This window comes from Pan troglodytes, chromosome 13 (assembly GCF_028858775.2).
Source record: "Pan troglodytes isolate AG18354 chromosome 13, NHGRI_mPanTro3-v2.0_pri, whole genome shotgun sequence".
Classification (NCBI taxonomy): Eukaryota; Metazoa; Chordata; class Mammalia; order Primates; family Hominidae; genus Pan; species Pan troglodytes.
In genome coordinates, this window is record NC_072411.2 from 68,389,558 (window position 1) to 68,655,320 (window position 265,763).

At 35.7% G+C, this 265,763-nt stretch overlaps 2 protein-coding genes across 8 annotated transcripts in view; both read right to left on the reverse strand.

Annotated features, from left to right (window-relative positions):
- SCN9A (sodium voltage-gated channel alpha subunit 9) overlaps positions 1–7,875 on the reverse strand; it is a 179,526-nt gene extending 171,651 nt beyond the window's left edge. For both annotated transcript variants that reach the window (XM_016949463.4, XM_016949458.4), the window contains exon 1: positions 7,612–7,875. The gene's annotated coding sequence lies outside the window, so the exon portion shown is untranslated. The remainder of the gene's footprint in view (positions 1–7,611) is intronic.
- Positions 7,876–41,331: 33,456 nt separating this feature from the next.
- On the reverse strand, positions 41,332–241,612 carry SCN7A (sodium voltage-gated channel alpha subunit 7). Of its 6 annotated transcripts, XM_016949969.4 has the most exons (28): positions 241,184–241,612; positions 209,847–209,934; positions 206,344–206,411; positions 205,853–205,993; positions 116,316–116,563; positions 113,108–113,226; positions 112,684–112,773; positions 111,193–111,321; positions 109,499–109,590; positions 103,247–103,453; positions 102,933–103,002; positions 99,823–99,964; positions 94,302–94,508; positions 85,072–85,168; positions 82,238–82,476; positions 80,979–81,152; positions 78,866–79,222; positions 69,860–70,294; positions 66,720–66,825; positions 65,344–65,498; positions 60,821–60,994; positions 58,746–58,853; positions 54,268–54,546; positions 50,816–50,869; positions 50,278–50,415; positions 47,964–48,068; positions 47,403–47,673; positions 41,332–44,387 (listed from the first exon to the last, which is right to left on the reverse strand). In XM_016949969.4, exons 5-28 carry the CDS (start codon positions 116,547–116,549, stop codon positions 43,321–43,323), a joined length of 5,049 nt encoding a protein of 1,682 aa, XP_016805458.3. In that variant the 5' UTR covers positions 116,550–116,563; positions 205,853–205,993; positions 206,344–206,411; positions 209,847–209,934; positions 241,184–241,612; the 3' UTR covers positions 41,332–43,320. The 6 variants fall into 6 exon arrangements, with proteins under 6 accessions (XP_016805458.3, XP_016805457.3, XP_063646609.1 ...); XM_016949968.4 differs by lacking the exons at positions 205,853–205,993; positions 206,344–206,411; positions 209,847–209,934; positions 241,184–241,612 and adding an exon at positions 132,808–133,123; XM_063790539.1 differs by lacking the exons at positions 205,853–205,993; positions 206,344–206,411; positions 209,847–209,934; positions 241,184–241,612 and adding an exon at positions 132,562–132,792.
- Positions 241,613–265,763: the final 24,151 nt, after the last annotated feature.

The following is a 265,763-nucleotide window of genomic DNA, read 5'->3' on the forward strand; positions in this document are numbered from 1 at the left end:
TTTCCTTATGTATTTTTCCTTATAACAGCATAATTGCTGGCCTTGCACAGTGGCTCACACCTGTAATCCCAACACTTTAGAAGGCCGAGGTGGGCAGATCACCTAAGGTCAGGAATTCGAGACTAGTCTGGCCAACATGGTGAAACCCCATCTCTACTAAAACTGCAAAATTAGCCGGGCATGGTGGTACATGCCTGTAATCCCAGCTACTTGGGAGGCTGAGGCAGGAGAATCACTTGAATCTGGGAGGCAGAGGTTGCAGTGAGCCACCATCGTACCACTGCACTCCAGCCTGGGCAACAGAGTGAAACCGGCGCACTTTTACCTATGTAAAAAACCTGCACATCTTGCAAATGTACCTTGAAACTTAATTAAAAAAAAAAAAAAAAGAGGCTGGGCATAGTGGCTCATGCCTATAATCCCAGCACTTTGGGGGGCCTAGGCGGGCAGATCACCTGAACTCAGGAGTTCAAGACCAGCCTGGCCAACCTGGTGCAATCCTATCTCTACTAAAAATACAAAATTAGCCAGGCGTGGTGGCTCATGCCTGTAATCCCGGCTACTTGGGAGGCTGAGGCAGGAGAATTGTTTGAATCTGGGAGGCGGAGTTTGCAGTGAGCCAAGATCGTACCATTGCACTCCAGCCTGGGCAACAAGAGTGAAACTCGGTCTCAAAAAAAAAAGTGCATTTTGATTATAATATTCTAAGTTATTAGATGTCTAGATACCATTATTGAACATCTACTCATATCTACTTATCATGTATAAGACACTAAAGTGGCTGTTTTGGAAAAAACAAATTATGATGTATATACATATATATCTCCTAATATATAATATACTCTCTATATAATATATAATATAGTCCTTAGAAGTAAATACTACTAATTTACAGGAAAGCAATATTTAAGAAATTAATATTTGACTAAGACCACATACTGAGTAAAGGAAATATTTGGGAAAAATAAACTTCCTTTCACTATACTAATTTGAACTCAAATTTATTTATCTGTACTTTTAACACTTTATAAAAATATTTTACAGTCTGAAATATAGTAGAGATGTAATATAAATTTTGAAAGGCACTTCTCTGCCTAGCTGTTCTACAAGTGTTCATTCCTAAAAGTCTGTCAGCTGATCTCATGGGATTATAAGAACCTTATTCCCAGTTGATCCCTGAGTAGGCCACTTCTGTTTTTCCTACCTGAATTACCATGAGCCAAGTTTGTACATGGGGTAACAAGAATACATATTTTCTTAAGAGGGAAACAAATTCATCACTTCAACTTTATAATATTTTGTTCCATGAAAAGATCATTTACAAAGATTGGTCCCATAATATTTACCTAGAAGGAATCACTCAGATAAAGGCATCACTTACCAATAAAGCATTTAATTCATCCTATTCAAAATGTCCTTAATAAATTGTCTTTACTCTGAGCCCTAAAAGATACCCTGTTTATTGGACTTGAAAGAATAGTCATTTAGTAGAGTTTAAATCAATATATGAATATAAATTTTAATTTTTTTGTAGAAACATTTTCCTTTTATTGCCCAGGCTGATCTAGAACTCCTGGCTCAAGCAATCCTCCAGCCTCGGCCTCCCAAAGTGATGGGATTGCAGGGGTGACCAGCTGTGCCTGACATAATATTTTACTATCATGAAACATTTTTCTCATTTTTCCCTGTTTTACTCATCTGCATGGATTTGAATATCCACATTTACTTCTTTTTTCAAATTCTAAAGTATAGACTCTCAAGAAGATGACATATTTTTAAAATAATTACATTGGATTTAAAAACATATAGTGTAGGAGCAACTAGTAAAAGTTGACAGATACCACATCCAGTGAAATTACCCCCAGTTAAAATAATAATAATAATAATAATAATAATAATAATAATCAGATAATGGGCTGAGCGCGGTGGCTCATGCCTGTAATCCCAGCACTTTGGGAGGCCGAGGCGGGCGGATCACGAGGTCAGGAGATTGAGACCATCCTGGCTAACACGGTGAAACTCCGTCTCTACTAAAAATACAAAAACATTAGCCGGGCATGGTGGTGGGCGCCTGTAGTCCCAGCTACTCGGAGGCTGAGGCAGGAGAATGGTGTGAACCCAGGATGCGGAGCTTGCAGTGAGCCAAGATCGCGCCTCTGCACTCCAGCCTGGGTGATAGAGCGAGACTCCGTCTCAAAAAAATAAAAAATAAAAAAACAAAAGAATCTTTAAAAATCAGATAATACAGAGAGTCTAGGTGTGCATATAGCACATAAAATTTTTATTAAAAATCTTATGGGAATGTTTTTAATACTTATATTTTAATGCATGCTTCTAATCTTATTTATCTTTCTTTAGAGGCCCAATTTTCCAATTATTTGCACTAATAGTTTGACCTAAAAGTGAAGTAAAATTTGCCTTACTGGCATACATATCAAACATTTGGAAGATGAGATATAGGAGAGAAGAAGGAAAAAAAAAAGAAAAAGGGCATTCATTGCAGGGCAGGCTGCTAACTTAATTGTAAATGTACACACTCTTTCTAAATTTCCAAGTCAACAATCCTAGGTGCAATTAGAGCTTTATTGTATTTTGATAAATGATTCAGAAAGCTTTGTAAAAAATCCAAGGAGACATTTTAAAGAAATTTATGATCAGTAATAGCAGTCTCCAACACTTGACATAACAAAAGGAAATCATAAAATGAATAGCAAGGAAATTACAGTTAAAGTAACGTTAGGTTTCAACAGTAATATATGGCATTTTTGGCTCCATGTTATATCACTTTAAAAAATCTAAAGATAGTTCATCTCCTGTGTTAAAGAAACAATAAACTATCGCAAGAACAAAAAACCAAACACCGCATATTCTCACTCATAGGTGGGAATTGAACAATGAGATCACATGGACACAGGAAGGGGAATATTACACTCTGGGGACTGTGGTGGGGAGGGGGGAGGGATAGCATTGGGAGATATACCTAATGCTAGATGACGAGTTAGTGGGTGCAGCGCACCAGCATGGCACATGTATACATATGTAACTAACCTGCACAATGTGCACATGTACCCTAAAACTTAAAGTATAATTAAAAAAAAGAAACAATAACGACATGTTTTTTGCTTACAGTAAGTTGTTATTTTAAAAAGAGATGTGGAAAGAACGGTTTTCTCTATAGAACTAAAAAGATATAGAATAATTCAGTTCTACATATGTCAATTCAAATTCGTCTGTGGCAGATTATGCTTACTGGCACTGTTCAAGGCATTCCCCTCTTCCCTCCCCACTTTATCATGGCCTGGCATTTTTCCTCACCACCCAGAAGGGTTTCATTCCTCCAAACTTCATTCCACCTTTAGCTGCCAAGAGCTGATGGCTTTCTCTTTTGCCTAAAGCCATTTCCTTCCAGCAATGCAGAGAGGAAAGGGTAAGTGATACCTTCAATGAAGAAATTTCATTTTTTAGAATGGCAGGACACCAAAATTGTTATCTCATATTCCACAAAAGTATTCTACCCACATTCTCTGGATGCTCTCATAAATCCTCATATAAAATATTTTATACAATTTTATAGTATCTATTTTAATATGACCTTGCCTCTTAAGTGGTAATCTAACTCTACACAGTTCTAAAGGAAGATGTCATAATACTTCTGTAAAGAATAAATTAGCTAATTTGTGATGTGTAATATGAAGGACCATCTTCAGTTAGTACACAGATGCCCTCCAATACAACATCCACAATATGCCCTCTTCAGAGCAAATTTTTAAAAATCCCTGCTAACAATTAATGAAATAATTTAGTCCTTCAAGATGTAATGTGGTAACCAAATTATTTACCAAAAATCTGTGGCTGGCCATTTGCTACATAAAAAAATCATTAATCAGTTTGTCACCTAACTGAAAGCTAAATTTTCAACCAAATGTTAATAGCAAAACTAGTTGTTTGTTTAATATCTTTAAGCATAGTCTGGAAAAATAAAGGGGGGAGGCAAATCACCATACAAAGTGTGTGTGTGTGTGTGAGTGTGAGTGTGTGTGTGGTAAAATTCTAGTATGAAAATGACACAATCATTCATGAGCATGAAGTTTGCAGTCCTTACTTCCACTCTAATAACAGTGATGGGTCTTCATGGATAAGCCCACATTGCCTCTCTGAACCTTCCTTAGAGAATGCTTCAAATATTTGGATAATGTGCCCTTTGTACCTGGGGCAAACATCAATTTAGACCGTGTGGAAACCTAACATGGCCTCCGCCTCATCTGACTACATTTCTATCAACTGAGCTCACATAAGCATCTATGTTTATTTTAAAAGAATATTTTAAATTCATAGTCAGTGACTATTGACTGGCCCTCAAATTTCTGTTAGATGGTACAGATTTAAACCTAACAAGGTTATCATTTTAGATTTGGAGTCACTTATAACCATATTAGTTTATGCAATCCAGTTTTTTTCTTAAAATATATTTTAATACATTTGTGGTCACTGCCTTTCTAAGAATGCATTACAAATTACTTACCTTTAAGTACATTATCACCTACACTGATAAAAGAGAGAATACATCTCAGGATATTTTAATTTTACCTCCTGAAAATCATACCATGATATTGTAAAAATACTAAATGCTTGACAAATAAAAAATAGAATCACAAAATTCATGTTTCCAGGGTTAATATGCTTTATTCTGGAAGAATCCATATTTTTGTATTTTATTATTTATATAAATATCTACGAACCCCCTACTACTTGATGCCAGGCACTATTCTGGAAGCTAAGTCAACAATGAAGACATAGTCTGGGTTCCCTTGGAGTATTTGGTATGCAAATTCACAAAATACCTGCATGCTGTAACAAGCAGTATGAAAGAAACAAGGTTCCAACATCAAGACCAACACTGGACAACCTACTTTTGACAAGATGATCAAAAATGATCTTTCCAAAACAAAAAACCTCGAGTTGAGATTTAAAGTTTAAGAAGGAGTAAGCACGCATAGAGTTCAGGCATTGGGAACAGCATTTGAAAAGGCCTTAAAGAGTGCTATTGTTTCATGTGTTTTAGCCACGACCTGGGCAGGAGCACCTTAATGAGAAGAGAATAGGTTCTGGTGAGGTTGGAGAGAAGGGACAGAACAGAGAGTAAACCATATGCTGAGGAAAGGCATTTACTGTTGTTGCTAATTGGTCTCTGTGTTGCCGTGTTTATTTCTTCTTCTCCTCTTCTTCTTCCTCTTTTTTTTTTTTAAATGCAGTTGTGAGCCAATGTTTGTTAGGGGAGACAGGATGGTATTGCTTTGTATAGAGAATGAATTGCAGGGGAGAAAATTACAGAAGTGGAGAGATTGATATGGAGGCTGTGGCAGGATTCCAAGTAAATTATGATGATGACCTGAACTAATTTGGTGGCCGTGTAGATACAGAAAAGAGGGTGAATGAGAGGCATCTGAGACGTATGATGAAATAGAAATAAGTTTAGGAGATAAGATTGATAGATCTACTTACAGGCTGCAAAGGGCTGAAATGGAGTAATAAGGAAGAGAGCAATCAAAGGTGATTTCAATACTTGGATGGTGAAGGCATTTATTCAGATAATGAAGATGGGAGGAAAGAATCTGAGACAGAGTTTTAGGGAAAGTCATAAATTATTATCATTATGACATCTAGAATGTTCCATTTACATCAATAAACTTTAAGCTCTTTTACAAGATCATGACTTGTCTTAGAAAAGTACCATATAAATCCTTCTAGCACTTCACACTCTTTTGCATAACTAATAGGAATAGAAATTGGATAAAAAATAGATTTTATTATTCACGTAAAATGAAAAATTCTACTTTTTTCCTTGCCACAGAGAAAGTGGGTTGATTATATTAAATAAATAGAACCCTACTGATTGCTCTTCTGAATTTATTTATTTGTTTATCTATTTTGCTTCTGAAACTCAGCACAGCAACAGGTAGTAAAAACATAGAAGCATTACCACAGAAGGGCTCCCATGATTATATGCAGGCCCTAGGGGAAAGGAGGCCCAAGATGCTTCTGGCAGAGAGCCAGACCTGACTCATCTTTCTTCTGTAGAAGCATCAGGTACTCTGTGAGCCCAGCCCTGCACCATAGAAATCAAGGCATATCATATATTCAGTCACTGTAAAAACACATCACTGAGTCCCACAACTGCACAGTGGCTTACTTAAGGAAACCTCTTTTTAAACCTCTACAAAATTTTAAAAAACTTGTCTTAAGCCAAACTATCAGTTGCCTAAATAGAGGGCACATTCTTCTTTACATCAAATACCATATTCTGTCTAGAGTTTAGTTGTTGATAAGCTAGTCTAACAATCACGAAAATTTGCAACACAGGGATCAGATAAGACTAGCTTTCAAACTAATCAATAATTTTTAAAAAATCTCACCATAATTATAAGAAAAAATTATAAACTTTTTTAAATAGTGGAAAAAATCTGAAGAATTTGCAATAAAATGAATAGTTTAATAATTGGATTTGGTTTGCAGTTTATATAAAATAGGTTTATATTGATGTTAAAGCAAAAATTACAAAATATATTTAAATAACAAGGAAAGAAAGAGAAAGAAAATCTTTATCTTGTCTACAGGGAAGAAGAAATAGAAAAGAATAATAAATATGTTTCTGAAAAGAACTGAACTTCCCAACACTGACTTCCTATTCAGTAACTGACAAGCTATCACTTCCTTGAAAGCTTACTTTGATTTGGCTTTTATCTTACTGACACTAGCTTCTTAAAAACTCCCCTAAGTTTCTCATGTAAATTGCTCTCAACATCAGAGTAGATATAATCTATGAACGCTCCAACTTAAAAAAAAACTAAAATAATGAGTGAAATGTTTACTATAATCACAAAAACTGGCATTAATGTTTCTAGTTTCTTGTTCTGATTTTTGTCTTGAATATAAGGCACGAAAATATCCATTTTTTCCTAAAAGTAAATGAGTTTCCCAAGTTGAATTAGATAAAAAGTTAAAAGGATTCTGCATCTTTTCTGAATTTCACTATAAAGTGCTTATTCGAAAAAAATAAATAAATAATCTGCGCTGAGAAATAGGGGCAGAGCTGTCCTGTCAATTATTTGTGTTTGTGTGCTCTTAAGGGGTGCGGGGTTCTTTTCTGTCCCCACAGGTTGTATCTGCTAAGCTGGTTCTGCACGCTCAGCTTTGCAGACGGGAAATACAGCACATGCTTTTTGCTCGTAAAAAACGTGAGCTGCCCCTTGAATTGAAGTCCATCTAACAACTCTGCTAGCGTAAACAGAAATAAAAGACAGTAAACCACCAGGCATTGCTACCCTTCCTTTCCACAGTTTCAGAACCTGGCAGCAAACCCACAGAGTCAAAACCGCACAGGAGCTGCCCAGCTATCGAAATAACTACGCTTCCAGCCCTTCTTCCTCCCATTGCTAGAACCACCCGGTCAAGCTTCTCCCCTCTCTTCTTTCCAGGTGGCGTAATACAGGGTTCCAGAACCGAGATGTGAAAATAGACACAGGTGGGTGTGGCGGTTGAGGCGAGAACGGGCGAAACACCGAGGGCTTCTCCTCCCCTCCCCACAGAAGCAGCAAAAGAAAAGGCACTTACTTGCAACCTAGCCTGCCGATCATCCCCACCCAGTGCACCTGCAGAATCTGGCTCCAGGAGAGGGCGCGGGCCTCTCTTTCCCCGGCGCTCTCTCAGGGCTGCTTCTTTTTCTTTGGGCTCCTGTTGCTTAGGGGACGCCTGCCGCTAGCAGCCACTGGCACCCAGGCTAGCCCAGCCTCAGCCGAGCTGGCGGAATTGGAAAGCCGACAGCCGCCGCTGGAGCGCTGGCGACCGCCTGCAAGCAGACTGCGCCCCTCCTGCCAGGGCGCGCCCGTGGAGGTAGCAGCCCCGCCTCCCCGAGGGCAGCTGCGCCGCTTTGCCTCCTCCACTCCTCCCAGCGCGCCCGGGTCCCCACCCCTTGCTCCCTCCCTCCCTCCCTCCCTCTCTCCACTCCTGCGGCGGCGCAGAGAGGGGACCCAGCTAGGGGCGCGGTGGTGGCGACGCTGTAGCCTCTGCACCATGCGCTAATAGAAGGCGGAGGAGGGGGTTGCACGACCTGCCATCCACGGCCACCCATTGGGTGGGGCGTGTGTGTGTTTGAGTGTGTGTGTGTGTGTGTGTGTGTCCAGCAGCCAGAAGAGCCCTTCCCTTATCTCACCCCCGCCCCCATCATCCCTTTCCTCCCTTCCTGCTCAGCAGAATCTGCTAACGTTTCCGAGAAGTCACTTTGTGTGGCTTGGTGGGGAACTGGAGAAAAACTCCGGAGCAGAGGAGGTGGGGACCAATGGCAAAGCCCTGAGTCTGGGGCAGTGGCTGGGGAGCCAGACAACACCGCCAGGCCAGCGCCTCCCCGACCTTGGGCTCTGAAGAGTCTAGGCTGGGAATTGGTTTCTTCCGTAGGGCTTTGCTCACAACCGCGAGTGGGGCGGTGACGCTCAAGACCGGTATCTAGGCTATGTTTTCTGTTTTCTTTATATATATGTATATATAAAATCAATTGAATTGCAGCGTCTTCCAGGCAAGCAAATAATACATTTTCTTTCGAAGATGCAGTGAAGACTCAGAGGAGGTCCTAGGTGGGGAAAGAAACGTGGGGAAAATGCTGCTTTTCCAGACCTGGGACCCGATTATCTGAATATGCCATCAGTCATATGGGTTCTGAATATCAGGCTGGTAGGAGCGACTGTGAAAATAAATTTTTAAAAAATTCATTTTGTGTGGAGTGTGTGCGTGCGCTTTCCTACAGCAGCCTGGGAGGAAGAACAATGGAAACAGGGTTGAATTATCTTTCTCAAAGAGAAACAGGAAATTTCCACCAAGGGAAGAAATCAAAGGACGGCCATAGGGCAGGGTGCCTCTCAAAAGGGCAGACCACTTTGCAGGATAAACACTAGTGATGGGCACTTTTATTATTTGCTTCCACACCTTCTATCATGGAAATGATGCTTAGAGATAACCGGAAGGAAATCAAATCCCAGGGTCTACTTTTCCCTGCTGCTTTCTTTGCTTCTGAGATTTGTCCTGGGGCTTTGGACCTTACATTCTTGACTTGTAAGATGTGCTATTGAAGGAAGGAAACTTCAGTGACTGAGACTGTACAATGAAGGTGAACTAGCTCACTTGGATAATTCTCAGTGCCATATCCTGGACAAATCGCCTTCTCTTCCCTGGTTGGTGGTAGATATAGGAAGAAGAGTTCAACTGCAATAGGAATAATGGTCTTTTTTATTAGATGCAAGCAATACCACATTCTTTTATTTTTAAAATTTTATTTTTAGAGCAATTTTATGTTCACAGCAAAATTGAGGGGAGGGTACAGAGATTTCCCACATAACCCCTACTCCCACACAAGAATAGCCTCTCCCATTATCAACATTCCCCACCAGAATGAAACATTTGTTAAAATTAATGAACTTACCTTGAGGTTTCATTATCTCCCAAGGTCTGTAGTTCACATTTAGGGTTAGGTCATGGTGTTGTCCATTCTATGGGGTTAGGCAAATATATAATGACATGTATCCACCATTACAGTATCATACAGAGTAATTTCAGTTCCCCCCCAAATTCTCTGTGTTCCACTTATTCATCTCCCATTTCAACCCCTGGCAAGTACTGATCATTTTACTGTCTTTATAGTTTTGCCTTCTCCAGGATGTCCTATAGTTGCAATAATACAGAATATAGCCCTTTCAGATTGACTCCTTTCACTTAGCAATATGCTTTTAGTTTTCCTCCATGGCTTTTCATAGCTTGATAGCTCATTTCTTTACAGTGCTGAATAATATTCCATTGACTGGTGGTACCACAGTTTATTCATTCACCTACTGAAGGACATCTTGTTTGCTTCCAAGTTTTAGCAATTATGCGTAAAGCCTCTATAAACATCTTTGTGAAGGTTACTGTGTGGACATGTTTTCAAGTCCTTTGGGTGAACATCAAGGAGCACAATTGCTGGATCGTATGGTGAGAGTATGTTTAGTTTTTAAAGAAACTGCTACACTGTCCTCAAAGTGGCTGGAGCATTTTGCATTCCCACCAGCAATACATGAGAGTTCCTGTTGCCTCACATCCTTGGCCAGAACTTGATATCATCAGTGTTCTGGATTTTGGTTATTCCAATACATATGTGGTGGTATCTCATGCCTATTGTTGATACCATAAGTGTTATTTGATTTGCATTTCCCCTGTGATATATGATGTGGATCACCTTTTTATATGCTTATTTGCAATATGTGCATCTTCTTTGGTCTGTTAAGGTATATGGCCCATTTTTTTCATTGGGTTATTTCTTTTCTTGTTGTTGAGTTTTAAGCTTTATTTGTATATTTTGGTTAACAGTCATTTGTCAGATGTGTCTTTTGCAAATATTTATCTAACACTGGCTTGTTGTCTGTTTCTGCAGAGCAGAAGTTTTTAATTTTAATGCAGTTCACCTTATCAATTATGTCTCTTATAGATTATGCCTTTGCTGTTATATCTAGAATAACACATATGTTAGATACATTCTTAGAGTGGAATATATAATGCATTATACATTATATATAACCTATATATTATAACATGTTGTTATATATATTACTATATTATTATGTTATAATATATGTTATGTATAATACATATGTTGTATATAATATATAACATATTATATATTCCACTTTAAGCATCCATTAACAAGAACTTACTATTCTCAATATATCTAGGTTCTTGTTAGAGATCTTCAAACATAAAATCCTGGAAAATAATAAAACCAAAAATAAAATCCTCTTGGTCTGACTGAGGGATTCCTTGCAGGATTTTCCCTGTGAGCTCATAGGCAAAGCATTAGGTATATTATTCATTATTTTCCCAATTTTCTTTCATGTTCCAACTATTTATTTCCTTTCCATTTCTTTTATGTGCCATTCCTAGTCTACAGAACATTAGCTGTTTGTGTTTTTCTTGCTCTTTTGGCAGCCCTAGAAATTTTATCTCGGTTTAAACCCAGAAAAAGTATATTTCCAAATTTCTTATTAAATACTACACTGCACAGCCTTCAGAGTTCATTAAACACTAAATGACAGCGTCAGATGTAGACATAAGTAGATGGTACCTTTAAAATTTAAAGGGTAGGCTTGAATTAAGGGAACCAGACAAAGCCTGTCTGGTTGAACAAGCCAATAACCAATAAGTTCCTAATCATATTTACAACTGACCTTCCGTAACTTGGATAGAAAAATGTGGAAATGTTGAGTCATGGAAATTAACTAACATCATACAATCCATACCAGAATAGGAATAAGAATTTTATTTCCCTTAGTGAGAAATAAATGGATATCCACACTTCTGTCTTTTCCACAATTGCCACTGCAATTTTCAAAACTGTAGAAGTTTCTGGAAGAACAAAAAATAGACAGTAATATTAAGGCAATACAATTAATACAATACTGAAAGAGTTTGTTTTTCTCTAATTAAATAGGATTAGAAAAATACTTTTACCTTCTAATATTGGCTGCACGGCAATATTACAAAGTAAGAAAAAACAATTATTCTGTTGTGAAAATAGAAGAATAAAGTTACAAGTTTTGTGTATACATAGCTAAAAAGTAGGATTCAAAAGTAGAACTTCGAATTATAACTAAAAAGAAATAGAATATACAATGAAGATTATCAGACATAGATTGGAGTGATGAGATGGACAAATGATGCTTAATGAAACAACTGAAGAAAAGAGGTTTCCTAAATGTATTGGCATCTGAGTGTTTGCTCGTCTAATTTGACGTGGTCTGGATTTTTTTGGCCAGAAAACTGATGTGAAGAAAAATAAATGTTTTGTCTTGCATGTAGTAGATGCTTAGTAAGTATATTAATCGATTACTTATTCCTGAAGAATTTTCCCCACAGTGTCATAGTCCACTGATGGGTCCTTTACCCTAACAATGGTTTTGCTGATAATGTGCTTTCTGTGGAGTTATTTTTGATCAAAACTACTGTTATCGACATTCCCTTGTAGAAGTCTTCCACTAGATAAGGGGACAAAATATATGAAACACTAGTTTTCAGTCACTGGGCAACATTATCTATAAGACAGTGATCCCTAGAGAAGAGAAAGAAAGTGAGCCTGTGATTGTCTCTGCATACTACACGAAGTTTCTAAACCACAGCTCAGGAAGATGGAAACATGAAGAGCCAGAAAATAAGAGTTTGATAGGCTGAGGGAGCTAGAATTTGTTTATTTGGGACAGGACACCTAAGACAAGGGAGCTGAACAGAGAGTATACCAGAGATCTGTAGAAAGAGACCTCAAGTTTTTGCTTGACAGCATTCTGCAATTGTGTGAAAACAGAAATACCCTAAGCCAGAGAAAGAACTACAGTCATGCATTGCCTAACAATGGAGATATGTACCGAGAAATGTGTCACTAGGCAATTTTAACATCATAGAGAGAGTACTTACACAAACCTAGATGGTATAGTCTACTACATACTTAGGCTTTATGGTATAGCCTATTGCTTCTAGGCTATAAACCTGTACAACATGTTACTGTACTGAGGCAATTTAACACAGTGGTATTTTTGTGTCTAATCATATCTAAACATAGAAAAGTTACAGTAAAAATACAGTATTATAATCTGTGGGACCACCATCATATATGCAGTCTGTCCTTGACTGAAGTGTTATCTGGCACATGACTGACATGGCTGTAATCTTAAGTAGCAGGTTAAAAATTATTGGACCTCACATAGGGATAATAATATTTTATCCTCCCCAGTCAAAGTGAAAAGACCTCATAACACAGAAGATATTGGGTAGACTCTGCAGAAGGGTCTTATCTTTAGCAGTGGGGCTGAATTAACTTTAACTAACGTTGCTCTGGATTTATCCTAACAAAGCTTAAAAGTGAGGCTTAAAAGGACCCAGGTGATTTCAATTTGCTTATATGTTAGCCGGAGTAAAATCCAACATGTCTCAAAGGACCTAACAACGTAAAATTCACATTGACTGGCATCCAATCAAAAGTAATGAGCAGGCATGCAAAGAAGAAGGAAAATATAAGCTAGAGCCTGCAGAAAAGTCAATCAACAAAAACAGACCCAGAAATGACAAAGATAAAGGAATTAACAAATTAGGACATTAAATTTTGTAATATTAAGTTGGCTATGTATACTTAAGACAGTAAAGAAAAATATGAATATGATGAGGAGAGAAATATAAGATATAACACAAAAAAATGGAACTTCTACATATGGAAAATACAATATCAGAAATGAAAATTCAATGTATTGTAACGGCAACACTCGGAATAGTAGTTAAGGAGTATACATACACATTCAAAATAGAAACTAATGATCCCTATAACAACAAAGTTAATTCACAACATGTTTTAACAGCTTGACTGCTATTGTTCCAGACTTTTATTTTCCTATATGAATACATATGTCATTAATAGTATTTGAAACAATAAAATATTAATGCAACATTTGTTAAACAGTTATAATAATTTATAGGTAGCTGTGATCTTTTGTAACTTTTAATAAGTATCTTAACATATTCATTTAACATACACGTATTACATTTATTAAGTTAATTCTCAAGGATCAGAAATTTTTCTTCCCTCAATGATATATATGGCCAGGTGCAGTGGCTTACGCCTGTAATCCCAGTACTTTCGGATGCTGAGGCAGGAAGATTGCTTGAGTCCAGGAGTTCAAGACCTGCTCGGGCAACATAGGGAAACCCCATCTCTCAAAGAAATAAATAAAAAATTAGCCAGAGATGGTGGTGTGCACCTGTGGTCCCAGCTACTTGGGAGGCTGAGGTGGGAAGATCAGTTGAGCCTGGGAAGTCAAGGCTGCAGTGAGCTCTGATCTTGTCACTGTACTCCAGCTTGGGCGACAGACTGAGATGCTGTTTAAAAAAAAAGAAAAAAGAAAAGAAAAGAAAAGAAAATTAATTTTAAAAAAGACATAAATAGGTCCTCAAGATAGTTCCAAAAGAGACATTTAAAAATATTTCAGCAAACCCATCGCTAATGATACAAGATATAACTTCCCAAGCTGTTACTCTAAAGGAGATAACAGCTATTTAAATTTATTCCATTATCTTTACTAAATTGAAAGTTTAATTATGTACTATGAAATGGAGTTTGAAAATAATGGTATTTTTCTTGTTGTTCTGATTACCTTAAGAAGGAGTATTGGCAAATTTGAATGTGTAGTCTAAGATGTGGTGATAACTGATTCTTGCCAGGTTAGTAGGTTTTAAAGCAATGATGGGGATAGAATCAGTTTGTGGACCAAGAGTTCTGAAGATTTTAAAGGGGCTTTAGAGAGAAGTGAGGCCAGGGAGGTCTACAGAGACCTAATGGCCCAAGGGTCTTCAATGCAGCTGTAAAAGACTAGTTTGCTATTTATAGAGATCCACATTCTAAATACTAAGTTTCTTAAAGATACTCACACTGCAAGTTTTTATCATAAAAGTAATAATCAGTCAGAGCAGGAGTCCACAGCAGGAACCAGGCCACACAGCAAGAGGTGAGCTGCAGGCCAGTGAGCAAAGCTTCATCTGTATTTACAGCTACTTCCCATGGCTTGTATTACCACCTGAGCTCTGCCTCCTGTCAGATCAGTGGCAGCATTAGATTCTCATAGGAGCGCGAACCCTATTGTGAACTGTGCATGTAAGGGGTCTAGGTTGTGTGCTCCTTGTGAAAATCTGATGCTTGATGATCTCTCACTGTCTCCCATCACCCCCAGATGGGACCTTCTAGTTGCAGGAAAACAAGCTGAGGGCTCTCACTGATTCTACATTATGGTGAGTTGTGTCTTTATTTCATTATATATTACAACGTAATAATAATAGAAATGAAGTACACAATAAATGTAATGCACTTGAATCATCACAAAACCATCTCCCACCTCTGTCTGTGAAAAAAATGGTCTTCTAGGAAACTGGTCCCTATGCCAAAAAGATTGGGGACTGCTGAGTTAGAGTTTATCTTTTAAATCAAAATTTTCAAATTATTGATTACCATTGCTGCAAGATTTTTTTTCTAACATTTCTTTTACTTTCAGCCTAATTGCATTTACTACTTTTACGTTGCTGTATTTTAAGCAATTCAGTAAATAGACTCAAATTTTCATGGTACTGACGAAGAATAAAAAAATAAAAATTTTAAAAAGCAGAATATATTTGTGTAGTGTCTAATAAGATATGTTAAATTTTAAACCAGAGGCATGTTTTAGCAAAGTCTGAATTTATTTATACTCAAAAAAACCTGTTGATATTCTGAAAATGTATTGTCATGTGAAATGTGGAGAAGACAAGTTGAATGGTAATACCATGTAAAAATAATACGGTATAAAAATGATCAGCATGATTTCATAAAATATTCGGAAAAGTCATAGATTTAACTCTTGAAATTTTGTTTCTTGCCAGTGAGATTAATAACAGTTATTGAAGTTGTAACATATACCAGGCATTATATTAATAAACTTTATTTTTTTGACCCATTTAATTCATATAACAAACTTTTTGTTTGTTTGTTTGTTTGTTTTTTGAGAGAGGGTTTTGCTCTGTTGTCCAGGCTGGAGTGCAGCGGCATGATCACATCTCACTGCAGCCTCAACCTCCTGGGTTCAAGTGATTCTCCCACCTCACCTCCTGAGTAACTGGGACCACAGGTGTGCACTACCACACCCGCTGATATGGTTTGGCTCTGTGTTCCTACCCAAATTCCTTCTTGAATTGTAATCCCCACCTGTTGAGAGAGGGAGGTAATTAGATCATGGGGGCAGCTTCCTCCATGCTGTTCTCCTAATAGCAAGTGGGTTCTCAGGAGATCCGATGGCTTTATAAGGGACATTTTCCCCTTCGTCTCTTCTCTCTCCTGCCGCCATGTGAGGAAGGTCCCTGCTTCCCTTTCACCTTCTGCCATGATAGTAAGTTTCCTGAGGCCTCCCCAGCCATGCAGAACTGCTATGGCTATTTAAAAAGGAGTCCACTAAACCCTCCTTTTTAAATAAATTATCCAGTCTCGGGCAGTTATTTATAGTAGTGTAAAAACAGACTAATACACCTGGTGAAGTTGATTAATTTTTTGTAGAGACAGGATCTCCCTGTGTTGCCTAGGCTAGTCGAACTCCTGGACACAAGTGATCCTCACACCTTGGCCTTCCAAGTGCTGAGATTATAGGCATGAGCCACAGTGCCTAGCCAACAACTCTTAGAGGTAGGTGATTTTATTATAATCCCCGTTTTTTTTCGGGCTGAACAACTGGCCCAAGGCCACACAGCTAATATATGGAAGAGCCAAGGTGACAACCTAAATAAGTTGGCTCCAGAGCCTGTGTGCTTAAGCACCATGCTACACTATCTCCATAAAGAAGTGGCTCTTCTATGTCTCCTAAAGGCAATACATACATTTTGAAAGTACTGGCCACCTACATTATATATATGAATTGAAAATAAAATTTGTTACACGTAGAACAAAATAAATATTAAACAAATAAATCTCTCAGTAATCCATTTATTTGCAAATAAACCTCTCAGTAATCCATTTATTTGCAAATAAACCTGTAGAGTTGAAATCAAACATGTCAGAAAAGTTAAATTGCATCACGGTGTAGTGGATAGAGTACAGAAGCTATTTACTGATCTGCCAGTTACTACTGTATCTCTGAGCATGTCTCCTCATTTCTATGTATTTCAGTTTTCTCCTCTGTAAACATGAAATTTTGTACTAAATTATTTTTTATTCCTTTTCATGCATAAAATTCAAAATCAGTTTCATCCTTCCACTTTCATTTTTTTTTTGGCTAAATGCCACATTTACTGCCACCTGGTGTTCAAAATAAGTAGAATGTTTTATTATACGAAGTGATCTGAAAACCTTTTGATATTAACAGTTTCTTTACATTCGAAGCAAGGGGGAAAGTCGTGTGTGTGTTTGTGTGTGTGTGTGTGTGTGTGTATGTTTGTGTGTGTGCGTGTATTTTTTTTAGACAGGCTCTTGCTCTGTTGCCCAGGCTGGAATGCAATGGCGCAATCTTGGCTTACTGCAACCTCCACCTCTCAGGTTCAAGCGATTCTCCCTCCTCAGCCTCCCGGATATCTGGGATTAGAGGCACCCGCCACCACGCCCAGCTAATTTTTGTATTTTTGTAGGAACAGGATTTCACCAGTCACCCAGACTGGCCTCGAACTCCTGACCTCAAGGGATCCGCCTGCCTTGGCCTCACAAAGTGCTGGAATTACAGGGTGAGCAGCTGTGCCTGGCCCGGAAAGTACATTTTGCTGGTGTTCAGACTTAAGGTCCATCTGTAGATGAGCTGAAACAACAGCTTCTGACTGTTTTATATATAAGAGTAATTTGCAAGGAGATAACTTCAGTTGGTAAACTTCACAGATCTGATTCAGATTTTAAAACTTTTTTTTTGTTTTTGCTGAGACATAATTTCAACAATTTATAATTGTTTTGTGGGAACTGTTTTTTTGCTTACTTGTGATTTTTGTCCACAGATATTTATTTAGCTTATGCAAAGGGCACACCTGATACAGAAAGGCCTTCCTTTAATCATATAACCTTGTGTTATATTCTCTTTTGATTTAAAAATTAAAGTAACAGAAAAAGAAAGAAAATATGGTATTTCAGGAATATACATGAAATTAAAACAAGACAAGGCAGAGGGACAGTAGAAATGGATGTAAATACTGGAATTTTAAAAAAAACCTTTATTCTAAAATTTTAAATATAATTAATTTTTTGAAGTATTAGTTTTTAAATATAGTATCTCAAACTTTGTTTAAATTTATGAAAATACTTTTACTCCTTCCATTACAATAAAATAGATTGGAGGAAATTCAAGATGCGATTGGTTAGGGGTAACAGGTAGAAGCCCTGGCTAGACGGGTATCCAACGAGTACAGTACAACAGGGTCGATGCCCAAAGAGTCAAAGCACTGTTTGAGGAGAGTTAAGGGAACGTAGGCAGTAGCATCAGTGGTGGAGTGACACTCTTCAGAAGAGCTATGCTCTGTTTAGTTACAGGCCCTTGGTTGTTTTCCAAGACCTGACACATTATTAAATGGAGATTACTCCTGAGTGTGGCACAGCTTTGAATAGACACCCATAGTCTTCTGAACAGATATGAAATTTGAATGATAGCTTTAATATCCCCTCTCACTTTTTTCCTATGTTCACTAGTTTATTCTCTTGAAAGAAAGGAGAAAAAGAAAAGCAGAACAATTGTAAGTAAAGGCAGATGTGGGGAGAGGTATCTGGCAATGGTTTCTGCCTATTTTGATGAAATATAGATGTTAATGGTAAGAGCTCTATGCCAGAACTTTATATCTTTGCTTTTGGGTCAACTTTGTATTTTGTTTCTTCACAAAAAATGTAACAAAAGGAATTCTACCACATGTTAACAAAAGCCAAAGAGGTTGGGGGCAAGTGTTGGAGATTTAATGGTCCCTAGGAAAGAAAAGTTGGTTTGATTTATTTAAACAAAGAAGAAAGAAGCGTAGAGAAAACTTATTTTTACCAGAGATTTCTTCTTTCTTTTTTTCTTGAAAAATTCATGCTGAAGTCTCTCAAATTTGTTTATTTCTATCACCACTTGCACTATTTTAGCTTGAGTGCTGTGATCTTTAATTTGGACTATAGAAACAGACTCCATACTGCTCTGTCAACTGCCAGCATTCCTAACTCTAACCAACTCTCTACATTCTCTTATTTAATGAGTGGTTCTCAGGATCAAGGTCAAATTCTTTAACATCTATTCTGATCTCTAGCATCAAGGTCTCTGCTTTTGCACTTTCCTTTGGTGGACCACTCTGCTCCAGCACTTATTTCTGAGCCACCTCTTTTGTCCTTCAGATCCTGGGCATCACACACTCTAAACCCTGCTTGACCTGCCAAGTATGGATTAGATTCCCCTCCTCCATGCTTCCATTATGCCCTCAAAGTGTGTGTCAAAGTATGTGTCACATTTTATTCTATTTCTTTATTTGGACTCCAGCAAAGACTTCCCAGAACAAGTGATGCTTGAGCTGGCCTTGGAAGGTTGTTCAAGAATTAGATGGATGGGGCTTGAGGGGGAATTGCAGGCAGAGGTAATATGGTATGCAAGAACAAGGCCTTTTGCAAATCTTCAGTTTCTGTATTGATGAAGTTGAGGGAGGGCTTGAGAATGAGGAAAGGTAAGCCCAGAGAAAAGGAGGCATGGGTGATAAAGGTCTTGACTATGCCCTACTGAGTTGCCTGAACTTAATGAGGAAAGGAGACATTTTAAATGTGGAAATATAAATTGTCACCATCATATTTGATTTTTAGAAGCATTATTCCTATTTTAAAAGAAAAAAGTACATATTACTCTGATAATGCTGGGAAGAAGGGTTTGAACAATAACATACATGAGAAAAAATAAAGACCTAAAGAAACTAGGGAAGTGAAAATGGAGCAGTATGGTCAGAAGTAGTAGGTTTTTTGGTTTGTTTTTCTAAGTAGAATTGAGAGGAAGTAAGTGCTTACTGAATTTGGGTAGGAGAGTAGATGGAGGCATATAAAATAAACAGAAAAGTTTTGGACATTAGTGACGATAGATGGCAATGATAATTTCATTAACACTCCCCCCCATCCCACAAAAGAGTTAGTATTATAAGAGAAATAGATTTAATGGTGGAAGATGATGAGCGAAGTTTTATACCTATTGATTTTGAGATGCTGTGAGACAGCCAAGTGGAAGTCTTTAGGAAGAAGTTGAATGTGTAGAGATTAACATGATGTTGTCATTTATGAAAAATGGCCAAATATGTGGTTTAATACCTATATTACATATTTTTAAAATATATTTTTAACACCAAAGGAGTACATATAGAACATAATCTCTGAATAAAGTAATGTATTTCACAGAAAAAAAACTTTTGTCAATCTCTCTATTCCTTAATGTGTAGAGAAATAATGTTTATTTACAAAATTTAAAAGTTACAATTTCATTTTGAAATATCATATTGTATGTAACTATTTTCTGGATTCACACTTGTCACATTAGGGATCCATATGTGATAGCAATACACAGAAAAGATAACAAATATTGAGTATATCCCAGGATCCAATGTATGTGAGGTAGTAAGATATACAGAGAACTGTGTTATGTTGCCCATCCCCCTTCAGGAACAATGAACAGCGGATTCATTTCTTCAGTTGGAGAGAGTATGGGATGCAGATGGCTCATAGCTGTGATTCTCTCTGGGAATTGTCCTTAACTAAAGGAAACAGCCGCACTCAAAGATTTGACCCTTTCTCAGAGGCAGCCCACATCTAATGACTGGTTAACATGAGTATTAAAGTCCTGTTCGCTTGCTTGGGTACAAGTTAGAGCTTCCCATGATTTCACTGAGGCTGCTGTTGCAGCTGCACTGCCGTTCTGCTTCTCCTGCACAATCTTGTTTCCTGCTTCCTCTCAGCTATAATTACAGAGAGTACTTCCCAATGAACTTCCATAGAAATCTTTTGCTGACTCATCTGTATCAGAAATAAGTTTTTATTGCATAGTAACATTGAGAAAAATAAAGTCAGTTGCTACATGTAATATCATTCCAGAAAAACTACAGGAGTTTTGAGGAAAATAGTCTCATCCTCCAGCATCTGGCACTATTTATGACTTTTTCTCATTCTATGAAAGAATTAGAATGAAAGGGTTGGAGGCCAGGGCATGAATTGGCTAATGGTTAGAACTGTAAGAGCTGTGGGAAAGAAACTGGAAGTCCCCCATCCCCGGAACTATGGCTCTTTATAATTATATTGTAGACTGAAGGTACTAATCTCCACCATGGAAAAGTCAGAAGTTGAGGAGAGGTAAAAACTCCTCAATGACTGGTACCGGTCATGAGCTAGTATTGACAACCTCTTGTCTGGAGATCCTATTATTATATTATTTTTTATCACAGATTTTGTAGTGTGATTAAACCATGGAGAGTACCCCAACTTAAACAATGCACAAAAATTCTGGACTTAATAAACACAGATAACTTGCACTCCCTATTCTTTTCAGAGTATTCATCATCATATTCTGTATTAGTCCATTTTCATCCTGCTGATAAAGACATAACCGAAACTGGGTATTTATAAAGAAAAAGAGGTTTAATAGACACACAGTTCCACGTGGCTGGGGAGGCCTCACAATCATGGCAGAAGGCACTTCTTACGTGGTGACGACAAGAGAGAATTTGTGAAGGGAAACTCCCCCTTATAAAACCATCAGATCTCGTGAGACTCACTACCAGGAGAACAGCATGGAAAAGACCCACCCCCATGATTCAATTACCTCGCACTAGTTCCTTCCCAAGACATGTGGGAACTGTGGGAGCTACATTCAAGATGAGATTTGGGTGAGGACACAGCCAAATCATATCAAATTCCATGCTTCAACAATGTTGTTGGAACAAAAGGGATTTGTCTGAAGGTTCAGCCATCCATATATTCTTGTAACTTTTGGACACCCTCAGAAATATATATCTGAACCAGATCCCCAGAGATGTGCAAACTGAGACCCAATTGACACATTTACCTTTGCTAAATTTCTAGGCCATTGGCATTAAGGGATGTCACCACAAGCATCAGCCTCATGGGATCTGGAGAAGGAAGAGGAGGGCGATAGCCGAAATGATGGCCACTGGCTCATTGTAGCTTTAAATGATCTACTCTACAGGTTTTTGGAAGTCACCTTTATCATATATATTTGGAAAATCATCTGTGTCATCAGGTTGGGTTGGCAAGAACATTGGAGTTCTCAGGAATTGAAAACATAATGACTCCCTTTGACTAATTTATTTTCTTTAACATTATTCCCGCAATCACTTGACTTTCTATCCTATTTTTCAGTGATTTTACTTTGAAATATGACTGGTAATGAGCTGTAAAATAATGAGATATCATCTTCTCTGTCCTACATTTAAATTTGGAATTTCTATATCTGAACAAGTATGTTTAGAGTCAGTATTAAAGAACATCCATTTTTAGAAAGAATTTGAAACAACTCTATGAAGGGATAAAACATACTATTGTGTCTTAAAAGGCTAGGCTTCAGAGACAGGTGAAGTTTGTTAATTGTGTTATCATGAGAGTTATTTGAACACTCTGGGCCCTAGCTCTCTCATCATAGGAATAATAACACCTGCCTTGTATGAGTCTGTGAGGATTAAATAAAACTGTATTTATATAAAGACCTTAACACTGAGCTTGGCACATAATTCTTACCCTCATACTACACTACCCTGATTATTGCAGCTTTCTGGTTGTTTTTCAAACCAGGTAATAAAAGTTCTCCACGTTTGTTACTCTTATTCAAATTTATCTAGGCTATTCTAGGATCTTTGCATTTCCATATAAATTTTATAATTGGTTTAATGATATCTACTGTGGTATTGATTGGGATCATGTTGAACCTGCAGATTAATTTGGAAAAAAATTTATATCCTAGCAATATTGGATTTTCCAATCCATGAGCAACGTATTTTTTTCCATTTATTTAGGTCTTGTTTAAGTCTTCTAAAAAATATTTTATAGTCTTTACAGTATAGGTCTTACACACAGTTTGTCAAATTTATCTCTAAGTACTTCATTTAAAAAATGTTCTTGTACATTGAATTTGACATTTTAATTAAGTTAATTTTTCAGTAATTAAATCATATTATAGGGAAACACTTTATGTTTATTGACCTTGTACCAGCTAAACTCTATTAGGTGGAATAGTTTTTTCCTTCTAAAAACTTAGTAAGATTTTAGGTGTAGGTAATGTATTTGTCTGCAAATAAAGACAGATTTACTATATCTTTCATCTATGGATCATTTAGAAATGACTTTTCCCTTTTTTTTAAAATAGGGGATTTTACATATAGCTCTTATTTGTTGCTTTATAGTTTAATTTTGATGGAGTCAGAGAACATATTTGAATAATTTCAGTGCTTTCAAATTTGTTCACACTTGTTTTATGTTCTAGCTTATTATGTATCAGTTAATACTTTGCTTGTGCTTGAAAAGAATGTGTCTTCTGCTACTGTTAGGAGAGTGTTGTAAATGTCAATGAAGTCAAGTTGGTTGTTCACATCTACATTCTTTCTGACTACCTGTGTACTTGTTCTACTAATTACTGAAAGAGGAGTGTTGAAAACTCTGATTACATTTGGGAACTGGTTATTTTTCCTTTTATCTCCATCAGTTTTGCTTTATGTATTTTGAAGCTATGCTATTATATTCATACACACTTAAGATTGCTATTTATTCTTGTTAATTTGCCTCCTTTATTACTATAAAATATACATCTTTATCTCTGATAATATCACTTTCTTGTAAATCTACTTATTTTCAATTTTAATACAGTCAGTCCAAATTTCTTTGAATTGTTTGCATGTATATTTTATCACAATTTTGTGTTGTTAATCTGTTTGTATCTTCATATGTAATGTGGGTTTTGTAATTTAAAATTTCTACTTGACATCATTGTTAATTTTAAGTTATGTTTAGAAGTATTTTAATGATGTAACTATTAACATTTTTATCAATATATAATGTCATTTAAATCAATCATCTTGCAATTTGTTTTCTATTCTTCCAATCTGTTCCTTTTTGTTTTACAAATTTTTAAAAATAATTTGCTATTTTTAGGATTTTAATATATTCCCTCTATTGGCTTATTAGCCTTTCTTTTTGTTTTATATTTTTAATTATTATTCTACAATTTACAATATATTGTTTCAACTTATCACGGCCTAACTTGAAATACTATTATTATACTACCTCATGTGTAGTATACAAATCTTAATTCAGTATAAATCTATTTCATCAGTCTTGTCCTTTGTACTATTGTTAAACATTTTTCTTATATATATGTAATATGTATTACAAATACATGATCAACAACAGACATTGTTATCTTTGCATTACACGATCTTTTAAAATAATTCAAAATGATAAAATGTTTTTTACATTAATCCACATGTTTATGTTTCTAGTGTTCTTCATTCTATTGTTTACATCCACATTTCAATCTGATATCATTTGCTTTCTGCCTGAAGAAATTCATTTGGCCTTTCCTGTACTATAGCACTACAGGTGGTCAATTCAATTATTTTGTGTTTGTCTTAAAAAGCATCTATTTATCCTCATTTTGGAAATATTACCCATATTTTAAATTGCTACGTATTGGCTCATGGGTCACAGAAGCACTTTGTTTTTTCCTCTCCTTGTTAAATTTAGATAGTTTTTATTCCTACAGCTTCAAGTTCATTGATCTCTTCTGCAGTGTCTAATCTGCATTTAAACCCATTCAGTTTATTTTTCATTTTGGATGATTTTTAAAAAATCCCTAATACTTCCATTTGGGTATTTAAAAAACATTTCCAATTTCTCTTCTTATTACATTTATGTGTTCCTTTATGCTTTTGTTCACAGTTATACTATATATAATAGCTAGTTTAATATTCTAGTCTGCTGATTTCATAGTTTATATGGTAACTGATTTTTGTTTCTTTTTCCTTCTAGTTAAAAGTCATATTATCTGCTTCTTCCCTACCCTAAATATTTTCACTGGACACTGGACAGTGTGAATTTTATAATGTGCTATATTTTATTATATTTCTAAAATATACCAGGCACTTAAACTATGTTCAGAGTAGTTTAACCTTTTTGAGGCTTAAAGTATATTTAAGTCAGGTCCAGAGCAGCATTTCATACAGGACAGGGATCCTCACATTTTTATTGTCTCAGGATCCCTTCTGTCATGTTTCACAGTCCTGTGTTACCTATTTTTCAATGTCTAAAGACATTCGTTTCATATCTTTATCTCGTTTTCTAGTTTTACAATGACACAGCAGTTTCCACAACAGTTAATCCATCCTAAATGGAAACAGAAGACCCTAACTTTACTTTTAAATAACCTTAAATAAATCTAATTTTCTCAGTGATTGTACCCCCACAATAATGACAGCTTGAAATTTCATTTTTTCTCTTCAGCATTAGAATACTTAATTTTTATGCATTAAACCAATGAAGATGAGCAGGGATAACTAAGACATGGAGAGCATAATGACAGAGTAATGATTAAATAAAACTTTCTATAATCAACAACATAGAATCTCCAGAGCACTGACATGAATGACTCTATCTTATAGTCTCAGAAAGAAAAATATCCCATACAATTAATATTATACAAGATTTATTAATAACAATATTCACCAAGGGAAAACAATCAATATAAAACATACAGAGAACATTATAATGTCTTAGACATGCCTGTGTTTACTACATAATAATTCATGGTATAGTTATGATAGTACACCACATTTCCATTTGCTTGTTGATTTGTGTAAAAAGTCAAGAGGCTGATATCTGTAGTATATGATGAGACCATGGGGGTCATCCACTCTCCCCCCATCAATAGCAGCAATTACACTTAGGCAATTGTGTTAATAATTTTGGCTAATTAAAGTAAATGCACAAAGGCTGTTATATTGTACGTTTAATGCATAGTCTGTTATTGAGGGAAAAATATCCTCTATATTTTTATCTAAAATAATCAAAAGGTAATGTGATTATACTGGGGAATAATGATAGCTATTCCAGGAAGGTGCCTGGCATCTCCTGACACTTCCTGTCATCGGTGTTAAGAAAATAGAACAGAGTGGATTCATATCCTACAAGCTAGTCCATCAGTGGCACATCAGCACTGAATACTACATCACAAGCACTTGTCCAATTATAAGATGGCCTCATGATAGCTGCTTTTGCTTCTTAAATACTCTATAGTGAAAGAATTTCTCTGGATTTTCATACTTGAGGCTTCTATATATTTTATATTTCTGTTTAGTGATAGAATTCTGGTTATTGTTTTAATTTATGTGAGTTTTCTGTAAAAGTACTGCAGATCAGTGTAAGCTAATGCACATGCAATCAATGCCTTGCAAGGCTTTTCATCACACTTTCTTCCTCTATAGATCAATTGCTAATAAAGGTATCCAATTACTTCCCTCAGAGTGTACTTGGGAATAGCATTAAGTGAAGGAAGCTTGATATGGTCACCTGCTTATAACTGTACATTATTCACAATACCTTTCCTGTGTGCATAAAATGCTGCAGCAGCAGAGATCCCCAGCAGACCTTGGCTGGTTGTGCTTGGGTTGCACTGCAGCAGAATCTTTGCGTACACTGGAAGGATCCAGTGTTGTTGTTGTATTTCTGCAGAAAGCAATGTGAGGACACAGCAATATATTTAGTAATTTAAAGGTCAAGAGAAAAGTAGACATCTTAGAGATGAATATTCGTCACTTCTGTGATGTTAAAAAAAATAAAAACCACTCATCTCCCTTAATCAAACTGATGTTACTATCATGGAATCTTGCTTGTCCTAAATATGTCAGTGCTCCAACTTGGTCTAAAGAAGGTTCACTCAGTTGAGAAAACAAATCGTTTTCTTGACCAGAACTATCAAGCATGATTGTTAGAACAATTAAAAAGAAATATTTATTCAGCAAACCAAGGGGGCTCTTTCACATATGAAACAAGATGAAATACTCAAAGATCAAAAAGGCATCCCTGCTTTACATTGCACTGTTTCATGGGTTCATGATAAATTCCTTCCTGTTAGTTTTTGTTCAGGAATCTTGGAGAGATTTCTACTAAGCAAAAAAGTAAAAGTCAATGTAGGATTAGCAACTACTGCTTATAATACCTATACAGTTAATTAAGAGTCAATTATCATAGGATGTTATGTTAGACAGCTATGCTACCTGTTAACACTGTGCAATTATATTCAGGTTTAGGTTTCAGATAATGTAATCATCTTGATGATACCTAGTTAGAAAATAAAGTTTTATTCCATCTAAAGCTCCTATTTATTTTTTATTTTATTTTATTTGTTTGAGATGGAGTCTCGCTCTGTCACCCAGGCTAGAGCTCAGTAGCATGATCTCTGCTCACTGCAACCTCCGCCTCCCAGATTCAAGCAATTCTCCTGCCTCAGCCTCCTGAGTAGCTGGGATTACAGGCGCCCGCCACCACACCCAGCTAATTTTTGTATTTTTAGTAGAGACAGGGTTTCACCATGTTGGTTAGTCTGGTCTCGAACTCCTGACCTCGTGATCCACTCACTTCGGCCTCCCAAAGTTCTGAGATTACAGGCATGAGCTACCGCGACCGGCTAAAGCTCCTATTTATTAAGAAAAATATTGAAGAGTTTTAATCACTGTGTGTGTCCTGAATTGTTTGCAGTTTTGCTCCTCAGAATGACAGAGCATGGCACTCATTTTTATGAGCAGTTCTACTGTGGTTCCAAGCTTGTGCAACATACTCAACAAAATACAAGAATCATAGTATGCACCCTATAATAGATAATTTCCTTCTTTCTTTCCCTGACTTCCTTCTTTCCTTCCTTCCTTCCTTCATTCTTTCCTTCCTTCCTTCCTCTTTCCTTCATTTTTCTTTTTTTCTCTCTTTATCTTGATTTTAATGGAGAGAAATAAGATTTAAGCTTACTCTGGGGAACACTAATATAGGAGATAAAATTTGAGTTATTTCAGTTTCTAAACCTACTAAAGGCCAAAAGTTCAGCTGATGCATGAACCAGGGATATGCAATTATTGTAGAAAGAAGAAGTCACACTCCAAGGAGACCATCTGAAGAAAAGTAAGCAAAGGGGCCTGTAAATACTGTAGGCAAGGTTTAAGGAGAAACCAAGGGATTCTGCTTCTAAGACTGAAGGGACAAGAAAGGAATAGTTACCAAAAATTGCCCTAGAGATTAGATGTAGATATAAGAAACATTTACAGAAATTGTGGCCATAGGTAAAGAACGGAAACTATACCCAGTGACTGGGGAGGGAGCAAACACTTGGTCTGGGGCTTCCCATTGGTCAAACCCAACCGGAAGCCAGAGGTCAAGAGAACCCATTGAAACAGCTCTTGTGAGTGAGTCTCTAAGAGCTGAGCACAAGGAGAAGAAGGGTAAAGAGTAGTTCTGGCAGGGTAAAAGGAAGATATCCAGTACAGCTGATAAACTGTTACAAATATACTACTCTGACAAATTTCATTTATTCTTCAATCAATGTTGTTTAGCAGTGCTTTCTAAGATGATGAAAATGGAATAAATATGTGCTATCAAATATGGTGGCCTCTAGATACAGGCTTTTATTGAATACTTGAAATGTGGCTAGTGGGATTTACAAACTAAAGTTTTGATTTTATTTGCTAATTATTTTAAATTTGAATAGTCACATATGACTAGTAGCTACTGGTACAGATCTAGGTAACTGTTTCTTAAACTTTACTGCACATTAGAATCGGTTGAAGGGCTTGCTAACACAAGCTCCACTACCATAATTTCTGATTCTGCGGGTAGGGCCACTGAATATGCATTTCTGAAAAGTTTCCAGACACATCATATTAAAATGTTGAAAATTAAAGGCAGAAAAATCTGGAATGCAGCCAGAGACAGATGATGCAGCCAGAGAGAGATGATGGTGATAGAAATCACTGACTTATATTTTCATTAAACCCCATATTGACTTAAAGTGTACACACAGAGTTGCAAATTGACATTGAAATTCAATCATAACATATAGGTAAAACTGAACCACAATACACTGTTGTCAAGAAATGGTTCTAAATAAGAAACACAGTAATATGAAATTGTAAAGCAAGAATGAGAAACATTAGGCCCCCAAATCCTGTATACAACATAGATGTACTATTTAAAAAGAATCCTCTTAGATAACTGCAATTTTCAACTGTGAATGTGCACCCACGGAGAGTATTTTTTTTTTTTGAAGATCCAAGATGTACATGTGCTTCTTTGTTACATGGGTATTACATGGGTAGTGGTGAGGTTTAGGCTTCTAGTGTACCCACCCAAATATTGAACATTGTACCCAATAGGTAATTTGTAACATTGTACCAATAGGTAGTAGCTCCCTCCCACCTTCCTCGCTTTGGAGTCCCTAGAGTCCATTATCCCACTTATAAGTGAGAACATAAGATATTTTACATTCTCTAGCAGACATAATTCTTAAAGATTGGCTGAATAGAATTCTTCTAACAGAAAAGATGAATAAAAGAAGAGATCATGGAGCATCAGGAAGGAAGAAATAATACTACAAAAAGCAGAAATATAGGTGCATACAATATGCTTTCTAAGTGATGTTTGATGATTGGAACAAAATTATAGCATAATCTCATTCTCATGATGATATTATAAAAATGGGGAAGAAAATGGAAGGTTAAAATAGTGATACCAGTAGACTTATAAAGAGATAGATAGATAGAGAGATAAATAAATACAGGAATACTCAGAACAACCACTACCAAAAATGATACACTCAAAATCACTATAATTAAACCAGATGAAATCCTAAAATATGTTCCAGGAACATGCAGGAAGAAGAGAAAAGAGAAACAGAGATCTGAGTCCAGAGAAAACAAACAGAAAATAACTAATAAATGGTAATCTTAAGTACTGGTATATCAATAATTGCCTCAAGTGTAAGAGGTCTGAATACATCAACAAAAAAATGGATAAAAAGTATACCTCAGCTAAAGGCTGCTTACAAGAAACTCCCTTCAAATTCAATGACATATATAGGTTGAAAGTAAAATGATGAAAAAAATTGCCATGCAAACCTTAATTAAAAAAATTATAATGGGCTATATTGTTATCTGATAAAGTTGACCTCAGAGGAAAGAAAATTATTAAATACAAAAAGGGACATTACATAATGACAAAAAAGCAAGCTATTAGGAAGAAATACCAGTCATATAAATGCATCAAAAAACAGAGTTTCAAAATACATGTAAGCATATTCTCACTCATAGGTGGGAATTGAACAATGAGAACACATGGACACAGGAAGGGGAACATCACACTCTGGGGAATGTTTTGGGGTGGGGAGACAGGGGAGGGATAGCACTGGGAGATATACCTAATGCTAGATGACGAGTTAGTGGGTGCAGCACACCAGCATGGCACATGTATACATATGTAACTAACCTGCACAATGTGCACATGTACCCTAAAACTTAAAGTATAATAATAATAAATAAATAAATTTTAAAAAAAAGAAAAAAAGAAAATCTGAGAGTGCTGAAAGGAGAAACAGAAAAATTCATAATTGTAGTTGGAGATTTCAACAGCTCCTTCTCAGGAGCTGATAAAAACACCAGACAGAAAATCAGCAAAAATTCTATATCCTGATTATCTGAACAACACAATCAGTGAACAGGATCTAACAAACATATATGCAACACTTCATCCAACAATTGCAGAATACACGTTTTCTCCAAGTGTCCATGAAACAATTACTAAGATACACCATATCCAGGATCGTAAAACAAATCTCAATAAATTTATTTACTTTTATTAATTTTTATTTTTTATTATTATACTTTAAGTTTTAGGGTACATGTGCACATTGTGCAGGTTAGTTACATACGTATACAGTGCCATGCTGGTGTGCTGCACCCACTAACTCGTCATCTAGCATTACGTATATCTCCCAATGCTATCCCTCCCCCCTCCTCCCACCCCACAACAGTCCCCAGAGTGTGATGTTCCCCTTCCTGTGTCCATGTGATCTCATTGTTCAGTTCCCACCTATGAGTGAGAATATGTGGTGTTTGGTTTTTTGTTCGTGCGATAGTTTACTGAGAATGATGGTTTCCAGTTTCATCCATGTCCCTACAAAGGACGTGAACTCATCATTTTTTATGGCTGCATAGTATTCCATGGTGTATATGTGCCACATTTTCTTAATCCAGTCTATCATTGTTGGACATTTGGGTTGGTTCCAAGTCTTTGCTATTGTGAATAATGCCACAATAAACATACGTGTGCATGTGTCTTTATAGCAGCATGATTTATAGTCATTTGGGTATAAACCCAGTAATGGGATGGCTGGGTCAAATGGTATTTCTAGTTCTAGATCCCTGAGGAATCGCCACACTGACTTCCACAATGGTTGAACTAGTTTACAGTCCCACCAACAGTGTAAAAGTGTTCCTATTTCTCCACATCCTCTCCAGCATCTGTTGTTTCCTGACTTTTTAATGATTGCCATTCTAACTGGTGTGAGATGGTATCTCATTGTGGTTTTGATTTGCATTTCTCTGATGGCCAGTGATGGTGAGCATTTTTTCATGTGTTTTTTGGCTGCATAAATGTCTTCTTTTGAGAAGTGTCTGTTCATGTCCTTCGCCCACTTTTTGATGGGGTTGTTTGTTTTTTTCCTGTAAATTTGTTTGAGTTCATTGTAGATTCTGGATATTAGCCCTTTGTCAGATGAGTAGGTTGCGAAAATTTTCTCCCATTTTGTGGGTTGCCTGTTCACTCTGATGGGAGTTTCTTTTGCTGTGCAGAAGCTCTTTACTTTAATTAGATCCCATTTGTCAATTTTGTCTTTTGTTGCCATTGCTTTTGGTGTTTTAGACATGAAGTCCTTGCCCATGCCTATGTCCTGAATGGTAATGCCTAGGTTTTCTTCTAGGGTTTTTATGGTTTTAGGTCTAACGTTTAAGTCTTTAATCCATCTTGAATTGATTTTTGTATAAGGTGTAAGGAAGGGATCCAGTTTCAGCTTTCTACATATGGCTAGCCAGTTTTCCCAGCACCATTTATTACATAGGGAATCCTTTCCCCATTGCTTGTTTTTCTCAGATTTGTCAAAGATCACATAGTTGTAGATATGTGGCATTATTTCTGAGGGCTCTGTTCTGTTCCATTGATCTATATCTCTGTTTTGGTACCAGTACCATGCTGTTTTGGTTACTGTAGCCTTGTAGGATAGTTTGAAGTCAGGTAGTGTGATGCCTCCAGCTTTGTTCTTTTGGCTTAGGATTGACTTGGCGATGTGGGCTCTTTTTTGGTTCCATATGAACTTTAAAGTAGTTTTTTCCAATTCTGTGAAGAAAGGCATTGCTAGCTTGATGGGGATGGCATTGAATCTGTAAATTACCTTGGGCAGTATGGCCATTTTCACGATATTGATTCTTCCTACCCATGAGCATGGAATGTTCTTCCATTTGTTTGTATCCTCTTTTATTTCCTTGAGCAGTGGTTTGTAGTCCTCCTTGAAGAGGTCCTTCACATCCCTTGTAAGTTGGATTCCTAGGTATTTTATTCTCTTTGAAGCAATTGTGAATGGGAGTTCACTCATGATTTGGCTCTCTGTTTGTCTGCTGTTGGTGTATAGGAATGCTTGTGATTTTTGCATATTGATTTTGTATCCTGAGACTTTGCTGAAGTTGCTTATCAGCTTAAGGAGATTTTGGGCTGAGACAATGGGGTTTTCTAGATATAAAATCATGTCATCTGCAAACAGGGACAATTTGACTTCCTCTTTTCCTAATTGAATACCCTTTATTTCCTTCTCCTGCCTAATTGCCCAGGCCAGAACTTCCAACACTATGTTGAATAGGAGTGGTGAGAGAGGGCATCCCTGTCTTGTGCCAGTTTTCAAAGGGAATGCTTCCAGTTTTTGCCCATTCAGTATGATATTGGCTGTGGGTTTGTCATAGATAGCTCTTATTATTTTGAAATATGTCCCATCAATACCTAATTTATTGAGAGTTTTTAGCATGAAGTGTTGTTGAATTTTGTCAAAGGCCTTTTCTGCATCTATTGAGATAATCATGTGGTTTTTTCTTTGGCTCTGCTTATATGCTGGATTACATTTATTGATTTGTGTATATTGAACCAGCCTTGCATCCCAGGGATGAAGCCCACTTGATCATGGTGGATAAGCTTTTTGGTGTGCTGCTGGATTCGGTTTGCCAATATTTTATTGAGGATTTGGCATCAATGTTCATCAAGGATATTGGTCTAAAATTCTCTTTTATGGTTGTGTCTCTGCCCGGCTTTGGTATCAGAATGATGCTGGCCTCATAAAATGAGTTAGGGAGGATTCCCTCTTTTTCTATTGATTGGAATAGTTTCAGAAGGAATGGTACCAGTTCCTCCTTGTACCTCTGGTAGAATTCGGCTGTGAATCCATCTGGTCCTGGACTCTTTTTGTTGGTAAGCTATTGATTATTGCCACAATTTCAGATCCTGTTATTGGTCTATTCAGAGATTCAACTTCTTCCTGGTTTAGTCTTGGGAGAGTGTATGTGTCAAGGAATTTATGCATTTCTTCTAGATTTGCTAGTTTATTTGTGTAGAGGTGTTTGTACTATTCACTGATGGTAGTTTGTATTTCTGTGGGATCGGTGTTGATATCCCTTTTATCATTTTTTATTGTGTCTATTTGATTCTTCTCTCTTTTCTTCTTTATTAGTCTTGCTAGTGGTCTATCAATTTTGTTGATCCTCTCAAAAAACCAGCTCTTGGATTCATTAATTTTTTGAAGGGTTTTTTGTATCTCTATTTCCTTCAGTTCTGCTCTGATTTTAGTTATTTCTTGCCTTCTGCTAGCTTTTGAATGTGTTTGCTCTTGCTTTTCTAGTTCTTTTAATTGTGATGTTAGGGTGTCAATTTTGGATCTTTCGTGCTTTCTCTTGTGGGCATTTAGTGCTATAAATTTCCCTCTACACACTGCTTTGAATGCGTCCCAGAGATTCTGGTATGTTGTGTCTTTGTTCTCGTTGGTTTCAAAGAACATCTTTATTTCTGCCTTCATTTCGTTATGCACGCAGTAGTCATTCAGGAGCAAGTTGTTCAGTTTCCATGTAGTTGAGTGGTTTTGAGTGAGATTCTTAATCCTGAGTTCTAGTTTGATTGCACTGTGGTCTGAGAGATAGTTTGTTATAATTTCTGTTCTTTTACATTTGCTGAGGAGAGCTTTACTTCCAAGTATGTGGTCAATTTTGGAATAGGTGTGGTGTGTTGCTGAAAAAAATGTATATTCTGTTGATGTGGGGTGGAGAGTTCTGTAGATGTCTATTAGGTCCACTTGGTGCAGAGCTGAGTTCAATTCCTGGGTATCCTTGTTGACTTTCTGTCTCGTTGATCTATCTAATGTTGACAGTGGGGTGTTAAAGTCTCCCATTATTAATGTGTGGGAGTCTAAGTCTCTTTGTAGGTCACTCAGGATTTGCTTTATGAATCTGGGTGCTCCTGTATTGGGTGCATATATATTTAGGACAGTTAGCTCTTCTTGTGGAATTGATCCCTTTACCATTATGTAATGGCCTTCTTTGTCTCTTTTGATCTTTGTTGGTTTAAAGTCTGTTTTATCAGAGACTAGGATTGCAACCCCTGCCTTTTTTTGTTTTCCATTTGCTTGGTAGATCTTCCTCCATCCTTTTATTTTGAGCCTATGTGTGTCTCTGCACGTGAGATGGGTTTCCTGAATACAGCACACTGATGGGTCTTGATTCTTTATCCAATTTTCCAGTCTGTGTCTTTTAATTGGAGCATTTAGTCCATTTTCATTTAAAGTTAATAGTGTTATGTGTGAATTTGGTCCTGTCATTATGATGTTAGCTGGTTATTTTGCTCGTTAGTTGATGCAGTTTCTTCCTAGTCTTGATGGTCTTTACATTTTGGCATGATTTTGCAGCGGCTGGTACCGGTTTTTCCTTTCCATGTTTAGTGCTTCCTTCAGAAGCTCTTTTAGGGCAGGCCTGGTGGTGACAAAATCTCTCAGCATTTGCTTGTCTGTAAAGTATTTTATTTCTCCTTCACTTATGAAGCTTAGTTTGGCTGGATATGAAATTCTGGGTTGAAAATTCTTTTCTTTAAGAATGTTGAATATTGGCCCCCACTCTCTTCTGGCATGTAAAGTTTCTGCCGAGAGATCCGCTGTTATTCTGATGGGCTTCCCTTTGTGGGTAACCCGACCTTTCTCTCTGGCTGCCCTTAACATTTTTTCCTTCATTTCAACTTTGGTGAATCTGACAATTATGTGTCTTGGAGTTGCTCTTCTCGAGGAGTATCTTTGTGGCGTTCTCTGTATTTCCTGAATCTGAACGTTGGCCTGCCTTGCTAGATTGGGGAAATTCTCCTGGATAATATCCTGCAGAGTGTTTTCCAACTTGGTTCCATTCTCCGCATCACTTTCAGGTACACCAATCAGACGTAGATTTGGTCTTTTCACATAGTCCCATATTTCTTGGAGGCTTTGCTCATTTCTTTTTATTCTTTTTTCTCTAAACTTTCCTTCTCGCTTCATTTCATTTATTTCATCTTCCATTGCTGATACCCTTTCTTCCAGTTGATCACATCAGCTCCTGAGGCTTCTGCATCCTTCACGTAGTTCTCGAGCCTTGGTTTTCAGCTCCATCAGCTCCTTTAAGCACTTCTCTGTATTGGTTATTCTAGTTATACATTCTTCTAAATTTTTTTCAAAGTTTTCAACTTCTTTGCCTTTGGTTTGAATGTCCTCCCGTAGCTCAGAGTAATTTGATCGTCTGAAGCCTTCTTCTCTCAGCTTGTCAAAGTCATTCTCCGTCCAGCTTTGTTCCGTTGCTGGTGAGGAGCTGCGTTTCTTTGGAGGAGGAGAGGCGCTCTGATTTTTAGAGTTTCCAGTTTTTCTGTTCTGTTTTTTCCCCATCTTTGTGGTTTTATCTACTTTTGGTCTTTGATGATGGTGATGTACAGATGGGTTTTTGGTGTGGATGTCCTTTCTGTTTGTTAGTTTTCCTTCTAACAGACAGGACCCTCAGCTGCAGGTCTGTTGGAGTACCCGGCCTTGTGAGGTGTCAGCCTGCCCCTGCTGGGGGTTGCCTCCCAGTTAGGCTGCTCGGGGGTCAGGGGTCAGGGACCCACTTGAGGAGGCAGTCTGCCCGTTCTCAGATCTCCAGCTGCGTGCTGGGAGAACCACTTCTCTCTTCAAAGCTGTCAGACTGGGACGTTTAAGTGTGCAGAGATTACTGCTGTTCTTTTGTTTGTCTGTGCCCTGCCCCCAGAGGTGGAGCCTACAGAGGCAGGTGGGCCTCCTTGAGCTGTGGTGAGCTCCACCCAGGTCGAGCTTCCTGGCTGCTTTGTTTACCTAAGCAAGCCTGGGCAATGGTGGCCGCCCCTCCCCCAGCCTGGCTGCCGCCTTGCAGTTTGATCTCAGACTGCTGTGCTAGCAATCAGCGAGACTCCGTGGGGTAGGACCCTCCGAGCCAGGTGGGGGATATAAACTTGTGGTGTGCCGTTTTTTAAGCCTGTCGGAAAAGCGCAGTATTCGGGTGGGAGTGACCCGATTTTCCAGGTGCCGTCGGTCACCCCTTTCTTTGATTAGGAAAGGGAACTCCCTGACCCCTTGCGCTTCCCGAGTGAGGCAATGCCTCGCCCTGCTTCGGCTCGCGCACGGTGCGCCCACCCACTGACCTGCGCCCACTGTCTGGCACTCCCTAGTGAGATGAACCCAGTACCTCAGATGGAAATGCAGAAATCACCTGTCTTCTGCGTCGCTCAGGCTGGGAGCTGTAGACCGGAGCTGTTCCTATTCGGCCATCTTGGCTCCAGATGTTTATCAAACCTCAATAAATTTAAAAGAATTAAAGTCATATATAGTGTATTCTCTGACCACAAAGGGATAAAATTATAAATTAATAACATAAAACAGAAGGAATATCTCCAAATCTGTAGAAATTAAACAGCACACTTCTAAATCCATGGTCCTAAGAGAAAGCCTTAAAGGAAATTTAAAAATACGTAGGGCCTAAGATGATGCCTTAAAGGAAATTTTAAAAATACACAGAACTGAATGAAAAAAAATTATAACATATCAAAATATGTAAAATGCCACTAAATAATGTCGAGGAGAAAACTTTTTATCTTAAAGGGTATATTGGCTCTGAATAAATGTCTCAAAAAAACGCTAATTCCCTAACTCAAGGAATTATAAAGAGCAAAATAAATACAAAGCAAGCAGAAAGAATGAAATAGCAAAGATAATAGGAGAATCCTATAAAATAGAAAAATGGAAAACAACAGGAAAAATCAATGAAACAAATGGCTGTCTTTAAAAAAGTCAATAAAATTGATAAACCTGTAAATAAAAGTAAAATACATACCATATTAATGAATAAGGAAAAATAAGGCAAAAATACCCAAACGATTCTCAAAAAAATTTGATAGGGTTTTGATGGCAACCCTATCAAAATCCCAACTTGGCTTTTTTGTAGAAGTTAACAAGCTTATCATAAAATTTATGTAGGAACAGGACAGGGCCCTAGAATAACCTAACTATCTTGAAAAAAATTTAGAACAAAGTTGAAGGAGTCGTATCTTCTTATTTCCAAGCTTACTACATAGCTACTGCAATCAAAACAGTCTGGTGATGGAAAAAGAATAGATATAGGTCAAAGGAATAGAGAATCCAGAAATAAATATTACATTTATGGTCAATTGATTTCAACAAGAGTCTCAAGACAATTGAATGGGGAAAGAACAATACTCAATAAATGGGACAGCTGGATAGCAATATGCAAAAGCATGATCTTAGACCCCTTTCTTAAACCATAGACACACAAAAATTAACTCAGAAGCATAAACTTAAATATAAGAGCTAAAAGCACAAAACTCTTAGAAGAAAACATGGGAGTAAATCATTGTAAGCTTGGATTAGGCAATAGTTTCTCAAATATCCTAAAAGTACAAGCAAAAGTTTGATAAATAAGACTTCAACAAAATTAAAACTTTTGTGTATCAAAGGACACAATCAAGAAAGTAAAAAGACAACTCACATAACATGATAAAAATATTTGCAAATCATATATCTAATAAAGAACTGCTATCTAAAATATAGGAAGAACAGCAATAAAAGATAAATAACCCAATTAAAAATGGGCAATGGATTTGAATAGGCATCCCTCCAAAGAAGACATACAGATATCCAGTAAACTCACGAAAATGTTCTCAACATAATTAGCCATTAGCAAAGTGCAAATCAAGACTACAGTGAGAATCTATTTCATACTCAGGATTGCTATAAACAAAAATACAGATAACAGATGTTAGCAAGGATGTGAAAAATTGGCACCACATGCATTGTTGGTGGGAATATAAAATGATGCAAAAATTTTGAAAACCAGTAGAGCAGTTTATCAATAAATTAAACATAGTGGTACAAATTTCACCTCTAAGTGTATAGTGAAGAGAATTGAAATGACGGATCTACCCAAAAATTGTATGCTAATGTTCACAGCAGCATTATTCATAATACTCAAAATGTGGAAACAATCCAAATGATGAATGGATAAATAAAATATAATATATCCACATAGTTAAATATTATTCAGCAATAAAGAGGAATGAAATAATGATACCTGCTACAACATTTGAAATATTGTGCTAAATGAAAGAAGCCAATCACAAAAAACATCACATATTTACACTCCCACCAACAGTGTATAAGAAGAAAATGTGGTACATACTGACCATGTAATACTATGCAGCCATAAAAAAGAATGAGATCATGTCCTTTGCTGGGACATGGATGGAGATGGAGGACATTATCCTTAGCAAACTAACACCGAAGTAGAAAACCAAATACTGCATGTTCTCACTTATAAGCAGGAGCTAAATGATGAGAACACATGAACATATAGAGGAGAACAACACACCCTGGGGTCTTTTGGAGGGTGGAAGGTGGTAGGATGGAGAGAATCAGGAAAAATAACTAATGGGTACTAGGCTTAAGACCTGGGTGATGAAATAATCTGCACAACAAATCCCCATGACACAAGTTTACCTATGTAACAAACCTGCACTTGTACCCCTGAACTTAAAATAAAAGTTAAACAAAAAAGAAAAAGAATAACATATTATATTATTCCATTAATATTAACTGTCTAGAACAGATAAATCTATAGAGACAGAAAGTAAATTCATGGTTTTCTAGGGTTAGGTGGTGGTGGAATATGGAGTGACTCTCAACAGAGATAAAACTGTTATAAACTTGAATTGCTGTGATGCTTGTATAGCTCTGTTAATATACTAAAACCATCTAATGATATACTTTACAAGGAGAATTTCATATGTTAATCATGTCTCAATAAATATATTTTTAAAAGAATGATAGACAATACGAGCAATTTCATGTATAAGATAGGTTTTGCTTGGTAATTGAGAAAACCCACTTTAAGTGTTCTCCTTTTTTTAAATTTTAGAGACAGGGTCTCACTATGTTGCCCAGGCTGGTCTTGAACTCCTGGGCTCAAGCAATCCTCCCACCTTGGCCACCCAAAGTGCTGGGATTTCAGAAATGAGCTACTGCACCCAGTCTAAGTGTTCCTTTGAGGTCACCTCAACCTTAACACTCTTGAGTTGTCATTTTTCTTTCCCTCATATGAACACATTCTAGAATCCAACTCTACCATCTCATGCCATTTTTTGAATGCTTTTTGCATAAACATACAAGTAGAGAGACTTGGGGTTTATGGACTCTATTTTTCACACTTCTATATTTGCTGTCACTTCAGCTTAGGATGTCATTCCTCATTTTCATCATGACCTCCAACAAAATCCCATTTACTTGAACACTTAGCTCAAGATCCAGCTTTTCTGCTAAGTTCAGTAAGACTTTCCACTAGCCCTTGTTGAGGATCTCCATTATTGGAAGGGAGTTAACAAATAGTTCCAACATGGTGTTTTACTTGTCACACTAAGAAATGACTTTTTAAAGATAAGAGCAATCCTATTTATCTCTAAATTGTTGTACCTAATACCTAGGAGGTGCTCAACAGATTTTTATTAAAGGACAAAATAGAGGGAGAAAATAAGGAAAAATGGTGATAAAATTGTGTATAAATGTGGACTGAGAACTTATGGATCATTTGAAGGTGTAGACTTTCAAAAAGCCTAGACCAGAATCAAGGAGTATAGGGTTACGCCACCTGGATAGAGAGTAGAACCTAGGGCTGGAGTTGAGATAGAATTATTTGAGCCAGTGTGTGATTATAAGTAGTTGAAGACAGAGGTTTCCATACAGATGAGGAGATGATTAAGTGTCTAAGCCTGAAAGTTTTAGTTTACCGAACATAAAGATGAAAATTTCCACTTGTGGAGTGAAGACTCAAATCATTCATTGGAGTTCTTTATTAACCATTATAGCTAAGAATGCAGACCCAGAATTTATGGAAAGGAACAGACAACAGAAGAGAAAGTTCAAAAACCAAAGGGAAAAATAAAACATGTCTGAGAAGGGATTTGAGGTGTCCAGAGTAATTCTGCTCAGATTTTCTAGCTAATCTCTGCAATAGGGATTTCATTGTCTCCTTGGTTCATACCTCTTTATCCTCCAGGCTGAAGAACTATAAGCTGGATGCCTAGGTCTCATATCTGTGGTGGACTCTTCTCCTTAAAAGTGCCTCTGTGTTTAATAAAATTGCCTTCTTTAATTGACAAAGTCCTCCTTTTTCTGCAGGGGCCCACTTTACTCACTTCACCTCTGATATCCAACACAGAACCCATCATTCCTGCCTATATGTGTATTACAATGTACACTCATAGTATAAAAATTATCACATATTATAACCAGCTGCATATTACGTTTCCCCCCAGTAGTCAGTAAGCTCTTCAGTCTCAGATATATCTTTATCTGAATAGGATCTGAGTTTACCTTTAGTATTCAGCATTCACAAAATGTTGAATTTTTCAACTTCTATAATTTTATCCCTTATGACTTCCCTTTTTCCAGGGAATGTCTCTACTTTTAAAACTTACTGCACCAAATGGGGAAAGTGGGACAGCAGGAGATGGAGAGAGAGCGAGCGAGAGAGCGAGTGTGAGAGAAAACACATTAAGGCTCTGTAACTGGACCTGGTTTAGAGTCCTGGCCTTTTTACTTATAGGGTCTCTGCCATATAAAAACTTCATAACCTTTCTAAACCTAACTTTTTTCACTCATGAACTCAGAGTGATCACTTCTTCATGCATGATAAATACATAGGATAAGGCTGGGCATAGAAGTGTGCTCAATAAATGGTAGCTGTTACCATTATCTTTAAAACAATTTCAAGTGTATTATATTTATTAATGAAGCACAATAAAATTTTTGAAGATGCAGAAATTGATAAATAGTAGTGTACCAATAAATTTAATTTCAGTATTATCTTCCAGAAAGCAAATTCTAATAATACAAAAATATATCTAGTAAAATTATCATTATAATTTTGATAAGAAGAGTGATCGTTTTACATCTTGTTAATGTGTAGGGGCCACTGGTAAGCTTACTAAAATGTATTTTACAAAATTATGTGATCTAAAGAAAGCACAACTGTTTCCAGTTTTAAGCCTGAATTAACAAACTTTAATGTAAAGCTTATTTTTAAAAAGTATACTACACAAAGTTGCCAACGTGATTTATCAAATTAAAAACAAACATAGCTTAATGTGGTTTACAGGTTATATTTATTATTTTCTGTAGTATCTAAAAAGTAACATATTGTTAAGACTTTGTTAAAAATAACTCTTTACACAGCTTTCGGAAGGTAACTGGCAAACAAGGTTTACAAGTAAAAGATATACTTTTCAAACTAAAATCAGTTTGTTGTCTTTACGCAATTTACAGAAGCAAGTTATGATTCAATTTAAGTATCTGAAGCAGTTTCCACAATAAAGCATTCCCAAGAAATAGAAAACGGAGCTTAGATAAAGCACCAGCTGTCACATTGTCACCAAGTTAACACTGGTTCCTCACTGGTCCCCATAACATGATGGAGAGCAGGAGAAGAAAGGGAAGGAACACTTAGAGAGGGAAAAAAAAAAAAAACCCTGAAATCTGAAATTACATTTACTTAGGGCATCCCCTAAAGGCATCTTGGTTAGGTTATTCAATTTCTGAGGGGCAGAAAAAGATTATAGTAGTTAAGGCTTGAGATCATGCATTCAGAATAAAATACAATCACTGATACATAAACTATATTGAATGTTATACAACATATTTAAAGGATGACATTTAAATCAATAATATATAAATTTTCTTTCTGAATCTTTTAGGACTTATCAGGCACATTGAAATAACTCTCAGAATCTCAAACTACATAGAAGTAAATGACTATATTTGTATGAATAAGTCTAAGGACAACTATTTATGCCCATCTTTAAAAAACAATTTCAATAGTGAAAACTAATGTTTAGGATTTTACAGTTCTTTGAATATAAAACATTTTATAGAGTATGGATGTATATGATGAGATTAAAAAACTTGAAAACGTAAATATATAAGGGAAAACTAACTTGTACATACTGTTATAAAACAACAACAAATTTAAACTTTTATCTCCTAATTCATAGTTCTCATAGTTTGAGTGACCATTGTCTTTCTCTAAGTTATAAAGAATTATAACATACAGTAAAAAGTACTTTACAGTTGCCACAACTTTCCAATTAAGGGTCAAGACACTATGAGAATCCCTATACATAATGGTAGTTCTCAACTCTTCTGATTCATGTTTAAACATACATTTGTCAGATCTTATATATTCAATGTTACATTAGAAATAACTGGTAAAAATACATCAATTTCATAAGGTAAAGCTGGAGTCTATTAACATGTTATTTATTACATCATTTTAGTAAATGTATACTTTTTAAAAAAATAGGTGTAAATGAGAAGAAAATGCAAAAAAAAAAAAAAAAAAAAAGGCTATAACTCTCCTTTATGCTTCTTGTTTTACGAATCTGTCCTGCTTAAGAGCCAGAGCTTAGGTGAAACTAGCCAGAGATGAGAAACCAGGAGCTTGAGCACAATGAAATCCTATTCATTCCCAGTTCCAAATGAAAACAAGAACATACAAAAATAAACACAGAGCTTCAACCAATCTTTTTCAAATGCAGTTTTAATCAGCCCAAGAATCTCTGAGGTTGATCTCAAAGGCACTTTCTAAAGAACTGCTCTCTCCCTTCTTCCAATTGGCTTTTGTCTAGGCAAGTTTATGATTTAATGGCCATTAGCATTTCACCATCCCACATCAGGAAAGTATTTGCTTATTTGTAAGTCTTAATAGTGGTGACTTAAAGCCCATCAAATTATACATAAAATATAAAAGAAAGCCCCTGCTGCTGCTGATCTCTATCACCACTTCCCTTCATTCCCTAGAAGGCACACATCATATAAGCCATGTAGAGAAAACAAATATGAGATTGTCAAATGGCCACTTTAACCCACTTTAAACTCACTGCAGCAATATTAAGGATTCTCTTGATTTGTTAGATATAATGCTAAAAAGTGAATTTGGCATGAAGTCTTGTGAATACAAGCTTAATTACCATCGGTTGTAAAGAATTGATTATTATCTCTACTTTTCTTTTATTCCTGGCTTAGGCTTTCAACATTTTTCAGATATGTGAAGAAATATGAAAAGAGGTGGTAAGTGGGATTAGATCTGGCTTTGAATAGGTGACTTTTCCTTAGCTTTGTCAAAATAGGCACCTTCTTTAGTAGCATGAACATCTCTGTCACCATCTATCATATGAATATCTGATGTATTTTTGTCATTTCGCCTCAAGCGGTAATTTTTATAAGCACGTTGAATGATGGTTGCTGAAACTGCCTCTTGTTTTCGTTTCAAAGTAGTCGTAATTGGCTCACATGTGATCTTAAAAGGGTTGGCTAACAAAAACCCTGATTCTATTTCTGAAAGAACTTTCTCCATCCTCACATCTTGACCCATAACTCTCTTTGTAAAAGCAAGTAAGATATCGAGGCAATGAATTCTGTCCCCAACAGCCATGGGGAGGTCCAAAGCAATGAGCTGGCCCTTGTTTGGTTTTGCCATGAAAAGAGGAGGATCAAGAGCAGCTGCAAAATCTGAAAGCTTGCTAGAGTCTATGTACTGGGTCCTATCAGGATCAAACCTTTTCCATACCTGAAAGAATTTCCTAAAATCATCTTCACTCAAGGTCTTGTTTTTCTTCTTAGAAGCAATATTTAAAAACTCCATGACAACAACAATGTACATATTTACAATGATCAGCCATGATATGAGGATATAACTGACAAAATAAAAAATCCCAACAGAGGGGTTCCCACAATCTCCTCTAACTTGAGTCCCAGGGTTAATTTTATCAGGATCACAGTCAGACCATTTACTGTTGAAAATTGCATCAAGCATCCCATCCCAACCAGCAAATATTGCAACTTGAAAAAGACAGAGCATACTGCTGCCAAAGGTTTCAAAATTAGACACATCATTAATTCCAGCTTCTTTTTTAACATAGGCAAAATTGTACATTCCAAATATGGCATAGATGAACATGACCAGGAAGATGAGAAGAATGATGTTCAATAATGCTGGGAGGGACAGCATCAAAGGAAGCATCAGATTATGAAACACCTTTGGTCCTTTTCCAAGACGCAGCATGTGAATGATCCGTGAGAGAAGTATCAGTTGCACAAGTGAAGGAGGCACAAGGTAGGATCCTACTGTCATAGGCAGACATAGTCCTGGGGGTGGGAAAGATAAAGCAGGCTATACATTATTCAAACACAATTGTATTTTGAGGACTATAAATTATTTTACACTTAATTGTTTTTCCCTGTTTTATTAATCCTTTATTGATCCCTTCCATTTTACTAATCATTCTCATTTAACAGTTAGCATGTTGAAAGTTTGGGTCAGCCAAACACCTATTGTATCAATGCTCAGGGTATCTAGCTAAATTTGGAAGATTATTTTTCTGTAACATCATCTAAGAGTATTACAGATCAAGTAGTTCTGGAATTACAGATGACCTGATTCTATAATGTAGGACAATAGTCATAATTTTTTATTGCTATTGGATTAAGAAATTTAGTTCCATGCAATCTTTATTGAATGCCCAATAAATATATCACACCAATATACAAGGATGAATGACATGATTTCTGTCTTCAGGAACCTTATAATTTAGAAACTAGTGACAGACATTTAAAATAATTATAAGGCAGAAATTGATAAATATAATTACAGAAATGTCTGGCATTCAGTGATTCATAGATTGTAATTTAATTTCTTTATTTCATAAATACTACTGGGGCTCCAGGAACTTTAAATGTGAATTGAATAAATAAGTCTTTGTTTAGAACTTTTTTGTAGCTGTGGTAGTTAGATGAGGGAAGTATGGCAGTGATTAACACAAGAACTATAAAACAAGGTAGAATTATAATTCATTAAAGGTATAAGAGATGTTCTCTGGAAGTATTAGAGAGAATGTAGTTTGAGTTGAGAAGGTAGTGGAAGAAGGAATCCCACGAGGCTTCTAAGTGATATGGTAGGTTTGTTGAATCTGGAGGAATCATGTCTCACATTTTTGTTAAACTTGGTCTCTGCCTAAGATGATATTTCTCTCTGATGTTCTATCCTATCAATACCCTATCTCTATAGTGCTTTAGTGAATCTTCTACTCTGACCCAAATTCTCATTTCCCTTCAACCTTCCAAACTTTTTCATTATGCAGGAAGTATCACTAAATTGTGAATAAATTCCTCTACATTCTCATCACTAATTTTTTTTAACCCAATCTCTTTTTTGGGGGGAAGTTCTTTTTTTAATCTTTGTTTTTATTTCTTCTAAAAAAAAAACCACCAGGATACATGTGCAGAACATGCAGGTTTGTTACACAGGTATACATGTGCCATGGTGGTTTGCTGCACCTATTGACCTGTCCTCTAAGTTCCTTCCCCTCACGCCCCACCCTCCAACAAGCCCTGGTGTGTGTTGTTCCCCTTTCTATGTCCATGTGTTCTCATTGTTCAACTCCCACTTATAAGTGAGAATATGTGGTGTTTGGATTTCTGTTCCTGTTTCAGTTTTCAGAGAATGATGGCTAAATCTGGCTCTATCTTGAAGACTCTATTTCCCTTGCAACCCTCTCAAATACAGGGAGCTCATTCTTCCCCACTCCACTTTCCTCAGGTTAGAAAGAAAAAATATGTATCTTTCTTTCTTTCCAATGTGATTTCTGGTCACTTTTCCTTCCTATTATTTTTATAAAGAAAAAATAAAAGAGATTTTTGACACTTTGTGGATCAGGCCATTCAGCTATATCATTTCCTACCATTCCTTGGCTCTATAGCCTACTCATTCTTCATTCATATTCATTGAAGACTTCAATAATTGACTCACTGTCTCTCATTTCACCTTAGCACCTACCATCAACAATCCATTTAAAAGCCAGTTTCTGTCTTTGGTCTTCTCAAGTTATTACACTATTTTCCATCATTTTACAAATCTACATTTATAATCACATTCTGGACCCAAGATACCTTGCCTTCTGAAACTTCAAATTCAAACTGCTTTCTCTCTGACTGCAATTGCTTTTCCTTCCAGTTCTCTGATGAAGTCCCCTTCAGTCTCATAGGACCCTAATGCCATCATTTCTCTGCCTTCTTCCTATCAGCTCCCTCTTGTCTTCATGTACTTTTCTATCAGTTTTTCTGATAGCTTCTTCTTTTCTGAAGCTTCTTATGGTTTTTTTCAGTAGTTAGTTGCATTGTTTCCACTATCAACTGAATGAGTGAATATTTGGAAGCAGATCTGGGCAAACAGTTTATCTATATTTTCTACTACGCAATGCATAGAATACTGCTTGATGCAGTAAACTTAAATATTGTTCCTACTCTCATGGAACTTACATCCTAATATGTGTGTTATGTGGAAACAGACAAACTTCTCTATGCCTGAAACTCTTTGACACTAAATTCTTTGCTTGGCTATCTCCTTATCTGAAAAGTCTCTAATTAGATTTCACGTCTTCCATAAAGTTTTCTCTGACCTCTACTTACTGATTAGGTGACCTCCTTCTGCTGTGCTGCTGCAGCACCCTGTGACTTCCCTACCATAACCTTAATAGCACACATTAAAATGTACTGTTTAATTATCTATATCCTTTAATAGACTCTAAGCTATGTGTACACAGAAATTATACTTGTCTTGTTTACTACTGAATTTTTTGCATATAACACAGTCTTTATTCTCAAAGAGAATTATCAAGTGCATTTATTAAATAAGAGAGAGATCTCCAAAGTAAGAGAAAACAAGCAACAAATTTGTTAAAGCCTGAAACTCTAATGTTGTATAAAGTGTAAATAGTTTTAGAGATTAGAGGGAAGGAAATAATAGTGAACTTGAAAGATTACATCATTCTAAGACATACACATCTTTCTAGTGTCATCTAGAAAATTAGTGTATATTATAGAATGAAGGGTTGACTAAACATTCACCTGGTGGCTTGTATGCAAAGTCTATGTTATTAGAAATATTTTTGAACATCTTATCTCTATTAGGCATGGGTGGTACACATATGAATAAAAATGTGAAGCATTCCTGTTGAAAATAAAAAAAGATCTCTACCTGTTTTGCTTATTAGGAGACTATATTTCATGATTTTGAAATGTAGGAGACTATATTTCATATTTACTGTAAGAGCTTACTTGAATTAATATTATTATCAGTAAAAATTTGACTAAACAAAATCTTACCTGTGATGGAGAAAATAACCACCATAAAATCAAAAATGTTCCACACAATGGTGAAATAAAAACAACGGAAAGCGATGATCTTCAGTATACATTCCATAGTATATAGCATAACAAAAATTGAGTTAATCCAGTAGAGAGCAATGGACATTTGTAGACTCTGAACATCAGTGTCTATCATCATGGCTATTGCTTGGAAACATATAAGAACCATAACAATGACATTAAAAACTTGGCTTGTTACCACGTCAAAGATGAATCCTTGGAGCTTGTTCTGTGGGTAAAATCAACAGGTGTAATAGTCTTATTAATAGGATACATATACATATATATGGTCTTTTATACGCTACAACTTTCTTCCCAAAATAAATGAGAATAAGTGTGAACCCAAATTTTTGCCAAACTATAACTATAACATATAGTCAAAACAAACAAACAAAATGACCATGAAAAGCTTTGTCAAGGGACACAAAAATTTTGTCAAAAGCATTTGTTAAGGCTTTAAAAGAGAATATATAAAGAACACCTCCATTGAAGTTTCAAAAAATCTAGACATTTTCTTACTAATGGGCGAGGTACTGGTCTTTGAGAATCCTCATACATTAGCTTCTTCAGCCTGCGGTACTGTTTTCTCTGTTTAACCGTTATAAAGATATTTGAGCCTCCCAGGTAAAGAAAGGAAAGAAAAATATATTAAAATCACACTTAATCCAAATTTTCCCTTATGTTAATAGGCATTTTAAAGACTTGGCAATTATTGATTTAATCTTCTAAAAAAAAGGCTTAACTGCCGTGAATGAAATCATGTTTGAACATGTCTGACTTTCTGCCCAAAAATCCATAAAAAGCACATACAGAATACACGCTGATAGTGACAGAAATTCAGTAATCTCTAAGTGCGCTCTCTTAGGGGAGTGTCAACTCTATTTTCACATAGGGTTGTAAAAGAGGACAAAGGAGAAACAGCAGGGGATATCTGGAAATATTTTTACTAAGAAAGGTTGAGCTCAATAGCTAAAGGAAAAGTTGATTTGTATCTTATAGTAAGCAGAAATAAACAGAAATGATCATATGTGATCATTTTTATATGACTATATATTGCTTTATTTTTCAAATACTATCAGAAGATTTTTTTTTACTATTATTCCAAAAGCACCTTGTGCTTGCTTCTTCATAGCACGGTTGAGGGCTTATTCATTTTTGTGTTTCTAGTGCTAATTTCAGTATCTTATGTAATATATGTGAAGTGAATAATGTCATGTCCTAGGAATTAGGAATTGTTACTGCTCTAAATCAGGACCTGGTCACTTAAATTGACTGCAGACACCAGTTCGAAGCCTAGAAGCAAATCCTAGTATGTTATCCTACAGGGCTGATATTCGTAGAAAGCTGAAGCATCCAATCAAAATCACATTTGATCACTCAGCTCTCTACTCCTATTTCATTGGTGGAGACTCAAGAGTGATATACAGTAGTCCCCCCTTATTTGAAGTCTCACTTTCCACACTATCAGTTAGCCATGGGCAACCACAGTTGGAAATTATTACATGAAAAATCCTAAAAATAAATAGTTAATACATTTTAAATTTCATGTGGGTCTGAGTTGTGTGATGAAATCTTGCGTCATCCTGCTCTGTGGAGACTGGGATGTGAATCATCCCTTTGTCCAGCACATCCACTCAGTCTATGCCACCCACACATTACTCACTTTGCAGCTATCTCTGTTATCAAGCGATTGTGTTCAAGTAATCCTTATTTTAATTAATAATATCCCCCAAAATGCAAGAGAAGTGATGCTGGCCTTCAAATACGCCAAAAAGAAGCTGCAAAGTGCTTCCTTTAAGAGAAAAGGTGAAAGTGCTTGACTTGAGGCAAGAAAAAAAAAACATATGCTGAGGTTGCTAAATCTATGGTATGAATGAATCTTCTGCCCATGAAATTGTAAAGAATGAAAAATAAATGTATGCTTGATTTGCTGTTGTACTTCAAACTGCAAATGGCCACAGTGCATGATAAGTCTTAGTCATGGAAAAGGCATCTTAACGTGAACAGAAACATGTTCTGATTTACAGTAATCAGGTTAGGTACTACCCTGCGGTTTCAGGCATCCACTGGAGGTCTTGGAACACAGTCCCCTTGGATAAGGAGGGTCTACTGTACCAGATTTTACACATGGTTAAAGTTTGATTACATGGCTGAAGATAAAATTTCAAAATTAAACTATTCTTTCCTTTGACTTTTTTGGAAGGCTTCCCAAAAGAGATTAAGTGCCTGTGTAAAATAACTTGACTTAGATGTCTTTTTAGTCCTTTGCGTTTGTGGAGGCCCTGAAGAAGTCGCTTTTTAGAAACGGCATGAAACTGTAGTTATTCAATTCTGTCTCTGAACTCTGTCTTACTGGGTTCAAGCACTCCTACTTAGGCCACCCAGTTAGGATTTATGACTCTCTCTACTTCTAGCAGAAAGAACTACTCTAACTTTGAAAGATGTCCATGCTGGCCGACTGTGGAGTCTTTAAATATAACAGAGAGTAAAAGAGTGTTTTTTTCTGGAACTCTTCACATATTTGTGAAGATAGAAAATTTTACTTACAGTATTTATTTTTCAGCCCATCATTATTTTCAAAATACTTGTAATTTTTACACAGACACTTGTAATGTTTAACTTTTAAACTTGACTGTGTAGTACATATTTTGGATTTAGAAGGCAATGTTCATCAATGTGCAGGAACATTAATCATGATTTTTTAAGATACATGTCAAATAAAAATGACATTAAGCTAAATCCAAAGCCAATTATTTGAAGCAGGGCATTTATATATTTATGTATATGCCTGATTTTCTCAGACATTGGATAAACAAATAATATTTATACTTATCTTTATTTTATGCTTGTTGAAATTATCAATAATAACAGTAATCAGCATACTCAGAGGGAGAAATACTCCAAATATAATAAAGTTGATAAAGTAACAATACATGTAGATGTTGACTTCAAAATGAGGCTGTATATTAACCTAGAAGTTTAAAGTAAGCAAATTATTGATATTGGCTTTTTAAAACAAGTTTTATAGAACAATTTATGACAAGAAAACAATAACAAAACTAGCATTGTTATGCTATGTAAGAAACTGTTTTCTTTTTTGCTGTTTGGTAAAAGGATATCATTGCTTTGTATGAATGTTAAAGTTCATTTCATTTATTTAACCATTGTTGCAAAGTCTGGTAATCTTTCAAATGGACCTATGGGGCCTCAATCATTGTATATAATAACCCTGGAAGAATTTCATTGCCAATGAAATATCCAATCTGAACTGCATTTGATTTCTATTCATTATTACTGGTGTCCTGTGCTCGAATTGCAAAAATGACTTTGCTTATACCCTAACAATGGCTTTAAAATGATATTATACTTACAGCAACAGAATCAATTGCTGAATTCATAATAGTGATCCATCCATTAAATGTTGCCTGTAAAAATGAAATGCATTTAAAATTTGTGCTTCCTGGCAAATAAAAAGTAAAATCTCAGTCTCTTATTAGTGCACTGAAACATTTGACATAGGCTTGCCACACTTCCATATACTGTGTAATTGGGATCCTTAACATTTTCATTATTATATTGTCTGTTAACAACTATTTCAAGTACTTAGTTTATTTATAGTTAATAACAAAATATTTGAAGATAGCATGACTAGAAAAAGATAAATAGAGAAACAGATATATAAATGGTAAATAAATACATGCGGCCATGTGTTATGGTGACTTGTAGCTGCTACACATGCTTTTCTGTGAGAGACATAAGAGGAATTGTTCAACTCTTCACATCTGCTAGATATTGAGTCACTGAGTAGCAGTTCCTCAAAATGCTAAAGAGATAAAAAGTAGTGACTTGGGTTGAACTAAAGAATTATTACCTGTAATGGTTAATACTGAGTGTCAATTTGATTGGATTGAAGGATGCAAAGTATTGATCCTGGGTGTGTCTGTGAGGGTGTTGCCAAAGGAGATTAACATTTGAGTCAGTGGGCTGGGGAAGACAGACCCACCTTTAATCTGGTGGACACAATCTAATCAGCTGCCAGCAAATATAAAGCAGGCAGGAAAACGTGAAAAGGCGAGACTGGCCTAGCCTCCCGGCCTGTATTTTTCTCCTGTGCTGGATGCTTCCTACCCTCAAACATTGGACTCCAAGTTCTTCAGTTTTGAGACTCGGACTGGCTCTCCTTGCTCCTCAAGCTTGCATACAGCCTATTGTGGGACCCTGTGATCATTCATCATGTAAGTTAATACTTAATAAACTCCCCTTTATATATATATATATGTGTGTATATGTGTATATATATATAAATATATATCTTATATATATGTAAATATATATAAATATATATATCTATATATGTAAAAATATATATATACATATATATATGAAGGAAGTAGAGATGCAAGTAAATTTAACAGAGGAAATACAGATACTGGCCCAAACTATTTTTACCACCACTGATCAAGTTATGGGGTGATGTATTAGTCAGGGTTCCCTAGAGGGACTGAACTAATAGGATATATATGTATATATCCTATCTTATATCAGCACCTATTCTGATTTTTCGGTCACCCGGAAGTCTATATCCTTATCTTATCAGGCTTCGGAATAATCTCCCACATCGTAACATATTATTCTGGAAAAAAAGAACCATTTGGGTACATGGGCATGGTCTGGGCTATAATATCATTTGGCTTCCTGGGATTCATTGTGTGAGCTCACCATATGTTTACAGTGGGAATAGACATAGATACACGAGCTTACTTCACCTCTGCCACTATATATATATATATACACACATACACACAAAATATATATAGAATATATATTACATAGAATATATATTATTATATAGGATAATATATAGTAGGATATATAATATATAATAGGATATATATTATATAGGATAATATATAATATATAGGATAATATATATTATATAGGATAATATATAATATATAGGATAATATATATTATATAGGATAATATATATTATATAGGATAATATATAATATATAGGATAATATATAATATATATTATATAGGATAATATATATTATATAGGGTAATATATATTATATAGGATAATATATAATATATATTATATAGGGTAATATATAATATATATTATATAGGGTAATATATAATATATAATAGGATATATATATATCCTATTAGTTCTGTCCCTCTAGGGAAGCCTGACTAATACATTACCCTATAACCTGATCAGTGGTGGTAAAAATAGTTTGGGCCAGTATCTGTATTTCCTCTGTTAAATTTACTTGCATCTCCACTTCCTTCATCCAATGGGGCAGAGACAGTATTTAACTTTTGTTTCTCTTCTCTTTTTTTTTTTTTTTCTTTGAGAGAGTGTCACACTTTGTCACCAGACTGGAGAGCAGTGGAATGATCTTGGCTCACTGCGACCTCCGCCTCCTAGGTTCAAGGGATTCTCCTGCCTCAGCCTCCCAAGTAGCTGGGACTACAGGTATGTGACACTTCACCCAGCTAATTTTTGTATTTTTAGTAGAGATGGGGTTTCACCATGTTGGCTAGGATGGTCTTGATCTCTCGACCTCATGATCTGCCCACCTCAGCCTCCCAAAGTGCTGGGATTACAGGCATGAGCCACTGCACCTGGCCTGTCTGTTTAAATGAGCCTAGTGTTGTATGTTGCAGGAAGTCAGGGACCCTGAACGGAGGGACTGGCTGGAGCCACGGCAGAGGAACATAAATTGCGAAGATTTCATTTTAACATGGACATTTGTCAGTTCCCAAATTAATACTTTTATAATTTCTTATGACTGTCTTACTTTGATCTCTTAATCCTGTTATCTTCATAAGCTGAGGATGTACATCACCTCAGGACCACTGTGATAATTGTGTTAACTGTACAAATTGATTGTAAAACGTGTGTTTGAACAATATGAAATCAGTGCACCTTGAAAAAGAACAGAATAACTGTGATTTTTAGGGAACAAGGGAAGACAACCATAAGTTCTGATTGCCTGCGGGGTTGGGCAAAAAGAGCCATATTTTTCTTCTTGCAGAGAGCCTATAAATGGACGTGCAAGTAGGGAAGATATTGCTAAATTCTTTTCCTAGTAAGGAATATTGATATTAATACTCTGGGAAAGGAATTCATTCCTGGAGAGAGGTCTATAAACAGCCACTCTGGGAATGTCTGTCCTATGCAGTTGAGATAAGGACTGAGATACGCCCCGGTCTCCCACAGTACCCTCAGGCTTACTAGGATTGGGAAACTCCATCCTGGTAAATTTTAGGTCAGACAGGTTCTCTGCTCTCGAACCCTGTTTTCTGTTAAGATGTTTATCAAGACAATATGTGCACCGCTGAACATAGACCCTTAACAGGAGTTCTGATTTTGCCCTTGTCCTGTTTCCTCAGAAGCATGTGATCTTTGTTCTGCTTTTTGCCCCTTGAAGCACGTGACCTACTCCCTGTTTGTACACCCCCTCCCCTTTTGAAATCCTTAATAAAAACTTGCTGGCTTTAAGGCTCAGGTGGGCATCACGGTCCTACTGATATGTGATGTCACCCCCGGCGGCCCAGCTGTAAAATTCCTATCTTTGTACTCTTTCTCTTTATTTCTCAGCTGGCCAACGCTTACGGAAAATAGAAAGAACCTATGTTGAAATATTTGGGACGGGTTCCCCCGATAGTTGTATGTCCCATTACATCTATCTACTAATTGCTAAAATATTTTATAACCAAATGTATTAATTGCCCACATTTTGTCCTTTGCATTCAACCTACAATATGGATGAATATATAATTAATAAGGAAAAGTCAAAAGTGTACTTACTACTTGAAGCAGAGAAAGGAAACCATTTCCAACATTATCAAAGTTCATTTTTGCATTTTCCCATAGCATGGATTCATTAAACAGAAGGCTTTCACACTGACTCTTATTCATGACTTCAGATGAAGGAAACCTTTCTCCACTTGTTGGGTCAACGCATTCATAGAATCTGCCAGCAAATAAGTCTACTCCCATGATACTAAAAATCAGCCAGATCATCAGGCAGACAAGAAACACATTCAAAGTGGGTAAGGTTGTTTTGATCAAAGCTCTCACAACCACCTGGTATATATAAAAAATGTAAACTTTAGATAGGAAATCTGAAACTGTTTTAGTTTTTGATCAGTTTGAAAAATACTAATTGATATAATGACATATTTAAAAAAAAACTTAAAAGGCCATATCTAAAGATTTAACAGCCCACATGCTGGTACTGGAATAACCTAAATAGCAATTCAATTTTTATTTAGAAAATACATTCAAATCAGGCTGGGCGTGGTGGCTCATGCCTGTAATCCCAGCACTTTGGGAGGCTGAGGTGGGTGGATCACCAGGTCAGGAGATCAAGACCATCCTGGCTAACACGGTGAAACCCCTTCTCTACTAAAAATACAAAAAATTAGCCAGGTGTGGTGGCAGACACCTGTAGTCCCAACTACTCGGGAGGCTGAGGCAGGAGAATCGCTTGAAGCCAGGAGGCGGAGCTTGCAGTGAGCAGAGATAGTGCCACTGAACTCCAGCCTGGGCAACAGAGCCAGACTCCATCCCCCCACAAAAAAGAAAATACATTCAAATCTAGATATTCTTAAAATGTTTGTACTAAAAAATCATTAAATGGCAACAGAGCTAATTAGTACAAATACTAGAATAAATAATTATTTTGCTGGCTATATATATATATATATATGCTTATTGATGTCCTGTATCATGCCAGAAATGATCATTCAAGATAACTGAACCCATGTGTATGTATGAGATTATTTTAAAATATATATATTATATATTTTAAGTGAAATATAATATGTGAAAGAGTAGTCAGGGGAATCAGAAGACCAATAGTTTGTACTGTCAATGAAGCCAAGAGAAGAGATTGCTTCAGGAAATTAAATGGGTTGCTGTACATAACAAAGATTCAATCCTCACTGAACCATTTGGTGTCACTGGTGAGTCACTCCAGAGTATGAAGCTTGGGAGATGAATCCACCCCCTAAACTTGAATACCAGCAATAATCTATAATCACTGTCATTATTTCCTCAACTGACTTCACTCTTTAAAATTCAAATCAGAATTGTATTCTTATTACTCCACTGAAGCTGCTACGGCAAATGCAAATCAGTTGCTATATCTAATATAATAATATAATAGTTTTACTATTTCCACTACTTATTTTTCTCTTAGCTTTTTAATTTTTTTATTTATTTTATTTTATTTATTTATTTTTTTGAGACCAAGTTTTGCTCTTGTGTGCAATGGCCTGATCTTGGCTCACTGCAATCTCTGCCTCTGGGGTTCAAGCGATTCTCCTGCCTCAGCTTCTGGAGTAGCTGACATTACAGGCACACGCCACCCCGCCAGGTTTTTTTTTTTTTTTTCAGTAGAGACGGGGTTTCACCATGTTGGTCAGGTTGGTCTTGAACTCCTGACCTCAGGTGATCCACCCACCTCGGCCTCCCAAAGTGATGGGATTATAGGTGTGAATCACTGTGCCTGGCCTCTCTTAATTTTATACTTTTGATTTCCCTCTCCTGACCTTCTTTCACTTTCTTCCTGAGGCACCATTGATTCTGTTTTCTACCATTCTAACCTTTCCTTCCTTCAGCGGTTACTAGATACTAATCCTTTTGCCTGCATACTCTTGCTTATGTTCCATAGTTGCCTGTCTTTGAATTAATATTTAGGCTTTTAACTATGATTTCAGTAACACTTTTATTTCTAAAACTAGATCACAGATCTTTTGTTAATACTTTTAAATATTCTGAAAGGTCCATTAATTGTTCTGCTGAAGAAAAATGCCATGTCTTTTAGAAAATCTACATATAAAGAATAAAAAGAGTGGATATAGTTGACACACATATTTGAAAAGTAGACAGCACCTAAGACCTTAAACTTATTAAATACATAAATCATTAATTTTGTAAGCATGTAACTTCCTAATATACTCAATGATATATCTTCAGAGATAAATTACAGAACTTCCAGAGGTGGAGATGAGGCTTCAAGTCTGAACCTGACTTTGACCTAAGCATGGCTACTATTTTCCTGACCTTGAATTGTCCACAGCCATTGTTTCATTGCCATTCTAATGAATGTACAGCATTAAATGGTACAGGGCCTAATTTCTGACAGAGTCAGTTTCCCTGGCAAATCTCTTCCTCCTTTTCTCTAAATGGGGGCAGACAACTTGCTGATTTTGTTACTTTTTTTCCCTCCCTATATGTCTAAACTTATTAGGAAAAAGAACTGGTATTATCCCATTTTTTGAAAATAAAAAAGAGTTTGTTTATTTTAGTCACATATTTACTTGGGGGGGTGTGTGTGTGTGTATGCATGTGTATTTTGAGTAAATAGGCCCTCTGTAGTTTACATGTCAGAATATTCTATAATGTTTTCCTATCACTAAACTGTATTTATACTGGAAATGTGGCTGTCTTTTTTTTTTTTTTTTTTTTTTGAGACAGTCTCACTCTGTCACCCAGTCTGGAGTGCAGTGCAGCAATCTCGGCTCACTGCAGCCTCGACCTCCCAGGCTCAGGTGATCCTCTCACCTCATCTCACCTCAGCATCTCAAGTAGCTGGGACTATAGTTGCACACACCACACCTGGCTAATTTTTGTATTTTTTGTAGAGACAGGGTCTCACTGTGTTACCCGGGCTCGTCTCAAACTCCTGAGCTCAAGCAATCTGCTCGCCTCGGTCTCCCAAATTGCTAGGATTACAGGTGTAAGCCACCGTGCCTAGGCTGTTTTGTCATTTTAACTTCAATCTTATCAAACCATTCAACCACCTTATTTTCAGCTTATTTGCCACCTTGTTTTGGTTTAAAAGCACTGGGCAATATCACCACCTTGTGGATCTTCATGATATGGTTAAATGAAGTCTGTTTCTTATTATATGTTACAATTACTATTTTAGATTTTTTGTTTCTGAGGTGTATAATTGGAATTTTGCCACATTTGGAATTTTATGTATTTACTACATAATCAAAATATTAATTTCCCAACACAAATAAATCAAATGTATTTAAGAAACAGATAGATCAGGCCTAAGTACTATTATAATGAGTCAACAACACATTTGTATGAATTACAAGAATATTATCATGAATCATGGACTAAGTATACATATACAAATATAATTAATGTACTTAAGTACTTTACACAATCATAAAAGTGAAATTATTAAAATTTCTGAATTTTTTTTGAATAAAATACATATTTAAAATCATTTATATTTCTGTTTGTATTTATAGAGAAAAATAAACATCCACATTTTACCAAGTGGAAGGAGTTTAAGTGTTATGGTTTCTTAATTAATAACAGTTTAAATGTAACACATAATACAATAAACTATAGGGATAAAGGTTAAACATTAATCATTTTCTCACTGGATTCTACCATAGCAATGAATATGTGATATTAGGTAGTAATTAAAGTGGCAGCCTGATATGAAAATAATCTACATAAATAAAAATGCAAAAACACATAAATGTATTATAAAATAAAAGGTACATTTGAATGTATTCTCCCATTTCTGTATACAATGGGTCACTGTATAGCTACATCCTTATACTACTTGTGGTGGTCACAGACTCCATTTTTTTCTATTAGGTCGAGCATTATGGGATTTCCATTTCAGGCACAAAAGATTGAACACCGGCCTTTTATAATATTCAATCTATTTTCTTTACATTTTTCAGACATTGGCCATTTTATAATATTCAATCTATTAATTTTCTTTACATTGTTCAGAAGAGGTTTTAACATGTGAGTGATGAAGACAGGAGAGGTAAGAAATCATCACTTGTGATTGTGACATTAAAAAAGTAAATTTATCTTAAACTTCAAACTTTTCTTTCATTCAGTGAGTAACCACTTAGGGTATACAATGTTTGTATAATTTTAAAGTTTGTTAACTGATCCAAGTTTCATTTTCTGACAACTGTATTTTTAAAATGGAGACAATTTTGGTAATATGCATATGTATATGGGGTAGAAATATATTTTTAAAACTATATTTTCTCTCTCAAATACTAGTCTCTTTTACTTGTCTGTATTCGTATTTATACTTTATGAGGAATAAGAACCTAGAATCTTAATAAACGTACCTATTCCTCTCTATTTCTAAGCAATGAAGCGCAAAGTTTTTGTTGTATTAATACTGTTAAAGGTACAAGCGAGAAGAAAACAAAGCTTCCCAATTTGTGCAAATTTAGTAATTCCAAATAAAAATTTGTAGATTAGCTTAGAAACTTATCTCTTACCTTCATTCTTTCAAATTGAGATAGAACTCTGAGGGGCCAAAGGAATTTCATGGAAATAAGTGGTTTTAGTTCTTCCCGAGTTTTGCCTATTAAGCTAAGACAAAACACCTATATATATTTTTTAAAAAAAGAGTGAATAGGATTCCATATTAATCAAAATAACATGTAAAATAAACTTTGCATTTATTACAACAGATATATACAATAAAAGCTTACCAGAAAATTTGTGAATTATTTTTACATATACTTCAAAATACATTAATAATCACAGAAAGTTATAAGAAAATTGTTGAGTGTTAAAATCACTTTAAAAAGATAAAACTAAACTGTTTTCTGGTAATAAGGAACATATTTTAGTGAGATAAATAAAAGTTGTATATTTTATACTCTTTATGATCAATGACATATCTTTTTTGTTTGAAATTAGATTAAGAATCAGTTTCATAATTACTTGTAATACAGTAATCATATGCAGTATATTCATTAAAACAAAATAAGAAATATATTTACAAATGCATTCATATACAAATATGGTTAAGACAATATACATGATAGGCTTTCAGAGGATAGGCATCAAGGAAAATATGAATATTGTTAAGTCAAAAGTACACACATTACAAAAAAGTATAACCAGATACTAAGGTAATCTTTAAAAGTAAATATATTAAAGGTTAATAAATGTTCATAAATACTAAGGTGGTAAAGCTAATATTAACTTTTATTATATCTTCAGATTTTTCTACATTTTCAAGTCAACATTATGAAAAATTTCTTCTTTTTACCCTTTACTAAAGAGACAGCCTTGAAGTAGGCTTTGAAGTTTGGGTATTATTTTCATAAGCATGAAGGAATCTGGACACAGAGCAGTGACTAGGAAACAGGAAGGCGAGTTGCAGGCATAGTATGATTTGGTTAGAGCTGAAGGCTAATTTGAAAGAGTGAACTTAGAAAAGAGAGGTCAGCTATTTTAAAATCATTAATTGTAGATTGGGGAGCTTCTATCATTGTTTATAGAATAGAGAGCCATTCATTCATTCAACAAAAATACTGAGAACCTTCTAATATGACAGAAATTGTTCTAGGCACAGGACTTAAAGGAGGGAAGAAAACCAAGAAAAAATTCTACCCTAATGGAACTTAAACCTTAGTGGGAGAAAACAGACAATAACAAAATAAATGAACAAATGGTACAATATTAATAAGGGGTATGGAGATGAAGAAAGCAGACAAAGAGAAAGGGAGTATTGGAGTGGTTGCAGTTTAAATAGTGTTGTAAGGAAAGACCTTCAAAGGTTTCGTTTTGGCTAAGGCATCAACGCCAGCCAAGGTTCCAGTTGGAAGGAAAAATAAGTGCACAGGCACTAAGATGAAAATAATCTTGGCATATTTGAAGTGCTCCATGAAGGCTGGTGCTGGTGGATCAGTAAATAGACCTGGAGAGGGGGAAGGGAGCAGAGCAGGGAATATGTCTGGATTACACAGATACCTGTAGAGCATTGATTGCAAAGATTGTTGATTTTACCCTGAATGAGATGGGTGTTTATCATAAGGTTTCAAGAGAAGTGACATGAGCTGACTTCCATTTCACAACAGTTACTCTGGTTGCTATGTGGAAAACAGAATGATGGTATGCAGGGCAGAAGCAGGGACACCACTTTGGAATCTATTGTAGAGATCTAAGTGAGAAATTTGGGGAGTTTGGATCAGCCCTGCACTTGTGAACATCATAAGTAGTCTAATTGTGATATATGATTAAGAGTTAAGCCAACAGAAGAACTTAAAGATTTTAGGGTGCTGATATCATCAAGATACTGTGCAACAAACTTACATGGTTAACAGTAAATTCAAGGTGATTATTATAATAACCCAGGAATAAAGTGTTGAACTTTTAAAATTTTGGAATAAGAAGAAAATGATAGATGTTAAATTTTACAAACTAAGAAAGGTGTCATGTACCAACAATGTAGAGAGAGAGGGAAAGGAAAGATATAACAAATTGACAGGAAGTGAAAGAGTAAGAGTGAGGAACAAAAAGTAAATCAAATAGCCTTTTACATTTTCTTTAAAATACGTACAATAACAACCACGAAGTCCAGCCTGTACCAGCCATTAGAGAAATAGGCCTTAAAACCATATGCCATCCATTTTAGAAGCATTTCCAGAATGAAGATATAAGTAAAGATCATGTCAGCATATTCTAATAAAATTTTAATTGTCTTTCTCTGATCAATATATATATCTTCAAAAGCCTGTGGGTAAAAATAAAAAAATAAGCATTAGGTGTACAGGTAATTTCTAAAAACTCTTTTGACATAAAAGGGAACAAAATTTTGTCTCTAATAGGCATATGGTGAGCACTGTCAGAGATTGTAGGCTCCAGGGCTGGTTCACTATGCTTGTATTTATTGACATAATCTATAAGTATTATTATTTGACCCCATGACTACGCCGGACATCATTAATTGATCCCAGAACTAGTTCTTATATAGGCTGAACCTGGCTTCATAATTGTTTTAAATAGCGATCCAAAAATCCCCTCCAAAATCAGTTAATCAAACTTAACATAAGAGACAAAATCTTTAGTCACATCTGACATGGATCTTATATGTAATTCCAGGTAGCCAACTCACAGATATATGCCACTTACTCATAGAGAAACAGATAGGTTTTTAAAATGTCTTTAGAAATCCATAAGGCTATCAGGTAAACCAGTTGAAACGCTGATGATTAATTAAAACTATAACTGTTTCTCCAAAGCTTCTCAGTTTTAATGTCAACCTTAATTTGACTATGGAATATGTAAAGTCTGATCATGTCATTGAAAGCAATTTCATAAATATTTTAGCACTGAAAACAGGCAGGCAGGCTTTCAATATCAATATACATAAGAGGACAAAAAGCAAGCAAGGATTAAAATAATCTCATATAAAGAATGATGTGATTTTTAAAACCTACTGTTAAATGGAAGTAAATACAAAATAACAATAGATTTTATGGCTTTTAATTGAACAAATTACTGTGTAAATGAGTCCATAAAGATTATAAAGTTCTTAAAAATTTTATTTTGTTACATGTATTTATTTTTCAATTATTCAGGTACATAATGCAAAATATAATAAAAAGATGTTCAAAAGCCTCCACTTCAATTAGCATGGGTAGAGTAGATTTCACCAGACCAATGATCCTGCTGCAAAGAACCAGAAAAACAGTAAAAAGTTTAAAAAGCATTTGTTTTTAAAGGCATCACAGAGCTGCTGTATCAATAAAGAGCAGATGGGTCCTAATTGTAGAAAGGAGAAGGTCAAGAATATGTTCAGAACAAAAAGATTTCACACGTAAATTCTAATAAAAATAAAGCTAGTATCAAATTAGGCAAGATACGTAACTTAGGATAGTTCATAATAATAGAGGGATCAATACTACAAGTATACATCTGTATGTCCAAAATAATGGGTCATCAAAATATATAAGGCAAAACTGATGACACTAAAAGAAGATTTAGAAAAAAAAGCAATCATAGTGGGATGATTTAACACATTGTATCTATGGCCAACCAAAGAAAAACATCTTTGCTAGATCACTAAGGCTCCCATCGTAGATGGGAACAATGGAAATCACAAAATATAATTGCACCCAGCTACATCATTTGACACATGCTTTTCAAGTACATGTTGAACACTGTAGTAGATGCTGGAGTTGCCCACCAAGAACTCCCTTACTGGCATATCTAACTATTCCACAGCAACTGAATGTTGCTTGATAACACACAACTGAAGCCCTTCTGGAGAACTGCCTCTGCTAAACAAGACCCACGCCGCCTGAGAGGCAATGTTTCCACTCCTAGAGGGACCCAGCACAATCAACGGCTGAGTGGAATAGAGATATAAATGCCAGCTCCCTTTTGTCACTCAAGGTGAAATTACGCGGTGCAGTCTGGGCTCCAGAGCCTCCCCACAAGATCAAGCTGAATTGAGTCTTTCTTGAGGATTATGAATAGGCCTACAATAGGGTAGGTGTCTTTTAAAAACTCTCTTTAAGGTCTACCTCTACCTCCTCTCCTGGCCACCTGATGCATAAATAGAGACAACTCTCTTCATACAGTGGCCTGGGAAGTACTAAGACTGCTAAGGAAGGAGGATTGTATACCAGAAAACCTGGTACCTATGCAAGACCTAGAAACATGTACTAGCAGGAAATGGAGGAGCTTTCCTGGTAATGTATCTAGAGAGGGCTGCTTATTAGTTTCCTATTGTGACTGTAACAGATTACCAGAAATTTAGTAGCTTAAAAGCAACACAACTCTATATACTCTCATTCTTGATGTCAGAAATCACTGGGCTAAAATCGAGGTGATGAGAAGGCTAGTTCCTTTTGGTGGCTCTGAGGGGTCTCAGTTCCTTCCTTTTTCAGCTTCTAGTGACTGCTTATACACTTTGGCCTGTGGTGCATTCTTCTGTCTTCAAAGGATGACACCCCAATCTCTGCTTCTATCCTCACATCACCTTCTCTTCTGACACCAACTCCTCCAGCATCTCTTTTGCCCGAACCATCGTGATTACATTAGGCTCAGCTAGATAATTCAGGATAATCTCCCTGTCTCCAGATCTTTAACTTGATCAGATCTGTGACGACCCTTTGCCATATAAGTTAACATTCAAAGGTTCTGGGGATTATGTCATGGACATATTTGAGGGCCATTTATCAGCCTACAGGCTGGATCAAAGGGGATAGAATGTGAAGCTGGATAAAAGGAATAATGTGTTGATATGGGGGTCACAGTTAACTCCAGCACCACAGGAGTTAACATCATATTGATTCATTATATTGATGATATCATGTTAATCAGACCTGATGAACAAGAAATGGTAAGTTCTCTAGATGCTTTAGAGAGACATATGTGCCTCCTACTCTAAGAAAGATACAACGCCTGGTAGGCCTCTTTAGGATTTGAAAGCAAAATTTCACACTTGGGAATATTGATCCAAAGATGCATTATCAGGTGATGCAGAAGATTGCTATTTTTCAGTAGAATCTGATGCAACAAAAGATACTAAAATAGGTTGACTATATTCTAAGCAGCCTTTCCATTTGAGCCATGTGAAGATCCATGATGCTAGCAGAATCTATGATGGAGAAAGGCATAGTATGGAGTATCTGGCAAGCCCCCTAGGGGGTATTTGTGTTTCCCATTCTCTCAACCTTAGGATAGGTGGACTCTGGGGTCTTTGCTCCCAGAATAGGGCATTAGGAGACATAGTATGTCTCCTACTAAAATTCAAGCTTAGATGTCATTTGCTCAATTTTTGATTTCTTGTACCAGTCAACTAGTAAGAAAGAAAGAAGTTACCATACCAGCAAGGATAATTGACCCTGATCATTATGAGGAAGTGGGATGCTGTAACAAAATGAGAGGAAGAAGAAATACAAAAGTAACACACAGTTTGAATCTATTTTTATTAAGTCTGAAATGGATAAAACTAATCCATGGCAGTTGAAGTCCACATGCTGGCTACCCTTGTGGAGTAGGGAAGTAACTGAGGGGTAAGAGTGTTGTTCTGGCATCCTGGTAATGTTCTGTTTCTCAATCTAAGTCACAAATGTGCATTCACATTGTGAAAATCATTCCTGCTGCACACCCATGGAGAGTTTTCAATATGTGTGGTAAATAACATAAAATTTATTTAAAAATATAGGCAGTGCAAAGTCCAGTTCACAACCATGACTCCATCTTCTGTGTTCTGTGCACCTCACAGTTAACTAGATCTTGTATGTAAGAATTCTCCTTAAAAGATCTCTGATCTTCTTTAATCAAATACAAACAAATACCAATATACATTCTATTTTTATTCCTTTCCTATATAAAAGGCAGAGTGCCATACACTTTATTCTACACCGTTCTTTTTCCACTTATTACTACATCTTGATGAATTGTAAATATGCACATAGCTTCTGAATTTTTAAAATAGCTGCACAGAGTTCCATTGGATGATTTTTCATAGTATAAAGTCAGCTATTACAGACCTTCTTTTCTAACCCTTTGCTATTATTACAAAACATTCTTCAGTGAATTACCTTGTAGAACCATTTAATGTGCAGATATTTGTAGAATATTTTTAGAATTAAGATTCTGGGTGCAGAATTAAGATTGTAGGGTCAAATACATTTGTAGTTCACAGACCCTTTAAAGCATATGCAATAGTTCCCTTTCCTTTGATAGGTACCAAAGTACAAGCATATTATAGCAGTTTTGGATGTGCAAATCATTAAAATGTTTCATACATGAAAATTCATTAAAATTAGAAGAATCCGGTATCTATTCACATTCCATTTCCCACCGTCACTCATATATTTTGGAATTCAATATTGCAAAATAATATATTAAAAATCAATATTAAATTTAATATTGAATGATGCATATACAAACTTTCTAAGAAAGTATAATATTTAGATTTTAAATCACAGAATATGAAATTTGGTGCTATTTGGTGCTATAGTAAATATCCTTGGAAATGTAATCCTGGTTTTGACTTTCTGAATTAACAGAATCATGATACATTTGTCCCCAGCAAAGTATCAAACACCCTGGCTGCCCACTTACCAGAGTGCCAGTGCTGAGCAGAGTAACAAGCCCAATAAAACACTTAAACCAATTGTTCTCTACAATCTTGCAGCAGGTTTTCCTGATGTTCTGCCAGATTTTTCCTTTCCTGGATGCTCCACTGATTTGACCAAGTGAAGATCCATGTCCGCAACCTGTCAAGATTGAATTGGTAAGAACAACAATCTAGAAAACTCATGAAAAAGTAAACACCTGAAACTTTCTACTATGTGCCACAGCAATTATTTATTTACAAATTCTAATCCAGGTTGTCTCTGATTTATAAACATTTAATTTTTACCCATGGTGTAGTGACCACTGTAATCCCTGAGCAGAAAAAGGAAAACTGGACTTAGGAGTTCGGTAGTAATGAGAGGAAAGGCATTGTGAAAGGCAGAAATGACCTAGAACATGTTGTCACTCTGCAAAACAGTCTGAGAATAGGTATTCACTAATAGCACAAAAGAAAATACACACTAATATCTCATTTCTGAATGTTACATTTTGATATAATGCCTGAAAATTTACTCTTTGAAGATTCACATGGCATAACATGCATTCCTGTTTAAAAATATAAATACTTATGAGATGTTAAGAGGCATAAAATTAGTTAAATCAAATTAATTGCTTTGATTCCAGTTCTTAGGTGGCATGAAAATGGGAATTTTTATTGAGACTATTACGGAAGTAACATGGACTGTGGAGTACTTTGTGGATAGAGTACATGTGTACGGGGCTGCACTCTGCGCCAAAAGGGTTAGCAAAATGGAAACCTGAGGCTGGAGAAGAGGTTGATATACAGGTGACAAAACGAATAAATGGAGGTAGGTGGAGTTTAAAGCCAAAATATTTTATTTTAGAATTTTGTCTTGTGTTAAATTATACTATGAGTAGTATTGTGGCAGTGGAATATTATTGATAATGGTGTTTCCAAAACACATTTTTCATGCTGTGAGTAATATTGGGTAAAGATACATAATGTTCATATTTGATTTTATACTAGTAGCTATACCACTGTGTGCTTTAGAACAGAGCACAATTTAGGAGTAAAACAGAAAATCAGTATAGTTAAAGCAGCACTGAGATGTTTGTGTATACACATATACATGCACACATATACCTATATATGTTGAAGTCAAATGAAGTGTTCTTAGATCTCATGAAATAGGGCCAATATTTAAGTTACTCATATAAAAATGGCCTATAACTGTCAGAGGAAAACAAGTTGTAATGGTGACACTTGTATATTTAACATGAATATTAAGAAATGTATAAAGATTCAGTCAATTGACTGACATACTGGGTATGGAACATATACATTTTGACAACTTATAATTCAAATTAGTTTCCTAGCAAGATAAACAAAATTTTCTTACCATTTTTCAGATGCTTTGATCTTTCACCTCCATAGAACATTTCTTCTTCTTCAGAGATAGCAATATCAACAGTACTGCATTCAGATGAGCTAGATTGCTTTATTTTCTAAAAGGTGAAGTCCCACCAAAAAAGTTGTGATTAAAGTTTCATTTACCTATGGTGGTCAAAGTTTATTTCATTTTCAGAAGTAAGAAAAATTTTGTACAGAAATAATATTATTAGGTTTAAAAGAGTTTAGGCCAATTTCATGACTGAGATTAAAATGCATACATATTGGTAAGAGTTGAAGTTTAAAAAAATATTGTATGATACTTACTTTAAGCTAAAATAACATTTAGATTAAAATTAATGTTTGGTTTATAACACTTTGCTTCTTAAAGATGTATAGGCTGTCTCCAATTCACAAAAGGATTGGGGTTCCAAAGTTTTCTTGGAGTAAGTCACAAGTTTCCCATATATGCTATTTCAATTAGATGAGTAGAATCAGAACAAATCATCCCTTGATGCTAAAGATGGGTAGATAATAGTGCACCTAGGTTTCATTGTAAAATTCAGTCCAGATGGTCTTATGTATGTCATCACAGGATGGGATTTATCATGAAGTAAAATGAGTGAAAGGCACAAGAAATAGGGATAAGGACAGGCCTGGGAAAGGGGCACAGCCTTATGAAAAGCATCCAGATGCAGAATTGACCTTCTTTCTAACTCTGCTTTTGACTGAAGTTCAAGGCTGGGTAGAATAAGGTGGTCATTGCTTTACATAGGTAATAGTGCAAATGATACTCTTTGCCTTTATTTAAAATTATTTTCTCACAATACTTTATTTTACCTTATTTTAAAATAAGTATACCGTAAGTCATTCTTTAAAATCACCAAGATCTAAGGTTAATAGCATATAAGTAATATTTTCTAATTAAAACAAAAATTAAGGCAAGCGTATTTTAACATTTGGAATGAAACCAATCTTATTTCATAAAAATTAAGAAAAAAATCTAGGTAGAGTGCCAAAAAAAGAGAAATTGTCAATATTTTGTCCTACCTCTTAGACTTATACACAGTAAGTGTCAAGGAAATATAATTAGAAAGCTTTTTTTGCTTTAGTTCTTACGTGGTCAATTGTCAGTAAATCATTATAGTGCTCAATTAAAAAAAGGAAAGTATCCAGCAGAATATTATTCTTACACAGATATTTTTATTTCCATTACTTTTATATATTCTTTATTTATTTCTAATGAAATAAAATCTGTAGCAATATATTTATTTGAGACTAGGCATTAAGTAATTTAAATATAATATTTGACACTGTAATTAAAATTATACATCATAAATTTATACTTTTAAAGAGTTGTAAAAAGCTTTGTACATATCCTATTTGATGTGATTTCTCCAAAATACCTGTGAGTAGGTATTTTTCTAATTTTACAAATAAGTCAATTAAGTCTCAAATTATAAATCATTTATTTTGATAGAAGATTATTTAATGGCATAAGAAAGTGACCATGATATACTTCTGCATTACAAAAAATACAAGTTACAAAATACGATGTGAATTTTGATGTTATTTTTATAATATGTAAATATATATGCATATTTTAAATAAAAATAGGCTGGAAGTACAAATACCAAAGAAACAAGAAAGTGTATCTCTGAATTATCAGATCATTTATAATATTTTTGTGTTTTATTTTTGGCTGTGGGTATATCAATATCCTAAGTAGTCATGGGCTACATAATCTAGAAAGCATCTAACTAAATATATAAATAAATGAATACATCTTTTGTGAGTAGTTAATCAACCAACAAGACCAAATAACTATGCAGCATAAATAAAAACTGCAATTTCAATATTTACAGTAATTTTAAGTTACAGCTTTCCTATGTATTTTCATACTCCAGAATTTCTAAGGAGATTAGCATGAAGTTTTCAGGGACACTCCAACATGCTGTGCTGTGGTAAATAGCAATTTCACCCAGAAATGGATAGTAATCCAAATCTTTAACGAAGATTGAGAAGTGTTGCTGAGTAAGAATTTATGCCTGTTTTATAGCAATGGTATTAATTTAAAAGGTAAATGAATCTTAGACTATTGGGCATGTGGATTAAAAATGTTTCTCTAACTAAAACAAAGATGGCTTTAGTAGGTGATGGAAGGACCTTGGATAATTGAAACTGAATTCCTCTTAGAAGACAATTTGTGAAGTTATTGTAGAGAGCATCTGCCAAAACAGAAGAGGTCTGGGAAACAAGATGGTGCCAGAGATGATGGGGACCTGTAAAGACACATTCCCCGACCCTCCAGTGCCCCTGAGTGATCTGAAATGATTCCCTAGTGGGGTCCAAGGTAAAAAGCCCTTGTGCAGATGTGATCTCTGTAGGTGTAGCTTTCTATGAAGTTACACCTCCTTCTAAAACACAAGCTGCTTGCAAATGGAGACAATAAGACTGTTTCCAGTAGGGTGTATATTTTAGAAGCTAAGTGAACAACAGTATCTACCCTTCTTTGAATGCGACCCTGATTTTTTTTAAAGCCAGTGCGTTATAAAGCTACCAACTGTTCAAAATTCAAACTGGGAGGTTTTAAAAATTCCTTTAGTCCAACTTAATTATATGTCCAAATATGGGCAGAAATGATCTGATTCAAATCTTAGAATTTTAGCAAGCAAGAAGGAATTGTAGCACTCTTCTAATTGAATCTCCCATTTTAAGATTATAAAGTCCATGGAAATTTAGTGATTTGTTAAATCATACACCTTGATTTAGAAAACTTTGGTTTCCTCAGTATACTTTTCAGCACCCTCAAACTGCCTGGTTATTAATTTATAGAATGTCACAATTATATCATCTAATGTTTCCTAAGTGCTTACTCTTTACTAGGTATTGTTCTATGCACTATTACCTCCCCCCCCCCCATGGACTAAATACCATTTTAGCCTCATTTAAATACGAGAAAACTGAAGCTTGGAAAGTTTAAGTAATTTGATCAAAAGCATAGAGTCAGAGGCTAAGAGTGATGGAGCTAGGAGTGATGGAGTTAGAATTGAGTGGATAATCTGGCTGTGGAACTTCGGCGCTGATTTACTTCCTTATCAACAATACTATAAATCACCACTAAGCAATCAGGATATTTAAACATCTTACCTCTTTGCTGCCTCCATCACCAGACTTACTCTGAATCTCCTTATTATCCAGAATTTCTATATCAGATTCTCCTGAAGCAATTGGTACAGTTTCTGAGACACTAGGACTGGGGATAAGTGATTGGCTCTCATTTTCAGTAGCGTTTTTCTCTGTGCCACTGCTTTTTTCCTTATCTTTGAGAAAATCTTGGGTGTTGCTCAATTCAGAAAGGGTATGGTCAGAAATATCTTCTTTAACATATACCTCATTTACATGGTCCATTGTGTCCTTTGGGACATTTTGTGTTTTGCATAGTATTTTAAGAAGCACATAGTTTATTCCTTTTTTAATCCTTGCCACTGCAAGCTGGAGATTTTTTGCTTCATTATTCTCTTCAGCTGTTACATCCTTGCATGAACTAAATGAGCTCACCAGTGCCAGAAACAGGTAAAGTACCTAAATAAGGAAGTAAAATGAGGCTAAATGTATCTCATTTTGTTTCATTTTAAGTAATGAAAAGTTTGTTTACAAAACTGACGAGAACATTTAATATCTACTCTGTTAGCATTTTTCAAGAATACAATATATTGTAATTAATAACTGTAGTCACCATGCTGTACAATGCATCTTTTGAACTTATTCTTCCTATTTAACTGTAATTATGTGTCCTTTGATCAACAGCTCCTCAATCTCCACTTTCCCCTAACCACCCCAGCTTCTGGTAACCACCATTCTGCTCTCTACTTCCAGAGTGTGAAAGAACACTTAACCCATTTATGCCTAGTGTTCCATTATTGGAAGGCTAAGCTTGTGGGAGTTATTTATATCCTACTGCTCAAGGTCATCACCAAGGTCGATTTTTCACACAAAAATGGCAACTTCTGGCATAAATGGGTTAAGTGTTCTCACCATAAAAATGATAACCATGTGAAGTAATGCATTTGTTAGTTAGCTATATTTAGCCATTCCACAATGTATGTCTACTTCAAAACATTACCTTGTACACCATAAATACATACAATTTTATATGTTAACTTAAAAAATAAATTTGACTAAAAAAGGCTGACCTCAGATTTGAAAATGAAGCATATGAACTACAATATTATTCAGTTCTTATCCATCTACCACAGTGTGTCACGTGCTGTGCTAGGGATTTGCATAGCAAGAATTTATTTTAAGCTCATGACATCCTATGCAATATGATTTGTTTCTCTTTTACAGATTAAAAAGGCAAGGTTTACAGATGTCAAATATCAAACGATCAAAGGTTAGATAGATTAGACCCAAGTCTGCTTTATTCCAAAGCTTATCTTCTCACTGAGTCAAGCTGTCTCACCCAAGGTGAGCAAATAAGTTGTTTTTCCAGGCAGCTCACTTCCCTTCAGCCCTGTTCCAGGAAAACATGTAAGAATTCTGCAAACCCAGGAAGAATTATATGGGGAAAGAGCTATCCAGGGTCCTGAATACCATATTTAATGGCTTTTGTGGGATGAAAACATAGATGCTAGGAAGGTTAGTTGATTATCTGTTGTAGTAAATTTGGTCAAACAAGAAACAGATGAGTGATGGAAGACTCATTCCTAACACTTGTAACTTATTTTTAACTCAAAGATAGTGTATATTTTGACTTTTACTATCACTTAGAAGTATGATCAAGTACTGATCACTTTCCAGAGAATCAGATTTTAAACTTGTTTATAATTGTAAGGCATATATTATAGTTTTGGATAATTAGGCTATTTGTGTGTACATAAAATAAGTATGTGAGCATCTCCAAAGACTCATATTTTGAAACTTCTTTCAAACTTTTAGATCTATGTGGACAGTTGAGTTTCTCAAACACTCCAATAATTACTCTTTTTCTCATGGACATGCACATCTGGGATAATAGTGTTTAATCCTAATGGGTTACATTTACTTCTCTCTAGATCTTCCTATTTCTTAGGAATACAGAAGGTTCAAATAAAACTTGTATAGAAAAATCAAAGTATTTTGCAGTGAATAAAGTCATCAAACAGATAATCTTATCCATAGTTTTAGCATAGCAATAAAATTTTGGTTATAAGATATATCAATATGGGAAATGTTTTGTGGGTGAGAGCATCTGAAAAACTGGCAGATATCTTTTATAATCCACAATGAAAGATTCTCAGAAGAGAAAAATTAAAACAGAAAGGACAATGATCAAATGCTAATAGCTTCAGAAATAAAGAAATAAAGCAGACTTAGGTCTAATCTACATAACCTTTGATTCCTTTCTGTTCTCCCACTAGCGTCTCCTTTGGCAATGAGGGTTACTTATAGATAATCTAGGCAGGACCTCCATGGCTCCCATAGGAGCCACACTATTAGCAACTCTATCATTCTCAAGGGACAACAGTTTCGTGATATAAGATGGTGAGACCAGATATAATTTAAGATAGTCAGTTGTTTCCTTTTCTTCTATTGTTTGGCTAAGTATTAGGCACAGTGTGAAATAACGGAAGGCTGTTAGTGTGTTTCATGACTGTAAGCTTCATATGAACAAAAACCATGTTTTCTCTTAATTAGACAACCAGCACACTGCTAGGCACAAAATAGGTAATAAACAAATATTTATTTTAAAAAATAATTGATTATAGAATGAATAAAAAATAGATTTTGTGCTAGGATTTGAACAAGAAAAAGTTTATGCTATATTAATCATATTTTAAGGAAATTACATCAAAGATTTCTTATATCTTAGACACACATGCACACAAATATACACACATACATTCATATATCTATATAGATATAGTGAAAATGTTCAAAGCCTAAAAATGAATGTAATCTTAAAAGTGCTAAGTGCTCTGAAACTGTAGTATAAGATAAGAATATTATAACACTAAGAAATGCTACTGCTTTGTTCAGATGTGGTCTGAATTAAAAATAGCCTACTCTCTTTAAGGATTTAAAGGAAAAGACAGGCTGTGTAAGTGGCGCAAGTTACAGAGAACTGATTACTACTTCTAATTTGAGCATTAACCAAAAAGAGAGCAGAAAATGCAGAGATTTGTATTATATAAACTCAGAGTAACTTTATTCTAGTCACAGAATCTGTAACCGGATTAAAAACATATATTTATTATTTTTGTGTTGAGAGAAAAGGTGAAATAGTGTGTATAAAGCAAAACTTTTTTAAAAATTCCCCTGAATTTTGTTTTCTTGCCCCGCAAAGATATCCATATATTGAGTGAGAATTGAGCAACTCATAGCAAAATCAAGCAGCATGAAAGAGGAAGAAAGTTCAAGATTTAAGTAAGTACTTTCTGATTTGTAATCAACAAATAAACAGGTATGAAGGAATTTAACATGTATTGAGGCTATTTAATTTTAAATTTCTTGAGTTACATCTTAACATATACAAATATATATGGAAAAACATATGTATCTATGATCATATTTTTTATTTTTAAAAGGCAACTGAATTTTGTATTAAGTTTTCTCTTTCTTTTATTTTCATGTTTCTATCCCTCAGTGTTTGGTTTATGTAACCAGTCAGGTACTATATTTCACTTGGTGACAATTACCTAAATCACAAGTAAAACACCAGGAATGAAATTAAAATTTGCCTAACTAAAACTTGTTAATAATATTAAATAACTAACAAAAATCTGGTAAAGATATAGGGGTTAAATTTTTCTGCAGTGTAAAGAAATGATTTATGTAATATATGAATTACTTATAGGGTGCTAAATGATTACATTTAAGTTATAATAACCCTATAAGGCAAGTATTGTTATGTTCATTCCTCCATTAAGTATGGTCAGGTTCAGAGAGGCTGCGTAATATGCACAAAGACACTTATTTATTAAGTGATTGAAATGGTTTGTCTTTGCTCCCATCCAAATCTCATCTTGAATTGTAGTTCTCATAATCCCCACATGTGGTGGGAGGGAATCGGTGGGAGGTAACTGAATCATGGGGGCAGTTACCTCCATGCTGTTCTCATGGTAGTGAGTGAATTCTCACAAGATCTGATGGTTTTATAAGGGGCTTACCCCACCTTCACTCTGCACTTCTCCTTGCTGCTGCAATGTGAAGAAGGACATGCCTGCTTCCTCTTCCACCGTGATTATAAGTTTCCTGAGGCCTCCCAAGCCCTGTGGAACCGTGAGTCAGTTAAACCTCCTTCTTTTGTAAATTATCCAGCCTTGGTTACACCCTTATTAGCATCATGAGAATGGACTAATACAGTAAATTGATACTGCAGAGAATGGGGCGCTGCTGTAAATATATCCAAAAATGTGGAAGTGACTTTGGAACTGGGTAACAGGCAGATGTTGGAACAGTTTGGAGGGATCAGAAGAAGACAGCAAGATGTGGGAAGTTTGGAACTTCCTAGAGACTTGTTGAATGGTCTTAACAAAATGCTGATAGTGATATGGACAATAAAGTTCAGGCTGAGGTGGTTTCAGATGGATATGAGGAACTTGTTGAGAACTGGAGCAAAAGTGACTCCTTTAGCTGTGCTTTAGCAAAGAAACTGGCGGCTTTTTGCCCTTTCCCTAGAGATCTGTGGAACTTTGAACTTGAGAGAGATGATTTCGGGTATCTGGCAGAAGAAATTTCTAAGTGGCAAAGTGTTCAAGAAGCAGAGCATAAAAATTTGTAAAATTTGCAGCCTGATGATGCAGTAGAAAAGAAAAACCAATTTTCTGGAGAGAAATTCAAGCTGGCTGCATAAATTTGCACAAGTAATGAGGACCCAAATATTAATCACCAAGGCAATGGGGATAATGTCTCCAGGGCATGTCAGAGACCTTGGCAGCAGCCCCTCCCATAACAGGGCATAGGCCTAGGAGGAAAAAATGGTTTTGGAGTCTGGGCCCAGGGTCCCCCTGCTGTGTGCACCCTAGAGACCTGGTGCCCAGTGTCCCAGCTGTTCCAGCTGTGGCCAAAAGGGGCCAAGGTATAGCTTAGGCCATCACTTCGGAGTGTGCAAGCCCCAAGCCTGAGCAACTTCCATGTGGTGTTGAGCCTGCTGGTGCAAAGAAGTCAAGAATTGAGATTTGGGAATCTCCACCAAGATTACAGGGGATGTATGGAAATGCCTGGATGTCCAGGCAGAAGTTTGCTACAGGGGCAGAGCTCTCATGGAGAACCTCTGCTATGGCAGTGTGGAAAAGAAATGTAGGGTTGGAGCCCCTACACAGAGTCCCCACTGGGGCACTGCCTAGTGGAGCTGTGAGAAGAGGGTCACTGTCCTCCAGACCCCATAATGGTAGACACACTGACAGCCTGCACTGCACCTGGAAAAGCCATAGGCCCTTAACACCGGCCTGTGAAGGCAGCTGGGATCGGGGCTGTACCCTACAAAGACACAGGGATGGAGCTATCCAAGGCCATAGGAACCCACCTCTTCCATCAGCATGCCCTGGATGTGAGACATAGAGTAAAAGGAGATCATTTTGGAACTTTAAGGTTTAATGACTGCCCTATTGGATTTCAGACTTGCATAGTGGCTGTACCCCCTTTGTTTTTGTCAGTGTCTCCCATTTGGAATGGGTGTGTTTATCCAATGCCTTACCCACATTGTATCTAGTAAGTAACTAACTTGCTTTTGATTTTAGAGGCTCATAGGTGGAAGGGACTTATCTCAGATGAGACTTTGGACTTGGACTTTTAAGTTAATGCTGGGATGAATTAAGACTTTGGGGGACTTTTGGAAAGGCACGATAGTGTTTTGAAATGTGAGGATATGAGATTTGGGAAGGGCCAGGGGTGGAATGATATTGCTTGGCTGTGTCTCCACCCAAATCTCATCTTGAATTGTAGTTTCCATAATCCTCATGTGTTATGGGAGGGACTTGGTGGGAAGTAATTGAATCATGATGGTGGTTACCTCCATGCTATTCTCATGATAGTGAGTGAGTTCTCAGAAGATCTGATGGTTTTATAAAGGGCTTTCCCCTGCTTCACTATGCACTTCTCCTTGCTGCCATCATGTGAAGAAGAGCATGCCTGCTTCCCCTTCTGCCATGATTGTAAGTTTCCTGAGGTCTCCTTCACCCTATGTACATGTGAGTCAATTAAACCTCTTTACTTTATAAATTATCCAGTGTCAGGTATGTCTTTATTAGCAGCATGAGAATGGACTAATACAGTGATAGAACTGAAATTTGAACCTATGTTTCTTTGATTCTGAACTCTGCTTTTTCTACAACTCAACAAGACAGAACTATTTAAAAACCAATTCATTTCCTTTGACATATAATAATTTTTTGTAAGGTTTCTGCTTAAGGCTTAAAATCACTGCTGAGTTTTCTTAGAAGAATAAGACAAAATTAATTTTTTAAAATGTGAAATATCTTCCTTTTACACCAACCCACATTAGAAGTGTGGAGGTTAAAATGATCAACAGCTTCAAAGATTATCTCCTTACATTTTTCCCCCTTCTACTTATTCTACTGCCATTATCATGATGTTTCACAGTTGGATGACTGCTGAGGAAAATTAAGCTGGAAGGATTTAGTGAGCCAAGAAATATGATGGCCAATGAATTGGAAATGGAGGTTCATGTAACTCCATTTATCCTAGAATCCCACTGCACATTGATGAAGTTTCTGGTTAGTAGAAACAACAAAAAATAGAAAGAGATTGGAGTTCAAAATCAAAGAAGCAGGAATGTTTAGGCAAATATATATATATATTATATATGTTATATCATACATATATATATATACAGCCTCAGTATTTCTGCTTCTTTCTCTTTGAATTATGTGAATGTGTGTGTTGTTGTCGCTTTCCTCAACAGCCATAACTCTTCCTTTTGAAAACAGAAACATAAAATTTATTTAGGAAATTACACTTATCCTCTTATTAGTCGTAGGATTTGTGTTTGATCTTATCCCATCTCCAGCTGTAAGAGAGAGCTATGAACAGTTTAACATAATAAATGCATTCCACACCCTGGGAAATGGAGATTAGTTAAGAATGGGCATGTGATTCAGCTAATGAGATAATAGGAAAAATCAGCTGTGTCTTCTAGAAAAGAAATTCTTTCCTCTATTAGACTTGATATAATACAAAGATATGAGGCTTTAGACTGCAGCAGCCATCTTGATAAAACAGAAGATACTAGCTAGCAAGGAGCACAGAGAAAAACAGAATTGAGATCTACAAAGACCTCTCTGTAATGATCCCATTTAATCATTTGTGTCACATCCAAACTGAAGCAAGATCTATCTCTGATATTTTGAGTTATGAGTTATGTATGTTGATATATATGATCTTTTTTTGTTTCAGCCAGTTAGAGTGGTGTTTTATATCACTGGGAATGAAAAGTGTACTACTGTAACTACAAAGGGCAGAAGACATTGAAGTATTTTTTACATGTTGGGCACTGTTCTAGGTTTTATAATAAAGAGGAGAGCTATGGTCCTTTCCCTCATGGTGCATACAGTTTAATAAAGAAGACAGAGAAGTACACTAACAATTAAATACAATGCCAATGTGATAATTGTATGACAAGGGTCTTCTCAAGGTGAAACACAAGCAATGTGGACAGGTAAAATTGAGTCTAACCTGTGATTTTTTTTCAGTCTTTTGGGAAATGTACTTGATCTTTATGACATGAGTAAAAAGAAAATACCAAGTCTTGTATTCCTGTAAGAATCATGTTTTAATAAGCCATACCTTTTCCATAGATGCAGTGAAAGCTACTTATTTAATTCATTAAAACCACTTCAGTTATTAGGAAACTTATAAGTGAAAGCTTTCTCTCTTAGTTAATGCATAACATTTTTATAGACCAGGGGTTTTCCATCTTGACTACACAATTTAATCAACTGAAGATTTTCAAAAAATCCTGATGACCAGGTCATGTCCACATAACAATAAAATCAGAATCTCTAAGAATGGATTCTAGGCATCAGCATATTTTTATTAATTCCCCAGGTAATTCCAAAGCCAGGAAAAGACTGATGGCAGTGTTACATTTAAGTGCTTCTTAAAATTTAATGGGCACACAAATCACCTGGGAACAGTGTTACAATGTAGATTACGCTTGCATAGGTCTGGGATTGGGGTCTGGGAATCTGCATTTCCAACCACCTCCCACGTGATGCCAATATTACATTGAGTAACAAGGTTAGAAGCTAGTGCTATCTAATGGAAATATGATGCAATCATATATGCAATCTTACATTTCCAGTGGCCACATAGAAAGCACAGAAAAACAGGCAAAATTAATTTTACTAATACATTTTATTTAACAAATATATTTAGTTAAATACAATATACAATTTGTATACAATAAATACAAACATTTGTATTTAACTAAATATATATTTAACTAAATACAAATAAATAAAGGGAGACTATTGTATTTGTATTTAACTAACAGTATTTGTATTTAGTTAAATACAAATGTAGTAGTCCCCCTTTATCCAGGGCAGATAAATCCCAAGACCCCCAGTGGATGCCAGAAGCAGAGGATGGTACCAAACCCCATGCGTACTACATGATCTGACAGCCCAGACAGCTTCTAAAGGACCAATAGGTGGTGTATACAGCATGAAATGCTAGACAAAGGGATGTTTCATGCCCAGAGCAGGACAGAGTGGTATGGCAGGAGATTCCATTACACTACCCAGAATGACATGCAATTTAAAACTTATGAGTTTTATATTTCTGGAATTTTCCACTGGATGTTTTCAGACCATGGCTGACCACAGGCAACTGAAACCACATACAGTGCAACTGAGCATAAGGAGGACCTACTATATTATCATTAAAAAATGCATTCAATATAAAAATTATTAATGAAATAGTTCACATCATTTTTTTGTGTAAGACTTCAAATCTGGTGCATATTCTACATTTACAGCACATTTCAAATGGAACTAATCATATATCAGTTGATAATGGCCACATCTGGCTAGTGGGTTACTCTATTGGACTACCACAGTTACAGACCATTAGATCCCATCAATGCACATCATGAAAATACCAAACTACCTTATACCAGTTTTCATGGAAAATGTAAAAGAATTGACTACTTACCAGTAAATTTCCAATTAAAATGACCATCAGGTAAAAAGGAATACACCAGGATTGGCCTGCAACCTCCATACAGTCCCACAAGGTCTCTACCCACTCTCCACAGAGAATTCGGAACACATTCAGGAAGGAGTGGAAAAAGTCATGCATGTGCCAGCGTGGGAGTTGACAGTCTTTGTCTATGTGGCAGACAAATTCTTCATAATTCTTACCAAACAGCTTCATGCCGAATGCAGCAGAAAAGAAGATGAATGTGAACAACAACAGGATCAAGTCTTTCAGGGCCACCCATGAGTTACTAAGAGACCACATCAAAATCTGGAATGTTGGCCAATACTTTCCCAACTTGAAAATTCTTAACTAATAGAGCAATGTAAAATCAAGAACAAGAAACAAATGACAAAAAACTTGGTCAGTGTATATTACAAGGTACAGTGTTATACACATATACATATATAGCCTTTAGAGTTTTAAGCATTATTAATATTAACTACTGAACATTCATTTTGTGACAAATTCTTAATACATCTTAAATATCCTACAATTTTGTACACTCAGTCTATACATATCCTCTTCTACTGATGTATTTGTCAATTCCCATTAAGCATTATACTGTTACAATTCCTCTAGCTTTATATTTTATTAACTATTAGGGCAAGTATCCATTCTTTGTTTTTGCTTTTCAAAATATATTGAATATTTTTCCACATTTTTCCTATACGTTGACATGAAAATGATATTGAAAGTCTTTCAGGATCCAGTGGATTCTGATGAAGGTACTATCATGTATTTCCCTTTTAAAATAACATGTCAAAGATCAAACACAACATTCTAAGTTTATATTGAATAGTCCCCTTCCTTTCACTAGATTTTTTCAAATTTCTATTTATACAGAACAAGATTACCTTAATATTTTTGGTCACTGTATCACAGTAAACTTACTGTCGATTAGATCTCATACATCATTTTTATATAGGCTATACCTTCCTGACACTTTCTTTTCAATTTTTTTTGTTTGTTTGACAGAGTCTCTCTCTGTCACCCAGACTGAGTGCAGAAGCACAATCATAGCTCACTGCAGCCTCCAACTCCTAGGCCCAAGTGATCCTCCCACCTTAGCCTCCTGAGTAGCTGACACTACAGACATGAACCACCACTGTGACTAATTTTTTATTTTTTTTTTAGAATTGGAGTCTCACTGTGTTGCCCAGGCTGGTTCCAAATTCCTGGCCTCACTTCTTGACTTTTTCTAGTGTTCAGCTGTCTTTCTGAACTCAACAGTGAGATCTTACATTTATCTATGAAAAAAATTAATCATCTTAAATTCAGTCTATTACTAGCCTTTAAAATATTTTGATACTATCTTTTAGCACATTTTCTGCAATTGCCAGTGTTGTTTCATCCATAAATTTGGTGACAACATCCTGTATATATTTCTCTTATTCATTAGTAAAGGTTATGGATGAGGATCTAAGACAGGATTCTGAATGAGCTGCCCTCTAGGAAGTAACCATTAGAATAAGATTAAATGGACTTAATTGTTCTTAATTCCTGCTACATTCCTTCAACCTGTCACCAGAATGTGACCATGTATAACTTATCTAAAGCATATCATTTCAATAAACAATATTCTCATAACATTATTCCCTTGTTTAATTTTCTGAGTCTCACCATTACCCTACCCCATAGACATACACTAATTTTTACCTAATAATTATCATAATAACATTCTCCTGGTCTGACTGGTCTTCCTTTATACCTGACATTTAGAAATACTCACCTTATTTCGGCTTCTTGGTGACATATTAGCATTCTACTTTGGAGACTCCTCATTTTCTTGCTTTCCAAAATGTACTCAGTTACCCTGACCCTGCTTCCTAAAACTGTATCTCAAATTTGCTGCCTATATGGCATTATTTCTTTTAACACTGTGGTCAAATAACAGCATTGGAGACTGCTTACTCTTTCCTTGGCAATAAACTCTTTATATACTAATCAATTCATTTAATACTCCCAATGTCCCAATGGGATAGGTATTACTGTAACCCAATTTTATGTCTGCAGACACTGAGATAAACTTTGATCAAATAAAAGTGAGGTATTGGATTCTACTTACCATCCTGAATAATCGAAGAAGAGCCATTCCTGCAACATTTGCTAGACAAAGTTCTATTAAACCATGGAACACTATCATGCTATCAAAAATGTTCCAACCTACTTGGAAATACCCATATGGATGCATTGCAATTATTTTAAAAATCATTTCTGCTGTGAAAATTCCAATGAAAACCTAAATCAAAACCAAATACATAGGTGAGAATATGATTCCAATAGCTGTATCAGAATCTTCACACACAAAATCTGTAACACACACTGTTTACTTGTCACTGTCACATTCTTCACAGCTTCTCTGTCAAGATCTGGTTAGTTGTAAAGTCTGCATTGTAAGGACAGACTCATACCTTTTATTTAACAATCTAATGTCAAACACTATATACAGAATCTTTTATTATTTTAATAAAATTCATCCTTGAAGAAAACAAAAGAATATTTCAGGGTGAAGACCTTTCAATTTTGAATAGTTATTTTTGAGGTACAGAGTACATGATACGATATTTAATTTTTCAACCTCTGAGAAAACATAGCATGAACCTATGGAAGCTGTCCTTTAAAAACTGTACTGGCAGAAATCACTAAATTGCTGTTTTGGTACCAAATAAATGTATAATTTGAAACTTCTAGCAGTTTGGCTGTTTTTATTAGTACCAAGCAACTAAACAAAAACAATGGTGAAAGAAAATACATTTAAACAATATACATTTGCTTGAATGTGACTTATTTTTAAACTCACAGGAATATGTTTTGTCTTTTGAATTGTATGTGAAAAAGGACTGGTGAATCTCAAAAATACCAGGCTAAAATGGTAAGTTCCAATCCTGGGCAAAGATACATGGTTAGAACAGACAGAGCCAACTGCTGTTTTGATCAGAATTAAGAATTCAGGAATCAGCTGCCTGTTATTTCACCTCTGCCCTACTCTGATCTACAAGCTAATGGTACCAAGAGACTGTATATTTGGGAAGGGAGGGGCAATAAATAATTTCCATGTAATGTAACTGCCAAGCATCTGGCTAGGAATCCCAAATTTAAACTGGGGAATTTTAAATTCCAGCTGTAAAACTATTCAATGATAAGAACATTTACAAAGCAGGGGTTGGAGGGATAAAGCATAAACACAATGCTTCATTCAATAATTATGCATATTGCAACATATTGGAGTTACAGAATAAAATAATGGAAATAATGATGAACAAAGAAAAGTTCAATGATAACTAAGAAACTGCAAATGAAAATAACGTACAATGAGAGTCTTACCAGGTTTCCAATGTTGAGAAGAGTGTTAGTTTGTTTACTCATTGGATAATGCTCCAAGGTCAGAAAACATACATTTAAAATTATGCATATGATAAGGAAAAGATCAGTAAATGGTGCCATTATAATCCTATGGACAAACTCTTTCAATTTTAACCAACAGGGAGAACAATTCCAGATCAAGAAAGTTTTAGCAAACTTATACCAGTATAATGGGCATATCTTCTTGGATTTTTCAAGTTCTGAAATGAAAGAATACAAAAGTTAAATATTCTGGCCGGGTGCAGTGGCTCATGCCTGTAATCCCAGCACTTTGGGAAGCCGAGGTGGGTGAATCACTTAAGTTCATGAGTTCGAGACCAGCCTGGTCAATATAGTGAAACTTTGTCTCTACAAAAAATACAAAAAATAGTTGGGTGTGGTGGTGGGTGCCTGTAACCCCAGCTACTCGGGAGGCCGAGGGAGGAGAATTGCTTGAACCTGGGAGGCAGAGGTTGCAGTGAGCTGAGATTGTGCCACTGCACTCCAGCCTGGGCAACAGAGTGAGACTCTGCCAAAAGAAAGAAAGAAAAAAAAGGAAGAAAGGAAGGAAAGAAGGGGGGAGGGAGGGAGGGAGGAAGGCTAAACATTCGCAAATTGTTTAAAGTTCTAACGAACTAATAGACAATTTTGACTTTTGCATGCAAAGGGAGATTTGAGGATAGAATTCTGATATGGAATTCAAAAACAGAAATACTCTATCCTGATAAAAAACTGAATGAAGGGAAACCCTCTCTTGGGCGACCCACTTTCTCAGCACGAGGAAGCTTTCTCTCTCTTTCTTTTTTCTTTTTTGTCTGTTAAACTTTCTGCTCCTTAACCCACTTCACATGTGTGTCCATGTTGCTAATCATCTCGGTGTGAGACAACTAACCACAGCCTTGCATCCCCAGGATGAAGCCGACTTGATCATGGTGGATAAGCTTTTTGATGTGCTGCTGGATTTGACAAAAACAAGCGATGGGGAAAGGATTCCCTATTTAATAAATGGTGCTGGGAAAACTGGCTAGCCATATGTAGAAAACAGAAACTGGACCCCATCCTTCCACCATATACAAAAACTAACTCAAGATGGATTAAAGACTTAAATGTGAAACCTAAAACCATAAAAACCTAGAGGAAAACCTAGGCAATACAATTCAGAACATAGGCATGGGCAAAGCCTTCATGACTAAAACACCAAAAGCAATCACAACAAAAGCCAAAATTGACAAATGGGATCTAATTAAACTAAAGAGCTTCTGCACAGCAAAAGAAACTATCATCAGAGTGAACAGACAACCTACAGAATGGGAGAAAATTTTTGCAATCTATCCATAAGGCAAAGGTCTAATATCCAGAATCTTCAAGGAACTTAAATTTACAAGAAAAAACGCCATCAAAAAGTGGGCGAAGGATATGAACAGATACTTCTCAAAAGAAGACATTTGTGTGGCCAACAAACATATAAAAAAAAGCTCATCATCACTAGTCATTATAGATATGCAAATCAAAACCAAAATGAGACACCATTTCACGCCTGTTAGAATTGCGCTCATTAAAAAGTCAGGAAACAACAGATGCGGGCAAGGATGTGGAGAAATAAGAAAGCTTTTACACTGTTGGTGGGAATGTAAATTAGCTCAACCATTGTGGAAGACAGCGTGGAGATTCCTCAAGGATCTAGAACCAGAAATACCATTTGACTCAGCAGTCTCATTACTGGATATATTTCCAAGGGATTATGAATCGTTCTACCATAAAGACACATGCACACGTATGTTCATTGCAGCACTATTCACAATAGCAAAGACTTGGAACCAGCCCGAATACACATCAATGATAGACTAAATAAAGAAAATGTGGCACATATACACTATGGAACACTATGCAGCCATAAAAAAGAATGAGTTTATGTCCTTTGCAGGGACATGGATGCAGCTGGAAACCATCATTCTCAGCAAACTAACACAGGAACAGGAACCAAACACCGCATGTCCTCACTCATGGGTGGGAGTTAGTTGAACAATGAGAACACATGGACACAGGGAGGTGGGCATCACACGCAGGGACCTGTCGGTGGGTAGGGGGCAAAGGAAGGGAGAACATTGGGAAAAGTGCCTAATGCATGCGGAGCTTAAGACCTGGATGATGGGTTGATGGATGCAGCAGATCATCATGGCACATGTATACCTGTGTAGCAAACGTGCACGTCCTGCACATGTATCCCAGAACTTAAAGTTTAATTTAAAAAAATCTGTGTGTGAAAATAAAAAAGCTGAATGAATTGAATTTCCTCTATTGTGTTCATGCTTGGCTTAGACAAAAGAAAATGAAGCGAACTGTGTATTAGAAGAAAAATGTAGGGACATCTCTCAAGAAAACAAATATGGAACATAGTTGAGAATATTGTGACTTACAATGTCTAGATTTACATGCTTTACAAATTAATGCCTTTTGATATTGTCCATGATAAATAATTATTGGTTACACATAAAAATATAGAGATAAGTCTAGAAGGGACCTTGAGATATTAATGTTATATACCACAATCTCTATATTTAGTCACAAGTTAATATGTCAATATGTTTTTAATGTTAAACAAAGAAAATTATTTGGTACTCTTTGGTCACTCTTTCCAATGTTTAAAACACCATGATTCTAAAATTTTTATACATGGTTTATCCTAATATTCTCAAATATTTCTTAAATTTTTGTTATTACCATCTAAGATTCTGAAGAAATTGCTGAATTTCTTTAAAAGTGAATTTTATGAGTAGTACCTTCAATAGTGAGTGTCTAATTATTTAGTACTTTACCTTCCTTATGTCTGAGAGTAGCATCTTCCAACACATCCAATGATGTGTCTGTAGAAATTGGTGACCTTTTCTTCATTTCTATTTGTATGGTCTTGGCCTGAAAAGGAATTTGATGGTTTAATACTGGCTTCCTGTCTTTGCAGGTCCAAGACTATAAGAAGGTGCACAGCCTTGCTAAAAACGCCACTTATTCTCCCGCAGCCTTTTCTTTTTATTAAATTGATACATAATCATTGTACATATTTGAGGGGTATATGTGGTATTTTCATACATGCATACAATGTGTAATGATCAAGTCAGGTTAACTGGAATACATATCATCTGAAACATTTATCTTTTCTTTGTATTGATAACATTTCAATTCCTCTCCTATAGCTATTTTGAACTATATAATAAATTATTAATTAGAGTCACTGTACTATACTATTGAACACTAGATCTTATTCCTTCTATTTAACCATATTTTTTGTAGCCATTAGCTAACCTCTCTTCATACCCCCTCATACATACCCTTTGCAGGCTCTGGTAACCACCAATAAACTATCTACTTTTATGAGATCCACATTTTTAGCTCCCACATATGACTGAAAACATGTGAAGTTGGTCTTTCTGTGCCTGGCTTATTTCACTTAACATAACCTCAAGTTCCATCCATGTTGCTGCAAATGACAAGACTTTATTCTTTTTAATGGCTGAATAATACTTCATTGTGTATATACTATATTTTATTTATTCATGTGTCCATTGATAGACACTTAAGTTTATTCATGTCTTGGCTATTGTGAATAATACTGCAATAAACATGGGAGTACAGATATTTCTTCAATATGCTGATTTTCTTTGAGTACATACCCTGCAGTGGGATCCCTGGATGATATGGTAGCTCTATTTTTAGTTTTTTGAGGAACCTCCATACTGTTTCCATAATGGCTGTACTAACTTACAATCCCACTAATAGTGTTCCAAAAGAATTTTTGGGTTCTATCACTTGCCAATCTTTAGGCAGTTATTAAACTGATTTAGGAGTTCTTAAAATTAAATAAAATTTTATACTGTGAGGTCTGAGGTCAAATACAAAAGGAGCAAGACCAGGAAATGGTTGTGGTATGATCCATATTTGACAAGTAATTCAATATATAGTTTAGGATTATTGCAAAGTATCAAATCAGGAAACATAGTACTAAGTAATAACAGAGTATTTTTCTAACATCTTAAATTTTGTTAGGATAATGTTAACTTTATAACTTTGTAAATGCTCTTGATAAAATAAAAAATTATTTGGCATTGTGATAATAAGTCTTGAAGAATAACAAGTAATGGAATGGATTTATAAGGGTTGTCTTAGATAGACCATGTATGATATTAAATGAGTAGGACAGGCATAATTCTGTAAGATAATTACTTCTTTCTGTTTATCATGTCTCTTGAATAATGGTTTTAAGAGATCTTCTGCTTTACTGATTTTACATTGGTAAGACAGTTAAAACTCCCAGGCTTTGTTGTAGATATTACAAGTTCTATGCATTGATAACTCTGAGGAGTGTGGCCATAGATGTTTCCAGTGATCAGATGTAAAACAGTATTTGAATTTAAATTTTTAGAACCAGACAATAGATGGATGATATTACACTATAGTGATCCCTGCTTTTACATTTGACACAAGCAAAGGATGATAGTATCTGTATATTTGTTAACTTGAGGTAAAGGCTGCTCTTGAATAGAGTTAACTGACATAGGGGCTGGCACTGTCCCAGCACTGAGGGAGTTAATGGTTGAGGCTTGCCAATACCCAACCCAACATTCTGGTTGGCAAGTTCTGCTGTGGTATATCTTAAATGGCATAATAGATACCATGGAAATCGTTATATTATTTCACTATCAGTCAAGCCCCCTGTAATTTCACAAATACTAGAGCTAGAGGAGGATAAAGCCAATTATACTGCATACTGTGTTTCCTCAGACCAGCGACAGACTCTGCAGGTCTACAGAGCTCCAGTCCCTCTTTTTTTTCCAGTGGGTAAAGTACCTGAACAGACACTTCCCCAAAGAAGGTATACTGTGGTCAACACATACATGATAAAATGCTCAACCTCAGTAATCATTAGAGAAATGAAAGTCAAAACCACAATAAGGAATCATCTCCCACCAGTTAGAAGGACTATTACTAAAAAGACCAAAAAAAAAAAAAAAAAAAAAGATGTTGGTGAGGTTGTGGAGAAATTGGAATGCTTGTACACTGCTAGTGGGAATGTACGTTCAGCCAATGTGGAAAGCAGTTTGGATATTTCTCAAATAACTTAAAACAGAGTTACCATTAGAGCCAGCACCCCCAATACTGAGTATATACCCAAAGGAATATAAACCATTCTACCAAAAAGACACATTCACTTGTATGTTCATCACAGCACTATTCACAACAACAAGGACAAGGGATCAATCCAGATGCCCATTAACAGTAGACGAAATAAAGAAAATGTAGTACCCTGGAATACTATACCACCCTAAAAAAGAACAAAATCATGTCCTTTGCAACTTGATGAACATGGAGGCAGCTGGAGTCCATTATCCTAAGCCAGTTAATGCAGGAACAGAAAACCAAATACCTTACTTTCTCACTTTTAAGTGACAGCTAAACTTTGTGTACACACGGACATTAAGATGGGAACAATAGACATCGGGCACTGGGGACTACTAGAGGGGGAAGGCTTGCGGGTGGGCAAGGGTTGAAGGACTACCTATAGCTCACTACCTGGGTGATAGGATCATTCCTACACCAAACCTCAGTGACATGCAATTTGCCCATGTAACACCTGCACATGTACCCTCGAATCTAAAATAAAAGTTGAGAAAAAAAAAAGAAATTAAAAAAAAAAAAAGTAATCTAAAAGTTCAGGATGTGGACGGGTGTGGTGGCTCACGCCTGTAATCCCAGCACTTTGGGAGGCCGAGGCGAGCAGATCACGAGGTCAGGAGATCAAGGCCATCCTGGCCAACATGGTGAAACCCCGTCTCTACTAAAAATACAAAAATTAGCTGGATGTGTTAGGGCGCGCCTATAGTCCCAGCTACTCGGGAGGCTGAGGCAGGAGAGTCACTTGAACCTGGGAGGCAGAGGTTGCAGTGAGACCAGATCGCGCCACTGCACTCCAGCCTGGCGACAGAGTGAGACTCTGTCTCAAAAAAGTTCAGGATGTAAGGATTAGATTTTTTTTTGTTTGTTTAAACTATGCTTATTCTAGAAACTATTTTTAGCTGAACTATAAGATTACATAAAATGTAAGTTATAATTTATGCAATTCCAAATTTTCGTGAGATTAAAAACCAATAGAAGTAATTTTTTGTTATTAAGAACCGACGGGGATTTCTTATATGTATCTCTCATAAAGATGACACTGTGTGACATACTGAATAATATCCTTGAATATATCCTTAATGGAGATGAATTAATTACTCTTCATAGAGCTGTTTCAGATAGGGACAATGTTTGTTGGAATCACATTAAGAAGCAATTCAGTAAAGATAACTGTCCAGGGTGGGGAATGGGGAATAAAGTACATGGTAATAATATTGTCGTTGATATAGTCAGTGCTCAATTCTCTACTAATTTGGCTTCAACTATGAATAGATTTTAGAATATGAAATGAATAAACCACAGGTCTGTCTAGTAATATATTTACCTTGATTGAGCTTCTTATAAATACTGAATAAATGCCCACACATTGGTCAAATACTAAGGATATAGCTATTTTACAGTGAAAATTGAGAGGATTGTTACTCAACACCCTTCCTCTATGGATATTTAAGAGCTAATAAGGGCATATGCCTGAACTTTTGACAACCCAATATTAAAATTAAACTGGAAAAGGGGGCTAGGATTCTTTTTCTCAAAACTAGTTTAAGTATTTTTTGGAGGGGAGGTAGTAATAAGGAAGAACTTAGTCACATGTCTCACATTTACCTGAATATCTGACAAGCTTGTCATGGACTCAGGGTTACTCTTTCCTGCAGCCCTGCTGGCCTTTTTACTTCTCTGACTCACCCTGCCCACTCCATCTATTTAGCCTGGACACATTCTTCACATCTCAACTCAAGTGTCAGTTTCTCATAGAAACCTTTTCCAACTCGGAGAATCCTTTACAAAAGGCCCTCAAAGGACCATGCCTCTCTGCTTCATTCCACTTGCCCCAGTTTCCTTTAATTTATTAAAGCAGAGAATAATGTGAACCACCAAGTAACCAATATCCAGCCTCAACAATTGTTAATGGTCTATTTTTCCTTTTTCATTTATTCTTCACTCTACTTATTTTCTGAAATATTTATTTTAAATAAATTTCAGAGATAGTACACTTTTCAGATAAAATATTAAAAATATAAATCACAACACCATTATCACAATTAGCAAAATTAGTAATTCCTTAATATTAACCAATACTCAAATTATACTCAATTAATTACTCAAAAACATCATTACAGTTGATTTGTTCTAATCAAAATACAAACAAGGTCCAAACATTTACTTGGCAGTTTTATCAATTATCTTGTAATTTTAATTTATTTTTTCCAACATGATTTATTTTTTAAAGATTCTGGGTTGCGTATACTTTAGACTTTTTCACATTCTTTATTTGGAAGATTATATCATTTCAGTGTAATTTAATGTATTCCTCTCTTACAGTCTCTGAGAAAAAAAAGCAATTGGATCAAGATGCTTATTAGACTTAAATTTTAGGAAGAATATATTGTATCTGGTATTTTGTGTTTTCTATTCCATAACAGCTAGAAACACATAATTTTTTGTCCTTCAGATACAATTTAGTGTTTATGATAATTTGATAGTCTATCTATCCATTAGACAATTAGCTTCATGAAGATAGACACTCTATTTGTATTTATTAAAACTCTTTATATCCAGTGCTTTGTACAATTGTCAATCATGTTTTAATTCGTTAGATGAATTATGACTATCATTTTAAATGTGGCAAATATTTTTTAAAAATATTTGTATTTCTACAATTTTATATACATGATTATCTTCCTGAGATTTTGCCAGTAGTTGACAATTCATAAGAAAGTTTCACCTGCAAGGAATGAAACTGTTTCAGCACTGAACCTCCAGAACCAGGAAGTGAAGTGGTAAATGATGGATTCTATTCCTCAGTGTTGTGAAATCAAATATCAGTGAGTATAGATCAATCTCTGCAGCTGGAACTCCTCAATGAGGATTAAACTTGAAAATTCATGATGGTACTTATCATATGTCTGGTGCATATTTGACACTCAATAAACATTTTATGTGACTGCTATCGTCATTTTTATTGTTATTTTAATTATCCCTAAATATAGTCAAAGACAAGAATTTTATGTTGCTGGGTGTTTCTCTGTTGAAACAGCCATGCCTTCTTGGGTTTGCCTTGTTGTGTTATCTATAATTAGTGACTGATTATTTATGAACTTTATTAACATGAATTAAATTTTATAGTATAATAACATAAACATTTTAATATCTTGTTTAATATTATGGCTAGTTCTACATTTCCCACTTTGGAGACTGAACCTCAATTTTCTTATGTGAAATATTGAGATAATTCCAGTACCTCAAAGGGCTGTCACAGTAGAAAGGCAACAGTGTATGTAAAAATTTAGCATAGAGTCTGAAACATAGTAAATAAGCAATAAATGTTGCATGATATTAATGTTATTATATTGTTATGAGATAATTCACTTCTAAAATGTGAGTTTATTCAATCTGACTTTTTCCATAAAAATCAAGTGTTCTTAATATATAGATTGCTGACTGCAATAGTTTGTGTAAAAGATATCTTCTACATGATGTATAATATTGACATGTCATAATAATTTTATTAATAGTCTTCATAACATTTTTTCAGTTGCTTAGTAAAGTGTAAGCACTGCTTAGTGCTTTACATGCATTTATTTCATTTGGACCTCACTACAACCCATAAGACAGGTTCTTTATATACATTTTACAGATAAAAAAGTTGAAGTTTAGAAAAGCTAACAAACTTGGCAAACATCATTCATCTATTAAGTAGCTAAACTAGGCTGAAATCCATATTTATCTGACTGCAGAGCTGTGCTTTTAGCCAATATGACCAACAGCTTTCCTATACCGTGAGGATATGAAGCACCTAAGCAATATCCCGGCAATTCCAGCATCAGAACTGACATCTGACTGGTTTGCAAGCAGATCAGTGACCTGTAGAGCCCTCAGTTTGTTCCATTTTACATTATTTTTTCTAATTTTTTGTACTTATAAATAAAAGAGGAAAATTCTTGTACAAATAATGTATACTCTTACTTCCTAGAAAATTCTTCATGATAAAATGTTCTAGGAATCTTCCAGGAAATGAAATGGGTTATAATTTAAAATTTTAATAAAAATCAGAAAATGGGATCCAGAGCAGAAAAATGAGTGGAAATATGGTAAAATTGGGAAATATCCAAGTTCTTCACAAGAAGAGTTAATAAAACATTTCATCTGGGATCAGAGAAGTGCTGTTACATTCTTGGATACAATTGAGTGCAGCCATAAGCCCTTAAGATTGTGAAATGCCACTTCAGAACAAATTACACATTCAACATATCATTCAAACCCTAATCACTCAATCTGAAGGACCCCGGACTCATTTCTTAGAAACAGAAAGCTTTTGAAATTTGTTTTTCTGTGGCTTACTCATATATAATGGGAATACTCAATAGCCTTTTTTATACATGTTTTCTTCACACAGTCCACAACTGCTTCTTGTTCAATGGTATGCATGTTATGGACACAAGTAGCTATAGAGTCATTCAGTATGATCTTACATCATGTTGTTCAGATTCCACCTTTTGGTACAATAGCTTTCTAAAGCTTCTTGACTGGTCATGACTTAATAAAAGGGTTATATACAGGGGAGTTAACATTTCCATCTTTGACTTAGTAGGGACCTTTGGTATTAAGGTACCTTACTATATATTCCACTTCGTGGCAGAGTGTATCTCGGCCCTTTACTTTTCCCCTTGTCTTTTTATCTCTTTATAGAGAGGGCTCCGGGTATGGCTTCTCTCTATTTTTTGTTCTCTGGCTCAATATAGACCTTTTTCCCATTTATCAGAAAGGTAGTTCAAAGAAGAGATGTGAGATTGTCAGGTCCTGCAGAATATTAGAAAGCTACTTCTGTTTGCTTTCTACCATCTGGTCCTTTCTTTAAGCACACTTATGGCACAGTTTAGATTTTTAAAGACAATTTTCCAAAACTTCCTTAATGCTACTTCTGTCAATACTTTCAAATTAATAGACCAAAGTTTTTGCTATGAGGCTAAAGAATCTGAAAAAAATATTAAAGCACAACACTAAGGTAATTGACAATTACAGTAAAACATTGTTAGGCTTTATTAATCTGGATTTAATTATTTCAGGAATAAAATAATTCCCTGTACTATGATACATAGTGCATTTCCTCTGGAAAGAACTAGAAAGCCAATAAAGTAATTTTATTTCTGTCTACAACTTCAGTACTGTAATTTTATGCATCCTTTTAGTACTTTCTAATTTCTAAATTATGGAAGGTTCTGTCACTTTTGCATTAACACCAGACATTTTTCAAAGTTGTAGCAAAAGCAAGCTCTCTTGTTGAAATATTTTTTGATCTTCTGATTATGTACCACACACAGGTATAAACATCTATTAGAAGGCAATGTACTCCAAGACCTTAAAAAGACACCTCTAGCACTGTGATTTTAAGAAGCATTAGAAAAAAAAAAAATGAAACCATGTCATTTGCAGCAACATGGATGCAGCTGGAGGCCATTATCCTAAGTGAATTAACACAGGAACAGAAAACTAAATACTGCATGTTCTCACTTACTAAGTGGGGGCTCAGCACTGGGCAAACATGGTCCTAATAATGGGAACAACAGACCTTGGGGACACTAGAGGGGGAAGAGAAGGGGAAGGGCAAGGACTGAAAAACTGCTTGTTGGGTACCAAACGCTACCTGGGTGACGGGATCATTTGTACCCCAAGCCTCACTGTCACACAATATACCCACATAACAAACCTGCACATGTAGCCCCTGAATCTAAAAGTTGAAATTTTGAGATATGTTCCATCAATACCTAGTTTATTGAGTGTTTTTAGCATGAAGGGGTGTTGAATTTTATCGAAGGCCCTTTCTGCATCTATTGAGATAATCATGTGGTTTTTGCCACTGATTCTGTTTATGTGATGGATTACATTTATTGTTTTACTTATTTTGAACCAGCCTTGCATCCCAGATATGAAGCCGACTTGATCATGGAGGATAAGCTTTTTAATGTGCTGCTGGATTTGGTTTGCCAGTATCATTAGACTACATAAAGAAAATGTGGCACATATACACCATGAAATACTATGCAGTCATGAAAAAGAATGAGTTAATGTCCTTTTCAGGGATATGGATGAAGCTGGAAACCATCATTCTTAGCAAACTAACACAGGAAAAGAAGACCAAACACCACATGTTCTCACTCATAAGTGGAAGTTGAACAATGAGAGCACATGGGCACAGGGAGGGGAACATCACACATCAGGACCTGTCGGGGGTGGGGGCAAGGGGAGCGATAGCATTAGGAGAAATATCTAATGTAGATGACAGGTTGATGGGTGTGGCAAACCACCATGGCACATGTATACCTATGTAACAAACCTGCACATTCTAGGCATATATCCAGAACTGGACATATATCCAGTATAATAATAATAAAAAGATGCTCTAATAAAGCAACTATTTAAAATTCCAAAAAGGGTTGAAATTATAAAAAATTTAAAAATTTAAAACTGCATAAAAAAATAAAAGAACACCACCATCACTGAGAAAAAGAACTAAAACCCAAACAAAAAAATATAATAAGTGTGGTAGATTATTTGCAAAAATGGCCACAAATTTCATTCTTTTTATTTATACCCTTAGGAAATCCCTTTCCACCTTAACTCTAACCTTGGCCATGTTACTTGCTTTACCCACTGGACAATAACAAATGTTGACACAAGCAGAGCCTTAAAGCACTTGGCATGGTGCTTGCTCCCCTGCTGTTTTTTGGAATCTGTGACCACCATGGGACCAGCGATGAACTGTCTTAACAGAGCCTAAGCCATAGAATCATGAGCAAATAAATGGTTGTTGTTTCAAGATTTAAAAAAATTATATATATATATAGATATATAGATATATAGATATAGATATAGATACCTCATCTGTTTCATTTCCTTCTTGAAGCTCTTTTCCAGTCTGTTGAAATTTTGGTTCAATCTTCTTAGATCTTTCACCAACTCTCTGCTTTTCTTCTTCATAGGCCATGGCAAGTATGCCTAAGAACAAACTTGCCATATAAAAGGAAAACAAAAAACTTACCACAACAAAAAATATCATGTAGACCTTCCCAGAAGCATAAAGTATCTAAGGAAAGGTAGAAAGTAAGGCAAAAGAGTAAAATGTTATTTATCTTCCAGGATTCTCCTATTTTAAAATAAAAGGCAAAATTTTGTTAGGAAAATAATATAGTCATAAATGGAATGTGATCATTAGACTGTTTAAGCACTGGCTCCACCTGAAGAAATAAATGAAAACCTTTTGAACTTGAGACCTGCATGTAAGGTATACAATATATGCTGTAAAACCAAGGGAAAATTAGTAATTTAATTAACTTAAGGTAAGTATTCAATTTTTATGTCTTCATTGATAGAGAAAATACATTTGAAATAATTGTCATCTCTCGATATAGAAACTGGACAGCCTCAACATGGAAAGTTATTTTCTTTGCAGAAGAATCTTTAAATATATGAAGTTTAATGAAGTCAGAGAATGTTTGGAGATTTTTTTTTCTGATTATTACTTTATGGAAAAATCACAGCAAAGTAAAAAATTAGTCTTTACAAGGAATGGAGAGCAGGACTATTTCTTTGCCTGTCAAAGTATCTGCTTTGGTGAAGAACCTTTAGACAAGCTACATGGGGAAGTCAAATTATCCATTTACATGAAGGCGTTGCAGTGGATGACATTTATAGATAGCAAAATACAACATTTTAGATTGCCAAACACAGCACTGACTAGCTTTTTATTTCATAATAATTTCCTAAGACAGATCAGAAAATTAAAAGATTTAAGAAATTATAAGTAGAACATTACAAATATAAAATATTATCCATTGATTTAACCTCATTGATCAAAAGTACATGAACAAAATTTAAGGAAACAAATGAGAAATTAAATTAACATAAAAGTATTATCTACAGAAAATATTGTGTGGATGTAACAATCAAGAATGTTTACAGATTAATAGAAAGTTCAAACATTCAATGAGAAATAATTTCTTGACCTAGAGTCTATTTGTCTTTAAAAGTATTTTTAATAAGCCCTGTTATCACAGTGAGCAACCTATTTAGGACTGGTTAAATATTTTACCACTGAAGTACCTGTTATTTATTGTAGTGCATTCAGCAGTCAGGAATAGGTATTATACAGTACATTGCAAATCCCATCTCTACTAAAAATACAAAAACAATAGCTGGATGTGGTGGCATTTGCCTGTAGTCCCAGCTACTCAGGAGGCTGAGGTGGGAGGATCGCCTGAGCCCAGGGTGGTTGAGGCTGCTGTGAGCCACGATCACACCACTGAACTCCAGCCTGGGTGACGGAGTGACCATGTCTCAAAAAAAAAAAAAAAAAGTACCCTTCAGGCCATGCACATCAGTAAATAGAGTTGGTTCCAAGTATTCATGGGTTCCATATCTGTGGATTCAACCAACCACGCATCAAAACTATACATATTAAAATTTTATCTATATTGAACATATAGACTTTTTATCTTGTCATTATGAACAATATAGTGTAACAACTATACAGTCTCATACCACATAATAACATTTAGGTCAATGACCAGCAGCATATACAACAGTGATCTCAAAAGATTCCAAAGGAACTGTTCTATATAGGCATATCAATTTTTTGGTTTTTTATACTATGTTTTTACTGTATCTTTTATATGCCTACCTATACAAATACTTGGCACAGTGTTCCAATTGCCTACAGTATTCAGTATAATTACATGGTGTACAGGTTTGCCGCCTAGGATCAATAAGCTATACTATATAGCCTAGGTGTATAGTAGGCTACATCATCCAGGTTTGTGTAAGTACACTCTATGATGTTCACACAATGATGAAATCACCTAATGACACATTTTTCAGAATGTATCCCTGTCATTAAGCAACACATGACTGTATTTACATAGCATTTACATTGTATTAGGTATTATGAGTAATCTAGAGATAATTTAACTTATACAGGAGACAATTTATACAGGAAGTATGTAGGTCATATGCAAATTCGATGCCATTTTACATAAGGGACTTGAGAATTCATGGATTTTAGTATCCACCAGAGGTCCTGGAACTGATCCCCCATGAATACTGAAGGACAACTATACTTTATGTTTATTATCTTATTCAATATTATTTCAATATACAGAAGACAAATGAAAATCAGATAGGAAAAAAAGCTCCCAAGATCTCACAGCCTATGAGGGAATGCCTGAATTCAGAACTTTTGCTGTCTCTACTATATAATGCTAGTGTAGCATAAAAGCATATACTCTTGTTAGCATAAAACAGTACATAATTTCTAGTTTTATTACATTTTAGTTTGAAATAGGGGCTAACTATGGCCCCTATTTCAATGTTTTTTATGAATATAAAACGAAACATTATACACAAAGATCTTAGCACATCCCAGGTTCCCAATAAATATTAGCTATACTGTAAACATAATTTTGTTCCCTGAGGGTTGACACTGTTTTGTTCATTTCTGTACCCACAGTATATCAGAATACTTGGATAAAATAAATATATTTTCAATTAATGGAAAACAATAATATCCAAAACATATGCTATACTCTTTGGGAAGAATTGCTAAATTTCCCTATCCATAATTAGTTCAGTTTAAGGCAATGTTCAGGATACAAATCTAGACAAAATCAAAACAAACTCTATCTATATTAGTCAGTAAAAAGTTGGAGTACACTATTCCCAATAGCAAAGACTTGGAACCAACCCAATGCCCATCAACGTAAAAAAAGAAAATGTGGCACATATACACCATGGAATACTATGCAGCCATAAAAAAGAATGAGTTAATGTCCTTTGCAGGGACATGGATGAAGCTGGAAACCATCCTTCTCAGCAAATTAACACAGGAACAGAAAACCAAACACCACATATTCTCACTCATAAATGGGAGTTGAACAATGAGAACATATGGGCACAGGGAAGGGAACATCACATACCAGGGACCTGTTGGGGGGTGGGAGGAAGGGGAGGGATAGCATTAGGAGAAATACCTAATGTAGATGACAAGTTGATGGGGTGCAACAAACCACCATGGCACATACATATATACCTAAGTAACAAATCTGCACATTCTGCACATGTATCCCAGAACTTAAAGTATAACAAACAAACAAACAAACAAAAACTTGGAGTACAATAATGAAGATCCTGAGGGCCCTAATGGCAGGACACTTCCAGACTGGTTCCCTACTTCTTTGGTAGAGGGAAAGAACTGTCTTGAAACAAACGCTAACAAGAAAATTAATTCATACATTTTGGGGGCAATAAGTGAAGAGCAAAACCTGTATTATTATAGCATATACAGTGATATAGCCCATACATATTCACTTATATTTTTATTAAAGTTCCATTAAGAATTCTATGTGTAGATGCTGAGAAATCAAAAAAGTTAAAATAAGACAAAAATACTTATTTTTTTTCTCAGATAGATAAAAAATTAGCAGGTAGTTTCTCAGGTAGTTCATCTCTAAGTGGTAAAATAACCGGACAAGCAACTAAAACACCACAATCTAAGGAAAGTATAGTGGCCCGTAGCATTCCAGTGTAGGATGTGCCTTACTCCTACACTGGGCTTGGGGAAAAGCTCAAGGAAGAAATCATGGTTTCACAGCATAAATTTGAAGCATGAAACTGAAGGCAGATAGGAGGAAACTTAAATTTAGGGAGAGGGTACAACATACATGGAAATATGATATTATGAGAAAAGCTCATTTAGGAAGCAGCAAACCTTTTGAATAATTAAACAGAGAGTATATATTAGAGTATGTTAAGAAATAAATCAGGAGATGTAGGCAGATGAGACCTTGAAGGGCACTATATATCATGCATATAGAGTTGGTATTTGAAAAACACTGAAGGATTTTTAGAAGAAGGATAATAAGATTATTTTAGAAATAAGAACCTCCTAGTGTTTTGGAGAAAGCACTGAATCTTATCAAAGAGACTGGAAATACCAATGCAAGTACTAGTCTAACAAAATTAGAAAAATATAGTTTGTGTAAAAATCTCACTTGTAATATTTTCCTTCTTTTTTTTTTTTTTACCAAAAATACAATTATGCTGCATGTATGTTTGGTCTATTTGATTTCCATTTAACAATATATTATGAAACTTTGTCTGTGCCCCAAATATATTATATTAGCCTATCATCATTAATGACCCATATATACACATATATTGCCCACAATTTATCAAGTCAACCAAAATAAGCATGGACTGGATGTGTATGTATGTTTGTTTAAAAATAAAGAATGTTCTCCTTCAACTATGAATAACTTCAGAAGTTAGAGTAATGCTGCTTTGAAAATAACACTATTTTCTACTATGATAGAACTTCTCTTCGAAGAAAAACTGAATCCCCATTTTCATGAATATCATACCTTTCTGAGAAACTATGACACATACATAATTAGTTATGGACACAGACTCTCAGAATTTGAATTTCAATTGTCATTACAGTAAGCCTTCTGTTATTGTAAATGGAACATGGTTGAATATTGAACTGGATAAGAAGAAATAGAAGAACAAAAAGAAACAGGACACTGTATATATTCAATAAATAATGGCTTAAGATATGGTAATGTCATAAATTCAAACTGTTTTAACTAAATAATTAATACCTAGATATGTTCTTTATTTAGTGATTACCAAATGCATAATATCATAGGCTTTGAAACAAGACAGTGATCTGAGATCTGGGAGGTTCAACTGCTATAAATTTTGGGAGGGTACTCGACCTCTCTAAATCTTAGTGTCTTCATATAAAAAGCACACACACACAGCTGGGCGAGGTGGCTCACACCTGTAATCCCAGCTCTTTGGGAGGCCGAGGCGGGAGGATCATGAGATCAGGAGATCAAGACCATCCTGGCTAATACGGTGAAATCCCGTCTCTACCGAAAATACAAAAAATTAGCTGGGTGAGGTGGTGGGCGCCTGTAGTCCTAGCTACTCGGGAGGCTGAGGCAGGCGAATGGTGTGAACCTGGGAGACGGAGCTTGCAGTGAGCTGAGATTGTGCCACTGCACTCCAGCCTGGGCGACAGAGCGAGACTCCGTCTCAAAAAAAAAAAAAAAAAAAAAGCACACATACAAATACACACACTCTCTTCTCTCTCTTTCTCTCCTCTCTTCTCTCCCTCTCTCTCTGACCTTGTAGAATTGTTTCAAAGATTAAATAAGATATAATACAATACACCTGGCAATGTGGCCAGCATATAATTTGACATTCAGTAATTCTCGTTCTCTTTTGTCTTCCAATTCTTCTGCACATAAAAATTTAAAAAACTATATTACATTTGACCATCATCTTAGGAGCAAGAGCATGGTGCCATTGCTAAGTACAGTACAATTTCTCTCTGTTCTTACCTGGTGATAAAGTACTTCAGGGTAATCCTGAGCCATTAACCGAAATAGGGCAAATAAGGCCCAGCCAAAACTGTCAAAATTTGTGAAGCCTTGATCAGGATTTATGCCAGCTTTTACACACACATATCCTTCAGGACACTGACTAAAGAAGACAAAGAAAAAAACCTGCTTACTATTAGGTGACTATCAGATTATTGTCAAATCATAAATATAGAACATCAGTCCTGAGTAATAGAGAACTCACGCTTCCACAGGGAGAGTAATGTCTGCTCCCAAACAGTTGCCTGCTAAGAAGTCACACGTGAGTTAGATTATAAGTTGATACAGTGAACAGTGTTAATTAAGCGAAAATAAAAAGGGGTCTGAAAAGTGGTTTTTGCCAAGCCATTTTTTTTGTATTTCTTTATTTTTTCATTGACAAAGAGAAACTGTACATATTTGTGAAGTACAACATGCTGTTTTGAAATATGTATATATTGTGGAATGGCCAAATGGAGCTAATTAGCATATGCATACCTCACATACTTATTTTTTTGTGGTGAGAATACTTAAAATCTATCGTCTTATCATTTTTCAAGAATAAAATACCTTGTATTAACTATATCTTTACTACTCCAATATTAAAGGGGAAATATCTGAACATCAGCGTGAAGGTATAACTGACGGAAAATGGTACTGATACAAATACAACTGCAATGGTTGAGGGTATAATTTTCAAATGACTTCGTGTAAAGCCCTTAGAACCCATTATTTAAGGGTGAGAAAACGTTTATCGCATCAATAATTTATAAGCAGTATTTGCACATGGGGAGGCAGATCAAATAAAATATTAATTTTATTTCCTTTTAGGGAGTCCTCATATTTCTATCCACTTGGGAGTTTCGGTCTTGTGTTCCATTATTACAGTGGTAGTACAGTAAATCATGCTTCCTCTCTCCACGCCCTTGTGTAGTTTTCTCTCACATTATTTTGGGTTTAGTCATGTTACTTGTTGTAGTTTTAATGGAACAAGGAGAGGTTTAAAAATCACTTGTGCATTGGGACTTGCTACATTGCTGACCCATAGTATCTAAGCAAATGAAGTATTGTTGTTGTCTTGTTGTTTTGGGATAGTTTACCATGCAGCCAAGTATGACTGCTGCAGGTGAAATACTGCATGACTTTCTCTTCTTGCCTTGAAATATACCATTGTATCCTGAATATCCATGACCATGTGTATCCAAAATATATCCAAAATGTATTTCGGGTCATATTTGAGCTTGGAATGTACATAAAAGGAATTAGCTGAAATGGGATGGGACAGATACAAAGAGATGGGTTCACCATTTGGATATGAGAACAGAATGGGAGCCCAGCAGGAGCTGGGCAAAAAAATATGTACTGAGGCCGGGCGCAGGGTGCATTGGCTTATACCTATACCCTCAGCACTTTGGGAGGCCAAGGTGGGTGGATCGCTTAAGCCCAAGAGATCAAGACTAGCCTGGGCAACACGGTGAAAACCCATCTCTACTACAAACACAAAAATCAGCCAGTAGTGGTGGCACATGCCTGTAATCCCAGCTACTTGAGAGGCAGAGGCACTAGAATTGCTTGAACCCACGAGGCAGAGATTACAATGAGCACAGATTGTGCCACAGCACTGCAGCCTGGGCAACAGAACAAGACTCGGTCTCAAACAAACTATATATATACACATACACACACACACACACACATATATATATATATATATACACGACACACATATGTGTATATATACGTATATATACATATATACGTATGTGTATATGTATATACGTGTATATATATACACATATATACACATATGTGTGTATACATATGTGATATATGTATGTGTGTATATATATACACACACACATACATACATATATGTGTGCTGAGCAAGTGAGAAAATGTCAAAATCCCCTGAATTTAACTAAACCATATAACTCATGCTCTCCTCCCCCAGAAGCCTTTGGTTAACCTGGGCACCAGAGTGTAAGAAAGAACTGAGTTTACAGATGGCTGCCAAGTCATCCCAGCTAAGCAAAGCAACAGGAGGGAATTACATGAGTCACATTGCTGAGAAGTGCCCTGTTTCCCCATTATGAATTGTAATTTTCATTTGAAATTATAGGAAAATGAGACATGACAGTTATGTCATCTCACTTAAGAATTATTTTTGAAACGAGGTTTTTATTAATGTAAATTATAGTTATAAAAACATAAAAGAGATTAAATAAGTGAAATATCAGCATATCTTTTTAATTTTTTTTTAAATGGATGTGAGGCTTTCAATGTTGCCCAGGTTGGCCTCGAACATGCAGCCTTGCCTCTTTGCATGCCAGGACAACCAGCCCGAGCTATCGCGACTCCCATTAGCCTATCTTTAATATTTCTTTTCTCCCAAAACTTCTTTCCAAATGATAGATTTATATTGTCTTTCTTGGTCATTCTCACTAGCTCTGGAGCACTCTTGAAAACAGAAGATAAGATTCTTGTGTAAGTCCCAGCTCTGCCATTTACTAGCTTCTAGACCTTGAAGAAATCATTGAATTAGTCTGCCTATTGCTTTTTTAATAAAATTGGATGAATAGTATTCCACATTGCATACTTCTGCTATGGTCTGAATGTTTGTGTCTCCTCAACATTCATATTGAAATTCTAACTCCCAATGTGATTAGGAGATGGGGCCTTTGATAGGTGATTAGGTCACGAGGGTGAAGTCCTCTTGAATGTGATCGATATCCCCAGAGAAAAGGCCTGAGAGAAACCTCTGGCCTCGTCTGCTATGTGAGGACACAGCAAAAAGGTACCATCTATTGACCAGAGGACAGGCCTTCACCGGACACCAAACTGGCCCAGCACCTTGATCTGGACTTCTCAGCTTCCCCGACTGTGAGTAATACATTTCTGTTGTTTTTAAACCAACCAGTCTGTGGTATTTTGTTAATGCAGCCCGAGTAGACTAAGACAACTTCTCAGTATAGTTTTGATGATGAAATGAGATAATACAATCAAATGGGAAGCAACAGTAAAAGCAATAGTCCTTCATTAAGTACTATTGACAGGTGATAATGATTTAATAGAATAAAACTAATACCACCTACCCAGCATCTGTCCTGTTGCCACAAAGGAGAGCATATCTTTCTCCTTCCAAATAATAAAAGTTTTCTGTTTCTGAAAAACAGGCAAGAAATGATATTCTCTATGTAATTATGAGTTAGCACCACAGTAGAAGTCCATTTGGATCTCTGCAGAAGCTAAAATCCCTTTCTGCAATTGTGAAGAAAAGAGCAAATATCCTTGCCTTTCAACCAATGCCTTTGGGAATCCAACAAAATGTTGAGTGTTCAACATCTCTGGGAAGACTGCCTTTAACAAAAGTTTCAATTTTTGATATATATGGCAAGGTGATTCTTACCGCGAGTATAATATGGGTTTCCAGTTCTGTTGTGCAGGGTTTCATTTTCATTCTCTTGGGGCCATCGAAAACATTTATGTTTCAAGTTGCCCATGAAGAGCCCCATCCCAATTAAAGAAAATATGCTCAGAAAAAACAGAGTTAGGATAATGACACCAATAAGCTTCTTCAAGCAGTGGATCAGGACCCCTACAAGGGATTTCAGACCTGGAAAGAGAAACATTTGTTTTTGAAATAATGTAATATCTTAGAAAAGCACTATTGGCAAACCTCTCCCACAGCAACTGCATACTCCATTGAAATCAATAGTTTTATCTTATAATGTAATTCTAATTATTTGGGTCTCATAAATAAAGTGAATACTAAATCAAAAGTTGAGGTTTATGTATTATTGCTAATTTTTAACACCTAACAAAATAATTCAGACACACTATTTAAAATTAATCATTTGTTTGTTTCTCTTTACAAAGAAAAACAATCTCCCTCTCTTGGTATCTACTTGTCATACTAACCTCCAGTGTTTGCAAACATAAAGAAAAGTGTAAGGTTATAAATAAAAATTAAAATGTTCTTGAAAAAAGAAACATTTTGAAACAGCAGTATTCTATGTTATTCTTTAATTGACTTTATAATAATTCAATTTGAATAATTTCAATAAGCAGGAAAGAGAATAACACAACTGTGATCTATGTAAACCGTATTTATATCAGAATACTAATAGATAACTCAAACCTAAAGCTGGCTTTATTTAAGGATATTCATTTTTCTAATTATAAATAACACATGCTGACTTCTCAAAGTAGAAAACAAGAAAAAACAAAAATAACATAATCATATCTCATAGAATAAATTACTATTAACTTTTTTGTATATAAACTTTCTTTCTTTCTTCCATCCTTCCCTCCCTCCTCCCTTTTCTTTTTCACTTGCTCTCTTATTTGCTAGTCTGTGTGCATTAGTATCCTAATAACTGCTCAAAACAATAATGAATGAGAATATACTAACTCTGTGATGTTAACTATGCAAGTAGTCAACATTTGTATGCCTTAGTTTTATAATTTTTTAAAATGGAAATAATACCTACTTTCTATCTTATTGTGAGAATTGAAAACTATCATTTGAATGACCACAGATGATTAGATTTCTTGAGTAAAATATGACAGGGTTCAAATAAAGTCATTCTTGTGACTACAAAAGTGTGATAATCCAGATTAAATATACAATTTTAATTTGACATCATAATAAAATATGTTTATAGCCTCCTTTTACCACTTAGAATTATATCATTCTTTTTACTATAAGCAAATCTTTTCAAAGTATTATACTAGATATATAATAGAATTTCTGTGTCAAATATACAACAGTGGTTTACCATTGATACACATGTTCACATAGTTTTCGAGAGATGAGGAACCAATGTATAAACCAGACTATAAGCCTTCACTAGAACTGGAACATTTTGAAATATTGTTGGCAGTTTATTAGAAAAATATAAAATGACTTCAATGTAACTTCTATAGTTACTATTCCAAACTTTTAAAATAGGTGTACTTGCACTGTGTGCTTATTTGGCAACTGTCATGAGTCCTTAGTGTATCTTTATACTTAATTTTTTTCATATTGTTTTGTTGGAAATGTTTTTAAGAAGAGCAATTCTTAAAGAAAAATATATTTCTGTGTTTATATATATGTGTTTATATATATGTTTATATATATGTTTATATATATATACACACACACACACAGATAGATAGATAGATAATTTCCATCATATACCCAGTTTTTGGCAGAGCCTTAATTTTACTACTGACATTTTGTTTGATGGAAAAAAAATGACACCATCACATTTTTATAAAATTAAGTTTGTTAATAATTTCCATTAGTATATACTAATTATATTTTGTTAAAAAGTTCTGGGTCTTACGCCAATTTCGATCTTAATTTTCTGGTATAACTTCCTCCTCCTTTTAAATTTTAACCTTTGTTTTGCTTAGCTTAAGTAAGTCTATTATAGAGTTTAATTGTATTTCTGACTTCATATTAAAGTCTCTGCCTTGATAAAAAAAATTTAAACCAATTGCATTTATTTTCATAAAAACCCTAGAAGAAAACCTAGGCATTACCATTCAGGACATAGGCATGGGCAAGGACTTCATGTCCAAAACACCAAAAGCAATGGCAACAAAAGACAAAATTGACAAATGGGATCTAATTAAACTAAAGAGCTTCTGCACAGCAAAAGAAAGTACCATCAGAGTGAACAGGCAACCTACAAAATGGGAGAAAATTTTCGCAACCTACTCATCTGACAAAGGGCTAATATCCAGAATCTACAATGAACTCAAACAAATTTACAAGAAAAAAACAAACAACCCCATCAAAAAGTGGGTGAAGGACATGAACAGACACTTCTCAAAAGAAGACATTTATGCAGCCAAAAAACACATGAAAAAATGCTCATCATCACTGGCCATCAGAGAAATGCAAATCAAAACCACTATGAGATACCATCTCACACCAGTTAGAATGGCGATCATTAAAAAGTCAGGGAACAACAGGTGCTGGAGAGGATGTGGAGAAATAGGAACACTTTTACACTGTTGGTGGGACTGTAAACTAGTTCAACCATTGTGGAAGTCAGTGTGGTGATTCCTCAGGGATCTAGAACTAGAAATACCATTTGACCCAGCCATCTCATTACTGGGTATATACCCAAATGACTATAAATCATGCTGCTATAAAGACACATGCACACGTATGTTTATTGCGGCATTATTCACAATAGCAAAGACTTGGAACCAACCCAAATGTCCAACAATGATAGACTGGATTAAGAAAATGTGGCACATATACACCATGGAATACTATGCAGCCATAAAAAATGATGAGTTCATGTCCTTTGTAGGGACATGGATGAAATTGGAAATCATCATTCTCAATAAACTATCGCAAGATCAAAAAACCAAACACTGCATATTCTCACTCATAGGTGGGAACTGAACAATGAGATCACATGGACACAGGAAGGGGAATATCACACTCTGGGGACTGTGGTGGGGTGGGGGGAGGGGGGAGGGATAGCATTGGGAGATATACCTAATGCTAGATGACGAGTTAGTGGGTGCAGCGCACCAGCATGGCACATGTATACATATGTAACTAACCTGCACAATGTGCACATGTACCCTAAAACTTAAAGTATAATAAAAAAAAAACAGAAAAAAGAAAAAAAAAAGAATAGTAAAATTTAATTGCCCTTGTAACAGTATTAAGAGGTGAGAACTTTGAGAGGTGACTAGGCAATGAGAACTCCAGCCTCATGGGTAAGGGTAAGTTTGGATAAGTTTGGACTTCTCTTGCCCTCTCTTGCCCTTCTGCCTTCTGCTATAGGATGGTGCAGCAAGAATGTGCTCACCAGATGCTGGCCCCTCAATCTTTGACTTCCCAGCCTCTGGAACTATAAGCCAATAAATTTCTGTTCATTATAAATTAAAAAAAAATTATTTTCATAAATTAGGTTTACACTGGAATATACCTTTACTTTTTCTGATTTCTATATTCTCCTTATTATTCACTGTGTTTCTTTTCCTTTGTCAATAAATTTACTGTGTCTATTTTTTCCTTTATTATTTTAGATAAAATACATGTTTTGAGAACTTATATCCAATTTAAGTTCCTATTTTGAAATAACATGCATATCTCTACATCAATAAGACTGTGTCTACTCAGTCCCACCACATAAGGTGAGAAAATAACTGTATTTCTTACATTTCTCTATTCTTACTTCTCAGTTTTTGTTAATATAATTAATGACCTTTGACCTAGTTATAATTGTTGAATTATGTATTTTGTATCACATATTATCTATCATGATTTATAGAAAGGATAAAATTCAAATCCTTACAAGGGCTTGCCAGGAAGCATAAATTCACACAAACAGAGAGTTGAGAGGACTCAGATGAATCTGCCTGACTGAAAGTGGCAGCTGTTCTTCATCTACAGCAGGTTGTTGCTGTTCATAAATGTAGGTGGACCTATCCTGACAATTCAAGTTAAATTGGATTTCAAAATAAAATCATTAAATTTTTATAATATTGACATCTATTTCAAAGTTTTCTAAAACACAAATAAAATATGTCTCTAGTTCAAGAATGAACCACGGAAGTCCCTGTGGTAACTTCTGATTTATAATATTTGCATTCTGTTTTGCAACTCACTAACAGCAGTAATTTGCAATCCATTCTGTGTCGAAATGGTTTCAGAGCTCGTTGCAATTACTTTTAGAAATACTCTCATTGCTAAATATTTCATTTTCATACTTATTTTTTCAGCAGATATTCTGAAAAGACACACATGTACAGTTTGAGAACTCTTGCATAGCTGAGAACATACATTTGTTGACTACACATACAAATGACAGCCAAGTATAGAATTCTAGTGTCTCAACTTCCCTGCCTACACTTTCCCCCCAAACTCTGAAACTCCACTGTCTACTTAAGTTTACTATTAACATGCGGTCTAAGGGTGACCTGTCCACGATGTATGTTTCTTGCCCTTTTGCTTGAAGAATTTTATAATACTTTTATTCTTTAATACTTTACATTTATAACATTTTACAATATGTCTAAGTGTGTATTGTAGTTATTATTTATCCAGTATAAGCTGATCTCTTTCATTTGTAGGGTCTTTTTCCAGTTAAAATTTTTTAAAAGTTTTTTCTATTGTATATATTTCAATAATTTGTCTTTTATATTCATTCTGGTCTGTTTTCAGGATCACCGTTTATGCATAAGATGGAATTTAGTTTTTTCTCCTTCATTAATCCATTCCATTTTTCAGTTCTATTGTATTAATATAGAATTCCTCTAGTCTTTATACAAGTGTGCTTGTTTGATGCACTTATAATACTATTTTATGGCTTCCATTACCACTGAATATTCATCTAGGGTAGTGTAATTTTTATCACTTTTTTGTCTTAAAGTTAGTTATATTTGCCTATATTACTCTCTCATTTCATCTTCTGTTGAGAGAATGTAAAAAGATAATTTATTATGTATGCTTCTATTTTTAATCACATTTATTTTAAAAGAGGATACTTTCTTTCTATTAAATATATGTTTCTCTTTCTATATTGCAAAATATTTTCATACACTCCATATTGCTGGTATGTGTCTAGTATATTCTCCCTTGAAAAAAAGAGTGAGAGGTCCCTACTAGCCTGCAGGCTTCCAACTCTAGTGAATGAATTCTTCTTGTATTATTACAACTTGAATTCATCTGATTTATTTAATAATTCTTACCTCTAGTCTTAAGATGAAGATGCATGTGAAATATGTGGGGAGTAGTAAGGGAGCTAGAGCTGTGAAAATTCCCACCAGGTTAACTCTCACTAATTGATTCCTTCACTAGATTTGGTAAAGCTGCCATGCCACAGACAGTTTTTATTAAACAGCTTTACTGAGATATAATTCACAAGCCCCACAATTCAACAGCTTAATGTGTACAATGTGGTCTTCTTTCATAGACCAGAAAGAAGCCTGTAGGCTTTGTTTTTGCTTTTATTACATTCCTCCTTTGTTTTCTTGATACAGCTATTTCATAACACTTCTGAATTGCAGCTAAAACATTCTGGGTAGAGTTGTTCTTATCTAATTGTCCTTATTCATTCACAATAACAAACTAGAAGGTGTTGGTGTGTTTCTGTTAGAATGTCTTTAGAAATGGGAGCTGTAACTTAGTCTTCAGCATCTTCCATCAATGTGGTAAAGTTGCAACCACATTGATGGAAGATGAATTTTGTGGCATGTGAATTGCACCCTATCCAAGCACTCAAAGCAAAGGGGAATTCATCTTATTTTATATTACTTTGTTCATGTCAACTGGTTTCTTGATAAAATGAGGAAAAGAAAGAGGCAGATTAGACATCTGTCTAGACCACTATTTCTCTCAGAAGTCTAAGAAGAATTTTATAAGTTCATATTTAATTTGTAAGAATTATAAATTAAAATATATTTCATTGATGTATATATTATGGTTTTGTAAAAATTGAGCCTACACCAAATAAATAACAGTCAATGTACTTTTTTTCTTCTCTTTCCTGGAGTGACATAAATGTAAATTTCAGATAACTCACTGGTTTCAAAGTGGAAACACTATTCAATATTTCCTCTGAACAACAACAGGGAAGTTCAGGTGAATACATGGCAGTACATAAAACAAAATGAAGAAAAGACATTCAATGCAATTTCTTACCTTGATTTAAAGGAATAATTTTTAAAATTCTCAAAGTTCTTGCAGTTTGAAGCATTGGAATGAAGTCTACAGGTGAGTATCTTATAATAACCCTGTGGAATTAAATTAGAGTTACTTAAAAGTCATATTACATCTGTGCTACTTATTCTTGGCTTTTTATGGTTATTGAAACTTATTTTTAAAACCATATATGCAAACATTTCCCTTGATCACATGATTCCATATTGCAAACAGTTTTATTATTGATTAGAAGACAAAGATTGCTACAGTGGAAAGTGGCCAGGTAAATATTAATCTATATTATGAGAGTTTACAAAAGTTTGACACTGTGAATGCTCAATTTCTCATCAAATATTCTATACTATGTTCATAAATCTTTTATCTAATTACTGAAAAGATAGTTACAATGAAAAATGAATATCTAGTGTTTTAAGGAATAAGATTCATTTTAAGTATTTAAACTTACAGTGATGATGATGGTAATTATGGTGGTGATATGAGAATAAAGATGAAGAGAGGATGAGGATGATGGTGATGAAGGTATAAGCAGACTGTGTGTTGATTAAGGGCACAGACTCCGAAGCCAGACTGCTTGTGTAGAAATCCAGGCTCTACCATGAACTAACTGTGCAACATGAGCAAATTATTTAAATCTTTCTTGCCTCAGTTTCCTCAACTGTAAAGTGGGGTTAATAATACTTTCTGATTCAGAGGGTTTTTTGAGAGATTTAATGAATTAATTTATGTGAAGTACATAGAAGAGCACCTGGCACATAGGAAGGGCTCTGTAAGTGTTAGCTAACAGAAACAGCAAAACAGCAAAGATAATGGTAATAATAGTAAAAGTAGTGATGGTAATAATTACAGTGATATGAGACACTATGTTAGATTGCTTACAACATAGCAGACATCTTTATGCTGTTTATAAATGTTATTTTAAAAACTGACCCAAAATCTACAAATAGAAAATTACTTTAAATTATTTTTAACAAGAGTTTGATGCCAGTAATGATTTCCGTAGCTAGAAAACAGAATACACTAAATAGAAGCATTTAAAAAAGAGACATGAAATTGTTAGAATTGTATGAAGCATTCCAGAAAATGTTGGGGGGGGGTGGTGTTTAAGATATGTTATTCTGATCTCTAGCATATTTACTGGTCTTAAGCAATGTAGCTACATGCAACGTAGATTGGGAATTGAGAATCAAATCTGCTAGGACCTTCTCCTAAGTATTCAAGGGATTTGCTCACTGATCACTAAAAGGCACACTTAAAATGCAGAAATTCAGTCTTTATTGTTCTTGCTCCAAATAGAAAGCAGAAAATAACCCACTCCTTTCATTCTTTTTTTTATTATTATACTTTGTTTTAGGGTACATGTGCACAATGTGCAGGTTAGCTACATATGCATACATGTGCCATGTTGGTGTGCTGCACCCATCAACTCGTCATTTAACATTAGGTATATCTCCTAATGCTATCCCTCCCCCTCCCCCCACTCCTTTCATTCTTATTGCATCTTCTGAGGACTAGGTCAGAGGCAGCTGAGAGAGCTCACTATGACTATAACTTTGAAGTATTCTTCACTTGCAGACTATCTGCAGGCTGAAATCTTTGTAGATGTCAATTATTTTTTATGAAAAACATTTTCTGAGCAAAACATTAAAATAGACTCAATTTAAAGAAATACTCACTCAAACACAGTTACGCTGAAATCGAGCCAGTTCCATGGATCACCGAGGAAGGAAAATGATCCTGCCCAGACACCTCTTGCAAAGAGTTTTACAAGTATTTCAAATGTGTAAATTCCAAGCAAAGTATTCCTGCAGAAATTTTTTCATATAAATATTATTGGTGAGAATAATACATTGTCAACTCTGAAATACTATGTTTATGATAACTAGCTGGCATTTAAGAATACGTCATCAGGAAGGTGAGACCAGGTCTACTTGGTAGGCCAAAACCAACCAACCACCAATAAATTAGACAACATTCAAGAAAGCAAGTGCTCCTTGAGCCCTAGCTCAATGCTTTAAACAGAATTTAAAGCCCTAGCTCAATGCTTTAAATAGGGTAGGCTGTGTCTTATAGCATTTGTCATGACATTTGACTTTAAAATTTTTTTATTACTGTAGCCATGTAGTATAATTTGAAGTCAGGTAACAAGATGCCTCCAGCTTTGTTCTTTTTGCTTAGGATTGCCTCAGTTATTTGGGCTCCTTTTTGGTTCCATATGAATTTTCTTTTACAGGAACATGGATGGAACTGGAGACCATTATCCTTAGCAAACACAGAAATGGAAAACTAAATACTGCATGTTCTTACTTAGAAGTGGGAGCTAAATGATGAGAACACATGGACACATAGAGGGGAGCAACAGACACCGGGGCCTTTTGGAGGTTAGAGGGTGGGAGGAGAGAGAGGATCATGAAAAAAATAACTAATGAGAACTAGGCTTAATACCTGCGTGATGAATAATCTGCACAGCAAAACCCCATGACCCAAGTTTACCTATGGAACAAACCTGCACTTGTGCCTCTGAACTTAAAAGTTAAACAAAAAGTAAAAAAAAAAAAAAAGTTCAATAAATCCTAGCTGAGAGGTGATAGTCTTTATATATTATGTAGGTAAATGACAAAAACGTCAAATATCAAATTTGCTCCCTATAGGGATTACACAATAATTAATAATCATCATTAAGGGCATGTGTAAGATCTAATTTTATTATATATATATTCAAGGATTTTTTATGGTGATATTGTTATAGTCACCTTCCAAAATCAACTAGTTTTAATAATAATATTAAAACTCAAAAGGTAACTTCAAGAAAGCCTTTTCCTCCAGAAAATTTAATGGGCCTTTCCATCCTTACAGTCTAATGCAAGTCATACTACTGGTATGTCCTAGGAAAGAGAGGAATAGAACAGAAAGGGAGAAAGTGATTTTCTTAATGAATGGAAAGGAATGAAAGTTACCTGAGTTAGAAGCAAATCAGGAATGAGATTGCAATAGCAAAAAAAATAGATGTGGAGCACTGAAATATTATCTTAATCATTAACAAATATTATATTTATTATAATATAAAATATAATGTGTCATAATTCAATGTTATTAAAATAAAATGTAAAATATTAAAAATATACAATTATATATGATATTATGTATAAAATAATTATATAACATACTCTAATACTGGTCTCCACTTTGGCAAATTAGTCAGGGACATGAATACGCAATCAATCAGGACACTAATTAGAATAAGCAGTTGGAAAAAGGTAGCTTATAGTCAAGGAATAATAGTTAATAAATAATATTGGAAAAGATATATTTCTATTATATATATTTCTTAAATGTTGAAAAATATTAATCTTATTGAACAATGGGCATTAATATTTGTTAATATTTACTATCGTTGTGTATATTAGAAAATATACTTTATATGTATTTTCAAATGTGGAACACTTAGTGAAGTATAATCTAGATTTCAATATGACCCTACATGAGATATAAATTGAAAAGAGAAAAATACTGCAGAAATAATTGAATAATAGTATAGTTGCAGTTAATGTCAGCAGAGTTTAAAGTCAACAAGTCAACAGAAAAGGATATGGATGTACCAAAACCTTGATAGTTGTTCTTCTAATACAATTGAAAGGAGACAATGTACACAAGATGGAAGCCGCATTGAATCTGAAGATTGTTCTATTTTTATTTAATACTATGAAAGTCTGTAAGAAGAAAAGCGATCAAGTGAAATTAGAACTCAGAACCATAATCTCATCAATTATGCAATAAATTGCCAATCAATCATCATTATAGTCTTGGACTCTAAAAGCCATACTCTTCTTTTTTTATATATTTTTATAGACTAAGTCAAATGGAAAGATTTTAGATGTTTTTATTCATATTTAGGCTTGCCTGTTTATCTACCATTTTTGCCTTTTTGAGTTTTTTGCTACTGTTACACCCGAGAAAGTTGATTGTCTCAAGCCAACCCCTGGTCTCCTTAGAGAACTAACAGAATAGGAAGAACACAATATCCCAATGGCTCACGAAGATCCATTTAAAAATGCCAGAGCTGGTGTATCTGAGAACGTTAATGAATGTTAAAAGTTCAATTTTATTTCAGAGCAAATCAAATGTGGGATTATGATAGCAAAGAAGATCCAATGAATTGAAATAGTACATTAATTCTTAACAATTGTCTACAAAATAAAACCAAACTTGCATGATATCATTAACATACATATATCTGAACCAGAAATTTATATCATGTAAACCTAATACGTTGAGATATTAAAGCATTAAAATTCTAACAAAAAATAATGAAATATCAGAAATATTCTGAAATTAAAATTGAGTCATATATCTATGTGTACATGCTTGTGTATGTACATGAATGTGTGTGTATATATATATATACCTGTAAATGAGCAAGTTTGCATATTTTTATATTTGTGTGTGTGTGTGTGTGTGTGTATATATATATACATATATATATACGCACATTCAGTGAAAGTGTGTATATATATCCACCATATATCCATTTGGAAAAATCTTATTGTGGGGTATAAATAAATACAAATGTGAATATTTTATAGCTTACAGTCTAAAAGAGTGTATTTTATAATTTATAACATATAACATACTGAAACTATAAATTATAGTATACTAAAATTATATATTAAATATAATCTATTAGATACTACCATATTATATGTTATACAGAGGTGATTATTTCTATTTATATTTGTATATATACAGAAAAATAGGCTACTTAGTACAAATATATATTCAACAATATTTCATGAATAAGTGTTCTAAATGGAAACCAAATTGTGATATAATTCTTAATAAAATAATATTTTTCTAACACACAATCCGTGAACACTTTGACCTATACTATAGCTATTTTCCCTCTATTTTAAATGCAAACAGAAAATAAAAATTAAAAAGAGTCAAAGTAAATCTGATTTTTAAAAATGTGCTTTTCATGCTATTTTCCAGAACAATCTCAAACTTCACACAAGATGTAATATATGCCATTGTGATGAAATGACTAATTTTAGGTATAATAATCTCCCAATTTAAGAGCTGAAATTGTTTTGTTAACTATAAAAGTATTTATTTTATGCCACTTTTAACAGAATAAACCAAATACAACTCAAATAAATTGTCGTTTGTAACAGCACTTTTCTACCAAGCTATCCGTGCAGTTCTTGCTCCAGATGTTTCATGGGAACTAGACCAAGAGTAACTCTGGGCCTTGGTTTATTTTTCAAAATCTTTGGTTTTGTCTTCAATAACAGAACTAGCACTTTGCCAACCATGTCTGTACACGCAGCAGGGTACTCAGAACTCTGCAATATTACACCTATCCCTACAGTTACTGTGCCATATCAATTATTATGACATAAACATAGCAAAAACTGAATGTAGAGGTAATTGAGATGAGGACCCAACTTATACTTTCACTAAAATGCTCTCAAGATTAAGCATGTATATTATAACAATGCTGCATAATGCCCATGGAGGCTACCCGAGATATTGCAGTCTTTTAAGTTAATATATACATTTCTACTGTAAAATGTCAATAATCTTCCACCATGACAAGTATTCCAAAGAACTGTAATTTATTTAAAAAAAAATCACTTTGTCTTCCATCCAGAGAATGTGGTGCAATTCCTTGTCACCCATTTGATAATATCATTGAATGCTCTACAAGAATATCAAATTACGTTTGCTATGAAGCTAATCATCACCTCCCCCGAATTTGATATTCTTTCTAGTTATTTCATTTTTGTCAGTGGCATCACCATTCCTCTAAGCTGAAAACCTTGGCATTTTTAGTCAGTCAGGTCATGCTGTTTCTTCTCAGCTTTGTTCTCTGTCTCCTTGCAACTTCAGTCCCGGATTACTCTCTGTGTTATTTCATCTTTCTAGTCCTGTCTCTTCCATGCAATCATCATTTAGAAATCTGCTGGGTTAACGCTACTTAAACATTATATTCATTGCATCAGTCCTTTGATCACCATATTAAATCCATGTTGACATCTCCATTATCTCACCTCATATCTCGTAACTTGCAACAGCTAAGTTTCCAGTTATAGCATCACTTTCTCTTTTCCTCCTTCCAGAATCATTCTCTGCTCTTGCCTACACATAGGTCTTCTCTTTCCCTTATTAAAACTTTGAAGTGCTCTTTAAGCTATAACTCAAATTCTGCATCCTTAATGATTCTTTCAGCTTCATTGGTTCATACCAATCTCTGATTTCTAAATGCAATTATTTTCATATTTAGCATTTTGTGCTTGTTCTGGGATTGGACATATAGTAGTAGGTGCCTAAAGTCATTCTGGAGATAAGGAGTAAGTGTATGTATGTATGAATGAATAAAAATGATAAATAACATACGGGTTGTATTTACTTTTCTAACTTCTAAGTTCATCATATTGAACATTTTAAATTGTTGAGCATATTCTAGGCATTTTATAGGCATTTTAAAATTGATAACCACAAATGGACAATCATCATGTTCCCTTAAAATATTTCACTTACATTATGGCATACTAATACATATATTATGAAGTAGAGTAATCCAAAATATACTGCCTAACCAGGTAAGATATCAGTTTTGACAAAAATCTCCAATATGTGTGCTCCCAAAATGAGATATCTTATGTCGTTCTGTAAAATTTAAAATCAGATCTTGCTCTGTTTTTCATTATCTTTTTGTATCCTATCTCAATTACATTTTCTGTATGTCTGGAAATAAAATAATAAAAATGTCATCAGAATAATCTCAATTAATACTCACATTTTTTTTCTTGTAGTAGTATGGGTCCACATCTTCCAAGGGCTCTGACACCATTCCTTGAGAAAGGTTTCCATAAATAAATGGAAGCTCTTTGCCAACTTCCAAATCAGGATTTGGCTTTAAATCTTCTTCTTCATGGTCCTCATTATGTGTTTTAGCAATATGCTGTTTTATAAGTTCAAAAGACTCTTTAGTGAAGGGAACAAGGCCCTTAGGTTCTGGTGAAGCCAACATTTCCAATTTTGTACCTGCAAAAAATTCTGTATTAAAGTTGGGTATACTAATAAAACATAAAAGTACAAAAGATTAGGACATGAAAAATAGAGACCAGTAAACTGAATGTATGCATTTAAAGAACATATTCCTTAGTTTTGTAGAAATCTAAGTTGTCCTGAGTTTTATTGTACTTAATATCAGACTTGTAATTTCATGAGTAACTCAATCTGCTTCACTTATTCACCGTTTTAACACTCTTTTACTGAAATCTACCTTTCAACTTCTCCATTATAATAAAAGAGATATTTTTTAGAAAGATCTTTTTTGCTAGAGATACTTTTTTCTGGCCAAATCCAATTATTTCCCTGTGAGACATATTTAACAACTGACTACACTTTTCTTCTTTAAACTTACTCATCATTGGCTCTGCACCCTACTCTTCCATGTCTCTTTTTGTATCTCTGATTACTTTTTTCAAATCAATTACAGTATCGATCAAATATTAACCCAAATTTACATCAGGTATATCTCACACAAACATGGCACATGCATACATATGTAACAAACCTGCACGTTGTGCACAGATACCCTAGAACTTAAAGTATAATAAAAAATATATATAATATATATAAAAAGAAAAAAAATATTAACCCAAATTTTAACTCTGATATCTCTTAAGGGTTTGCCTTCTTCCTCTGTTTTATCTATCATTCTGATGAATGCACAGGCAAACAGAGTTTTAATTACTCTTTGCATTCAAATATTTATCAAGTACATGTGAATATTTCCCAAATGCTTTCTTCCCCCAGCTGTCTATATAGTAACTTCACCAATGGCAGCAACTTAACAGGTAAAAACAAAATTATCTTTCTGCATGACTAGAATTACTCTTTAACCTGTGAGCTACTGTAAAAATAAAAACTCAAACTAATTATCTTGAAAATTACTGATGGCATTTTTCTCTCTGTCATCAATCCTTATACACAAAATAATTTTCTTTCAATAATTTTCTATGATTCTTGAATACTATTTATTTATATATGTCCTTGAACGTAATCATCTTTGTAATTCTATCTTTGGGGTACTCTAGTAGTCTTCACATATTTCAACTCTAGTCTTTACCTATTTCAAGTTATCCTATAGGCAACTCAAAGTAGTGTTCATTAAATATAATTTCATGCATCAATTCCCCATTCATGAACCTGGTTCTTTTTTCACATATACAAATATTTTATTTTACTAATTTGTTCCAGTCCAATTCCTGTCAAAATTTACTCTTCCAATGATTCTATTCAATGTCAAAAGATTGATTTTTCTTTATTTGTTTGTCTAAACACTCTTTGTAATTTTATTATTGCAATTAAAGATAATAAATTTTGGTTTTGATATTGTGGCATTTTGCATCTGTGTATTTTCTCTCACAATGCTGGCACTAGCTGAATTACTTCTATAAGATTTTCCCAAGACAGAAATCACCCACACATATATATACTCACACATATGTTCTACTTCAGAATTTTTCACTGTTGTGCAAAAGTGAGTTGTTTAATACTTTAACACATTACTTGTCTATTAATTAAAAGTAAGCATAAGATAAGTATTTAATATTATTGGGACACCATTCATTGCAAGAATCAGACTTCAACTGCTAGCATAAGTAAATGACGGGCAGGATATATTTTAAATACACAAAATGCAATCTTATAGACATTCAAGGGGAGGATACATGGTACATTTCTGTGTTATAAATGTTCTGTGGAAAATAAAAATGAGAAGTAAAGATGAAAATAAAATATTGGGATGACTACTTATGCCTTTTGTGGAATCAAGTTTTCTGGGTTTTGCTTTGCTTTTCATGTCTGCTGCATTCTACTTAAAGAATGGCTTCCTTTCCTTACATCTAAGAATACACAGAGACTAAAAATATTGACAGTCTTAACTTTATTTGGTTTTTCAGTTTAAGTTTTGACCACATACCTATAACATATGTCTCAAAAAAAAGGTAAACAGAAATATACTTTGACTGAGCCCAGCCTCTGGATTCATTTACAAGAACCAGTCACGAATGACTGGTTCAGTCATTTGTAATCAAAGACAGGGATATTTTTGCAATAGCAGTGGTTTCTTATGCCCAAGTCCCTCAAGAGATGTTTCAGAGGTAGGGTACAAGGAAATTTTAAAGGGAAGAATATGTGCTAGGAAGATCAAAATGTACCTACTTAGCGCTGTCTTCCCAGACTAATGGTATAAAAACTCACCTTAAAATTTACTTATTTCCAAATATCTGAGACATTATAAATTTGCTAAGATTATTTATAGATACCATATGCACATATATACAAACATGCATATGGTCACATTTCACATATTAAACTTTATTAAGGGGAGACAAGATGCTCTGAATAAGTACAATTTATGAGTATAAGCTACAGATAACCAAGTTTTCTCTTACATATGAAATTTTTTCCTTTAAAATAGCCTTTCAGGCCGCGCACGGTGGCTCATGCCTGTAATCCCAGCACTTTGGGAGGCTGAGGCGGGCAGATCACGAGGTCTGGAGATCTAGACCATCCTGACTAACACGGTGAAACCCCGTCTCTGCTAAAAATACAAAAACATTAGCTGGGCGTGGTGGCGGGCGCCTGTAGTCCCAGCGACTCGACAGGCTGAGGCAGGAGAATGGCAGGAGCCCGGGAGGCGGAGCTTGCAGTGAGCCGAGATCGCACCACTGCACTCCAGCCTGGGTGAAACAGCGAGACTCCGTCTCAAAAAAAAAAAACAAAAAACAAACAAAAAAAACAGCCTTTCAAAATATTTTTACACAGAGATCCTTGAATATATATTAAATAATTTATAAATAACTTATTATCTTTATAAACATTCCTTAGTATATTATGATAAAATATAGTGATGCTCCCAAAGGCAACTGCTGAATGATCCTGTTATACTTTTAGACTTTTGTTTCCTGCCTTAGCAATCAACTGTGACTTGACATTGTCTTGGTATTTTGAATCTCCTCCTTCTATGTGGAAACAGAATATCGAAATTTTCTGGGTGAAGGACTAAAGATTGTTGAACTTCTTCGAAGAAAAAATTCATGGGCTTTGTGACAGTCACTGGTTGCTCAGGGACTTTTTTCTTTTTACGTGAACCAACCCTGTTCATGCTCTACTTTCTCACCATAAGCCTTGATTATTTAATAAGGAAAAATGAAGTAAAATATATGTATTTGAACGTCAGTAAGTCAATTTGTAAAATGTCTCACAAGGAGAAAAAATACGTGCTAGATAGCATTAAAATAAGATAGGCCTATAAGGACTCCAGGTTTTTGTCTAAAGGCTGGTGGCCAATGGATACGACATATCCAAGTTATCTATATTCTATATAACTTATTCAACATATCAACAATTTAGGTTGTGATAGAGAAACAACCTAGTAGAAACAAATAAAATCATGATCTTTGAACTTAGACCTACAGTCAAATCCTGAACTCTGTGACTAATGTTCTAAGAAACCTCAGTCAAATTATTTAATATCCCTGAACATATTTTCTCAGTCATAAAATTGGGATTCCTCTTCCAGTTAAATAAGAATAAATCAAAATAATATGAGTAAAAATACCTAGTACAGTGATTGGCACATAATACATGGAAAATAAATATAAATTTTTAACTGTGATAAAATTTGCTGTATTAGAATGGTGAGTCAAATTTACTAGAAAAAATATAATAGAAATACTTGTAAAACTTCAAAATTTGGACTAGAATACCCATCGGCACAAGTACAGTAGAGAAGAGATGTGCTTTTGAAACAGAGAAAATTGTCAAGGGATTTTACTTAATAGTAACTGCAATACAAATCAATACTAATTTGTGTCTGCCAAGAACACTAACATAACCTGTATCTGTGTTGATAGAAGATGCAGGAGGCAGTCCGTCTCTACTGTGCTGTAATCCAAGAACATCACACCTGAAAGGCATGTCAACAAACTGAAGGGTCTTCAAATGGAACCAGAAGGTTGATTAAGTAAAATAAAACAATTTATAGACAAGCTAAAAGAATGGAGAATGTATAGTTGAGGTGGAAAAAACTCAAGTACAATCTTACTATTTCCAAGTATCCGAATGGTTCTAATGTGGAAGAGAAATTAGACTTCCATGTTGTTCAAAAAGGATGAACTAGAATCAATGAGGTGAAGCCAGAAGAGATTTGGCTCGAGAAAGTAAAGATCTTTCTAATAGCTGTCAAAAATGAAATGGGTTGGTTTGGACATTAGACCTTCCCCTTAACTACCAATGTGGATGCACATACTTCTTGACAGGCAGTGGGATGATCTGAATATTGGTTGTTAATTTCAACATCTTACAATTTTCGAACATTTCTAAGGTTAAGATCATTGGTTGAATTTGTTGCACAATTTCACATGATATAAAAGTCTGACTGAAATATTAGCTAACTAAAACTATGCAGCATTGAATTAACAAAATCAGTATATTTTTGATATTTTTAGGGATCCATTCTGATTGCCAAAAGTATTACTAAACTAAGTTAAAAATATTAACCTTAAAAGAATACAAAAAAAAGAGGTTATAAACTTCTTGCATGGATGCTGCCATCAATGAAAATGGTTTAAACACCTTCCATCAAAACTGCAAGACCCAATTTGCTAGCCTGTCTTCCTATTGCATAGTCCTAGTATAATATCCTTTTTCTTTTTCTTTTACTACTCCATAAGAAAATAATCTTAGACTCTTCATTTTGCCACCCCCCAGCTATGAGACCTCAGTAACATCACCTGACCTTTCCTCATATATAAAATTTGGAATCCCTCATATATCTCACAAGGTTTTAAAGATTAAATCAAACCACAAAGAAATCCTGGACCACAGCACTGGTTTCATCAGTACTGGTTTCATCAGTACTGATTCTGTCATCCAACCCAGTCACTTATCCCAGAAGATTATTTTAGTGATAATTTTGATGTTGAATCAAACTACCCTGGGTTGTTGACTAGATGAATGAATGAATAGACAGCAGGCATTGCCTTCTGCGATACTGCAAAAAAAAAAAAAAATGCAAGCACTTATCAAATAGAAGTGGCATGCATCTGACTTCTAGATGGTTGAGTGCAGACTGTTAAATTATTAATCATTAAATCATAATTCAGCAAAATCATTTCTGTGGGGAATTTATGTAATATGGTCCAGGCACTACGCTTTCTGGTGAGCCATCTTAATACAGCACTAAAGTCTGAAAAAATATAGAAAGATTAATAGTTAATCCATCCATTAGACTTCTTTCTGAAAAACTGAATAGCTAAAGTAAGCTTTTGGCAATAATTGTATCAAAGTCAATTGTATCAAGTCCAGATTTGGACACTAACAAATTCATTGTACCAATATTTTATATTGTTGACTGAAGTGGAATCCATTTCTGTTGAATGTCAGTTGAAATTTGCAGGAGCAGCAGAAGTACATGGAAATGGGGTGAATTTTTATAGAAAAAAAATTTCTCCTTGAAACGAATTTCAAATTTGAGTATGAGCCAAAATTTATTTTAATCTTTATGGCAATTATGATTATGGCCATGCTTACCAAGTACCATTTTTGAAGCACTGGACTAGACATTTCTAATTAAATTATTTTACTTTCTCACATATCTTCCTGCCTTCTAGTTACTCGGATAGTGTGGGGTTTGTGTATGTTTGTTATATTTATTTGCGTAGTTTTGTGTACATATTATGTTGTATTTGTTTTTCTTGTGGTACTGCATTGTTTGTGGAACACCTATAAGAAGGTTTGGAAGTGGGCAGTTCTCATTATCCCTGGCTCCATGCACTACTTGCATTAAAATAAATTCTAGATGGCTCAACTATTTAAATACAAAATAAAATTTAAATTTAAAACAACAAAACTTATAAAATCAATAATAAATAAATTTATCTTTAATAATTTAAAATAGAAATCTTAGTTTAATGAAGGAAAGTGCTGGTTAGGGTATGAAAAAACACTCAAACTTTTTTGATCATATAAAACAGTATAATTATTCTAAGAGGAAAGCTGGTACTGTTTATAAATAAAAACGTTTACACTTCATCCTAGCAATTCAAGCAACAGAGACTTGACTCTTGGGTACAAATGTCAAACCAATTTATGTACTCAAATCTGTTCACAGTAGTGTAATTTTTATACCTAAGAGAAGAAGTCAACATGTATCTCAGGTGCAGCCACTAAAAAAGATTATAGTACATCCTTAAAAGGAACTACTATTATTTTTTGTTATTCTGTAACTATATTGAATTTTAAGGTTAAATACATATAGAATGATTTAAAAATAGAAACAAGTGTTAACTGGGAAATAATGTGTCTCTTGATATCTTAATAATTTTTTTAACACTAATAGCTTGTTTCTAACTTTGTACATAGATAATGGGTTCTCATAGTGAAGGCTATAAAATCTGGCTTGTATGACTGACTGTCATTCATATAAAGAATATGGACTATGGGGAAAGCATCAGCTTAGAAATTAGGGAAAGATGTCTTTTATTTTTTGGTGGGTTTGAGGCACATCTGAAACAACTAAAAGAACAATTCAGAGACTGGAAATATAAATCTGGAGGTTAATATACATAATTAAACTGTATGTATGTGTACATGTTTTATATGCAAATATAAATAGATATATTTATGTACCTATGAGTGTGTATATAAATGTATATATAGTATATGGTTATATGGTTACATAAATATATAAATAGCTGAAACTCAGAGAAATAAAAGGATTATGTGTATTTGCAAAATGTGTGAAATTCTTTATGGAATGATTACAAGGGAAGCATATTGAAAAGCACCTACCTATTATGATTTATGATTTAAAAATCTAATCTTGAAGGCTAAAGATTTTATATGTCATCACTAATACATGTTTTAAGTCACATGGCTCAAATACTATTAAGGTATATCACAGTCAAATCTTGAAAAAAATTTGGAAAAAATGACACATTATAAATTAGGAAATAATGATTAAGCATGATCACTGCCTTAGCAGAAAATAAAAAGGAAACCAGAAGTCAGTATAACAATATCTTAAAGGTGTCAAAGGGAAAATAAATTTAAGACTAGAATTCTACATACAGCAAAAATACTCTTCAAGAATGAAGACAAAATAAATATATTTTCACATATCTCAGATGGACATGTCTATGTTTAAGAAGGAATGAAGAGGATGAAAAGTAATAAATATATGGGAATATATCTTTTAAAGCATAAGTACCCAAAACTGGGAAGAATCCATCAAGATGAGAATAGATTTATAAAAATAAAAATGGAAGTCTATTTATCCAATAGAATACAATTAGCAAAATAATCAATGAACTACTAATACACATAACAATGACTGAGTGACAAAAACATTGTGCTGAGTGAAAGAAGTCTGACATGAAAGATTACAAACTATATGATCCAATTTATATGAAGTGCTAGAAGACAGAAAGCTAATCTTACCTTGTTAATCTCTCAAAATGATTAGTTTCAAGAGGAACAGAGATTGGAATTAAAATCATCTCAAACACTGGTGGATCTGGTTCTACAGATTATGTGTTAAATTTTCCAATAATATGGGACAATTAATATCTCTCTTGTTGAGGGAAGGAACAGTCTAAGACATTAAGCTTCAGAATGAGAGTCAACAGAGTCAACAGACACGATAGGATTCGAAGTCCACAAACAGTGCCAGATAACCAAAGCAAATCACCCTGTCACATCTGATTGCAAATATACTAAGATCAATGAGCATAAGGAAGGCTTAATGGCAGTTGAAACACTAGAAAAGGACACGAATCACTGGGAATAAGATCTTTTTGAGGGTCTCCTGCCTCACTGAGAAATGTGACTATGACAGTGATAAAGGCAATAGAAAGGGAGGTTTCTAGGAATAAAAAGTAAAGCTGGTTCTGCCTGAAATGTTCCTGCTTGAAGCTTCCAATACAACAAAGATCTTTGATTCCCTACCAGTAACTCTGGGAAAGTGGTCGAGCCCCACATTCTAAAGAACTCAATGTTCCCAGTTTCTCCAGATGTTCTTGAAACTTCCACTGCTTTGCAAAATAAGCCTCTAGAATTCTAAATTATCCTTTGTTATCTCATCAAAAAGAGCAACTTGTAAAGGAGCCAGGATTGTCCTGGAATTCTATTTCTAGTGGATCCAGTCTGTTAAATCCTTCACCAAAAATTCCTGGCTAGTGGCCACATTAGGATTCAACAAGTGAAGAAAAGTAGCCTGTGCTGCTTCTCAGCGGAATACAAAGGAGGCTGTATGATGCAACCAGATTATAACTTGCCCTTCATCCTGAGGTCTTTGATACTAATTGTTCCCCTAAGATGCAAGACCTGATCTCTCAACCTCTGTTTAAAAAGTTCCAGAATTAGGACATCCCTGGGACTCTTCGGGACCTCTCAGAACTAGCTGACCTCCTTGAGTATCCTCTTAATCTGTGGCTAGACTTAATCTGTAGATTTCCTTGACCCTTCATTGTTGCCAGCTTCTCCTCAGCAGTGGAGCTAAGCTCATAGATCCACAAATGATACCCTAAATCAGTGAATAGACAGAAGAGTTCTGAACCAGTGTCATATAAGGTCACTCATAAACCCCTAGCACCAAGTCTGGCTCCGTGTTAGATTCAGATAGACACAAAACCTTCAACAACGTACCAGACCCTGGAAGGTTGACCAGATATAACAGTGTCAAATCTGCAGTTCACAAGTCCTGGAGCTTCTGAGAGGACAGAGAAGATGAGAGGATGACCTCTGGTTAACACGCTGGTACTGAGAGCTATAGATAAAGAAAATCTTGGTACAGGTGATTTCGATCATACAAGCTCTGGAGTGCATATCAGAAATCTCCTGGAGCTAATACTGAAAATCTAGGAGCCAGTGGCCCAATCCAGACAGACTATTTCAGAATAGCTTGTGCCGCAGCCTTTGAGATGAATCTGATGCAGACTGCTAGGCAGAAAGATGCCTTGGCTGATAGCTAAGCTTCACCCAACCAACTTTATAAAGCAAGCAGACACATCATTACATTTTCTTGTTTGTTTTTTCTCATCTGATAGCCTGAGTATGAGAGATAGAGCATATACAGGAGTTGCTGAGGCAAATACCTGTTGAACAACAATACTTCTCCAGAAGATCCACACTCTTTTCATATCTTTGGGCACTAGTTTTCCCTCAGCTCTAATGACCTGGCCATGTTGGCATTCACTTGGTGGAGGACCTGTTGCAAAACAGTTCTAAAGCCTGAAATCAAACAAACACAACTGGGACATTCACCTTTGCATGTGGCTCCCACCCACCTCCAGGATAACAACTTTCTTTTTTCTTCCACTCTGTCCTCTCCTTTCCAACCCATCCAATCTCATGTTTAAGTAATGTTTCCTAAAGTTCTAGGTTACTTGGGGGCAGTTTGGGTTTATGCCTGTTGTTGAGGATTAACTATTAATTACATCCTTTTTCCTTTTCAGAAACATCCTGAGTTGGATGATAAATTGCATGGCCACTCAATCAGTGAGCGAATGCTGTCTCTAGAGAGCCCAGTTCCCATGCAAGAGGCTGCATCAACAGCATTTTGAAACAGCAACTGCAGCTGCATTTTCTTAGATAATGAAGGATGGGGAAGAAAAGGAATGCCAGAAGTCAGTATTTTTCTTCTTCCCTACTCAAAATTCCCAATTGTTTCCCCTGTGCCTCAGTTTTATTTCTAGAGCACAGCCTGCCAGCAATGCACTCAAGCTGTGGAGAGAGATTCTCCACCTGTAGGAGATGACTGCCCAGGCCAGTCACAGCCTCTTCATTTCCATTTATTCCCATCTTAGGGAATTGAAAATACAGCACCTAAAGAATCAATCTCTGTGCTTTCTGAGAAACTGGAGTTGATCCTAGGGGAGATAAAACAAATGTTAGATTAGCTTTGCCAAATAGAATTGTCGAATGTTCTATTCTATACTAAATATATATTCCTAATGCATTCCAAAAAGATTGAGGTTCACATTCAAGAATGTAGACCATAGAACAAGATAATATAAATTAAGAAAAATGAAACAAAAAAGGACAGTGGATCAATAGACTGAGGATAATATTGCAAATGCCAATTTCATTCCGTGTGCAGCAGGAAATAAGGATAAAATGACTTCTCACTTAGTTGTTTTCAAGCTATTTTGAAACAATTATGCTGTACATCAGACATGGACAATGTATCATGTCTATTGCACCAATGACATTTAGATAGGTGTAAAAACAAAGCAGCGATGATAATAAGACTAAGTTAACTTGGGATCAGAAGGTACCATCGGCATAAGCAAAGATACAGAGTTAATGCGACCATTGTACATAATCTGTATTGTTGAGAATGTAGGACTCATACCTGCTGATCAATTTAGCAATTTAGTGACCAACTTATATTGACATTTTTATTGGTTTGGGCAACTTGACTGCACTTAATAGATATATCATGGCTTATATTTCATCTTTCTCACATTCCATAATGACTTACAGCTAAATTCTCTAATGCAGGGCCTTTTCCCTTAGAGCTTTCTGACTAGAATGCTTTCCCCCCAAGGGTTTACAACCCAAATGATATTAAATGCATTGCTTTTTTTAATTTTTATGGAAGGCTATGAAAATTTTATCATTGACTTCTAGGAAGCAGAAACCTATGAGGAAGATGACTGAAGCTAACGAAATTCTAAAGGATAGACATAAAATTGCCTAAATCAATAATTTTAATAGTCTAACTCTGTAGAGACATAATTGAGATTCATCTCAATGAATATGACCATTTACAGGCTGGGATATGGAGGCAAAGGCTACCCACACACAGTGCAGGTGAGAATATAACTTGGTGCAGTTTTTTTAAAAAGCTACTTGTCAACAGTTTCTTTTTTTTATTTTTTTATTTTTTTTGAGACGGAGTCTCACTCTGTCGCCCAGGCTGGAGAGCAGCGATGTAACCTTGGCTCACTGCAACCTACACCTCCCTGAGTCAAGGGATTCTCCTGCTTCAGCCTCCCGAGTAGCTAGGATTACAGGTGCATGCTACTACACCTGGCTAATTTTTGTATTGTTAGTAGAGCTGGGGTTTCACCACGTTGGCCAGGCTGGTTTCAAACTCCTGACCTCAGGTGATCTGCCCACCTCAGCCTCCCAAAGTGCTGAGACTACAGGTGTGAGCCACTGCGCCCGACCAACAGTTTCTTAAATAAAGTTTCATGTACTCTTTGGCCCAGCAATTAAGCTGCCATATAGAAATTATTGCTGAAGTTTGAGAAGTCATATTTGCAAGGATGTTTATCATAACATAATACTTTTAATTCCAAAGAGTAGAAATAAAATGTCTACCCTAAGGGACTAATAACAAAAATTCTAGTATATTGTTATCATGGAATACCTAGTTAGTTACAAAAAGGAATGAGATGGATATGTCTGTGCTCATACGGAAAGTTTCACCAAATCAATTACTAAGTGAAAATGTAAAGTTGAGAACAACTTGCATCATTCACCTTTGAATAAAATGTTGTATAATGATTATATACATAAAGTTGTATACGTTAGCATGTGCATAATGTTTTCCCCTCTGGACATGAGTGAAGTGTTACATCTATGGAAAGAGTCCAAAAAGGTGTCAGAGGATTCTGTTGCTTTCCAGTTAATATTTCTATATTACTTGAACATAACTCACCATGTATATGTATTACCAAAGCCCAGAAATGGAAAATTTGCACACTGAAGTTTGAGGAATAAAGGACAGCTTGACTAAAATGACATCAATCGACTTGAAATTTTGCAACCATCTGTGTGAATAAACGTTCTTTAAATACCTCTTGACTTCAACCCACTTGGATTTTGCTTTTGGATTATTTTTTCACTTGGGTTCATTTTTACTTCCAATTTGGCGTTGATGATCTGATGCCTACTTTTTTACCTGTCTGTGGCAAACAGTTTATCAAGGCTGCTTAATTGACTTTTGCTACTTTTTCCTTGGATTCTGACTGCAGCTATGTTCTGCTTCCAGGTCAGTCCAGTTTGGCTTCAGGTTCTATTCTTCAATACGTCCACTTAATTCTGGACTCAACTTTCTCACTCTGACAATTTCAGCCAACAAATTCCTAGAATATGTTATCTTGCAAAAGAAAGTGGTAAGTAAGCAACTTTCTCAAAAGCATAAATACGCACTGCCATTTAAAAAAATATTTTATCTCTAATTGATAAATAGTAATTACATATATTTAGGGGATACAAGTTGATGTTATTTTATATATATAAAATATATATATATGTACATATATACAAACATTGTGGAATGATTATATCAAGCTAATTAATATATCCGTTATCTCACAGACTTATTTCTTTGTAGTGGAAACATTTAAAATCTATTCTTTTAGCATTTTGAAATATACAACACATTATTATTTAACTATCACCATCATGATGTGCAATAGAACACTTATACTTATGCCTCCTCTCTAACTGAAATTTTGCACACTTTAACCAACATCTTTCCTTTCCCCATTCACCCCCTCACCCCCAGCCTCTGGAAAGCGCCATTCTACTCTCTACCTCCAAAAATTTGTCTTTCTTAGATTTCACATTTCTATGAGATCATGCAGTATTTGTCTTTCAATGCCTGGAATATTTCACTTGGCATAGTCTTCCAGGTTCACTCATGTTGTCACAAATGATGTCTATTCAAAAGAATTGAAATTAGTTTGTCAAAGAGATATCTGCTCTCCCATGTTTCCTGCAGTATTATTTACAAGAGCCAAGATATGGAAGAAACCTAAGTATCCATCAACATATGAATAGATAAAGAAAATGTGGTATATATACACAATGGAACGCTATTCGGACTTTTAAAAAAGGAGACTGTCATTTGTACTGCTGTTTTATTTGGATTATAATTCTTGAAATTTTTGATCCAGGCATTTTCTGAATTAAAAAAATCTAGAACTGGCACATTTACTGAAACCCTGGAGGCTTCTTAGAACTGGCTATTTACCTCTGCTTCCGACAATTCTGAAAATGTCTGTCTGTTTTTCCAGGATTCCAACCCGCCCTCCCTGCAACTCTCCCAAAAGCTCCTTTAGCTTTTCAAATGTGAAACCAAACATATAGATGTCCATCCCCTTCTCAAATTAGAGAGAAACTAGAAAGGTGCCTTGAAACATCTTAGGGTGAGCATGATTTAGTTTTTGTCTCACTCTGAGTTGCGCAAAAAATGTCCAACATGGAGCCCCAGGGCCAGAGAAAGAGAGTAGATAAGGGCAAGAGCCTGTAATCAAGTGCTTAGACCATGTCGCCTCTGGGAGAACTCAGAGAGTGAGCAGCTGGTGGACTGGAAGCCTCACCTTAGCATTTAAAATAGGAAAGACAGACTACTCTACTCAGCACAATATATTCACCTAGGGTCTATGGCCCCCAAATCAGCATCACCTCCTGTTCTAGTTTAAAACCAAATGCCCTATCATAATATCAGACCTTTCTAATCAGAATTTCCATAAGTGGGGCCCCAGCTTCTGCATTTCTATCAAGCTCTTTGATGTCTAGGCAGTCAGTGTGGCACCTGACCCACACCATCATCAGAGCCGTCCATTGAGCTGGTTATCCTTGTCCAGCACCAGGCTGAGTCAATCCAATTATAAATACTGCAGAGACAACAGGGATATCTGTTTGCTAGGAATTTCAGGATGGAATATAAGAAGATGGAGCCTCATTTGTAATAAACAATAATTGAACAAATGAATGTAAAATAATAATCGTAGCTGGGTCAAGAGATATGCACCAACTCAAAAATAACCTCTGAAGCCCTCAGATGAAATCTTATCTTTAACCTCAAAGGCTCCCTCTTTCAATGTTGCTGCAATGAGACCTCACTTGTCTGGTTGGTTAGTCCTCACTAACAGAAGAGAAGGAACCAACGCAGGAAAAGAAAAGTGACATCTGTTTGTACAAGATTTTCTCATGTGATAATGGGTGACTGTGCATTGCTGATATCTGGAGTGGGGGTGGGGGTGGGCAGAGGTTATAGATGTTCTTCTCACACTGATAAATACTGAAAACGGTTAGTGGAAATAATGGGATCAGACTCCCAGAAATCAAGAATGTCCCTTTTACTCCAATGCCTCCACCATAAGCTTTCAGGAGGGAGTCTAAGGCAGTAGGTAGATGGTGAGCCAATCTCTGAATACCTCAGTTGTGACACGTATCTCAACCCAATGAGATCTAGGGCTGGAGTGTAGATTTCCCAATCCCTGAGTAAGGGATTGGGGAAAATACTGTTATTTTTATTTCTAGTATGCTTTGGACAGGTATTTATCCTACTTTGGGAAAATCAGTGAGAGTGTATATCCCCTACCAAACCGTCTACCACACGAGGCTACGGAGACAGAATGCCCAGTTTTGAAGTGCTTGGCTCTGCCTCCAGTACTCCAATAGAGACTGATATGCAGCAGCAGGTCCAACGGTCGTGTGCCATCTGGGATCTGATGACCCCTTTTCCGGAGCCCATGTTCGAATTGAGGTCTTTCTTCTATTACTTTAAACATATCCATGGGAAAGAAGGGACTCACAGTACCTATCCCCCAGGTGCAAGATTTTAATGAATCTTTGCAGTCAAGATTAGAGTATTTATGCCTAAATTTTGATTTCTCCTATGTTAAGTAACGGATCAAATACATTCAGCAATATCCAGTATAAGTGATGGCTTCATCCCCAGGAAACAGGACTACAGACCTAAAATCAATTTTAAAACTAAAAACAGAAAGAGGGTAAAGCATATTTGGAGAATATTACAAGGTGTTTAAATATGCAAAGCTAGCCAAAGCACACACTTTTCACTTTTTTGAGGATAAAGGCTTTCAGATTAGAATATGCTTTAAACTGTACAGGTGGCAAGAAAAGGATTTGAATTTCACTTCCTCTAGTGCATTCTAGAGATGCATGTCAAAGCCCTCTGTATGCTTATATTGAATCAGACTTAGAAGGAAAACCAGAATAATGAAGTAGATAAAAACACAGAATAATCCCTTATGTAATCAACAGTTACACATATGGTACTTTCATAAACCCTTTATATCATCTCTGTCAATTAGTTTTTATCAGGACTTTTTGGAGTGCCATTTATAAATAAAGAAAATAAAGCTTACTCAAGTTAAATAATTGGCTTAATTTGTACAAAAATTGAAATCAAGTTTTGTAGTTCTAAATCCCAAAGACTTCTTCATTGGACTTCCTGCTCAATTACTGATTTGCCAGGTAGCCTCAGCAAATTACTCCTTATAGGTCTTACTTGTAAAAACAGCAGCTGGATTATAGAGTCTTTAATTAAGGCTAGTCATAGCAGGTATGGTGCCCAGGATTCTGTTTATTACAGGGCCCACTTTCCTTCTACTTTGCCATAAATTGCTCTCCTGAATGAACAGCAGTGGGGGAAAGTATCCACAAGAAGCACCACCTAAACTCTTTCCCATTTCAAGATATTTTTCAGTCCAATATCCAAACTGGAACCCATCATTTTCGTTAATGAAAGGGGCCCATCGGTGTGTCATTCCAAATGCACTCATCATTTGTCTTGTTTTGACCAATGTTCTAAGTTTTGAAGCTAACACAACCAGTCACACTATCACTTCTAAAAGAAAACCTCCAAAAGATATTCATTTTATAGAGCAAAACAATGCAAAAACAACAACAGCAATCTCTGTTGATCTAGTCAATACCAAAATGCCCAACTGACTAAACTGAGCACACCACTGCCAATCACATCAATGCCTCTACTTTTATACTGTCTATTCCTTTGGGAAAATCAATTTTGAAATCTCTGTTATTTAGAATAAGAGATAGGATTCTTAGAAGAAGTGTACAACAATCTGCATAACCTTTCCTCCATCTTATACTATCATTGTACCATGTAATGTAAGTCATTGTCATATAGGGTTTCTAGAATTTTACACTAACAGAGAATGTTGGTTTCAGAAGCTTACCTGATGGAATTAGAAAACTGACGGCACATGCCATGCAAACACCCACAGACCACGGCTGCTCTTGAAGTATACTCTTGAAGTAACTCTCCTAATGCACGTCCACAATTTCAAATCTCTGTCCTCCTGCTGGGGACCCTAAGGGTGTGTATGGGATGGGGCAGGTGGGAGTGGATGGGAAAGGCTGGCAGCGGATAGCGGCTATCACCATTCTGGGACTGGGCACAGCAGCAAGAAAAAGGCACTTACTTGCTACGAAGCGACAGGTCTCCACCAGTGCCTGAGGGACCCTTCAGGAGCAGGGCTCCTTGGAGCCCTTTCCTCCTCCTGGGCTTCTCTTTCTCCACGGATCTCTCGGGTTTTCTGAGCTCTAGTTGTACAGAAGCTGCTGTTAGGCTGGCGTCTGTCCTCACCAGCTGTGGCTCTGCAGTAAATGGGCCCCACTAAATGGCCAGTTAGACACCGACTCACTGGGGCGACTCTCCAGCCACTGACCCAGAGACCCCTCCTACCCAGATGTCCAGTGGAGCCGCGCCCGCTGCTTGGAAGCTGTTTTTGTCTCCTTTGCACTCCTCCCTCCCCTCTCCCAGCCACTCCACTCTCTCCCCCGCCCTCATCTCCAGGCCAGTGCGCGACTTCAGCATCCAGATCGGGCGTGGGCGGGTGATATTGACAGAGACCTGCTGCAGATGCAGTAACAGCAGCAGCTGTGGCGTCTCCTCCAGCAGCTGCCGGGAAGGGAGGGAGGAAGAGGAGCGAGGGGTTGATGAGGAGGGGTAGAGGGGAGAGGGCCTGCAGAGCGTGAAGGAATGAAGGGGCTAGGGAACATCCAAGGAGGAGAGGAAAAGGAGCAGCGCGGTGCAGCTAAGTTGAGGGGGAAGGGAGAGTGAAAATGAGGGAGAGGAGAGGAAGACAGAAAACTCTGGTTCTTTAACCTCCAGTTGTATTCTCTCTCCCCTTGCCTAGGTGCCCCAGCAGAACTTAGAGGGGCAATTGTCAGCCTGCAGCATTCAAATCTGGACATTGCTGTCGTTAAGAGTTTGTAATCCTGTTGTTGTGTGAGTATGTGTGTAGCTGTTTTTAGGAGAGAGTCAAGAGTCAGCTGGAGCTGCCTTTTACTCTGGATCAGTTTCCCACTCTAGTGATTTGAAACACGAGGGACAGAGGAAAAATTATGTTTATTTTAGAAAACTGCGGCAATACAGTGTAGTTTGGGAGTGAAGGCCAGAGGGGTTGGACCTTCTTCCCAAAGGCCACACCGCAGAACCTTCATTTTGTAACCCTATTTTATGCACACATCACATCAGTTACTTCAAAAATATATCAGCATATGTCTCTGAATGTTAAGAACTTAAGATTTTAACTCAATACCCTGATCACATCTATAATTAGCAATAATTATTTTGTAGCATCAAACATTCACTTGATTTCTTTATAATGGACAATGGACTGACTGCAGGCTTCTCTTCTCCACACTCTGGTGATGATGCAAATGAATTTTCTAGAGCATAAAACTTTCCCTTAGAGCAGTCTGACACATATATCCCTTTTCACCCAGTAAAATTCTACACACCTTTCTGTACATTCAAACACAATATAAATTTAATGAACTTAATATCAAATATTTCAAAGTTTCCATGTGATATTTAAAATAAATAAAAAGAAGTACTGCTTTTTATAATGTGTAATGAACAGGCAGTTGATCCCAAGATATTGTACAAACCAATCACATAAATGAGAGGCAAATAGATGGGAAACTAATGGTGTTGGTTTTATATTCTGAGTTAGCTAGCCATTTTCTTGTTTTGGAACAAATATTTGTTTTGGGACAAATATTTGGTACTACGGTTATATAACGGTTATGTAATATTACCAGGTTGGATCTGAAAAGTTTTGGCAATTATTGTGCCCCTAATAATGAGCTGAGGATCCTTCCTCCCCCACTGAGTTTCTCAGCAGGAGGAACTACGTAGTGGAGGGTCTGTTTTCAACATTTCTGCCTTAAGAACTTTATAAGCATATTTCTAAACTCTACTTTCTAAGTATGTATTCAGTAGGTGGGAGCTCTAGACCCCACATACTCTCCCGTGTCAGGAGAGAAGCTGGCTGTATCACACTACACTTGAACCAGATACGCCACTGTGGGCATTAGCTTCCTTTCAGTCTGTTTAAATGGGAGCTGTTTATTGTGACCTCAGAGATGTGAGTGTCAGAAGTGTGGATGGACTCGATGTTTTAATTCTCAAAAAAGTCTCTACATCCAGAGTTGACAAAACCCTGTATAAAAAGACAAGCAAACAACTCTCCCAAAACACACTCAAACAAACCCAAAACTCTTTCTTTGGAGATATGTTCTCCAGTTTCATCATCTTTTTCTACCTGGCTACATGGTAGCCATTATGTTCTGCCTTTATGGACACTCTTATTTATTAAGAATTTATTCTGTGGTTGACAGTCTTTCCCTCCATTCAAACTCTTGCTTTCCTTCTTAAAAACTTTCTCATCCATTTGAATACCAACAACTATTTGGATGAAGCATCCAACAGCCTAACTTCTGATTTCATCCTTAATGGATTATCTTCTTCTCCACATCATCTCTGCTATCAATTCCCACTTTCACAATTTGAATCCTATCATAGTTAGCAACTGCTTTGTATTTCTTCTTAGTGCTTATCTGGCCTGCGAAATAGCTGTTGCTTATATGTTTATTTTCTGTCTTGTTCCACTAGAATGCTTTCTGCATGACAGCTGAGACTTATTTATTTCCTGCTCTACAATAGCGCTTGTAAGAGAGGATGTAATAGAGTAGGTACCCAGTATATTTGCTAAAGTATTGAGCATTATTCATACCTAATCCACTCTATGCTTTGTGGGAAAATGTGGAGATTCACTATAGGAATAGACCATAGATCACATGTAATCTAAAGAACATGAGAATTGTTTGTTGATCTGTTTCATTCTTAAAACCTGGTGCTTGGATGCTTTAAAGCTTCTATAATATACAGGTGTGAGAATTTCCTCTGGTTTCAGAATCTTGATATAAAGCATGAGCCTGCCTGAAAAGAAATGGTAAAAATAAGAAAGTCCAGTCATGTCTATGGGGAATACCAAGGGACGCAGAGAAATAAAGCACTCAGCCTCAAACCTAAGCTATTTTTGATAATAGCCATTCTAACATGTGTGAGGTGATATCTCATTCTGACATTATCAAAAAGATGAATGATAACAAGTGTGGGTGAGGATGTGGAGAAAAGAGAACCTGTACAGTGTTGGTGGGAATGTAAATTAGTACAGCCATTTTGGAAAATAGTAAACTCAAAAAACTAAAAATAGAATTACCAGATGATCTAGCAATCCCACTCCTGGGTATATATCCAAAGGAATTTAAATTTCTATGTCAAAAGGATAGTTGCAGTCCTATTTTAATTCAGCATTATTCACAGTATCCAAGATATGGAAGCAACCTAAATGTTTATTGCTGGATAACTAGGTAAAGAAATGTGGTATATATACAAAATTAAGTATCACACAGCCTTTACAAAGAAGGAAATTCTGTCATTCAAGACGAGGTGGTACTGGTGTACATTAGGTTAAATTAAATAATCCAGGCACCGAATGATAAATGCCACATGATCTCACTTATATGTGGAACTAAAAAAGTCAATCTCATATAAACAGAGTAGAAAGGTGGTCTCTAGAGGTTGGGAAGGGGAGGGAGAAGGAAATAGAAAATGTTGATCAAAGGGTACAAAGTCTCAGTTAGAATGGATGAATACACTTTAGTGATCTGTTGCATTGCATGGTGACTACAGCTAAAATAACATATTGTATATCTGAAAATTGCTTAAAGAATAGATTTTTTAACATTCTCACTACAAAAAAAGGATAAGCTGGTGAGACAATGGATATGTTAATTAGCTTGATTCAATTTTTTACAATGTATATACAAATCAAAGCATTACAGTGTACCCCATAAATATACAATTATTTATTAATTTAACATAAAGTAAAATAAAATAAAATGCAAAAAAGGGAGTTGTGCTTTTTAGAATGCATTCAGAAGGTAGACCATCTAGACCCAGATGTTCTGCCTTGTCAAGAGAGAAACCTCCTTTATCACACTGCACTTGAACCAGATAGGCCCTGGGAGACTTTACTTTCCTTTTAGCCCATTTAAATAAGGGTTGTTTATTCTTACCTCAAACACATCAGTGTCAAGACTGTGAATGGATACTTCCCATAGCCTTATTATAGGATAATATAAAATAGAGACTGATTTTGGTTCGCTGTCACAATGCAAGCCTAGATTTATTGAAAGATGAATATAATGTGAATCATATTGTAGAATCACGTCTTTCTGAATCATTTGAATTTTATGATTTTTTATTTTATTTTATTTTATTTTATTTTTTGAGACAGAGTCTGGCTCTGTCACCGAGGCTGGACTGCAGTAGTGTGATCTCAGCTCACTGCAACCTCCACCTCCCAGGTTCAAGCAATTCTCCTGCCTCAGCCTCCCAAGTAGCTGGGATTACAGGCGTGTGCCACCATGCCTGGCTAATTTTTGTATTTTTCGTAGAGATGGGGTTTCACCATGTTGACCAGGCTGGTCTTGAACTCCTCACCTCAAGTGATCCACCCTCCTTAGCCTCCCAAACTGCTGGGATTACAGGCGTGAGCCACATGCCTGGCCTTTTATGATTCTTAATACTTCATATATTCTTTTGCAAATGCAGGTTATCTTTTCAAGTGCAATGGGCAATATTGCTGGCAAATACCTATTATCTTTTATTCATTTTTTTAAAATGATACATTTAGGGCCTACAAGTGCAGATGTCTTATATGGATTGTGTTGACGTCTGGGCTTTTAGTGTACCCCTCACTTGAGAAAATTTTCAACCCTCGCTCCTTCCCACATTCCCACCTTTTGTAGGCTCCAATGTCTCTTATTCCACTCTGTGTCTATATGTACCCATTGTTTAGCTCCCACTCATGAGAACATATTTGTTCTCATGAACAAACATATTATTTGTTCCTTTCAGTTTCTTTATCATCCTTACATGCCTGCACAAACACAGTACTGCCCAGAATCAGTTTCTTGTCATTGTTTTTATGTGTACAACATTCAACTTACGATTCTATTAATACTTACGTGTTTGCGTTCCTTGGAATTACTCTAGAAAACCTTACCACAATCTTCAACCCTGTCCTAAGTTCCAGAACTATAAGAATCTGTACCTGATCCGTGAAAAAAAAAAAAAAAACTGTAAAGAGCTGTTTGCAAATAACAGAGGAGAAAAATAAACAACTTGTTTCTTAGGGATTCTCAGAAATGAAAGAACAGGTCATGGATGATAAAAGTCACTTGGACTTCTCTACAAAAAAGTAGACAAAATCCCTTCCAGACTATTGATAATTCATTGACAAATTTCTAAACTGGTTTCAATTTTCCTAAGATATATACATAAACACATTGTCCCAGTTCTACTTTTCAAATATGTTCCAAAGTCAGGCATAGTCAATACAAATCTTAGAAAAAAAAAGTCAATTTAACATTAGAAATCAGCAGAGAAAATATGTCAAACATCTCATTGAGAAAACACATTCATAATATAAGTTGGACATTTTATGCCTATATTATTTAATACTTTTTGTTCCCTAAAACAGATTCCAAAAATCATAGGAACATCTGGAGTTTGTGTTCAAAGTGTTCCTGACCATAATACATTCCATTACCAATTTCATGTCCAAAAATTCTCTCTCAAGTAATTCCCAGGCAGGCTTGGCAGAAGCCCAGGATAGTATATTTTCAAGTGAAAAAATAAAATACAATTACACAGATAATTACAAAGTTGCAATCTGTCATTTATCTGGAAGTCCCTTTGTTACTTGTGTGCATATACATGAAATAGCTGAATATGTGCATGCCATGCGCAAAAGTCAGAATTGACTGCTGTAATAAAAAAAAAAAACTAAAATAACAGTGGCTTAAATGAAACAGAAGCTTATTTCTCTCAAACCTATCATTCCAGGTATAAGCAGTCCAGGGCTACAAAATACAAAGGAATTAGGATATTTTCAATCTTGTTGATTTTTCTGCCTCTAGTGGACAAGCCCCATTGGCACGAATGAAGACAGATTAACAACACTTTTACATTCCAGGCAGTGGAAAAATAGAATAGAGGAAACCAGAAGCATTAATTAATACGTTCTTGAGTTCATATCTTGTTGGCCAGAACTTAACCCCAAAGACAAAACTGGTTGCAAGGAAAGATGAGTAATGTCACATTCATTTTGGTGCCTATTTCAAGAGCTAAAAATTGAGGTTTCTAATAAGGTAGATAAAGGTAACAATAAGTTTTGGGGGATGACTAACACTTCTGTCATGCCATGTCTGTGTCTACAGTTGACATTCTGTTTGGACTGGATGCCCCTGCTGAATTAGGAAAAATGTTGTGACTTTCAAGGATTTTAGAACTTGCAAAAGCATAACCCAATTTACCAATAAACCTTTCCTCCAACCTAAATTAGAATTATCAAGCAAGGAATTCATATTGAAGAACAAGCAATTGAATAGTATAATAATAGATTCTAAGTTTATTTCCTCAAATTCACTAGGTTTCACAGTTATATTATTTCATTCATTTCTACCACTTTGTGTTTGGTTTAATAATAAAACACCAGCTCAAAATTTTTCTCACATATTTTCCCCTTCCCCAATTATTTAAGACAAGTCAAACAAAACCCAGAAATTCCTAACTACATTTTCAGTGAAACTATGAAACATCTGTAACATCAAAACATACAATATTAAACAGAATGTAGTTGGAAAAATTAAAAATTATTTAGTAAAGTAAAACAAAGAAAGTCTAACTTACTTGTCTGTGAAAAGTAAAACTGGTAAGAATCAAGCTAATTCTATCTACAGACAACTATGACATCTCAGTCCTTGAAGAAACCTGGTTATCTTGCAACTGGACAAGGTTGGATGCTGAAAACAGAAAGTTGTTTGAAAATCTTTAGACCACCAGAAGGCCAGCTCCAACTCACTCTGACTACTGCTCTCATCCTCTACTTAAGGTGAGAAGTATGTTCTCTAGAAAATTGCATTATAGAGTCTTGAAATCTGAGGTATTAAACACAGAAGATGGAGAGAAGTTCTGCCCTGGAAACAGGAACATTAAAAAGTTTGTATTCTAAAGATGACATTCTTCCCCTCACTCCAGGTTCTTTTCCTTACTCAGAACCCAGAAATCCAGTCCCCATATTTTATATTTCAGAAGGTCTGTTCTAAAGTCTTCCTCTGAAAAACCTGACCTGACCCATAGGGTAGACCCACTGATATTGGCATTTTAGTGTCCTCAACAAAAAAGTTAACTGATTACAGGCTCATCCTAGAATAAAGTCTGCTAGTCCTCAAGATTTACTTCCTCAACTCCCAAACATATGCATAAATGCATAGAGTATCCTGTTGGTTTCTTAGTGATCACTAAACAAGAACCATTGGATATTTGAGGAATGCCTTCAGCATGGCAGAGAAAAATTGAAACAAACTTATTGAAGGAAGTGATTCAGTGGAGGTAGAGATAGTAAGGCACAGAAGAAAATTCAAACATAATATGATCAATATGAGAAATAAGAGAGGTATATTTATGAAGCAAGAAGAAGATGCCATATTTTAAAGGAACAGAATAGAAAAATACTGTATGATCTCACTTATATGTGGAATCTAAAAAACACCATCTCATTGAAGCAGAGTATAAAAATGTGGTTTCCAATGGCTGGGACATAGGAGAAATGAGAGGAGATGTTGGTAAAAGACACAAACTTTCAGTTATAAGATGAATAAATTTTAGGGATCTTGTGTACAGCATGATGACTACAATCAGTAATACTTTATTTTTTTTGTCAGAATTTGCTAAGAGAGTATATCTTAAGTGTCCTCACCACAAACACACACCCACACAAATAGTAATTATGTGTAATGATGAATGTGTTGATTAATTTGATCATGGTAATTATTATAGAATATATACATATGTTAAATGATCTCATTGTACACCTTGAATATATGTAACTTTTATTTCTCAATTAAACCTTAATAAAGCTAAAACATAAAGGAACAGTATAAGAAAGAGCTCTTGGAAATTTAATCTATGAGAGCTTTTTATTATTATTAAATGGTTTGGTAATAAAATTATGGAAATTATCAAGAATGTATGGGAAAAAAGGACAAAGAGACGGACATTTAACTTTAAAGTGAAGAAATGTGACAAACCCTACTTCTGCCAGGTGATCAAGGTCAGCATCAACAGTCCTAAATCATATTGATTGTATGTACCTTTGATATACGATATCATGAAAATCGCACTTTACCTCTGTGATATACCTCCAAAATCCCATATCACCAGACTAATAATGAGGGAAACATCAGACAAATTCCAATAGAAGAACAACATAGAATATACCCAGTACTCTTCAAAACTGTTAAAGAAATCAAAACAAGGAAATTTTAGGAAATATCCATGTCCAAAAGGAACCTAAGGATATGACAACTAAATGTAATATGGCAAGCTGAGTAGGATCCTAGCACAGAGAAAGGACATCAGGCAAAAGCCAAAGAGATTTGAATTAACCATGTACTTTAGTTAATAATTATGTCTCGACATTGTTTTATTGATTGCAACAAATATACCCTATTAATGTAAAATGTTAATAATGCAGTAAATTGTGTGTATATCTTGGGGGGCATATGGGTACTCTTTGTAATATTGTCTCGATTTTTTGCTAAATTTAAAACTTCTCTAAAAAGTAAAGTCTATTATTTAATTTTTTTAAAAAGTCCTGTTAGTGTAGGCAAGACTCATTGATGGATTCTAAGATTAGTGAAAGAAAATATTTGCACAGTCTCAAAGAATCTAGTTATAGGATAGATATTCATTACAAAGGGGAAAATAGTAACTTTATAGTGGATTATCCTAACAAAGGCCAACATAATCAAATGACCAAAGTTAATATCACCAATAATAAGACTTCAGGTACCATGCTTCTCCTGATATAATTCACTGTAAAGGCATCAATATAATTTCTGTGGTATTTTCCCAAATATGCATAAATTTAATATAAACAGGAGAATACATCAGAGCAGCTCAAATTAAGGAATATTCCACAAAATAATTGGTCCATCCTCTTCAAAGTGTCAAGCTTTTGAAAGGCAAAGAAAGACCAAGGAACAGTCATGGATTATAGGAGACTAAGGCAATATAACAATTAAATATAGCATGGAACTCTGAAATGGATCTTTTTTTTTCATTGCTCTTTTCTATCAAACGTTTATTTTATTTTACATTTTAAGTTCTGGGATACATGTGCAGTATGTGCAGGTTTGTTACATAGATATACATGTGCCATGGTGGTTGGGTGCACCTATCAACCTGTCATCTAGGTTTTAAGCCCCACATGCATTAGGTATTTGTCCTAATGCTCTCCCTCCCCTTGCTCCCCACCCTCTGACAGGCCCAGATTGTGACGTTCCCCTCCCTGTGTCCATGTGTTCTCATTGTTCAGCTCCCACTTATGAGTGAGAAGATGTGGTGCTTTGTTTTCTGTTCCTGTGTTAGTTTGATGAGAATGATGGCTTCCAGCTTCATTCGTTACCCTGCAAAGGACATGAGCTCATTCTTTTTTATGGCTGCATAGTATTCCATAGTGTATATATGCCCCATTTTCTTCATCCAGTCCATCACTGATGGGCATTGGGGTTGGTTCCAATCTTTGTTATTGTAAATAGTACTGCAATAAACATATGTGTGCATGTGTCTTTATCGTAGAATGATTTATAATGCTTTGGGTATATACACAGTGATTAGATTGCTGGGTTAAATGGTATTTCTGGCTCTAGATCCTTGAGGAACCACCACACTGTCTTGCTTGATGGTTGAACTACTTTGTATTCCACCAACAGTGTAAAAGAGTTCCTAATTCTCCACAGTGCTGCCAGCATCTGTTGTTCCCTGACTTTGTAATGATCACCCTTCTAACTGGCATGAGATGGTATCTCACTGTGATTTTGATTTGCATTTCTCTAATGACCAGTGATGATGGTCTTTTATATGTTTGTTGGCCGCATAAGTGTCTTCTTTTGAGAAGTGTCTGTTCATATCCATTGCTCATTTTTTGATGGGGTTGGTTTTTTCTTGTAAATTTGTTTAAGTTCCTTGTAGATTCTGGACATTAGATCTTTGTCAGATGGATAGATTGTAAAACTTTTCTCCCATTCTGTAGGCTGCCTGTTCACTCTGATGGTAGTTCCTTTTGCTGTGCAGAAGCTCTTTAGATTAATTAGATCTCATTTGCCAATGTTGGCTTTTGTTGCAATTGCTTTTGGTGTTTCAGTCATGAAGTCTTTGCCTATGCCTATGTCCTGAATGGTATTGCCTAGGTTTTCTTCTAGGGTTTTTATGGTTTTAGGTTTCACATTTAAGTCTTTAATCCATCTTGAGTTAATTTTTGTATATGGTGTAAGGAAAGGGGTCCAGTTTCTGTTTTCTGCAAATGGCTACCCAGTTTTCCCAACATCATTTATTAAATAGGGAATCCTTTTCCCATTGCTTGTTTTTGTCAGGTTTGTCGAAGAACAGATGGTTATAGCTGTGTGGTGTTATTTCTGAGGTCTCTGTTCTGTTCCATTGGTTTATATATCTGTTTTGGTACTAGTAACATGCTGTTTTGGTTACTGTAGCCCTGTAGCATAGTTTGAAGTCAGGTAGTGTGATGCCTCCACCTTTGTTGTTTTTTCTTAGGATTGTGTTGGTTATACAGGCTCTTTTTTGGTTCCATATGAAATTTAAAGTAGTTTTTTTTCTAATTCTGCAAAAATAGTCAACGGTACCTTGATGGGAATGGCATTGAATCTATAAATTACTTTGGGCAGTATGGCCATTTTCATGATATTGATTCTTCCTATCCATAAGCATGGATTTTTTTTCATTTGTTTGTGTCCTCTTTTATTTCCTTGTGCAGTGGTTTGTAGTTCTGCTTGAAGAGGTCCTTTGCTCAGGGAAGGTGCTTGTAAATTGTATTCCTAAGTATTTTATCCTCTTTGTAGTGATTGTGAATGGGAGTTTACTCATGATTTGGCTCTTTGCTTGTCTATTATTGGTGTATAGGAATGCTTGTAATTTTTGCACATTGATTTTGTATCCTGAGATTTTGCTGAAGTTGCTTATCAGCTTAAGGAGTTTTTGGGCTGAGACAATGGGGTTTTCTAAATATACATCATGTCATCTGAAAACAGAGACAATTTGACTTCCTCTCTTTCTATTTGAATACCCTTTATTTCTTTCTCTTGCCTGAAGTTCTGCCCTGGCCAGAACTTCCAATGCCATATTGAATAGGAGTGGTGAGTGAGGGCATCCTTGTCTTGTGCCAGTTTTCAAAGGGAATGCTTCCAGCTTTTGTCCATTCAATATGATATTGGCTATGGGTTTGTCACAAATAGCTCTTATTATTTTGAGATATGTTCCATCAGTACCTAGTTTATTAAGTTTTTAACATGAACAGATGTTGAATTTTATCAAAGGCTTTTTCTGCATCTATTGAGATTATCATGTGGTTTTTGCTCTTGGTTCTGTTTATGTGATGGATTACATTTATTGATTTGCATATGTTGAACCAGCCTTGCATCCCAGGGATCAAGCCGACTTGATAGTGGTGGATAAGCTTTTTGATGTGCTGCTGGATTCGGTTTTCCAGTATTTTATTGAGGATTTTTGCATCAATGTTCATCAGGGATATTGGCCTGAAATTTTTTGTTGTTGTGTCTCTCCCAGGTTTTGGGATCAGCATGATGCTGGCCTTATAAAATGAGTTAGGAAGGAGTCTTTTTCTATTGTTTGGAATAGTTTCAGAAGAAATGGTACCAGCTCCTCTTTGCACCTCTGGTAGAATTTGGCTCTGAATCCATCTGGTCCTGGACTTTTTTTGGTTGGTAAGCTATTAATTACTGCCTCAATTTCAGAACTTGTTACTGGTCTAGGATTCGACTTCTTCCTGGTTTAGTCTTGCGAGGATGTGTGTGTCCAGGAATTTATCCATTTCTTCCAGATTTTCTAGTTTATTTGCATAGAGTTGTTTGTAGTATTCTCTGACGGTAGTTTGAATTTCTGTGGCATCAGTGGGGATACCTCCTTTATCATTTTTTGTTGTGTCTATTTGATTCTTCTCTCTTTTCTTCTTTATTAGTCTAGCTAGTGGTTTATTTTGTTAATCTTTTCCAAAACCCAGCTCCTGGATTCATTGATTTTTGAAGGGATTTTATGTCTCTATCTCCTTCAGTTCTGCTCTGATCTTAGTTATTTCTTGTCATCTGCTGGCTTTTGAATTTGTTTGCTCTTGCTTTTCTAGTTCTTTTAATTGTGATGTTTTGATGTCAATTTCAGATCTTTCCAGCTTTCTGAAGTGGGCATTTAGTGCTATTTCCCTCTTAACACCGCTTTTGCTGCATCCCAGAGATTCTGGTACGTTGTATCTTTGTTCTCATTGGTTTCAAATAATTCCCTTATTTCTGCCTTAATTTCGTTATTCACCCAGTAGTCATGCAGAAGCATGTTGTTCTATTTCCATGCAGTTGTGCAGTTTTGAGTTTCTTAGTCCTGAGTTTTAATTTGACTGCAGTGTGGTCTGAGAGATTGTTTGTTATAATTTCCATTATTTTGCATTTGCTGTGGAGTGTTTTACTTCCAATTATGTGGTCGATTTTAGAATTAAGTGCCATATGGTGCTGAGAAGAATGTATATTCTGTTGATTCAGGGTGGAGAGTTCTGTAGATGTCTATTAGGTCTGCTTGGTCCAGAGCTGAGTTCATGTTCTAAATACCCTTGTGAATTTTCTGTCTCTTTGATGTGTCTAATATTGACAGTGGGGTGTTAAAGTCTCCCACTATTATTGGGTAGGAGTCTAAGTCTCCTTGTAGGTCTCTAAGAACTTGTTTTATGAATCTGGGTGCTTCTGTGTTGGATGCATATGTATTTCGGATAGTTAGCTCTTCTTGTGGCATTGATCCCTTTGCCACTGTGTAATACCCTTCTTTGTCTTTTTTGATCTTCATTGGTTTAAAGTCTGTTTTGTCAGAGACTAGGATTGCAACTCCTGTTTTTTGTTCATTTGCTTGGTAAATATTCCTCTATCCTTTATTTGAGCCTGTGTGTGTCTTTGCACATTAGATGGGTCTCCTGAATACAGCACACTGATGGTTCTTGACTTTTTATCCAATTTGCCAGTCTGTGTCTTTAAATTGGGGAATTAGCCCATTTACATTTAAGTTTAATATTGTTATGAGTGAATTTGATCCTGTCATCATGATGCTAGCTGGTTATGTTGCACATTAGTTGATGCAGTTTCTTCATAGTGTCATGTCACTTGGTATTTATATTTTGGTGTGTTTTTGCAGTGGCTGGTATCAGTTTTTCCTTTCTATATTTAGTGCTTCTTTGAGGAGCTATTGTATTGCAGGCCTGGTGGTGACAAAATCTCTCAACATTTGCTTGTGTGTAAAGGATTTTATTTTTCCTTCACTTATGAAGCTTAGTTTGGCTAGATATGAAATTCTGGGTTGAAAATTCTTTTCTTTAAGAATGTTGAATACTGGCCCCCACTCTCTTCTGGCTTGTAGGGTTTCTGCAGCCTGATTCGCTGTTAGTCTGATGGGCTTCCCATTGTAGGTAACCTGACCTTTCTCTCTGGCTGTCCTTAACATTTTTTCCTTCGTTTCAACCTTGGAAAATCTGATGATTATGTGTCTTGGGGTGTTCTTCTCGAGGAGTATCTTAGTGGTGTTCTCTGTATTTTCCCAATTTTGAATCTTGGCTTGTCTTGCTATGTTGGGGAAGTTCTCCTGGATAGTATTGTGAAGTGAGTTTTCCAACTTGGTTCCATTCTCCCTGTCACTTTCCGGTACACCAATCAATCGTAGGTTTGGTCTTTTCACATAGTCCCACATTTCTTGGAGGCTTTTTCATTCCTTTTCATTCCTTTTTTCTCTACTCTTGTCTTCACACCTTATTTCAGTAAGTTGACCTTCCATCTCTGATATCCTTTCTTCTGCTTGATTGATTCCACTAATGATACTTGTGTATGCTTCACAAAGTTCTTGTGCTGTGTTTTTCATCTCCATCAGGTCATTTATGTTCCTCTCTAAACTGGTTATTCTAGTTAGCAGTTCCTGTAACCTTTTATCAAGGTTCTTAGCTTCCTTGCATTGAGTTAGAACATGCTCTGCTAGCTCAGAGGAGTTTGTTATTAACTGCCTTCGGAAGCCTACTTCTGTCAGTTTATCAGTCCCATTCTCCATCCAGTTTTGTGCCCTTACTGGAGAGAAGTTGTGATCATATGGAGGAGAAGAGGCATTATGCTTTTTGGAATTTTCAGCATTTTTGTCTTGGTTTTTCCTCATCTTTGTGAATTTATCTACCTTTGATCTTTGAGGTTGATGCCCTTTTGACGGGGTTTTTTTGTGGGGGTCCTTTTTGTTGATGTTGATGTTGTTGCTGCCTGTTAGTTAGTTTTTCTTCCAATAGTCAGGCTCCTCTTCTGCACGTTGGCTGAAAATTGCTGGAGGTCCACTCCACACCGTTTACCTGGGTATCACCAATGGAGGCTGCAGAACATCAAAGATTGCTGCCTGCTCTTTCCTCTGGAAGCTTCGTCCCAGAGGGGCACCCGCCTAATACCGCTGGAGCTCTCCTGTATGAGGTGTCTGTTGACCCCTATTGGGAGGTCTTTCCAGTCAGGAGGCATAGGGGTCAGGGACCCACTTGAGGGAGGCAGTCTGTCCCTTAGCAGAGCTTGAATGCTGTGCTGGGAGAATCCTCCTTGTCAGGATCAGCTGCTCTCTTCAGAGCTGGCTGGCAGGAAAGGTTAAGTCCACTAAAGCTGCGCCCACAGCCATCCCTTCTCCCAGGTGCTCTGTCCCAGGTAGATAGGACTTTTATCTGTAAACCCCTGACTGGTGCTGCTGCCTTTTCTTCAGAAATGCCCTGCCCAGTGAGCAGGAATCTAAAGGAGGAGTCTGGTGACAGCCGATTTGCCACGCTGTGGTGAATACCATCCAGTCCAGACCTCCCAGCCTCCTTAGCACTCTCGGGGGAAACCGCCTACTAAAGCCTCAGTAATGGTGGATGCCCTCCCCCTACCAAGCTCCATCATCCCAGGTCAACTTCAGACTGCTGTGCTGGCAGTGAGAATTTCAAGCCTGTGGTTCTTAGCTTTGTGGGCTCCATGGGAGTGGGACCTGCTGAGTGTGACCACTCGTCTCCCTGGCTTCAGTCCCCTTTCCAGGGGAGTGAATGATTCTGTCTTGCTGGGGTTCCAGGTGCCACTGGGGAACACACACACTCAAAACTCCTACAGCTGGCTCAGCGTCTGCCCAAACAGCAGCCCAGTTTTGTGCTCAATACCCAGGGAGGCACACGAGGGACTCTCTTGATCTGCAGATTGCAAAATCCATGGGAAAAGTACAGTATCTGGGCAGGGTAGCACAGTCCCTCACAGCTTCCCTTGGCTAGGGGAGGGAGGTCCCCTGGCTCCTGGGTGAGGCAATGCCCCACCCTGCTTCTGTTCGCTCTCCATGGGCTGCACCCACTGCCTAAGCAGTCCCAGTGAGATGAACTGGGTATCTCAGTTGGAAATGCAGAAATCACCCGCCTTCTGTGTTGGTCTTGCTGGGAGCTGCAGACTGGAGCTGTTCCTATTCGGCCATCTTGCCAGATTGCCTGAAATGGATCTTGAACCAGAAAAATGACATTGATGGGCACTAGCGAGATTGTAATAAGGTCTGTAGATTAAAAACAAGAACAAGGGATTGGGCTGTAAATGGTATCAAATGTATCAATAGCAGCATTGGAATCCAGAAGACAATAGAGTGGCATATTCAAATTTCTATCCAAAATTTATCTCTAATCTAGAATTCTATACACATTCAGGCCATAAATCAATATGAGAGAATACAAATAATTTTTAAACATGGAAGTTCCCCAAAATGTATTTTATATGCACTTTTTCACCTTTATGTATTCTTGCTAAAGAAGTTATTGAAAGGTGTAATATATCCAAAGAGGGAGCAAAACGAAATGGTTCCTGGTATCGAATAAACAGCGTTTCAATATATGAGAAATGCAAAGAGGCATTTCCTCATGATGTGAATGGATGTGCCGAAAGGGAGATGCACAGGAGGCCCCAAGCGTACTTGCTGCAGACTGGAGGTAGAGGAACAATGGTGTATTACAGAAATGAAAGGTGTCAGAATACTTGGCCAATGGTTTAAAAAAATACATTTAAAAAGTTATCCAAACATTAACTCTAAGAAAAACAAATATATATATATATACACACCCATATATTTGAAGCAATATGATTACAGTACTCTCTGACTCAACAGAATCATAATTATGAAAATAACCAGTGTGGGCGTAATCAGTGTCATATAGCCACAATGGCAGAATGACTGCATGGAAAGTGAATGAATGAGAGGTAAAATGTTCATTTTATATAATACAAATGTTATAGATAGTATCTAATATGGATGAATTAGAAGACAGCAGTTTTTATTTATTTTTTGTAAATGTGGTAGAACATTACAGGTGAAACCACTAAAATGATTTAAATAATTGGTTATCAGGAAGAGAATTCAGGAAGATGAGAGAGTTTTATGTCTTTTAGGACTATTTAACTTTTTAAACTATGTTCATGTTTATCTTAATAAAACGTAAAAATACATTGAAAATAAATATATAATTTTTTTAGGCCGCAGTCACACCAATATGAAGATAATAAACAATGTCCCAACTTTTGTCCTGATTGATGCTTTATCTCTTTAATCCACCTGAAAAAAAAATAAACCTGGAGTAATATATTTCACAAAACAGCAATTCATGAGACGGCTCTCCAAATAGATGGTATCCCCATCTTTTCACCTCATCAGGTATGAGAGGAATTTCCAGAAAAATAACCAGATATTAATAGGCTTTTCTTTTGTTAAATCAATATTGCATTATAGCTATAACCTGAGAAATTTCCTACCATCATCCTTCCAAACCCCACCCCTCCATTCAGCTGAGCCCTCCGGATGAGTTACAGACCTTACCTTATCACCTCTCCTGCACTGGAAACTCTCTCCCAAAACTAATTGCATTCTTCAAGGAAACAGAATAGAATTGTCCTCCAGGACTCCTCCCTCAATATCATAGCTTAGGGAGGAACAAATCTTGAAGGAATCATCAGTCAACTTGGAATGAAATGCTCCAGGAGGAGCAACAGCATCTGTCTGCACAACAAATACCAGCTGGGATAAAAAAACTGATCATCTAAATCCATTATTCTAGAATGTTTACAAACAAAGAAATTAGGATTTTTCTTCGACATACTAATGTGTTTCTTCTGTTTATACAAAAGCATGAAGAATTAATTATTACTTAATCATGAGTCAGGGACTTCTCCAAAAGTATCTCAAGCTATTTTGCCTCTAGCTGTATTTTCTTTTCAATTGTTTGTCCATTTTTTAAGCCCTTAAGGAATCCTTTGCTGCATCCTACCAGACTGAGTTAGCTGGCCAAGTTATGGGCTTTCATATTCCATTTATAATTAAGTTATTAGTTTTGTCACTATTTGTTTAATTGTACCTTCTTCCCAGAGTGTGACACTCAAGGAGACAGAGAATGTATCTCTTTCTTACCACTAGGTCTCAGTGTTTTAGACATTCAGATATATGTTTATTTGTTTTTGACTGATAGGCTGTAGGAGTGAACAGCTAAAATTATGAGCTTTGGAGACTCAAGAATTGTTGCATATATTAAGTCATCTGTAAAAAAAGATAATAATGTACAGTACATATGTCTAAAGTAATTAGAAAGACTAAATGATGCAATAGGGCTCTTCAAGATGGTAATTACTTTAAAAATGTTACATTTTATTTATTTTCGGATTGTTGATAATAGAGACCTTCAGGACAATCAAAACAATAACAGAATAACAATGGTTTCCAAATATATAGTTTACAGTAAAATTAATCTGGACAGGCTAGAGGAAAATAGGGCTGCATTGTAATTAGACAGGCTGCCTAGGAACTTGACTGCTTATTGTAAAGTACAATGAGGACTTTGGACAGGCTGGAGAGAGGTAACATGAGCAACAAAGGAAAGGAAGATTCTCAAACATACTAAATGTTTTCAAAACATTAAAGTTATACCGCATCTAGATCTCTTTTTGGAGGGTTCTGGTCTTGTACCAAGACCAGAATATTAAAACATAGCACTGATCACAATCAGCTTAAGTGCTTACTTAGTATTTATTGATAAATTAGTTTATAATCAATGTTTATAGATATATTCTATACAATGTATTATATGGTTTTAGAGATACAGTTTTCTATGTAGCAATCATATATAGCAAAAAATATTTGGAGAAAGCTTCAGAGAAATCAAGAAGAAATGTGAAGGTCTGTAAACAATTTTTTCAGGCCTCCACGATCTGATTATTCAAGACCGTTTCTCTGCCTATCCACCTTTCTTCACTTCGATGACCAAAACTGAGGCTTTTGTAACTCTGAGAAGGAAGACTTACTTCTCCCTCTCTTCCTGATTCCTTTTCTTACCTGCTTCCTCATGGACCTTGCTCAATTAGTTTTCACCTTTTTTTCTTTATTTTCAAATGATACACTATGCACTGTATCTACAGAAGAAGAAACAAATGCCCAAACCTAGAAAGTTTTGTACGTGGTTTCAGAAGATCTGTGAACTTGTCTGAAGTTCATCTATTAATCTTAAAGTAGTCAGTGCAGTGAAACAAACTCCTGGTCTTTAATAGTTGATGTTTCTACATTCATCCTTTTTGTTCTTTCATTCCATTCTGGTATTTGGCCTTAGGCTCTTTCTTCCAACTTTAATGCTTTTGCCTGGGTCACCAACATGGGAATTTAATGTGAATAAAATACCTTGCAGAGGGTACACAATGCTTGCGTACCACTGAGGTAGTGGCTGATGTCCTTATAAGGCACCATATTAGTTTAGCTTTCCTTCAGTTTTTAATTTCGCAAGCATTTTGTAAAGTTTACATGACAAAAAATTAAAATTGGACATGTGTCAATGCTAATTAATTGATATTATATACAATTTTGTCTTAAACTTTAGTACACCTCATTTTGTTACAATTATCTTATCTTTCTGGAAAATCAGGATATTATTTTAGGATCCTGGGATTTGAGAAGCACTGTATATAGTTATTTAACGAGATTCCTGAAACAACAGAATCAATGAATGCTTTTCATATTCCACCTGCCTAACACCCCTGTTGTATTATTTCCTTCTTGAAACTTTCTCTTTGTGTTTGCTGAAATCTCATTGTTCTGGCTCAATTTCTCTGGCACGTCTTCTCAAGAGATCTGGTTTTATTCCAGCTCTTTCTCTGGTTTAGCACTGTTTTAAAGAACTTTATACAATAATCTGCATGACAAACACCAGTGACAAGTGTTTACCTGTATAACAAACCTGCACACATACTGTTGAACTTAAAATAAAAGTTAAAAAAATATGCAATTTTTCATATAAGGTATATACAAAGGGCCTGGTAGTTGGTAGTTCTTAATGTATGTTAGTTATTATTATTATTGAATTAGAGGAGCAAAAATTTCTCCAGCGTTGACTGCTCTTGCAGTGATCACACCAAAGAATATGAAATGATAAAAGCCTATTGCAGTAGTGGCTATAGAAATGAAGATGGGGGAGTAGACTTGGAAAATACTCCAAAGAAGTCTACGGATAAGACACAATTTTTTTACATTGGAATTAGGCAATGTAATTAAACGTAAATTACAATGTGGTTAAGATAAATGTATAGTTTTTTAAAAAGGAAAACAACTTTATGCAAAGAGGAACATGTTTGGTATCTGTCTGAATAATACAGTAGTCACTAGTCATATGTAGCTATATTGAGCATTTGCAGTGAAATTGAGAAACTGCATTTTAAAATTTTACTTTTTGTAATTTAAGCTTAAATAGCAACATGTGGCTAATCGCTACTATATTGATCAATGTAGCACTTGAAAATAGTGTGATATTAGGAAGATATTTCTCTTCTCAGCTGCTTCATCTGCAAAATAAAGAGGTACAAAAAGTTGGTTTCCATGATCTTGTCTACTTTCTAGCTCTAAAATTTTGCTTGTATTTCTTCACATGAAGAACTAAAGTGATTTTCTGAAAACTATGATGTGAAGCAGGTTGAATACTGGAGAAGAGGATTAGCACTAATTTAGTCACTGTCATTTATTCAGAAAGAATTTGGACAAAGAAAGTAGAATGCCACTTAGTAAATTACAGTCTGATGCTAAAAGAGGCATGAGCATTAGCAACTTTGGTTTTAACTGATTTAGAAAACATTGACTTAAATAAGAAAACATAGGTTCTACGGTAGATTTAAAAGTTATTGCATTTTAAATCTTGTGAGCTGTATATATTATTTCTTAAGAAATTTCTTCAACATATTATTCAAGGGTCTGCATACAGTGGCCATTCAGTACACGTGGCTGATTTCAAATGATTTTTACAGCAAGAATTTAGAGACTATATTTCAAATAAGAAAATGCCCTGCCGCCCTCTGGTGTTCAAATTTAGCCTTGTATGCCACACAGTCAGTATCCCCTTCCCTTACTCCCACCATTTCATTAAGCTTTTTCCTATTGCAGATAGGGTGTTGTGCATAATTTTGGCTCAGCAAGCAGATCTATTTTTATTCTAGCTATAGCTTTGGTGATATTAGTAAATGTGTTTGACATGTTTAAGTTGATGCAATTGGTATATCTGAAATAATTCCAGCCTGTAATACAAAATTCAGAGTTTGTATCGGTTCTCTCTTTTTCTCACCTTCTCTCCCTCTCATTAATTACTTGGTGTATTAGTCTCTGTTCTCCTATATTTATTGATATTTTGTTAATATTTTCTCTCATAATAATATATAATCTTATAATAATACATAGCATATATATATAATTACAATACACATATATTTAATGCAATTATGGAGGTTGAGAGGTCCTGAGATCGGTACTCAGACACATATTATGCTAGGCACAAGGCCGACAGTTTCTATTGTCTAATAAAGGATACAGGCAAATAAATAGGACTTATAGTGTAATGTGATAAGTGCATTAAAAATAAAGTGTTATGGAGGATCAAGAAGAATTTTTATCAATATAGATGACAGAAATAAAAAAAGAAACTTCTCATAAGAAGTTATGGCTAAGCTTTGACTAATGTAGCAATTTCAATCACAAATCCATTAACAGTTGGTTTGGTTGTATCTGCAAAAAATTTGACCAAGAGGTATAAGAGTAAGGGGCTTATATTTCCAGAGATGATATTTGTTTGGAAATAGGGATGAGTTTGTAAAGAAAAATAAATAAATAAATAAATAAAACCTGGAAATCATTATCTTCCACTAAATAGTTGAGTCTCCCCTAAACTAGGCTTAGGGGAAAATAAGGAAATCGGAGAAAGAAATAAGTTGGCAGGAAGGACAATAGAAGGTTTTAAAATCATTTCAGTAAAAAATAATGCACTGAAGTGTTTTAGGGAAAGGATCACATGTGAAATTCTAGCAGACTAAAGGGAATTTATATAAAATCAATGCTCAAACTTTATTTGAGAAAATCTGCTTAGAGAACTCAGAATCCCAGGAAATCTTTGCTACACTTTGGGGGAGGTGAGTGTGATCTTATAAAAAGACCATTTTATATTGGAATCGAGAAAAAAAAATCATAGTGAGGGTCAAAATTAGACGTTAAGTTCCAGATTTTTTAAAATTTGCTTTAGAAAATCATCTTTCATATTTTACTGATAATTGAGAATTTATTATCCAAGACATCTGCAATTTCAGATTTTAAAATTTCTACAAATGCTATAATTGTGACTAAAAGAACTTTCTGCATATAATCGATGGCAATAGCTTTTTGGCTTCCACACACAGAGTCATTAAGAATAAATGTCAGTATTTGTAATGGTACAAAAATTAGTCTTGCTGCAATGGTAATGATTTTCAATAGTCCAAGAGTGAGGAAGAAAAATTGAAAATGCATTTAGATGCTGAGGATAATGTAAGAAATAGATTACTGCTCCAGCAGTTTCTCCAAGTATTGAGGACTTGAGACCAAGAAAACTATAATTGTCTAGCTGAAAACTCACAATTTTATGTGGAGCACAATCACGTCATTTTACCTAAAATCAATTGTTTAAAAATAGTATTTTTTAAATTTGTATTAATGACATTAGATATAATATATATGGCATTCATTTCATGGAGAGTTAGTTATTCTTGAAGTCAGAGTCAGAATGAAGTGTGTAAATAATGCAGTATATTGTGCTCAAATAATTTGTTTCTATGAAAATAGCCTAGATTCATTTTTCAGTGGGGCTCCTCTCTCCTCAGCTAGTTCCTTCATTCCTTGTCCATCTGAGATCTAGTCTTCACTTGTTCTGAGACTATAAATAATTCTGAATTGCTTACTCATGTGTCAGTGACTTGGGGGCAACTCAGCCTGTGCCTCTCTGACATTGAACACAACTGGACAAAGATGCTTCTACTTAAAGAATTCTAGGCTTTCTCATGTGTGGTGACATAACTAGATCATAAGAAAGAAGCCCCTGGCCTCTGAAAAAAAAATGCAGGATGCTTATTTTTTCAATTAAAAATATACACCTAATTCTGTAGGTTTTAAACCCAGTGAAAATGATCATTTGGAGCATTCTTAAAGGGGAAATGAGTTTATTAAAAGTCAGCACACAAGAAACAAAGGCATTGAAACTATGGAGCTTTGGTCTGACGATTGTCATTACAGCCAGCCTTCATCGAGCACACATCCTATGCTGTGTTAAAGGCACACAAGGGAAATAAAATTATCATCCCAAGATAAGTACTGAGTCCATGCTCTTAACCTCTAGAGGATAACCTCTTAACCTTTAAATTCTGAGCTAATCACAGTACTCAAACTTCAGTTTTCATTAAAATGGCTTGAAGAACTAATTGAAAACCTAGTAAATACTGAGTGGGAGAGTGGGGTTCTGGGATCTCCGTTTTAAGTTTAGATCAGATCACAAGTTTAGACACACCAGAGTCTGTCCTTTACTGGTTTGGCAAGGATCATGAATATAATAATGGAGTAATTTTGTACCGTTAGCTTAAGGTATTTGTTTGTGAGGAGTAGAAGGAGCTGCCTCTTTACACCCCTCCCCCTCCTGCATGAGCTGCCTCCCTGCATTACTGTTGAGCACCAGCCAAGCACCTTCCTAGGGGCTGCTCTATTTGCTCTAGAAAAGTGCCCTCGCTTCATCCAAATATTCACTTTTCCTAATGTAACTGCTTTTAAGCATTGATATTCTTAGAACGCTATGCCAAGAGTCAGAAGAATGTAATACTCCTCTCATGCCCGCTGGGACATGCTGAGTGGAGAGTTGAAAAGTAACTCCTTCCAAGTTTTACTAAGAGCCATGAGTGGCAAGTTAAAGTTGAATCCATTTTCTAAACGCAATTAAATGGAGATGCTAAAAGGAAGTTGTCATCGTTTATGGCAATAACACAGTTTCCAGTATTATTGTAACTTGAATATAAAAGAAGTGTTAAATAACTTGTAAAATGAATTAGCATATTGGTCATTATTTTTCCTTATTTCTAACCACTCTCTTTCCACTTTCACTGACATCTAAATGTACTTCTAAATTTATTTTGCAGTGAATATTATTTATAACCGTCTAAAAGGAATCCAGGTTTAGTCTCACACCAAGTTTTGTAATGTCTGAGAAGTGCATAGTGCACTTAAGAAATGTTAACAGAAATAATGACTGTACTGTAAGTGCTATAAAATATGAAAAATATGTGTTTGGGTAAAGTTGTTGGTTTTGATACAGCTTGGCATTAGCACTGGTCTTATTAATATATTCAGAATTTCAGCTTATGATTATGTGAAAGATCCGTTATTTGAGGATACTAACCTGGTATGTGCTGCTAGGATGGGTAAAGGTGTGCCCCAGATATGAAAAATAAAATGGTATGGAATTTAAAAAAAAAGTCAGAAAGTCAATCTAACAGTATTCTTGAGTATCAAATTCAAAACCAGCAAATAATTTTGTTCATTAAAAAGGCAATGCTAAATACAAAAATTAGCTAGGCATGGTATCGCATGCCTGTAATCTCACCTATTCGGGAGGCTGAGGCAGAAGAATCATTTGAACCCAGGAGACAGAGGTGGCAGTGAGCCAAGATCACACCACTGCACTCCAGCCTGGGTGGCAAAGTGAGACTCTGCCTCCCAAAAAAAAAGAAAAAGAAAAAGAAAAAAAAGGCAAGGCAACACTGTAGAAATACGGAATATCTTTCTAGAGTATGACAGGCAAACTTGGGCTACCTGAGCACATCTGTCACCACTTATGGCCATGAGAGAGACCAATTCTACAGTCCTAGCTATTGTCACTCTACCAACTTTATGTAAACTTTGTCCTAACCGTTGCAACATTACCTAATACCAAATTTTGTAACCCTTGGTCTTCCCAACACTACCTATCCAGAGAAAGTTCCACATAGCAGTTGGAAGGATTTGGCTTCACTTACCAAAGATAAAATGGTCAAGTGAGACACCTGGAAGTAAAATAAAGTTGATCTTTCATGGGGAAAGTTTTGATCAATGAGAAGTATGAAACCAGAGGTAACCCGAATAAATTCTCTCTCAATATATATCCTCCTGGTTTGTACTATTTGAAAAGCAAAAACTCATCCTTGCTACAAAGCTGTGGCCACTTATTAATGAACTCCTGTAATTCTGTTCTCCCTCACTCCCTTTAAAAAAATGAAAAAGAAATCAGAAGCTGAAGGAAGCATAAGCTTATTTGCTTGTGTTTTCTGGTGATTGTCGTTCCTCAGACCTGTTCCCATGGAATTGCAATCATTAATAGGCACATAACCTTCTAACTCATATTCTGTTTTCTGTGTAATTCCACCTACTACAATGTGGCTGGCTGGCTAATGTTTACATAATTTCAGTCGTAATGCAAGTTTCAAAGGGTGCAGCAGTTTGTTCAGCTTCCACTGAAGGGAGCATAGAAAGCTATACTGAAATATGCTTCACCAGAGAAAAGAGTCAGAGAACTCAGAATCTGATCCAATAGGGAGAGTTGTATGCCCGACACTGTTTAAAGACTGCCTGAGTATTGTTAGAGACAGATTTGGAATTGTGATTGACAGATACCCCAATTCGGGACTAGAAACTTTCAAAAGGCAATAGAAAGGAAAATATAATAATATGAAAAACGACATTGAGGCTGCATGCCCGCAATCCCAGCACTTTGGGAAGCTGAGGTTAGAGGACTGTTTGAGCTCAGGCACTGAGGTTGCAGTGAGCCATGATTGTGCCACTGTACCCCAGCTTGGGCAACAGAGTGAGACTTTGTCTCGAAATAATAATAAGAAAATTATATTAAAAATAAAGTTGAAGGTGGGCACGGTGGCTCACGCCTGTAATTCTAGCACTTTGGAAGGCTGAGGAGGGCGGGTCACAAGGTCAGGAGTTCGAGACCAGCCTGGCCAATTTGGTGAAACCCCGACCCTGCTAAAAAATACAAATATTAGCCTAACGTGGTGGTGCGTGCCTGTAGTCCCAGCTACTCAGGAGGCTGAGGCAGGAGAATAGCTGGAACCTGGGCGGCAGAGGTCGCAATGAGCTGAGATCACGCTACTGAATTCCAGCCTAGGTGACAGAGTGACTCCATCTCAAAAATAAATAAATAAATAAATAAAGTTGAGAAAATCAAGAAGCAAAAGAGGCAAATGGTTCAAAATTCAGTTGAAAGAAGGACTCTGGCCTGGCAATGGAACTCTGCTGTAGACTGTCATACTATCTTTGCATTCCTGCAAATAACACGAATTTGATTATGGATTATTATCCTTTTTAATATATTGAATTTGATTTACTAACATTTTGCCCAGAGTTTTGGGATCTATGATGATAAGAGACATCGGCATGTAATTTCTCTTTTTATGATATGCTCGTCAGCTATTGGATTTGTCATTATGCTGATCATATAAAAGAATTTGAGTAGTTTTACTATTTCCTGAAAGAGTTTAAGTATATGTTTGAAAAATTCACTTGCAAAATCATCTGGACCTGGTATTGTTTGGAGGGTAATGATTTAAAGTTTTATTTAATTTTTTAAATAGAAATAGAACTATATTTTCCATTTGTTCTCATGCTTTATTTTGAAAATTACATTTTAAAGAATTTAGTCTATTTTGGTATAAAGTTGTCCATTATACCCTCATCTTATTATCTTAAACCTATAGAATATGTAGTAATGACCCATGTTTAAATTCTCTCTTATTTTTTCTTGATTAGTTTTCTTTTCCTTTCAATTTTCTTTAAGAACTAAATTTGGTTTTATTGAATCTATTATTATTTTCTATTTCATTGTGCACTTATTTTATCTTTATTATTTATTTTTTTCTCTTTCATTTGGAATGGATTTGCTGATATTTTCTATCTTCTTGAAATGGGTTCTTCAGACTTTCTTCTTTTCCACAATATACCTTTATGTCTATCAATTTTACTTAGCTTGGCTTTAGCTGCATTTCTCAAGTCTCTGTTTTATTTTCATGTTCATTTAGCTCAAAATATTATCTAAGTTCCCTGACAACTTGTTTATCCAATCAGCTAGTCAGAAGTGCTTCATATAATTGCTAAACCGTTGAAGATATTTTATTCGTCGCTGTTATTTACTACTAGCTTAATACCATTGTGGTCAGAGAAATATTCAGTGTGCTTTTCAAACCTTGGGTTAAGGTCCAAGACATAGTCTATTTTGTTAAATATTTCACAGCCCTTGGGCAAAAACGTGTATTCTATTATTGGGTAGAATGATCTTATGTCAATGAGCTCATTTTTGTTAATGGTGCTGTTCAAATATTTTATATGCTTCCTGATTTTTTGCCACTTTTTTATGAGTTACTGAAAGAGGTATGGTAACATAGGTTAGTATGATTTTTGGATTTGTGTATTTTTCATTTTATTTACTCAATATTGGCTCTTCTGTTTGAAGCTACATTTGGGGTACACAAACATGTAATATTGTGTCATTTTATCACTGTATTTAATCTTTTATCATTTTGAAATGCCATCTTTGTTTCCAGTGATGCTTCTTGCTCTAAATCTTTTTGTATGATTTTAATAAGACTGTTTATTCTTTCTTTGGTTAATATTGCATGGCATATCACTTTATATCCTTTTATTTTCATCCTTTCTTATATTTAAGGAATGGCTAACATCCTCTTAATCAGCAATCAAGATTGTTATCAACAAATAGTTAGGCTTGGTTTTCATTCAGATTAGAAAATCCTCATCTCTTAATGTTGTCATTGGCATATTTCGATCTAGCACTATTTGCTTACTCTTTTATCCATCTTTCCTTTTTGTTCCTGTTTTTCTTTGCTGTCTTTCTTGACTTATTGTAAATTAAAAGCTCATTTAAAAATATTTCTATGTTTCTTTTATATTAACTTGTTGACTATAGATTGTGTTATTTCTGGGGAGGGGAGAATGAGTTTTCTAAAGATTAAAAAATGAACCCATGATTTATTAAATCTATTTTAAATTAGCATTTTACTTCTTCTAAGGTGTACAAATTTCTCATAACACTTTAACTCAGTTTACTGTATTCTCAACTTGAGTTATCGTCATCATGTATTTTAAATGTACATATTGTTATTATTGTTTTAAATAACCAATGTTTATTTACATTTGCTAACATATTTATATAATGTATTTAGATTAACCAATATAACTATACCTTCTAAAAATTATAGCAATTCAGTAAATACATGAGAACCAGAAGAAAATTATAACTTCAATAGTATTTGTTGATTAGAAGAAAATTAAACTCAAGAAAGTAACAGAAGATCATAACAACCTCAATCATGTAGTATGAAGGGATTAATACTAGTAAAAGTATAAACTAGTAATAAAATTTAAAAGAAAAATTAAAAGGCACTATAGACTTGATGAATAAAATTAAATGAAAATCCAAATAAAATAAATAAACTATCTGTGAGCCTATAAAAGGAAAAAAAGGTACAATAAAATTAGAATAAAGATGACATATTTTCAGTTGCAGAGAATGCTAAAAAGTATGAAGTAACTAGTGTCATTAGAAGTACAACATTACATTTGAAACTGCAAATGAATTAAACTAACAAAAAAGAAAAAATCCAAAGAGAGCAATAATTAGAGAATAATTTGAAAAGATATAAAGATTTACCACTAATAATGATACCGGCCCAGGAAATGTTATTGGCGATTCCAAATATATTTTTAGAGAACAAGTAATTCTTATGTTATGTACATTAAAAAAAAAGAGTAGACAAATCTAACATTTCATCTAGGGAAACTAGAAAAAAGAGCGAACCTTAAAGCTGGCAGAAGAAAAGAAATAACTAAAATTGGAGAAGAAATGAATGAAATAGAAAGAATTCAAACAAAAGATCAGAAATCAAAAGTTGGTTCTTCAAAAGAATAAACCAGATTGATAGACCACTAGATAGATTAACAAAGAAAAAAAGAGAGAAGATTCGAATAAGCACAATCAGAAATGACAAAAGTGACATTACAACTTATCCTACAAAAATACAAAAGATCCTTGGAGACTACTATGAATACCCCTAGGTGCACAAATTAAAAAATCTAGAGGAAATGGATAAATTTCTAGAAACACAAAATCTTCCAAGATTTAACCAGGCAGAAACCGAAAACCTGAACAAACCAGTGACAAGTTCCAAAATTGAATCAGTAATAAAAAAGAATTAACCAACCAAAAAAAGTCCTGTACCAGAAGAATTCACAGCTGAATTCTACCAGACATAAAGAGAAGAGCTGGTACCAATCCTACTGAAGCTATTCCAAAAAATTGAGGAGGAAAGATTCCACTTAACCCATTCTATGAAGCCAGTATCACCCTGACACCAAACTCTGGCAAAGACAAAAAGAAAAAAGAAAACTTCAGACCAATATCCCCAATGAACATAGATACAAAGATCCTCAACAAAAGACTAGCTACCACCATTTGGCCCAAAAATCTCATTACTGAGTATATACACAAAGAAAATAAATCATTCTACAAAAGGACACATGCACCCACATGTTCATCACAGGGCTATTCACAACAGCAAAAACCTAGAATCAACCCGAGTGCCCATCAGCGGTAGATTAGATAAAGAAAATGTGGTACATATACACCATGGAATACTATCCAGCCATAAAAAAATAAAAAGAATAAAATCATGTCCTTTGCAGCAACATGGATGAAACTGGAGACCACTATCCTAAGGAAACTAATGCAGAAACAGAAAACCAAATACTCTATTTTCTTACTTATAAGCGGGAGCTAAACACGGGCTACACATGGACATAAAGATGGCAATAGTAAACAGAACTACTAGAAGAGGAGAGTGGGAGGAGGGAAGGGCGGAAAAACGACATATTTGGGACTATACTCACTACCTAAGTGACAGGTTTAATTATACCAAGCCATGGCATCATGCAACACACCTTTGTAAACAACCTGCAGATGTATACCCTGATTATAAAATAAAAGTTGAAAATTTAAAAATAAAAATAATAAATGACAAAAGAATGATAAAGGGGGATATATTCTCAATTCATTCTATAGTGAATCATGTTAAAAGAACAATGTAAAATGTCTACATAATGTTCATACCAGGAATGCAGCATGAGGTAACATTAAGAAAAATATGAATAAAACCCTCTATGATAATTCTAGGAAAAAAATATGATTGCTACATGTCATTTATATAATTCATAATTCATTTCTGTTTAAAACTTTAAATGTTACAAGATGCTGACTTCATTTTATTTAGTAAGTGAACATTTTAATGGTCCTATGCTGGGAATATATTTTAAACTTAATACAATTCAAAGATACATCATCTTACCACTATCATTCAATAGTGTTTTAAAATTTACTAGCCAATTGCAACTAAATAAGACAGGGAAAATTTAAAAAGGAGCAGGTAAAATTAATATTATTTTCTTTTATGTGATTTTATATCAGATATACTTAACAGAGTAAATTAAATCATTGTTACAAAGTATAAGATGATATGGTGAAGTGATTGGGTTGAGTATTAATTTACAAAAATTAGTACCTTTTCCATACCTAAGAAACGATCAATTAGAAAAATACAATGAAAAGAACAACCCATTGTAATAGCAACAAAAAAATCTAAGAAACACCCCAATAAAAATGTGGAAGGTTAAATAAAAATATTATATCAATAATATATTAATAGATATTATTAATCATTTCATAGATTCAATATCATAAAAATATTATGAATATGTCCAGACTTTCAAAAATAAATTTATAAATGCAATATTATTCCTGTAAAATTTCTAACATGATTTTTAAAAATGATTTTTTTTTTCCCCATTGAGTGGTCTTGGCACTACTGTCAGAAATCACTTAACCGTATGTGTGAGGGTTTGTTTCTGGACTCTCTATTCCATTTCATTGGTACATATGTCTGTCTTTATACAAGTACCACACTATTCTGATAGCTGTAGCTTTGTAGCAAGCTTGGAAAATTGGAAGTGTGAATCTTTCAGCTTTGTTTGTTCTTTTTTAAGATTGGTTTGGCTATTTTGGCCCTTGAGAAACCATATACATTTTAGGATAGATTTTTCTAATTCTGTAAAAGCATTATTGTAATTTTCACAGGGATTACATTAAATCTGAATTGACATCTTAACAATATTTTCTTCTAATTCCTAAACATGGGATGTGTTCCCATGTATTTAGGGCTTCTTTTATTTCCTTCAGCAATATTTTGTAGTTTTCATGTACAAGCTCTTCACCTCCTTGATTAAATTAATTTTGTTAAGAGAATCTTAAATATTTTATTCTTTTTGATAGTATTATAATTGGGATTGTTTTATTAATTTCCTTTTCAGATGGTTCATTGTTAGTGTATGGAAATGCAACTGATTCTCGTGTGTTGACTTTTTATCCTGCTACTTTGCTGAATTCATTTATTCCAACAGTTTTTTTGTGTGGAATCTTTAGGGTTTTCTACATATAAGATCACATTATCTGTGAACAGAGATAATTTTACTTCTTATATTCTATTTGTATGCTTTTCATTTCTTTTCCTTGACCCAGTGCTCTCACTAGAACTCCAGTTCTATTTTAAATAGAAGTGACAAAAGCAGGCATGCTTGCATTGTTCCTAATCCTAGAGGAAAAGATACTAATCTTTCACTATTAGTATGATTATCACTGTGGGTTTTCCATATATGGATTTTATTATATTGAGGTGGTTTCCTTCTATATGCATTTTTTGAGTGTTTAAATCATCCAAGTGTTTAATGTTATGAAATCCTTTTTCCACGTTGAGACGATCACATAGTTATTTTCCTTCATTTTGTTAACGTGGTGTAGTTCAGTGAACAATTTTTATATGTTGAATGATTGTTACATTTCATGACCATATACCTGGTCATGGTGTATAATCCTTTTAACATGCTACTGAATTTGATTTGCTGATATTGTTGAGGATTTTGCATCAATATTCATAAGGAATATTGGTCTGTAGTTTTCTTTTCTTGTAGCGTCTTTGTCTGGGTTTGGTATTAGGATAATACTGGCTTCACAGAATGATTTAGTGAGTATTCTCTCCTCTTCAAATTCTTGGAAAAGTTTGAGAAGGACAGGTATTAGTTCTTTAAATGGCCGGTCGGTGGAATTCACTAGAGAAGTCATCAAGCCCAGCGATTTTTGTTGTCTGGAGATTTTAAATTAGTGATTCAATGTCTCTACTAGTTTACAGCTCTATTCATATTTTCTCTTTCTGTGTGATTTAGTCTTGGTAGGTTTTGCATTTCTAGGAATTTATCCATTTCATCTAAGTTATCCAATTCGTTGGTGTATAATTTTTCATAGAACTCTCTTACAATCCTTTTTATTTCTGTAGAATTATTAGTAATGCCCCAACTTTTATTTCTGATTTTAGTAATTTGAGTCTTCCCTCTGTTTTTCTTAGTCCATCTTGCTAAAGGTTTGACAATTTTTTTATTCTTTTTTTTTCAAAGAACCAACTTTTGATTTCATCGATTTTCTCTATTGTTTCTATATTCTGTATTTTATTCACCTGTGCTCTAACCTTTATCATTTCCTTCCTTCTGCTAGCTTTGTTTAGTCTATTTTTCTTTTATAGTTTCTTAAGTTATAAAATCATGTCATTGATTTGTGATCTAATTTTTTATAGTAAGTGTAAAGCCTCTGCATTTTAAATATATCATTTTTCTCCAAACTGATTTATAAAGGCAATGCAATTCCAATTGAAGTCTCTGCAAATCTGTTTAAATTGAAAAGCCAATTTTGAAGTCGATATGGCACTATAAATAGCCAAAATTAGTGGACATAATACTCTTGACAAGAAAGAATATGGTTAGAGGATTTATGCTATCAGAAGTGAAGACTTATTATAAAGTACAATAATTAAGGCAGTGTGGTATTGGCATATAGACAAATCAAACAGTGTATTAGAATGGAAAGCCCCAACACATATAGACACATGTTGATTCATAATAATTTATAATGAAGTTGATACAAAAATGCTTTTGATAAAAAATGATCTATTACATAACTAGTGCTGGGTTAATTGAATAACCATATAGAAATTTATAGATTATCCTTATATAGATTTTCTAAAAATATATTAATCTTGACTCTATACCATCCATAAAAATCCCTTCTATGAGTATGATAGACCAAAATATAAAACTTACATCATAAAATGTCTAGAGGATATTGTAAGAAGCTATTTTTCATGATCTTGGTGTAGAAAAGGATTTCTTAAAGAGGATAGAACAGTACTAATCCTAAACAGGCAGATCTGCAAATTGAACGCTATTAAAATTTAAAACACTCTTAATCAAAAGACACCACTAAGAGAGTAAAACTGCAAGCCACACACAGAGAGCAAGTATTTGCAACACATATACCCAAGAAAGAACTAATATCTGGAATATATAAAAGATCATGTAAATCACTAGGAGAAGGGTAGACAACCAACATTTTTTAAAGGACAAATAATTATAACAAGAATATCAAAAAAGAGGCTATCTAAATTATCAGTAAATATATGAAATGTTACTCAGTTTCATCTGTCATTAGGGATATTCAAATCAAAACCACAATAAAATACCAGAACAAACCTACCAGAATGGGAAAAATATACACGTCTGACGATACCAAGTTATGACAATACCACACTTCATATTGTGTTATTGGGGATGAAATTTGTAATCCCACTTTGAAAAACTGTTCGGCAGTGTCCATTAAAGGTTAAAGTTCACATACCTATGACTAAGCAATTCAATTCCTTGATATATACCTAACAGATATATAAATACTCCAGAAGATACATGCAAGAATGTTATGGAAATAATATTTCTAGCAGCCAAAACTAGAAATTATTTAAATGTTCACCAAGAAATTGATACATAAATTATGGTATATTCAAATTACTGCTACATACAACATTTGGATGAGTCTAAAATCAACATACAGAGCTAAAGAAGGTAAGTACAGAAGAATACATACTTTAGGATCTTACCTCTATAATGCATAGCAACAGCCAAAACTAATCTTTGGTGATATAATTCAGACTAAAGGTTTCTACTGGGGATGGTGCTAAAGATGGGGCACAGGGGAGATTGCTTAAGTGATGGCTGGTTTCTATATTTTGATTTGCATGTTGGTTGTAGGATTTTACCATATTCTCACTGTGAAAATTCACTGAAATGTACAATTACATATATATGCTTCTATAAATATATTAATATATGTTATATTAATATATATTAGTCTTTAATAAATATTAAATAAAAACCCAGTTTTAGTAACACCTTATTCAGGCTAACGTCTATAACTTTCCAGGCAGGGTGAAGCAATCCTTCTGCGTTCACAATGTATTGCTTATGTGTCTTTTTGAGTACTCATAAAGGTAAATTGAAAACGTGTCAGTTTACTCAACGGATTCATAATTAACTTGTTTATTCTTTAAGGAGAGTTCTGTGAAATGCAAGGGCAAGAATCCCTAAGGAATCATAGTAACCATTTTGTAATCCATGTTGATATTGGGAAAACATCTATGGGTAATGCTCTCTTCAGCTCTGCCCTGGGCTTGCTGTGGTGATCCTTGAGATGACAGGGCTTGACAAAACAGCCTACCAGAAACCTGGGGGACCTTTCTCCAAGAAGATGACACTTTCCTGCATGGTATCTAGTCCCTCAGATCTGCTTCTTTTTTCTTAGACCAGAATCCTGCCAAAATTCCCCTCCATTTTCTTTCTTCATTCCTCACTAATTTTACCAAGTGATTAAAGTGTATGTTAGACATTGGTAAAGAGTATTTCAGCAATGTGTGATCAAGACAGATTTCTTCATGAAGATATATTCTTCCATGTTTTAATTTAGCTGGTATTGATCTTCCAAAATACTGGCTTCTTGAGCTGTGACGCAGAGTAGAAGTTTCTTCTCTCTGAACTCATAAGGTAGACTATGTTTATTTTACTCGTATTGTTTAAGGAGTCATAAGTTTTGCATATGAATCCAAGTTACTGTACTACCTCTAGTGTATTCAGGGCATCCTCTGCTGAAGTACTGTTTACCAGTGTCTGATCCTGCCGGCCTTTACACAAATGGCAGCATTTTTGTGCTTTTTAAATACTTTCCATAAATACTTTCCATCTGTCTTCTATTACAAGAGCTTGTTGTTCTCTTCACCCAAATTCTGTTTCTCCTTCTCTTTGCACAGAATTAACTACAAATTTCTTCAGTCTCTAGTACAAAAAAGCCCTAACTTTATTCAATTCCATACCATCGGCTACATCTCCAGAGACCTGGTCTTAAACAGCAAAGCAGCAAGATGGCTTTAGAGTCATCCAGGCATGTTTAATATTGACCTTATCATTCCAGCCAAGAAAAGCTCCTACTGCTTTAGAAATTGGGTTTCCAAGCAGGATGAAAATATTGTTGAGTTTGCAAATTTACAGAAAAGTTTCTCTTTCTCTAGGTAATAAGAATAAAGAACAAAGGAGAAAAAAATATACAGAATACTTTATGTCTTTTACCTTGATAAACAACATTTTCCCCCAAATCACAACTCAAGTCTGGCCAACTTGCGTGCCTGTCAACAGTAAATTTCAGTGTCATGTATTCATAGCTAATCAGTACTCTTTTCTTCTCTTTAGGTTGATATTTTAACCCTAGATAAACTCTGCTTTCATTTTGAAGACAAATTTGTTATAGAGGCAAAAATAAATCCCAAACCAGTTTCTAGTTCCCTCTGGTCTATCCAGGAATACAACTGTTATATAACCAACTAGTTACTTAAGCCAGAAACTTTGGAATTGTTATGGTTCTTTCCTCTCCTTGATCCTCACGACTATTCCATTATTACTAATGGAACCTATTGATTTCATGCTTAAATAGCTTTCAAGTCCATATACTCACCCAGACTTGCAATATCGCTATCCTACTCCATGCTACTAGCAGTGTTCACTTGGAGTAATGCGATGGCTTCCTAATACAAGGGTCCCTAGTAGCTAGAAAGAGCAAGGAAACAGATTTTCTCGAGTCTCCAAAGGGGAGTAGCTCTGTGCACACCTTGGTCCATCCACATATTCTCTTCCATTTCAAGCAGTTGGAGAAAAAATGTTTTCACAGTACCTAAAAGACAGATTACATCAACCCATTTGTCCTAAAAATAAATATCAAAATCCTTAATGCAACTTGCATGGCTCTACCTAGTCTGACATCTTTCTACCCTTCTAGTCTCTGGTCACTCCAGAACCTGCCTCACTGAATGCATCCCAGCCACATACGCCTTCCTGCAGCTCCTAGAACAAGCTGTGCTGCCTCTCTCGTTCATCCTTCAGAGCCCAGAGAAAGCTTTGTTGACCATCCTGAGTAGATCAAACTCCCCTACTCTTTCAATTATAGCAGTTGCCACATTAGTAGTTTAATGTGTTTAGTAATTTAATTTGATGAATTATTTAAAGAATTTTTGTCACTTTTTCTAAACAGAAACTAAATACTGATAGGAACTTAGTTGTTTTTTCATTCATGATTATCTCAAGTACCTAGCACCGAAATGTGACTCATGGCTTTTAGCTCATTAAGAATTTGATGAATGAATGAATGAAAAAATAATCATCTAGCCAGTGTAAATAAATAAAAGCATTTTAATCTTGGCTACATTCTCTTAAAAATTCTAAAGGCTTGAAATATTAGTATGACATTTTCTTTAAAATTATTTTTGATATTTCTTATACTTCTCCATTTCTTCTCTCCCTTTTCTTCTCTCCCAAGAAAATCTGTGCCCAGCCAAAATAAATCCCACTAGCTTTTCTTCTTCCCCAGCGTTTTCTTGCATTGACTTACTTATTAGAATAAGTATGACACTTTCTTGTTAGAAGATAATCTTTATAGAAATAAGTGAGAGCTGGGAAGAAATAATGGTTAACATCTACTGAGGGCTTCTTATGTGTCAGACACTGGTTTAAACACTTTATATGCATTGGCTTATTTAAACTTCAAAACAACCCATTAGGTTAATGCTAAGACAATTCCCATTTTATTGAGGAAAAAATGTGAAGCCCAAAAGAGTTAGTAACTTGTCAAGATCTTAAGGATGATAAATGGTTGAGACCCTGTCTGAGCCTGGAAAGTCAGGGTTCACTGTCAATGATCTTCATCACTTAGTAACACATTGTCACCTCCCTAAAGCAACAAAACACTTCTCATTGGGAGTGATCGTGGAATAGGCTGTGGAAATGCATGCATTTACAGTTTTTTTGGTGTGTATTATACTGCCTCCCTCCCTCTGCTCAGTGTTTATCACAAACCCTTTCCAGGCCAATAAAAAACCAGTAGAATGAACTATTAAATGAAATAATTGATTACCCAATAAGTCAGTCAGTTAAGTGGTACAATTTAAGGAGTTGAAGCAAAAAAGTGACCGATAAACAATGTGTTAGGAAGAATAACCCATAGGATAGATTGTAGAGGCAGCCTTGAAAAACACTAGTATCTAGACACATGATATGGAGTAAAGGCATTTAGAATAGAATATAATCATGAAACTGGATAGAGAGATACCCTTTACAGAATGTATTAAATGTGAAGTTTTTAACTATTCTTTACTTCCATTTACATAGCCATAGAAGGACACATAAGGCAGTTATTAAAAAACGGGAAGAAAATTTACGTCTATATAAGTTGTTTAACTATCTCATGGCCCAGATTAGAAAGTTACTGTCTAGAAAAAGTCTGGCTTCTGCCTTAACTGAACTTATTTCTCACTTAACATCTCACAGGAATTATAGTAACCTCTCTCACTGTAGTTTCAGTGATAAGAAAGGAATTTAAATTGTTTCCAAAAGGGTCTTTCTCTCTTTACATTCATCTTTCTTTCTCTTCTCCAAACCATATTAAATTTATTCTCAAGTTTCTAAATTCTACTCTGGTAATCAGAATAATGTTCCCCCTGGAGATGTCCACCTTGCAATCCTCAGAACCTGTCAATATGTTATTTGTCTAGAAAAAATGGTCTTTGCAGATATAATTACATTAAGGATCTTGAGATGGGGAAAGTGTTTTGGATTGGATGGGTTGGCCCAATATAATCGCAAGGGTTCTTATAAAAGGGAGACAGGGATGTCAGAGCCAGAGACAGTGTTTCGGAGATGATACTGTTGTCTTTGAAAATGTAGTAAGGGGCCATAAGCCAATGAATGCAGAAGGCACCTAGTAGCTGGATAGCGCAAGAAAGCAGATGATTCTCTATAGTCTCCGAAAGGTTGCAGCCCTGTGCACACCTTGATTTGCAGGATTTCTGACCTCCAGAATTGTAAAATAATAAATTTGTGTCGCTTTAAGTGATTAAATTTCTAGAAATTTGCTACAACAGCAATAGGAATCTAATGTCTCTATGGTATGTCTATAATAATTTTTTTTTGTGTTTTAAGGTTGGCAAAGGAAAAAGGAACTAGTGTTGATTCACCCCAAAGTGTCAATTATTTTGCTTTTGCTGAGGCAAAGGACAATCGAAGCAACTCTTGAGACATTCTAAGGTTAAAAATATTCAGTTTTTTTTTTTCTTTCAGAGACACTTTAAGTGGCTTCAATATATTTTAGTTTTTCAAACTGGATTAGTCCTGGAGGAGTAAGAAATTGATAGTGAGAAGAGGAGGAGGAGGCAAATGTAGATGCGAATACATGCAGACTTGATTTAGAGATATGCATAATTTATAAAGTACCAGTTTGTAAATTACCAATTTTCCTATTCCATTGTCTAAGATTGTCAGAAGAAATGACAATAGCCCCAGAGAGTTTACAATACATAAAAGTAAGCTGGGTGCGGTAGTGAATGCCTTTAATCTTAGCACTTTTGGAGGCCGAGGTGGGCGGGTCCTTTGAGCTCAGGAGTTTGAGACTGGCCTGGGGAACATAGCGAAATCCTGTCTATACAAAAAAAACACAAATTAGTTGGGCATGGTGGTGCGTGCCTGTAGTCCCGGCTATTCAGGAGGCTGAGGTGGGAGGATCGCTTGGCCAGGGAGGTGAAGACTGCAGTGAGCTGTGTGTGACAGTCTGAGTAACAGAGCAAGACCCCGTCTTACACATACACACAAAAGTATGTATCTGTTTGATAATAAATCTTACTACATAAAAGACATTCTGGAATCATATCATTCAAACTTTGCTAGTAAATTAGAACCAATGTTTACATTTTTCTCTGTATTAATTACTCCCTTTTATGCATATCCTAAACTAGGATTTTCACTTCAGATTGTTTTCCACCAATATCCCTACTTGTAATCTAAATATTTGATTTCTTGGTTGTGTTGAATTGATAGATGTTTATCTTTTCCCATTTATTGTACAGTTAACCTCTTTCTCGCTACTACCCAAAACCTTTGCAAGGTTGATTGAATATATATTTACATAATATTGGAAAGGATTTATGTCTTGGTATAATTTAATATCAAAATACAACAGATAGGAAAAGTATCCTATATTCTTTATATAATATTACTAATGCTATGCAGATAAATTGGGAATAATTTCAAAGTATCTTCTGACTGTACCTGTTAAATGATGTGTGATTAGCAAGTTTTAATCCTCAAAGTAATTTAAGAAACAAACCTACCTGCCAGACATCACTTTCACCTCCATTACACTTACTCAGGGAGAATTCTCACAACCCAAATAAAGTTTTGCTTTCCCAGAAGCTGCAGAGTACAAACTGATGGGCTGTGATCTCACTAGATGATCCCAAGAGAATCTGTTATTCCTGCCTGATAGTATGAAAGCATAGACCTTATGAGTATCTCAAGTCATAGATTTAAGCAGGACCTCTAGAATCTAGAACCTAAAAGAAGGAGCAGGTATCCATTTAAAATGTCCCAGACAAATGAGCCTTTTTACCTTATCTCAGTTACCTCCTGCCACCATTTTTTCAGTTAAGAATGTGTCTTTGTGCTTGTGTTATTCTTCTGATGTACAGTTGAACATTTGCACTGGATGAAAACAAGAATTGGTAGCCATTCTTCCTTTTATGCGTTTGTTCGTACATCAATCATCACTTTATAGTTAGACTTCGTTATGTTAAACCATTCATTTAAGGGGTGACTACCACTGACCCACTTGTAATTCATTCCACAGTCTTTTGAAATTTCAGATTGTCTCTTTAGGTTCAGTTCCAGTCCATTTCATGGTCAGATTGTAATTTGTTAGTCTCCCATGAGCTTCATTATAGGCCATCATTTAAAAGGTCCTCTTAAAGAGTTGTCAAATAGAGAGGAAAACAGCATGTTTTAGAGTTACTCAGCTTTTGCGTATACTCTAGGCAGATGGTAACATTCCAGAAACAATCTGGACTTGTGTTCAAGTAGCCTTGGGCACTTACTATAGTTTCTATGGTTCCTATAATCAGGGGGTTTGAGTGACTTTAATTAATCACTCTTTCTGCCTTTGGGAATTTAACCAGTTGAAGCCTGACAAAGAACCAGGAAGTATTAAAATAGGCTCAGAATTCTTACAGTAAAGCTGGATTGATGATTACGAGAGGGTCTTGCTACCTTTATTTTGAGACAAGAACTTGACATCCTCCCCTCTCTGACCTGTCCACCGTATTGCAGGTAGATACGCAAGACCTAAAAGAGACCCTGCTTCTTTAGCCTACGTCATGGAAATTACAAGCATGAGTATTTGCTGTGTCTGGACACAGTTCTCTTCAAAGCATGAGAGAGAATTGGGTCCATGCTGCCTGGATTATAATGCTGGGGTCCTACACTCATGGCAATGTGATTCATGGAATGGCAGATTCTCCACTGGCTTCTCACTTCTTCTACCATGGGACAAGGCAGGAAAGGAGGATGGGAAGAAGTACACCTTACTGGGAAGTGGAGTGGAGATGCCTCCAAAGAAAAATGGATAAGAAATAATTCCCTGCTCCCAGGAAAATACCCTTATGTGCCAGACGTATGACACTCTGGACTTCACAGTATTTCTATAGAGCTGTTAGAAGTTGTTCTAGTACTGCCACCTTTCAGCTACAACTTTGGGTAATATATTCTATTAGGGTTCTCCAGAGGGACAGAACTAATAGGATATATGTATATATGAAAGGGAGATTTTTAAGGAGAATTCACTCATATGATCATAAAGGGAAGTCCCACAATAGGCCATCTGCAACTTGAGGAGGTAGGAAGCCAGTAGTGGCTCAGCCTGAGTCCAAAAGTCTCAAAAGCAGGGAAGCTGACAGTGCAGCCTTCCGTCTGTGGCCAAAGGCCTGAGAACCCCTTGCAAACCACTAGTGTAAGTCCAAGAGTCCAAAGGCCAAAAAACCTGGAGTCTTATTTCCAAGGTCAGGGAAGTATTCAGCAAGGGAAAAAGATGAAAGCCAGAAGACTCAGCAAGCCAGCTTATCCCATCTTCTCCTGCCTGCTTTGTTCTAGTCATGCTGGCAGCCAATTGGATGGTGCCCACCCACATTGAGGGTGGGTCTTACTCTCCCAGTGCACTGACTCACAAATACACCAAGAAACAATACTTTACCAGCTATCTAAGCATCCTTCAATCCAATCAAGGTGATACCTGATATTAACCATCACATATCTTAAGTATCTAAACCCCAGTTTCTTCACCTGGAAAACGGCAATAATACTGGTAGGGTTGATGTGGATATTATTATTTTAATTTAAATAGGTTTTCCGGGAACAGGTGGTGTTTGCTTACATGGATAAGTTCTTTAGTGGTGGTTTCTGAGATTTTGGTGCACCCATCACCTGAGCAGTGTACATTGTACCCAATGTGTAGTCTTTATCCCTCACCCTACTCCCACCCTTTTCCACAAGTCCCCAAAGTCCACTGTATCTTATGCTTTTGCATCCTCACAGATTAGCTCCCACTTAAGTGTAAGAACATACGATGTTTGGTTTTCTGTTCCTGAGTTACATCTCTAATTCCATCCAGGTTGCTGCAAATGTCATTATTTCATTACTTTTTATGCATGAGTAGAATTCCATGCTCTCTCTCTCTCTCCATATATATATATATATCTACATATATATAATTATATATATAATAGAAATATATATAACTCAAATGTTAATCTCTTTTGGCAACGCCCTCACAAACACACCAAGAAACAATACTTTACCAGCTATCTAAGCATCCTTCAATCCAATCAAGTTGACACCTGATAGAAATGTGACATATATAGCTATATACATTTATATAATTATATATAGCTATATATGAAGATATATAAAGACCTGTGACATATATAGCTATATATATAATTATATATATAATTTAATATATATCATATTTCTTTATCCACTTGTTGATTGATGGGCATTTGGGCTGGTTCTATAATTTGCAATTGCAAATTGTGCTGCTACAAATAAGTGTGTGCAAGTATCTTTTTTGTATAATGATTTTTCCTCCGGGTAGATACCCAGGAATGGGATTGCTGGATCAAACGGTAGACCTACTTTTAGTTCTGTAAGGAATCTCCACATTGTTTTCCACAGTGCTTGTACTAGTTTACATTCCCACTAACGGTGTAAAAGTGTTCCCTTTTTACCACATCCACACCAGCATCTATCACTTTTTGATTTTTTGATTACGGTCATTCTTGCAGGAGTAAGGTGGTATTGTACGATGGTTTTGATTTGCATTTCTCTGATCATTAGTGATGTTGAACATTTTTTCATATGTTTGTTGGCCATTTGTATATTTTCTTTTGAGAATTGTCTATGCATGTCCTTAGCCCACTTTTTAATGGGATTGTTTGGATTTTTTCTTGCTGATTTGTTCCTTGTAGATTCTGGATATTAGTCCTTTGTCACAAGCATAGATTGTGAAGATTTTCTTCCACACTGTGGGTTGTCTATTTACTCTGTGGACTGTTTCTTTTGCTGTACAGAAGCTTTTAAGTTTACTTAAGTACCATCTATTTATCTTTGTTTTTGTTGCATTTGCATTTGGGTTCCTGGTAATGAAATCTTCACCTAAGCCAATGTCTAGAAGGGGTTTTCCAATGTTATCTTCTAGAATTTTTATGGTTTCAGGTCTTAAATTTGATCCATCTTGAGTTGATTTTTGTATAAGGTTAGAGATGAGAACCCTGTTTCATTCTTCTAAATCTGGCTTTGCCTGACTTGTTTTCTGTCTACTATTTGTATGCAATTCCAAAATAGATGTATTGAAATCTCAAGTATACTTGAGCACTAAGAAGAGCATAATATGACCTCATTCATGCATATGTAAATTACCCTTAGATGTGTGTGACCTCTCTTATTCCCAAGTGTTATTGCCATGCCCCCTTATATCACCATCACATTCTTATTTTCACCAAATCAGGGTTTCCATTGCAAACCTTCCTTTGTTTAAAACTGATACTTGAATGAGTACTTCTGTTGACTGGCCCTGTACATATTTGGCTAATTCCTTAGATCTAAGAACGGCTTCTCTTGCACCACTGTTTTTCCGGATGGCAAACAAGAAACACAGCAGCAGTCTCTTGACTGTGCCTGCTTTGGGTCCGTGCACAGCCTTATGCCAGCTGCCTAATTTCTGAGTCTTGCCCGTGACGGATTAGTTTTCACTTCCAAGACCTTATCCCACCGTAGAACACTAGGTGGCACTAAAATCACACTGAATGGTTCTCATAAGGGCCACTGATATTGTGGTGGTGTTTTTTAATCATATCGACCTCAAATTCTGACTGCTTTTTTTTTTCTGTGCCATTTTCTTAAGCCTCATATGTAGACCACACTTCACAGTCATTTGTAATCAACTGCAAGTTTCATATTGCAAAAATAGAAAGAGAAGAAAGTTGAAACAGCAGAACTATCAAGCTTATTTGCCCACGCTGCTTAGGTGTAACTGAAGCCAGGAATCTGAGCTCCACAAAGTATAAATTAACTTCAGATGAAGTTTGGAATTTGTTTATTAGTCTCCCAATCTTCATGGCCAGAATGGTTTAGAAAGCTTCCAAAATATGATTTATTTCAGTAAAACTTAATTTGATCCTTTTGGAATTAGTCATTTAAATTTCAGAAGAGTCGATTGGTGCAGGTTCATTGCTTATGTAGTACGATGTAAACACTCAGCATTACTCACGTTTTTTGGAGGGAATCTGGTTTAGAAATATTTTTCCCTATATGAAATCATAAATATATTCTATCATTTAACAGTTCATTTTTTCATACTAGGCCTTTAATCTGCAATGCATTTTTTAAAGTCTAGTGAGAAAAAATAATTTGCTGAGGGAAAAAGTCTGTGGAAGGAGTTGAGGAGCACGGGGACATAGAATGTATTAAAGTGTCTATCCCGTCTCACAGGAAGATAGATATTAGTAAATGGAAAACAAAAGTTGGAGGGAGAGGCAGCAACCAGAACACATTTGAAAACAATGCATGAATTTAAAACCATCAAATGAAATTTGATCTCTGTAAAGTGCAGGGCAAGGAAGGAAAAAATGAAAAAAAATATTGTAAGTAAAAAATAAAAAGTAACTTGGCAAAATATTTGTTTTAGCCAGATTGGGATGCCATAACAAAACACCATAGACTGGATGGCTTAAACAATGGGAATTTACTTCTCACAGTTCTGGCGGCTGGGAAGTCCAAAATCAAGGTGCCCATCAATTCAATTCCCCCGTGAGAGCCCTCTTTCTCGCTTGAAGATGCTACCTTCTCGTTGTGTTCTTTCAGGGCAGAGAGAGAAAGCAGGCTCTGTTGACCAAGGACACGGACTCCATCATGAGGGCTCCACTCTCCTGACCTCATCTAAAACTAATACTTCCAAAGGCCTCATCTCCAAATATAATCACAAGGACTTCAACACATGAATTCTGGGTGGGAGGCACAATATAGTCCATAGTTACTTTGTAGATAGTACAAAGTAACTATATTTTTTTTCTATGGTAATGTAGTTTTTAAATGTTCTAAATGGATTCAGCTCACTAATTAAAAGACTGGAATTCTAAAATTATATACATATTTAAATATTTTAGTATATATACACATTCATATATAATTAAATATTTAATTCATATATAATTAAAATATATATCTATTTGTATATGATGCATATACATAGTATTTATGTAATATCCATTAGGTATATAAATATATATTAGACATTATATATAGTATGTGTTTTTCCTTTTTTTCTTGGCCAACATAGTCTAATATTGTATATAGTACAGATTTTAGACAAGCAATGCTAACAGAATCAACAAAAAATTAAGAAATGCTATAAAACAGAAACCAATTTAGCAAATATGCACAGTCTTTATTAAGAGAAAGATTGTTATATTGAACTGATTAAAAGGATTTGAATAAATAACAAGGTATATCACATTCATGATGGGAATGTTATAACATAGTAAATGTTTAAAATATTGAGAATTTTCTCTCAGTTAGCTTACGAAGTCAACATAATCTCAAAAAAAAAGTTGGTTTTGTGATGTATATAACTGATCCAAATTTTTCATTCCAAACTTTATGTTGAATACTAAACCCTAATAGATTGCTAGGTTCACTTTAAGAAGATAAATGACAACACTGTTCAGATATTAGGACATTTTGTAAAGCTATAGTTGTAAAACTAATATCATCTTTATACATAAAGAAACAAGTCGACAAATGAAGCAGAATAGAAACTTTAGAAATGGATGCATGCACTTATGAGAACTTGATATATTATGAAGATGACACTATAAATCAATGGTTAGAAGATATTAGGAAAATATACTCTATAAAGGAAAAACACAAACCTGGATCTTTCTTATACCCAATACAAAAGCAGATTCCACATTATAGAAAAAGCATGTGAAATTAATACCATAAACAAAGAAAAGAAAATTATTAATAGAATAGCTTTGTGGACTATGGGCAAAAAAAGACTTCTTACACAAGACTACAGCATAAAGAAGCCGACTGTTAGGATGTGTCCAAATGTAAAGTTTTCTGTTCACTGAAGGATATCATTGATAAACGGGTAACCTGTTGGCTAAATTTAAAACGCATGAGGGATCGTTATCCGAAACAGAGAAATAACTCCTGTTAATCAAGAAAAAGACAGAAACTTCAATGGGAAAAAAGGACCAATGAAAGAGACAAACTACCATAGATCACATTTCTTCCCATAGCTAAACAGTATACAAAGAAACTTCATATTTATAATTATACAAATGCAAATCAAGGCAGTGAGTCATTACTCTTATCAGAAAGACTCTAATTTAAAAGGATAAACATAACAATTATTAGAGAATGTGTATAGTGTTAACTTTCACTCACTTGCAGTGAAAAGTAGTCTGGAAATATTTTATACATCATAGAGAAATTCCGAGAATCATATACAGGTAGATGAAGATAAGGATTATGGTATTGCTTGTGGTGACAGTCATTTGGTGGCAATCTCAGGTCTGTCACTGAGAGATATAATGATGTTTAAATGTAGTGGATGTTTATTGTGGTTCACCATGAAATACTAGAATAAAACAACATGTGTTCAGCAACACTGAAAGATCCCTTATCGGGGTCTGGATAAGAAAAGTAGAAAACAGGATGATATTTTCACCACACAGGTAAATTGAAAATACATATATCCACAAAACATATTACATATTTTAAAAAGCTATATTCAAGGGCATGGATCAAGCAAATTATCTTTGGGATGAGGGGAATAAGAATAGTGTTCATGAAAGAAAGTCAAAAATAAAAGGATGATTGGCAGAGATTAATGACGGCAATGTGTTTTTTAATTTTAAAATATGATTAACTCAGTGATTTGAAACAGAGCTCCAAAAGAAAAATAACTAAAAGGGAAAAAAAGAATGAAAGGAAGAAAAAAGCCACCTAATATCTGTCTGCTACTTAAAGTTCTGAACATTTAATATTTTAAAATGGACATATGGAGCATTTTAACCAAAGGGTACACAGTAAGGAGAAGGAAATCTCCTCTAATGTTTCTAAATGTAAAATTCTTTGTCATTACTTATTCTTGCAACAATTATTTACTGTTGCAATTATTACTCCACCAAGACCCTTATATCACACTACAAGGTATGTATATAATGATTAATGCTTGTCTCTCCTGCTTATTGTTCTATGTGTGCTTTCCATCAGAAGATTCATTCTATTCATCCTAGAATATTCTCAGTCTTATCTCTTTGGGTAATTGTTTACTTTTCTCAATTTCATTTCTCATGTATTCCTATTAGAGATGAATTAGGTCTATCTAGTCTGGGCAACATGGTGAAACTCTGTCTCTATTAAAAAAAAAAAATTAGCAGGGTGCAGTGGTGCATGCCTGTATTCCCAACTACTTGGGAGGCTGAGGTGAAAGGGTGACTTGAGCCTAGGTGGTTGAGATTGCAGTGATCTGCAGACCCGGGCTACAGATCAAGACCCTGTCTCAAAATAAATAAACAAAAGAAAGAGGGAAGAAAGAGAGAGAAGGAAAGAAAGAGAAAGAGAGAGAAGGAAAGAGAGAGAGAGAGAAGGAAAGAAAGAGAGAAGGAAAGAAAGAGAAGGAAAGAAAGAGAAAGAAAAAAAGAAAGAAAAAGAAAGGGGAAGGAAGGAAGGGAGGGAGGGAGGGGAAAAAGGAAGGAAGGATGGAGGGAAGGAAGGAAGACAAAGAAGGAAAAATGTTAGATTTCTCTAAATGTATCATTGGGCTCTGATTGTCTTTTTCGTGTTTTTGCTCTTAAGTTTACTATCTCTTACATGTTTGTTGTGCATTTATTATGATAAGCAAATATTTGAATTCATTCTTTGGCTATGTCTCTTTTCAACCTAAACAATCTCTTTTTAAATTTTGATTATATTTTAATATTACATTTTTAATATCTAACATTTGAAACTAGTTCTGTTTAATGTCATCCTGCTCTGGTGTTTCCTAGTGTTCTCTTTCGCCTTTGATAATCTGCAATATAATCATTTTAGGTCACCTTAGATCTATCATTTTATATTGTATCTGAAGTGACAACTTCTTGAATTTTGATTTTGCTACCTATTGTTCTTAGCAATCATTTTCCATTTGTTTTGGAATTTGGGTTTGCAGGCACATCTATAGTGGCATTTGTTCTCTGTCTCTCTCTCTCGTGCTCATGTTTCTCTTGACTGTAGTTTTGAGTGTCTCAATTTGGATATTATAGTTCCTTACATATAACCAGATGTGATAGTGTCAGCGCTTTAATCTTCGGAGGATTATTGGGGATATCTCAGGTCACAGCATGGTTTAGTAAGCAGGTTCATACTAGTCTTCAGTGGGAAGATTTTTAAATTTTTTTCCCACATCTTTAGGTGTCCCTCTTTGTGGAAGTCATTTCCTTGGGAATAATTACAGCCTTTCTTTGCCCCCCTTTATTTGGCGGGCCTGGATTCAGTGTCCACCCCTATGAACCATTTTTAGTCTCGGTTACTCCCTATCTACTCTGCCTGCCACTGAAGACAAAGTCTAATAAATCTAAAGTTTAGATCCTATTTTCTATTTTTACATCTAATTTCATTTCTGGTTCCCTAGATGTTTATCTTGTTTTGGGGTATTTCTATGTTTTTTTTTTTAAATTTTTTCTTTCCAGATTGTCTGTATAATCAATATTTGTCTGATGTACAGAGCCTATTTCAAAGAGTTAACTGGTTTCCTTATCTTCTTTTTCATTAAAAACAAAAAAATAAATAAGTGTAAGATGTAGGGAGATTTGTGTAAAGTCAGTTAAAATAAATTATTTTCTCCAATGAAGCCTTAGCATGTGTAAGTATATTCAAGTCTCCAAGTGATGTTTCAAAAATTACTTTCCTAAACTCATGCAAATTATTTTTAATCTGCTAGTTGCTAGTCAAGATTTTTAAAGTTTAAAATGACAAAATTATAGCTTTTAGAAGAGTTAAGCCACTTTTTTTCTTTTGATGACACACCAGCAAAGCATAATTGCAAATAATATTGCTTAATAGACAGACTTATTTTAGTAGCTTAGTCAAACTTATTTTAGTGGATCTATTTTGTAAAAATAAAACTTGAGGAATAAATGTGCTCTAACTGAGTCATTAATTCAGACCATTCTCTTTATTGGAAAGTGTAATTTTACACCAACTCTTGGCAACATATAAAATTTTGAAATTGCATGAAAAATAACATAGTACTTATAATTTCACAGGAGTATTTTGGTCACTGAGAGATAAATCTATGTTAATATTAATGAGATACACTTACTCAAATGTGCAGTAACTACTTGCAGTGTGTTTTGCAAAACTACTATAAAAATGATCGTCTCTGTGAATCATCCTTTACAGATATTTTTCATAAATATATTTATACATTAATTTGTATCTGACATGTTTAAAGAACACTACGTACATTTTTTTCAAGAGACATTGCCAATTTTATATTCATATAAGCTAATGATGTTGAAATTAAAGATATTGAAAAGATATTTTACTCTCTACAAGGCACAATTGAAATAAATACTTAAATTGCATTTGAGTGCTTTTAGTCCCGTTTTAGGTTTTAGAAATTAGTTATTTCCAATTTCATACATCTTTTAACTAGGAATCTGTTCATTCTATTAATTTAGCAAGTTTATAATTAGAAATATTCAAAGTCATCTTCAAGAGTTTTATTTTAAAATCTACCATTAACTGGAAGAACAGCCTAATCATAAACTATACATAGAAACAAGCCTCACCAACTTCACATGAATTAAATATGAAAAGAACATGGCCTCTAGAGTTGGAAAGATCTAAATTTGTATTCTGGCTTCACCACTTAAGGCCTCTATGACATTAAGGAAGTTATTTAAACCTCAGTTTCGTCATCTATGAAATGCTGGAAATAGCACCTAACTCCCAGATTTCTTGGAGGATAACATGAGATAAGATAAAAACATTAGCCCAACACCTCTCCCTCATCAAGGACTCTCTCATTGATGATTCTATCAGATATGAGATCCCAAATGATTTATTTGATTCCTTGGAACCAAAATATCTAAAGCAAACTATTGTCTTTAATGTCTATATACTTTAACCGATAATCATTATTAAGTCCATACTATGAGGCCTATATAATTCTTGTGGTTGCAGGTGCAGACATGAGCTTGAATCTCCTTAGGTGAGGAAGAATATTTATAAAGATTAGAAAGTGTTCTAATTTCAAAAAAAGAGGCAACTGGAATTTGGCCATAAGAAGAAGAAATGAAGAACCATAACATAATCAGACACAAAGCGAGTTATCCCTGTTTCTTGCTTTCTGACTCTCTGGGTTCATATTTCTCTCACCCCTGCTTCTTTCTGTGGCTCAGTTTTTTTCATATGTTTTCCTGCACACCAAATGTCTTTAAGTTATTCATGGCAGCCAAGTGACAGACACTTAAGACTGTTTTGGAGTCAGAGCCTGTATCTTCTCATATCTCTGGTCAACAACTCCATATTCTCTGGAGACAAATTCCAACTGGCCCAGTTCTGGCTGAATGTCCACCTGGTGCAATCAACTGTGGCAGGTGGCAAGGTCATGGGACTGACCACTTACTCAGAAAATAAGAAGGTCTAAGGTTCTAAGGATGTTATCTGTGCAGGTGGGACTGAATTGGTTTCTTGCCACTAATAAATATTCTTAAGAAGGGAAAATGTATTATTCAGAGAAAAGGAACTTAAAAATTAGCAAAGGCTGATTGAAATAAAATCAACCACGTAATATCTAACTTCATGTAAATTTTTGCACATCAAACTTCTTATTAAAATGCAGTGACAAAAAGGGTAATATTTACGAGAACTGAAGAAACTGTTCTGTGAAGCCAAGAATTCCAGGGCAAAGACTTTTGCTATTTTGATAAAATGTTATAATTGTACAAAACCTTCTTTTGACATGTTGTAAACTATATTTTTTGTTAGCTCATTTGCTTCAATCACCTGGCTTATATGGAGAAGGACACAAAACAACATTTGGCATCACTCAACTCCAGTGATAAAAGTTATTCCCTAAACCCCAGCTGAATGGATTCTATTGGTCTAAAGGATGGACAGATGAGACTGTATGTGTGTATTTTAATGTATGTTTGTGTAACCGTATTGGAGAAAGGATTTATGGTAGCTAGTTTAATACTGAATAAATAATATTGAACTACTAGAAAAGTTTTCGTACAGCAAGCCCTACTGAAAGTGGATAAAGGGTACCGCTCTACATTATACAAGATATCAATAGTATCTGGAATTTAGATCTAGGAAAAAAGTTGTGACATCCAAGGACAAAGAGTAAGTGAGACAGAAGTAGAAAGATGATTTAGATTCTTGAAACCAGCTAATTATGCATAGGGACAATAAAATTTAAAATATGGCAACCAATGGACAGAGGAGAAATTAAATTAAAAAATTAATTCTTAGGCTGTGTGTTGATATGAAGAATTAATAATATATGAGTTTCATGGCTAAAAATTACTCTTTCTCTTGAACCAAATTACCTTTAGTTAAGTTCAGGTAAACCAATACTTACTGAATGCCCGCCATATTTGAGATTCTATGCTAAGTTTTGAGGACAAAGAATGAACAAAATTTACAATGCCATTTTTTCTATATTTTAACAGATAATGCACAGGAAGACATGAATACACGGAACTACTAATTCAGCATGACTTTCAGAAATGATAGAAGCATGTAACAGGGCAAAAAAATGTGAAGAAAGTGTTTATGCTGCCAGTATTGTAATCACAGTGTATTCAAGGAACTCCACTGATGTTTTATAGAATCCAGATTTATGAAGCCTGGAGATTCACCATAAACCTTAGCATCAACTTGCTGAAGTGAATAGAAATGACAACAGATTTCTCCTCAATAGCAGGTCAAAGCTTTAAGTCAAATGACTAAGATGTCAAGTATTAAATCGACAATCAGTGAATGGATAAAATAATTTCCTTTCTGTTTATACAGCAGGGCCTTCCAATGCATTTGAAATCAAGCATGGTAGACAATTACCTACTTCATGCCTAATACCTGGAACGAGTCCCCTTTCGGGACCCCTCTTTGTGACAGTTCTTAGACAATGTTTCTGACCTTCTTGCCTCTATTCTTTATTCTATAGCCCCAATTTACTCTTGCCTGCAACTTCACATGTACTTGTGACCTCCTGCCCTAGTTATATTAAAAGCTGTCCCTCAATTGTCTACTCTGACTTGGCATCCATTTTGTTCCTGTTATTTTGTCCTGATGACTCTAGCTCTCTTTAAAATTTTTCATAAAACTCACATCTCTCTGCATTATTATCTCTGAATAATGCACATAATTCATGCCTTAGTTACCTGGCCCAGCTTCTCTCTTTTGCTGCTTGCAGCATGCTATAAAAATGATAGTTCTCTTGTATTGCCCAAAATCTGACTTATAATTTGTTGTTTGCATCAAGAATTTGCAATCTCTACTGTCTTTTATTTCCACAGTATCTGCAGATCCTATCACACCCACTCCCCTGATTTTCCCAGTGCCAGTGTGAAGCACTTTGACTGTATCTGTGATTGGAAGATAGACATGGAATATGTTCAGAAAATACTTCCAATAGTATTGTACTTGAATTGTTTGATACAGGATGGAAACCACAGCATGGGTTATCTCTTCTGACTGCAACATTATCTTCTGTACTTAGATATTTGACTTTTAACAAGCTCCACTAAGAATGCAGGTATTATTTAGGAGAACAATTTAAGAATTTTTTGACACAACCTCAATTGTAAGTATATACATTAGTGATGTTGTATTGATATCTCCATTGAGAACACATGTAGAATACAGGAGAGTGACAAGTAGAAGGGGAGGCAAAGTCAAAAGGAAGTGAGTGGAAGGATTTTAATGATGCCACATACACTAAGTACAAGACTGACAATTACAAGATTTCTGTACTACTAGCTTAGATGTTCCTCTGACTCTAACTGGCAAACCATATTTTCAAGAGTTTCTCCTGGAAATAGAGAAACTTGAAGGTGCCTTCAAGTACCATGTGCAAATTTTGTCATGACTATTGGAAATTCATTCTTTGTTTTAGATTACATTTTATTGAAAATGCAAACATTTGTATTGCTTTAAAAACTACATTAAAATAATACAGGAAATTTATGGATTACAAAATGGAAAAAAGTAAGATATAGACCATCTAAAATATTATAAACATGTTTGGGATCTGGGGATTATTTGTATTTAAATATCCTTAAATGTTGGATATTAGTAAGTAACATACAGTGCAACCAGAACTGACAAGTGTATACATTAGTGGCATTTGTTAATACCCTCAGTTCTTGTATTTCTTATTCTCCAAATTTTTAGACATATCCTCTCTTGAATGTTTTTATTCACTCAGTACTCTCAAATTCTGAACTTCCTCCCTTCTATCCAAGGATTTACAAATTATTTCTATGAAGGCATCACTACATTATGGAAATTGAATTTCTGACTCCTACCAGGAATATTTTCCTTTAAGCAGGGTCACAGCTCTGAGCCAAATGATGGAGGTGTTAAATGTGGAATACCAAGAACCAGCCCACAGATAAAAGAGTTTTTCTTAAACAGAAGAACATTTCAATGCATCTGAAATCAAGTATGGTAGACAATTAAATACTTCATGCCAGGACAATGCTATTTTTTTTTTGTATTTTTGTGGGTAATAGTAGGTGTAATATATTTTTATGGGGTACATGAGATATTTTGATACAGGCATGCAATGTGTAACATGCACATCATGGAAAACGGGGTATCCATCCTCTCAAACATTTATTATTTGTGTTATAAACAATCCAATTATGCTTTTAGTTATATGAGAATGTACAATTAAATTATTATTGACTATAGTCACCCTGACGTGCTATCAAATACTAGGTCTTATTTATTTTTCTAATCGTTTTTTGTATCCATTTACCATCCTTACTTCCCCCTTAATTCCCCACTACCCTTCCCTCCCAGCCTCTAGTATCCATCCTTCTACTCTCTGTTCATGATTTCAATCGTTTTGATTTTTAGGTCCCAAAAATAAGTAAGAATATGTGATGTTTGTCTGTGCCGGGCTTATTTCACTTAGAAGAATCTCCAGTTATACCCATGATGTTGCAAATGACAAGATCTTACACTTTCTTGTAGCTGAATAGTACTCCATTGTATATATGTATCACATTTTTTGTTTGTTTGTTTGAGACAGAGTCTCGCTGTCGCCCAGGCTGGAGTGCAGTGGCACGATCTCGGCTCACTGCAGGCTCCGCTCCCCCGGGGTTCGCGCCATTCTCCTGCCTCAGCCTCCTGAGTAACTGGGACTACAGGCGCCTGCCACCACGCCCGGCTAATTTTTTGTATTTTCAGGAGAGACATGGTTTCACCGTGCTAGCCAGGATGGTCTCGATCTCCTGACCTCGTGATCCGCCCACCTGGGCCTCCCAAAGTGCTGGGATTACAGGCGTGAGCCACCGCGCCCGGCCATGTACCACATTTCTTTATCCATTCATCTGCTGATGAACACATAGGTTGCTTCCAAATCTTGGCTATTGTAAACAGTGCTGCAATAAACTTGGGAGTGCAGATATCTCTCCAATATACTGATTTCATTTCTTTTGAGTATATACCCAGCAGTGAGATTGCTGGATTACTTAGTAGCTCTATTTTTAGTTTTTTTGAGAAATCATCAAACTATTCTCCACAGTCGTTGCACTAATTTACATTTCCACAAAAAGGGTAGACAATTCTATTCTTAAATTCATTATTTGCTGTCTTATATTTCAGAGAAATTTATATATGAGTTACATTTACATAGAATTTTCTTACACTTTGTATTTTTCACATCAGGACTGCAAAGACATTTTAAATTAAGATAAAACAAAATTTACAAAAATGAAGTAAATTGAATCTCATTTCATCTGTAGTATTTGATGCCTGAGACATATTAGAATAATCATTTTTTACTTAAATGAATTTGTTTTATTTACATTGTTCTAAAGGAAAGGGAAGAAACATTACTTTAAACACAGAAAACTAGAGTATATTCCACTGCTGAGCTAGAGTGTTGCACTACTTCTTGACCAATGTCATCTTTATGACTTTCAAGGTGGTGCAGGCATTTGGGCCTAAGAAACTGGTCTTGCTCAAATGTTGTAATCACTATCCAGAGGCAGAAAGTGATGAAGAATAACAGAGCAGTGGTTGTTGACCATTTTAAATACCTTTCTTGTAGATTTATTGGTCTTGGTGTTTATGGCTTGGAAGAATTAATTTTACTGGTGTGCCCTATTAATGTTTCCCTTTCTGTTTCTTGTGTATTATTTGTAACACCATGAGATAACAGTTTGCAAAGCAGGGTGTTAAAGAGCATAGAGAACTGAATTTGGCTTACCTTTGAGATTTATTACCTTGCAAAAAGAGGCACAGGAGAGAAATTCAAGAACTTCATTATAGTACAAACTGAATGAGACTGAGAGTTGTGCTGTTAGAATATAAATTAATTGATTAATATGTAATCTTGTAGTAAATAAATATTATGATATCTGTTTGTCTCCCTTAAAAATAGATAATTTCTACTTAAGAACTGTGCCTACAAATTAAAATATAGTAAAACAGTGTTCCATCTTTTCATAAATATGAAAAATTTTGCTTCTAATATTTAAAAATCCTTCACTTACAGAGACTGAACAGAAGTTTTGGCAAGTAGATGAATTAAACATATCAGACTCAGATTGATCTTCCCATCTATTCATAATTTTAACAACCAAAATTATTTCTCACTGTATATAAGGTATGAAATTCAGATTCAGTTTTCTAGAAGACTGAATTTAACTATTTTTATTTTTGTTTATATGTGACTTTGTATAACATATTAAAAATAAATAAATTTGCCATTATCTCCTACTCACAAACTTAGGCATAATTCACAATAATTAAAACTTAAAATGAAATATACAAAGAGCAATACAAGTGAGCTTTAAGCTACTTTTCTATTTGATTTAAGCCAGAGCTCTTTGACCACACCTTAACTGGTGCTATTTTAAAGCTTCACTTAAATTTATTGTTTGAAAAATGTGAAGAGTTTTGCTAAAATTTTAAATAATTGAAAACAGCAAAGACCATCAAGAAAAATTGTCTATTAATTGACTGCTACCTCAATTAAGGGGTATTAATTTGAAGTGGTTGTATAACATGAGTGTGAAAACCATTACTTCTATAAAACATAAAATCTGATTCCTTTGTAAAAAGTCTTACCAGTTGCTTCTTTCTGAGATTTTAAATGTTCATTATTTGACATCTAGTTCCTTTTTGTATTTTAAAAGTGATCATGCATTGTAAATACGAAATGAGACTAAAATAAAACACAAACTTGCATGGATTTATAACTTCCAGCCAAGGTGGAGTGGAGTAACATAACTTACACATCCATGTAACAACAACAGTAGCAACAGCAATAGCATGCAGTAGAGTGAGGGAGGAACTCAGTAGTGTTTTGGTGAAGTTCGTGAGTTGAGGAGATGGAACTTAGAGGCTGGGGACGCCAAGGTGTTGATATGTCATAAGGCAGAGTTCTGGAGAGACAACAGCTGTGCAGAGAGAGTACTCTGGAGATTTGCTGAGGGTCCCATGGAAGTGTTCAGCTGAATAGAGACTACCCAGGGCCAGGAAGAGAACCACTCAAAAAGCATAAACAATCCAGATATCTCACACAGGGTCTAAAAAAGTTGTGTTTTTCACAATCCAGAAAACCTCATATTTCATGGTACACTGGGTATCACCTCAGTAGAAAAGAAAATTAGTGTTATATTATGCTGCTTAAATCCCAGAAAACAGGCCAGGTGCAGTAGCTCACACCTGTAATCCCAGCACTTTGGGAGGCCAAAGAAGGTGGATCACCTGAGGTTAGGTGTTCGAGACCAGCCTGACCAACATGGAGAAACCCCGTCTCTACTAAATATACAAAATGAGTCGGGCGTGGTGGTGCATGCCTGTTATCTCAGCTACTTGGGAGGCTGAGGCAGGCAAATCACTTGAACCCAGGAGGTGGAAGTGGCGGTGAGCTGAGATCGTGCCATTGCACTCCAATCTGGGCAACAAGAGTGAAACTCCGTCTCAAAAAAAAAAAAAAATGCCAGAAAATAAAGTTTAAAGGCAAGCTTTGAATGTACCACAGTTTCCCACAGAAAAACTCAAGAGTATATCAGCAGAATATATAGGCACATATTAAAACATAGACTACACCAAATTAAAATTTACAGTGTCCAGCATCTAGTCAAAAATCACCAGGCATGCCCAAGAGCAGAAAAATATGATTCATAATGAAGACAATAAAACACACAATGAAACAATTCAAACATACCCAGAATTAACACATGAATAGAATTTGTAGATAAGATATTAAAATGGTAATTATAACTATATTCCATATGTTGAATACATTGGACAAAAATTTAAGTAAGTTTAGTAGAGAGAAAGAATCTACTTTTTGTTGTTGTTGTTGTTTTTGAGATGGAGTCTTGCTCTGTAGCCCAGGCTGGAGTGCAGTGGTGTGATCCCGGCTCACTGCAACCTCTGCCTCCCGGGTTCAAGTAATTCTCCTGTCTCAGCCTCCTAAGTAGCTGGGACTACAGGCGTGCGGCACCATGCCCGGCTAATTTTTGTATTTTTGGTAGAATACAGTATGGTGAAACGGGGTTTCACCATATTGGTCAGGCTGGTCTCGAACTCCTGACCTTAGGTGATCTACCTGCCTCAGCCTCCCAAAGTGCTGGGATTACAGGCATGAGCCACCGCACCCGGCCACGGAATCTACTTTTAAGAGTTCCTTAAAGTTCTAGATATAAAATATAAAAATATTTTAGACAATAACTACACTAAAAAAGACAGCAAATTGAACACAGCAGAAGAAAAGATTAATGAACTTAAATACAGCAGTAAAACCTATCCAAAATAAAAATCAGAGAAACAAAATGACTTAAACAATGAAAAAGATATGTAAAAGCTGTAAGACAAGTTGAGTAACATATGAGCAACTGTATCTCAAAAGAGAGGAAAGCAGTCAGAAAATACATTTGTTTCCAAGTTTTGATGATCATTTTAAACCAACAAATCCAAGAAACTCACTAAATCCAAATATGAGAAAGTTTAAAATGACTACACCAGGATGTATTATAATAAAACTGTCTAAAACCAATGTTGTATAGTATGTACATGGGTACAGTAACAAAAATGATGCCTGACTTCTCATTGGAAATAAGGCAATCCAGAAAACAACATCTTTAAAATACTGAAAGAGTAAAAAGTTATCAACCTAGAATGGTATATCCAGTGAAGGTATCTTTCAAAAATGAAGGAGAAACACTTTTTCAGACATACAAAAACTGAAGGAATATATCAATAGCAGGCTCACTATTAAAAAATGTTAAGGGAATGGAATTTTTCTTCTATTAAATTAAAGTTGGGGTTTTCTGCATAAAAGCTGATGTGTTTTTTACTAACACATCAATTTGATGATTATCAGGTTAAGGAAATGCGTATTACAATGTTTGCTAGTAATGATGATATGTCCAATATTGCTCTGGAGTATTAAGAAATCCTCTATTTGTATAGTTCATTGACATCTTGGTCAAGGGGAAAACGTTTTAAATAACAATTCCTACTCTAGTCACTCTATTTCAGAGATATTTTAAGAAGACTGTTGGACAGGTTGGGCGCAGTGGCTCACGCCTGTAATCCAAGCACTTTGGGAGGCCGAGGCAGGCAGATCACGAGGTCAGGAGTTTGAGACCAGCCTGACCAACATGGAGAAACGCCTTCTCTGCTAAAAATACAAAAATTAGCCGGGCATGGTGGTGCACACCTGTAATCCCAGCTACTCAGGAGCCTAAGGAAGGAGAATTGCTTGAACCTGGGAGGCGAAGGTTGCAGTGAGCTGAGATCACGCCACTGCACTCCAGCCTGGGTGACAGAGGGAGACTCTGTCTCAAAAAAAAAAAAAAAAAAAAAAAAAAAAAGACTGTTGAATAATGGGTAGTTCAAGAGTAAGGAGCCAGTGGGAGTTCTATATTTTAGGGCATGTTAAATATTGTCTCTTTTACAATTTTTTTTGTAGTCCTCATGATAGAAAGACTTCCTTTCTCTTTCTACTTCAAAAGCTCTGATCTACAAATTGCTTTCCCATCCTGGTCTCTCTACATTTCTTCATCTCCAGTTTTATTCTACATTTTGAAATGGAAAAATCATTCTGCAAGTACCTCATTCATCTGTGAGCCTTCCATGGCTGAGAAAATTCTTAAGACTATATAAATAACGTAAGAGTAAGGAATTATGGAGAAAACAAACATTAATTATTTGAATATAATTCTTCTCAAGTGATTAACATGAAATGCCAGGCTTGGTTTTCAATGCTAGTTTGGAGGCTCTGAGCTTAGCCTAAATTAAATAGCTAAATGGTCCCTTGGTAGGTCTTTCATTTATCTTTCTCTGTTCTAAATTTATCACTTCTTGGTACTCTCTGAAAGCAACAGAAGAATGCAAAAATTATCTATGTTTTAATAAAAATGATTAATTTTGGTAGCTGTAATTAGGATGTGAATGTAGCCACACACACAAAAAAATAGATGAGTTGAGTGAAATATTTTTCATATAGTTGGCCAGAATTTGCCTAAGGAAATTCTGCTTAATGTAGCTGTAGAAAATTATAGCTAATTCATATCATTCACATTTTCATAGGTAATAATCAAGGATTAAGAAAATATAATGAGGTTTTCATCTCTCTTATTAAAAGGTATGATTGTTGAAGATGAAATAAATACATAAAATAAAAATCAAAGAACAGGATTTGATTTTCAGAACCTGGGTTTACTATTCCAGAATTACTTTCTCCTAGAAAAGAAAAGAACATGTTTGACAGAAAAACCAATGACTTCATTTTTAAAAGCCTCAAATTTAATGAAAAAAGACACAGAAGGTCACATGGTCATTTTCAAATGTTAACATGTTTCAAATAAATACCAAATTTAAAAAGTAAAACATGAGTGTTTCAAAACTAAAATATTTCAATTAAGAAAAGTATATGTGGTTATATACAGGGCTTTTGATGTGCTCAGATTTTAAATGTGCATTTATAAATGATGTAAGAAGTATCACAGAACTATAACAACTATTATAAATTTAAAATATCCTGCAAAAATAGGGTGAAAATCTACAGACCATAAATTTAAAAAGATGTTAGGAAATGATGAATGCTTTCAGCCTATAGTCAGAACACAGAGAACAAGAAAGAATTACTATTTGGAACAAATGTAGTAAAATTATCAGATAAAATAAAGCAAGCAAGCAAGAGAGACACAGAGACAGGCAGAGATAAAGACAGAATACTATTACTTTTTGGTTTTTGCTTCCATAGAAGGAAATTTGTATTAATTTCTAGTATTAATATAATTGCATTAAAGAATATTATAGACATTGAAAGTTTGACTGTGATCATCACTGGTGGAAGTCTTTTAGATATAATAGACATTGGGCAGTGTAATAGAAGACTGAATATTGACATTGAATGCAGACATTATTTAAACAAAAAGAAAGGAAAAGGTAGGTTGAAGATCTTGAGTCTGGCAGTACATGTGAATAAGTAATTTAAAATTAATTACTATTATGTTCTTTAGAAGTAAATTAATCTCTGAATTTATTGAGAAAATTTCTCTGAAAAATGTATTTCCTTTATAAATTTTTTTTTTTTTTTTTAAAGATGGAGTCCCACTCTGTCACTCAGACTGGAGTGCAGTGGCGCAATCCCAGCTCACTGCAACCTCTGCCTCCTGGGTTCAAGTGATTCTACTGCCTCAGTCTCCTGAGTAGCTGGGACTACAGGCACCCGCCACCTCGCCTGGCTAATTTTTGTATTTTTAATAGAGACGAGGTTTCACCACATTGGCCAGGCTGGTCTTGAACTCCTGACCTTGTGATCCACCCGCCTCGGCCTCCAAAGTGCTGGGATTACAGGAGTGAGCCACCGCACCTGGCCTATAGAAATCTTTTAATTGGTTAATAAGTCACTATAAGAGTAAGTAAAAATATGATCGCTGGGTTTCTGTTACGATAAATTTACCTCAATAAAAGTAGTTAACTACAAGTTTAAGATGAGCCAAAACACTTTGGGAGGCCAAGGCAGGTGGATCACTTGAGGTCAGGAGTTCAAGACCAGCCTGACCAACATGGTGAAACCGCATCTCTACTAAAAATACAAAAATTAGCCAGGCATGGTGGCGTACACTTGTAATCCCAGCTACTCGGGAGGCTGAGGCATGAGAATAGCTTGAACCCAAGAGGCGGAGGTTGCAGCTGAGCTGAGATCACACCACTGCACTCCAGTCTGGGCAACAGAGGAGACTCCGACTCAAAATAAATAAATAAATAAATAAATAAATTAAAAAAGATGAGCTAAGATAATGTGACTTAAAAAGTAACAAAGAATTTTCAGTAACTTCTTTGTAGCAGCAGCAGAGATTCAAATAGAACAGAGACAGCAAGATAAAAACCTCATGGACTACAACTTTACTAGAACCAGTTGAAAGGGAATTTCATTTCTAGTAAGGATGCAAAAAGGTATGGACAACCTTCAATCCTGTAGTAACACAAAGGGAAACCCAGATAAAACACAAAACAGTACTATTCTATGAAATTATTAAAGACAAGTCGATGCAAGAAAGTCTTCATGAGCTGATTCCCAAAGAGAGAAATGACTCATATGCAACCAGGAAGTCTCAGAGCAGTTCTGAGGCAACTTCTGGGTTGGGTCTAGGTAAAGGATAAAGGCTGCCAAAAAAAACATAAGAAATTGACAAGCTAAGTAAAGGCCAGCTAAGCTACTAATCAAGATTGGGGCAGGCAGGAATAACTGTAGTCTTGAAGATGCTCAAATAGCAAAATAGTTTGCTTGGCCTAACAATAATCTCTACTGCATCACCACCATCACCTGTTTTGCTGAGAATAGTGCCACAAAAGTAGGGCTGAAAAGCCAGACAAGGAAACAACACAAATTAAATCAAAAAATCAATCTAATGTCAATCAGTCAACTATTAGAGTCCCTGAGAAGTATCAAAACATGACAGAATATATTTAAGTAAATAATAGTTAAAGATTTTCCAAATTTCATGAAAGACATACATCTACAATATTAAGATTTTTAGGAAATCTCAAAAAGAATAGAGCAAGAAAATCACACATAAATATATCACAGTCATACTGCTGAAAATTCACTATAAATCCTAAAAACATCCACAGGAAAAACATTACTTTATGTACAAGGAAACAAAGTAAATATCTTCTCATTAGGGACAAGGCATGCCAGAAATTATGACATTTTTAAAGTGGTTAAAAAGCAAAAAACACTACCCACCGCTACTGCCCCAACCCCAACAGCAACAAAGCAACTATAAACTTAGAATTTTATATCCAGCAAAAAACATCTTTTAAAAGGGAAGGTAAAATAAAGACATTTTCAGATAGATGGCGTCCAAGAGAACCTGTGGTCAAAGCAAAGTGCCAGTATTTTAGGAATAGTATAGAGAGGGATCCTGCCTTAAGTAGATGTCCATTCGTATGAAAGAAAAGACCCCTTCAAATTCTAAAAGTCTATTATATTACCTGCTTTTTAATTGGAATATTCACAATTTCAGTTCCCTGATTTTCTCTTTCCTTTCAGTCCAAAACACATTTGCATCTTTTAGAAGTTATCTTTACTTATCATATTTATCATATTTTATTGTATTCATAATTGCTTCAGGAATTAAGGTACTTTACAAATATTAAGTGAAATCTTCATAATCTGAAATCTAAAGGGGGTCTTAAACTTCATTAAAAATTTTAATCTCCATTAAACTTAGTTAAGCTTCATTAAATGAGGGTTATCGTCTTTAGTCTTCTTAAATAAAGCTGAGAACAACTAAACCTTTAAAAATTCTTTTTAATGCTTCTATGCTCAAAAGACTACATAAGACTGGTTAAGCATCAAAAGTTAATTAACCCAGGATCATTTAACATCTTTTCTTCCTGGTTGATAGAACACCTACATTGTTAAATTAATATGAATTCCATTAAATAGTTTTAAATATTGTTAAAATGTGTTAAGCATTACTAATCCAATTAATCACCATAATGACAGTAAACACAGTACATATTATTCAACTTTCAGAAAGAAAATTTGTTTAGTTTGGATAAAATATACTAAGCTTATGAGTAACTAACATTAATATTTATCTCCCTTTAATATTATTAACTTCTCCTTATTTTGAAGTGAAGATACTGAATCAGTGAAATTGTAAGCCTTTATCTGAATTGAATTTTGCCTACTAACCTATACATTCAATATCATAAAGAATCATTTAAAATCTGCACTTTGCGTGATTCAGATTTTATATCTATACTTGTATCTATCAATTCGTCAACAAATGAATAAAGAATGAATAGATAAAACTGTCAAATAAGGTAGTTCTGTATATGCAATTACCAAAGAAAAGAAAACGCATAGCAAAGGGCACTTGAAGTAGCCCACAGTTATTTTTCTGAATCAATATCTGGTACTTGGTGGGGCCATTAGGCTATTGATTCATCTTGATACCACATGAATTAATATTTAAGAATATCTACACACTCTTCAGACAGTTGAATTTTCTCAATGGTTTTTTGCCTATTTTCTTTCAAACAAAGAAATGTATTAATCAGAACAAGGTGTCATAAAAGGGAAATGAAATATTTTTAAAATGATAAAAATCACATGTATTTACTCTTTTAACAAATATTTTCATTTAATCAAGGCTGCTGCTCAGTTCAACTTTATCATTCAGTTATTAGGTTAATGCCCAGGTTGTGAAGGACACATGACTTGAATTAGTCACTTAGGGCCCACAGCCAGTCTCTACAAAGGTGCTATAGCAATCTAAGACCTGTGAAGAAAAGAGCATGTCCTTAGTTCAAGTCCCTACATTTTGATACCATCATAACTTGCCAGATGCTCCATATAACATCTCTGCCTCTGCCACTTTCATTGCTATTGGGTGTAGCAATAAAGCCTGAATGGCACAGCAACTTATACTGTAGCCTTTGTCTGCTGCAAAGTCCTTGGTTTACCTAGACCACATGCTAAACTGACTGGTAAATGGGTCAAGTCCAAATACAGTATTTGTTTTCTCCAGTTATCCTAAAAACCCAAACATTATGCTTCGTTGCACATAGAGTATGGTATAAATTGCTTCTCACATTCGAAGAGATATTGCAACATACCACTTTTTCCTAGAAACTGCACAGATGTGGCAGTCTACTTAACTTTTACAAGATTTACCTCACATTTTCTTGCATGCTGTTACCTTACTAAGGCAGCTAGAGAGCTTGCCACATCATGATGCTGGTCAAATTAGCCTAATGTCATCAGTACAGTGAATTAGCCTTATATTTAGAAGAATACAGGACAATCAAAGTCCCTCTGGATTTCATGATGACCAGGACCAGAAAAGTTGACACATCCTCAGGTAGGACAGCCAAGGCATTCTGCTGTTTCTGAGTGTGAGGATATCTGTTGATAGGAATACTAAAGAAAGCAACATAGGTGTGTTGGAATATATTTTTCCCACTAAAAACTCTATTTCTCCACCTCAGCTGTGATTGGTAAAATCTCCCGATCAGGTTTGCAATAATATATACAATTATTCATTTTGCAAGGCCTACTTGGATATTGTATCAGCTGAAAACGTAAATGAATGGGGGTCTCCAGTAAGAATTATCACCCTTGAATTTTCCAAGTGTTTGATAAAGGCGTTGATCTCTACCAATTTCCTGGAACAGAGTATTATCTTTTTGTTTATTATCATGTTTGCAGGTGTGTCATAATGGCTTCCACCTAACACAATGATGTCATAATGACCTTCGCTTCACTGAAACTAACATACAGATTTTTCCACTTACTAAGTATATATCCTAGGACCAAGGGAAGAACCACAGTATGTGGTTAGGATTCCATTGGACGACCTGTGAGATGAAATCAGATCATATATCCATCTTTTTACTGACCTCCAATCCCACTCATTCTGACTAGTGGATTCTAGTGGGCTTTGGGGTCTCTAAGAATTAGCTTCAATTCAGAGGCAAACTATAATAATTCCTGGAGGGTCTGAGTATTTTCCTGTTCCCAGGCATGCTCATCTTACCTTACCAATGTAAGGTAATCTTACCAAGGTCTCCTTACCTTACCAACATTACATTTACATTACCAAGTTTCTGCAACTCTTTTGGGCAATGGTTATCTCTTCCCACACTGGATCTTTTACTTCTCTATTTGGGCTATTTTTGGATAAAAATCTCGTTATTGGCCACACAAAATTTTGATGTTGGGGTTTTATGAGAATCAGGCATCCATTGGAGCAACTGTCAAAGTCAAAGGTTTTTAGGAGGATTAGGCTGGTTCTCTTGGTTAAGGAGGAGACAGTTCTGTAAATACAGAGGTTTAGGGTAATTTGGAGATTTGAAGTCCTTGGTCTTTTCTGTTTTTACCCAAATGATCCTGTATCTCAGTTTCCAACCTCTTCAAATCATTCATTAGTGTAAATGAGGAGAGACATGATGGAATTCTGCCTTTAAGTGACACTATAACTTTATAGCTTTTAAAATCACACTCAGCTTCATTTATTTTGAGGCTGTAGAAGACAAGAAGCCTTTTAGAGCTCAGTAGAGGTTTTCTAGTTCTTTTCCTTTTTCCCCATGTTCTGAGATGGTCATTGAAAAAATTTCACTTCTCATTTTCTGTGGGTATCATCTAAGGTTTTCAGAAGCAGCTATCCCATACCAAAATCTTTGTAATCCTTACAGTGACATAATCACTAATGCAACTGCATATTGATATGCAAATATCAAGGCAAAATAGCAGAAACATATAGCATTTTTCTCAATTTATGTAATAGTTCAATCTTTTAGGAAAACTGTTTTTATAAATTGGAAGGATCAATTGGAGCCTCAGAAATCTAGCAAAATCAAGTATGCTCATATAGCAATGGTCTTTCTATTCTTAGAGCTAACCCTGTGCTAAAATTGTCCTCACTAATTAAACTCAAGTCTAAATGAGAACTTAACTCAATCAGGAGGGCTGATTCTTAAGTCAACCAGAGGGCTGTTCTGCTTCTCTCTGAAATACCTGCAGGGCTCACTCAATTTTTGTTCCAGCATTTTGGGGTATGAATTCTATTACTCTCAATAGCAACCACTAGGTGTTTGACTCCTTGAGGATTCATATTTCAAAGTTAAAATGTCTTAAGATTTTTCCTCTGAATTTCAGTAATAGATTCAGACAGATTACCCCAATCTCCTAAATCCTGCTGTGCACTATGACATGTACATCTTCAGTATCTGCATTGTGCCAAAATAATCCAATCTGGTGAAGTTATCTGATTATTTACACAATAACAAATGAAACTGTATTCAGTGCCACACAGTACAGGAAAAACTGTTTTTCTAGGTGCCATCTTTCACTCAGTTATAGAAACAATCTTACTATCAACCCACTCAAATTTCCTCTCAGAATGTGAACAGATTAATGATCAGGAACAATATCTAGTAAAGGAAACATTATGTTCTAAGTTACTTCATCTTAAAAAACACATATATTTGAATAAGTAAAATTATAGATTAAAAAGCTTTTTCTTAAATAGAAATGTCTTTTTATAGCATCCTCTACCATGCTATTTCAGCCTTGAACTGAAGAGAGTCTCTTAGAGAAGTGGATCTTTAACAACTTGATTTAACTCACAGCTAAGAATGATTTACAATTAGTATATCAATTATTCATATACAAATGTTTTTAGGCTACACGGAATATGTGTACAATTTTTCAAATAAGCAGTTCAATTTCCTTATAAGATAAATATGCTTAGCAAATTATTTTCTCATAAAGCAAAGGTAAAATTAAGCCGAACCCTTGCTGACTTATCAAAAATGTGAATTAGGAGGGCCCAAATTAGTTTTTCCTGTAGCCTTATAAACAGTATCTAATAGTTTTATAATCATGTGATATTTAATATCTATATATTTGCACATAAATTACTCTCTAATATACAGTTAATATTTATATGCAAGGACTACTGAAAAATGTAGGGAATGTTAAAAGCAGCAATAAAATACATCTATTGTTTGAAAAAGTGTTTCTCCTAAGACTGCATCAATGAGTTCCATATTAAGTTTTCTTAGTTTATGCTTCCCAGTGATATTTCTCCTACTGTTCTAATGTCATAAGTGTAACGGGCCAACTGCAAATCAAACCAGGTTTATTTTACCTCTAGTCACTAACTCTAAAGAAAAATTTTGGAGTCAGAGTTTACCTGACAACTTTCAGATGATGCATGAAGCAGTCTAGTATACCGCCTTTAATTTCCCTTCACTATTCAGGCTGTAGTATTGAGAGCAAAGGCCGAGTATGTCTACATTCAAACAGATAATATGTAAAAGGATAATCACCTCACAGCATGGAAAGTCTAGTTGATGGGCAATGTAAACTGCATGCCTCCCAACACTTGGGGCTAGAGCATTTCTAACTATCGGGAAGGAATTGAAAGATTGTGGCATAACACCTGGTAGGGTGGGTTGAATTGTGTCTTCCCAAAAGATATGTCAAAATCCTAACTCCTGGTAGCTGTTGAATGTAACCTAATTTGGAAATAGAGTCTTTGCAGGTGTAATCAAGTTAAGATGAGGTCACACTGAATTAGTTTGGGTCCTAATCCTACATGACTGGTATCCCTATAAGAAAAGAGAGACAGAAGATACACAGAGAGAAAGCCAGGTAATTCAAGGAGAGAATGGAGTGATTCATCTATAAGCCAAGGAGCACCAAGAATTGCTGGTAACATCAGAAGCTAAAGATGGCATGGAACAGATTTTTCCCTAGAGACCTCACAGAGAGCATGGACCTGTTGATACTTCCCAGCTTCCAGAACTGTGAGAAAATACATTTATTTTAAGCCACCCCGTTTGTGGTAATTTGTTACCACAGTCCTAAGAAATAATATATCAAGATTTCTATGACAGGCATGGCTTTCCTTTAAGTCAAAGGAGACTTCATTAAAAATATGTGAGCCAGGCATGGTGACTCACACCTGTAACCTCAGCTACTTGGGAGGTTGAAGCAGGAAGATCACCTGATCCTAGGAGTTCAAGGTTGCAGTGATTGCACCGTGGCACTCCAGCTCTGGCAACAGAAGGAGACCTCAGTCCTATATGTGTGTGTCTGTGTGTGTGTGTCTGTGTGTGTATTTGACTCGGTAATAGGTTAATATGTTAGCATCCATTAACACATCTTCCAGAAAACAGATTCTCAGAAGTAGTAAAACAAAATCAGATACACTTTTGATGAGAATAAGCATTATTATAAAATATGGAAAATCTGTCCTAAAAGAAGTGATATAGCTGAAGTCTGACCATTGTATTCCCTATTTATTCACAGGGTAGAGTGAGGGCCTAGTAACTGGAAAAAATATATATACGTTAAATAGCAATCAGAGTGCTGGAAACACATACGTAATTTAACATTGTGTTGAGGAGTAAAGCAAAAACATTAAAACATTATTGTGATACTTCCATGAAGACCAAGGATAAGAGGAAATCGGATAAAGACAAAGAAATTCATTGCATTGACTACAAATGGACACCTTTAAACATCATAATATTCAATATTTGCTGATGTTAGAATTAAATGTAGATAACAGAACATTACTAGAAGTAGTGTTCAATAAATTGAACTAAATTATTACTTAACATGTAATATAATGATAATATCAATACAAATGATATAGTGATAAAGAATAAATATTCATATGCTAAGAAGATCATTTGAAAACTATAATCATCTGGAATAATTTATTTTATCTAATCCTTGCATAAAATTTCATTGAGATTTTATGTCTGCTACAGCTATTTAAGCCAAAGCCCTGAAGATAAATTACTATGGGAGAAAGCTACTCTGGAATGAAAACTCTTACAATTTTAATAAAACAGAACTCATAACTACAATTTTAATATGTTCTGTGAAACAATGTTTTTTATCAAATTCATTTGTTTCGTTATATCCCAATGACAAAAAGGACCAAGTTGCTCTGGGTGAGTCAGGGAGTGAGTGGTGAGTGAACGTAAAGGCCTAGGGCATTATTATACATGACTATAGACTTTATAAACACTGTACAGTCTCCACTAAATTTACTAAAACCCTTTTGTCTTCAATAATAAGTTAGCTTAGTGTAACTTTTTTATTGTATAAACATTTTAATTAAATTTTTTGACTCTCGAAATAATAGTTTAAAACACAAACACAATGTACAGCAGTACAAAAATATTTTCTTTAAGCATTCTTCCATTTTTAAAATTATTTATTTTACTTTTTAACCTTTTTTGTTAAAAAAGTAGACACAAACACACACATTAGCCTAGGCCTACATAGAGTCAAGATAATATCACAGTTTTCTACCTTTATATTTTTTTCACTTTAATGTCTTCAGGCGCAATCAACATGCATGGAACTGTCATCTCCTATGATAATAATGCCTTCTTGTGGCATACCTCCTGAACCTGCTTAAGGCTGTTTTACAGTTAACTTAAAAAAATAAGTAGAAGGAGTACACTATAATTGGAGATGTATTCTCCGTAGATCCTGGTCTGAATCCATCACGTAACCTTCTGGCAGGAATGGATGAACATGCTAGGAAACAATGCAAAATGAGCTATCCAACAAACATTGCAAAGCAAATAAAAAAGTTTATTGCCATGAAAAAGGTCAACATACCCTGGAGTAGAAAAATTATACGTGGAAAAAACATTCAGAGTATTAAAGTAATTTGAGGCCACTTTAAAGTAAATTCGTTTAAAATTTTCAAAAGGCATCTATAAAATGGCCAAGAGATTGTAAACTAATAGATGAACATGTAAAAAGAGCTAAGAATATGTTAGAAAATTAGAATCCTCTACATTTAAAAATCAATAAATAAGTAGTAAATTAAACATAACTGAATAAATAATTAGTACATTTGATAATACATTCAGGTACAAATAAATGGAAAGATACTCAGTTTCCATGGATTGGAAGAAGGTCCATACTACTCAAAGAAGTCTATAGATCCAAAGCAAAATTCCAATGACATTTTTTCAGAAATGGAAGAAACAATCCTAAAATGTGTACAAAGCCATGAAAGGTTAGGAATACCTGAAGAAATCTTGAGCAAAAGAACAAGCTGGAGGCATCACACTACCTAATATCAAAATCAGTTACAAGCTGTAATAATCAAAACAGCAAGGTACTGGCACAAAACCAGACATATAGACCAATGAAACAGAATAGAGGCTCCAGAAATAAATCTATTCAATTCTCTTTTGATAATGATATTAAAAATACATATTGGAGAAAAGATAAAATTTTTAAAAGTGGTAGTGGGAAAACTGGATGTGAAGAAAAAGAAAATTAGACCCTTATCTCATACCATATTAAAAAAATCAATGGAAAATGAATTAAGGACTAAAATTTAAGGTCTGAAACTGTAAAATAACTGGAAGAAAACACATAGGAAAAGCTTTATGACATTGGTCTAAGCAATGAGTTTTTGGCAATGACCATAAAAGCCCAGGCAACAAAATCAAAAATAGAAAAATGAAATTACATCAAACTAAAAACCTTTTTCACTGCCAAGGAAACAATCAACAGAATGCAGAGACAACTTAAAAAAATGGACAATATTTATAAACCATATTTCTAATCAGCGGTTAATATCCAAAATGTGTAAGGAATTCAAACAACTGAATAGCAAACAAACAAACAAACGACAAAAAAAACAACACTTAAAAATGTGCAAAGGTTGTGACTAGACATTCCTCCAAAGATGACATATAAATAGCCAACAAATATATAGAAAGATGCACAACCTCACTAATCATCAAGGAAATGCAATTAAAACCAAAATAAGATATCACCTGACACCTGTTAGAATGGCTATTCTCAAAGAGAAAAGATAACAACTGTTTTGTGAGGGTATAGAGAGAAGAGAATCCTTATACACTGTTGGTAGAAATGTAAATTAGCATAGCCATTATGGAAAACAGTATGGAGATTTCTCAAAAAATTAAAAATAGAACTACCTGATGATTCAGCAAGCCCACTAGTGGGTATGTATCTAAAAGAAATGAAATCAGTATGTCAAAGAGATATCTGCACTTCCATGTTCATTGCAGCCTTATCCTCAATTGCCATGATATGGGATCAACCTAATTGTTGTCCTTCAGCAAATGAATGGATAAAGAAAATGTGGTATATACACACAATGAAATACTATTCTACCCTAAAAAAAGAAGGAAATCCTGTTATTCTCGAAAACATAGATGAACCTAGAGGAAATTATGCTAAAATTGAAATAAACCAGACACAGAAACAAATACCACATCCTCTCACTTATATGTGAAATCTAAAAAGGTGAAACTCACAGAAGCAGAGAATAGAATGGTGGTTACCAGGTTTTGGGGGTTAGGAGATGGAGACTAGGGAGGTCTTGGTCAAAAGATACAAAATTTCAGTTAGACAGGAAAAATAAGTTTAAGAGATCGACTATGCAACATGGCCACTATAGCTAATAATATATTGTGTACTTAAAAATTGCTGAGATAGGTTTTAACTGCTTTTATCCCAAAAAAACAAGTGTATGAGATGGTGTGTATGTTAAATAGCTTGATTTTTGCTATTCTATAATGTATGCATGTTTTAAAACATCACGCTGTATACCATAAATATGTATAATTTCAAATTATCAATTAAAATAAATACATAAAATCATGTAAATTTCCAGAGTGTAACAAAATTAGGACATATGAAAGAGAAATTAGTTGTATCAAGAAACAGCATTATATAATAAACTTCAAAGAATAGGATAATAGAAAGGACGAGAAGGTGATAATCAAAGAGATAATGGCTCAGAATTTTTCAAAATTGAGAAAGAAGTGGCGAAAACTTGACAAAGCCCATTAGGTGCTAAGCAACATTAATAAAAATGAATCTACAATCAGCATACAAAAATAATGAGACATACTGAAAATATTTAAAAGTGAATATACAGATTTTCTATGGAGAAATAACAAGCATATTAAAAGCAGGGTTTATCTCAGCAACAATTTATCTTCGAAGACAATGGAATAATATCTTCAAAGTGTTGAGGGGAAAATGTCTTTAAATGTTGAGCTCTGTGTCCAAAGTGTTTATTAAGGCATTTCACACACATACAATAATCAAAACAGCTCACCACTATCAAGACAGAATAAAATAAGACCTCTCTATACAAAGAAAACAAAAGTGACAGCAAAGTTAGTCTTCTTTAAACAAATAATCTCTTTTAAATAAAAAGAAAAGCTACAGTGTAAATCATTAAGATCTACAGCATTTCTATTGATCTAGAAACTATGCTGTGAATTATTTCTTTTCACTACTAACAGAAGGTAGACATTGGGAATATTTACAACACAGGGTGTTAAGCAAAACTCTGTCTTCCCACTTATCAAGTTAAAACAGATCTTAAGACACGGAAAGTGTTCTGCATGATTGAAAGTAACAAGCTTCCTGTGCTACGTTTTCTTGACATTTAATGTTCATGATAAGAACTCGCTGCGGAAGATGAAAACATTCTGGAGATGGATAGTGGTGATGCTAATGTACTCAATGCCACTGAACTACACACATTAAAATAATAAGTTTTGCATTATGTATATTTTACTACAATAAAAAAGTTTCCAATAAAAAAAGAACTCTCAACATTTTATTTTTTATTACTAGATAAATGTGAAATTTATGTTTGTTAACATCATAAAACATTTAGAAAAGTATAAATCAGAATATGTGGCTCATTTTTAATGTAACATTGGTTCATTAATTAAATTTATTGTAAATATTCCAGATTTCACTGAAATTCAAATTAAAACCACATTACTGGAGTTTAAGACATATGTGAGCTGCATTTCTTTTACAAGAGCTATCATTTTTCTTTTCCTTTGTATTATAAAGATTCCAATATGATTTATGTTATTTGTAACAATAGCTAAGAATATTTTATTCTCTTGCAGAAGTCTAAAAAGAAGCTTAAATAAAATTAACATATGTCTTAAGTGTTTGTTCTTCAATCTACCCACGGACTGTCATTGACAAGTTATTAAATGAAAAAGAAAAATAACTCCAGGCAAAAGAAGTGGGATTCTTGAGACAATGGTGAGAAAAAGATCATAAAATATATTGATAAACTTAATTAAAGGACTCTAAAATAAAAAATATGTATGTACATATTTGGGACAAATATGTATTTGTTTGGGACAAAATGTGAGAGTTCAAAAAAGATTAAAGTTTGTTAAGATCCCTTTCTTCAGAAAAGAAATATATATGCAGATTTACTTTAGAATGTATTACTATTACTGTATATTAATTAAATTTGGCTGTTTATTATTGGTAACTATTAGAACAGAAAAAATCTAACCTATATCTTTGCATATGTTAGAAATATATCAATTTTTAAATATTCTTGTATAAAATATGTATTATTCATGTATATGTTTATGTTAAAATACAAAATATTATCCAGAAACATGCACACCAAACTCACCATAGGTTGTCTCTGAAGTGGGTGCTATGAGAAAGGGTTGGCGATAGGGCTTGAAGAGAATGCTTCCTCTTACACAGTAGAGCCTTCAGTCACCCCATTATTTTAGAATAGGGTAAAGTACCATGAACACTTCTTTCCAGCCTGTAGGTGAGGTGGGGAAAGGAAGGAGTTAAAGGGAGGATAGCAAAAAGCCATTAGACTTGCACCTCCTGGATTTTCATCTCCAGGTTTCCACTGTTTATTGCAGGTCAGGGGAGACAGGGTTACATCAAGCAAAATCAGGTAAGTTGAGAGCAGGGGCTAGCCTATTGCTCCAGGTTGATCTATCAAGTCTCAGGTGAGACTCTTTCGAGAGTTGCCTAGTACTAGCTTGGAGCTTGATAATAACAAAAGGAACTTGGTAGGCCTTCTTAACTGGGCTGCAGCTGATTTTGACGTTTTTACTTTCCTACTTGGCTCTCCATTCCCATGTGGTGTGAGCTCTGACTTACATGCAGTGGGGCTGCCGTGACAAATCAACGTGACCCCAGAGCTGAGGCTGGGACAAAGGATACAGCTTCTGTTGGGGAAGTAAAATGAGACAACAAATTAGAAAAATACTTTGGCATTTAAAATAAAAATTAAACACATGCCTACCATATCATCCAAATCATTAGGTATCTGCCCCAAACAAATGAAAGCATACATCAACAGAAAGACACATACATGAATATTAATAGCAACTTTATTTGTAATAGCCAAACTTGAAAACAGCCCAAATGTCTATTAATCAATGAATAGTTAAACACACTGTAGAATATTAACAATAACGAGAAAAATTATTGGACATTCATCCACTTAAATGGGTCTTAAAACAATAGTGACAAGTGTAAGAAACCAGATTTTAAAAAAGAGCGCAAATATATTCTTAAATTTATATATAATTCTAGAAATTGAAAAACAATCTATAGTGAGAGAAGGAAAATAAATGTTTTCCTGGGAAATTGGTGGGAAATGTCATGAGGGATGGATCTCAAAGGGCAAAAGGAAACTTGGAGATAGAAGAATTTATTATTTTGACTACGGTAATAGTTACTTGGGGTTGTACAAATGTCACAACTTTATCAAATTTTATAGTTAAATATGTACAGTTTATTATACATCAATTATATCTCCATAAGGCTGCAAAAGTATTTTTAATGAGCCAAACCCTTAGCAAAAGATAACTGAAATTTTGAGCACCGCAGATATAAGAAAGTACACTACACTTCTAGCCTCCAATGATAAAGTGTATTCCCTTTGTTTTTCTTTTATAATTCTTTTCTTGGGTGAACCTAAGTACCATCATAATGTGTATACCATCTATATTTAAAATATAACATAATTATGCTAATACAAAAATTAATCATATCAAACATTAATCAGTGGCAATAACTAGAGTTGATGAGTATTTGAAGAAATGGCTACTCTCATCCAATGCTGATGGTAATAACCTAGTAGAAAAAATAATGACAACACTGATCACAATTCTAGAATTCTACATTGTTGTTAACTGACTTTTGAGGTTAGACTTATGAAATTATTTTTATTTTTATTTTTGAGAGGGAGTCTCATTCTTGTTGATCAGGCTGGAGTGCAGTGGTGCGATCTTGGCTCACTACAACCTCCACCTATCGGGTTCAAGTGATTTTCCTGCCTCAGGCTCCCAAGCAGCTGGGAATACAGGTGCCCGCCACCAAGCTAGGCTATTTTTTTGTATTTTTAGTAGAGATGGGGTTTCACCAGGTTGGCCAGGCTGGTCTCGAATTTCTGACCTCAGGTGATCCACCCACCTCGACCTCCCAAAATGCTGGGATTACAGGCATGCGCCCAGCCAACTAATGAAATAATTGTAGATGTTCATTGTAATTAAATACAAGAATGTCCATATCATTTTGTACACACTAGTAAAATGCTGGGGGAAAATTCCATAACATAAATGGTCATTTATATGGCATTTTAAATAAATTACATACACAGTGAAATAATATACAGACAGAAAAAATAGTATTGTAGAAAAATATATAATTATTGTCCATTTCTGGGAATGTTTCCTAACACTAGTAAAAAGTATACATAAAAGTATATTTTTTCAGACTTGTTCATAATTATAAAATTTAGATACACCCTACATTTACAAGAATAGTAAAAGAAATATTGTTACAGTCAGACCATGGAATGCCAAGTCACAACTAAAAGAAAAGCAGTTTATCATCTACATTTGTACCGACTTGGAAAGATGCCCATGATGTAAAACAATACCCACACACAAACACATGAGCACATAATTCCCAAAATATTATGTATGATCCTATGATTCTATTTTACAAATGTGTGTGTACGTATCAAAGTAAGGGAAAGAGAAAGGAGACGGCTCCTATACTCACAGAAGTACATGTTGTAAACTGTTAATATTATCCCTGGGACTGGCTAGGTTTGGGCAAGTTTAGAGAGGTGTAAGAAATTTCACTTTTAACTTCACTCATTTAGGTTAAGTTTGAAAACTTTTATAAAATACATGTTATTTATGATTTAAAACACAAGGAAATTAATTGGTAAAGAAGATAGCACTAGTCATGCTATTTTTTATATAGAAAATCCACTAAATATAACATTATGGTTTTGTTTTTGTTTTGTTTTTTGGGGGGCAGTGGGAGATCCTGTGTTTCCCAGGCTGGTATCAAACTCCTAGGCTTAAGTAATCTTCCTGCCTTAGCCTTCTGAGTAGCTGGGATTATAGGTGCCCACCACCATGCCCAGAAAAACATTATGTATTGTATGACTTCATTTCTGAAAATTATATTTGCATATATCTTACTCATCTTTTACTAGATTATGATACATTAACACAATCTCTATGAGTAGCAATAATTGTGTTTGATGACTGGTCAAGGTGGTTTTAATTTCAGAACCCAGTATGAAAGTGAGCCCACATGTGGGATATGTTCCTCTCTTGGTAGACGAGTATGCAGAATTGCTGGTAGAAACAAGTAAGGCTCTTCAAGCTTCTGCTCAAAACCAGCATAAATCTTTTCTGCTCATATTTTATTAGTCAACACAGGTCAGTCGCCAAGCCTGACAATGGAGCAAGAAAGTGCTCTTCTGCCCATAGTTAGAAACTTTAAGTAACAGGGCAATTAATGAAAAAACAGAATCATCTTATTGGAAGGCAAATATTAAACACTTCAAACAATAAAACAACATACCACAGTTTAAAAAATATTGTGAAAAGAACTAGCATAAAATGTTGGCATAGGCTATCTATCTCTGGATCATGAAATAGATCATATTTCAGTTTTTTATTTTGTTCACCTTTATTTGTTAAAATTTTCTACAATTAGCATGCATTTTTCTTGAGACAAGTCAGTTTCCCTGACTACCTCAATGAAATTAACTTCCCACTAACATCTCATTCTCTATGCCCTTCACATGCTTTATTTCTCTTCATAGTACTTACATCATCTGACATGCTCATTTTTTTCAGTCATGTGTTTGTTTATTCTATACTTTTCCAGCTAGAATTTAAGCTGCATGAATGTGGAGAATTTCTCTGCTTTGTTCATTTCTCCACTCAGAGTAGTTTCTGGCATATAACAGACACTCAATAAATATTTCCAAATCAAAGAAAAATAGTAATAAAGGCAATTTCAACGTTGAAATAATCAGTTGGGAGGCAAACTCTTTTGGATGTTGAATTGATTTAAGGAAATGAATGATTGTGAATTATTCTGGGTTTTTTTTCCCTTTTGAATCTTAAAGTACAGAAGAAGCTTCCTCAATACAAATCCTCTCTCTCTTTCTCTGTTTTTGTTTGTCTGTTATTCAGAGGATTACTCTTCTCTTACAGTCAGTTGCTGGCTGACACTTCCCTGCAAGCCTTTTGTCCCATCCCCCTCCTCTTTCCGTCCTGTCACTTGATTACTTTCCTTTGCTCTGATGTGAGTCAGGAAATAGCATCCAGTATAGGAGATCCTACCAAAAGGGAGGACAGTCAACAACACATCCATTGCTCATTCTTCTCCTCTTCTTCTCCTGGGAACCGTGAGGTAATCCCGGAAGGAATGCTGGGGAAAGAATTTGAGAAGGAGTAAATACAAAACTTGCTATTAAAAAAAAATTGAACTTAAGCAAAAAGGAATTTGTTTTTATTGAACTATGTGAAAAGAAGGTAAGCTCAAAGTATAAGATTCCTAGTTGGGAACAGCTAAAATACCCATGGGCTCTGCATCAGGGCTGTGTCCCAACTAAATAGAAGTTATCCCGAGATAACCAGTGGTTCTGGGCTGCACTGAAAGCAAGTGCAGATGGAAAACCCAGGGTCCCCACACCTAGTAAACATATAAAATCTGTCCATAGGATATGAATTCACACAAAATTAGACTCTCAGGATATCAGAGAATTGTAAAGATGACTCTACACATTAATCATGAAAATGTAGGGGAACTCTATTTCTCTAGATAAACTGGGTCTCTTATTTATAAATCTCCCACAAGGCTATTGAAAACATGAAACTACTAAACAAAGCATGACAGTGAAATAGAAGAGTTCATTTAAGCCTTTTATAACTATTACTTTTTTCTTTCGGTACAGAATATCTTTTGTTAAACTATATCATATTCACATTCATAACTTCAAAACAGTATGCTGCTATAAAATAAGCCACATAGAATAGTACTCATAATTATTAAGTGTAAGAAATGACTCAAATGTCATAGTTCCAATACCTGTAATAATTTGGGAAAGAATAAACAACTAATAAATGTATAATTATTGAAGTAAAAATGTGGTCACTTGCATATCTATTTAATAATTTTCATAACTTTTCTTAATTCTAATTATAAATTATCAAGTGAGGCAAGCAACAATCTAGAAATCTTAAGTATTTATGTCAGAGTTGAAAAAGATAGAAGGAACACCACCACAAAGGAAAAGAAAACCTTAGAAGATCAATTTTTTGTTATGGTATACAGATTAAGATTCTAGATAGGTGACCAGACTGTATCTCCACTTACACTAGTACATTTCTGGCCAATCCTTTGGAAAAATATTAAGTAATTAACGGACAGATTGTGGTGGTGGTAGCTAATAAATATGTATTAAATAAGTGCATTTATGGCCCGGCGCAGTGGCTCACGCCTGTAATCCCAGCACTTTGGGAGGTCAAGGCGGGTGAATCACCTGAGGTCAGGAGTTTGAGACCAGCCTGGCCAATATGGTGAAACCCCATCTTTACTAAAAATATGGGGGTGGTGGTACATGTCTGTAATTCCAGCAACTCGGGAGGCTGAGGCAGGAGAATTGCTTGAACCCAGAAGGCAGAGGTTGCAGTGAGCCAAGATTGCACCACTGCACTCCAGGCCTGGGCAACAGAGTGAGACTCCATCTCAAAAAAAAAAAAAAAAAAAGTGCATTTATAATTGATATATGTATTTACCTAATTATTTAATCTAATTTTCCAGATGTCTTTTACATAACAATATATACAATAGAATTGGTATTTATATGGCAAAGAGTTACACAATTTTGATATATAGAATCTTGTTATATTTCTTTATAATTTTACTATATATAACCTTAGCCATGTGTTGGGCAGCATGAATATGTAGCATTTGCATTATATTTACCACAATATGTACTTGATCTATCATTTTGTTTTTCTAATATATTAACAATTGAGATAAATCTATAAAATTAAATTTTTCTTGGTCTGAAGACACGTAATCAATTCACAGGAACGTCTTAAGAGTATGTATTTTGATTCACTGAAACAATCATTTTAGAGCTTTCAATACCAATAAACCACCAACTAATGCACTGTGGTATTATTAGAACTGGAATGCTGCAAGAGAAATTTAAGACTAAGCTGTTTTTCTAGAAAAATCAGTTGAGAAAAAAAAGCAAATTGGAGGATTTCTTGTTTGTTTTTTTGCTTGCTGAAATGTTGCTTAACAGAACATTATATGAAAACAATTACCATGTCTTTCTTTCTAGTCAGCCATGTGGAGTATGGGCTCTGAAACCAGACTGATGGGTTTCATCTTGACACTAATTCTCAACAGAGGACAGCTTTGGTCAGTTGCCTACCTTTTCTGTTCTTCAGTTTCTGGTTTGTTAAAATGGAGATAACTAGAACATTTTTTTTTAATGGAGTCTCACTCTATTGCCCAGGCTGGAGTGCAGTGGTGCTATCTTGGCTCAATGCAACCTCCGCCTCCCGGGTTCAAGCGATTCTCCTGCCTCAGCCTCCCAAGCAGCTGGGACTACAGGGGCTCGCCACGACGCCAGGCTAATATTTTTGTATTTTTAGTAGACAGGGGTTTCACCATATTCATCAGGCTGGTCTCAAACCATCTCCTGACCTCAGGTGATCTGCCTGCCTCGGCCTCCCAAAGAGCTGGGATTACAGGCGTGAGCCACGGCGCCCGGCTAACTACAGCATTTAACTCAATAACATGATGGGAGGAGCAGAAACCTTAGAACACTAACCAGCACATAGTGAACACTAGATAATTTTTAGCCATTTTTAGGTAAGAATAGTAAGGAAAACAATTATCACAACACGGAAGATCTATTGCATGAAATGGACTCAAGGACTCGAAAGGGTACTGAGATGTCTGCAAATTATCCAGAAAAGAGATTCATAGAAATCCTTGAGGCAATTTAACATGTCTAAGAAAACTCTTTTAAACAGCTTTACTGTTATATATTTTTTCAGTACTTTAAAACTGTCATTTCACTGTCTCTTGTGCTCTATCGATTATAAGTCAGAGGTCATTTAAACAAACTGTTATTCTATAATGTGTTGTATACTGTAGTTTTTCAGCTGCTTTCAAGATTTTCTCCTTATTTTTCTTTTACTCTGGTAAGTTAAACTCTAGTGTACTTAGGTATAGTTTTATTACTATTTATCTCTTTTAGGCTGATTTAACTTCTTCCATCTGTACATTTCCACCTTTTACCAAATTTAGAGAAACTTTGGCCACTATTTCTTGGAAAATATTTTCTACCCCATTTTCTTCCTCCTTCTTCTAAGATTCAAAATGCATGTATGCCAGACCTTTTGATATTTCCCCATGAGACACCAAAGACCTGTTCATATTTTCTTCAATTTTTTTCTCCGTTTTTAAATTAAATCTTTTTCAAAATTTGTTTTTATTGATATATAATAATGCTTTCAGAGTACATGTGGTAATTTAATACATTCATAATTTGTAAAGCTCAAATCAGTGTAATTAGCATGTTTATCACCTTAAATATTTGTTTTTTCTTTATGGTAGAAACACTCAAATTATTCTTTTCTAGCTATTTTGAAATACACAATCAATTATTGTAAACTATAGCCACCCTACTGATCATACAGTATGTTCTATTTCTTCTTTCAAACTGTATATTTTATCCATTAGTCAACCTCTCTTCATCCCCTACTTCCTGGCTTCTGGTAACCACCAATCTACTTTCTATTCTCATTAGATCCACTTTTTAAGCTCCCACATATGAGTGAGAAAGTGCAATATTTGTCTTTCTGTGCTAGGCTTATTTCACTTAACATAATGCCCTCCAGTTCCATCCATGTTGCTGCAAATGACAGGATTTTATTCTTTTTTTAACTTCTGAATTATACTTAATTATGAATATATACCACTCTTTAAACCATTCATCTATTGATAGGCACTTAGGTTGATTCCATATCTTGACTATGGGGAATAGTGCTGTAACAAACATGGGAGTGCAGCTATCTCTTTGACATAGCAATTGTATTTCCTTTGGCTAAATCCCAGTAGTGGGATTGCTGGATCACATGATAGTTCTATTTTTAGTTTTTTGAGGAACCTCCAAACTATTCTCCATGGTGATTGTACCAATTTACATTCCCATCAATAGTGTACAGGGCTCCTCTTCCTCCACATCCTCGCCAAAATATTTTACTCCCTGTCTTTTTGATAACAATGATTCTAACTGGAGTGAGATGATATCTCAAGGTGACTTTGATTTGCATTTTCCTGATGATAAGTGATATCAAGCATTTTGTCATATACCCACTGGCCACTTGTATGTCTTCTTTTGAGGAATGTCTATTGAAGTCTTTTGCCCATTTTTAAATCAAATTGTTTGTTTTCTGGCTATTGAGTTGTTTGAGTTCGTCATATTTTCTGATTATGAATCCCTTGTCAGATGAACACTTGGCAAATATTTTCTCCCATTCTATGGGATGTCTATTCAATTGGTTGATTGTTTCCTTTAATTTGCAGAAGCTTCCTAATTTGATGTAATTGATGTAATACCAATCGTCTATTTTTGCTTTGGTTGCCTCTGCTTTTGAGGTCTTACAAAAATCTTTGCCTACATCAATGTCCCGTAGCATTTCCTCAATATTTTCTTCTAGTAGTTTCATAGTCTTAGGTCTTAGATCCAAGTCTTTAATCCATTTTGATTTGACTTTTGTATATGGGTGAGGCAGAGGGGTCTAGTTTCATTCTTTTGCATGTGGTTGTCCAGTTTTCCCAGCATCATCTATTGAAGACTCTTTTCCCCACTAAATATTCTTGTTGTCTTTGTCAGAAATGAGTTTCCTGTAAATGCATGGTTTTATATCTGGGTCTTCTATTTTGTTCCACTGATTCCTCTGTCTGTTTTTAATGTTGTTACTACACTGATTTGGCTACTTTTGCTTTGTAGCATATTTTGAAGAAGTAGCATGTCCCTCTAGTTTAGTTGGGTGGTTTTGTTTTGCTCAGGATTTCTATGGCAAGTTAGGTCTTTCGTGGTTCCACATAAATTTTAGAATCTTTTTTTCCATTTCTGTGAAAAGCATCATTGGCATTTTGATAGAGACTGGATTTAATCTATAAGTTGCTTTGAGTAGCATTGTCATTTAATAATGTTAATATTTTCAATTCAAGAGTATGGAATACCTTTCAATAATTTTTTTTGTTTTCTTCAATTTCTTTCACCTGTGTTTTATAGTTTTGCTTGTATAGATCTTTCACTCCTTCAGGTAAATTAATTCCTAGCTATTTTATATTATTTGTAACAGTTGTAAATGAATTTGCTCTCTTTCTTTTTAGATTGTTCACTGTTGGCATATACAAATGCTATTGATTCTTGTATGTTGATTTTTTTATCCTGAAACTTTACTGAGTTTGTTAATGAGTTTTAACAGGTTTTGTTTTTTGGTGGCATCTTTAGGTTTTGCTAAATACAAATGTTATCTGTGAACAAAGCTAGTTTGACTTCTTTCTTTCCAATTTACATACCCTTTATTTATTTCTCTTGATTAATTGTTCTGGCTAGGATTTCCAGTATTATGCAAAATAAAAGTTGTGAAAATGGGCATCCTTTTCTTATTCTAGATCTTAGGGGACAAGCTTTCCATTTTACCCTGTTCAATAGATATTAGCTGTAGGTTTGTTGTATACGGTTATCATTATTTTGAGGTGTGTTCCTTCTATACTCAGTTTGTTGAGGGTTTTTATCATAAAGAAATGTTGAGTTTTATCAAATGATTTTTCATCATCTACAGAAATGACCATATACTTTCTATTCTTGGTTTTGTTAATGTGATGTATCATGTTTATTGATTTGCATATTTTGAAACATCCTTGCATCCCTGGGATGAATCCACTTCATCATAATGAATTATCTTTTTAATGGATTGTTGAAGTTGGTCTCATGGTATGTTTTTAAAATTTCTGCATCTATGTTTACCAAAGATATTGACCTATAGTTCTTTTCTTAATGTCTTCTTGTCTGATTTTTGTATGAGGGTAATGCTGGCCTTGTAAATATGTTTGGAAGTATTCTATCCTGTTCAATTTTTAAAAAAAGTTTGAGTAGAATTGGTATTAGTTCTCCTGTAAATGTTTGGTAAAATTTGGTAGTAAAGGCATCAGATCCGAGGCTTTTCTTTGATGGAAGAGTTTTTATTACTGCATCAATCTCATTAATCATTATTGGTTGGATGAAATATTATATTTTTTCATGGTTTAATCCTGGTAGGTAATATGTGTCCAGGAACATATTCATTTCTTCTAGTTTTTTCAACTTATTGGTATATAGTTGTTCATAATAGTCTGTAATGATTTGTATTTTTGTGATATCAGTTGCTATGTCTCCTTTTTCACCTCTGATTTATTTGGGTTTTCTTTTTTTCTCAGCCTAATTAAAGATTCATTGATTTTGTTTATCTTTTAAAAAACTAACATTTTTTTCACTGATCTTCCATACTGTTTTAGTCTAAGTTTCATTTATTTCTGCTCTCATCTTTATCATTTATTTCCTTCTACTAATTTGGGATTTGGTTTATTCTGGGTTTTCTAATTCCTTGGAGTGTATCATTGGGTTATTTAAAATCTTTCTACTTTGTTTTCAATAGGTGCTTGATATGGTTAGGCTGTGTCCTCACCCAAATCTAATCTTGAATTGCAGCTCCTATAATTCCCACGTGTTGTGGGAGGGACTGCGGGGGAGATAAGTGAACCATTGGGGTAGGTTTTTCTTTCTTGTGCTATTCTCATGACAGTGAATTAGTCTCACAGAGCTGATTTTTTTTTTTTTTTTGAGTCTCGCTCTGTCACCTAGGCTGTAGTGTAATGGTATGATCTCGGCTCACTGCAACCTTTGCCTCTTGGGTTCAAGTGATTCTCTTGCCTCAGCCTCCCAAGTGGCTGCGATTACAGGCACCTGCCATCATGCCTGGCTAATTTTTGTAGCTACAGGGTTTTACCATGCTGGCCAGGCTAGTCTTGAACTCCTGATCTCAGGTAATCTGCCCACCTTGGACTCCCTAAGTGCTGGGATTACAGGCATGACCCACCACACCTGGCTAATCTGATGGTTTTATAAAGGGAAGCACCCCTGCATAGGGTCTCTCTTGCCTGCTGCCATGTAAGATGTGACTTTGCTGCTCATTTGCCTTCCACCATGATTGTGAGGCCTCCCCAGCCATGTGGAACTGTGAGTCCATTAAATCTCTTTTTCTTTATAAATTACCTGGTCTTGAGTTTTATTTTCTTCATAATTTTTAATTTTCTTTATAAATTACCTGGCCATCAACAAGCATAAATATATTCAAAAGTATTGAAATCATGCAAAGTATTTTTCCAGTTACTTTGGAATTAAATCTGAAATTAATAGTAAAAGGACATTTTAGGAAAATCACAAATAAGTGGAAATTAACAAAATACTCATAAATAACTGATGAGTTGGGCCAGGTACGGTGGCTCACGCCTGTAATCCCAGCACTTTGGGAGGCCGAGGTGGGCAGATCACGAGTTCTGGAGTTTGAGACCACCCTGGCCAACATGGTGAAACCCCATGTCTGCTAAAAATACAAAAATTAGCTGGGTGTGGTGGCACATGCCTCTAGTCCCAGCTACTCGGGAGGCTGAGGCAGCAGAATCACTTGAACCTGGGAGGTGGAGATTGCAGTGAGCCAAGATCGTGCCACTGCATTCCAGTCTGGGAGACAGAGTGAGACTTCAAAAAAAAAAAAAAAAAAAAAAAAAAAAAAAAAGGTTTAATAACTGATGAGTCAAAGAGAATACTAAAAGGAAGTTTAGAAACTAACTGGAGATGGGAGGGGTTCCAAGATGGCCAAATAGGAACAGCTCCAGTCTGCAGCTCCCAGCAGGATTGACGCAGAAGACGGGTGATTTCTGCATTTCCAACTTAGGTACCTGGTTCATTTCACTGGGACTGGTTAGACAGTGGGTGCAGGCCATGGAGGGCAAGCTGAAACAGGGCGGGGCATCGCCTCACCCAAGAAGCACTAGGGGTCAGAGCATTTCCCTTTCCTAGCCAAGGGAAGCCATGACAGACTGTACCTGGGAAAAATGGGATACTCCCCTCCAAATACTGCGCTTTTCCAAAGGTCTTAAGCAAATGGCAGACCAGGAGTTACTATCCCATGCCTGGCTCAGTGGGTCCCACACCCACAGAGCCTTACTCACTGCTAGCACAGCAGTCTGAGATCTAACTGCAAGGCAACAGCCTGGTGGGGGGAGGGGCATCCGCCATTGCTGAGGCTTGAGTAGGTAAACAAAGCTGCCTGGAAGCTAGAACTGGGCAGAGCCCACCGCAGCTCAGCTAGGCCTGCTGCCTCTGTAGACTCCACCTGTGGGGGCAGGGCATAGCTGAACAAAAGGCAGCAGAATCTTCTGCAGACTTAAACGTCCCTGTCCGACAGCTCTGAAGAGAGCAGTCATTCTCCCAGCACAGTACGTGAGCTCTGAGAATGGACAGACTGCCTCCTCAAGTGGGTCCCTGATCCCTGTGTAGCCTAACTGGGAGACACCTCCCAGTAGGTGATGACTTACACCTCATACAGGCAAGTGACCCTCTGGGACAAAGCTTCCAGAGGAAGAATCAGGGAGTAATATTTGCTGTTCTGCAATATTTGCTGTTCTGCAGCTTCCACTGACGATGCCCAGGCAAACAGGGTCTGGAGTGGAACACCAGCAAACTCCAACAGACTGGCAGCTGAGGGACCTGACTGTTAGAAGGAAAACTAACAAACAGAAAAGAATAGCATCAACATCAACAAAAGGGACATCCACACCAAAACCCCATCTGTAGGTCACTAACATCAAAAAGACCAAAGGTAGCTAAAACAATAAAGATGGGGAGAAACTACAGTAGAAAAGCTGAAAATTCTAAAAACCAGAGCGCCTCTTCTCCTCCAAAGGATCGCAGCTCCTTGCCAGCAATGGAACAAAACTGGACAGAGAATGACATTGACAAGTTGACAGAAGTAGGCTTCAGAAGGTCAGTAATAACAAACTTCTCCAAGCTAAAGGAGGATGTTCGAACCCATTGCAAGGAAGATAAAAACCTTGAAAAAAGATTAGATGAATGGCTAACTAGAACAAACAGTGTAGAGAAGACCTTAAATGACCTGATGGAGCTGAAAACCATGGCACAAGAATTTGTGATCCATGCACAAGCTTCTATAGCCAATGTGATCAAGTGGAAGAAAGGGTATCAGTGATTGAAAATCAAATTAATGAAATAAAGTGAGAAGAGAAGTTTAGAGAAAAAAGAGTAAAAAGAAAGGAACAAAGCCTCCAAGAAATATGGGACTATGTGAAAAGACCAAATCTACATTTGACTGGTGTACCTGAAAGTGACAGGGAGAATGGAACCAAGTTGGAAAACACTCTGCAGGATACTATCCAGGAGAACTTCCCCAACCTAGCAAGGCAGGCCAACATTCAAATTCAGGAAATACAGAGAACACCACAAAGATTCTCCTCGAGAAGAGCAACCCCAAGACACATAATTGTCAGATTCACCAAGGTGGAAATGAAGGAAAAAATGCTAAGGGCAGCCAGAGAGAAAGTTTGGGTTACCCAGAAAGGGAAGCCCATCAGATTAACAGTGGATATCTCAGCAAAAACTCTCCAAGCCAGAAGAGACTGGGGGCCAATATTCAACATTCTTAAAGAAAAGAATTTTCAACCCAGAATTTCATATCCAGCCAAACTAAGCTTCATAAGTAAAGGAGAAATAAAATCCTTTACAGACAAGAAAATGCTGAGAGATTTTGTCACCCCAGGCCTGCCTTACAAGAGCTCCAGAAGGAAGCACTAGACATGGAAAGGAACAATCAGTACCAGTGATGGCAAAAACACGCCAAATTGTAAAGACCATCAATGCTATGAAGAAACTGCATCAATTAATGGGCAAAATAACTAGCCAAAATCATAATGACAGGATCAAACTCACACATAACAATACTAACCTTAAATGTAAATGGGCTAAATGCCCCAATTAAAAGACACAGACTGGCAAATTGGAAGACTGGCAAATTGGATAATGAGTCAAGACCCATCAGTGTGCTGTATTCAGGGGACCCATCTTATGTGAAGAGACACACATAGGCTCAAAATCAAGGGATGAAGGGAGATCTACCAAGAAAATGGAAAGCAAAAAAAAGCATTGGTTGCAATCCCAGTCTCTGATAAAACAGACTTTAAACCAACAAAGATCAAAAGAGACAAAGAAGGCCATTACATAATGGTAAAGGGATCAATTCAACAAGAAGTGCTAACTATCCTAAATATATATGCACCCAATACAGGAGCACCCAGATTCATAAAGCAAGTCCTTAGAGACCTACAAAGAGGCTTAGACTCCCACACAATAATAATGGGAGACTTTAACACCCCACTGTCAACATTAGATCAACGAGACAGAAAGTTAACAAGGCTATCCAGGAATTGAACTCAGCTCTGCACCAAGCAGACCTAATAGACATCTACAGAACTCTACGCCCCAAATCAACAGAATATACATTCTTCTCAGCACCACATCACACTTATTCCAAAATTGACCACATAGTTGGAAGTAAAGCACTCCCCAGCAAATGTAAAAGAACAGAAATTATAACCAACTGTCTCTCAGACCACAGTGCAATCAAACTAGAACTCAGGATTAAGAAACCCACTCAAAACCGCTCAACTACATGGAAACTGAACAACCTGCTCCTGAATGACTACTGAGTACATAATGAAATGAAGGCAGAAATAAAGATGTTCTTTGAAACCAATGAGAACAAAGACACAACATACCAGAATCTCCGGTGTGTAGAGGGAAATTTATAGCACTAAATGACCACAAGGGAAAGCAGGAAAGATCTAAAATTCACACCCTAACATCACAATGAAAAGAACTAGAGAAGCAAAAGCAAACAAATTCAAACTCTAGCAGAAGGCAAGAAATAACCAAGATCAGAGCAGAACTGAAGGAGATAGAGACACAAAAAAACCCTTCAAGAAATCAATGAATCCAGGAACTGGTTTTTTGAAAGGATCAACAAAATTGATAGACCGCTAGCAAGACTAATAAAGAAGAAAATAGAGAGGATCAAATAGATGCCTTAAAAAATGATAAAGGGGATATCACCACCGATCCCACAGAAATACAAACTACCGTTGGAGAATACTATAAACACCTCTACACAAATAAGCTAGAAAATATAGAAAAAAATGGATAAATTCCTGGACACATATACCCATCTAAGAATAAACCAGGAAGAAGCTGAATCTCTGAATAGACCAATAACATGCTCTGAAATTCAGGCAATAATTAAGAGCATACCAACCAAAAAAAGTCCAGGACCAGATGGATTTACAGCTGAATTCTACCAAAGGTAAAAAGAGGAGTTGGTACCATTCCTTCTGAAACTATTCCGATCAATAGAAAAAGATGGAATCCTCCCTAACTCATTTTATGAGGCCAGCAACATCCTGATACCAAAACCTGGCAGAGACACAACAAAAAAAGAGAATTTTAGACCAACATCCCTGAAGAACATCGATGCAAAAGTCCTTAATAAAATACTGGCAAACAGAATCCAGCAGCACATCAAAAAGCTTATCCACCATGATAGAGTCGGCTTCATCCCTGGGATGCAAGGCTGGTTCAACATACGCAAATCAATAAATGTAATCCAGCATATAAACAGAACCAAAGATAAAAACCACATGATTATCTCAATAGATGCAGAAAAGGCCTTTGACAAAATTCAACAGCCCTTCATGCAAAAAACTTTCAATAAACTAGGTATTGATGGAACGTATCTGAAAATAATACCAGCTATTTATGACAAACCCACAGCCAATATCATATTGAATGGGCAAAACCTGGAAGCATTCCCTTTGAAAACTGGCACAAGACAGGGATGCCCTCTCTCACAACTCCTATTCAACACAGTGTTGGAAGTGCTGGCCAGGGCAATCAGGCAAGAGAAAGAAAGAGTATTCAATTAGGAAAAGAGGAAGTCAAATTGTCTCTGCTTGCAGATGACATGATTGTATATTTAGAAAACCTCATCATCTCAGCCCAAAATCTCTTTAAGCTGATATGTAACTTCAGCAATGTCTCAGGATACGAAGTTAATGTGGAAAAATCACAAGCATTCCTATACACCAATAACAGACAGAGAGCCAAATCATGAGTGAACTCTCATTCACAATTGCTACAAAGAGAAAAAATGCCAAAGAATCCAACTTACAAGGGATGTGAAGGAACTCTTCATGGAGAACTACAAACCTCTTCCTCAAGGAAATAAAAGGGGTCACAAACAAATGGAAGAACATTCCATGCTCATGGATAGGAAGAATCAATATCGTGAAAATGGCCATACTCCCCAAGGTTATTTATAGATTCAATGCCATTCCCATCAAGCTAACAATGTCTTTCTTCACAGAATTGGAAAACACTACTTTAAAGTTCATATGGAACCAAAAAAGAGCCCACATTGCCAAAGCAATCCTAAGCACAAGGAACAAAGCTGGAGGCATCATGCTACCTAACTTCAAACTATACTACAAGGCCACAGTAACCAAAACCGCATGGTACTGGTACCAAAACAGAGATATAGACCAATGGATCAGCACAGAGGCCTCAGAAATAACACCACACATCTACAACCATCTGATCTTTGACAAACCTGACAAAAACAAGAAATGGGGAAAGGATTCCCTATTTAATAAATGGTTCTGGGAAAACTGGCTAGCCATATGTAGAAAGCTGAAACTGGATCCCTTCCTTACACCTTCTACAAAAATTAATTCGAGATGGGTTAAAGACTTAAATATTAGACCTAAAACCATAAAAACCCTAGAAGAAAACCGAGGCAATACCTTTCAGGACACAGGCATGGGCAAGGACTTCATGATTAAAACACCAAAAACAATGGCAACAAAAGCCAAAATAGACAAATGGGATCTAATTAAAGTAAAGAGCTTCTGCACAGCAAAAGAAACTACCAACAGAGTGAAGAGGCAACCTACAGAATGGGAGAAAATTTTTGCAATCTACACATCTGACAAAGGGCTAATATCCAGAATCTACAAAGAACTTAAACAAATTTACAAGAAAAAATCAAACAACCCCATCAAAAAGTGGGCACAGGATATGAACAGACACTTCTCAAAAGAAGACATTTATGCAGCCAACAGACACATGAAAAAATGCTCATCATCACTGGTCATCAGAGAAATGCAAATCAAAACCACAATGAGCTACCATCTCACACCAATTAGAATGGCGATCATTAAAAAGTCAGAAAACAACAGATGCTGGAGAGGATGTGGAGAAATAGGAATGCTTTTACACTATTGGTGAGAGTGTAAATTAGTTCAACCATTGTGGAAGACAGTGTGGCGATTCCTCAAGGATCTAGAATTAGAAATACCATTTGACCCAGGGATCCAATTACTGGGTATATACCCAAAAGATTATAAATCATGTTACTATAAAGATACATGCACACATATATTTATTGTGACACTATTCACAATTGCAGACTTGGATCCAACCCAAATGTCCATCAATGATAGACTGGATTAAGAAAACGTGGCACATATACAGCATGGAATACCATGCAGCCATAAAAACAATGAGTTCATGTCCTTTGCGGGGACATGGATGAAACTGGAAACCATCATTCTCAGCAAACTATCACAAGGACAGAAAACCAAACACTACATGTTCTCACTCATAGGTGGGAATTTAACAATGAGAACACTTGGACACAGGGCAGGGAACATCACCGAGGCCTGTTGTGGGGTGGGGGCCTGGGGGAGGGATAGCATTAGGAGAAATACCTAATGTAAATGACGAGTTGATGGGTGCCCAAACCACCATGGCACATGTATACCTATGTAACAAACCTGCACATTCTGCATATGTACCCTAGAACTTAAAGTATGATTTAAAAAAAAGAGAAAAAAAGGAACTGGAGATCGATAAAATAAAACCACATACAAAATTATAGGATGTAGCTAAGGCAGAGCAATTTATATCTATAAACACATGTATTAAAAAGAAAAAATCTTAAATCACTGCCTTAAATTTGTTCTTTAAAGAACTAGAAGAGCAAACCCAACTAAAAATCAAAAAGAGGAACAAAATAATAAAGTTTAGAGTTAAAATAAGTGACATAGAAATATTTAAGTAAATCAGAAGTTAGATTTTTTGAACAGATCAAAAAAATTGACAACCTGTTTATAGGCTAACCGACAAAAAAGAGAGAAGCTTCAAGTTGCTAAAATAAATAACAATATAGGGGCTATTAGCACTGTAGAGATTACTACCATAGACCTCACAGAAATGAAAAAGATTTTAAAAGAATGCTATTAACAACTACATGTCAAAAAATAGATAGCGTATATAAAATTGACACATTCCTAAACAGGCACAAACTACTGAAATTAAACCACGTGGAAATAGAAAAAATGAATACATCTGGAACAAGTAAAAAGTCTAAATTTATCATTTTATAACTTTCTACAGAGAAAAGCTTAGGCCTGTGTGGTTTCACAGGCCAATTCTGCCAAACATTTAATGTAGAATTAACATCAATCCTTTACTAATTCTGCCAAAAAAAGAGTGAGCCCTTCCTTCATTCTGTGAAGCTAGTGTTATAACATTATACCAAAACCAGATAAAGACATCACAAAAAAGAAAACTGCATAGCAATATCTCTAAGAATATAGATACAATAATCTACAACATAATAGGAAACCAAATCCAGCAACATATAAATATGTTTGTCCACCACATGCAAGTGGGATTTACCTGATGGACAATTGATTTAACATACAAAAATCAATTAGTGTAATACAGCATATAGAGTAAAAACAACAAGATTACCTCAATGCATACACAAAAAGCATTTGACAAAATAAAGTTCCCCTTCATGATAAAAATAGTCAAGCAGGTAGGAATATACAAGACAGCTTATTCAATCTGATAAAAGATATCTATCAAAAAACAAAGCAAAAAAAAAAAACTCTCATGTAACATAAAAAAGTAAAAAGCATCAAAATCGGAAAGTAAGAAATAAATGTATCTCTATTCACAGATGACAAAATTCTATATATAGAAAATCCCAAAGAATCCACAAGAAAATTACTAAAGCTAACAAATAATTCAGCAAAGTTCCAGGGTACATGACAAACACACAAACATTGATTATGTCTTTATACCCCTACAATGAACAATCTAAAATGTAATTAAGACATAATTCAATTTATAGAAGCATCTAAAAGAATAAAACACCTTGAAATAAATAACCAAGAAAGTTAGACTTTCAAAGTGAAAACTATAAAACATTGTTGAAGACATAAAAGATGTTCTACATAATTGTGTTACTTCACCAATATCGTGCAGCCTTGATCACTGTAGCTATACAATATCTTTAAATTTGTTACAGTAATTTGTCCCCCTTTATTTTTCTTTTTAAAATCGTTTTGAGTTCTCATGTATTTCTATGTAAAACTAAGAACTAAATTCTATATAAATTTTAGAATAATCTCAGTGTTTCCAAAAATTGTGCTACAATGTTGACAAAAATTGCCTTAAGTCTGTATATCACTTTGGAAATAATTGCTGTATTTACAATGTTGAATTTTTCAACTCATTAACTATATGTTCCATTTATTTAACTTTAGATTTTTTCATCACTTTTTTGTAGTTTTCAGCCTAAAAGTTCTCTAATGTTTAGCTAGATTTATACCAAACTATTTCTCTTTTCTTGAGCAGATCTAAAGACTATTGTATGTTTAATTTTGATATATATATGTGGTCATTGTAAAGACAGTTTAAATATTTATCTTGTATTCTGTGATGTCCCTGAATTCACTTTTTAATTTTAGGATTTGGGGGGGGTACATTCCTTCGGAGTTTCTACATAGACAATTATGTCATCTGCAAATAAGAACATTTTTATTTTGTTCTAATCTATATGCCCCCTTCTCCACTACAAAAAAAAAAAAAAAAATCTTGTTACATTCGGTAGTTTCTAGTGCCATATCAAATAAGAGTGTTGAGAACAGATATCCTTGCCCTGTTCTTGATATTAGACAGAAAACATTCTGTAGTCCCCCATTAAGTATAATGTTAGCTGTAGGCTTTTTGTAGATGTTAAAAAAAGAAAGAAAGAACAACAACAACAATAATAAAAAACTTTTATTTTCAGGGGTACTTGTGCAGTTTTGTTGTATAGATAAACCATGTGTCATATGGGGGCTTGGTGTTCAGATAGTTTTGTCACCTGAGCAATAAGAATAGTGCCCGATGGGCCACTTGCAGTGGCTCATGCCTGTTATCCCAGCACTTTGGGAGGCCGAGGCGGGCGGATCACGAGGTCAGGAGATTGAGACCAGCCTGGCCAACATGGTGAAACCCTGTCTCTAATAAAGATACAAAAATTAGTTGGGCATGGTGGCGCATGCCTGTAATCCCAGCTATTTGGGAGTCTGAGGCAGGAGAATCGCTTGAGCCAGTAAGTCAGAGGTTGCAATGAGCCGAGATCATGCCACTGCACTCAGCCTGACAATAGAGTGAGACTCCATCTCAAAACAACAACAACAACAACAACAAAAACAAAGAATAGTACCCAATGGATATTTTTTCTTGGAAAGGGTCCCTTTGATTTCTATTTTTCTGAGAGCTTTTATCACGAATTGACGGTGAATCAATCTCTGTCCATTTGCTTTCCCTTATCAAAGTCATTTTCAGCACCAATTATTATTGGTTTTTCTTCTGTAGGCTGTTAATGAATTATATTTATTGATTTTTGAATACTGAACTAGCTTTTGATCCTCAGCATAAACTCCACTTAGTCATGATGTATAATTGTTTATCTATATGCAGACTTTCATTTGCTAATTTTTAAAATAATTTTTGCATTTATATTTATTAGGAATACTGATCTGTAATTTTTTTTTCCTTTTTGTACTGTGTCTGTCTAGTTTTGGTAATAAGGTATTATTGGCTTTATAAAATTGAGAAGTTTTCCCTTCTTGCATATTCTGGAAGAGCTTGTATAGAATTAGCATTAATTCTTCTTTAAAAACATGGTAGCATTCTCCAGTGAATTCATCTGGCCCTGGAAATTTATTGTTTGATTGTTTAAAAATAATAAATTGAATTACCTTAATAGTTTTTGAGCCTATTGATATGATCAATTTCCTCTTGGGTGAGTTATGGCAGATTGCATTTTTTGAGGAATTCGTCCACTTGTTCTAAGTTGTCAAATTTATGTGTGTAAAGTTGTTTCTAGTATTCCCCCTTAGTATGCTTTGGATGTCTGCAAGGTCTGTAATAGTATTTTCTCTTTCATTCCTAAAACTGGTAATTTGTGTCTTCTTTTATTTTCTTTGTCAGTCTTGCTAGAGGTTTGTCAATTTCATTGATCTTTTTCAAGTTCCAGATGTTTCTTCTGTTAATTTTTTCTATCATTTTTCTGTTTCCAATCACATTGTTTAATTTTCTCATCTTATTTACTTCATTCCACTTGGTTTGAATTTATTTTGCTCTGCTTTTTCTAGTTCCTTGAGGTAAGTCCTTAGACTACTGATTTGACACTTTCCTACTTTCCTAATATGAGCAATTAGTGTTATAACTTTCCCTCAACAATGAGTTTCATCTTTTCAAATTTGATATTAGATTATCATTTTTACTCAGTTAAATTTTATTTCCCTTGAGACTCCCTCTTTGATCTAGTATTATTTACAAGTGTGATGTTGTTTTGTTTTCAACCGTTGGATATTTTTCCCTTGTCTTTGTTATTCCTAGTTTTATTCATTAAGATTGGAGAATACACTATGTATGATTTAGTTTTCTGAAGTTTATTTATGACATTTCTTGGCCTGGATATTTCTAAGTTTATCTTGTTTTGCTTTTCCTCTTATTCTTTAATCTGTAAGCTTACATTATTGCCTAATTTCAGAAATTTTCAGCTATTATGTCTGTGTAAATTTTCAGTTCTCCTGTCTTCTCAACTTCCAGAATTGTAATGGCACAAAAGTTAGCTCTCTTTTTATACTATGACAAGCCAGTGAGACTTCAGAAATTTTCAGCTATTATGTCTGTGAAAATTTTCAGTTCTCCTCTCTTCTCACCTTCTGGAATTGTAATGGCACAAAAGTTAACTCTCTTTTTATAGTATGACAGGCCAGTGAGACTTCATTCATTTTCTTTCTTCTCATAGTTTTCAATTATTATTATCTTCATTTTTGTGGACTCTTTCTTCTCTGTCCATTCTGCTGTTGAGCCCATTAGCTAAGGTTATTGTATTGGTTATTGTAATTTTCAGTTCTAAAATTTATACTTGATTATTGTTTACATCTTATATTTATCTACCGAGACTTTCCACTCCTTTTCAGAGACTCCTTAAGTGTTTTTGTAATTACTCATTGAAGTCTTTTGTGATGGCTCCACTAAAATCCTTGTCAGATATGTCTAATATGTCTGTAATCTCAGTGTTGGTGTCTGTTGGTTCTCATTTTTCATTCAATTTGAGATTTTCCTGCTCCTTGGTATAAAAAATGATTTCTGATAGGAAACTGGATATATTGGTTATTACACTATGACATTCTGAATCTTACTTAAACATTTTGTTTTAGCTTTGTTCTTCTGACACTTCTCCAAAAAGAAAATGGTGGTACTCACTAGTTACTGCCAGGTGAGAGTCAAAATCCAGGTACCTTATTCAGCCTCTGTTAACTCTTGAAGGGAGAGGCACCCCTTTTCTGCTTAATGGTAGTGGAAGTTCCAGCTCCCCAGTGGGCCTCCACTGATAACACCCTGGCTGGGAGGAGCAAACATATCCATTTTTTTGCCCCATACATGGCTTCCATTGACATGGAGTTCGGGGACAGGGAAACTCATTACTGCTGAATAATGAAAGTTTTATGTTTAGGCCTCCTGTTATATCACTACACAGGAAAAGGGAAGTTGCCTCTCTAATGTGGAATGAGAGTGTAAGTTCAGATTCCTCACAAGGTCTCCACTGACATTTCAGGGATGTGGGGGTGCTCATTAGTGCCCAATGAGGATCTAAGTCCTGGCACCCTACTCAGTGTTCATTGGCACTATCCCAACCCCCAGTAGTGGGTTCAGGGTGCATTGTTATAGTCTATGGGGATGGAAGTTTAAGCGTCTTACTTGTCCTTTGTTGGTATATTTGGAGGTATAACCACAGCCCTTCATGTGGTATTTGGCTTGAATACACAGATTATTGTCTAAAAGCTTTCTGTCTTGCTATAGAAACTATTCTTTTCTTTCTTTCTCTCTCTTTTTTGTTTGTTCAAAAGAGCATGCTTTTTTGTTGTAGTTGCTCACATTTATATTCCAGGATTCTGCCTTCTCCAGCTACAGAATATATGATAAACAAACAAAACCAATCGATAATATTTGGCTCTGTATCCTCACCCAAATCTCCTGTAGAATTGTAATTCTCAATGTTGGAGGTGAGGTGTGGTGAGAGGTGATTGCATCATGGGGGTGGTTTCCAATGATTTAGCACCATCCCCTTAGTGCTATCTTGTGACAGAGTTCTCCCAAGATCTGCTGTTTAAAACTCCTGCTCCCTTTCTCTCCAGATGGCCATGTGAAAATACGCAGGCTTCTTCTTTACCTTCCACCATAATAGTGTTTCCTAAGGCCTCCTCAAAAGAAGAAGACTGTGTAGCACACAGAACCATGAGCTGATTAAACCTCTTTTCATTAATAAATTAACTGGTCTTAAGTATGTCTTTATAGCATTGTGAGAACAGAATAATACACCATGGACTCATTCTTATGTCATTCCTCAGGTTCCAAGCTCCCTCACTCATCTGCTTTCTTCTCCCCACCATTTAATATTTCTTGTTTATTTTATATATAATTTCAGAGTTTTAGTTTCACACAGAAGATGCAGTAGGTAAAGTACTTCTAATCTACATTGTAGGAAGCAGAAGTAAAAATGCAATCCTTTTTTAATGCAACTTTTTATACAATTCAGTAGTTCACTGACTTTATCTCTGCTGTTTTATCTGCCTGAGATACTTACCCAGCCATGCCTCTCTGGCAAAATGGCAAACTCCTCATCATTCTTCATGACTCACCTCAAGTATTTACATTTTTAAAGCCTTCTGTAACCTCCATTTCTATGACTGTATTCATTTTTTTATAGTGACACTATGACTACCATCATGTCAATGCACTTACAGTCATTTACATTAACTCACTGTCAAACTATCACTTTTAAACTATTTAAAAATACTTTAATAGTCTGATAAGAGCTATCTCTCTTACTACACTTTCAAGGGAGGAATCATATCCTGTTCACATTATGTACTCGAAAGGCATAGTGCCTAACAATAGAAAAGCTCAATGTTGTTAAATGAGTGAATGGGTATAAGGATGAAGGAATGGCAGGCTTTAATTGAAAATGAAGACTAAGTATTTCTGCAGGAACACAGAGGTGTAACAATGAAAAAAGTCTTTTAAAAAGTATGAGGAGGAAGATAAGAAGATAACTAGATAACTAATAATTTGATTTTATTTTATAGTTAATGGGTAGCTTCCTGGAAGACAGAGAGAGAGAGATAGGTAAAATAAATTAACTTTTATGTGAAATAAGATGTAATAATCCTGATTTTTTCACCTCTGTACTAGTGTCATTACAAACAGATCCATTTACTTGACATATCTTATTATCACAATTAAGCATGAAATATCCATTTGAAATGTTGATTTAAAAAGTTGATATGAGACAACAGGACATTAAGTGCTATGTACATTAAAATTCGTTATTATTTGTTTAATTTTATGTTCATTGTTGCCTACCAAAAAAACACTTCACTGTTTATAAAGATAAGCATGTATTGAAAATAAAAGAATGAAGAAAGATATTCTGTGCAAATAGACACCAAAAAAGAACAGGAGTAGCTACACTTATACAAACAAAATAGATTTCAAGACAGAAACTATTTTTAAAAAAAGACAATGAATGTCACATTATATAAGAATACAGTGGTCAATTCGGCAAGAGGATATAACAATTATAAATATATATGCACCCAATACAATACTGAAGCACCCAGAAATGCAAAGCAAATATCGTTAGTGTTAAAAAGAGAGATAGACCCTAATACAATAAGAGCTGGAGACTTCAACCCCCTGCTTTCAGCACTGGACAGATTATACTGACAGAAAATCAACAAAGAGTCTGGGCTTGGTGGCTCAAGCCTGTAATCCCAGCACTTTGGAAGGCCAAGGGGGATGGATTACCTGAGGTCAGGAGTTTGAGACCAGACTGGCCAACATAGCAAAACCTTGTCTGTACTAAAAATCAAAGAACAAAACAAAAAAGCCAGGCATTGTGGCGTATGAGTGTAATCCCAAATACTTGGAAGGCTGAGGCAGGAGAATTGCTTTAACGCAGGAGGCAGAGGTTGCAGTGAGCCAACATTGTGCCACTGCACTCCAGCTTGGGCAATAGGGCAAGATTCCATCTCAAAAAGAAAAAAAAAAAAAAAGAAAGAAAATCAACAAAGAAACATTGGATTTAATCTCCATTACAGACCAAATAATGTTTATAGAACATTTCACTCAACATCTGTAGAAAACACATTCTTCTCCTCAGCACATGAATCATTAATAATGATAGATCGTATGTTAGGCTACACTACAAAATAAGACTTAAAAAATTCAAAATTTAAAATCACATTAAATGTCTTTTCTTCCCACATGTAATAAAACTAGAAATCACTAACAAGAGGAACTTTGGAAACAATATGAACACATGGAAATTAAACAATATGCTCCTGAATGACCAGTGAGTCAATAAAGAAATTAATAAGAACACTGATAGATTTCTTGAAACATATGAAAATGGAAAAAAACCCACACCAAAACCTATGGGGTATGGCAAAAGCAATACTGAGGAAAATTTACAGTACTAAGTGCCTATTTCGAGAAAGTTAAAAAAAAAAAATCAAATGAACAATCTAATAATGCATCTTAAAGAACTAGAAAAGCAAGAGCAAACCAAATCCAAAATTAGTAGTAGAAAAGACATAATAATGGAGCAGAAATAAATAAAATTGACATTTTAAAAAATATAAAAGATCAATGAAATGTTTTAAAAAGATACACAAAATCAACAAACTTTTAGACACATTAAGAAAAAGAGCAAGACTTGTATAAATAAAATCAGAGATGAAAAGGACAATACAACTTCTACTATAGAAATTCAAAAGATTATTAGAAACTGCTATGAGTAATTATATGCCAATAAATTGGAAAACCTAGAAGAAATGGATAAATTCCTAGGAACATACAACCTACCAAAACTGAACCATGAAGAAATTCAAAACCTGAATAGACCAATACGAGTAATGAGATTGAAGACATGCTAATGTCTCCAACCAAAGAAAACCTGGGACTCAGTGGCCTCACTGGGGCATTTTACTGAACATTTAAAGTAGAACTAATACCAATCATACTCAAACTATTTTGAAAAATAGAGAATGAGATAATACTTCCACACTCATTCTGTAAAGTCTCTATTATCCTTATAGCAACACCAGACAAAGACACATAAAAAAAGAAAGAAAAGAAAACTATAGGCCACTATCTCTGATGCACATTCATGTAAATATCTTCAAAAAATACAAGCAAACTAAATGGAACAACACATTCAAAAGATCATTCATCATAACTGTATTAGTTCATTCTCACGCTGCTATGACAAAATACCCAAGGTTGGGTAATTTATAAAGGAAGGAGTTTTAATTGACTCATAGTTCCTCATGGCTGGGGAGTCCTCAGGAAACTTACATTCATGGCAGAAGGCACCTCTTCACAGGGCAGCAGGGAGAAAATGAGCGCAAGCAGGAGAAATACCAGATGCTTATAAAACCATCAGTTCTCATGAGAACTCACTAACATAAGCACAGCATAGAGAAAACTGCTCCCATGATCCAATCACTTTCTACTGGGTCCCTTCCAAACAGTCCCAAAAGTCTTAGCTCATTCCAGCATTAACTCAAAAGTCCAAGTCCAAAATCTCATCTGAGACAAGGCCAGTCCCTTTTGCCTATAAGTTGATAAAATGAAATATAAGTTAATTCCTTCCAAGTTACAATGGGGGTAGAGGCATTGGGTATATGCACACATACTTGTAACAAGGAGGAAATACTCATGACAATTACAATTTTCATTATTGTAACTAGTTTTGTGGTCTTGCATTTGTGATTATCTTCTACTTCCCATTCTGTATTCCCTTTGCCTTCAGCAAGAACCTCTGCTGGTTGTGGCTTTTGACTTTGTGGAGTAAAATCTTCATTCCTGAATCTGGGTATTTGTAGTCCCACCAGGATTGGGTTGTTGTAGTGTTCCACTAACATTAATTTACAGGGCATGGTAACACTAAGTGATGCACTAGGCCATCACCTATATTTCAGACATACTCATCCTTACCTCCATTGTAGAGTAGCAGTCCAGTTTTCTTAGTAGTCTGAATCACTCAATCCAGTCAATATATGTAACTCCCTTACTGGCCTGTTGACTCACAGCATGAGGACCCCAAGAGGCCATGTGGCAGTCTTAACTTCTAGAGTTCAGTGGAATCATTTTTTGTGTCTCCTGATAGAAGTACTTCTCCCTAGAGAACTAAAACTTCTAGGCCAGTGGAGCATAAAGTGATAGGACAAGGAAGCAAAATATTTGCTAGTGGATTACTAGGGCTAACGATTATGGTACCTCTTCCATTTCCACTTCTTGATTCCAGAACCAATGAATCGTTGCTATCAGAGAAACAAATATATTGGATGTTGATTAAAAACATATACAGCCTTCTAGAGAATCTTTCTGCAGAGCTGCAGGTATTGTGACCTAGCTGACACTGGAATTGAATATCCAAAAGGCCATTTCATCATTCCATCAGGGCAGCTGCTTCAGGATGAGAAACATGGTAACTAGGGAATTTCATGAGCATGGACTAATTACTGCTTTTCTTTGGCTGCAAAGTGAGTTCCTTGGTCAGAAGTGACGTTATGTAGAATACCATGACGATGGATAAGGTATTCTGTAAGTCCTCCAGTGGTAGTTTTGGTAGAAGCACTGGGTGGAGGAAAGATAAATCCATATCCAGAGTGTCCATGGCAGTAAAGACAAAACGTTGGCTCTTCCATGATGGAAGTAGTCCAATGTAATCAACCTGACATGAGATAGCTAGCTGATCACTTTAGAGAATGGTGCCATATTGGAGGCGCTGATCACCTTAGAGAATGGTGCCATATTGGAGGCGCCATGTTGGTATCTGCTGCTGGCAGATTGGGCACTCTTTGGTGGTGGTAGCTAGGTTATTTCCTTGGTGAGTGAAAGTCCATGTTGCTGAGCTTATGTATAACCTCCATGCCTGCCACCATTTCCACTTTGCTCATGAGCATATTGGGTATTACTCGGTCTACTGATTCAAAGGGTGATCTCCTCTGGAAATACCCAGAAATAATATTTTATCAACTATCTGAGAATCTCTTAGTCCAGTCAAGATGACATACAAAATTAATCATCACAATAGATTTTTTTCAAGTCTCACTATGGATCTATTAAGTTATAATTAATGAAATTAAATACTCAAGGGTTTACATGTTTATAATGCTCCCAAGTGAAGCATCCAGATTTGCATATGACATTGGTATGTTGATCCATTGAGTGAGTAGTGGAATAATACTGAGGTAGTTAACGGTAAACATCATAATAAAGTCATCAATTTTTTTTTTTGAGACAAAGTCTCATTTTGTCACCCAGGCTGGAGTGCAGTGGTATGATCTCAGCTCACTGCAGCCTCCACCTCCCAGGTTCAAGCGATTCTCATGCCTCAGCCTTCTGAGTAGCTAGAATTACAGGTGTATACTACCACACCTGGTTAATTTTTGTATTTTTACTAGAGATGGTGTTTCACCATGTTGGCCAGGCTGGTCTTGAACTCCTGACCTCAGGTGATCTGCCCACCTCGGCCTCCCAAAGTGTTGGGATTACAGGCATGAGCCTCCACGCCCAGCCAAATATTTTCTTACAACAGAGATTGAGAAAAAATTTACACACACAAAACACAAATGAAAATTAAAATGAAAACCAAACACAACTTTGTCCCTTATTTTGAATTTTTTTGGTCCATATTTGCTTTCAGTCTTCACTAATCTACTATCTTTTTTGTTGGCAAGGACTTTGTCTTATTCTCATTTCTTCATACACTTCCCTATGTAACAAATCTCTTATTCACCAGTACAGAGGAGACTACTTTGTATTTTAGTATTTCAATAAGCAGATATTTTACTTTAAATTCACAGTCAAGTTTCTGTGGTGCACAGATTTGATGTATTATTAAGACAATAAAGGACAACGAACAATATATCAAAAGCCTGTGACATCTAGATCAGTAATTCAAATTAATGCCAAAATAGACCATGATACATTGGTTTTCCAACAGTACTTTATCTTATTAATAGGAATTTAACTGTGCAGTGTAGATAATGGTTAGAACCCTTTGAGCTCTCAAATTCAAGTGACTTGTATACATAAAATCCATGGCAACACCTGGGATTGAAAAACAAAATTATGTTACCTTTTTTTTTTTTTTTTTTTTTTTTTTGCAACAAAAGGATCTGTTTAGGAAACAGCAACATAAGTAGTAAAAAGCTATTAGAAATTTTCTTTAGTTGAAGTGTAACATTTCTCCTTTCAAGTTTTGAGATATAAAAGTGCAAAGTTCAATTTCTAGCAGAAATTAATTTTTCACATGCTGGCATCAAGAATACACGTCGTCTTGATAACTGTCTGTGATTAGAGGGAAAGCCATAAGACAAAGGCAAGCTCTAGAATAATTTAAAAGACCTACTCTCTGATCTTTCAGATACTTGAGAGAAAAAAATAGAAAGTAATACTTGTTTGGGAAAACTTGTCATATTTAGAAAAATTACTTTCACTCTACCATTTATATACCCTCAGGAACAATTAATATAAAACTAGCTTAAACAAAAAACTTGGTATTTACTGTAGACTAAAATAAATCACAGTAAATCCAGTATCTCTCACTCTTTTCCTAGTAACTTTTTCGGCTCTTGCTCTTTCATGTGTTGGTTTCATCCTGAGATTGTTATGTTTGCAGAACCAATTCCAGGATTCACATCAATTCATGGTAATCACCTAGAACAGACTAAGTGTAACTTAAATTATTTTTAGAAGATAACAGATTAATTGTGGCATGAATTCCCAGTAAACGTCTCCTCATATCTCATTGTTTCAAAGTGGGTCACATGATTCTTAAACCAGTCACTACAACGGAAGGTGGAGTTATCATTATTTCAATCAGGTCCAACCTAGCATTTGGAGGTGAAGTCAGCTTTTCCTGACCCACAGGGGAATATAGGAAGAGTGGATATCCATACAAAGAAAAAAAGCAAAGCAGGAGGAAGAGAAACTTCGCTAGAAATAAAATGAAAGGCAGGAATACATACATCAGTAATACACACTGTAACCATATGTGTATATATATTTTAACGCAAACCTCCAAAGAAAACATCTTTATATTCTTGATGAAAACAAATCAATATATAATTAGTTGAGAACTGAGCCTTGTTGATCAAGTTTCAACTTATATCTTATATTGGATTGCTGTAGACAAAAATTTTATTCCCTTTACAGAATTAGATCACTATAAAGGTAAGAAAATTTTGTATTATTACAAAGAAAATGGAAAGATGGCTGAAAAGTTAATTAAGCTAGTCTATAAAGTGATTAACTGAAATATGATTCCTTATATGTGTTCTTCACATATAATGAAGCTCCACTTAGCTCTCCAAAGATTAAGTGTATATGCATCCATGTTCATTCTCAATCCACTTCCATTCTGCAGTGAAGATGAAAATCTTTCATCTTACAGATTCGACTTTTCTGTCTCCAATCCATTAATATATCAAAAGACCATCTATTTTAGCAACTAAGATTTAGAATACAAGATGAATGCTTCATGTAAGTAATATGTTGTGTTTAGACCCAAGTTATAGTGTCTAAAGGCATATTTGGTTAAAAAGAGACATTATTTGGGCTCATAAACTCCAACTCCCCTCACATCCAACTCAGCACACCACATATTTTCCATTTGGTCTGAAGAGAGCACAGGTATTTCAGCCATGAACTCCCAGTTAAGCATAAAATATGATAATTTGTAATGGGATATGTGATGTAATCTTGCCCTCTAGTGCCTTCTTTGCCTAGATAGCAGTTTCAAGATCACCTATGACAAAGAAAAAAAAAGGAAATTGTAATTCTATTTTTTAAAACTCTTTCCTAAATTAATTTGAGAACTTTCTCTAGTACTAATACTGCCAGAGTTTTGGCAATAGGCAGTCCCGGACTCACCTCTCATAATACTATTTGTTACATGTTTCTTGCCGATTTGTTACAACCACCTAATGTGTGAAGGCAGTAGCCATTTTGAATATTCAAAAATTGGTCACTTACTTTGGGAGACTAAATGTGACACAAATTGTGTCTTTCTACATTCTTTGAGAAGAATATAGTCCCATGAGAAATGGTAGCTTCAAAAATTTAGTCCCTAGTAAGCCAGTCCCTTCCTAGCAACCAGCCTATTCTATGAAAAGAGACCACAAATTCTTGGTGAACAGAATATCTTGGGCAAAAATCAGTGTTATTAACTAGAGAGATTGGTTTAGTAATCGTTCCAGAAAACAATAAAGAGCCAACAATTCATATTGGAAAATGATTCATAACGTTGCAGGCACTTGGACACTTCCATTTTTATTGCAAGCCAAAGAAAAAAAGGATTCTGTTGAAATCTATTCTACCGAGAACCTACTTAAAAACAACAAAAACCTCAGACTTCTTGCCATGCTGGCCAAAAGTGGTCCAGTGAACCCTTCTAAAAATAATTATAAAAATTGAAAAAATATTTTAAACTGTTTGAAACAAGACATTTAAAAAGGAGACAGATACAATAGGAAAGGTTGCCTTTGAAAGATGACTATGATAAAGAATTATAAGTATATGGCTTTTTATTTTTGGTCTGAGGATGGTCCCCACCTTTCAGCTCCAGTAGCAAAAAGTCATAGCCTTACCAGTTCAAGGTAACATTGGACAAAGTTCAAAGTTAACAGCTTCAAAAATTAAATTCAAAAGTTAAATCTGAAGATGTAGGTGGAAAATCGTGGGAACAATGGAGCCACAAAGGCCAGCCTTCTAGATCTTATAAACTACATTTGCACTGGAGTTGTGACAGTTACTATTTATTGCCTGTTAGCTTCAAGTTCATTCTTCATTGCCGGGCTCTGCAAAAAATGCACATCATGGGCCCTATAAATATTATTTTTCTGTTGTTGGCTGACAGTGAGCATTGTTATTAGAGGGTGTTGAAGAGACATTGTAAGAGGTTAGGAGATGGGCTTCTTGGTTCTGGTGTGCTCTCTGGGTAGGCTCTTGCAGCTTAGCCTCTGCAGCTCATTCTCCTGGGAGATCAGTTTAGTAATCGTTCCAATAGAAAATAAAGAGGCAACAATTCATCTTGGAAAATGATTTATGCATGGCTTCTCTGGCACCTATCTCCTGCAGTGTACAGCACCCAGCATTTACCTGAGCACTTCCCTTGGGCAGTTTTGTAGTAGAGTGCTTGCAGTGAAACATCTCCCCTTGAACAACTTTCTCTGGTGTTCTAGAGGATGGATGTCCAGCAAGTTCTACCTACACAGCATCAAAGTGACTATTCTGCCATCCAATCAGCCATAGCCATGTCCTCTCTAGCATGGCCTGGGCCTCAGCCCTGGAACCTCTTTCTTAGAGGTGGGGGCACTTGGGCTGTTAATATGCCTTCTAGTTGAAGTTTGCCTACTTCTGCCCCAAAAACCTGTAATGTTTTTTACACATTCTGTCTTTAGGAAAGTGAAACAGGTTGGAATAATGTATAGGAAGCTGATACTGAGGAGCTTGTAATGCAAGTTTTCAGGCGATCTTTGAAACGTTAGAATGCTATGAGATGTTTTTAAAAGAAAGCATGTAGGTCAAGTCACAGACTGTTCGTTAAAATGGAAAGATTTTAGAAGCAGCCATACAAGGGAGGGAGTTCTTAATTTACATCTTTTTCTTAGTTTTTAGAGGATACCTAAAATAAAATGTTAGAATTTGATTTCCTGTGAAACAGTTGTAATAAATGGTATATTCTCTGTACTTTAACTAATAAGGCTATGATTATACTTGATTAGTTATTTAGTCTGATTAGATTCAACTGCCTTTAGTAAAATCCATTAAAAGTGCTCACCTCATCTCCAGCACAATGGGGGCAATGTTGGAGTTCAGCTAGTGTTGAGGGTAGGACTGGAAGTAGCAGTAAAATACACGTGAGTGACCTTACCGACCTCTCTGTAACAGGTGAGATTGCTATTCTAATCTGCGGAAAAAATTTGCCTGTCCAACAGAGAAACCTGTTGGGATTCACTCAGGATGGTGGCAGAAATATTAAAGGGAAATATTAGGGAAGGTTATAGGGAATAGTCACAAACCTTTTTGAAAGGCCAAAAGGTTGCATAACTTGTAATAATTGAACAGGCTGAAGGCAGCCAGTTCTTACCTTAGAGCTTAGGTCATAGGGTAAATATACTAGAGACAATAGCCGCTTCCCCAGTTCTGTTTACCCTACCTCCATTAACTAACCTTTCAGCCTGATAGCCCTCTCAGGGTTGGGGGGAGGTAGACTGCGGATATTGCCCCCTAATGGTATTCACTTTAAACTGCGGTACCTGAGCTTTAATCATTTGTAGAACTACTCTCTTAACCATGTTAATTATCCTCAAGTGTGTTGACTCAGAGCTTCTGTTAATTGTATACTAAATAAATGCCTGGAGTGCGAGCTGCTCAGGGCCGGCCACAGTGACAAACTTCTCTTGGTGTACAGGCAGGCGGACACTCGGCAGGACTGGCAAAGCAGAATATCTGTGTCAGTGTACGTTTCATTCATCCATCGTTTAGGTCAGGGTCTGCGGGTAGACACCTGCAGCTAATGCCCTCTCGTGAGGAGCAATACCTCAACTGGTGCCCCGTGTGAGGCCAGTCAGGGGTCTACAGAAACAGACTCCCCGCAATTGGAGCCCCTCGTGAGGCAAGCTACAAAGGAAGTGTGAGGAACACCCTCGTGAGGAAAGCTGCGAAGAAAGCGTGCAGGAAACACGATGGACCCCCGGAAAACGAAGGTGAAGAAAGGAACGTGGTCAAGTCAGTGAGTAATCAGTAATGTCAGTGGTGCCCACTAGAGGTTACTAAGTTCTGGGGGAAGTTAGGTCAAGCTGAGTTTTCATCATGGGACAACAGTTATCAGCACAACAGAAACAGTATATAACAGTATTAAAACAATTGTCTAAGGCTAGCGGAGCCTGTTTCGCAGGCTCAATTAAAGGACCTAATCATCCATGCTAAAAAAAAAAAAAAAAACTGCTGTAATGCACACTGTTAAATCCCAAAGCCCATGGTTTCCGGAAGGAATGCTAGATGTAGAAAGAACTCTGGGAACAAGTAGGGAGAAACCGTAACATCAGGCGCAAAGGCGACAGGTCCCAGTAACAGTTTTAACGTTATGGGCTTTAAGTAGAGCTGCCGTGGCTCAGTTACACACAGAAGAGCCTAAAAAAGAGGAAGGAGAAAATTGTCACCTGCCTTATCACCTCCTCTTCCCTGGGCCCTAATATCACCAGGCTAACATAAAAAAGAGGAAACGGAGGTTTTTACCTGAGCTGCCTCCTCCGATAGATAAGAAAAAAGAGAGGATACGCTACAGCAATCAGTTCCTGTCTTAAGCAGGCAGCATTAGAAGGAGAGCTCTTAACCTGCCCAGTAATGCAAGATTGGCAAAGCAATCAGGTACATAAAGATATAAGAAAAAGCATTAGAGGCCGGAGCCTTGCGGCCAGGCAGGCAGTAGATGGAAAGAAAGACTCAGCAGCAAGGAAGCTTGCAAACACGGAACTGGTAAATGCCCGGGGGAACTTGGCCTGCGCGGCGGCAGTAGCAGTGGGGAGGCAGGCCCAGCGCCACGGAGTTAGCCTACTGTGAAAGAGCAGGAAGTGTGCGCGCCAAAGTCCGCCCAGCCGGCAACAGCTGCCCTTAGGCAGGGCGAGGGGGCAGCACACGCGAAAGAAGCGGCACAAGTGTGACAACCCCTACCCCGGGACCCACCTGCTCAGCTCTGTAGCTCTGCAGGCGGCCCACAGCAAAATCTCATGTGCTCCTTGTTTACTAACAACATCCTTGATTATAATTCTCTGCTAAGATTTAAGTAAAATATAATAAGTAAAATAAAAGAAAAACCTCTTTTCTAATGGCTTCTGTTGTTCTCCCTCCCCTACCCCTGACGTAGCTCTCCAAATCCAATTTAAGTAAAACAGTAACCTCTGAAGGGAGAGAGATTACAGAGGGCCATGAATTAGTTAGAAAGTAATTAAAAGCTAGGCATGTAAAACCACACATTACCCTTTAAAGGAAAAGTTTAAGCCTAATCAAGTTGTGTCCGGAATTGGCGGCTTCTTGGTCTCACTGACTTCAAGAATGAAGCTGCAGACTCTCGCAGTGAGTGTTACAGTTCTTAAAGGTGGTGCGTCCGGAGTTTGTTCCTTCTGATGTACAGACATGTTCGGAGTTTCTTCCTTCTGGTGGGTTCGTGGTTTCGCTGGCTTCAGGAGTGAGGCTGCGGACTTTCGGGGTGAGTGTTACAGCTCATAAAGGCAGTGCGGACCCAAAGAGTGAGCAGCAACAAGACTTACTGCAAAGAGCTAAAGAACAAAGCTTTCACGGTGTGGAAGAAGACCGAAGCAGGTTGCCACTGCTGGCTGGACAGCCTGCTTTTATTCCCTTACCTGGCCCCATCCACATCCTGCTGATAGGTTCATTTTACAGAGAGCTGATTGGTCTGTTTTACAGAGAGCTGATTGGTCTGTTTCGACAGGGTGCTGATTGGTGCGTTTACAATCCCTGAGCTAGACACAAAAGTTCTCCAAATCCCCACTAGATTAGCTAGACACAGAGCACTGATTGGTGCATTCACAAACCTTGAGCTAGACACAGAGTGCTGATTGGTGTATTCACAATCCCTTTGCTAGACATAAAGGTTCTCCAAGTCCCCACGAGATTAGCTAGACACAGAGCACTGATTGGTGCATTTACAAACCTTGAGCTAGACACAGGGTGTACGCTGTCACCTCTCAAAATGATATATGTTAAATTAGGAGGTAAAAATGTTGTGCCCTTCTCAGAAAGTGAAGAAAAGTTGTATGTAAGTGTAGTGAAAACATATGCATGAATGACTGTCTTAACCCACTGATTACAGATAGTCTTTGATTTGTACTTGCTAAAAGAGTCCTGAATTGAGTTCCCCAGCTAGTGAGTCCCTGTTTTCAAGACTGTTTGCCACATTAGAGTCCATAAACTTGGTCAGCCTGAAAACTCAATTATAAGATGTAAGCTATTCTGCCTGTGGCTTTAAGCACATGGTTAAAATATATTTAAGTCTCTGCTTCTAGAAATGCTTTCAGATTTTCTTTTTAAACTTCATGTTACTTATTTCAGCTTGCCAGCTTAGTGATTAATGCGGTAAATTGCTAAGTTATGACCCTGATAACACCAGGATTCATTTAAGTAAAAGGCAATTCGAAGCGGTATTGCACTCCCCCATACCTAATGCTTTAACGCTGTTTAATGATGGGTCTGGTAAACATGGACAAGCGGCAGTTTGGTAGAGACCACATAATCCAGTCACTCAATCTAAGTTTACTAGCACTCAGAGCTGAGATTACTCTGTATTTTATTAAAGCACTTTTACAGCCTCAATTAAGTTCGCTCTGGAGCCCACTCTGTGTGCTCTTTTTCTCCAGCCTCAGCAATTGCTAGACCAATGTACACATCTTATTTTTATTACACACATTGGAGCCCACAGCTCACTGCCTGGCCCATTGGCTTATAGCAATGATGATCAAGCAGACCTTCAAGTTATGACATTACTACTTGACTAAGCCACTCAATCGCATCTGTTTTTCCACCAAAATGGAAAAAACTTATCTAAACAACTTCAACTTACCCAGAGGCTGGCTAAACAAATTATCTACAATACCCAGATTGCCAGCTCACAGGCACATCCCCTCTTTCAACAAGTGTTAACCCTAGAGGATTGGAACCCAATCAGTTATGGGAAACAGATATTACACACATCCCTGAATTTGGAAAACTAAGATATGTGCATGTATCCATTGATACCAACACTCATTTAATTAATGCACATGCTTTGCCTGGAAAGTCTACTCAATATGTCATTAAACATCTTCTTTTAACTTTTGCATTTATAGGACAGCCCACAAAAATTAAGACTGAGAATGGTCCAGCTTATACCAGCTCACTTTCAACAATTTTGTCACATGTGGAATATCGAACATTCCACAGGCATCCCATATAACCCCAAGGATAGGCAATAGTAGAAGGAGCACAGTTCACCCTTAAAAATTTGCTCAAAAAACAGAAAAAAAAAAAAAGGAATATAGGTAAGGACCCTGCAACACTACTGGCACAAGCCTTATTTACCCTTTTTTTTTAAATTTAGATGACAAATTTCAATCAGCTGTAGAAAAGCGCTTTGCTAAAACCTCTCAAGGCATAAAACCTGCAGTTGTATGGAAAGATGTGAACAATAATAAATGGTGTGGTCCAAGTGAATGATTAACGTGAGGAAGAAAATATGCTTGTGTCCATACCTAGAGAGAGAAATAAAGGGAAAGAATGAGTAAGACTAGAAAAATACAGATCAGAAAGTGATGCAAAAAGAAAGACTTAAGGAAAGAAACTAGGAAGAAGGGAAAGGAAATATTAAGCAAGTTATAAATATATAGGAATGTACCTTTAGTAATGAAGATTATGAAACACAGCCAGAAAGTTAAGGCATGTTGAAGATTGTCTGTGAAAGTCATGAAGAAATTTATGCAGGAAATGTATAATTTTTGTTTTGAGGGTCTAAAGTTTTAAAATGTTAATTATGAAAAAATTCTACGTGTAAACATATTGGCTACGGTTAAAAAGGTATCATTCAGGTTTTCTGTAAACTAAACATTAAAATAAAGCACAACAAGTCTTTCTTAAAGCACTAACCTGCTCTTTAAAGATTGTAAAAATCTTAGCACAGGCACCACCTCTAGAATTTCCAGCACCAGCCTGGAGACTATGTCCTCATCAAAGGAAGGAAAGAAGAAAAAACTCAAGCCAGCCTAAGAAAAACCCTACAGGACCCGCAGCCTCAACAATGTGGCTTCCATGAACAACACAGACCCCAGACATTATGCTGAAGAAGCCGAAGGCTAAGCCAAATAATTTATTCATTTTTAATTCTCTCGTTTTGCCTACTACCTATACCTGCTACACTCTATTAAGCTCATCTCTTAAATCTGTCCTTATCAGCCCTGTTACTTAAGCAAACACTCTCTTTCCAGCTTCTAGTGAGTAACTGCTTGGCTGGAAGGAGTTAACATACCCCCAGTAGGGTTCGTTAGTAACAGCACTCATTAAACTGAAGTGTCAAGTAACACTACAGCTCACTCTTTGACTAGAAAAGAATGTTGCTGATTGTACTCATAATTATCTTATGTTATTTGCTAATTCTAGGATGGAAAGCCAGAATAAGAGCAGTGACCACCTCACCTGACAAACGTGTGGCTGCACATCTCTGCACTCTGCAATTAAAAAAACTTAATACGGAAAACAAAAGGGAGTTGTTGGGATTCACTCAGGATGGTGGCAGAAATATTAAAGGGAAATATTAGGGAAAGTTATTATTATTAGGAATAGTCACAAACCTTTTTGGAAGGTGGAAAGTTTACATAGCTTGTAATAATTGAACAGGCTGAAGGCAGCCAGTTCTTACCTTAGAGCATTAGGTCACAGGGTAAATACTAGGGACAATAGAGGCTTCCCCAGTTAAGTCTGTGTACCCTACCTCCATTAACTATCCTTTGAGCTAGATGGCCCTCTGAGGGGTTGAGGGGACGTCAACCAGGGATAGTGCCCCCTAATGGTATTTACTTTAGACCATGGTACCTGAGCTTTAATCATTCCTAGAACTCTCTTAACCATGTTAATTATCCTCAAGTGTGTTGACTCAGAGCTTCTGTTGTTAATTGTATACTAAATAAATGACTGGAGTGTGAGCTGCTCAGGGCCCGCTGCAATGACAAACCTCTCTTTGTGTGCAGGCAGTCGGACACTTAGCTGGACTGGCAAAGCAGAATATCTGTGTGTCAGTGTGTTTTATTCATCCATCATTTAGGTCAGGGTCTGCGGGCAGGCCCCTGCAGCTAATGTCCTCTTATGATGCGCAATACCTCAGAAACCCATGAAACAGAAATCTTTGCATCCTCATGGCTGTTAAGTTTCTTGGGAGAGTTTTCAGGAGATGGTAATAGAAGCCGTTATAGCTAATTTTATCCAAATGTACCTTTCCTCTTTTTATTTTCTCTACAGCCAAGATGTTTGGAAACCTTGGGATAGGAGATTGTCCAATCTGAATGCAAGTTGCCTTTCTTCTATATAGCTATTTAAGTCACTTAATAAAACACTGTTTTAAGTTCCAGGATACATGTGCAGTTTGTGCAGATTTGTACATAGGTAAAGGTATACCATCATGGTTTGCTGCACCTATCAACCCATCACCTAGATATTAAGTTCTTCATGAATCAACTATTTATTTTGATGCTCTCCCTTTCCCCAACCCCACAACAGGCCCCAGTGTGTGTTGTTCCCCTCCCTGTGTCCATGTGTTCTCATTGTTCAGCTCGCACTTATAAGTGAGAACATGTGGTGTTTGGTTTTCTGTTCCTGTGTTAGTTTGCTGAGAATAATGGCTTCCAGCTCCATGCATGTCCCTGGAAAGAACATGATCTCATTCCTTTATATGGCTGCATGCTATAAAGTTTTTTGTTTTTTTTAAAAAAAGAATGCTGTTTGAAGATCTGATCTGTAGACAGTTTTAGGATCAAATTATAATTAAAATTTTATTTTTAACTCTAAAAGTTCTAATTTTTAATTGATTTATCAAATATGTCAAAGCTTTAGAAAAAAATTGTCTTGTGTTACTAATGGGTTTTATAATAATCAGCTAAATTATATTTCAGTAGAAAAAGACCATATATACTGGCATTCAACAAGTAAGTAAATGTATGGATGATAATAGCCAGGTTGGTCACTCTTGGAAAGGGAGAGTTCCAGGCTAAAGTTAATCATGTGTTACTGGGTTATGGTCAGAGACATCAGTATATACTGATGCTTAATTTAGTATAGATGAATATATACAGAAATAATTACACATATGTGTTTTTTATTGCCTCTCTCTGTTTGCCCAGGGTGTCTTGGAGCAAGCATAGCACAGTAGGAGTGAGCACACTCAGTACCCAGATCTTGGCTTCTAATACCATTCTCTTAAAAAAAAATCTTTTTGAAGAAATGATTAATTCAGAAATGGGATAGGGAAAATGCAAGATAAAACTGGAGCACCTTATAGTGCCAGAAAGTAAGGGAGTACTCAAAAAAATAATAATAAATAAATAAAAAGGTTAGGGCATAAAAATAGGACTCAGGAGCCAAGCTGAAAGAGCTCACAATGGTCAATGCTAGAACAATTTAAGCAACAAAATAAATAACACAGTATATCATGCTGTTGTTGAATAAAGTATACTATACATGTTAATCAGATCCACTAGATTGACGGTGATGTTCTGTTTAATTATAGTTGCTGATTTTCTGCCTGCTGGATCTATTACTGATACAAAGGTGTATATTTCCAACTATAAGAGTGGATTTGCCCGTCTCCTTTAAATTATGTCAATTATTGTATAGTGTATCTTAATGCTCTGTTGTGTGTTACACACATAGATTACTATTCCTCAAAATATTGATCCTTTCATCATCATATACTGTATATTTTATCCTAGGTAATTTTTCTTGTTCCAAAGACTTCTTTGGATGAAATAAATATAACTACTCCAGTTTCCTTCCTGGCATTCTCTGTATTTAATTGGGCATTTTATGTGAATTTATCTTCTCTCCTCAGCATATAAATAAGTGTCTTTGAAAAATTATTTTAGTGGTTGCCCAAGAGTTTGCAATATATATTTAAAACTAATATTTAATACATCTACTTTCAAATAATGCTATACTGCTTCACAGTAGTGCAAGTACCTTAAAACCAAGTATTCTCAAGTTATTTTCTGCCGTTCTTTATAATATTGCTGTCATTCATTTTACTTTTTCTTGAGCTATAATCAGAATAGATTTTTGCCATTTTTATTTGAACAGTTATTTATATAGCAAAGCAATTAAGAATAAGAAAAACTAAAGATTTTATTTTACCTTGATTTATTTTTTCTCTGACACTTCATCATTTTCAATGTAGATCTGAGTTTCTGACCTATATCATTTTATTCACTGGATAAAGAATTCTAGGATGGTATTTTTTTTGTTCTTTCAATAATTTAAATATTTTACTCCACTTCTTTGCTTTTAGTTTCTGAAGACAAGTCTCCTGTAATTCTCATCCTTATTCCTTTACAAGTAAGATTATTTTAAAAGCTCCAGGGTTTTTTCAAGAATTCCTCTTTGTCTTTGTTTTCCTGTAGTTTGAATATGATATTCTCAGTGTATAATTTTGCATTTATTCTGCTTTGTATTTTCTGTGGTTTCTGCATTTGTTGTTTGGTGTCTGTCATTAATTTTGGACAATTGCCAGCCATATTGCTTCAAATATTTCTTCTGTTCCTTTCTATCTTCTCCTTTGATTATTTCCATTAGGCATATATTAGACCTTTGAAATTGTTTTACAGTTCCTGTGTATTCTATGCCTGGTTGTATTGGTATTCTTTTTCTCTTCGAATATCAGTTTCGAAAGTTTCTTTTGACATACCTTCAAGCTCACTGATTCTTCCTCAGTCATGTCCGGAAGACTGGTGAGCCTGTCAAATGTCTTTAACTCTGTTACGGTGTTTATTATTTCTAGCATTTTCTTTTTATTTCCTGTTAGAGTTTTTTCCCCTCTGATAACATTACCCATTTGTTCTCGCATGTTATCTGCTTTTTCCTTTAGAGCCCTTAACATATTAATAATCATAGTTATTTTGAATTATCTATTTGATAATTACAACACCTATATCATACTAGACCCTGATGCTTGTTTTGCCTCTTCAACCTGTGTTTCTTCTTGCCTTTTAAAGATTTCTTGCCTGTTTTCTTGTAACTTCTTGTTGAAAGTCAGACATATTGCCTGATATGGTTTGGCTCTGTCCCCACCCAGGAGAAATTCAAGCTGGCTGCAAAAATTTGCGTAAGTAATGAGGAGACAAATGTTAATCCCCAAGACAATGGGGGAAATGTCTCCAGGGCATGTCAGAGACCTTTGTGGGAGCCCTTCCCATCACAGGCCCAGAGGCCTAGCGGGGAAAAATAGTTTTGTGGGCAGGGCACAGGGCCCCCCTGCTGTGTGCAGCCTTGCGATTTGCTGCCCTGAGTCTCAACCACTCCAGTCATGACTAAAAAAAGCCATGGTACAGCTCAGGCCATGACTTCAGATGGTACAAGTCCCAGGCTTTGGCAGCTTCACAAAAGTCAAGAATTGAGGTTTCAGAACCTCCACCCAGATTTCAGAGGATGTATGGAAATGCCTGGATGTCCACGTAGAAGTTTGCTGCAGGGACAGGACCCTCATGGAAAACCTCTGCTAGGGTAGTACAGAAGGAAAATGTGGGGTTGAAGACCCCACACAGAGTCCCCCACTGGGGCACTGTCTAGTGGAGCTGTGAGAAGAAGGCCACTGTCCTCTAGAACCCAGAACAGCAGATCCACCGGCAGCTTGCACCATGCACCTGGTAAAGTCTCAAACTCAATGCCAGACCATGAAAGCAGCCAGGAGGGAAGATGTACCCTGCAAAGCCACATGGACCGAGCTCCCCAAAACCATGAGAACCCACCTCTTGCATCAGAGTGACCTGGATGTGAGACATGGAGTCAAAGCAAATCATTTTGGAACTCAAAATGATCTCAAGCAGTCTACCTGCCTCCCAAAGTGATAGGATTATTGGCATGAGCCACTGCACCTGGCACGGGGCTATTTTAACATGGCTTTTTCCTTTCCTGAAGCATAAGAAAAGTTTTCTCCAATCTTTCTGAGAACCTAGTGGACTTCCTGAAGGTAAAGAACATACCTCAATACCATAAAAGCCATAAATAACAGACTCACTCTCAATCCATCAGCGTTTGAGGTATTCCCCTAAGACTAGGCCCCCAGGAGCTTTTAATTCTGAAGCAAGTTCATACTCAGCCTCCTGTAGTCAATTACCATGTCAGTGTTCCTATCAATGACTGGCTCCCTCTGGTGAGCTCACCTCAGCTGTGATTCTCCATATTCACCTGTATCTCCAGGTATCAGAACCATGGTGTGCCCTGTGATTTCAATTCTTTGATGGATCTAAGAAAAGTTGTTGGTTTTCAGTTTGTTTAGTCTTTTTCTTGTGAGGGCAGGAGTGATGACTCCCAAGGCCTTTGTGTGTCAGAGCTGAAAACATAAATCCTGATTACTTTTTATTAGTAAATGAAAAATGCTTTGTAGCTTCCCTGACAACACTAATACTCTACACTCGAAATGTAAAATACATGAATGAGGACTTTTCTTACAAATTCTTGATCTTTTTCCACCTTAATCTAGGATGAGATAGAAAAGATTTTTTGGTCTCCTTTTCTTGGCTGAAACATACGCTCTAGCTTTGTTCTCTGAGTGTTATTTTTTACAATCCTCATTTTATTCAGAGTTCTTAATTTCAATATCTTATGTTGTTCTAGCCCAGGGCCTATCTTTATCCTCTGGAAGTAACAAAGAGCAGCAAAAGCTCTCAGTTATCTGGTTGTTGCACCAAGTGATCATTCTGGTTTTCTGATTCTACTTCACTCTTGGCCCCTTGCATTGTTTCAAGTTCAAATGAGAATTTAAAAGCTTGTTATATTTTTTATTTTAAAAAATCATGTATTTTTATTTGCAAGCATGTTTTCACTTTTTATCTGTTTACTTGTTGTGGATATCTAGTCTAAAAGGTCTTTTCTAGTTCATAACTGTATTGTGGAAAGTTCAGACCATAAAATAAGTGGTCCCTGTGTCAAAGATGTATAGCTATCATTGCACATAAATGGGAGTAGTTATTTACTCTGTGTGTCAGGAACATAGAATGTAAGAATGAGTCAAATTTCCTAAGATAAATTCCATTTTCTTTCAAATGTTTCTATGAAAAAAAAAGACAAATTTAAAAGTATGTCTAGAAAAACAAAGTGCTAGTGTGGTGAGAGAGCAGAGTAAAGAGAGAGTGCTTAAATATGCCTTGTTATGGTGAATATTGTTGGGGGATGTGTGCAGGAAAACCAAATGGAAAAGGTGACAATTGAGCAGAAACATGAAGAGTAACTAGAAATGATCTGAATCTAAAAGACTAGGTAAAATTTTCCAATAATCAGAACCAACATATACATAGGCAACTAGGGAAAGTAAATGAGTTTCAGTGTGGCTAGAATGCTGTATTGGTGGGTAATGAGTGTCAGTAAGAAATATGTGAGTCAGGCTACATGATGCCTTTTGTGCTAAGGTGGGTCAAGATTGCATTTTCAAGATAAAATAGGAAATGTTGAAGTATTTTATTTTATTTATAAAATTGTTATGGGTACATATTAGATGTATATAAATAGAGGATATATGAAGTATTGTGATACAGGCATATAGTGCATAATAATCCATCAGTGTAAATGGAGTATCCATCACCTCAAGCATTTTTCATTTCTTTTTGTTACAAACATTCCAATTATACTTTTATTTATTTTAAAATGTACAATTAAATTATTATTGACTATAGTCACCCTGATTAAATACTACATCTTATTCATTATTTCTAACTATTTGTTGTACCCATTAGCCATTCCCACTCCCCTGCTTCAACACACCCTCACTATGCTTCTAGCCTCTGGTAACCATCACTCTATTCTCTATCTTCATGAAAAAATTATTTTAATTTTTAGCTCCCACAAATAAGTGAGAAGTTGTGAAGTTTGTCTTTCTATGCCTGGCTTATTTCATGTAACATAATGATTTCCAGTTTCACCCATGTTGTTGCAAATGGTAAATTCATTTTTTTCTTTGGCTGCATAGTACTCCATTGTATATATATTGTGTATATGTACCACATTTTCTTTCTTTTCTTTTCTTCTTTTCTTTTCTCCCTCCCCTCTCATCCCCTCCCCCAGGCTGGAGTACAGTGGCACAATCTCAGCTCACTGCAACCTCTGCCTCCCAGCTTCAAGCAATTCTCATGCCTCAGCCTCCCAAGTAGCTGGTACTACAGGAGCCCACCACCACACCCAGCTATTTTTTCTATTTTAGTAGAGACAGAGTTGCTCAGAGTGGTCTCAAACTCTTCAGCTCAATCCACCCACCTGAGCTTCCCAAAGTAGTAGGAGTACAGGGGTTAGCTGCCACACCCAGCCACATTTTCTTTATCCATTTGTCTGTTTATGGACACATAACTTGTTTCCAAATCTTCAGTATTGTGAATAGTGCTGCAATAAACATGACAGTGCAGATATCTCTTCAGTATACTAATTTATTTTCTTGTGGGTATATACCTGGGATTGCTGCTCTTGTATTAGTTTTTGGAGGAACCTCCAAACTCTTCTGCATAGCGATCGTACTAATTGACTTTCCCACCAACAGATAGGGGTGTAGTACAAGGATTTCCTTTTCTTCACATCCTTGCCAGCATTTGTTGTTTCCTGTCTAGTGGATAAAAGCAATTTTAACTGGGGTGAGATGAATCTTATCGTAGTTTTGATTTGCACTTCTCTGATGATTAATGATGTTGAGCACCATTTCATATACCTGTTTGCCGTTTGCATGTTTTCTTTTGGGAAATGTCTATTCAGATTTTTTGTCCATTTTTAATAGGTTTATTATATTTTTCCTATTGAGTTTTTTGAGCTCCTTATATATTCTGATCTTTAATCCCTTGTCTGATGGATAGTTTGTACACATTTTCTCCCATATTGTGCATTGTGTCTTCACTTTGTTTTTTGCTGTGCAGAAGCTTTTTAACTTGGTGTCACCTCAGTTGTTCATTTTTGCTTTGGTTTCATGTGCTTTTGGGGCATTACTCAAGAAATCTTTGCCTGGACCGATGTACTAGAGATTTTCCAGCATGTTTTATGTCTTAGATTTTAGTTTTTAATCCATTTTGATTTGATTTTTGATATAGTGAAAGATAGAAGTCTAGTTTCATTTTTTTGCATATGGATATCCAGGTTTTCCAGCACCATTTATTGAAGAGACAGTACTTTCCCTGATGTATGTTCTTGGCACCTTTGTTGAAAATGAGTTCACTGTAGATGTATGAATTTGTTTCTGGGTTCTCTATTCTGTTCCACTGACCTATGTGTCTGTTTATATGTCAGTACTATACTGTTTTGGTTACTGTAGTTCTGTAGTACAATTTGAAGTCAGGTAATGTGATTCCTCCAGTTTTGTTCTTTTGCTCAGAATGGTTCTGGTTATTCCATGTCTTCTGTGGTTCCATATAAATTTGAGGATTTTTTTTCTCTTTCTGTGAAGAATGTCATTGGTATTTTGATAGAGACTGCATTGAATTTGTAGATTGCTTTTAGTATGGACATTGGAACAATATTTTTCCAATCCAGGAACATGAAGTATTTTTCCATATTTTTGTGTATCCTCCATAATTTCTTACATCAATGTTTTATGCTTTTCATTGAAGAGATCTTTCACTTCTTTGGTTTAAGTTTATTCCTAGATTTTTAATTTTATTTGTGACTATTGTAAATGGGATTACTTTCTTGATTTCTGTTTTAGATTGTTTGCCATTGGCATTTAAAATTGCTATTGATTTTTTAGGCCGGGCGCGGTGGCTCATGCCTGTAATCCCAGCACTTTGGGAGGCCGAGGCGGGCGGATCACGAGGTCAGGAGATTGAGACCATCCTGGCTAACATGGTGAAACCCCATCTCTACTAAAAATTAGCTGGGCGTGGTGGTGGGCGCCTATAGTCCCAGCTACTCGGGAGGCTGAGGCAGGAGAATGGCCAGAACCTAGGAGGTGGAGCTTGCAGTGAGCCAAGATCATGCCACTGCACTCCAGCCTGGGTCACAGAGCAAGACTCTGTGTCAAAAAAAATAATAATTATAATAAATAAAAATAAATAAATAATAAAAATGCTACTGATTTTTATATGTTGATTTTGTATCCTGTAACTTTACTAAATTTGTTTATCAGCTCTAGTAGTTTTTTGGTGGAGTCTTGAAGTTTTTCCAAATATAAGATCATATCATCTGCAAGCAATGATAATTTCACTTCCCCCTTTCCAATTTGGATGACCTTTATTTCTTACTCTTGACTGACTGCTCTAGCTAGGACTTGTAGTACTCTGTTCAATAACAGTAGAGACAGTGGGCATCCTTGTTTTCCAGATCTCAGAGGAAAGGCTTTCAGTTTTTCCCCATTCAGTATGATACTAGCTGGGAGTCTGTTGTTTATGGCTTTTATTGTGTTGAGGTATGTTCCTTCTATACCTAGTTTTTTAAGGGTTTTTATCATGAAGAGATGTTAAACTTTATCAAATGTTTTTTCAGCACCAAATGAGATGATCATATTGTTTTCATCCTTTATTCTGTTGATACAATGCATCACATCAAATTAATTAATTAATTTAACCCCAGTTAAAATGCATATGTTGAACTATCCTTGCATCCCTGGGATGATGCCCACTTGGTCATGATGGTCTTGTTTTTTTCTTTTTGTTTTGGATTTTAGGTTCAGGAGTACATGTGCAACTTTGTTCTATAGGCAAGCTCATGTAATAGGGATTTGGTTTATAGATTATTTCATCACCCAGTTATTAAGCATAGTACCCAAAAGTCGTTTTTTCTAATCCACTCCCTCCTCCCAATTTCCACCCTCAAGTAGGCCCCAGTATCTGTTGTTCCCTATTTGTGGCCATATGTTCTCTTTATTTACCTCCCACATATAAGTGAGAACGTGTGGTATTTGGTTTTCTGTTCCTGCATTAGTTTGCTAAAGATAATGGCTGCCAGCTCCATGCACATTCTTGCAAATGACATAAGCTCATTCCTTTTTTATGAATGTATACTATTCCATTGTGTATATATACCACATTTTTTTACCCAGTCTATTACTGATGGGTATTTAATTTGATTCCATGTCTTTGCTATTGTGAGTAGTGCTGCAAAGTACTTATGTGTGCATGTGTCTTTATGGTAGAGCAATCTATATTCCTTTGGGCATATACCCATTAATGGGGTTGCTGGGTTGAATGGTAGTCCTGTTTTTAGCTCTTTGAGAAATTGCCACACAGCTTTCCACCATGGTTGAACTAATTTACTTTCCTATTAGCAGCGTATAAGCCTTCCCTTTTCTTCATAACCTCACAGCATCTGTTATTTTTTGACTTTTTATAAATAGCCACTTTAACTGGTGTGAGATGAGTACCTCATTGTAATTTTGATTTGCATTTCTCTCATGATTAGTGATGTTGAGCATTTTTTCATATGCTTGTTGGCTGCATGTATGTCTTCTTTTGAAAAGTGTCTGTTGATGCTATTTGCTTACTTTTTAAAGGAGTTGTTTGGTTGTATTTCTTGTAAATTTGTTTAAGTTCCTTATAGATGCTGGATATTATATCTCTGACAGATACATAGCTTGCAAAAATTTTCTCCCATTCTTCCATTTGTCTATTTTCCCTGTTGATAGTTTTTTTTTTCCTTGTGCAGAAGTCTTTAGTTTTATTAGATCTCAATAGTCAATTTTTGGTTTTGTTGCAATTGTTTTTAGCATCTTTGTCCTGAAATATTTGTGAGTTCCTATGTCCAGTATAGTACTTCCTAGGTTATCTTTCAGGGCTTTCATAGTTTTTGGTTTTACACTGAAGTCTTTAACGTGTCTTGAGCTGATTTTCATATATGGTATAAGGAAAGGGTCCAGTTTCAATCTACTGCATATGGCTACCCAGTTATCCCAACACCGTTTACTGACTAGAGAATTCTTTCCCCCTTGCTTGTTTTTGTCAACTTTGTTGAAGATCAAATGGTTGTAGCTGTGCAACCTTATTACTAGCATCTCTGTTCTGGTCCATTGTTCTATGTGTCTGTTTTTGTACCAGTACCATGCTGTGTTGATTACTGTAGCCCTGTAGTATAGTTTGAAGTCAGGTAACATAATGGCTCCAGCATGGTTCTTTTTGCTTAGGCTTGCCTTGGCTACTCACGTTCTTTTTCTGGTTTCATATAAATTTTTGAATAGTTTTTCTTCTGGTTCTGTAAGAATGTAATTGGGTAGTTAGATAGGAATAGCATTGAATCTCTAAGTTGCTTTGGGCCATATGGGCATTTTACCAATATTACTCTTCCTATCCATGAACACAGAATGTTTTTCCATTTGTTTGTGTCATCTCTTATTTCTTTAATCAATGTCTTGTAATTCTCAGTGTAGAGATTTTTCACTTCCCTGGTTAGCTGTATTCCTAGGTATTTTGTTCTTTTTGTGGCAATTGTGAATGAGATTGCTTTCCTGATATGGCACTCAGCCAGGATATTGTTGGTGTGTAGAAATTCTAGTGTTTTTGCACATTGATTTTGTATTTGGAAACTCTGCGGAAGTTGTTTATCAGCTCAAGCATCTCTTGGGCAGAGACTATGGTGTTTCCTAGACATAGAATCATGTTGTGTGCAAACACGGATAGTTTGACTTCCTCTCATGGATATCTTTAATTTCTTTCTCTTGCCTAATTGCTCTGGCCAGGATTTCCAATACTGTGTTGAATATGAGTGGTGAAAGAAGGCATCCTTATCTTGTTCTGGTTTTCAAGGGGTAATGCTTTCAGGTTTTACCCATTCATTATGATGTTGGCTGTGAGTTTTTCATAGACGACTCTTATTATTTTGAAGTGGTTCCTTCAATACCTAGTTTCTTGAGGGATTTTAACAGCAAGGAATGTGAATTTTATTAAGCACCTCTTTTGAATCTATTGATATAATCATGTGGTTTTTGTATTTAGTTCTGTTTACATAATGAATCACATTTATGGGTTTGTGCATGTTGAACCAAACTTGCATCCCAGAAATAAAGCCTATTCAATTGTGATAGATAAGCTTTTGGATGTGCTGCTGGATTTGATTTACCAGTATTTCTTAAGTATTTTTGCATCTGTATTCATCAAGATTATTGGACTGAAGTTTTCTTTTTTGGTTGTGTATCTGCCAGGTTTTGATATCAGGATGATGCTGGCCAGATAGAATGAGTTGGGAAGGAGTCTTTCCTCTTGCATTTTTTGACATCGTTTCAATAGGAATGGTACCAGCTCTTCTTTGTACCTCTAGTAGAATATGGCTGTGAATCTAGCTGGTCCTGGACTTTTTTTTTTTTTTGGTTGTTTGATAGGCTGTTTATTATTTATTCAATTTCAGAGCTTGCTACTGGTCTGTTCAGGGATTCAATTTCTTCCTGGTTCAGTCGTCAGAGGGTGTATGCATGCAGGAATTTATTCATTTCTTCTAGATTTTCTTGTTTGTGTGCATGGAGGTATTTATAGTAGTCTGTGGTGGATATTTGTATTTCTTTGGGGTCAGTGGTAATTTCCCATTTGTCATTTCTAACTTTGTTTATTTGGATCTTCTTTCTTTTTTTCTTTATTAGTCTAGCTAGCAGCCTATCAATCTTATTAATTTTTTGAAAAAAAAACAAATTTTAGATTTGTTGATATTTTCTAGCGTTTTTCATGGCTCGATCTCCTTCAGTTCAGCTCTGTTCTTGGTTATTTATTGTCATCTGCTACCTTTTGGCTTGCTTTGCTTCTGTTTCTCTAGTTCTTCTATTTGTGATGTTAGGTTGCTAATTTGAGATCTTTCTAATTTTTTGATATGGGCATTTAGTGCTAAAAATTTCCCTCTTAAAACTGTCTTAGCTGTGGCCTGGAGATTCTTGCATGTTGTATCTTTGTTCTCATTATCTATCTAATACCATCAGTGTGGTGTTGAAGTCTCCCACTATTATTATGTGGGAATCTATATCTCTTCATAGATCATGAAGGACTTTCTTTATGAATCTGGGTGCTCCTGTGTTGGGTACATATATATTTAGGATAGTTAGGTCTTCTTGTTTAATTGAACCCTTTACCATTATGTAATGACTTTCTTTGTATTTTTTTATCTTTGTTGGTTTAAAGTCTGGTTTTTTTTTTTTTGAAATTTTTTTCTTTTAGGATGTTGAATATAGCCCCCAGTGTCTTCTGGCATATAGAGTTTCTGCTGAAAGTTCTGCTGTTAGCCTGATGGGTACTCCCCTTGTAGGTAACCTGCCCTTTCTCTCTAGCTGCCTTTAACACTTTTTCTTTTATTTTGACCTTGGAGAATATGAAGATTATGTGTCTTGAGGATGATCTTCTTGCATAGTATCTTGCAGGGGTTCTCTGTATTATCTGAATTTGAATGTTAGTCTTTCCAGTGAACTAGAAAACTCTTGAGAATGTTCTCATGAACGATATCCTGAGATACATTTTTCAAGTTGCTTGCTTTCTCCCCATCTCTTTCAAGGACACCAATAATTTGTAGATTTGGCCTTTTTACAGAATCCCATATTTCTTGGAGGTTTTGTTCATTTCTATTCATTCTTTTTTTTCTTTGTGTCTGACTGTATTATTTCAGAAATCCAGTCCTCAAGCTCTGAGATACTTTCCTCTGCGTGGTCTATTCTGCTATTAATACTTGTGATTGCATTAGGAAATTTTTGTAGTGTATTTTTTAGCTCTATCAGGTCTGTTAGTTTTTTTTATAGTAGCTATTTTGTTTGTCAGCTGCTGTATCATTTTATTGTGATTCATAGATTCTTTGGATTGGTTTTGGAGGTACTCTTGAATCTCACTGATCTTTATTTCTATCCATATTCTGAATTCTATTTCTGTCATTTTAGCTATATCTGCCTGGTTAGCAGCCCTTTCTGGATAACTGATGTAGTCATTTGGAGGACAGAAGAAGTCTGGCCTTTTGAGTTTTTGTATTGTTTTTTTCTCTTCTGCATGTTTGGGTGTTCCTTTAACTGCAGTGTAAATCAGGTACAGTGAGTAGGCTTCTTTTGCGGATGTTTTCAGAGGCCTGAGGCTTTGTGCAAAGTCTTTATTTGTAGCTGACTTCTTGTCATTGGTTTCACTGAGAACTGTGTTAGTGAAGTATTTTTGGTGTTGAAGTTGTGGGGTGTGATCCAGTAGGTGGCACTTAAGCATAATGGTCAGTAGATAGGCTCTTGCTCAGTTATATGGCTCTTCTGTATTTCCTCACAGTTGCACTTCTGCTCTCTCTTAAAGGTCTGAATGTGTGGGCTACTCCCCCACTTGAGTGCTGGCTGCAGATTACTACTTTAGTACTCCTGGGCTACACAGCACAGTTGTGAGGCGATGTCAGGGTTTATGTTCCCTCCCCAAATTGGAGGCAGCACAGGAAGGGGCTTTAGCAGTGGTTGTGCCCCAGAAAGATGTAGAGCTGCAATCAATCGGTATGATTGGCCTCGGATGGTGGGCTGCACTGTGGGTCCCAGCCAGGGAGTGGGAAGCAGGTGCCTGGTAATGGGCAGGGGGGTGGGACCTGTGAGAGACGGGGCTTTTTTCCTTAGGGAAACTGCAGCTTGCTGGAAGAGTGGATAAGGAACTTAGAGTCTTGGTTCTTTGCCCAATGGGAGGGAAGCAGGGGCAGTACCACTGCAGAGGCAGTGGCCAAGGGGCTTTCAGTTGCCCCTTGGAGCTCCACCTCCAAGAAACACAGTCACTGGTACTGAAAGTATTCAGCTAGAGGGCAGGGCAGCTGCACTGCTAGCCTGAGCTGGGAGGTCAGCTTGATAAGGGGGGTGGGGCTTGACCGCTCCAGGAAGAAAAACTGGTCTCTCCTCTTTATGGTGACTGTGGCATGCTGTATGCTTGGTGTAGCCCTCAGGGTCTTTATTTCTTCCCCAGACTGAGGGCAGCAGGGGCAAAACTGCTGCTGTGGCAGTGGCAGAGGGGCTACTGATTGCCTCTGGGAGCCTCTCCCCAGGGAAACTCAGAATCACTACCACTGGGTATGCTCAGCTGTGGGGGGGGTGGCTGTTCTGTGGTTCTGAACCAGGATTCCTGCTTGATGAAGATTGGGGGATGGGCATTCCCAGGGTAGAGGGACTGTATTGGTCTCTGTATGGTGGTTGCTGTGTGCTGGAGGTGCTAGTGACTAGGTTCTTTGTTTCTTCCACAGCTTGAGGGCAGTTATGGCAGTACCACTGCAGCTGCAGTGGCAGGGGAGTTGTGGGTTGACTCTAGGATTTCCTCCTTAGAGAAATGTGGAGCTGCCTCTGATTGAAGTGATCAGTTGGTAGCAGAGTGGTTGTGCTGGAGTCCCAGGTTGGGTGGCCCTGCCCAGTGAGATGTGAGGACAGGAAACTGTATGGAAGACAATTTGGCCACTTTTCCATCGGGTGACTGCACTGTGCTAAAGGTCTGTGCCAGTCCCTAGTCACCTCTCCAGAACCTGTAGGCAACAATAGTGAATGCTATGAGTGATTATTGTGCTGAGGAAAAGATGTGTATTCTGCAGCCATTGTATGAAATGTTCTGTGAACATCTGTTAGGTCCATTTGGTCTATTGTGCAGATTAAGTCTGATGTTTCTGTGTTTATTTTCTGTCTCGCTCATCTGTTCAATGCTGAAAGTGGAGTGTTAAAGTCTCCAGCTATTATTATATTGAGGTCCATCTCTTTCTTTAGCTCTAATAATATCTGCTTTATATATCTAGGTGCTTCAGTGTTGGATGCATATATATTTACAATTATTATATCCTCTTGCTGAATTGACTTGTCATTATATAATGACCTTCATCTCCTATAGGTTTTGTTTTGACATCTATTTTGTGTAATATTAGGTATAGCTAGTACTACTCTTTTCCTGCACCCATTTGCATAGAATATTTTTTCTATCCTTTTATTTTCAGTTAATGTGTGCCTCCATAGGTTGTATGTTTCTTGTAGACAACAAATTGTTGGGTCTTGTTTTTTTATCCATTCAGCCACTATTTCCCTACATTGGAGGGCTTAGTCCATTTACATTCAATGACATTATTAATAAATAGACCCTTACTCCTGCCATTTTGTTATTTGTTTTCTAGTTGTTTTGTGGTCTTCTTTTCCTTCTTTCTTTCTTGTCATTTTTAGTGAAGGTAATTTTCTCTGGCATTATGGTTTAATTCCTTGCTTTTTATTTTTCATTTATCTGTTATATGTGTTTAGATTTGAGGTCACGATAAGGCTTGCAAATAATATCTTATAATTCATTATTTTAAACTGATGACAACACTGATTACATAAACTAACAAACATGGAAAAATAAACTAATAAAAACTCTACATTTTAACTTCATCCCCCCACTTTTTAACTTCCGTTGTTTCTATGTATATCTTAATGTAATGTCTATGTCTTAAAAAGTTGTTGTAGTTGTTATTCCTTATCAGTTCATCTTTTTGTCTTTCTACTTAAGATACGGGTAGCTCAAACACCATAAATACAGTTTAATAATGTTCTGTTTGTTTTTATACTTACTAATTCCTCATTAAAGTCCTTTTCTTCCTGATCAAAGAACTCCTTTAAGCATTTGATAGGATAGGCCTGATATTGATAAAAATCCCTCAGCTTTTGTTTGTCTTGGAAAGTCTTTATTTCTCCTTTAGATTTGAGGGATTCTCCCTCCCCCCCAACCCCCCATTGGCTATACTATTCTAGGGTAAAAGTTTGTTCCTTCAGGACTTTAAATATGTCATGCCACTCTCTCATAGCCTGTATCATTTCCACTGAAAAGTCTGCTGCAAGATGTACTGGAGTTCCATTGTATGTTATTTGTTTCTTTTCTTTTTTTACTTTTAGGATCCTTTCTTTATCCTTGCCTTTTAGGAGTTTGATTATCAAATGCCTTGAGATAGTATTCTTTGGGTTAAATCTCCTTTGTGTTTTATAACCTTCTTGTACTTGCATATTGATGTCTTTCTCTAGGTTTGGGAAATTCTCTGCTATTATCCCTTTGAGTAAACTCTCTACTCCTTTATCTTTTTTTTAACGCCAATAACTCTTAGATTTGCCCTTTTGAGGCTATTTTCTAGCTCTAGTAAGTGTGCTTCATTCTTTTTAACTCTTTTTCTTTTGTCTTCTCTGTGTATTTTTAAATAGACTGTTTTCAAGCTCACTAATTCTTTCTTCTGCTTAATCAATTCTGCTCTTAAGAGACTCTGATTCATTCTTCAATATGTCCATTATATTTTTCAGTTCGAGAATTTCTGCTTGTTTTTAATTATTTCAATTTCTTTGTAAAATTTATCTGGTAAGATTCTGAATTCCTTCTCTTTGTTATCATAAATTTCCTTGAGTTTCAGCTATTTTGAATTCTCCATTTGAAAGGTCACATAGCTCTGTCTCTCCAGGATCAGTCACTGGTGCCTTATTTAGTTTATTTGGTAAGTTCATGTTTTCTGGAGGTCTTGATGCTGAGGATGTCTGTTGGTGTCTGGGCATTGAAGATATAGGTGTTTATCGTAGTTTTTGCAGTCTGAGCTTGTTTGTACTTGTCCTTCTTGGAAAGATTTTCCTGGTATTCAAAAGAACTTGGGTGTTGTGATGGAAGCTTCATATCACTGCAGCTTTATCTGCATTAGGGGGCACCCCAAGCCCACTAACAATGTGGTTCTTGTGGACTCATAAAAATACCTTTTTGGTGGTCTTGGATAAGATCTGCAAGAATTCTTTGGAGAACCAGGCAGAGATTCCTCTCTTTCCTTGTTTTGTTCCAGTGAAAATCTCTCTCTCTGTGTGCTGAGATGCCTGGAGCTGAGGGAGAGGTAACCTAAGCACCCCTGTGGCCACCATCACTGGAACTATGCCAGGTCAGACACGAAACCATTACAGTACTCTGTCTTACCCAAGGCCTGCTCTATCTACTACCTAGCTACTGCCTATGTTTGCTCTAGGACCTAGGGCAGTACAATTGCAGGTCACAAAGCCAGCCAGGCGTATATCCTTCCCTTCAGGGCAACAAATTTCCCTAGGCCCCAAATGGATCCGCAGATATTATCTGGGAGCCAGAGTCTGGAGTCAGAAACCTTAGAAATCTACCTGGTACTGTATTCTACTGCAGCTGAGCTGGCACCCAAACCACAAGACAAAGTCCTTCCCATTCTTCCCTCCCCTTTCCCCAGGCAGAGGAGTCTGTCTCCATGTTTATCCCCACCACAGGCCCATAGGGAGTACTGCCAGCCTATCACTGATATTTACTTCAGGCCCAAGGGCTTTTTAGTCAGCTTGTCATGAATGCTGCCAAGCCTGGGACTGACCCTTCAGAGCAGTGGGCTCCCTTCTGGCTGTCCAAGAACCAAGGGCTGGAATTGGGGACCGCAAGAGTCCATTTACTAGTCTAGTCCGCTGTGGCCTCACTGGTACCTAATCAGCAAGACAAAGTCCCATTTACTCTTTCCTCTGCTTTTCTCAAGCAGAAGTCTCTCCTCATATTCTACCATAGCTCTGTGCTGGGTCACACCTGAAGCCAGCGTGTCTGAGTCTCACCCAAGTCCCACAGCATGTACTACCTGGTTCTGTTGCTGATTTTGCAGGGCCCAAGGGCTCTTTACTCAGCAGATGATGAATCCTGCCCAGACTGTATTTTTCCCTGCAAGTCAGTGAGTTCCCTTCTGGCCCAGCGCGTGTCTAGAAATATCATCTCAGATCTAAGGCCTCACAACTCTGCCCAGTACCCTATCCTACTATGGATAAGCTGGTATACAAACTGCAAGACAAAGTCCTCTTTATTCTTCTTTCTTCTCCTCAAGTGGAAAGAAGGGTTCTCTTTTGGAGCTGCAAGCTGCACTGACTGGGGCTAGGGGAGGGGTGTTGCAAGCAGTCCCTTAGCTGCTCTGGCTGGTTTCTTATTAGGTCACATGCCTCCAAGTCCACTGGCTCCAAGCCCAGAACAGCAATAGGTCTTGCCCAGGAATTGCAGTCCTTGTGGTCTAGACTGCCTTTTAAGTTTATTTAGGACCTCATAGCGCATTAGCCTTCGCTGGTGAGGCATGAGAAAACTCAAGTTCTGACCACTGGGATGGGCAATTCCCCACTGGCTCATCTAAGTTCCCCCTTGAAGGCCATGGGCTGAGTTCTTCCCAGTGTTGCTTTCTGCTATGACAGGGCAGCACTGAGTTCCAACACAAAGTCCCAGAATTGCTGGGCTCTCCCTTCCTCGAGCACACAGATTCTTCTTCCACATGTAGCTACTATTGGGGGATGGGGGAGGAGATGTGTCAGCAAGTCAAAACTGTCTTTCCTATTCCCTTCAGTGCCTCTTTTAGCAGTATGAAGTTAAAACCAGGTATTGTAAATCACCCGATTTTGGCTCTTATGAAGGTGCTTTTCTGTGCAGATAGCTGTTAAATTTAGAGTTCCAGCAAGACAATCGGTGGAAGCTTCTATTCAGGAGCTCCACCTCCCTCCAGAAAAATGCTTTGTGTAAGTACTTTAAGCAGAGGATCAGGAGCATGGTGAAAATTTTGCTTTTACAAAAGTCACTCAAAAAGATGTATAGAGCAGTGGTTCTCAAATTTTAGTGTATGTCAGAATCTCCTGTAGATCTTTTTGAAACCAGATTGCAATACACCCTCTTCTCCCAAAGTTTCTGGTTCTAAGTCTGAGGCAGAGCATAAGAATTTGCATTTCTAACAAGTTCCCCAGTGATACTCATACTGCTGGTCTGAGGATCATGCTTTAAAAAATCACCGTAGAGGATAAGTATACCAAGGGGAAAAAAAAACAGGCAAGGTAACAAGACCAGTTAAGTAGTGTGAAAGCAATAAAATCCATGAACAAGGTGAAAACAAAAGCAGTAACAACCAAATTAGATTCAATTTATTTATGTTGTTGGTAAAAAGACAATTTAAAACATCGATGGTAGATATATATTCCTAATTGATCATTGGGATCCCCCTTTTTTCTCCCTTTTATTTTTCTTAATTCTCTTTGTTATTCTCTTGTCTATCATCATGTAAAATGAAGAGCCTAGGTAGAGGTCCAGGAGGAAGTAAAGTTCAAATATACAAAAGAAATGGAAGAGACTGCTAAATAATTATTGTGGTTCAGTTTTAATGCTTCTGTATTTTATGGTGCAACTGTTTTTACATTTGTTGGAGTGGGGGGGCATCATAAATTTAGGTGTTGAAGGCCTCTGACATCTTAATCTGGCTTTGAGTAAATGATTTGAGAAAAGACAAAGAAAAAAATATCAAAGAATTTGGGAGTAGATAAAGCATGTCTGCGAGGTAATAGAACATGAACATGAAAAGGGCAAGAATGAAAGCGGAAACACCAAAATAATTTTTAGCTAAGATAATTTATCACTAGTCAAGTAAGCATCAATAAGAATGAGATTTAGGCATTTATGCCACATATTCTCACAGCACCTTCTTGACACTGTTTTATAGAACTTTTGTCTGATCTGTATATCTTGTGTTCAAAATAAAATGTCCACCATGATAAGGTGATAAAATCTGAGATAACTGCAAAAATGCAGTTGGTGTGATTGAAATCACAATTTATCATTGATACTAAAAATACAGAACTGTGTTTTTCCTTTTGTAAAACAGAATTATATATAAAACTAAGCATTGAATGAAAAGGTTCAATGTCCTCATAGGATCTGGCTAAACATAAAATATTTAGAGGTATGTATCTTAAAGACCATTGCTATAGTAAAACCTGAAATACAAATATGTATATCTTTATACCACTTATTATTCTATTGCCCAAAATTGTCATTAAAATAATTTTTGTTTACTTCTTCTCTGTGCATCCTAAGTGAATAAAATGATTAAAAGTATTTTGTACAAGTACAATCCGCAGTGTCTTACTGAAGCGTGGCCTTTTCAAAACATCACAGCTTGAGTGTGTGGCATATTCTAACGTACTCATAATTAGCTTGTTAGTGTAACAAAAATAATAGAATATACGTAATAGCTGAATATGGAGTTTCGTCAAGACTTTGTACCTACATCGGATGTCTTAACTTCTGGAATGCGCCGCTTGTCTTATAGATTTATGATGCAATCTCCTATTTTTAGTTCTTGAATAATGTAAAAAGCCATCAAGTTACTTTAAAAAGAGTTTTGCCTTTTCTTTTTACAGCAGCTGCTGTAATCATTGTCACGCATGTACAAGAATATAGCTGAAAAGACTAATTCATCATCAAGCAAGAATAACTGTGAATCATAAAGGTGTTATTGGGGAAATTAAGAAAATGAAAAAAAATTCTTTTTGAAAGTCAATGAAATCTATCTTTTCAACATTTATTCTGGAATGCATATACTATACTATGTATTGAAATATTGATTTTTATCTTGGCATTTTCTCTTTTCTCAGCTATTATGATTTTACTAAAAATAAATATGAAAACAATAAAAAGCCTGTAGCTGATGAGGTGAAATTGTGAGGCACTGAGAAAACAACAACCACACTTCTTGAAGCAGATAGCATAACAGTGAGCAAACACATTCCCTTATTAGCTGGATTTTGGATAATAGTACACCACAGATGGCCGGGTGTGGTGGCTCACACCTGTAATCCCAGCACTTTGGGAGGCTGAGGTGGGTGGATCACAAGGTCAGGAGATTGAGACCATCCTGGCCAACATGGTGAAACTCCATCTCTACTAAAAATACAAAAATTAGCTGGGCGTGGTGGTGGGAGCCTGTAATCCCAGCTACTTGGGAGGCTGAGGCAGGAGAATGGCTTGAACCCAGGAGGCGGAGGTTGCAGTGAGCCAAGATGGCGCCACTGCACTCCAGCCTGGTGACAGAGCAAGACGCTGTCTCAAAAACACAAAACAAAACAAACAAACAAACAAAAAATACACCGCAGACCTATTGTGATGAAAACAGATGT

Coding starts and splice junctions, on each gene's coding strand:
- SCN7A (XM_063790539.1), bottom strand. CDS start 132,595: ATGGCATGTGCCGTCAGTTTTCTAATTCCATCAG. Junction 50,416..50,815: donor CAGCAATTGATTCTGTTGCT/GTAAGTATAATA, acceptor TTAAACTTCTAG/GTTAATATACAGCCTCATTT. Junction 44,388..47,402: donor GGTTATTTTCTCCATCACAG/GTAAGATTTTGT, acceptor TCCCACCCCCAG/GACTATGTCTGCCTATGACA.